This window comes from Pseudonaja textilis, chromosome 3, assembly GCF_049901715.1.
Source record: "Pseudonaja textilis isolate UNSWEBS1 chromosome 3, rPseTex1.2, whole genome shotgun sequence".
Lineage (NCBI taxonomy): Eukaryota > Metazoa > Chordata > Lepidosauria > Squamata > Elapidae > Pseudonaja > Pseudonaja textilis.
The window spans coordinates 110,119,743-110,368,116 of NC_141992.1; the positions used below are offsets into that span (position 1 = coordinate 110,119,743).

General features: G+C 40.7%; 2 protein-coding genes across 26 annotated transcripts; one reads left to right on the forward strand and one right to left on the reverse strand.

The window, feature by feature from the left end:
- Positions 1-58,248: 58,248 nt before the first annotated feature.
- On the forward strand, positions 58,249-74,909 carry LOC148126284 (general transcription factor II-I repeat domain-containing protein 2-like). The gene is made up of 2 exons (XM_087930391.1): positions 58,249-59,888; positions 74,723-74,909. The coding sequence occupies exons 1-2, from the start codon at positions 58,249-58,251 to the stop codon at positions 74,907-74,909; spliced, it is 1,827 nt and encodes a 608-aa protein (XP_087786517.1).
- A 45,142-nt stretch (positions 74,910-120,051) lies between these two features.
- On the reverse strand, positions 120,052-243,427 carry CXXC5 (CXXC finger protein 5). 25 transcript variants are annotated; one of them, XR_015743048.1, is made up of 7 exons: positions 243,190-243,423; positions 221,542-221,644; positions 148,978-149,099; positions 144,907-144,986; positions 143,382-144,345; positions 138,401-138,481; positions 123,688-124,631 (listed from the first exon to the last, which is right to left on the reverse strand). XR_015743048.1 is itself a non-coding variant. In XM_087930612.1 (6 exons), exons 5-6 carry the CDS (start codon positions 144,159-144,161, stop codon positions 120,067-120,069), a joined length of 930 nt encoding a protein of 309 aa, XP_087786738.1. In that variant the 5' UTR covers positions 144,162-144,345; positions 144,907-144,986; positions 148,978-149,099; positions 242,300-242,951; positions 243,190-243,427; the 3' UTR covers positions 120,052-120,066. The 25 variants fall into 25 exon arrangements, 18 of the variants coding, with proteins under 18 accessions (XP_087786738.1, XP_087786737.1, XP_087786733.1 ...); XR_015743047.1 differs by lacking the exon at positions 221,542-221,644 and adding an exon at positions 242,300-242,951; XR_015743044.1 differs by lacking the exon at positions 144,907-144,986 and adding an exon at positions 242,300-242,951.
- Between the last annotated feature and the right edge of the window lie 4,947 nt (positions 243,428-248,374).

Sequence of the window (248,374 nt, forward strand, 5' to 3'; positions counted from 1 at the left end):
GGAAAGAGAGGTAGGGGGATACCAATGGCAAGGTGAGTGGAACTTAATTTCAGCTGCAATGGATATGCCTTTCAAACACCTACAACACCAGGTTAAGGACAGATCTTCCCGTCATCTATGTAATAATTGCTAAGAATTGATTCTGATCTGATGGCACCAGAGGTGGTATTCAGCAGGTTCTGACCAGTTCTGGAGAACCGGTAGTGGAATTTTTGAGTAGTTCAGAGAACCGGCAAATACCACCTCTGACTGGCCCTGCCCCCATCTCTTCTCTGCCTCCCAAGTCCCAGCTGATTGGCTGGATCTTCTTTTGTTGCCCTGCACAGGAGAACGGAGCTGGAAAGCAGGTTAGTGGGGTGGGGAGAGGATGGGGATTTTGCAGTATCCTTCCCCTGCCACGCCCACCAAGCCACACCCACCAAGCCACACCCACAGAACTGGTAGTAAAAAAAATTGAATCCCACCACTGGATGGCGTATAATCAGTTGACTAATTCTTTTTCCAGTGGCTATGTGCTCCTGGCAGTTAAGCCCCCACGACGAATGAAATTTTGTCAGGGTTGCAATATGATGGATAGGATTCTTCTTCTTCCTTTGGTGCATTACTGAAATAAACCTGAGAGTGGGATTATTTCAGTAATAGGGGAAGGGAATTAATAGCCAGAAGTGGATATTTTTAAAGCTAAAGAAAACAAAGAGCAACTCTTGGTGAAGGTTTTTAAAAGTTCCATAAGGGTTAGATTTTTGAGCAGCTGGTGGTGTTTTGAGTGCCGCTGGTTATATTTTACTGCCAGCCCAAGACAAGTCACTTCAATCTCTCAAAAACTCCTATTTCTCCTCTATCCCCAAAGAAGTTTCAGGTATAAAGCTATAAAAAGTAAATGTTTACATCAATGTCTCCTTAGAAAAAAGACAATCAAATTGTCATCATGAAATAAATAGGACACAATCCACACAAATTAAACATTTTATTCCTTATTCAGCTGCGAAACAAATTAAGCATGTGTTTAAAATTCTCCAGCTGACAGCAGTGGGCCTTCAAAGTACATAACTTTAGCTGACTCCCACTCTTATTTTTTCCTTAGGAGTTCTGCATATTTAAAACCAGCTTCCTGAGAGCTGACTGTTTTAGAAGCTGTTTTCTAAACCTAGTGAAAACTTTGGAAGCCTCATCAGAACTCAGACGAACAGCTGGAACACAGCATGTCTCCAGTAGGCAGAAGTACCACAGGGATCCTGCCAAATCAGTCTCTCTAGTGACCGTTTCTTTCTTCTGAAATAATTTCATTTCATACAGAACCTATTTTCAACCCACTGAACAATGGCCTGAAATCTGATAACGTGCTCATTTTCACCCCAATATCCAATTTTCTAATCTGGGCTGCCCAGATCAAGTGAGGCTTTAGTCACCACTTTTTTATTATCATTTCCAGTATCTTCTCCGATATTGATGTTAGGCCAGAGGTGATATTCAGCAGGTTCTGACCAGTTCTGGAGAACCGGTAGTGGAAATTTTGAGTAGTTCAGAGAACCAGCAAATACCACCTCTGACTGGGGATTTTACAGTATCTTTCCCCTGCCAGGCCCACCAAGCCATGCTCACAGAACTGGTAGCAAAAATGTTTGAATCTTACCACTGTGTTATGCTGATTGGTCTGTAGTTTCCTGGGTCTGGTTTTCCCCCCTTTTTTGAAGATGGGAACCACATCAGCTGTTTTCCAGACCTCTGGTAGTTCCCTGGTGCTCCAGGATTTTTGAAAGATGTGGTACAAAGGTTCTGAGATGACATCTGCCAGCTCCTTCAGAACTCTGAGATGTAATCTGCCGGGTCCTGGTGATGTGTATTCATCAAGATCAGACAAGTGTTCTCTTACCATTTTTTTTTTGCTTATTTTAACCTTTATTTCTAGTCTCTCTTTTACAGTTATGCTTTTGGTAGGTTGAGCTATAGTTTCTTGTATGAAGAGCAATGGAAAGAGTGAGTTAAGCAGCTCTGCTTTCTTTCTGCTGCCTGTTACTTCTTTGCTGTCTTCTCTCTTTAGCGGACCGACTGTTTCCTTGATTTTTTTTTCTTGTTATTTATATGTTGGAAGAAACTTTTTTTTAGTATCTTTGACTTTTATTGCAAGTCTTTGTTCATTTTGAGTCTTTGCTTTACTGACTTCATTTTTGCAGATTCTGGCCAGTGAAGGGATTCAATTTTTTTTTACTATCGGTTCTGTGGGTATGGCTTGGTGGGCGTGGCTTGGTGGGCATGGCAGGGGAAGAATACTGTAAAATCTCATTCCCACCCCACCCCACTAACCTGCTTTCCAGCTCTGTCCTCCTGTGCAGGGCAACAAAAGAAAACCCAGACAATCAGCTGGGACTCTGAAGGCAGAGAATAGATGGGGGCGGGGCCATTCAGAGGTGGTATTTGCCGGTTCTCCGAACTACTCAAAATTTCTGCTACCGGTTCTCCAGAACTGGTCAGAACCTGCTGAATACCACCTCTGATTCTGGTTATCTGCTGATATCTGAATTTGTTAAAATCAGCTCTTTTCAAATCCAAGACTCTGGTGTCATTATGTTCTATTACATGTATTTGCATTATGTTGAATTCTAGTATGATGTGGTCAACTCTCACCCAAGGTTCCTGCATTTTCAACTCCCACCATCACTTCTTATCTGTAAGAATTAATTCCAGGATGGCTGTCCCTCTAGTTCCCTCCTCCAACTTTTGGACAACAAAGTTGTCAGCTAGGTTGGTTAGGAACCTATTTGATTTTTCACTTCCTAACCAACCTAGCTGATAACTTTGTTGTCCAAAAGTTGGAGGAGGGAACTAGAGGGACAGCCATCCTGGAATTAATTATTCCAATTGATGTCAGGGTAATTGAAGTCCCCCATTACTATTGGAGTGTGTTTCCTACATATATTTATTAGTTGGCTAATAAAAAGCACATCCATTTTTTCTGCTTGGTGTGGCCTGTAGTATACTCCTATGGCAATGTCATTCTTTTTTTCTTTTATATTGACCCATATGCATTCTAGGAGTTTTTTGTCTTTGGTTTCGTGTATTTCTGTAGCAATATAGTGGTCCTTTACATACAGTGCAACTCCGCCTCCTCTTTTATGGGGTCTGGTTTTTTTTTTTAACAGTTTGTATCTTTCTATCAGTATGTTCCAGTTATGGGTTAAATCTCACCAAGTTTCTATAATTCCAACTGCTTCATGTATTCAAGTTCACCTTGTTTGTTCCCCAAACTTTGTGCATTTGTATATAGGACTTGAGATCTTTATCTCTGACTCTGGATGTATTTCCTATGTCTCCTATTTGGTGTTTGAGTTTGTCTTTCTTCCCATCCCTCCTTTCCTCATTATTTTACTTATTTTCTGAGGTTTTATGCTTGGAATTAGGCCCTGGAGATCCTAAAGACTGGTCACCCTCCCCCCTCAATTTTAGTTTAAAGCCCTCCTGATAGGTTGAATGAGTCATTTTCTGAAAACATTCTTCCCAGTCTTTATGAAGTGCAGCTGATCCCTTGACAAAAGCCAATCACTGAGGTACTTTGAAGAACACTTATAATATTGTATACAGCTGGTCCAGAATGCAACAGTGTGAGTTGTTATGGCTCTTGCTTCAGCTAGGTAACCCTGGTACTGTGTGAGCTGCATTGCTTACAAGTAGGCTTAAAGATGAAATTTAAGTGTGTGGTGCCCTCTATAAAATTTGTCAGGGCCCAGAACTGAGTACTTGTGGAATCATCTATCTCAAATTTTCTCAGCCTGTTCTATAAGATCCAACTAGTTGTCATGCTCCGTATCTAGCAACTCTCTGGTGCATCACTTGCCCTAGAGAAAAGCCTATTCTCAAAAATTCAGGTACCAGCCTTAAGAAGGCCCTGATAACTTCCCAGTGTGAAGTAGTTGTAATTGTAGGAATTCTCAATCCAGTCTTCAATGCAGTATATGGTATAGTATTATGCTTTATTGTCATGTCATTTCGCTTTGTTATCCCAGAGTCAAGTAGGTGGCCACATAAATTGAGCAAACAAATAAATGTAAAAGTAACTTATTATTTTTGTTTGGAATTTTTTCTTCCGTTTTTATTCTTTTTAACATAATGCAATTTTAGAAGGAAATTATGTGAAATGAGCTATGACCCAATGTGACTCTATATCCACCAGAAAAATAACATCCCAAACCAGAATGTCTATGGAGGTTCTCAGTCATCCAAGTTATGGTTGTCCCAAAGGTGCTTTTTCAAGAGGCAACTGGAGTTTCTTGGCTTCTTTTGACACTGAGGCCACTTGGAGGTTTATTTGTGTCCTCAGGTTACCTGAGTCATGAGAAGTGGAGCTGTGCCTTTTGCCGGATGTTTACTGCCCTGTGTCCCTTCACTGTTGAACAGAGTCAGGTTGTTGGGGATTTCTCTGGAAATCCATTCATACTCCTGCACCATTCAAAGGCTGTTCATTCCAAAGTGCATAGCTTAGCAAAGTGCTCCACTTTGAATGGTGCAGGAGTATGAACGGATTTCCAGAAAAATTGCACACTACAGGAACCATTTGTACTTCAGTTTGAGATGCAGACCACACAGACTCATCTCCAACAGCCTGAGCCCGTGTTCAAACAGTGAAGGGGCACAGGGCAGAAAACATCCTGCAGAAAGCACAGTTCCAACTTCTCAATGATTCAGGTCCCTTGAGGACACAAGCGGCCTCAACGACTCTCTAAAAGAATGGAAATGGCCATTTGTCATTCCCAACCATCCATCAGAGCTGAAGAAGCCTCTTGGATGAGAAGTGAAACGTTTTCAAAGAAAAACAAGAAAGTCCAGTTGCCTCTTGAAAAAGGACTTTTGGGACGTCCAAAAACAAAATTAAGATATGCAGACCAGACTGCAGACTGGCACATCCTTCCATTGGACAATTCTGCTGCTATGCCATTCCATCTCTGTCTTCCAGGAAATCAATGGTAAGTATGGACAGATGCACAGGCAGTTAAATTTACAACAAAATACAACATTAAAGCATCAACATGTAGACACGAACAGGAGCAGTTTGGGGGTTGTTGTTTTTTTTAAAAAAAAACCTTCTTTCCACATCTGCTCTAAATACTTCTCTTTATTAGTACTAAGCCATCATGATAAGGTATGTCCATGATTATAATGCAAGGAATATCAGCATAGTTCTGAGAAAAATAAAAACACTCAAGAAGTATTCTACGTTCATTTAAATATACAGTACAAAAATGTGCAAAAATAAATGGTCTGAAAGTCTTGATGGTCTCAAGGACTTTCTCCAGCTTGTTTCCTGTTTTTTTTTTTTTTAATACGTTGTGTTGGCTGGCTTTTACATCAAGTGATAGAATGGGATAAATCTTTAATTGAGTTTTAAAATGAATTGACCTCTATCACTGGAATGGTCTTCTGGTTTCAGCCTGCTGAAAAATAAGTATCCCCATCCTGCTCTGTCTCGTGATACCCTCCCTATTGATAGGTTGGTCCATGAAAGCAAAACCCAGTTTAGCAGAATGAGATAATAGATTGGGCAATATCACCTTGGGTTGAAGGCAGATGACACCAGTTTTGGATATGTTCCCAATGTCAAAACAGAATCCAACAATTACTAAAATTGGGATGTATTTTCAGCCCTAGTTTGCTCCCTTTGTGCCACTTGATTAGGCTGTTGTAAAGGATACCATTAAACCATGCATCCCTATCTCCAGGCTGAAATAATTTAAACCACTCTACTTAATTTATAGGCCAGGTCAAAGTCTGTGGGTTGTAATCAGGCACAGTAAATTAATGCCACAGTCCAAACTCTAGACTCCCTCACCATCTCTTCCCTAATAGTTAACGACCTTGCCTGGAATCTATACATAATACAACATAATAAAGAGATTACTGTTTGTTTTTTTCTCTTTTTAAATTAAAAAAGTTACATAATCATTTTGTCAGAATTTATTTATTTAAGAAAAATTATCTATTCTCCTATCTCACTCTCAGTGACTCTGATAAAAACCCAATATAAAAAAACAAAAAAGCAATAATCCACAACAGTCAATCAATCAAATAAGTCATTTGATGGACCCCATCCCACTCTGGAGTCCCCACACACATTGGCAAAATCAGCTCTTCAGGGCTTTGTGAAAGAGGGTCAAAGTGGGGGCCAATCTTACCTCCACAGGATTGATGTTCCACAGGGAGGAAGCCATCATGAAGGAGGCCCTTCTTCTTGGTCCTGCTAGATGAACCTTCTTAGGAGAAGGGACCCGTAGCATTCTCTGCCTCTCTGCTCTTGTGCCACATTTTGAATCAGTTGAGCCTTCCATTTATTTTTCAAGGGCAGCCCCATGTAGCAATAGGCAAGACAGGATGCGACTAGGATGTGAATGACTGTAAGCAGGGATTATTGGTTCAGGAAAGGGTATAATTTGTACACAACCTGCAGTTGCACAATTGCAGGTTGCCTTTCTAGCCATGACTTCTAGCTGCTCCTCAGGCAAGAATCGTGAGTCCAGAAGAATCCCCAGATTATGCAGTGGGCCTGACTGGGGAAGTATTACCCCATCCAAGACCAGAGATAGCAATTATCTTTATTCATCAATTCTGTTGGATCTTCTATTTTTGATATTGACCACTTTGGAGAACCCTAGTTTTTTTCAGTGTAATCTGAGGACCCCTGGGAGTCCATGAGAACTTTAGCTAGCTGTAAGATTATATCAATAAACTTTAAAAAATTTACAATTTTAATTTCTAATATAATAAATATAAATAGACATAACTCATATAAACCTCTTTCGGCTCCTCAATCATTCTTAAGAATGTGAAGGGGTCCTGAGGCAAAATACCACTAGTTTAAATGATTTATGTGGCTCTGCATCTCAAAACAATAACTCTGGAAAGTTCTGTGTGCACAAGACAAATCACACAACCCAAAATCTACTGTCCTTAGAATATGAACAGAACACCCCACTTAAAAGTGAGGGCAAAGTTGAAAGTATAGGAATGTCTATATGTTTTTAGTAACCAATAACCCTTCAGTTGAGAAGTCCAGTTCTGCTCTGATTGTTTTGTTTATTTTAGTCCAATTAGACAAAGCTGAAGTAGTAATACTTCAGTTGGAAGCAATGATATCATTTCAGAATTTTGATTTAAAGGAATATAAAGCTAAGTATAAACAAATAGACACTAGACCTCAAGAAAATAAGTTTTAATAAACTTAGGGCAACTATAATTTGGATTCTGTGGCAGAAGCAAATGGGAAAAGATGCCCAAAATGAATAGCTTCTTTTAAAAGGTGATAACAAAGACACTGTTTCACATAATTCTAACTAGGAAAGAATGGAAGATAGCAGAAGAAGTCAATATATCTACACAAAAAGGCTTAGTGAAACTCTCAGAATTAATATCACTTCTATACTGGCAAAGATAGAATATAAATGATAATGTTTATAAGCCTGGGTATTGTTCTATGTTACTATAATTTTATAAGTCTACTTCTATATAATGATAATATGTTTAGATTTTGAGGTATCTATTTTTTTTACTTTATTTTTAGGTTGTGATAATTTGTGATGAAAACAAACTAAATTAAAGAAACTATACCTCAAAACAAAAAAAGAACACAGGAGGTGGAAAGAGGTCACCTAGAAAAGAGTACACTTTGCAGACTTCACATCAAAAAGGCTCAAAATAAGCTAGCTGACAAAGGATGCTTGTAAGAACTATAGAAAGAATTTCTCTTGAACATATCTCATGTTCAAAGTAAAAGGAAGAAAAAAAGAGGGGAAAAGTATACCAGTTGCTCAAGGAAGATAGAAAATAATAAATAACAAAGAAAGGACAGAACAACTCAGCTTTTATTTTGGCTAGTCTTCTCAGAGGGCAGGACATGCCTTCAGTCGGGCGATCAGGCAATTATGAAGAATTGATTAAAGAAACAGGATTCCGGTTCTAATCTGTCAGAAAAACGGTCAGAGAATGCTCTCTAACCTTAAATGAGCACCAGATACATCATCTTGGAATACCGAAAGAACTTGTTGAGGAGTTAGCCAAATCACTTTAAGAAATCTTGATGAATGGATGACTAAAAGAGAGCAAATATCCCTTCTCTTCAAAAAGAGGGAATAGCCAGACTTAGGTCACTCTGGACCAGTCAGTCTGACAGTAATAACTGGAAAAAATCTAGAAAAATTGTAATCTGTAACTGATTTGTAAGAATCTTTAAAACAAGGTGGTTACTAGATGTCAGCTGCCACCTCACACTTGCTTGTGTTTCGATACCATGCAGTTGTAGTTTGCCATGAACTACGGGGAGAGTGGAAGGGAGGGGGGATGCTTGGAGGGGAAGTGAAAGTAATGGCTGCTTGGGGAAAGCAAGAGTAATTGCTGTAGCCTCCCCCCCCCCCAACAATCCTTGCTGTATCTGGACTGATGGCTTGGATGATTCTCTGTGTTTCTTCTGCTGTGCTCCATGATGTGACCCTGTCTTTTTATTCACAGTCAGAACAAGGGAGAAGCAAAAAGTGCAGAAAATTTTGCCTTGACCGATTCTTTTTCTCTTGCTAGCTGCATTAGCCACCTTGTTATCTGCTGCAGGTGCCGCTCAAGGAGTAAAAAGCAGTGATGAGGACTGCCAAGAGGGTGCCAGCCCCCCCTAGCCTCTGTGATTTACCTCACTGTCAGTTGCATGCTGCCGTTGCTGCCCCCCAGCCCCATGATTGCTCCCCTGCCACCAATTGCACGCTGCCCACCATCACCATCACTACTACCTGCCACCTGATTGGCTGGCAGCTACTTGTCCTGTGGAGGGAAAGGCCCAGATGAAACTGTGTCTCGGGGAATGGGCTGGGATTAAGGGCTGGGGCTAATGAATGGGGGCCCATTGGTGGTGGACAATCACTGATAGTGAGCCAGTGGAAGAGGAAAGCTAACTGTTGGTCAGCGGCAGTGGTTGACTGGGAGCCAAGTGGGCACAGCCAAGGTTTGGTGCAGTGGTGGAATTCAAATTTTTTTACTACTGGTTCTGTGGGCGTGGCAGGGGAAGGATACTGTAAAAACTCCAGTCAGAGGTGGTATTTGCTAGTTCTCCAAATTACTCAAAATTTCCACTTGCGGTTCTCCAGAACTGGTCAGAACCTGCTGAATACCACCTCTGGTTTGGTGCCTAAATGTCCCATTCTGTCCCCAGAAGGCTGTTCCAAGGTCATTTGATTGGGAGAAGAATGGCCATTCTGAAAATATATTGAACCTGATTGGACATGGCGGGGAGGATTGTCAGCATGAAGTTTGTCAATAACAAGGGTTGTAAACTACATGAATTTCACTGTTGTTTAAAGTGGGTAAGTTGTTTTATAGATTGTGTCATGCTAAACATAAGCTACACCTTGATTTACACAAAATATCTGACAAAATATCCAATAAGATTTTGATCAGGAAGCTAATTAATTATGATCTATTTGATATACCTGTTAGAAGTATCTAAAGCTGACTCAAAAACGAGATTCAAGGAGTACTCATGAAAGGGTCTTCTTCAAAATGGAATTTAGTTTAGTTTATTGTCATTGCATCTCAAACAAAACAAAATCAAACACCATCTTCAGTGCACATCATGACCATGACCATGACCATGACCATGAAAATAAACACAAACACACATCCTTCCCCCTCCACACATTGAACTGGAAACCCCTGACACCACACCAACACTGCACTATACAGCAGAATTCAAAAGAGCTACTGCCCTGGGATAGAAGCTGTTTTTCAGCCTATTTGTCCTTGTTTTTATTATTCTGTACCATCTGCCAGATGGTAATAGTTAAAAAAAAAGGGTTCCCAGGATGAGATGGGTCTTTGAGTATGTTTTGAACTTTGAGTGATGTATAAAGTACTCTTGAATGCCTATTATTTCTGAGTTGATTGTCTCCAACACCAGACTGTTAGCATATTGTCTCTGTTACCTCCTTTGCCATCCTTTCTGTTATTCTCCATCACTTCTTTTCTCTCTGATATAAATCTAAGTAGAGCAATGAGTTGTAAAACTAACAAAAGTTGAGAATCATGTCTGGGATAAAAATTGCAGGAGGTCTACTAATCAGGCCTATATTCACAAAATAAAACTTTTTTAAAAAACCCATTCTTTGAACTTAAATGATTCATCACTGAAGGTGTTATTTTGAAGATCAGGATATTCCTTGATTTTAAACTACAGGAAGCTTGACAGTGGAGCCAAGGTGCCACCTTTTAAATGTAACTATGGCTATTGAAGCCTTGATTGTTTTAAATCCTGGATCCTGCTCTAACATGAATCGCTCTGAGTGGTATAATCTACACATTCAGCCCAGTACTTTCTAAAAGAACTGTTATGATGAAAAACTGAAATAAAATATTTTGATGTCACTGCGCACTCCTGATAAAAATAGCAGGATACAAATATAAAATAAATGCATCAACATTGTAAATTGTCAGGCAGAGATTATTTCAGTAAGCATAATCTAAGCGTATTTTAACACCAATGACAGAAAGCAGCAAGTCTCATCTCTTCTGGAGATTTGGGACACTGCTAGAATTCCAGCCATCTGTGATTGGCCCTCGGATCGTCATAGCCAATTTATTCTGCAGCCAGAGTTGTTCAGCCATCTGCTCAAGTGGAACAGTTTCCAGCATCTCTCCCCTGCAGTGTTCATCTGAAGACAAGTGGGTGCGTCTCTCTACATACATAGATGCAGTAATATTGCTTAGGAAAGGTCAATGCTCCCAGTGCTGCTCTTAGAAGCCTGAAGCTTCAATGTTTATAGGACCATAGTCTGCACGAGTAGATCCACAAAACACGATTATTGAGTGAGAATCAACCTTGAAAACACCTTCACTGCAAAGTTGCCAATAATTCTGAGTCTCAAGATAATGTCCAAATAATTCTATAGGTGGGAAATATGTTTAAGGGGAGAAAAATGGTGAGATAATATTTTGGCTGGAGAAATGGCTTGTCAGAAACAATACTGTATTGTTTGTGGATATGCAATCTGCTTATTTCACAGTGCATCAGAGTGATCATGGAGGACAAAATTTTCCCTATAAGAATTTCTATATATTGTTCATTTGCATCATTATTAGAGTCAATGTTTGAAAGTTTCTTTTTTTGAAGTTTTTAAAAAGTTTATTATAAAGCCCAATGAAAAAGGTTAAATAGAAATACAGTTAGAAGTCCTTTACATTCTTTATAGTTATTACAAGCCAGTTCTATAACTATGCAATTATAAAGTCTTCAACTAAATTATAATTTTCATTTGTGTTTTTTTTTCTGTTTCAAGCATAAAAACCAGAAGCAATATCCCAATGGAAACAAGACTAAATAAAATTTCTTTGTTTAAAACAGTTTACATTCCATCTTAAACAAATCAATTTTCCCCCCTTTTTTTCTCCAGTTACTATGGGAAATAATATACATTTCTATTTACACTTTCTTCCTGTTATATTCATTTTAAAATTCTAAACATTACTTTAAAATTGGCTAAAACTTTCTAAAGAGTTTCTTGAAAACTGGGAAGGAAGGGTGAAACTCAACTCCTGGACTAGACAACTAAACTCAATTAAATTTTTGCTTGCCTTGTGAGAGCTTTCATTTAGGCTAGCATTTTGTCAGGCTTGCTTTAGAGCTCTCCATGGTCCTGTTTGTTCACCAAATTTATGGAAAGGATTTAGCAGAGTAAATTACCAAACTACTTGGCTCCCTTGGAGAGAAAACACCTGAAACAAAGTCCAGGTGTACTGTGGAGAATTTGGAGGAGAATGTTCCTTTCAGTTTGAGTTAAATGTGCCCATAGACTCATGGAACTACATTCATATCTACGTGTATTTGTAAGGAGGTGTTCAGAGATAATCTGCCCCACATAGAATTTCCAATCTCATTAAAGACAACTCCTCACAAAATACATCACCAGTCAAATCACTTGGATAGATTATGGGGGCATGAATGACTAGATCTTTTTCTCAAAGAAAGTGAGCATCTAGCTTAAAAGCTACATGAGTGAAAGTTACACGGGCAACACTAGCTCCTGATAAATTACACTTAAGTCTACTACTATGGAACACTATTTGAAAGGTTAAAAGCAGGGATGTAGAACCTCTTGCCTGCAGGCCTGATGTAGTCTACCCATCCTCATATATATAGTATAACATTGTCCTTTGCACACTGAAATTTTGAATGCAGAAGTGTGTTGCCAAATTCTTAAGATGTTAGGTTACCATTATAGAGACTTGGAACCACACTTTACCATTGCACTTACTAGATGACTCTAGGCCTAGGACTAAAGGCCAATTCAGCCTGCCTCTTAAGTTGTTGTAAGGACAATAAAAACAGTTTTTACTTCCTATAATAGTTGGGGTACTTATAGGCCATCCTCAAAGAACTTTATTTGTAGTTTCCACCTCCCTCTTGGGACTGAAATGTGTAGACTTTCTGCATTTTACAAGAAGGCATTAAAATATAAATTAGTGCCTTAAATCTTCTAGAGGCTTGAGGTATTATGGAACCCCTTAATAAACTTGTAATTTAACAGATTAACAGACTTGGAAGGGACCTTGTAGGTCATCTAGTCCAACCCCTACCCAAGCAGGAGACCCTACACCATTTCTGATAAATGGTAGTCCAATCTCTTCTTGAAAGTCTCAAGTGATGAAGCTCCCACAACTTCCGAGGGTAAGTTGTTCCTTTGGTTGATTGTTTTCACTATCAGAAAGTTTCTCCTTATTTCCAGGTTAAATCTCTCCTTGTTCAGTTTCCATCCATTATTCCTTTTCTGGCCTACTGGTGCTTTAGAAAATAGCTTGATCCCTTCCTCTCCGTGGCAGCCCCTCAAATATTGGAAGACTGCTATCATGTCTCCTCCTTACTTGCTATTGTCTACTCACCTTTGATTTTTGCCTTCTGTCTTGTGTTGTCTTTTTAATCTTCCCTTCCTACTTGCTTTTTTCCTGCCACTATGGGTATTCAGCTCTCCTTGCTTTTCTCAGTTCATGGCATTCTCCACTCTTGCCTGTTAGTCTCCCACGCTGCTCTGTTGCTGTTCTCAGTCACCAGTTCACTGAAATGCTCCATCACCACCAACAGCCTCCAGTTGCACAGATACCCTCCTGTTGCTTTCCACACTCCTCTAAGGGTCTGCTCTGTGTGTTGCCCCTCACTGCTGGCTCTCATCTCTGCTGCTCTACCACTGCTCCTGGCTTTCCAGCTACGTGGCTCCCATTTGCGCTGCTTCTCCTGACAAACTGGACTGCCTGGATGGCCTATGGTGAGCTTGCTTCTTGTCTCTTCTCCACAGCCGGTTCTCCTCCTCCCCCTCCCTGTTCCTTTCTCTCACCAGCTTGCCTTTTTCTTCTCTGCTGGTTGTTGCTATGCCCTCAATCGGCTCTCCTCCCTGCCCCATGGATGATTTTCCTCCCTGCTCCACAGCTGGGCCCCATTCGCTCACCGGCTCCCCTCATTGTTCTCCACCAGTTCTTTTTGCCTCTCCACTTACCTCGTTTAATGGGCCTATGGGCTCTTGGATAGGCCTCTCAGGTGAGCTGGGCTTCTCTCAGTAGGCCAAGTTCACTATGGATCGTTTTCCTCCCATTTCTCTAATCTTTCCTCTCCTTTTCCTTTTCTCCACTTTTTTCTTTTCTATAATTTAATCTATGATTTATCTTTCCACCTCTCCTCCTATCTTTTATCTATTATACTAATAGCAACTTTCCTCTTCTTTTAACTCCCTGCAATGTAACTATGCTTCCTCCATTGCCGCCATCTTGGATTGGGTATTTTCTTCATTGCAGAATTTTACCAAGACCAATTTGAATGCCAGAAGACTCTGCTACCTTTAAAGATACCCATTTTGTCTCTTAATAACTCAAACCCCCAAAGAATACAAAAACAAAAAGTGGAGACAAAAATGTCAGCCCCACCTTCATAAGTGATGTCATGATGTCATCAGTCATACTTCTTATATCCCCTGGCTGCGGGGTAGGGGAGTACACAAGGATAATGTATATTCCACAATAGAAATGTGTAGATAATGTTGGATGCAAAGTTGGAATGCATCCTTAGATTCTCTTTCTTTCAAAGTACTGCTTATAAAAGCAAATTTCCTTTTTTCAGCTTTAAAATAGTTTGAATTTCATCTGAGATTTTGTTTTTGTGTCTCCTCCTAGAACTACTTGTGTGTTCATAAGAACAGCTGGCACAGTATTTCTCAAGCCCTCATTGTGGGATCAATGAACATGAGGCTGGGTATCCTACAATGAGGATGAGAAAGCCTTTCTTCCCATGTTAAAATGGATAGAGGCTAGTTACATTGTGAATGTACAAAGTCACCATCATCAAAAGCAGCAGTAGCAACAGCTGGAGTGCTTCCTTGGGTTATTTTCCTCCCAGGATTACAGGAAAAGCAATTGCAATCCCTCTATACCAGTGATCAGCAAAAGCAGCATTAACTACAGACTGACAAACTTTCATGAGAAGGAAACAGCTTTCTGCAGTATTAGGGGCTCTTCTGCTTCAGATAATCCCAGAGGCCAGAATCTGGAGGGATGGTGTCAGGTGAGAGCAGCAAGAGCCGAAGCATCAGAAAGCCGAATGTTAACATATGCAGATTCGGTTTCTTTCCAGGAAATGAGTGATAAATTCTTAACATTAATTCTGCCCCATGGTTAAAACTAGAGGAAGGCTTGTATTTTATTTCCAGGTATCATCTTCTAACATTAATGCCAAAGCATAACAGACCTTTGAACGTTGCCTTGCACTCAGAATTTTCCACCAGGTATCTTTCTGGAACAAGCTTGTCACTGAAGTCACAATCAATCCCTCCTCCCTTCCTGAGGAGCTGGTTAACAGTCTGTTTCCTTTTCTAAGAGGAGCTGTGTAAACATTATTTATTTGAGTACACACTGCAGCAACTGAGGACACCAGATTGCCTATACAATGTATTCCAAGGAAAATCTGAGGGACCGCCTTACCCTAATGGGGCTAACTGGTCCCACTCACTCCAGTGGAAAGGGCCTACTTTGGATCCTGTCAGCCAAATAATTCTAACATATGAGGTCTAGTAGAAGAGTCTTTCCAGCTGTGGCCCCCATCCTCTGAATATTGTCCCATCAGAGACGAGATCTGCTCTCATGCTCTTGGCCTTCCAGAAAAGTCTAAAAATGTGGCCTGGAGCCCTGAGAGGCGCCTGCAACATTGCAGGGTGGTTGATGATGTAGAGAGATACTTACTCCCAGGCTGCCCATTATCTTAATTCCTAATGTTTAATTTTTTTAATTCTAATTTTAATTGTTTTTAAGCACTTTTAAACTTTTTATTTTATTGTAAGCTGCCCAGAATCACTGTATTAGTGAGATGGACAGCATAGAAATTTAATAAAATAAAAAAAAATGGATACCTAGGTCTGACCATCCAACCCATCACAGCTAATCAACATAGTGAAAAAGGATAACATTACTATACATCAAAAAGTATCTCAGAAACAACCAACAGATTATCACAACCACATGATATCAGCATAGCACACAAACAAATGTAAGGCATCCAGAAAGTATCCATGATATCAGTCACTCAGAGACATATTCTCTCCAACTGATTTATTTAGGAACAGATCTGGTACGTCTAAGGCAATTTCCCAAAGTGAAATTATTTTCGCCTGTTACACAGAATCCACCTTCTCTCCTCCCACTTCCACACTTCATAAATCATGAGAACCAATTAACTGCAACTGGAATTTCTTAGTACAACATCCAGAATAACTTTGAACTTTTCAACTCCTCCACTCCCCTTGAATTATGTGCCAGCTGAATTTCAAAGCTGACAGGCGTCCCCCTTGAAAACTCCTCCTCCTAAAAGAAAAAAAAAAGATACAGGGGTTAATACATTGTCCTTAACCCCCTCTCCCCTCTCCAGGAGGACCTTTTGGTTTGTGGGGAAAATCCAGAAAACCCTCCAGAACAACCAAACCAAAAAATAAAGTAGCCCAAGAAAAAAAAACAGGGGTAAGTTACAACATAAAATGTAAGGATCGTAACAACCACTATCTAAGACAGGCAGGCAGAAGACTAGCAAAGTACATCTATGAACAATGAAGGCAAAATGGAATCTCCTTAATCCCACGATGCATGGATAGACTTAACCATACTTTCAAGTAGGAAACTGTGAACATCCTAGACCAGTGATGGCTAACGTTTTTGGCACTGACCAGCTGGCTGGCGGGAGGCATGTGCGCATGTGTGGCACAGGTGAGCTGGGGCGACGGCTTGTGTGCCCACAGAGATGGCTCTGCATGCCACCTCTGGCACGCGTGACATAGGTTTGCCATCATGATCCTAGACCAAGCTGAATCCAGAAAAGCTAGGGAATTCCTAAAAGCTTTGCATTCAGACAAATCAGCCATCAGTGCACACATAGACATAAATCACATTTAGATGCCATTTCTATGAAAAATAAAAAAAGTAAAGAAGGAAACAAAAATACCCAAAGACATCATCTCCAGCAGCCAGCACTCAAATGAGCAGGTAGGTGATAAGCAGGGACCAGGCAAACAATCAAGCAAAAAGCGATGCTCAAAACAAGGAACCACCAAGGGAGAAAACCACACTCCCCCTGCTAAACAGGCAGGGCAAGCTACTGTATATAAACAGTGGGCAAAACTCAGATTCACCCACATTGAGGATGTTACCTAATTGGATAATGAAATCTCTGCAAATAATGAAGCTCAGAGAGCATTAAAGACACCATATAAATCTAAACCGAACTTTAATGTGAGCTTTTTAAAAAGCAGTTGTCTAATTCCATAGGGATGTGTCTGTCAGAAATGAGATGGAGAAATAAAGCTTTAAAGGCCAATAAAACACTATACATCACATCAGATTAGATATTGCCCAAAACAATAATGAATTTGAAATCACTAATGAAGAAGATCTCTTTATACTTCTTATGTTATATTATGCTTGTAGCATTCCTTGTTTTCTGATACCCAGAAATTAATAAAGCTATCATGATTGGTCTATCTATTCCTAAGGGAACAGTTTATTCACATGTTTCTAAAGGTGAATTTCACATACTTAAATATTATTTATTTTACAAGAATAGCAGCAAGAAAAATCATCTTGGCTTGCAGTATTAACTTTTGGGGCAAATGAGGTCCCCATTTGATCTCCACTATTGATGACCACCAAGATTTCTGTTTTTATTAAAAAAATAGAATCACTTTATTTTGAGTGATTTATATAATCTGCTTTCATTTTTTTTAAAGGTGCGTTTGTAATTTAAACACAGGTGGAATTAACACTTTGGAACCTATTAACAGTTCCCATTTGAATGCCTTTTTCATGTCTTTCATTGTATCTAGTTCACGGTTTAAGGGTTCAGAACTGCAATAAATAGATAACTAAATAAATAAATAAATGCATAAATACATAAATAAAATGATAAAATTAAAAACAGTATAAGGTATAACTTCTTGCCAGCAGACGCAGCAGAAAAGTTATAAGACACCTAAGAGAAATCCAAGTATCAAGCCACAACCCACAAATCACATCTCTCCTGATTTAAACAGATTGTGCACCAAAGAAAACTCTGGAAAGCACCAGTCTTGTCTTTAAACCCTGTGTTAAGTTCGGATAATGAGAGGCTGAACCAGGGCATGGGTGCAACAAATACTTTATTAGAATAATAAAGGACTGAACGTGCTTGCCAAGCCTGGAACTGGCTCGCAGCGATCAGCGACTGGTTGGACCCCGCAGCCTGCTGTTATAGCTGGCTGCTGGGGAGAACCAGCCAATGAGAGAGGGCAACCGCCCCCGCAGCGCGAACGGACCTGGGTGGGGACTTCTTTAAGTTCCAGGGACATAACACCCTGTGTTGAAAAAACAGGTCTGGTGCCATTTCAAAAGAGCACTAAACACTTTTTTAACATACAAGTTCTGGGTGTTCTTTCCAACAGCTCTCAACTTTTGTTTTTAAGGAGTCAGGGGCTTCTGGTGGACTATTTTGTGGGAAGCCAGCTGTGAGTTCTCCTGCAGTCTAAGCCAAAGAGGCCTGTTCCCAGCAGTCTGAGGGGAGGGGGCCAAGACCAGCTGGGAAGACCTCAATCCCTCATCAAATCAGCCACGAAACATGCCACATGATAATCACAGCAAAACTGTTGGAAGAAGAGGGGGGAGAAATGGCTTTAACGCTGGAAAGGCAAAGGACAAATTTAAGCTGCCTCAGCTGGCTGCAGATGAAAGAAAGCAAGGTCAACAGGACATGGCAGAAAAAATCAGGGAGAAATGAGGAAGGCCCAACTCTGTTCTTCTTATTCTCTAAATAGATAATAAGACTTCCAGGAAGGTCAGATTCAGGCCACTTCAGAAAAATCCACACTTAAGTCCAGGTGTTTCCTAAATCTTTTTAATATAGATTTAAATGAAAACGAGATTAACAAAGACAGAAATGAGCTTGGGTTTTTTTTTGTAGTTACAACAACAGGCTAGAAAACCAAGAGACTGTGAATTCTGTGCTGCCTTAGACATGAAGCTAGCTGGATGGCCGTGGAGACATTCACTTTGTCTCAGACCTAGAAAGGAAGAATGGCAAACCACATCTGAAAAACCTTGCCAAGAAAACTTCAGAAACTAGTTGCTAGGTGTCTGCATTGATTTGAAGGCAGACAGACTTACAGAGGAGAATATTTATAGCCCAGGGTTGAAATGAAGTGTCCTTGGTGCTTTCTGAGCTCAATTGTTTTCTTGCAGACATTTCATTACCCAAGTTAGGTAACATTATCTATTTGAATAGGAAGTGGGGCTAATATTCTTGTGACTTGCTCTATCAGTGTTGGTGGGAGTGGTCTTGGTGCTTCTTTGGTTGGACTGTTTACTGTTACTGGTAGTTTGTTTGGCAGTTCTTTGGGATAGTCTTGATTGTTGGTCTGATGTAAATGTTCATCTGGGTGTTGATTGCTGGTAGAGGGGTGTTTGGGTCTCTTTTATCCCCTTTTCTGCTTATTGATTGTATCTTTGTTATGATATGTAGATGTTGTTTATCTCTATGTGTCTATTGATGACTGATTTACCAGAGTGCCAGGCTTTCAGAAATTCTCTAGCTTTTTAGGATTTGGCTTGGTCTAGGATGGTCACAGTTTCCCAATTGAAATGATGGTTAAGCATGTTTGTCTAACTGTCTGTCTGTCCATCTGTTATGAAATTAAAGAGATTTCATAATGTCTCGTACCTTCTAGTTGGTGTTCATGGATGTATTCTGCTAGTCTTCTGCCTGTTTGTTATACGTAGTGGCTGTCACAGTCTTTACACTAAGTTGTAGATGACTCTTGCTTTTTAATCTGGGGCTGCTTGGTTTTTTTGGTTTGCTTAGGAAGTTTTGGAATAATGCATATGCACCAGATCAGTGGAAGTAACTGTTCCATCTACCCTGCTTTGATCAGATCCCATTTGCAATATTATGTCCAGTTCACTGAAGTTGAAAAACCATGTCAACAAACTAGAATGACTCGTGGAACAAGAATGTAGAAGGGATACTAGAATTATCAGGGACTGAAGACAAGCCCTATAAGAAACAAATAAATTTGGCCTGGAGAAGAAATGACTAAGGCATACGCTAAGCACTCTTCAAAGATCTGAAAATGAATGGACTTTGTTCTCTTTTGCCCAAGGGGCAAAACCAGAAGGAGTGGGTGAAAAGTACTAGGAAGCAGGTTCTAGCCTGCCATCAGGAGGAACTTCCTGTCATCCTAGAAGTCAGAGCAAAGCTAGAATTAGGGAAGAGTCAAGTTAGTTCACATTCTAATCCCCTCCTCCAGACCAGAGATTTGTGTGTAATGTCAGCACAGAAATAGGCAAGGCATATTTCCAAGCATAATGAATCCAACTGGAGCTCCAAAAAATATCCTGGAGCTGCACCCAGCCTGAAATGACTAAGATTACAATGTGGTACAGTTTCAGCCAGTTTAGTATTGGCTCAGCTGGTCTTTGAGCTCTTGGCGCAGTTGGCCTGTGGGCTGCTTGTCATGCATGGACAGCAAAGTAAATAATAACTTATTTCAATGTGTCTATTCTACATTTCTGAAGTCTGTTCTGCCCTATATAGCAAAGCAGATCTTCCACTGTCTTATTACAAAGCAATTCATTTTACTGTATTGCTCCTTACATTAGGATGAGTCAGGTATTCTTCTGTGATCACAGTCTATAGTTTGCATTATATTGACATCTTGTCTTAACCATATGAGAATTACCTATCAAAAATTTTGAAGGAATCAGGTTGCTGATCTTGCTTGGCATGTTGACATATCTGAGATCCTGGAGAAGAGTAATACTTTGCAGCAAAGCTTAAGGAATGTGTGGAAGTAATTTGTTGACAACCCTAAATAGCTAATTTCTAGAAATCAGTGAACTTCACCCTGTGCAAATAGTAGACAAATCTCTTTTTTGTTATTTATCACAAAATACTAGAGACTATCATGTTAGTTACAAACCATTTCACCCAGTGCTTATTCACAGAGGTTTAAAACCATCTGAATCTTTTTCATCTTCTGTTATGTTTCAGCGTCAGTCAAACGTTATCAAATTCTTTTAAATCTAATCTTCAACTGCCATATGACTGTACTTGATTTCAACTTAAATGTTAAGTTTACCCAGCTTTTGTCATGCAAATTATTAATCAGTCTGTGTTCCTTTTAGGGGCCAACATCCTTTACTTAAGCCACAGAATAATGAAAACTTTCCAATGATAGTTCATAGCCCAGAATTTAGTTGCATTCTTAATTCTTTTTCACAATTATATACATGGATTGAATTTCCCAACCTAAATGAACATTATCATGTGTGAATTACTTCCTGTCTAAAGGTTAAACTGTTATATTAAATACATACTGGCTGTGTTTATAGAACATGAACAATCCAGACATCCTTTTCCATACTTTTGCAGACCAGATTACATTACAGCAGTGACTGGATTTGTCCTGCAGTGATCAATGTTTTTGTCTTGCCACAAAGAGTTCAATTTGGGCCAGAACCATCACGGATGAGTTTGAGGTCTGATTACCAACCCAAATTGTGTTGTGTGACTTTTTCATTTCTCTAAATTATGGGAGTGGTGAAAATTACCAAAGAAGGTAGAAGTTTCTAGAGATAGACACTGGCAGGCTGACAGACATGACTCAGCAAGATCAGTGTCTTTCTGGCTGACAAGAATGAGACAATATACACAGATAACTTATTCTACAACACAGAGAAATCAACACTCAAAATATTATAAATCTATGTTCCTAAATTTAATTCCTAGGCTTTCCCACCTACTTTTCCAAATCAGCAGAAAATTTGCCATCCACTGGATGGACTTGAAAAGCTCCTGATCAATGTTTATATAGCTATTCTCTCTAGCATGGGAATCACTGGTTATTACCTCACCATTTTCATTCCTTTCAGGAAAAAAAAATCAATTCAATCCCCAGTAAGTATTTTGCATTATACAAGGGAAGTTATTATGGAAGGAAAATTGCATTAGTTTACTGCAGCCCAAAACCAGGAGGATTTGGTAGATTTCTTTTTAATAACAAATTTGTGTAAGGTGTAAGCTTTTGTGACTGTAGCTCACTTCATCACATACATGAAATGGCTAAATTAACATAGGATTTGAGAAAGGGAGGGGAGTAAAGACTGGTGCAGATGCAGGTAACATGTCAAACAAATTAGAAGCCTAGTAATTACAATGTATTAAAATCTCATTGTGTTTAAAACCTTATAAGACGGACTGAATTTTTTTGATATATATGAATACTCTGGTTTCTCCCTCGGTAGTGCTGGTGCAGTTTCATTGTTCAATCAATCAGTCAATCAATCAATCAATCAATCAATCAATCAATATAGAGCTGGAAGGGACCTTGGAGGTCTTCTAGTCCAACCTCCTGCTCAAGTAGGAGATCTTATACCATTTCAGACCAGTGACCGTCCAGTCTCTTCTTAAAAACTTCCAATGATGAAGGACCTACAACTTCTGAAGGCAAGCTGTTTCACTGGTTAATTGACTTCACTGTTAGGAAGTGTCTCCTTAATTCCAGGTTGCTTTTCTCCTTGATTAGTTGACAATAAGTTGACACTCTTCTCTTTGTGGCAACCTATCAAATACTGGAACACTGGGTTTTTTTTTTGGTATTATTTATTTATATATAAGAATTTTGAAAACAGTGCATTGTCCAGGCATTTCAATTTGTCAAAGAAACAACATATATACTGATAGTTATAATAATAATAATAATATACACAGTAGTTATAGCAATATTTATAGTTATATTACCATTTATAATTGCCAGGAGAGACAGGACAGCAGCTTTCCAATATTTGAGAGGCTGCCACAGAGAGGAGGGGGTCGAGCTATTTTCCAAAGCACCCAAAGGCCAGACAAGGAAATGGATGGAAACTGATTAAGGAGAGATTCAACCTAGAAATAAGGAGAAATTTTTCTGACAGTGAGAACAATCAACCGATGGAACAGCTTGCCCTCGGAAGTTGTGGGAGCGCCATCACTTGAGACTTTCAAGAAGAGATTGGACTGCCATTTGTCAGAAATGGTGTACGGTCTCCTGCTTGGGCAGGGGGTTGAACTAGATGACCTATAAGGTCCTTTCCAACTCTGATTATCTGTTTATCAGCTTGTTTATGATCATGTTAATTATACTAGCAGTCTTATCATCAACATTTACCTTTTACATGTATATAACAATAATCTTTCATCTAACTTCTACCTCTTATATCTAACCATTGATAAAACCTATCCCATGTTGAATAAGTACTCTGTATCTCCTTTATCTTTTATTTTCAATGTCAACCTATCCATCTCTGCACAGTCCAATATTTTCCCAGTTATGTTTTCATCTGATGGGGTGTTCTCATTTTTCCAATATTGTGCAAATACAATTCTCACAGTTGCCAATACATGAAGCATTAAGTATATAGTCTCTTTACTATAGCCTTCTGATACCTAACAGGAATATTTCTGGCTTTAAATCTACATGCTGCTTAATCATCTGTTCAAACCATGTATGTATTTCTGTCCAGTATTTTCTTGCCTTCATACATGTCCACCAAATATAATAAGAAGTACCTGGAGTCTGGTTACATTTCCAACATTTGGCGGACATATTTTTAAATTTTTTTGCTAGTCTTGCCAGTGCCAAATGCCACCTATAAAACATTTTGCAAAGGTTTTCCCTTATAAACAGTAGCCATTGTCAGTTTGTAATTTCTATCCCAAAATTTTTGTCATTTATGCAGTGGTGGGATTCAACCAGTGTAACAACCGGTATTTTCGGCTCTAATACTTACCTTCTACTGCAGCCACGGTGAGTAAAACAGCTGAGGTGTAGCAATCTACTGTGCTGTGCAAATCAGCTGAGCTGCAAAACATGGAAATAAAGGACGGACTAGGGCAGGGGTTAGTGGGCGGGGCCAAATGATCACCAGAACTACAGGTTCGCCCAAACTGGTCTGAACCGGTAGAATCCCACCCCTGCATTTATCTAATTCTGTAGCATAGCCAAATTTTTTGCCCATAGTATCATTGTTTCTTTTACTGGTTCATCTTCCATTTTGAAGCTTAGTTAGTTATCAAATTTTCAACTGTCCCTAATAATATCTGATCAAGTGTTATTGGTTCTTTATAGAAACCCCATGTTTTCACATCTTTCTCATATCTCGATTGTATTTGCAAGCGTGGCCACCATGCTAAGTTCACCCCTTGATTTTGTAATTCCTGTGTGGTTTTTGTAAAGAAAGTGAAATACTGAGGAATTTACTTAACAGCAAAATGTGCAACAATTAAAGATGATAGCTATATAAAGTTTTCAATTGAAAACATTGAAAAAATTGAAAAATTGAAAATTGAAAAAAAAAAGAATTTAAAAATGTGACAAAAAAGAATTTATAAAAAAAACTTCAGAAATTTACAATAGTTCTTGACTCTTTATGAAATGTTATGCACCTCTATATTGGAAAATCTCATTCTAGGAGATGCTTAGCTCTTAACCCTCTACACCAGGGCCATCAAACTCGCAGCCTGCAGGCTGGATGCATCATGCGCTGGCCATGCCCATGCCCGGTTTAGCGAAGGGGGGGGGGAAGTCATGATATGTCACGTGACACTGCCGTGACGATGCAAGTTTGATCCCCTGCTCTACACCCTGTCTTGAATGTTTATCCCTTTCCTCTCTGTCCACAAGTGATATGTACTTATCCTTTCCCTCCCTGCCTTCTTGCCCTTTAGTTGCCTCGCCATTGTTGGGGTTTTCAGGTATGATGTTCTGATCTGGTGCTTAGTTACTGCTCAGCTGCTTTGCCGCACTGCTCTCAGTCACTACCAGTCCACCCTGCTGCTCTCAGCCACTGCTGTGGGCACTCCAGCCTGCTATCATACTTAGTTCTGCTCCACCATTGTTCAGTTGGTCTGTCACGCTGCTCTCAGCTGCTGCTGTTTCATTGCGCTGTTCTCAGCTGCTGCTCTAGGCACTCCGCTGGTATGCCGTGCTCTTCTCAGGCATGGCTCTGGCCTCTGGCTAACAAAGTGGCCTCTGTTTGCACCTCACTGCCTCTGCTTATCTGCCAGGCTGGGTTGCTGAGCCTTCTCTCCATCTCTCAGCTGGGCTGCCAGGCTGTCTCTCAGCTGGGACATTTGGGCTGCTTCACTCAGTCATCTCTCAGCTGTGCCTTCTCTCAGTTGAAACACTGAGCCACTTCATTAAAGGATTCCCTCCCCCACCATTTTAAAAATTCTAGAAGTCTATTTTCATACATCCCAAAATTTAGAAGATTTTTTAAAAAGAAAATTTAAACTGAAATAATAGAGTCTCCTAGAATAAAAAATAGAGTGACAGAGTTAAAGGGACCTATACTATTTTGGACAAATGGCCATCCAATCCCCTCTCAAAACCCTCCAGTGATAGGGCACCCACACCTCTGAAGTCAAACCGTTCCACTCCTTAATTGTTTACATTATCAGGAGTTCTGGGAGTTCTGAGTTCTCTTGTTGATCCCTTCTATGACAGTGCTGATGTTGCCCTTTTGAAATAGTTTGCAACGCACAGATATATTAAAAAAATGATGTATGAATAAAATTTGAAAAGGAAAACAAAATCCCAGCTGAAATTTTTTAAAAATAGTATCTCAGCTGAGAGTAGAAAACTAAATGTCAGCTTGTTGTTAGTGTAAAAAAAGTTATCTATTTATTTATCTATCTATCATCTATTTATCTATATCTTTGTGGATTTTTGTGCACTACCTTTATATAAAATCCACAAAAATATTTAAAATATTGTAAAAATATTGCCATCTCTGATCTTTTGTAATCCACTAAGGGTAGAGTGATAATTGCAGTCCAGGGTAATAAAATTTACTATAAGGACAATAAAGTTTATGGTCTAGGCAGAAAAGGTTTAAAATCTTCCAGTGATAGTTGTAACAACTTTTTAAAATGACCACTCAGTTTTCTCATGAACATTGAATATATACAAAAATTTGTATTCTATTTGTTCATGATTATTTAATTAATAAAGGCTGTAATCCTATAAATCCTTATAAATATGCAGAGAGAAAGAAGAGAAAATAAAAAACAGCCTTGCAAATAGATCTATACCTAATTCATTAGAGGGGGGGAAAACACGTGTGTTTCTAATTCATTGTGCAATTATGTCTGTGTAAGTCTGCACTATTAATGATAAAAAGTTGATATTGAAGCAAATCGGTAGTCTATATAGCAAAAACTATCTCCATGCTAAGTTCCCATGCTGACCTTTCAGCAAAAAGAAAGGAAGCTGTAGACAGAACTCAGCAGAACTCGCCAGATAAACTTTGCATCCAAATAAATGTTTGAATGCCAAGTTTTCTCTTCTCTCCAAATCCAGTCTTCTTCATCCAGGGGTACACCACCAGTTCCTTTCCTTTGAGGCTGGGCTGCTCTTGTCAGGCAGAGCGTGGAAGCTGGGACTTCCCCTTGAAGCTGTCCCAAAAGTGCTTCTCAGGAGTGCTGCTGGGGCTGACGCCTTGGCTGTGGCCGTGGATCAGGAATTGCGGGGAGCACCTGATACCTGTTGAGGGGGTTGGTGAGGCTCCTGGAGCTGGCTGTTCCTGCCCTCAAATGTGCTAAAATGGTAACTTTGAAACCTGTCCTAGGAAGCTAAAAAGTGATGATATTACTTGCTTTTGGTCTTGATGTCAATCTTGCCCATTAATTATTTTGCACAATCTGACCTGTTTATCCAATATAGAATCCAGAGGATGATTGCTGGTACATGACGGCATACATCCACTTTGGAAGAAAGTGGAATGAAAACATCTCTAATTCTATAAGTGAAGTTTTGGGGAGCCATGAGAATACTGCTGTTATAAGTGTGGGGACAAAGTAGACATTTGGTTTTGTTGTTTGGTTTCCATGTAAATGACATTATTCTGTTGTTTCTTTTTGCTACTGAGGATCTGTTTCAAGTTGGGCAATTGTCTGTGCACAGATCTACCTGTCTATCACCCAGTGCCAAGAAACTGCTAGTGTCATTATTCAATATAGGCTATAATTGTCAAGATTTGCTTTTTCAAACCTTATCACTATTCAATTTGCCAATGAACTGGGCGGAGGGAAGGGTAGAATAGAGTGCTGAAATTTTGTTCGCAAATCATGAGAGTCTGGAAACCATCAAGGACACCACTGCAGGTGCATGAAAAGGAGGCAGGGTGTTCCAATAACCAAAGAATGTCTCATAATTGGACAGTGTCATCATACAGGGGTGGGGAGAAAGGGAAGCTTTTGTTTAACTAGGCAAGCATTTGCGTGGGAAAACCATACCTAGTTTTGATTCTTCAGTACCAAAATGGTGTATCCAATAAAATTTTACTTTTGGGAATTTGAAGCTCCCGAGAGTATTTATTTATTTTGGGTTCACTAGTCAGATGTTGACATTAAACCAGATCTCCTTTAACTTAATGCAGCCTACTTGGATGCCTTTGAGAAAGCTGTGATATAACAATGTCCGATATGGAGTGAAAGGTTGATGGCATAACAAAGCTTGGATCTGCCCCTGGCAATGGCCCAGGCAGACTCCAGGATGCAGATGGTGGTGACCCAATCCAAGCTAAAGGCAGAGAAGATGAAGCAGCTGCCAGCGCAAGAAAAAAAAGCCATGGCAGGATCCCCCTGCCCTGACCCGAAGATGCAATGGCCAAGCAGGGTGGGGAAGGCAACCAAAGTAGTAGTCCCTTTGATCCCACCTGGGGTTGCTATGACTCAAGAAAGTAAATGGAAGGCCAGGAGGGCTGTGGACTGGGAAGAGTCAGTGGAGTGGAAATTCCTGACCGCATGCCACAGCCCTTTGATAGAGCAGCTGCATGAGAGATTTGTCAGAATGGAGATGCGGGGAGCAGCATCAATAAAATTGTCAGTCCTGGAAGCAGAGCCTGGGACTGGCCAAGCATTGGCAACCCCATCCCTATCTCCACGCTGACTGTGAGGCTGGGGAACATGGGGCAAGAAGCTGGGAGTCCCTGAGGGGTGGCTGCCTTGCCTACGGTGGCTGCGGGACAAGCCCAAGGGGTCCCTGCAATGGCAGGAGCTCTGGCTCATGCAGTCCCACAGGTGGTAGGAATTGCTCAGGCAAGCCCGCCCAGGGTTCCACTGTAGCTTCTTGAAACCCTCCCAAGGCTCCAAGTTAAGGGCAAGTTGAAGGGGAACCTCCACCTCCCGTTGTACTGAGGGGAAAGGAACACTATGAAATCAAGAAGATATTGGGCTCAAGGTATTTTAAGGGGAGATTACAATACAGTGGAAAGGATATCCCTCAGCTGATGCTGAGTGGGTGGGGGGGCCACAATGTTAGCACAGACAAATTAGTAACAAGGATCCATGCAAAATATCCTCAAAGGCTGAGGAGCTTGTTGAAGGCTAAGACTACCTAGGTGTTCATCTATGTTTTAATATTCTCCAAGTATCCTCTTTCTTCAGCAGGTCAGCAGGTCAAGATTGAACCGCTTTGCTTCTTTCAAATGTTAATGCTATTCAATTTACCAATGAACTGGGGGAAGGGTAGGGTGGAATGGAGTGCTAAGATTGTGAGAGTCTGGAAACCATCAGGGTCACCGTTCCAGGTGCATGAGAAGGAGGTGGGATGTTCCCATAACCAAAGTACACCTCATAATTGGACAATGTCATCACACAGGGGTGGGGAGAAAGGGAAACTAACTAGGCAAGCATTTGCGTGGAAAAGCCAGAGCTGGTTTTGATTCTTCAGTATCAAAATGTTGTTTAATAAAGTTTTACTTTTGGGAATTCAAAGCTCCTGAGAGTGTTTACTTATTTTGGGTTTATTAATAATGACTTTGAATGGTTTGAGTTGTGAGCTGAAGGTGACAATCAGTATGTTCTGTTCAGATTTTGTAATCTGTTTTTTTTAATAGGTTTCCCTGGGAATTGATCTGGCTCAATTGATTTGTTTATTGATCTCATTGGTTCAGTTTCCTGAATGACTAGTTGAATTGCTCAACAGTTGGGCATGTCTGTCAAGTGGTTCAGGACAAATTTAGCCATGGCATAGAGCCTGCCTATATATATATGGTCCAACAATATGTTCAGGGTAGAAACTGGAAACCAATGGATCTACATGGCAATCAGCAGATTTCCTAAATAATGTGATATTTATTTAGCCAATGTTTATTTAGCCAATGACCGCAAGGAAGTAGACTTCTATTCTAGAAAGGTTATGACAAAGATTAATGGTGCAATGGAAGTTGCTAAGGTCATGATAGAATTTGATTACTCTTTTCCATGGTTCCAAATGAGGAAAAAATTATCAATAAATTTCAATTAAAAAGAGGGCTTAAGGGAAATAAGGGGGTTGAGAGGTATTCTAGGCCAGTCTTTTCTCTTCTTTAAATTTACTTTATTAGAATTTTTAAATGTCATGAAAGATATAAAGAATCAAAGGAAAGTTAAGAAAAGTGAGTCCTATTGTCAATCTGTGTTTTCTCATTCCAAAAGAACATATACCCACTCATTGCCTCCTATAATGAACCTTCATCTGCCAACCTGATCCAATGAATGCAGCAATGTCAGTGTTATGAAGATGAGGTCTGGCTGCTATAAATGCTGTTTATCGTTTTGGCTTTGTCTCTATCCAGAACGGTATGGGAATTCCAGTTCCCAAAAATGATTCATTTTTTTGATTCATTTTTCTTGGTTCTCCAGCACCAAGCAGATGATCTATTGGGTGCAGTTAACTAATCAAATGGTGTGAGGCAAGCAATATTTAGGGTGCCTTTTCTCACCCTTTCTCCCATGTAGAAGGATGACCCAATCACCCAGGATGCTTCCTGATATCTCTGTGGCCCTGGGTACTGAGACAAATGACCACTGGCCCAAACATGAAGGTTTGTAACAACAACTGTCAGTAGTCATCTCCACCTGTTGTTTCATTATTCCCCTATCACTACAGGATGCAATAAATTAGGTTTGGACTGAGCTGATTTTCTGCTTAATTGTAGTTGAAGATTAACCACCCAACAGAAATCTATTCATGATGGAATTTTCAATGGAACAACTGTTACACAGGGACAGTTCCACTGTGTCAGCAGAGGAGACTCTCATCCAGTAACAATTGTTACAGCTGGAGACCTCTCCTGTTGCAGTGGATGACCAAGAGGTCCAAATGCCAGCTGAGTCCACCTTCTTGACAGTTGGACTGCTGATCATCTCTTCCACTCAGTTTGCCAGCATCAGACTTCATGCGGTGGGGTGGGTGGACAAATCCCACTCCCTCCAAGAGTTGAAGACCCCACTGGTTATCCTCACCTGGTTTGCCCCAACTGCCAAAATGATTTACTGGGGTGGGGTGTAGCTACTGTGTGTGTTACAGCTATTTGGAGCCATAGGTGATAGTTGAGCTCCAGATTCAGAGCAAACATTCCAAGACCAAATATTGTCTTGGTCAAACACTAAACTTTGTAACATTAAGAAGTTCCCCAATCTTCAATAAGAAAAGGAATACATAACCACAATGTGTGTGCATTTTTTAAATTTCACCAATTTACTATATATGGCATGTTATAAACACAAGTTATAGAAATGCTGGCTGTAAAACATATCAAGGTCCCAACAGCTATCACCTGCAGTGCATTTTTACATCTAAAGACTATAGAGTTCTGCATACAGAATAAGTTTTGGAAGTACTCTCCAGAGAAGAAAGGAAAAATGGTCTCAATAGCTACTCAAGTGATGCTGCTTTGGTAAAGTTATAACAGAATGGCATGGGGTATATTGGTTGAGATTTTGAAGCCACCCATTCTAAAGCTTCAGTCCCATTCTTTGATATGTCCCCAGACTCTTTATTGGGTAAACAGGACAGCTTGAGAGTTGGTGTGATTTGTGGGAGGAAGTTCAACTGCACTGTCATGGATGCCTCTTGACTATATCCTGCAGGGGACAGCCAAAGAGGCTGGAACCTTCAAAAAGCTTCAGATGAGGATACTAGCCCTACTCTATTCTCTTGTCAATCTGTAGCTATAGAGGGTGTGTGTTTGCAATGAAGAATCTCAGAGTCTCAGAGAGAGAAGAAGGGGCAACATATATTACAGAAGTTCTGTAACAAAGAGAGAGCCATTGAGGGCAAAGATATTCTCCATTTCAGAAAATGAAATTGGGTGATAGCAATAGCAATAGCACTTAGACTTATATATAGTTTTATAGTGCTTTACAACCCTCTCTAAGTAGTTTACAGAGTCAGCATATTGCCTCCAAAAATTTGGGCCCTCATTTTAGCCACTTCGGAAGGATGGAAGGCTGAGTCAACCTCGGGCCTGGTAAGATTAGATCTGCCAAATTGCAGGCAGCTGGCTGCAGCAGAAGTAGCTTGCAGTACTGCACTCTAACCACTGCGCCAACGAGGCTCTTTTACCTATTGAACGCAGTGAGATCTACAGAATTAGCATGCTTAGATTTTCTTGCGTTTGTCCCCAGGCACAAAAAGACATCTTCCCATTTGTTTGCTTGTGATAGGTCTCAGAGAACCTAAAAAATAGCCTTTTTTCCTCCTGCTTTTTCAAACACCATATACCCCAAAACCCAAGAGACAATTGGCATCGACCCTGTTGGTATTTTGTAAACCCTTAAAAATATGGACGTTTTCCCAAGCATGGGAGTTGGGACATTAATTGAGCCCATGGGATTCACACAATATTTGTTGATGATTTTTATTATCCTCCATTGCCATTGTGTATGTTTATTATTGCTTAGTGGTATTTGAGTTTTAATTTTGTGTTACCCTCCGAGAGTTGAGAGATAGGTGGCCATATAAACTAGTTTAATAACTAAGGAATAAAAGCTGCAGATCTTACAAAATTTGAGGGCCGCTAGGTGGCAGCCAAGATAGTTTTCTTTCTCTTCGTTGCCATGCAATGAAGGCAGGTAGCCCTTGACTTTGACCTCAATTGGGACCAGAATTTCCATCATTAACTTGCTACTGTTATAAAGCAAGTGACTGTAACCAATTTTATTACTATTTTTACCACAATTATTAAATGAACCACTGCAGTCATTAAGTGAATCACATGACTGTTAAGTGAATCAAGCTTCCTCAATTGATTTTGCTTGTGGGAAGCCAGAGGGGAAGGTCACACATTGCAATCAGCTGGCCCCCAAAACACTGCAACTGTCATAAATATGACCCAGTTGCTAAACTGCCAAATTGTGATCGTGTGACCATGGGGGTGGCACAATAGCCATAAATTAGAGAATGTATCATGTCAGTTTTTCTGATATCTTTGTAATTTTGAACCATAATTAAACTAATGGTTGTAAGTTGAGGAGTACTTGGGCCTGGATTTATGCCACCCAGATCTGGTAGCCTGAGCATAAACAGCTAAATTTCTCAAAGTTCTCTAAACAGTAATCTAGGCAAGAGACCAGTCCTAACACAACAGCAACCCACACACCTTGGCAGGTTTATAAATTCAGCATGTACAACAGTATTCTTGCTGAAATCCAGTTGTCATGGCCTTTTCTAAATGGATTAATGTGTGCAACTGCGTGTATGTCTAAGTGCAATGAAGGAAATTTGTGTATGATGGAATAATGTTCTTATTTATTTATGTATGCTAACAAAAATTGGTTAAATTTATAAATGGGATTAAAAAATATTTTTCAGGCAATTAATTTTAAGTATGCTACTAAACAGGGGTGGGATTCAGCTGGTTTGGGCCAGTTTGGGTGAACCAGATGTTAATTTTACATCCAGTTCAGTGAACTGGTAGTTCCGAAGACCAGCTGGCCCTGCCCCACCCTTCCCTGCCCCTCCCAGGAGTCCCCATGCGCCTGGTTCTGGCTCCCAGGTAAGTTCAGGGAGGATTGCTAAAAACAGGGTGCGGGGGGGTGGCGCCGCCCCCCGATGCCCCATTTTGGCTCTCCTGAGGCTCCAGGGAGATTTGCTAGGCCCAAAACGGGATAGTAGGGTAGTGCCGCACCCTCCCACACCCTGTTTGGGGCCTATGGAGCCTTCCTGAAGCTTCTTGGGAACAAAAACCGGGCATGGGGGCCCCGTATCCCATTTTTGCTCCCAGGAGGCTGTAGGAAATCTTACTAGGCCCAAAATGGGGTGCAGGGGGTGTGAAGAAAGAAAGAAAGCAAAAGAAAGAAGGAGGGAGGGAGGGAGAGGAGAAAGAAAGGGAGGGGAGAAAGAAAGAGAAAAAAAGAAAGAGGGAGGGAGGGAAGGGAGAAAGAAAGAAAGGGAGGGAAGGGAGAAAGAGGGAAGGGAAAGTGAATGAGATATGGACGGATAGAGGGAGGGAGGGAAAGAAAAAGGAGAGGAAGGAAGGTCAACAAACCCTGGAACTAGATGCAGCTTCAGAGGGTGCTTTGAAATAGCACAGCAGTCCAGGGCTGGAAGGGACCTCGGAGGTAAACTAGTCCAACCTTCTGCTCTAAGAGCATTGTTAAAGTGAGTTTCTCTTTTGACTCACCCAGTCACATGACCACCTAGCCACACCCACCCAGTCACATTATCACCAAGCCATGCCCACAAAACTGGTTGTTAAAAAATTTGAATCCCACCCCTGCTACTAACCAATGCATATAGAGACATATAATACATATATGAACACTTATATACACACATACACACATGCACTCATACATACAAATATGTTTACGTGTGTGTATACACACACAGTATGTATGTATGTATGCACACACACACAAATAACATGTGCCACAGTTTTTGCAGAAAAAGTCTCCAGTGAGTGATTTCATCAGATTTAATATCTCTATTTGATGGGGTGGAAGCCAACTAGCCATCTAAAAGGGACCCTTTTAATAGTAATATGCAAGCTAAGAGCAACAAAACACCTGCAGACACTTCCCTTGCTATCCACAGAATCCATTCTTCCTCAAAGGTTGTCCTAGATCTTTGTTTGGAGGTATACAGTCTATCCAGAGAAAAGAACAAGGGAAGGTGAGATTGTAAAGAATACCCTGAAAGACTAGAGATCTCAAAAACAATCTTACCAGGTTGAAATATATGGTGAGTGCACCCACAATATGTTCTTAAAATTAAAATATCCCAACAGTGCCATAACCATCATGCTGGTCCTTACTATAGTCAGTGACATAGAGATCAAACTCTTGTAGCTCCAACTGCACACTAGCAGTTTGTCTAGTAGCTGTTGGGTAGTCTGTAGATGTTAGCAGAAATGTGGGTAATGATTGAAAATGCCAGTAAACCTTGCAGAACATCTCAAATGTGCTGGTTTCCTTCTAGATTCTGCATAGGTGAGGATTTTCCATACATGCAGTTAATGAAGAGTTAAGTGTGGTAACCAATGACTCTCAGTATAAAGAATGAGACAAAAGAGGAAGGAATAAATGAGGTGCACTGCTTTATCTGGTATCCATGGTGCCCATTTTAGCCAATTGAAAAGGAGGCACCATAGTTCCAAAGTGACTAGCAAGATACTGTGGAAAATGCTCACAAGCAAGAACCCAATGTCTTCCTCCTGTTTGTATTCTCCTGGAAGGCTTACAACTATTTCTGGTAATGGAAGTAATGTCTGACTTTTGTCATTTATTGTCATTGATAGTTTTATCTAAATCTCTTTTGAAAGCTGGTAATCAACATTGCCTTTGCAATACTTAATATCCTGTGATAGTTTAATTATGAATATATATTGTCATTGATGAAATTCTGGATTAAACATGTGACAGCAGCTTGATGTTCTCTAGACTAGAAAATGTTTCTCAACCATGGCAATTTTAAGATATGTGGACTTCAACTCCCAGAATTCCCCAGCCTGTATGCTGACTGGGGAACTTTTGGAGTTGAAGTCTGCGCATCCCAGGACAGTGGTGGCTAACCTTTTTGGGCTCCTGTGCCAAAAATTGTGCGCATGCTTACTCGCTCATGCTCACATGCCAGCACCCAGAAAGCAATGCGCACCCCCCATGCCCCCTACATGTGCACATGCAACCCCCACCCACCCATCCCCCGCTGCCCCCTTACCTGCACTGTGCCTCACAGCTGATTTTTGGCCAGTTTGAGGCCTTTTTCGGCCTCCCAGAGGCTTCAGGAAGGCTTCTGCAGGCTTTTCAGGCCAAGAACTAGCCCCGTTTCATGACTTCCGGTATTTCCAGAAAAACAGGAAGTGATGAAACGGGCCTAGTTTTCATCCTGAAAAGCCTGCAGAAGCCTTCCTAAAGCCTCTGGGAGGCCGAAAAAGGCCTTAAACCAGGAGAAAATAAGCCATGAGGCACGCAGTGAAATAAGTTTGCCTGCAGCTCGCGTTCCCGCACAAATGGCTCTGTGTGCCACCTGTGCCATCATGGTCCTAGGATTACTAAAGTTGAGAAACCGTGTTAGAAATTTCACAATTCCCAGACAAGGTTTGGTATCAATAATCAGCTGTTCTATCTATGACCTGCCCCCCGAGCTGAAATCCTTGAGATGGCAGAAATTGGAATGAAATTCTCAGTCTCCAAAGCCAAATCCCATTCTGACAAAATAGATTTGATACATGTTCAGGCTACCATTAAGATAGAGGAAAACATTTTTTCAGTAGAAGTACAGCGAAAGACAGTTTTGTTCACTCATGGATTGGGGACAAGATGAAGGCAATGTCATCACAGGAGAAACAATTTCATCAGGCCATGCTTGTGATTTGGTGAGCCTCAAAGTGAGGAAAGGCCCTATTTTATTAGGTTGAAAATGTATAGTATACTGTTGTAATGTCAAGGCAGTCGAGTTGTTTGATCATGAACAACTGAATTATGATGATCTTTATTGGAGTATAGTCTTGCATTTATATACATTTTTAGTTATCCTCCATCATTAGTTAACTTTGGTTACTGCTTAACTTTCGTTACTGTTTAGTACAGTAATCCATACAATTAATTATCTCTAGTTAAAGTCTAACATATGTCTACTTCCCCTCTCTAATCCTCCTTTATCCATAGATTAGTGACTTTGTTTGCCTGAGTTGTATTTGCTTGGAAACATTCTTTGTTTGCCATCCGAGATTGGAACATTCCTTCAATTACAACTCTACGGTATACTATACCAACATAGTACCTTAGTCACTACCAGTTCAGTGGGTGATTGTGTGTACACACACATACGCACACACCTAATATGCCCGCACCTAACAAGCCAATCAGCTGAGAGGATGAAGAAACAAAAAACTAGGAGCGACCCTCCCACCCTTCCATGAACTTTTCAGTCTTTTATCCTCTCAGCTGATTCTTGGAGGCTTTTTTCCCCCTCCTCTCAGCTGACTGGAGGTTTTTTTAATTACCAGTTTGGCCTAAACAGTTTTACTACCGGTTCATGTGAACCGGGCCAAACTGGTAGCATACCACCACTGCAATTATAGATTCTATATATTGCACAAAGAGGATTGGTCTTACTTGGCTATTAGAATACCAACTTTGTTCTGAGCTCCAAGTGTCCAGAGACAGGCTAAAACACAAACAGTACTGATATGTCAAAGTTCTTAATTTTGAACTCCCCTATCAGCTAGTTTCTTTCTGGCTTTTATTCTGTAAGGTATATATATGCTATCTTCTTCTAGATTTTTAGAAAGCAAATTATTCAGAATCATTCTCAGTTCTTACATGCAAGTTGTTCTTAAATGATAGGTTCATGTTTTAGTCTCGGGTGAGAAATATTTAAAACATGTCTGAAGAAATTGTATGTGTAAAGGATGCACCATTGGAAGACGTAAACAAAATGGTCACCATTTTCCCTCCAAGACATTCCTTAATGGGCAACATCCACCCAATTTAATATCAGTATTGCAGAGAGCCAAGAGTAGTGGTTTTGACCTACTACCAAAGCCTTTTATTCTGGACACCTCCTGTGAATGAAATTGGCTAAAACCAGGTGGTCCTAGTAATTTCACTCACAGTAGGATCTGTAAAGGAAAAAAAACCTTCTATGTACCACAGAAAGGTGCACTTCTAAACTTTCCAGCTGAACTTTTGGAATGGAGAAAAGGGACATGCTGTGTTTGAAGGGAGAAACATTTTGAAAAGAAAAACCAAGAGGGTAAAGATGTAACAAATGGGGCTTGTCCAACTTTCACAAGCATTTTTTGTTCACACCTTGAAGGCGAATTCCCTCTTTACAATCCCTGCATACTTCTTTTTTGGAGTATTCTAATAATAGGCATTACCTGCCAGCTGTTTTATGTCTGCAGCTTTTTGAGTAGATTTTTTTTTTTTTACAAATTGCATATCAGGTCCTACCCAAACTGGAAATCATTACATTACTGTATTAGTAAACAGAGCACACACTAAAAATTCATACAGGAATCTTCCCCATCAGGCTTGTCATTCGGTTCACTCATCCTGGCATGGAAGCAACTGCTGAATAGGAAAGACAGTCCCATAGCCAATGGGATGAATCTGGTTTCTTGGCAACTCTGTATTGCCCTCAGAGCTAAGAAATACTAAGTTGCTTCCTTATAGCGGCCTTATCCTTGCTCTGTTTCTGTTTCCAGCCTTTTTATGCATGCAACATCATTCAAAGAAAACCTAGCAGTCACAGCATCCATTTCTGCAAGAAAGAGACTATTGTTAAGGTTTTTTAGGCCTGCAAATCCATTTCACTTTCTAAAAATTTGCTTACCTCGTTTTCTTGGGCTTAGAAACTCTGAAGAGGTCCAAATTTAGTTGGATTGTGACTAATCCTAGCCTTTGATTGCTTATTGTACCCTATGACTATAATTAAGTGTTGTACCTTATGATTCTTGACTCTTGACGAATGTATCTTTTCTTTTATGTACACTGAGAGCATCTGCACCAAGACAAATTCCTTGTGTGTCCAATCACACTTGGCCAATAAAAGAATTCTAAATTCTTTTTAAGTTAGAAAAACAGAAGTCCATGCTAGGATGCAAGAAGGAAAGAATAGAAGATGCCATTGAAGAGTTTCCAGCACAGGATATTAATAACTATCACAATTGGGCCACGAGACTAATCAAATTGAGCTTTCTGCACACTGCTGATTCTAATATTACCTGTTAAGTTTGGGTAATGAGAGGCTGAACCAGAGCATGAGTGCAACAAATACTTTATTATAACAATAAAGGACTGACCGTGCTTGCCAAGCCTGGAACTGGCTCGCAGCGATCAGCAACTGGTTGGACCCCGCAGCCTGCTTTTATAGCTGGCTGCTGGGGAGAACCAACCAATGAGCGAGGGGAAAACCGCCCCGCAATGTGAACGGACCTGAGTGGGAACTCCTAGAGTTCCAGGGACATAACACCCTTCCCCCAGATGCGAACACGCATAGTCTTTGAGGTAGGCAGGAGGTTTATGCTGGCGCCCAGAACGGCGCAGCTCTGGTGGGTTGCCTGTCAGTTCAGAGTCTGTAGGGGAAGGCAGAATCGGTAGGGAGTCACTAACGCGCCCCTCGGTTCGGGTTGGCTCGGGACTCGTAGGGCTGGTCACTGGGGACGTGCTCCCGTTGACTGGTTCGGACTGGTCAGCCATCTGGACGTCGCTGTCTGTGTTCGGATTCCCTGGAGTGGCTGCTGGTGTAAGCAGGTCACTGGGATTGGTGCTGATGTGGGGTTGATGCTGAGGCCTCGCCCCGGTTTGTAATTCTGAGTCACTGCTGACGAGGGTGCTGTGACGCCTTCGCAGCTGGTCCAGGTGCCTTCTCCATATTCGGCCGTCCTCCAGTCTGACTCGATATGACCTGGGTCCGGTGATGGCCACGATCTCGCCCGGAATCCACAGAGGGTCTCCAGCGAAGTTCCTCGCGAATACGGGTTCCTGTAAGATAAAATGTCTAACCCCCGATGTGGAAGCGAGGGGAGAGTCAGGGCAGTAATGTGGGTGAAGTCTGTCCAATACAGTCCTCAGGCGCCTGCCCATCAGGAGCTCAGCTGGGGACTTATTGGTGACTGAGCACGGAGTTGAGTGCTGGCTCATCAGGAAACGCGAGAGTTTGTGGTGCCAGTCATCCTTGCTGAACCTAGCTAGGGCTTCTTTAGTGGTCCTAACGGCTCTTTCAGCCAATCCGTTACTGGCAGGATGAAATGGGGCCGTGAAGATGTGGCGGATGCCCAGGTTGGCAGCGAAACGGCTGAACTCGGCTGATGCGAACTGTGGGCCATTGTCGGAAACAATGGAGTCAGGCAGCCCGTGTGTTACAAACAGGCGAGTTAATACCTTGGTAATCGCTAGTGTGGTGGTCGTGGATAGTTGTGCCACGTCAATCCATTTAGAGTAGGAGTCCACGACCACTAGGAACATTTTCCCTGCAATGGGCCGGCTAGGTCGATGTGAATTCTGGACCACGGAGCGCTGGCGCTTTCCCACTTAGTAGGGGTGGCAATAGGAGGAGCTGGACGGGATTCCTGGCAGGGATTGCAGGAGCTTACCCATCTGATGATGTCCTCGTCGAGGCCCGGCCACCATACGTAGCTGCGTGCTAATGCCTTCATTCTGACGATGCCAGGGTGCCCCTCGTGCAACGCCTCCAGGACTCGGGTACGCAGTGAGGTTGGGATGACCACTCGAGTGCCCCACAACAGACAGCCCTGCAAACTGGATAATTCCTGCAGGCGGGTCTTGAAAGGTGTAAATTTGTTTTCAACATCACCGCCCGGCCACCCCTCCTCACCCAGTCCAGTACCTGGGCGATTGTTTTGTCTGCCTTGGTTTTGGCAGCAATGTCAAGGGCAGTGATGGGGAGGTCCAATTGGGTGACCTCAAAGATAGCGTGGACCGGAGCAGGGTCTTCAGCTGGAGCTGGCAAGGGGCAGCGGCTGAGAGCGTCTGCGTGGGACAATGTTTTACCTGGGCGGTGTATGAGTCTATACGAGTATGCCGCTAGGAAAAGGGTCCATCTCGTCATTCTAGGAGAGAGGACTTGAGGGGTCTGTTTGTCCCCAGCTAGTAGACCCAGGAGAGGCTTATGATCCGTGACCAGCTCGAAAAAGTGGCCAAAGAGAAATTCGTGAAATTTCTTCACTGCTGCAACAGCTGCTAGAGCTTCCTTATCGATCTGGCTATAATTGCGCTCTGTTGCAGAGAGCGTCCTGGAAAAAAAGCGATGGGAGCCTCGGAGCCATTGGGGAGCCTGTGGCTTAATACTGCCCCAATTCCAAAAGGGGATGCGTCTGCTGCTAGCACTAATGGAAGGTTGGGGTCGAACTGAATAAGGACCGCCTCTGACGTGAGTAGTGATTTGACGGCGCGAAAAGCGGAGTCTTCTTTGTGACCCCAGTGCCAAGGCGATTTTTTATCCAACAGTCTGTGCAGGGGTTCTGCCACTGATGCTTTATGGGGCAGGAAGGACGCAGAAAGTTCAATAGCCCCAAGAAGGCCTGCAGTTCAGTTTTGGAGGTTGGAGTGGGTGCCTCGTGAATTGCCTTAACCTTGGACTCCAGGGGTGAATGCCTGAGGCGTCAATTTTATAACCCAGAAAGTCCACCTGTCTAGTGGCAATGGCACATTTTTTTTTTTTTAATTTGAGGCCATGCTGTCTGAACCTCTCTAACACTGCTCGAACTCTCTGGAAGAGTTGGGGTCTGTCCCTGGCCGAGACTAAGATGTCGTCGAAGTAGGGTACTACACCAGGGAGGCCCTGCAAAATCCGCCCATGAGGGATTGAAAATGCCTGGGGCAACACTTACGCCAAATTGGAGACGCTTGCACCGGAAAGCACCCCTGTGGGTGACAATGGTCTGGAGTTCCGCTGTTTGGCTGTCAACAGGGAACTGTTGATACGCTTGAGACATGTCCAATTTGGCAAAAATGCTGCCAGGTTCAAAAGTGTGTAATAAATGCTGAATGACGGGCACTGGGTAAGCGCTAACTTGTAAAAACTTATTAATTGTGGTCTTGTAGTCCGAGCAAATTCTCAGGCTACCGTCTTTTTGAGGGGTGTGACAATGGGCGTTTCCCATTTGGCGAAATCTGTTGGCTCAATGACCCCTTGTTTTAATAATTTATCCAATTCTGCATCTAGTTTTGGCCGAATAGCGAATGGGACTCTACGCGGTTTTAGCCTGATTGGGACTGCCTGGGGGTCGACTGAGAATGAGATAGGGGTACCGTTATAACACCCCAGCTCATCGCTGAATACATCTGAGTAATCAGCGAATAAGGAGTCAGTGTCAGAGGTTGAGACAGCATGGACTCCTGTTAGCCCTAGGCCGAGATGGGGAAACCAATCGAGCCCCAAGAGTGTGGGGAGATTGCCGTTAACTACCACTAGAGGTAGGTGACCTTGAAAGCTTTAAAATTGACAAGGAACTTGCCTCTGCCGATTACAGGAATGACCTTCCCTGGTAGTCCTTCAGGCTAAACTGGCACTTCTGGAGCCGGCTTGTTGATAGGCTGGGCTGTAGCCTCTTGAGGGTGCTCCATGAGATAATTGAGAGCGCTGACCCTGTGTCAACCTCCATGCGACACGGTTTACCTTCTAACAAAACGGAGAGAGAGATTTTACTAATGGTATGGCAAGTGTGCTTGGCATGGTGGTGAGTGCGACAGTTCAATACTTGCCTCTGAGGTCCAGAATGTGAGAAGGAAGGGTGCCTTTGTGCCGAGTTTTGAGAGGCTTGACAGACTCTCGCGATGTGCCCCCTTTTGTGGCAGATGTTGCAGGTGGCTCCTTTGAATTTGCAGGCGGCCCTCGGATGAGATCCACCACAGGATAGGCACAGGATGATGTGCTTGGGTGGACTGATGCTTTCTTGCTTGGCTCCTACCTGCGGATGCCTGGCGTTGGTGAGACGGTGGATGTCGGTTTCATCACTAGGGGCTTCCTCTGCTACCACCTCCTCGGAGTGGACTGGAACTGTTGTTAGCTTGGAAGTTGGACCATGGATTTCGGTGGCTGAGTGTGCTGCCAGTTCTGCTGCCAGGGCCTCCTCGACGGCTTGTGCGAGGTTGAGGTCCTTCTTAGCGAGTAGGCGCCTTTGGAGGTGGAGATCCTTGACCCCGCAGACTAGTTGATCGAGGAGCATGTCCTCCAGGTAGGTTCCAAACCCACAATGGAGTGCTGCGGTCCTGAGGGCGGCCATGTACTGGTTGATGGTCTCTTTGTCTGATTGCTTCCTCATACGGAAGGTGAATCGCCTGGCAATCTGTGAAGGTCTGGGAGAATAGTGGTTAGTAAGGATTTCTAACAGTTCAGACCATGGAACGTTTTTAACTCACGTGGAGCCACGAGTGCTGTGGCAGTGTCAAAGACGATGGCTCCACAGTAGATCAGGAAATATGATTTTTCCGGTGCTCCCTGCATCAGCCAGCCCAATTGCGTCGATGTAATGGTTAAAGCGGTTCTTGTATGACTCCCACTTCTCCTCATCCGGTTTGAACGCTGGGAAGACTGGATTGGAATTCATAGTGAGGAAATCGGTTGTACAATCTGTGGAAAAAAATCTCTCTGGGGCAGCAGCAGAAGGTTTCTAGTGCCTGTGGCAGGCAAGTGATTTCAGCTCTGGAGAGGCTTTTTCACAATCCTCTCTCTCTCTCTGGGCTAAACACGAGGTTAGGCTGCCGGCCGTTGGCAGCGTTTTGAAATTCGCGGCTGCGTGGGCGTCAGTGACTTGACTTACAGCACCGCGCTGTACTTTTTAGGTTTGAAATTCAAATGACAGCCATTTGAATTTCGCGCCTAAAGAAACGAGCGGCTGTGGCTCGCAGCGCTTCACTTTTCCTGTAGCTAGGCTAACAAGCGGCTACAGACGCTTCTCACTTTCGTTGCTGGCTGACCGCTTTCTCTGGCTGCGGATCAGCGTTCGCTTCTCGTTGCTTGCTGACCGCTTTCTCTGGCGGCGGATCAGCGTTCGCTCTCGTTGCTTGCTGACCGCTCTCTCTGGCTGCGGATCAGCGTTGCTCTTATTGCCGGCCGATCGTTCTCTCTGGCTGCGGATCAGCGGCTAGTGATTCAGCGGTTGCATTGTGCTTCTGGTAGCCATCCCATCCTCGTCGCCAGTGTTAAGTTTGGGTAATGAGAGGCTGAACCAGAGCATGAGTGCAACAAATACTTTATTATAACAATAAAGGACTGACCGTGCTTGCCAAGCCTGGAACTGGCTCGCAGCGATCAGCAACTGGTTGGACCCCGCAGCCTGCTTTTATAGCTGGCTGCTGGGGAGAACCAACCAATGAGCGAGGGGGAAAACCGCCCCCGCAATGTGAACGGACCTGAGTGGGAACTCCTAGAGTTCCAGGGACATAACATTACCGATGTGACCAGGCAGCCATTTTAATGTGATAGAAAACTCCTTGATCTAGCAATATATTGTATAACTTGAAAGGAAGACAATGCCTGAATTTAACAGGAAGGACAGAAAGGAAGACAATGCCTGAATTTAACTCTCTCTTTCTCTCTCTCCCTCTCTCTCTCTCTCTCTCCCTCACACACACACACACCAAGGAAGATTATACAGGGGAAAAAATCAGGGGTGGGATTCTACTGGTTCGGACTGGTTCAGACTAGTTCAGGCGAACCCCTTGCTCCGAATGAGCATATGGGCCCACCTGCCTACCCCTGCTCTTTCCTGTGCTTTATTTCCTTTGTTCAAGGCACAGCTGATTTGCGTGGCAGTGCTTTGCCGCACCTCAGCTGTTTTATTCACAGGGACTGTTGTAGAAGGTAAGTATTAGAGCTTTTCTAAACGTGGCACACACGCGCGATCACCAAACCAGTTGTTATACCAGTGGAATCCCACCCCTGGAAAAAACCATGTATCTCAATTACTATGTTTTCAGTAAATCTAAATTATTTGGAGAAATAATTTATTCCTCTCAGATAATTTTTGTCCAGGACCCAGTGCAATTCAATAGTTTATAAATGATTTAGATGAGAGGACAAAAGGGAAGCTCAGCAAATTTGCAGAAGGAACTTGATAAATTTGAACGCTGGGCATTTTTGCTCAAAAGTGCACTTCAATGGCAAGAAATGAAGGGTTCTGGAGTTAGGTAGGAACAATCAAATGTATAGATCTGTGATGGCAAACCTATGGCAGGCGTGCCACAGGTGGCATGCAAAGCCATTTGTGCTGGCATGCGAGCCACAGGCAAACTTACCTCACTGCGCATGTACGCACCTCACAGCTGATTTTTGGCCAGTTTGAGGCCTTTTTCGGCCACCCAGAGGCTTGAAAAAAGCCTCTACAGGTCAAATAGGCCCATTTCATCATTTCCGGGTGTCAGCTGGTGCTCCATTCAAAATCCAAGAAAAAAATACTTAGACTCTTTTAATTAGAGAAAAGATGTCTTTTACTGGAAATGAAGTGGTAGCAACAAGAAGATTCTGAATCTGAGGAAATAGGTGCGTAAAACACATATACAAAGTGATGGAAATGTTCCCACCCCCAATAGTTCAAATGGTTCTTCCAATTAAAAGTTGTGAATATCATCATGTGGACATCTTCAGGTGGTGATGAAGTTTCTGTCGGTTGACCTTGGCATACTTTAATAAAGGTTTGCAGCTGCGCAAAGAAAAGAAAGCTAAGCAAGAAATAGAAACCTAAGCAAGAATGCACTCTCCCCCCTCCTCAGTTTATACAATGCTAAGTTTTACCACCTCCAGCTTGCTTCCCATACTTGTCCCCCCTCCTCCCCCCATTACTTATGACAGCCGAAAGATGCAAAGCAGAAGTAGAAGATCTTGAAGGCTGGCACCAGGCCTATTTGGCCTGCAGAGGCTTTTTTCAGGCCTCTTGGAGGCTGAAAAAGGCCTCAAACCAGCCGAAAATCAGCTGTGAGGCACAGTGCAGGTAAGGGGGGGTGGGGGGGTTGCACCTGCATGTGCAGGGGGCATGGGGGGTGCATTGCCTTCTGGGTGCTGGCATGCAAGCACACGAGTGCCAGCACGTGCACAATTTTTGGCATAGGAGCCCCAAAAGGTTAGCTATCACTGGTATAGATGCCCCCACTGGTATAGAACGTAGGTAGTACATAGCTCAGCAATTTGTGAAGAACCTGAGTTTCCTCGTAGATTGCAGAACCAACAGCGTGAAGCAGGTGTCAGAAGAACAATGTTAGGCTACCTTAATAGTGGTATATAATATTGAGATCAGGTAAATTATAATTCCTCTCTGTGTTGTACTGGTCACACCACACCTGGATCTATTCAGTTTTTATTGCCACAATATAAAAAGAATGCTGAGGAACTGGAAATAGTGCAGAGAAGAGCAACATAGGTTGTATATGTGTGTGTGTGTGTGTGTGTGTGTATACGTGCGCATGTGTGTGTGTAATAGAAGGCCTCTATGGTCACTTCAAGCATTATTGTTTTATGAAATATGTGCATGCCCTGCAAACTGTCACCTAGATAAAAGCGCCTACCATGCCCAGGAAAACAATTGGATTTTAATTTCCAATGCAATGCATTTATTAAAGGAATTCCAGGCTACTATCTAGGGCAACATTCTCAGAACAACAGGAGTTGGCCTTGATTCTTTATCAGCTGCTTGAAAACAATTTCACTCAATAGAGGTGAGGATAACTTCCAAGGAGAGAATTAATTAATATCTTAAATGGCCTGAACAAATGTATTTTAAGTAATTTCCATAGTATAAGGCTGAGTGATACAAGATCAACCTGGGCCATGGATTCATGCCAATTTTGGTGAGGTTTGGTTCCTGATTTATTGGAATGATCTAGCACAGGGGTCCCCAACCCCTGGGCTGTGGTCCACTACTAGGCCATGGCCTGTTTCAAACCAGGCCATGCAAGCAATGGACAAGTGCACGCATGCATAAACCTCCACTCATTTGAGTGGCGGGTCCTTATGTTCGCACACGAAGCTGCACTTGCAGGAGTGGAAGGCACTAGAGTGGCAGGTGCTTGTGCTCGTACATGAAGCTCCACTTGTGTGAGCACTCTGCTCATGTGAGTGAAGCTTCGTGCATGAGTGCAAGTGCCCTCGGTTCACGTGATTGGAGGGCATGCACACCGCCAGTTGCACCAATGGAGCTGTGCCCAAGGCCATGCACCTTCCCCTCACACGGCCTGTTCCCCCTGCACCAGCCCAGGCTGCCAAGGGCAAAAGGTTGGGGACCGCTGGTCTAGCAAGTGAGAAGGGAAGTGCAAGTGCAACAAAAATTTATAAGGAAGATATTATCGTCCTAACAATATGCTGGTACACCCTAACTCTATCTTCATAGGACCATTGAATGCAGAAAACCCTATACACAGCAGACCTAGTTCATGGGAAGCAAGATTGTGTGATAAATTGGCAATCCAACCCCAACCATTAATCCAAATATGAGGTTGGATCCCACCTTAATCATTCTTAGAATAGATCCATTGAAACCATTGAAATTTAAGCAAGTCGTTCTACACTATTGATTGTTAGTGTATCAAGCTGATATTTTGAAACGATAAGATTTTTTTAAAGCCTGCAATTACAAATGCTGGAAATTTACTAAAACACAGGAATGTTTAAAAATCCTATTAAGTAGTTACCACAAACTCCCTGTTATCAGTTTACTGTGATGCCCACCAAATGTGTTTGGCTTGTCAGACTGTGGGCGTGGTTCACCCAAAGATGAGCAGCCTATTTTGGCATGAATGTTGCCCCTTGAATGAAGGGTTGTCCTGCTTTTCTTCTCTCCCAGAAAACAATGCTTGCTGGTAATTGAAGGGATGTACCAGAAAAAGAAATTGTGCTTTGTTGTGGATGAGAAAAAATACGCCCTTTTGCACACAAAAGATTCTATATAGTTTATTTCTAATGCTGTCCTCCTGACATTGGATATTGGATATTTTGTGCATGGACAGAAAGCTTTTCATGCTTGGCAGTTCTCTTGTGGCAGACTTTGGGTGAGGTTGGCAAGAGTAGTCCATTAAGTTCAGATGAAGAAGAACAAAAACGCAGGCTCTTCTCACAATTAAGCACAGCATCAAACTGAGAAAGGATCAATTGAGCCTAGAGGAGAAAGCTCCCCATGTGACAGATTCCAGAAAGTACGTGATACACCAGGCCCAGAGCTAGTACATGCCTGCTGTGTTTCCCAGTACATGATTAATTTGACTCAGGGCAGCAGACTGCAGGCAAGGAATCTGCAGTACAGCCTGGAAAGTTTTAACTCTTAGAAGGCTGGATGTACAGCTGAGCAGGAGATAAAAACAAAGAAAGGGATCTGGAGGGGGAGAGGGAGGTTTTTGAATTCTGAGTGGTTGTACCTGGGATAAAATAACAAACAACCTCAAAAAGACAAAAACTATTATCACAACAGCATCCTTGTTCTTCTCTTCCTTAAAGTGGACATCCTTTCTTTTTCAGGCACTCCAGGAACAAAGAGGCTGAATAATGTTCCCATTTTAGACAAACTGTCTGGCTTAATACTAGTTGTCATTGTGTGTCATCTTGCAACATTTTCTTGTTTGCTCAGTATCAGGGTTCAGAGAAGGATGTTGGGTTCTTCTATCTGCCACCAAGATTTAAAACAACTGACTAAAAATGTATTTATTCTCTTTCAGAGAAGACCAAATAACTGGACAAAATTACTCTTCATGGAACTGCAATATCACATAGATTAATAGGGTTGGAATGCACCTTGGAGGTCTTGGGCTTGAGCAGGAAACCGTATACCATTCAAGACAAATGATTGTCCAATCTCTTCTTGAAAATCTTCAATGATAGAGCACCCATAGTTTCTGGAGGCAAGCCATTCCATTGATTAATTGTTCACATATTCAGGAAAGTTCTAGACTGAACCTTTCTTTAATGATTTCCCCATCTGTTACATTACCAGATGTGTGGACTGCAATTCCCAGAATTTCTCCCCTGCATGGCTATTGCTGAAAATGCTGGGATAAGAAATCTACATACATAGGCTTTGTGAGGTTGGGATATGTTGGTTTATGCTATCATTTCTTGAACCAGAAGATTTTGGCCCTTTGAGATATTGTTGAGCTACAAAGTCAGCCCACTTTGTCATTGGCTATGTTGGTTGGAATTATCATTTAACATCCAGAAGTGAAATATTTATCCCTCCTATCATAAACAATGGGGCAATTTGAGGGTAAAATTCTGGATGAATGCATCTTAGTTTATGCTAATTCTCCATTAATTCTCCATATCAATCTTTGTTAACTTCTTGCTCTTCAGAAGTGTTGGACTGCAGCTTGAAAACCCATCACTGGGAATGATAAAAGTTATAATCAAACATACCTAGGAATCACTAAATTGGGGAAGGGTGCAATGTACCTTCAAAAGGGTCTCTCTGTAATAGAGAAATGAGTGTGCCCCTTAATTTTTCCCCTTTCTCAAAACCTTTCTCTTGAACAAACCATAGCCCCTCTCTCCAAAAGTATGGTCTTGGGTTCATGAGGTAAAAGTAGAACTAAAAGATACAAGAGAAGCACAGCAAGTTGTGGGAAGATAATGGCTGGAGAAAGATGACTGGAATGCAAAGCTGAGAGTGCTTTCAGCTGAAAAATAGTTGCAGGAACAGCAGTTTTTGTTATTTATTAATAAAGCATTATTTGTGGCTAGTATTGAGCCAGCCCATAAATCTAAGGTGAAATGGAAAGGAGACAAATCTTGAGAGCCAAATCTCTCAGGTTTGCTTGATGAAAATCAACTAAAAGCTGCACAAGTTCTAAAAGGCCAGCCTCTTGGGTGCAAGCCCAATCCATTTCCCTGAATAATAAAAGCAAAGAGCTACAAAAACCTACAGAGTTAGAACTCTACTTATTATTCCAATTCTAGATCAAGATGGTATTTAAGGGTCATGAAAAGAGTCTGTTGCAGATGTCTGACAGATACAAAATTTAGAGTCAGTTTGGTCTTCTGGTTAAGGCAGCAGGCTAGAAAGCAGGAAACTCTGACTTCTAGTTCCACCTTAGACATGAAAGCTGGCTGAGTGACTTTAAGCTAGTCCACGGGTGTCAAACTCACCATGACACATTGCCATCATGTGACATTTCTCGGTGTTTTTCTCCTTCACAGGGCTGGGGTGGGCATGGCCTGTGTGTGATGCATCTGGCCCGCAGACCGCCAGTTTAACATCCCTGAGTTAGTCTCTCTCTCTCTCAACCTAATTCGTTTCAAGAGGAGGCTGGGACATTAAGTATATTTGCTATTACAACAGAATTGGGATCTTGGAGGTCTTCTAGTCCAACCCACTGAGCTCAAGCAGTAAATTTATACCATTTCAGACAAATGGTTTTCCAATCTCTTTTTAAAAGCCTCCAGTGTCGGAGCATCTACCAAATGAAATTCAATGTACAGAAAAGTAAAGTCCTACACTTAGGCAAGAAAAACCAAAAGTACACATACAGGCTGGGTGAAACCAGGCTTAATAGCAGTAACTGGGAGAGGGACCTTGGAGTCTTAATAGACAACCAGATAAATATGAGCAAGCAGTGTGTGGCAGCAGCCAAAAAAAGCCAATGCAATCCTAAATTACATTAATAGAGGGATACAATCAAGATCAAGTGAGGTACTAATAACACTCTATAAAGCCTTAGTAAGACCACACCTGGAGTACTGCATCCAGTTTTGGTCACCACACTGTAAAAAAGATGTTGAGGCTCTAGAAAAAGTGCAGAGAAGAGCAACCAGGATGATTAAGGGACTGGAGACTAAAACATATGAAGAACGGTTACAGGAACTGGGCATGGCTAGTCTAGTAAAGAGAAGGAATAGGGGAGACATGATAGCAGTCTTCCAATATCTGAGGGGCTGCCACAGACAGGAAGGGGTTAAGCTATTTTCTAAAGCACCTGTAGGCCGGACAAGGAATAATTGTGTCCTGCTTTGGAGAATAATTCAAAAATAATAAAGTTTGTAAATATAACCATAATAATTATGCCTGGATGTGTGCATGTGCATGTGTGTGCGTTCACACACGCAGCGTAGGGCATTCAGAAAGTATTCAGGCCCCCTTCACTTTTGTCAATTTTGTTATGTTGTAGCCTGATTCTATAGGTGTTGAAATTCATTCCCTCCCATTAATCTACACTCAGTACTCCCTAATGACCAAGTAAAAATAGAATTTTAGAAATGTCTGTAAATTTATTAAAAAGAAAAAAACTGAAATATCACATTGACATAAGTATTCAGACCCTTCACTCAGTTCTTTATTGGAGCACTTTTGGCAGAAATTACAGTCTCGAGTCTTTTGGGGTATGATGCAATAAACTTTGCACACCTGTATTGCGGGATTTTCTGCCATTCTTAATATCAAAAAAGCAGCAAAAGCAGCTGTGCCCGTCCAGGGTAGTAGCAAGCATCCCCAACAGCCTCCATCATAGCTCACCATGGAAGGACAGCATCAGACCAGGAGAGAGAGGAGCATGAGGGGTGTCCCATGGCAAGCTGGGCAGCCAGGCCCTTCCTCTGTGTAGCAAGGGCCAGCTCATCTCTGTCTGCTCTCTGATTGCCCAAGCAAAGGGCAAGGGTGGGTAGCTTGGATGCGGGGGTCCTGAGGTGTGCGGGTGCAGGATGCATGGGGCAGCTCCACCCCCTGCCACCTGCCTCACCTGACCTTGTGACAACAGCACCAGCAGTGGGACGGCATGGGCAAGCAGCTGCGTGGGCTCCTGCTGGTGCTGCCATTGCGAGTTGAAGTGGGTGGCCTGGTTGCAGGGGCCCTGAGGTCCACGAGTGCAGGATGTGTGGTAGCTCTTCTCCCCCCACCTTCCTCGCCTCACCTCACCTCATAGCACCTGCCCCGTTGTGGCCACAAGCAGCTAGATGGTGGGAGGAAGTGGGCAGGCTCTTAACTGGGGCTTATTTTGGGGGGTAGGGTTTATACTAGGCGCACACTTAAAATTATGCTAGGGATTTTTTTCTGATTGGGTCTTACTTTTGGGGAAACATGGTTGATTAATAAAAAATGAATTTCAATAACTGTAGAATAAGACTGGAGCATAATTGACAAAAGTGAAGGGGTCTGAATACTTTCTGAATGATATATATATATATATATATATATATATATATATATATATATATATATATATTTTCTGAGGTTCTCATGGTATTTATATGTGGATCTTTGGTTGTTCGGGTTTTCTCCCGCGTAAGATTCAAAGTATCTAGGCAACGTTTCGATGAAGTCTCATTCATCATCTTCAGGCTTCTGTCTCCGGCTCTGTGCTTCTCAGAGTAATGTGAGATTGCAGCTGCTTCCTCCTTTTAACTGCCAGTGGGGTGGGACTTGATTGGGTGGGGGCTTGGCTGTGTTCTGATTGGGTGGGGGTGTGTTCTCATTGGTAGGGGGTTTGGTTGTGTTCTGATTGGTTGGGGGGTTAGCCGTGTTCTGATTGGTTGGAGGCGTGTTCTGTTCAGGTGGGGGCTTGGTTGTGCTCCGGTTAGTCTTAGTTGCTGGGGGATTTGAGCTGGTGAGTTGTGATCTTGCTGTTTGGCTTCTAGTTCGTGGTCCTGCTGCATCTTCATAGTGGGTGTCGGTTTGCTTCATGTATGGCTCGGAGGGGTTTGAAGTGGGTAGTGATGCAGCTGTAGTGCAGCTTCTGGTCCATGGTCGTGTCTCATCTTCTGAGTGGGTGAGAGTCTGTTTTCTACATACATTGGACAAACTAACAGAAGAATAAATGCACGCATTGAAGAACATAAGAACTCAATCAAAAAAGAAGAAACGACCTCTTCCCTGGTCCAACACCTCAAAGCCACAGGACATGAAATTGATTTTAAAAATACCAGAACTATCGCCAAAACCGAACACTTCAACAGCAGAATAATCAGAGAAGCCATAGAGATAGAAAAACGCCCACACAGCATGAACAAACGAGATGACACCTCCCGCCTTCCAGCCATTTGGAAACCCGCCCTCATGAACAGACGAGTACCTAACATGAAGAAGGACACCAGACCCACACCCATGAGAGCCACACAAGATACCACCACCACACTTCCATGTAGAAAACAGACTCTCACCCACTCAGAAGATGAGACACGACCATGGACCAGAAGCTGCACTACAGCTGCATCACTACCCACTTTAAACCCCTCCGAGCCATACATGAAGCAAACCGACACCCACTATGAAGATGCAGCAGGACCAAGAACTAGAAGCCAAACAGCAAGATCACAACTCACCAGCTCAAATCCCCCAGCAACTAAGACCAAGCCCCCACCTGAACAGAACACGCCTCCAACCAATCAGAACACGGCTAACCCCCAACCAATCAGAACACAACCAAACCCCCTACCAATGAGAACACACCCCCACCCAATCAGAACACAGCCAAGCCCCCACCCAATCAAGTCCCACCCCCACTGGCAGTTAAAAGGAGGAAGCAGCTGCAATCTCACATTACTCTGAGAAGCACAGAGCCGGAGACAGAAGCCTGAAGATGATGAATGAGACTTCATCGAAACGTTGCCTAGATACTTTGAATCTTATGCGGGAGAAAACCCGAACAACCAAAGATCCATATATATATATATATATATATATATACACACAGTGTATTCAGACTTTATTCAGACCCCTTCACTTTTGTCAATTATTCTGCAGCCTGATTCTACAATTGTTGAAGTTCACACATAGAGACACAGAGACACAGACACACACACACAAACACGTATATGTATATATAAAAGTGTTAGCTCCACTAGGTAAACTAGACCAGAAAATGAAATCCACAGCTGAAACTATTTTTACTGAGAATGACTATAACAGAAGTCTTTTTATATTAGCCTCCTTCTCTTCCTTTTTCTACTTCAGTGAATTAAGGAAGCATCTATCCGATCAGCTTCCAGATGTTATCTACATTTCTGGACTTTTTAAAAAAAAACAAAACTTCACCTGTTTTTCCCTAAGCAACAATTTCCTTCATATCTCTGTCAAGGTAATCTTCATGACTCTCCACACAAAGACCATGATATACAATGCAATGCACAGCCACATATGAGGACTTTAGCCACCCAGACATGATTTAATCTGTTACAACTTCCCTTTCCTTCAAAGGGCAAAGAAAAAACCGTGTAGAATAGTGGGGCTTGAGAACAGTTGAGAAAAGCAAGAATCTTGTTAGCAGCATCACTAGAATAAGTCCAATTTTACTCTATTTGTTGGTCTTCTTTTCTCTCCAGACCAAGATTTCATCATATTCTTTTCTGTGCCACAAAATCCCTGCAGGTAGCAAATCCACAGGACAGCACATAATCATGTTTACAAGCCTTCCTATTTTTATAGCAAGGCTGGGTCTGGTAAGTTTTAAGCAGAGGGCTTCTCAGACACAAGATTCAGAAGCTTTAGCTAGAAATATGCAATTAGAAATCTTGCCAAGCTTATTAAAACAATTTGTTTCTTCAAAACTCTGCAGGTTAGCTGCCTAAAAAGAAACCCTCAAATTCATACTTTGCTTTCAAGGACACTGAAAGCTCCACCAAGTAATGAGAAATAGAACAGGATACTGTTGGCAGAATTAAGCATATTGCTTCTAGAGCAGCGTTTCCCAACCTTGGTGATTTTAAGAAAATGTGGACTTCAAACTCCCAGAACTCCTGAGCCATCATGGTTGAAGACCATCTGCCAAGTTGAGAAATCCTACTCTAGACCAACTTCTCCTAAGGCAATTCTACCTATAACCTCTAATAGAAATAAACTCAGTCTTATTAGCTTATTTAATGCCTCTCTTGACAGACCCAGTTTTCTTTCAGGGCAACCAAATGCTTCATCTGATTGAAACAAAACATAGCATTTCACTATAACAGATCTAGCTAAAGCTTTTTCTTAACAATCTCAGTAGAAAAGCGCCTAGTAGGTTTCCCAATGCCCGTCTGTTCTCATGATCTGTTGTCCCATGAACAGTACAGTAGCCAGGTTTTCAGGCAATAATACCCTCTGTGACTTATAATATCTCTTTAGGGTAGTTATTAACAGTTTAGGTTATTTTTCTGGAAGTTATACTAATAATTTTGCCCTCAAACCATTATAATCTTAATTATACAGACAGATAACAGATAATCAGAGTTGGAAAGGACCTTGTAGGTCATCTAGTCCAACCCCCTGCCCAAGCAGGAGATCCTACACCATTTCTGACAAATGGCAGTCCAGTCTCTTCTTGAAAGTCTCGAGTGATGGTGCTCCCACAACTTCCCAGGGCAAGCTGTTCCATTGGTTGATTGTTCTCACTGTCAGAAAGTTTCTCCTTATTTCCAGGTTAAATCTCTCCTTGTTCAGTTTCCATCCATTATTCCTTGTCTGGCCTACAGGCGTTTTAGAAAATAGCTTGACCCCTTCCTCCCTGTGGCAGCCCCTCAAATATTGGAAGACCGCTATCATGTCTCCCCTGGTCCTTCTCTTTACTAGACTAGCCAAGCCCAGTTCCTGCAACCATTCGTTGTATGTTTTAGTCAGTTTCTCTTTAGTTGTTTTAGAAATCTACCATTATTAGAACCATTTGGAAAAAGAAGAAACCAAAAGGAAGTCACATTGGTTTCACTGATATGGAAAGCTGCAGACCAATAGAGCAAGCAACCATATGTGACCTACAAAGAATAGTGAGTTTTTTCATGGTTGCTATAGATTTCCCTACGTCAGCTTCTCAGTGTCAGAGGCCAGGCAATCTTTCTTGCAGCCAGGAGCTGTTTGTGTGTTTGCCACAGAATGTGTAATGTTTCTGGACAGATGACAATTTCAGTCCCTCCCACAACCCTAAAATAAACTTTTGTTGTTGTTTTGGTTAAAATAAAATAAGCATATTATTACACCTATAGAAAGCTTAGGATTATGAGGATTTCATATTCTCTTTTTAAAAAGCATGAAAAAATGCCTCATGTCGAATGTATACCTTGTTTTTAATATTTGATCATGCTTAAACGTTTATCAAATGGTTCAGCGATCATGTCTGATAGGCAGAAAGTGATGGAAACATCTGCCAGATGAACAAAGACCTGAGTTTTGTATGAGGCACAACTTCCTGGTGTAGAGGTCTATGGACATAAGCCTGTCTGTTCAGACAACAGTTTTGTTTCAACTAAGTATCTCCCCCCTCAATCAAGAATCTTAGTTACAATGGGTTGCAAAAGGTGGAACAAACAGAAGCATCAAGAAAGTATCTTTTTAAAAAGCATAGATGTTTCCAAGATTCAGGAAAAAAGCTGGTGGAAAGTGAACAGTTTATCAAGCTTGTTACAGACATATGAAAGAAGGAGGGATGGCTAAATAAAAGAAAGAGGATAAAGCATCCAGAATAGGATGAGGAGCTCCAGGGATCACTTTGGTTGCCAAATGTGTTAAAAGTGGACAAAAGAAAAATTCCACTATTATTTAACTAGAATTATTAAATTAAGGAATTCTAGAATCCTGCATTGGGATTGATGCTTCAGTTAGCTTAACCTCAATGCAAAACAATTACCAAATAGAAATAGGAGTAATTGAAGACTAGAGGGTGGTTGCTGAAAGAATGACTGAAGGAATAGTGGACTGGAGATTGTAGGTGCTTGGAATTTTTACCATTTTTTTTGTCTTCTGTTTCCTCCCCCTCTGTTTCCAATGTGAAAATGGCTGGGGTGTCACAGTATCTTGCCAGTACCAACCTGACACAAAGGCTTGTGAAATCCCTGATGCATCATGGAGTGTGATGGTTATGTATTGCCCAAAATGTCAATTGTTAACCATGTTAGCTTGATCATATGCTAGCAGAACCTTCAATTAAAAAAAATGACAGGGTCAGTCGGAGCAATATCAAATATATTGTGATTTTGTGCAGCATAACATAGAATTTATCTAGGATATATTTCAATGCACAATCAGAGGTTATTTGCTGATTTGTAGCATGAACATATGTTTATGCAACTATACACAATATTTCCCCGTGCTTTTTTTTCTTGCAGAAGATGGCATTCACTAGCAGAGATCAAGGGGCAGTTGGACTGAGGGGAGTATGATTATCTATATCTTACGATGTACCTGTGATGGTCCTTTGAGGAGTGTGTTCAACACACACCTGTCACAGGGTGAGATGAAAGAGAAGGGAACATTATAGAAGGGAAAATTCATGCAACGAAAGCGGTGTTGGCATCGTTATATCTAGGGACAAAGAATAATGATTCACTCTGCTCCAGTTTTGAAAACTAGAAAAGCCAGCCTCCTAGCATGAATAGAGCACATAGCCACCTGACCTGGCAGAAACCAGAAATAAACAAAAAATATTCTTCACATCCACAATTTCGTATTAAATATAACACTGACAAAATCAATCACCGATTAATGCACTAATGTACAGATCAGTATGAATGGACCAGTGGTCTATTTGGCAATATGCAGGATTAGAGATAAGTAAAATGTGGCATTCCAGGCTTTTGGGAATTGATAAATCAGTGTAGGACAGCAACATGGATGCAGAGTTTTTGGAACATTTTACCCCAAGATTGACTGCATTAAGTTTAATTGGCTGCTTTAAGACTAAGCTGTGGGCTTGGTGATATTTCAGCCAGGAAGGCTGGTAGTTGGTCTCTATTTGGGGATCTCCAGCGTTTATAAAACTGCCAGTTCCTATTCTCTTCCGTCTTGTCTGTGGTTCTTTAAAAATTCTATTTCATATAGATTTTCCAGAGTAGTGATGGACAGTCTAAGCATGCATACAGTCTCCAAAAATTCATATGAAGGAATAGCTGTTTTGCTCTCTTTTTCCTTCCAAGCCAGCCTGCCTAAATTTTATTTTTAAAAATGTGTAAACTAACAAAAGAAGAGCTTTAATAAGTAGCTGCCCATATCTACACCAAAAAGACCAAAATGCACCTTCCAGCTTTGTCTATATATGGAAAGAAAGCTTCACAGTGTTCCAGACTCTTCAAAGCAGAGTTAATTGAATCTCCAAAGTGTCCTTGAATCTCTGAGGTGATTTAACAGATCAGATTGATCAGAGATTTGTTTGGGAAATTCAGTTCACAAAGTGCAGTTGAATCATTCATTTTAAAATTCAAGCAGTCCTAATATATTTTGGAGTGTTCTTTATATAGTTTATAAGCTGTTTTAACCTAATATAAGGCTTAAACAACTGTTTTCATTTTATTGCATAGTTAAAAATCATAGAAAAACAATAGCACTGTTGCTGAATTCTGAGTGTGGAAAGGTGAAAGACTTTGGAGCCATAGAAGAGAATTCTAGTTCTCTGAAACAGGGAGCCTTTGTGAGTAGCAGTAGTAGTAATGTTTAGATAAGGTAAATTTATTGCTAAGCTCAGTATAGACAAAGCAACAGAACAGAACACAGTACAATATAGACCAACATTACTAAAAATGCTACAATAATCAGTATAAAAAATTCCTTTTTTTAGTGTACTACATCTTGCTGTCAAATGTATCCCCAAGTACTTGATCTTATTTGTGACCTGGATTTTCAATACATCCGCCAGTTCTTCCTTTTGTCTTGATAGCATATTCTTTGTCAAATCTTTGTTTTGTCTTTATTTATTTTCAAACCAGCCACCTTTCCATATACCTCTATCTTTTCTATCAATTTTGATGCTGTTTCTAGTGGGTCTTCTAAAATGAAAACCAGATCACCTGCGAATGCTTGCAACTTAAATTCTTCCTTTTTAATTTTCATCCCTTTTATATCCTTTTCTTCTCTAATATTTCTGTTTAACACTTCCAAGGTTAACACAAACAACAAAGGTGATAGTGGGTACCTTTGTCTTGTTCCTTTTCTTATATCAATAGAGTCTGTCCGTTCTCCCTCCATCATTACCTTTGCTGTTTGGTTATGATATATAGCTTCTATTGCTTGAGTAAATTTTTTACCAAAGCCCATCTGTTCCAGCTTTAATAACATGAATCGCCAATTCACATTATCAAATGCCTTCTGTGCATCTAAAAATATCAAAGCCATTTGTTTTTCAGGGTGTGACTCGTAGTATTCCAAAGTATTCAAGATTACTCTCATATTGTCTTTAATTTGTCTGTTTGGCAGAAATCCATTTTGATCAGGGTGGATAAAATTATTTAAGTATTTTTTAAGTCTTTCTGCCAATATTGAAGCAAAAATTTTACTTTTACCTGAACCCTTACATTGTGTTTCTGTTTTAATATGGGTTTTAAGTTAGTAGTATTGTGGCTATTCAGTTAAACATTTATGATGTTGTGATGTTATTGTTTTTAAATACTAAAATGGTGTTTCATATTAAAATTTATCTGCTTTAATGATGTAACAGTTGTTATTAAAAATCGCTATTATATCTCACAATTTAAAAAGTGTTGCTACATTATTCTCTGGATTTCCGTTAGAATTATTCCCATTTCACTGGGATTTAATGATTTTATCCATCTGCTTAAACCAGAGGTCTCATTCTCGCGGCCCGCAGGCCAATTGCGGCCCGCAGGACGATATCCTGTGGCCCCCACCATGATATGAAAGTATAATATTAGTGCGGCCCGCAGGGGGAATGGACCTCTGAAGAAAATCCCGCCCGCCATTCCTCGTCGTGGCTGACATTCGGTGCTAGGCTAAGCTACACCGACTTCATGCACACTACGCTTGTAACAACAGTGTGGCAGATGACGAACAGTCCGGTAGCAGTCACCTTTTTTTGCGGTCGCCATTCCGGTACTTTCTACCATCAACAAATGCAATGATCAAACGCAGAGAAAGGCGACTGCTACCGGGCTGTTCGTCATCCGCCGCGCTGTTGTGACAAGTAGAAGCGGAAATGACGTCACGCATCAAGACTTTCTTCATGCGTCACTAGCTGGCTAAACACTTCTATGAAATGTGGAACAAGAGCGACGCCAAGTGGAATAAACTAAATTTTGTCACACCCTCATCATGTCTTTGTCAAAGCATGCAGTGAAAAGAAAGATAGGTGATGAGCACAGACAATTTCAGCAAAGGTGGGAAACGCAGTATTTCTTTGTTGAGCACAGGGGCATCCCGACATGCCTTATTTGCGCTGAAAAAGTTGCAGTGCACAAGGAATACAACCTGAAATGTCATTATTCAACTATACATGCTGAGGAATGTGCAAAATATCAGGGGGATGAGAGAGCCAACTGGGTTGCCAGCCTTAAAGCATGTCTAGTGAGACAACAAGATTTCTTCAAGAAAGCAACCAAAGCGAATGCTGCAGCAGTCGAAGCTAGCTATATGGTTAGTGAGATGATTGCTAAGGCGGGAAAACCATTCACAGAGGGCGAGTTTGTAAAAAAATGCATATTACAGGCTGCAAGTATAGTTTGTCCGGAAAAGAAAAGTCAGTTTAGCAAGATCAGCCTTTCTGCCAACACAGTGGCAGAGCGCATTTCTGACCTGTCAAGTGACATTTATCATCAACTGTGTGAGAAAGCCAGATGTTTTGATGCATATTCAGTTGCTCTTGATGAGAGCACAAACATAACTGACACTGCTCAGCTCACAATTTATGTCCGTGGTGTTGATCGCAATTTTGAAGTGACAGAGGAGTTGCTCAGAGTAATTCCAATGTATGGCCAGACCACAGCTCATGAGATATTTCGCCAGCTGTGTGATACCATTGAGAATGCCGGTTTGCCATGGAATAGGTTTGTTGGAATAACAACCGACGGAGCGCCATCAATGACGGGGAGGAAAAATGGACTGGTGGCACTTGTTCAGAGAAAACTTGAGGAGGAGGGTGTAGAAGAGGCTATTGCTCTGCACTGCATTATCCATCAGCAGGCCCTTTGCAGCAAATGCCTGAAGTGTGACAACGTGATGTCTGTTGTTGTGAAATGCATCAACCACATCAGATCCAGAGGCTTAAAGCACAGGAGGTTCCGTGCTTTTTTAGAGGAAATGGAGTCAGAATATGAAGATGTGCTCTATTTCACTGAGGTACGTTGGCTCAGCAGGGGAAATGTCTTGAAAAGAGTTTTTGAACTGAGAGAAGAAGTGAAAGGCTTCATGGAGAAGGATGGGATGGCTGTTCCCGAGTTGAATGATCAGAAATGGCTCACGGACTTAGCTTTTCTTGTCGACATCACACATGAGCTGAATGTACTGAACAAGAAGTTACAAGGCCAGGGGCAGCTTGTCAGTGCTGCCTATGACAACGTGAGAGCATTCTCCACAAAACTTGTGTTATGGAAAGCCCAGCTCTCTCAGACAAACCTTTGCCATTTCCCAGCATGCAAGGCACTTGTGGATGCAGGCACACCATTCAGTGGTGAGAAGTATGTTGACGCTATTTTGAAGCTACAGAAGGAATTTGATCACAGATTTGCAGACTTCAAGACGCACAGAGCCACTTTTCAAATTTTTGCAGACCCCTTCACCTTTGATGTGCAAGATGCCCCTCCTGTGCTTCAAATGGAGCTTATTGACCTGCAATGCAACTCTGACCTCAAGGCCAAATTTAGGGAGGTGAATGGAAAAGCAGACAAGCATGGGCAATTTTTGAGAGAATTGCCCCCCAGCTTCCCTGAGCTTTCCCGACTGTTCAAGCGGACCATGTACCTTTTTGGGAGCACATATTTGTGCGAAAAGTTCTTCTCCACCCTGAAATTTAACAAGTCCAAGTACAGGTCCAGACTTACTGATGATCATCTTCAAGCCATACTGAGGGGCTCAAGTGCCTCCTCTCTCAAGCTAAATGTGGCTCAGATATGTGAGAAGAAGCGTTGTCAAGTCTCTGGCAGCAAGGAGTAAGCTGGAGAAGCCATGTTCTGAGGAACTGTTCATGATCTTCATTCAATGTTCCATTCATGTGTTCAGGACAGTTCATGTATTGGAGAAATCATTAACTGTTGATGACATTTGAAGATATTTTTTTAACAACGTTTTTTTGTGGAATCCCTTATGCGGCCCAGCCTCACCCAGACTCTGCCCGCAGAGGCCCCCAGGTAAATTGAGTTTGAGACCCCTGGCTTAAACAGTTAAATGATTTTTCTGACTCTTTTCTAAAACTTGAAATTTTGCTTATTAGATTGAGATTTACTACAGTATTTGAAATCCTGTGCTAGAGTTACAACAAATCAAATTATTTCAAACTCTTTGAGTTTCAGAGTGGTACTCAGTAGAGCTGTCCAAATTCTCCCTTGGTTCTTAATTTAATTCTGGAAATTTTGGTAATTATGGTCAGGCAATCTTCAGACATTATGGATATTATTTTGGTGGAATTTGAGTTCTAATTAATTTTATATGTTGTAGATCTTTTAGAAATTTTGGACAAGTCTCTATTTCTCTCCCTATATTTTATGTAGTTAAGTTCAGTATTTTAGAAAGTACTTTGGCTATAAGATTAACCTGGAGAAATTTTTCTTCCTTTCTTTAAACTCTAATGTATCAACATGTAAAGAGATGGGCCTTGTGACTTCACAGAGTATATTAAATACTAGCGATTTATATTTCCTAATATTTCTAAATACATAGAAATAAATATATTTAAACTTTTAGAAAATATAGATTTGTATGTAAGGGATTAAAATTCCATTAGATTTGTCAGGATAACACTTAATGTTATTTAAATGAACATTGTCCCTCATTTGATATATTATATGTTCCCTTTGCTAATACAAATAAATATTTTCTTCAGATTGATAGGATTAGGAAATTGATTTAGATTAAAAGTCCACCAAGGTTTTCCTTGGCTAAATTGAGACTACTATTTGAGGAAGGTAGATTAGTGAGTTTAAATTTGAGGGAACCTGCCCCCCAGAAGAATGAAATATTGTTAGGAAATATTAAAAAGGCAGAATATTATATTTCTCTAAAGGAGGAAATGGAGAAACATGTTTTTTTAGAGGGAGAAAGCAGCCCCCTCCCTTTAGTAGCCCTTAGCAGATGTCAGCACTTAAGAGATAAAGAGATAGATAGCTCTATTCATAAGTAAATATCCTCACCCAAGGTCCAACCCAGGAAAAAGCCATTAAGCTACAATAGGAATTACCCAATCCACTTTCAGAACGCAAGATCCTTCATTGCATCATCCTCAGAAATTTCAACCAAACTTAGCTCAGACAAACACCTAGAATTTGTACTTTGCCTATAGAGCCAGCTATGACCCCTACATGACCCCATGGAGTCTGACAGCAGCCAATAGAATACATGTTCTTGCACAGGAACAGAAAGCTCAAGCTTTCTGTATAAAAACCCCTCACTCTCAGTTCCATTTTGTCAGCTGCCCAGAACCCATGTGGTTCTGCTTCATCATTAAACTATCTTTCCAATCAGCCTCCATGTTTCCAGTGTCTTTCTCCCAGCCTGGAACTGAACCAGATACATATTTCTTCCCACAAATTAATTATTTTAATATTAATGATGATAATTTAAGGATTTTTGTGACTTCAAATCAAGTGTGATTGTCCTAGTTCACAACAATAGCAGTATTTTTTAATTTAAGCATGTTTTAATGATTGTTTTACAGGACAGATTCTTTGATTACTTCAAAGCCAGCTGAGATACTTTCTTATCTGATGGAATTCATGACAAAATTTAAACCCACAATATAATTTTATCTTAAGTACCAGAATAAAGTGGAAATTATATATCAAGCATGAACTAAATATTTGAAAATTCCTTTGATGTTTCATGCAGCTGTCAGAGTATTGCTGAATCATAATATTCTTAAAAATATTAATATAGATAAAGTTGAAATTATTTTTGTTTAAAATTGAATTTAGACTCTACTGGAGAGATGGATGGATATCAGATTTTCTCTGTTAGAAATGCTAATCATTGAGATATGACTAATCTGTAGATGAACATTTTATATTTTTCTGGAATAGTCATTTAGATACATTAAATAGATTTAGAGTGTCAACGTTAAGGATGTTAATGTGATGTTGAAGTACATACCTAGGTTTGAATCTGCCTGGGTTTGAAGAATTAGGGTACTGCTAGGCATGAAAAATGTCCAGAACTATTATATTGAGAAATTGAAGAAGTCATATTATGCTACACATTGATGATTGACTTTTGGAAATGCATGAAAGATAAATTTACTATTCTTCAAAAGCTAAAGCAATATGTTCTTTTTGACATAGATATTACAATAATAGGGTGATATATATTTCTTTTCTTTTTTATAGTATTATATTATGGTTATAAACCATAATAAACCAGTGACTATAAGTTTCACATATACATCAGAACTTCATTTTCAACCCTAATCTTTCAGAATTGTAATTTGCTGAATTTTGTTAGGGTCTGCAAGAATTTGGAAAGGGATCTTTTTATTTTTCTTCTTTTCTTTTTAATTTTTTTCTTGGACAGTTTCATTTTGTTATTATTGCATATTTTGATCCTCTGTTTCTGCTTTGTAATCTTCTAATGATAAAGGATAATGTTTGGGGGGTGGGGAATGCTATTTTCCTGCCTTAGCATTGTTGGAAGAAATATCCATCTGGTTCAGTTCCAAGTGGGGAGAAAGATACTGGAAACATCGGGGCTCTTTGGAAAAATGGTTTATTGATGAACAGGGCCACATGGGTTTGAGGTCCTGGGCAGCCAACCACATGGAGTTGAGAGTGGGTGGCTTTTATACCTTTTCTTGGGCTTTGAACTTGAGTTTCCTGTTCCTGTGCAAGAAAATGTATTCTATTGGCTGCTGTCAAACTCCCATGGGACTATGAAGGGGTCATGTTTGTCTGAATCAAGTTTGGTTGAACCTTGGGCTGATGAAATGTCTTTAGATGTTGCAACGCACTGAGCCCTGTTGCTAGATAATCCTATAATGTCCTGGAGGGTCATGTCTTAATCCCATCATCCTGGAGATGAAGGTCTTTTGTCTTGGAGATAGCAGGCCCAGTCCTGCTGGGGCTATTAACAAAGGTGGAGACTGCTTTCCAAGAGCATGTTTCTCCTTTAGGGAAATATAATATTCTGTCTTTTCTAATATTTCCCAAAATATTTCATTCTTCTAGGAAAGGGGTGGGTGCTAACTTTCTATAGCATGTTCCCTCTGACAAGGTCAAACTTTATCAAACATCCAATGTAAAGAAAGATTTTCCTTCAGCAGTGCAAGATTGTTCTGGCTCCCAATTCCAGGTCAATTTGTGATCTCCTATCCATAACAAATGTGGCTATTAATCTGACCAACATATTTTATGTTTAATGTATGTGCAAAGACTATAATTGTGCTGGAAGAGTGGAACACTACTGTTATTGCTCCCACATATACAAAGGGCAAGATAACAAGAACAAATGCAGAAACAATTGGGTGATTACTTTGCTAATTGTGCCTGGGACAGTGCAGTGTTTGGCAGTGTCTGAAGTAACCAGGAGCTAAGGAGCAGGAGGGTAGAGGCTTGCTCTTTAGCAGGGCATTCAGAAATGTTTGGATGCAAACATTTATTGGTTTGTTTATTCTGAATGAATTATAGAAAAAAAACTAATAAAGACTGACAGTTTAGTATCCATTCATTTCTTTATTGACATAGAAAAAAAGCCTGCAACAAGTGTTATATATGAATGATGAATGCTTAAAGCATGGAGACAAATATTGATAGTGTGTATGCTAAAGGGGGGGATGGATGTAGAAATAAGATGACAATGTTGGTGCAGCTTCTGTGCAGCTTCTGTCATGTGACAGAAGTGATGGGTGATGGGTGATGTAATCAGCTGGGAGGGCAAAACCTTCCTCACCTGCCTTCTACTCTTCAACACGGAAATGTAAAGGTACATAGGTAAGAAAATAGTGGGTGGTATATGATCTGCTGCAAGAAATGAACTTTGGTGAAAGAAAGTGAACAAGGGTATCTAAAACTGTAAGTTTCTGCTCATTTTATTACAGTACATGAAAGTGAACAAAGTATGGTCTCTTTTGAACAAGTGAGATGGAGACTGTAGGAAATTTCTTACTTGCTCTTTTAAAAAAAACAGCAAAAAGATGTTATTTTTCACTGACTTTTCTCAGATGCCAGATACACCACTTACCCCATTTGAGGTAGCGTACTTTTGCTGCTTCTTATCATAAGGGTTGTGGTGTGATAGGAGAAATGGCATTGCTGTTTAGCAAACTTGCTCTCTCCTGGGAAGCATTCCCCATCCATAGTTTCAAATGGGCAGAGTATGTTGGCAAGGGTTGGCCTTTTCTGGGTAGAATTGGCTGTGTCAAAGCCCTGGCTTGCTTGCAATAATTGTATTTAGTTAGCAGAGGCTGCAGAAGCAGGTGGCAGTGAGATAGAATACCATAGAGACAAGACAGGCTGTAGAGAAAATGACATTTGTAGCCTTGCCATCACTTGATTCCTAAAAGCAGTAAACATTTGGGTCAATGCCTGTGTTAGTTTCACTTGTATTTATTCATTCTAGAGAGGTTTAAACTTGTTCCAATTGTGCAGAATTTAAAAATAAGGCTTACTGTCAGTGCATGTACCAAATGGTCAGCTTTGAGCACATACTCAAGAGTGCTAAGAGATGAGTTAAACTAGTTAATTGGAAAGGATCAGCAACAAACTGTTGTGTTCTTTTTTTTTTGTTTCACAAAAACAAAACTAAGGCATGCTAAAGAAGTTGAGTTGAGAATGAGAACCAAGCCCAAAGCCATGCTAACTTTGCCATTCCCAAAAAGCTTCAATGATTGAAGACTTAATAAGATGATCAAATTTAGGAATATCCAAAACCAAATCTAGGAACACTGCATTCCTTCTCTGGACTACAACAAACTTTTCTTGGACCACCACACAGTTTTCCTGAACATTTTGAAGATTCATTGGCTGGCTACTCATCCCTGTATCACACCTTTCCTACTGGTCACCCTTCCCTCAATATTTTTCAGATATGGAAGTGGATATAAGTAGAAGTGGATCTACTGTAAGTGGAAAGGGGATGCAGTAGCTCAATGGCTAAGTTGCTGAGCTTGTCAATCTTTCAGATTGGTGGTTCGAATCCCTAGCGCTGCATAATGGAGTGAACTCCCATTACTTGCCCCAGCTTCTGCCAACCTAGCAGTTTGAACGCATGTAAAAATGCAAGTAGAAATATAGGGACCACTTTGGTGGGAAGGTAACAACGTTCTATGTGCCTTCAGCATTTAGTCATGCCGGCCACATGACCATGGAATCGTCATCAGACAGAGATGGCTCTTCGGCTTAGAAATGAAGATGAGCACCACCCCCTAGAATCAGGAACAACAGGCACATATATGCAAGGGGAACCTTTACCTTTACCTTATAAGTGGAAATGTTCAATTTTCCTTTATTTAAAATCTTGCCTCTCCCTCTCTTTTTGAATAGATTGTGGTACTGAGGCTGTCAGAATTTAATCTTTCCTCATCATTGCAAAGAACTCTTGTATGAAGATACCGAGTCTCTTTTCTAGAAAGCAGAGCCTAGGAATGGACTGGAAAGTAAACTGACTAGCATTGCATAGTTGCGGGACGATCAGTGAAGAGCTGCTTTGTTTGTTTTATATCCTACCTTCCCTTCTAAAATATGACTCAAGACAATTAGCCATTCTTGAATTTGCTTATGGCTAATCAAGAATATCTTGATTTAATCTGAATTATTTTGCTATTGTTTTAAACTTTAATACTTTAAATATTGATAATTATAATCCTTACAAACCAAAGTTGTTTTGTTGTCCTCCACATTTTTAAAAGCAAAGAGGCCTGAGAGAGAAAAAATTAAGAAACACTGTCCTAGATGATATAATGAGCCATCAGATCCTATGGAGAATACCTTGGTATGCCAGAGTCTTGTCAAAAAGCAAAACTTCCTAATCAAAGTACTTTTTGTTCTCTCTCAGCAAATTTTGCTGTGGTGGCTTAGAAAATTGATCAATAAAGAATAAATAAGCTTTATCCATAACTGATATCCAATGATGTTTTAAGTTTTGAATGGTAGTTGTGATCTCAGGATTATCCACCAGAATAAAAAACCAGCATAATCAATTTTCAGGTTAGGACTATTTATCCTGTCAAAAGACTTGTTCTCTGACATTAATCAGGTCTTTTTTCATTAAAATTCTGACAACAGAAAGATCTATTTCTGCTGGTGGTTTGGTATCCAAGGACCACCACACTAGAGATGGTAACAATCCTACTTGTTGCTACCAGTCAACATATTTGCAAAAAAAATTGCCAAAGGAATAATTTTAAACACATTTTTTAAAAATCCCTGTATCAAAGACTGAATTAGGAATAGAAAAATTAGAATGTTACCAGGAACACTAACAATGATACTGTTAGTTACTATTCTAAATTCTACATTGTAAAATCTATCACGAAAAACTCACTCTCTCGTCAAGGTGATAAAATATGAATCAGAAATTCAGCAACAAGTCAGCTTAGGCCAATAAAGAAATATTTGTCAAAAATAAATATAAATGAAACAAAGAATAATACAGAGCATAAGCCACCTCAACCTATAGGTTCAAACACATATTACCAATAAACTTCCAAACAAACGATTTAAAATGAGAGTAGGGTAAAATACAATAGTTATAGGATAAAATACAATAATTTAATAAATAAATATGTAAAATAGAATAAAATTACATAAAATTATATTTCTGTAATCCCTGAAATCTACCCCAATCAGGCCCACATATGCCAATCTCAGTTGGACAATTTTAATCAGAAATTGTACTGTATTAAATGTCGTTTTCAGATTTTGACCACATGTGAGGCATGTTGTTTGAATATGGGCCTCCCACTGGGCCATATGTTTGATCACAGTACTTATTTCTCGCCCCCTTATACAAACAGCAATCAAATAATATATGACTCAAATCTTCTACCTCTTCAGCTCCACATATACATGTACATTCATTGTATGAGATAGAATGGAATTTCTCAAATCTAACCATTGAGATGTTTTGGCAATTGTGATTTTAAATAGATGTCCATTTGGAAGGTGCGTTTATATTCGCCCAGCCATTTCAGGCTACCAACCTTACTGTGGCTATGTCATTTTGAGCTTCTTTATCCATGATTCTTTGGGCAACTCTTTTTTTTTTTTTGTTCTTCTGTTACACAGGGGGCAAGAAGACCGCAGTTCTTTATATAATTTGTCAATTTAGTAATCCAGAGGGTTTGTGAGTGCAATTTTATCTGCTCCACCAGACATAGCTATCTGCCTCTATTTCATTAATTTTGAGCCAGTAGTTGCAAGCTCTGGTTTTAGACAGTGCGTGAATTGTGTAGATCAATTGCATTAATAATATTTTCCCCTGCAGGAATTGTTAGGACATAGAACATAGAATTACAGGGTTGGAAGAGATTTTGGAGATCTTCTAATCCAACCACCTACTCGAGCAGCAAACCCTATACCATTCTGGAGAAATAGTTCCCCAATCTCTTCTTGAAAAAAAAAATCTATTCATGGAACATCTACAACTTCTGGAGGCAAACCATTTCACTGATTAATTGTTCCCAATGTCAGGAAATTTCTCTTTAATTCTAGGTTGTGGATCTCTCTTTGATAATCTTCCACCCCTTATTTTTAAATCTGCCCTCAGGTACTTTGGAGCAGCAGTTGCCAACTGGTGGGCCATGAGAAAATTTTGGTGGGCCGCAATCTCACCACCAGAGCACCCCCCCCAAAGCAATTAATCCAGGCTGCACAGAAACACAAGGCTGCTCAGCCCACATGGCCTGCGGGAACCCTCCCCGCCCACACACTCCTTACCCAGCAAACTTGTCTGCTAAGTTGCTATTTTTCCTTTTTCCGACCATCATCTGTTCTGCTGTGCCGGGAGATTTAGATTAGCTAGGAAGCAGGAAATGGTTGGATTTCTTGCTTTCTAGCTAAGCACATTTGAACCTCCCTTAGGACTGAAGGTTTGCTTGCAAGCAAATTCAGTGCAGACCCAAGGCAAGCAAATTTGAGAGACTGAGTTAGCCGATGGCAGATAGATAGATCACTGAATGACTCTGTGAGAAACTCAATCTGCCTGCTTTGCCTGATTTTGGTTAAAAGTTGCTTTTTTAAATAAAAAATTCAATATTTATATATATGGTGTGTTGTGAGTTAATTTTGTGGGTTTGCTTGCAAGCAAATTTTATGTGACAGACTGAGCTAGCCAATGGCAGATAGATAGATTTCTGAATGAATCTGTGATTCTCTGAGCAACTCAATCTGCCTGCCTGCTTTGCCTGATTTGGGTAAAAGTTGCTCTTTTTTTTATAAAAAATTCAATATTTGTATAAATACTTATAATATTTACATACAAGTCATGCCCAGCCAGTCACATGATGACCAAGCCACACCCACAAATTAGGCCATGCCCACAGAACCAGTTAGTGGTCCCTGGGATCTAAAATTATGAGTTTGGTGGTCCCTGAGGTCCAAAAGGTTGGTGACCCCTACTTTGGAGAACAGGTTGCTTCCTCTTCAGCCCTTCGTGTATTGGAAGACTGCTATTGCATCATCCCAAATTCTTCTATTCATGAGATTAGATATACCTAGATCCCGCAATTGTTCATCAACTGTTTAGCTTTCAAATTCATTATTACCTTTGTTGTCCTACTCTGCACTCTTTCTAGAGGAGACATGTCAACCACAAGGTCCGCAGGTCAGATCTGGCCCATGACGTGGTTAGATCTGGCCCATGGAGCCGCCCTGGAAATAGCAAAGAACCAGTTCACAGCGCCTCAGCCCATCCCAGGCTGGCCAGATGCTGATCTACAATCTGGTGACAGCCATCCAGGCCAGAACATGGTTAGCCTTAGATACCCTGGAGCCAGTGAGGGGGCTCCCACACCCCACAGAGTGTGGTGAGTGTGCAGAGCCTGGAGTCCCTGGGGACTGTCTTGCCCCGCAGATGACTGTGATCTAAGTGCTTCCTTTACACCCAGGATGCCAGTGGTCACCGCCTCCTGTGCGCACATCCAGAGAACAGGGCCAAGATGGCAGGGGCAGCCTCTTGCTGGTTCCAGGGTGGCTGTCTGGGTCAGATTTACGGCTGACCATGTTCTGACCACATCAAGTTGTAGATCAGTGCCGTGCCTGCATCAGCACTACATGCCCTGTTCACCAGCCTGACCTTGTAGCCCAAGAACCACACCTTCCCCCCTGCATGGGAACAGAATGCTACCAGTCTGGTGGCAGGTTCTTTGCCTGCAAGGGTGGGTGATAGACAATTGCAGGGGCTTTGGGCCTGGGTGGTGGTGGAATGCTGCTGGTGAGCAGCAGTGGCATGCAGCTTCTGGCATTGGGGGGGCGCATGGCGGTGTGCAGCTTCTGGCATTGGAGGGGTGCAAAAGCAGAACTGCACTTTCGGCATCAGACATAGAGTCAGTCCAGGAGTTGAGGCAATGGAGGGATTGGTGAACAAAAAAGGAAGCACTGCTTCCCATTTTGTCCCCTCCCTCTGTCATTGCCTCTATGCCTGGACTCTGGCCTGACAGACTTCTGCATGGCTCTCAGCTCACCTCTCCCAGACCTGCACATATATTTGTTTGTATGTGTGTGCGTGTGTGTGTGTGTGCATGGGGTCTCACTCCTCATAGCCCCATGCGATGACATTGGATCTGACCACACCCACACTGGCCACATCCATCCAATCGGCTGTGACCACCCAGCCATGCCCACCCCAGCCATGCCCATCAGGCTCCCTGAGGTCAACCACAACCCTGATGCAGCCCTCAATGAAATCGAGCTTGACACCGGTGTTCTAGAGTCTCAGCATCACCAGATGCATCCACAGCTGAGTGTCTTTTCGGCTTTGGCCCAGTCACTTCACTCTTTCTGGCGCTACTAGTACTAGCCCTCTGCTCTTCCCCAGTAGCATATTCCAACCTGAGTGGCTCATCTTCCAGTGTCATATCTTTTTGCCTTTTGGTACTGTCCATGGGGTTTTTGTGGCAAAGATACTGGAGTGGGTTGCCATTTCCTTCTCCAGTGGATCACATTTTGTTAGAATTCTCCAGTATGACCTGTCCATCTTGGGTGGCCCTGCAAGGCAGAGCTCATAATTTCATTGAGCTACACAAGCCCCTTCGCCACAACAAGGCAGTAACCCATGAAGGGGAACATTGTATTAGCCTTTCCCAACTGGTTGTGCTATAAATAGGTTGGATTACAAACTCTAAAGACTCCCTAGCCAGCATCCTCAAGGATGGTCTTCTACACCATATACAAATACCCGATTCTGTGTGACCTTGACCAGCTTTCTCCTTGATGCACCTTTCTAGATGCATATGGCTTTAGATTCTATGATCCCTACTGACAGGCCAAGCTTATGGGAGATTGTGAGAATTGACATCAAATATATTTGGTGACACAAGTTGTTCTAAACAATCTGTCTCTGTTAAACACACATACACATACCTCAGCCACCAGTATGATATCCTGCTTTTTTATTTATTTAGAAAATTTACATTGCCGCCTATTCGCACATGGCAACTCAAGGCAGCTTTAGGTGGATATTCTGCTTAGATTGCATTTTTTTCTCTTGTCTCATTCCAACTGTACAAGAATAATCTTCATTTGTATTACTTCAGCCCTAACATGTGGAAGGGAAAACCTTCTTTAAGGATTTTTGGATGAGCAGGAGCTTCTGAATTTAGCAATTAGAGGGTTAAGTTTCTTCCTGGTCTTGCTGCATTAACTGGAAAGGAATGAAGTGTCAGGCATGTTCTCGCCCCAGCAGGCTGTTGGAAAACGAGTCTTCTCTCACCACACACGCACACCTCCCACTGCTGCAGCCAAATTATTTTCAACCCTCCAGAGAGCTAGAATGGCAGACAAATCTGCAGTGTGAATCTGATTCATGGCACTCAGATCTACGTTACACCTTCAGCGTTTTGAGGAGGTCTGTGGTCTGTAGGCCGACCCGCTGGCACCCTGCCTGCCATTCTGTCTTCCAAGGCAGAGAGAACTTAACCTTACATTTCAGACAAGCCGCCACCCTCAACATGCTAATTAGTGCACAGCATCAGAGTAAATAGGTATAACTGGTGGTAATTTCCAGGCTGAAGAGGTAATTATTTGTCTTCAAAACCACCCCTGAAAGGTGAAATGGGGAACTAAATTCAAAGAGGTTTCCTTGTTGTCACTAAGCAGGACTGAAAAGTGGTTTGAAATCCCCCCTTTTTATTTATAGTGCATGGTATCCATGGAAACCTGCTGAGGAGGTCATGGTAGCTAGGCGTCAGTCTCACCCTGCATGGGGAATGATGGTTATACGGTGGCAGCCAGCCATGGAAGACAGGGGATGTTCAGTTCCTTTCAAATACTTCCCCATAACCACCGTATCTTTAATTTGCCCATAAATCTCCTTTGAGATCTTAAAATTAAGGAAATTCTTTTCTCAGGTTTCAAAGCATTAAAGCACTGTGATCTTGGGGAGTTTAGGTCTACGACTGTGTCTGCAGTTTGTATACTTTTCAATGGAGTTTTCATCACTGTTTGTCAGCAGTTACCTGTCTTTCTCTTAGTTAAGAATTGCTTAAATTATCATCTGCAAGCCTTCAGAGTCCCTTAGCTTTCTTCAAATCTTCACTGAAATAATTCAGACATTCAGTACAGCTCAACATGACATTCCCCCATCGACTAATGGCAATGGTTTTACAGAACTTTATTCATAGAATGGTATCTCCTGCATTAGAAATGTGAGACAAGTTATTAATATTTGATGCATATGGTTTGATTTTATGTATTTAAAAATACAATATAAATTGCAATGGATAACATAGAAACACAAAATGGCTCCAGGAAACACCATTCAGCAGCCTTGGGGACTCAGTTGTCCTCCTGACCCCCATGGCTGGGAAAACAGCCAGTTCTTTAAGACTTTTTGAAAGGTGATAAGGGTTGAGGCCAACCTAACCTCAGGCAATATAGTGTTCCAGAGGGCAGGCACAACTATAGAAAAGGCACACTTCCTGGGTTCTCTCAAATGACAGTTCCTGATTAATGGGATCTGAGCCATGCCCCTCCTGCCTGACCTAATGGGATCGGTAGAGTGTGTAAATCAAATACAGGTTTATTAAGGAATCTTAATTGTTCAATTTGTAAGTGTGCAGTAAAGAGAAAACAATACAAAATGATACAAAAAGGTTAGGTTATATGCCATAAGTTAATTCATAGTACAATAATAACACTGTACCTTCACCAACCCCATCAAATAATCCATCAATACTATTTCATTGTAGAAGACTTCTGGGGCAGCTTTAATATAATACCTTGAACTAAGTTAAATTGGAATATAATCTCACTCACTCATAGTTGTCATATATGCACTTCTTATTCAGCTTTCATTACAAATCGCAGTTCATCATCCATGTAATTTCTTTTCTTGAAAAAGAGGAAAATCAAAAACAATCCAAATGAAGATACATTACTTGAGTGAAACAAGGAAAACTTTGAAGAAATATGAAAGGTGGCATTTGTTGTTTTCTGTATTCATTCCAAAAGAACTGGGTAATTATACTGTTAGTAGCTGGCTCTGAGAAGTTATATTTTAGGTGGAGTTTGAAGTCTTATCATCTGTATGGTTTGGAAGCCATTAAGTGGGTTTCATTTCTGAATGACCAAGTAACACATGGCTATACTATTTATTATCAAGGATTTCTTGGCCTTGATAGTTCAACATTTGCTGTCTTTTGTTAGTCTTGACTATACAATGGATTTCATTGAAATCCATCTTTGAAAACTATTTAGGAATGAAAACCTACACCAGTATATTACTGAGGAAGTCTTCATCCATGAAGAAATATGTAGAGTTCCCATTGCACTTGCTCAACTACAGTTGATTGAAGATAAATCTAGTATTATTATGCTTTGCAAAGCTTGACTGTTTTTCAAAACATTCAGAAAATCCATCCTAAGGTAAACAAAAGAAAAATATTTCAAGTGAAAGAAAGGGAAAGAAGTCCAAAGTATTATTGAAAAAAGGCAAAAGCAAAAAAGTCTATTGCAGTCTTTCTCATGTTGATGCCATCTTATAGCTCCTGTAAATCTGTATGATTCTGGTGGGTTTAGGACAGAGTCAAGCAAATGGGGGAATAAATAAGGTCAAAGTCTACATAAGCACAAAAATGTTGGAGCTCATTTCCCACTTCTTTTAAAATGCCATCTTTTATATGGGCATGACACACACATATATATGTCCCTATGTAAATAGTTGAACTCAAAGAGTAATAGCAGTAAAATCAACAAGTTCCAGACTTCTTTCTGGAGCTGGAAAAGTAGCAATAATGAGATTTAAACAGGGATCAGGTAGGTTTTTTCTTTGCTGTTTTGCAGATTTAGACCACATTATCTTTAACTCCTACTGAACTCCAGCTGAATTGGGATTTTTTTTTAAATTACTGCAGAGCCTTTCCTCCAGAGCTGGTGGTTCATCAAAAGCTATCTCATGGTGCAAAGGTGCTGTTGACAAGTAGCAACTAAGGAAGGAATTCTTTTGTGTGTTATGCTTAGAAAGCTTTCTCTTCAGCTGCCTAGGGTTTCATGGCAATGAAAGTCTGGGTTAGAATCAGACTTTTTCCATGTCTTCAGGTCCTATATTCTCTCACTTGCCTCTAGATAAGAGATCTGCATCAAAATGCTGCATAGGAGGAAATAGCCTGTTTTCCAAAGATTACAATGAAATAGCCTGATCCCAGATAACATTCTTGATTTTTAGATATTTCTATTTATCTTTTATAGTAAATTTCTACCATTCTCTTTTGGCAAATTGTTATATACAATACCTACATATAGAACTTCCTATGACTAAAAGTATTAAGAAATCCACTCAGTGCCATGGATTATATTTGCTATCAATGGAGCAAATATTTTCCCACAAAGATGAAATAGATTAAAGAGCTTGCTTGGAAGGAATTTTTAAAATACCAGCTCTTAACAGAAGAAATTAAACAGGACTGAAAAGGAAACCATAATCCAAGGAAGGATTCAGATACTTCTGCTCAAAGGCTATCGAAGCAAGTGAGATCATTGCTCATTTGTGACAACAACAACAACAACAACAACAACAATGCAACAGAAGCTATGTGGAGGTTGATAGCCACAGGCAATAAGTTAGGCTGAAACAAGTCCAAGAGAAATACAAGCTGATTTGCAATAAAGGTGCAGAGCTGTGTTGGGTATCTCACATATTGGGGGTTTCAAATAGCTGAAGAACAAGATTTGGTAAAAGGTGTAGGAGGGGGAGGAAGACAAATGCAGGAACTGGGTGGATTTTTATTTTTGTAACCAAACACTTCTTGGGGAATTCTCAAAATTCACAAAGAAAGAAACAACTTCCACTTCAAAGGATTTTACCAGCTGAGGAGTAGAAATGCAGTTTTGTGAGAATGACAGTTCTCCAGATTGGACTTTGCAGTTCAGGCCTAGTGAAAGCCAGGAAATTCTCAGAGCAGCCACAGTCTTGATGCCTCATTTTGTTGTGCTTCCAGGATGACACATCAAAGAGAGCAGCAGACACAGAAAGCCCACATCCACCACCTTAATGCTTTCCCTCCAAGAGTATTTGGCAGAAGAAATTGTGGCAGCCAGCTGCTTGAGGCAGCAGCATGGCAAGGCCGCAGAGCAAAGCCTGAGCTTGATTCTCTCTCATCTCCGTCTTCCTCATTCTACAAATAGCAGGGGCAGTCCCACTATATGTCATACCCCTGGTGACTCTGAGGGAGAGGAGGAACAGCTGACAGGAGTGGAAGTGTGGCTCTGGAGGTTGTGGAGGAGGCTGGGGAAGGGCAGAGGCCACCTGGGAAGTCAGAGGACCGAGGCCCATCCCCTCTCCATCCTATGGCACGCAGGGAGGAGAGGATAAGGGAGAGACATGGTCTACTCGGGAGGAGAGCACCTTGATACTCTTCATGGGTTGCAGCTGTGACAACTGAATAAGAGGACGGACATGTGTATGGGCGAGCACTGGAAACAAAGTGTGGAAATATCTCTAGTTTATGGTTCCTCTCTGAGTTTGGTGTCCTTCCAATGTGTGTTCTGTTATCTGTGGACATCCTCCAGCCCTTATCTTGCCTGACTTATGTTGCCTTTTTCCTCCTTCTTGTAACTGTTTGTGTGGGAGTTTTTTGTCTTCCATCAAGGATATTTGGAGGTTGGAAGCAAAGTGAAGGAATAAAAGGGGCTTCACCTGTTTTCTGTGACTGTGTTTGTTTTGTATCCCACCCTAGGTCATCACACTACAGGAATGTGACTAGAAAAACTGAATGATATATTTGAAGCCTCTAATGCTGCTTTCTGTATTGCTGCCTCAGAGATGCTGTCACTAGTTATGAAAGAGATCATTGGGAGAGTCCACAATTGCTAAACTTAATGGATAGTACGCTGGTGGTTTTCAAGAAGCGATTGGACAACCATTTGTCCAAAACGGTATAGGCCAGGGTGTCCTGCTCGAGCTGGGATTGAACTAGAAGAGCTACAAGGTCCCTTCCAACCCTGTTGTTTTATTGTTCTCTGAATCCCCAAGTCCATAGCAAAATTCCTTACCCTGGAAAGGTCCAGAATGAACCTGGTTCTTGGGACTGAAAAAGCCTCGTAGCTGCTGCTTACTTTTACCAGAAATGAGAAAGTGAGTCATGGGGGCATGGGAGGAAAAAGATAAGCGACATTACATTCCTTACTTGCATAGTGTTATCACAAAATGTACATGTCATCAGCATAACTATTGCCAGACATCTAAGGAGAGAGTCTATAAAGCTATGGAGAACTTTTTGAAACTAAAGGGAAGTTCATTCACATGTAAAGTAAAAAGGGACATCTCATCTAGAACAAATACCGAAAGGGGAACTGTGTTTTCTGTGCTTGGAGAACTGAAAGTATAATCCAAAATCCATATCCAGATAGTACATTTATTAAGATTAACCAAAAGAGAACAAAAACTGTGCAAGATCTTGAGTATTTAAGAAGAGCTAACCAGGCAACCCGTTATCAAAAAGGGGACAGAGAAAAAGGAAGAAAGTGTAAATGTCAGGCCAGATATATAAGACACAAGGTCAAGGTCAGGGCAATTCCAGGTCTGTGGGGGTCTGATGAATCATATGGCTCTGCTTGATATCAGGGGACACTCAGTTTCAAGGGAAATGTTCGCCTTTCCCAGCTATAAAAAAAAACACAAAAACACTCCCTAATTTATATCCTGCAACGAGCAACACAAAATTATCTCTTTTAGGAAATTTCCTAGTATACCAACCAGCTTTTGATTATTTTTTTTCGGCTCCTGGCCAGGCATGCCACTTCTGAGTATCACACACCTCATTTTGATTTGTCTTAGTATGACATCCATCTATGGATTAATTTGAGGAGGGGCATGGATAAACATGCTTTTTTAATGAAAAGTGCCAATTTTCTTCAGTTCAAAAACCAATGCACTGTACATAGAACAGGATAGCACTGAACTGTATAACAATAATGTTGTATGTAAGCCACTAAGTTTCCATCTTATTTGCCTGAGTATGAAATTTAGATTGAACTGTAAACCCTTTCCCTAGCAATTAGGAATTTTTATACCATCAACCCTTTAATTCCTTTATTTTTAGATTCATCAGTTTGAAAAAAGAAAAGCAAGTGCAATTGTTGTATTCTCCTTGCAAATTCTTTTTAAAATCTGGTTTTGCACATAAAATATGCAATAACCCTAGAACTAGGGCAGAAGGACAAGCTTTTCTGAAAATAAGGAGGACTCTCTCTCTTGCAGGAAATACAAAATATGGCTATTTTCCCTAAATGCATTTCAGCATCAGCTCTATTCAAGCATCACTTGTTGGTGTGTTCTGGGCTTTTTCTGAGACTTCCTTCAGCTTCCACAGTATTTTCTAACTAAATGGGTCAATTGAAGAGGGGGGATGGGGAATAACAAAACATCCCAAGGACACTTTCCTGATGTCCTCAGTTCTTAGATTGTTGGGCAAGCACCAGAAATAATCCCTTCTAGGCTGAGATTCAGCTTGACTGAAATCATTGCCAACTTCAGAAGCCAATACAAAAATTTATGCCACCAGATAAAGACTGAATGCACCAATTATCACATTAAACAAGAAGAAAACCTATGCACCAATTCTACCCGCACTTTCTACAATTTTGTAAACAACAAACTAAAAGACTCAAGTTCCATCCCATCCCTGAAAGGACCTAATGGTAAAGACTGCAACGATGACACTATTAAAGCCAACCTCTTTAACACATTCTTTGGCTCAGTATTTGTAAACAGCAATGGATCTTGCCCAGTATTTCCTAGTCAAACCACAGACAACTACAATGATCTAATACATATCGATTTTACAAAAGACAATGTTGAAAAAGCACTACACAATTTAAAACCATCTCTATCTATTGCACCGGACAGAATATGTGACTACTTCCTAAAAAAGCTATCCACTGCCATAGCCGAACCTCCAAGCATAATCTTTCAGGACCAGCTCCTTGCCAAAACTATGGTCACAAGCCACGGTCATCCCCATCTTCAAAAAGAGAGACCCAAGACTAGTTGAAAATTACAGACCAATCTCTTTATGCTGCATCACCTGTAAAGTCATGGAATCAATTATTAACCAATCCATTATCCTCCACTTAGAAACAAACAACCTACTCTCTAATAAACAATTTGGTTTCAGAAAAAAACTATCCTGCAATCTGCAACTCTTATACTGCAAAAACATATGGACCACACAACTCACTTAGGGCAAAGCAATAGACGCAATCTACATAGACTTCTGTAAAGCCTTTGATTCAGTGGTACACAACAAACTACTCCTAAAACAAAAAACCTTACAGTATCTCTGGACGCCTGCATATTTGGATAGAAGCATTCCTGTCAAACAGACAACAAATGGTCAAAATTGGGAGTGTCCTATCAAATTCTGTACCTGTCAACAGTGGTGTCCCCCAAGGCAGTGTTTTAGGACCAACTCTCTTCATACTATACATAAATGATCTCTGTGATCATATTAAGAGCAACTGTGTCCTCTTTGCTGACTATGTAAAACTATTCAACCCCACAGGCAATACTGCTACCCTTCAAAAAGACCTCGACTATGTATCAGAATGGTCAAACAAATGGCAACTTCAAATCTCAACAAACAAATGCTCTGTCTTACATATTGGCAAAAAAAATATATCAGAAAATAAAATACAGGCTGAATAGTCAAGACCTTGTTGATGATCCAAACTCTGTCAAGGACCTTGGAGTACTCATCTCTGATGATCTAAGTGCTAGAGCCCACTGTAACTACATAGCCAAAAAGGCATTAAAAGTTGTTAACCTAATCTTACATAGCTTTTTTTCTGGTAATATCACACTACTAACTAGAGCATACAAAACATTTGCTAGACCAATACTCGAATACAGCTCATCAGTCTGGAACCCACATTATGTATCTGATATTAGCACAGTTGAGAAAGTCCAGAAATATTTCACAAGAAGAGTTCTCCACTCCTCTACTCATTGCAGAATACCTTATGCCACCAGACTTGAAATTATAGACCTAGAAAACCTAGAACTATGCCACCTTTGGTACGATCTAAGTATAGTATATAAAATCATATTTTGCCCACATGACCCAGGGACATTGCAACCATCATAAATATGAATCAGTTGCCAATCATCTGAATTTCGATCACATGACCATGAGGAAACTGCAATGATAGTATGTGTGAAAAATGGTGATAAGACACTTTTTTCAGTGTCATCATAAGTTCGAACAGTCACTAAATGAACTGTTGAAAGTCGAGGGCTACCTATACTTTTCTCAGGACTCACCTCCAATTACATTTTGTCAAGCCAGGGCCCAGAGTTCAACCATTCATTGTACAATTTAGTTTACAGACCCCTTATCATCTTTGTTGCTCTTCTCTGTACTCTTCCTAGGGTCTCAACATCTTTTTTTGTATCATTGGTGACCAGAATTAAATGCAGTATTTTATTTATACAGACACATTGCTGAAAAGGGTAGAAATTGCCTGCTTTAACAAAAAAAGAACCACACTTTTTCCCTTATGTATTCTATTGTAAACTATTATACCTATTACATGTTTTTCTCTTCTTGGCAACCATATATATAGTTGACCCCAGGAAAAATGCAAATGCAAGTAATCCCAGGAATGTCACTAGCAGGGTAGCTTTTAAGATCAAAGCTGCTTCGGTTCCTTCCTACCTTGTTAAAGCAGATAAAATTAATCTGGTGTGAAGTCAAGTTGTACATCTGTTTGGGAAGGGGAATGAGAAATCCTTTGGTTTCTAGGTGAGCAGAGAAAATATCTCGAGAAGGGTTAATCATTGGCTTGTGAGTTTGCTTTCCTGCAGCCTGGGCCGCTGCCTCAGACTCCTGCTTCTCTTGACAAGCCCAGAACTCTTGGGCTGGAAGAATTGCCTGACCAGATGACCCTAGAACATCTCTGGAATCACTGGCAAAAGAAAGGAGCTCCCTGTCAGTTTTCTTTTCTTATACTCAGCAGCCTTCCTCCTTTAAAAGAACCACCTTTCATCAACAGAGATGCGGACAGAGTTCAGTGGCATAATCCGCATCGTTGTTTCAGAGTGTCAATCATATACCATTGTGTGCCTGTTTAGTAGGTCTGGAGTAGAGTTACACAGCCAAGGAAATTCTGTTTTGTGTTTCATGGAATTGCATGGGCCCTGTCTCTGCTGCAAGGGGCCTGGTGAATCACAAAGAATTACTTAGCGACCAGAAACTGGAACTGAATACTGAATGCCAGATACAGGGCAAAAGCTTTCCATTATTTTACAAAGATTTCATCATGCATGCACTAGATTGTGATCAGAATTTTTCTGTTGCATTTTCTGTTACCCTGGTTTCTTGATTTGGGTCTTTGAACAAAAATCTTGTTTGGGGATTTTAGTGTCTCTCGGGAAGGGATGAATGCATATAGAGAAGGGAGATGAGACTCTGGCATCTTCATCTCTCATCTTTTGACCAAGAAGGAATGCAATCATTTATTTATTTAACAATAGTCCATCCCTCCTCCACTTACGATATTGCCTTAGTTATTGACAATGCCAAGGATTGTCCGTTATCCGTTGCCTAACAGCATGATAGTTCCATCCCGAACCCCTAGCCTTACGTTTCCCTCAAAGTTAAATTAAAAACATAAACAGGCGAAGCTTCTATGTAATCACCTATATTTTATATGCTGTAGCACTGTTGTATTCTTTGTATCAGTTCCTTGCCTATGACTCCAAACCCTAATAATTCCAGGATTACATAAAACAGCACCTAATCCCATTTCCCCAGATGTGTACATAATGCTATTTCTCCACACTGGTAAGACAGGTGTCCATATTTTTTTTTCAAATATACAGTATGCTTTTCCTACTCATATAGAAACATTTTCCCCCAATATCATACTAGGTAGCTGAATGACTTAACAAAAACATCATATTGAGTGGTCCCATACAGTATATATGCAGATATATACATCCATGGTTATCCCCCCCAAACCACTATATATCCATGATTGGCAGCAGGCATTTCTATCTTAGTGCCCTCCTGCTATTGGATTGAAACTCACATATTTTATTTGTTTGTTTATTAATTGATTTGCTACCTAACTTGCCACTCTAGGTGGCTTACAATAATAAAAAGGAAGAAAATGAAAGAGGGCAAACAGAGCAGAAGTAAAATAATAGAACAATACGATAAACAATAACAAAGGAATGAGAACAAGAATAATACATCAATATGATAACCAAAAAGATTGACAGGTAGAGAATAGGGAGCGGAGGGGAGGATAGGTTGAGTCTGCCTTCATTCCAGCAGCCATCCCCAGCATTGAACTCCTCTCCCATTTGGATCCCAGATCTTCAGGCTATTGTGGAAGGCTAGGAGGGTGGAGGCAGATTTTACCTCAGAGCAGAAGTGGTATTCAGCAGTTTTTGACCAGTTCTGGAGAACCGGTAGTGGAAATTTTGAGTAGTTCAGAGAACCGGCAAATACCACCTCTGACTGGCCCTGCCCCCATCTATTCGCTGCCTCCCAAGTCCCAGCTGATCAGCTGGGTCTTCTTTTGTTGCCCTGCACAGGAGAATGGAGCTGGAAAGCAGGTTAGTGGGGTGGGGAGAGAATGGGGATTTTGCAGTAACCTTCCCCCAGGAGTGGGGAGGGAATGGGATTTTACAGCATCCTTCCCCTGGAGTGGGGTGGGAATAGAGAGTTAAAGTATCCTTCCTCTACTACGCCCACCAAGCCATGCCCTCCAAGCCACCCCCACAGAACCAGTAGTAAAAAATTTTAAATCCCACCAGAGGGTAAGATGTTCCAATGGTTGGGCAATGCAGCAGTGAAGGCTCTTCTTCTGGATCCTAAGACAGAAAAGATCGAAAGTAGATTCTCTCTCTACCAGCATGCCCTACGAAGATGAGCCAGTTCATCAGGTGGCCTGGACCTATGCCATTAAGGGTTTTTAAAGTCATATTTTCATACCTGCATGTGTACTGTAGTTCCAGAACTCGAAACACCCAGACAGAGAAAGATACAGCTACAGAACACTAAAATCATTTGAGGGCCTGCATTTGAAAATGTGAATAATCCTATAAGTCTATAATCAGAAAGCTGGGTCTAAGAATTAGAGCCAGGCAGAAACACATACAAAAAAGAATAGAAACCTCTTGCTACTAATACATACCTCATCAAGGAGTTTAGGAAATGTCTTCTAAGAATCTGGAACTCAAATAAATGAAACAATAAACACTAATGGCCTTTCCTACTTGCACATAACCATGATATGGATACGGCCAGGAACCTCTTTTTTTGGGGGGGGGGCATTCTGTTTCCATCTAGTTCCTAGCCCTTTTACCTGCCCGCACATTACCTTAAATTTGAACAATTTAAGGTAATGTGTTAGAACATGAGGAAAAAGATAGTGACCAGATTTGAATATATTTATCCTTAATTGTAAAGATTTTTCTCCATTGCTTTTGTCTTGCATTATTTTTTCAGTCAAAGCTTTTTTCCTTACATTTAAATATAACTTATCAAATGAAATATGTATTTTAGTTTTTCAGCACTTTACAACAACAAACCAAGTAGAAATTTCATTAGATTCTGAAAAAAAAAATCTATCTATGGACAATAAGTCAATAATAGGATTTATTATGAAAGGCAACATTCAAAAAATGTTGACTCAAAGTAACAACAAATTGAGCATTGCCATTAAAGGTTATACCATGTATAATTTGCTTACAATTCTATTGACACTGAAAATTACAGTTTACGTAAAGTAATTTTAATAGTATTGTGTAACACTATATTTGCAATATCATGGATTTATAGGGTTGGAAGTCCCACTTCCTGCCCAAGGCAGGAATCCTTACTTAATAGTTGTCCATTTTTTTTCTTGAAGACCTCGAGTGACGGAGCACCCATACCTCCAGGAGGCAAACTGTTCCTCTGCTTAATAGTTCCAATTGTCAGGAAATTCCTCCTTCTTTCCAGGTTAGATCTCCCACTCATTACTTCTCCTACCCTCAATTGGAGAATAAATTAACACACTATTCCTTGTGGCATGTTATCATGTTATCATGTCTCTCCTCAGGAGTCTCTTTGTTAAGCTAAACATACCTAGTTCCTTTAGCAGTTCTTCATAGGATTTAGCCTCCAGATCCCTTATTATTTTTTCATATTATGAAAGGATGAGTTGGGCAATAGTGGAAAAAATATATACAGCTCTTGAACAAAACTGCAGTGGCTCAAAGTTGCAAGCCATCAGTCTATTGCAATTTGAAAGCTAGTTTGCTCTTTTCGTGCACTTGTGACTGAAAATGCAGTAAATGATCCCAGTTTAAGCTTGCTCTCATACACAGGCTAGATCTTCTTTCTGCCTTCTTCTCTCAAAGCCTGACAACTTTTCCAGACAAAAGTTCAAAAACTGATTAGCAGTAATACGAGAGGTGCTACTGGGGAAACAACAGTATTTCCAATCAGCCTATTGATCTTCACCACAGGTCATTAGTGGATCGCAGCTAGAGAAAATGCTCCGAAATGTTTGTGTTGTGCTGTGGCAGGAGTGGGTGGGGAGGAATCATTTCATGCTGCAATGCAGTACTAACCTAAGGCCAGAAGGCAGAATAAAGATGGAGATTAGAGGCGTACTGAGGAAGCAGCTCCTACTAAGAAATGGGTAAAGTGTCCAGGAAATCTACAGGGGAAAACTGAGATAAGGAGAAAATTTCTTATCAAGGAAGAAATGGTTGCTCCTTCCTGTAAGGCAGCTTTCTCCAGCTTAGTAACCCTCCAGAAGCCTTGGTCTACAACCTTCATTATTCCCACCCTCCCAATTAAAGGATTGAAAACAAATACCCTGCCTTTTCCCTAGCCACTCCACGTATACATGAATATACATGAATAGGCTAGAAAGGTGGACAAATGGCAACTTCTTGCATGAGTAACTTGGCCGCTTCTTAGATGCAGGGCATAAACAACATAGATGAATAGGCCCTCTATAAAGATCCTGTTTCTGGAGGTAATAATACTGAACGGGCCACTATTAACTCTGCATTATTTTACCTTTGAACTCAAAAGGAATAGCTTGTGACAGGCCATTTAGCACCAGATTCAGGACAATATTAAGAGTTTCCAAAGGATTTGGGTTGAAGTCAAGTTGCCTGATCATTCTGGTTTTTTTAGCCTTCTGCTGCAGTTCCATAGCTCAATCTCTGCTTGAGTCATCTGGGAAGTTTCTGATGTACTGTACATGATGGCCAAACCATACATCCTGGTTAACTGACGACATGGAGTGGAGAGTGAGATATATTTATTGTGCTGTCCAGACAGTTTAGAGTTAATGGGATTTGGGATAGTTAATTAGGAATTGAGAGCTGTCCCCTTAAGGGAATGCATCATGGTAAATGTAGTTAAGGTATCCTGGGAAATGTAGTCCATGCCATGTGGTCACATCTGTAATCCTGATTGGTCACTAAATTGACCCTTGTTGGGTTGGGGGAGGCTCCCTCACTCTTGCCTGAATCCATTACCATGCAGCTGCTTCAATCATAGCCTGAATCCATTACCATGGAGCTGCTTCAATCATCATGGGGATGAGAGTTTATTATCTTTCTACACCATAATGCTGATATGCAAAAGATTGGACATTAAGAAGAACCTCATCATAACTGTGAGTTGATAAGGATGCCTGATGAACCAATAAAAAAGACTTTGTATGGAGGCTTTGTGGAGTTGCTCTGTCTGCTTTATACCCATCCAAAGAATAAAAAGCAGAACATTTATACCCTCTCTTGAGTTTTGAACTTGCATCCTGTTCCTGTGAAAGAAATGTATCTGACTGGTTGTCAGACTCCCATGGGGCCATGCAGGAGTAACCATGTAGGTTGTCTTGAGTCCCAGGCTTGGTTGAATCTTTCTGGGTGATGTAATGAAGGGGCTTTGGACAATTCCTATTATGAATAATGGCTTTGTCCTGGTTTGGAACTTGAGTGAATGATAATCCTATCACCTTGGAGTGGAAGTTCTTTTGTCTTGTAGATAAGCTGGCATCAAAATATCTGCTGGGGCTGAGTTTCTGTGTCTCTTAAGATTTCTCTTTTAGGGGAAATATTCTGCCCTTTTAATATTTCCTAGAATATTTCATTCTTCTAAGAGAGGGGTGGGTGCTAACTATCTACAGTTACTAAAACGTAACAGCCCTTTGGTCCCTAATTGATAAGCCTGATAATTATCTACAGAAAACCTTCTAGCTAATTTATCCGGAACAAGAAGGGGGAGTTAGTGCATTCTAACTAATTTGTTTACAATAATAGGAATTGGGGCCAGTTTTGTTTTCACTGCTTCCCTCCTTTGAGACGTTGCATGTTCCCTCATAAGGCTATCACCTGGGCTTCCAAGAATTTTAGGGCCAGGATGTGAGGCCCGAGAATGAAAGGCCCCAAAGACAGAAACATGGTTTTTTTTCAGCAAAATGGTATTTCTCTGGCTAAAATAGATATATCAGTCTGGTATATAGGTAGTTGGGAATTTGATTATCAGTATTTTTCAGTACATACAGAGAGACCACATTTAGCTCCATATGTTAGTGTTCCCATATTAATTTATATTTATCCTGTCATTATTATTTTTATAAAAAACTCAAGATGGTGAACATATCTAATACTCCTCCTTCCTCCTCCTCCTATTTTCCTCACAACAAGAACCCTGTGAGGTGAGTCGGGCTGAGAGGGAGAATGACAGACCCAAAGTCACCCAACCAGCATTCATGACCTCAAAGGCTAAAAACCACTAACACTCAAAGGCTTAGTGGTTTCTAGCCTACTGCCTTAATCACTGGACCAGGGGTCTGCAACCTTAAACATTCAAAGAGCCATTTGGACCAGTGGTGGTATTCAGCTTGTTCGCACCGGTTCACGCGAACCGGTAGCAAGGATTTGGCGTAGGTCACCGAGTAGTAAGTTCTGACCCGGTTGCCTGGTCGCCACTGGCTGACTTGCCGCACCTGCCCGATGCTCGCTCACCCCACCCGCCTGACACTTGCCCCTTAAGATATTTTTTCCCCTCCTGACAATCAGCTGTTCATACGATCAGCTGTGCCAGGCTTCCCCTAGCTTGTCTTACTGCTTCACCCAGGAGGATTCCCCGAGGCTCAGGAAGGCAAAAAATGGAGAGAGATGCACAGTCCCCCATCTCCATTTTTTGCCTTCTTGAGCACTAGGGGAGCCTTCTAGGAGCAAAAACACCCCCCGGGGTCTCCCCTGAGGCCCAGAAGGCCCCAAAACAGAGCGGGCGGTGTTGTACACCCCCTCCAGCTTCTATTTTTTTCTTCCTGAGCCCCAGGGAGCTTCCTGGGAGCAAAAACACCCCACAGGAGGCTCCCCTGGGGCCCAGAAGGCCCCAAAACAGAGCGAGGGGTTGCTGCACGGCCCCTTCAGGCTCCATTTTCTTCTTCCTGAGCCCCAGGGGAGCTTGGCTGGGACCAAAAATGCCCCCCTGGGAGGTTTGCCTGAGGCCCAGAAGGCCCCCAAAATGGGTGGGGGTGGATGCAAAAAAAACACACCCACCCAGTCACATGGCCATGCCCACCAAGCCACACCCACCAAGCCACACCCACAGAACTGGTAGTAAAAAGTTTTGCATCCCACCACTGATTTGGACCCGTTTTCCACAGAAAAGAAAATACCATGAGCCACAAAACCTGGGTGGGCATGCCCAACTCAATTTTCTGTGGGAAATGGGTCTCTCTCTCTCTTTCTTGCCCTCCCTCTCATTTCTGTTTTTTGTGTTTTACTTTCTCAGGCCAGGCGAGGAGTGACTGGGATGAGAAGGTGAGGGGTGGGGCCAGCCAATGGTGGGATCACCCAACAAAGAGCCATAGCAGAGGGCCCAAAGAGCCGCATGCGGCTCCAGAGCCATGGGTTGCTGACACCCGCACTAGACCAAACTGCTTCCTTCTGCTCCTCTTCTCTTTTGTAAAAAAGAGGAATAACTACCATACCTTATATAGAGAGAAAAATAAAGCTCCACTATGACTAATCACAGAAGGGAAAATAAAAGTAATTGAGATTATTGAATTGCTCTCACTCAGTATGGGAAATACTTCAATCTTTTTCTCAATGCTGTCTCCTAAAAATCACATTCCTGTCTGAATTTTACAAGTTAAAGACTAGTTTGTATACATAAAGTTAGTAGAACAAACAATGTTTTAGTTCATCTTCATTTAGAATAAGAAAAGAATAATAATATAAATATAAGCTGTTATGTGATGTGGAAGCAACAGGAATAACACGTACTAAAGGCTAATTGCACCAAGTATGCTACATTTATCAACAAGCCAAAGTAATGAAATGGCTACTGAAAGGCCATAGGAGTGTATTGAAATGAGAATTCCACCATCACAGGCTGCAATGGGAGCTCCAGTACAGACCAGACAAGCTCCAAAGGACTTCTCTAAACAACTGGTAAGCTTCTAGCATCTTTTGTATGGTTTGACTACTTGGAGATGTTCCCTAGGATTTGGTTTGTTCATGGCAGTGGGATTTACTCCAAAATTTCATGGTGCAAGCAAATGACTTTGGTTTGTGATAATTCCTAAGAAGAATGAGTTTTCACTTATGACAAATGCTGTAATTTAGAGGTGATCCCTGAAATGCTTCAAGAATTAGTTATGGCCATTGCAAAATGAACCACATGTTCCAATGGTTATTTTAGTTTCTTTTTTAAAAACAAAATCTTTCTAGAGCTGTGCAAACATCAGATTTGAGAGGAACAAGAACACATGCAAAGACAGATCACATCTGCCAGCAGCTTATTAAAGAAGTTGCATCTTTACCTGCAATAGCCATGCAACTTCAGGAAAAGGAGATTTAAGGAATTTTAAGGAGGTGCTGACTGGGGCATATATTCTTTCCAAATTTCTGCACACCCCTATTATTTTCCCCTCATTACTTCATTCTGATCAATGAAAGGTGGAAAAATCATAGCTTCTGCTACCTGGAATTTTGAATAAATCAATATTTTAATATACTGATTTAGTAATTTATTTGGGCTACCATATCCAGGTTGCAAAAATCTAGACATTTCATATAATATGCTGTATATTTTTGTTGCCAACAAATAAATGATTTTCGCAGTGAAGAATTATTGTTCAATAGTTTCTTCCTCTTTTTTTTAAAGTTTTATTGTTTTTTAAGACAAACATAGACAAACACAACATAAAAACATCAAGCCATCTTCCATATACATACATACAGCGTGTCGGTTGGTTTACAAATTGTTTTGTGCTTCCACTTCGTAGTCTTCAATTACAATTACATTGTATATTGTCAATCAAATATTGTCAATAAAATATTGTCATATTGTCAATCAAATATTCCTAAATTCATTAATATCATTGTTAATCAATCATTTGACTATACTATTATTCATTCATGTTTTACAAGATAATCCATATTTTACTTAATTTGTTTTATGACAGTTCATATTATCATCTCAAATCTATCCTATAATAATTTTGTAGATATAATAAAAAATACATCTTTATATATTCATTATGTTCTAAAAATCTACATATTTCATTACCATGTTTTATTGTCTAACCATTGATAGAATAGAACCCAAATTTTATAAAATTGTTTATCTTCTTGTTCTCTGATTTCAAATGTCAATCTACTCATTTCAGCACATTTCAATATTTTCTTAATAACTTCCTCCCGTGCTGGTATTTTCTCATTTTTCCAGTTTTTGGCAAATACAATCCTAGCCGCTGTTAATACATTTACAATCAGGTATTTCAATTCTTTACTATATATTTCAGGTAAAATTCCCAATAAAAATGTCTCTGGTTTCAAGTCTATATGCTTTTTTTGTCATTTTTTCCAACCACATGTGGATTTTAGTCCAATATTTTTTGGCGTCCACACAAGTCCACCACATATGGTAAGATTAGCCTGGTGTCTGATGATATTTCCAACATTTTTCAGATTTGTTCTTGAACATTCTTGCTATTCTTGTTCAGAGGAAATGCCACCTGTAAAACATCTTATACAAATTTTCTTTATATGCAGTTGACATTGTCATTTTATAATTTTGAGACCACAATTTTTGCCATTTCTCTAGATCAATCCCATATCCAAAATTCTTCCCCCAAGCAATCATTGTTTCATTAACTTGTTCTTCTTCTAGTTTAATTTCTAGTAAATATCCATATAATTTTTTAATCACCTTTTCATCAGTACCTGTCAAAATCTTATCTAAATCAGTCAATTTATCATAGAAGCCTTCTGTTTTAGAATCTTTATCATACCTTGAATGCATTTGCGCATATGAAAACCAATTCATCTTTATACCTTGTTCCTTGTTCTATAATTTCTTCCTCTTGAAGAAGTCTGTGATTATGGGAGTTAATAAAAATGAACTCTGGACACTAGTACTGAGCACCTCTGAAAACTACTGTTCCCAAGAGGGTTTTTGTGGGGGGAGTGATAATTGATGTGGTTACTCCTTACAGAGGAACCACATCAATCCCCTTATGAGGGATTCTGCCAAGCATAAATCTACTTGTCAGAAGAAAGACTGCTGCATATTCCTCTTCCACATGAAGTGAAGTTAGGATAGGCATTCTCAGTAGTAGCCCCACATTGTGCTCTCCTGGGGTTGCAATTGGCTTCTACCTTCAGGAAGAACTTAAAGCCATTCTTACTTTAGTAGGCTTTTCATCCCTAGAATAATTGGGGATGTCCATGTATTGTTGTAGTTGCTGCTGCTGCTGCTGCTGTTGTTGTTGTTGTTATTATTTATGTATTGATTATTGCGTTGCTTTGTTTAAAGTATTCAGATTTTGGTTTACTCATGGATGTTATACATAGTTGTCATATTGGACCATTTCTAGAATGGTCTAGAAATGGGAACAGAAGAATTTCTCATATGCTTGTATATGTGGGCTAAACAGGTATTACAAGCATATTTATTCATGAGCATATTCAACATTTCTATCAAATTATGGGAAAGTGTTGAAAATGGATTTAAGAAGAGCTGGTTATATAATAAAATCCCACTGTGAAACACTAGATTAGTTTATCGGATCTGGATATATTTAGGAGAATTCCAGGACTAGCAGCAGATTGGTGTAATTCAATAAAAGCAGCCAGAAGAGCTAGTCATGAAGAATCCGATAGACACATACCTGGGAAAGAAATAGAGTTTTGATAATTGGTGAAAATAGATGCTGTTGATAGAGATGTTGAAAAGGCCCAAAATATCTGCAGTCCAACCAATATTATGCAACTCTTCTTATATGATATGTCACTGAACCAACCAAAATGCATATTGCTGTGCATATTCTTTATTAGGGTTAAGTGTAAAGCCTACTAAGCTACTAGTCTAAACTTATTCCCGCTTTAGTTTCCTATTCTCTCCAGTGATGGCTTTTTCATCTCTGATTTCAACGATATTTTATCTGGGGAGAGAGTAACTGACAGGGCAATGAGCAGCGGCAGTGGTGGGATTAATTCTTTTTACTGCCAGTTCTGTGGGCCTGGCTTGGTGGGCAGGCAGGGAAGGATACTGTAAAATCTCCAGTCAGAGGTGGCATTTGCTGATTCTCTGAACTACTCAAAATTTCCACTACTGGTTCTCCAGAACCGGTCAGAACCTGCTGAATACCACCTCTGAACAGTGGTTTTCTACGCTGCTCACTTGAGAAGCTGCTTTGGAACTATTCTTAAGTGAAAAGTAGACTACCTTATGAGTGTCTTGTCATTCACCATGGCAACAGGAAGCTATGGTTAAATTAACAGATTCCATCTAGACAAACCACTGTGATTCTCAATGGAAGCTTGACTTTGGACAGCTTCAGTTCACCTCTCCGAGTTGGGGATATTTTACCAAGCTGCAGTAACTGTATCATTAATTTTTCCATATTTCCCTTCTCAGGTGTTCCATTCTAGTTTGCCCAATTGACCATCCACTAGAATGTCAATATCAGATATGGATTTCAATATCAATATCAGGCATATCCTTTCTCCTCCGCCCCCGCCCGCCCCCATCACCTTAGAGCAGTGATGTATTCTGAGTCCTAATAATTTTGGAATAAACACCTTTTATTACAGAGAAGAGCAGTCAGAATGTAATCTTATATGTGGAACTGCTAGTCCTCTTTTTTTAAAAAGGAGTTGATCTTGTTTGGGGAGAAGGGAAAGGGGCGGGGGGGGGGCAGAAACAAAAAGGCGCAAGAGGAGGAGACGCCTGATATTGAAATCCACCTAAAACAACGTCCTAATAAGATCAAAGAAAACACACTGACAGGAGAATAATTGTATGACTGGTCAAGATTAGTGGTTTATACTTCTATTACAAGAAAACATCTTTCTTTTAAAGAGACTAATGGGTTCCCTTTTAGTAATTGCAACATTTGTTACGAACATGTTTCTGGACATTTTCATATGTATAATGTCATTTCATCCAATTCTACCTGTGCGGGGTGGGTTAAGATTCCCTCCCCTTCCTCTCTCTTTCGCTTTCTCTCTCTGAGCGAGTGGCTTTCTTTAATGTTTTCATTTTATTTTCACTGATTGCAGTTACAAAGCATGCGCTCGGTCACAGAAGCTTTTGGGGCACAATGTGACAGATCCTTTTCCGAGAGGGGTCCTTCCCATTTATCCTGCCTCGTCCTTGGGGGCTTTGTTATGCTAACTTTTTTGACATATTCTTCAGAACGCAGGAAGCCTGATCCTGAAACTCTGTTTTGAGTTTCCTGATTTCTGGATGTACTTGGAAGGACTTGGATTATTTCTCCCTTTCAGAAGCGCCACAAATCTCTGCACGTCCGCACAAATCTGCAGCATTCAGCCAAGGGGCTCCCTGAAACAGTGTAGAATGTCTGGAAGGAAGGAACTTCGCCATCCCAGCCTCCTGCGTGCACACAAAGTGCAGCGGGTCGTGTTATTCTGCTTCTTGCCAGGGGAAACAACCCCCCACCCACACCCCACTGCCAACCTTTCCAGTTTCCAGTTCAGGAAGCCGAGCTGAAAAGAGACTGCTGCGTCCAATGGGAAGGCAGAGTGGGCATGCGCGGTTATTGGCCGGGGACAAATATTCTTTAGCAAATTGCCCGGGAGGAGGGTGCCGGTGAACCATTGGCTGGGGAGGAGTACTGAGCTGATGATAAATACTCTCGATAGGTCGGCTGCGGAGCGGGGGAGGCCTGTGATGGAGTGGGAGCAGCCCATATGCCCATGGTTAATTCTCCCATTCTGAAGTCCAGCTGCCTTTTGAAAAAACACCTTTGGGACAACCATGACCTGAATGACTGAGAATCTCCATAGACACAGAACAGCCTGCTGATATGTAGGCAGTGAAGCAATGGTCAAGCAATGAACAAGAGGACAGAATAACAGCGTTGGAAGGACCTTGGAGGTTTTCTAGTCCAACTCCCTGCTCTAGCAGGAGACCCTATACCATTCCAGACAAATGGCTGTCCAGTCTCTTTTTAAAAACCATCAGTGATGAGCACCCACAACTTCTGGTGGCAAGCTGTTCCATTGGCTTATTGTTCTCATTGTCAGAAAAGTTCTCCTTAGTTTTAGGTTGCTTCTCTTCTTGATTAGTTTCCATCCATTGCTTCTTGTCTTGCCTTCTGGTGCTTTGGAAAATAAGTTGACCCCCTCTTCTTTGTGGCAGCCTCTTAAATATTGGAACACTGCTATCATGTTGCCCCTAGCCCTACTTTTCACTAGACTGGATATACCCAATTCCTGCAACCATATGTTTTAGCCTCCAGTCCCCTGATCATCTTCTCTGCACTCTTTCCAGAGTCTCAACACCTTGTTTATAATGTGATGACCAAAACTGGGTGCCTATTCCAAGTGTGGTCTGTCTTACATGGACCTAAGACAGAATCCTGGGGTACCCCACTGCTTACTTCCCTCCATATAGATGCAGTTCCATTAAGGAATATATGTTGAGTACAGTTTGTCAGTTTCAAACTCATCTGGTGGTGATGTTGTCTATTCCACATTTTTCTAGCTTACCAAGAAGTAGGTTGTGGTCTATTTCATCAAATTACCTAATTAAAAGCCAAGTATATTATGTCCATAGCATTTCAGTGGTCCACTAATTTAGTCAGTTTGTCAAAGAATGAAATAAGATTTGTTTGGCATGATCTGTTTTTGACAACCCTATGTTGGCTTCTGATTATAATTTTGCTTGCTCTGGTGTTTGCAGATCTGTTGCTTGATTATCTTTTCCAGGATCTCCCTAGGTATTGTTGTCAGGCTGATTGGTCTATAGTTTCCTGGCTCTGTTCCCCTCCCCCACCTGTTTTTTGAAGATGGGAACCATATCAGCTTTTTTCCAGTCCTCCAGTAGTTCCCAGTGGTCCAGTGGCTGTTATTTGGCCTGATTCATTCATAAGATTTAGAGTTGGGCATGTTTGGTTTCATTGTAACTTTGACCAAGCATAATCCAGCCTTCGAGAATTTTTACTTCTTCCAACATTGTGCAGATGCTACTCCTGTGTGGAGCCACTGACCCTGCTCCTGAATGACAGCTCTTTGATGAGCATCAAGCATTTCCAGAGAGTATTATTGATTTTTACAGCCTCTGAACTCTGCCTCTATTTCTAATTTTCACTGGGAAGGCAGAAAGACGCTTCTTTCTGTGTACTAACCCTTTGAATGTCTTGGTAGCAGTTTCTTCAAATAATTATTTGGTTCCCAGGATTGTTTGCACATTAGTGGATATATTTATATAGAAATTTCACACAGGGAAACAAGCAATATTTTACGCAAACACACACACACACACACACACAAACAGCGGTGGGAGGGAAGAAGGGAGGGAGAGAGAGAGAAGTCAGCACAAGAAACAAAGATAATTTAATGGACACTTTTCTGGAATATCTCCTCCTCCTCCTCCTCCTCCTCCCCCCCCCCCCACAAGCTGGGTCATTGAAGTACACTGCAGAGGTAAGCTGCACATGCTGTAACAACCGGTTTGCCTAGTGCAGAACCAAATATGTGAGTGTGCGTGTGCACACCCCCTTCTAGTTGTAAAGGTCTGTAACTGGACACTGTCAGGAAGCTACTGCTTATTATTAAGGTTCAGGGAGAAATAAGATCCTTAGCAATACTAGGCTAGTCAAATCAAGATTGAGGAAGAGACAAGAAGCTGTTAAAGTTAGAATTAAGAACCTCTAGATAAAAAGGAGGTGTTGCAAGAAGTGAAAAAGAAAAAAACAGGAGGAGTTAGAAGCTTTAAAAGTAGATGATGTAGGTCACCCAGACTGAAGTAGCAGAGAAATAAAGTAGAAATTCAGTCCGGTTAAGAGCAATAGTTAGGAAAAGAAGAGACGCAAGAAAAGGGCCATTAAAGAAAAATAAGGAACTAAACTGTTTTCTACCATCAAGAGGGGAAGGAAAGCAATTTTGGAATAACAAAAAAGAAGAAAACGGTCTGCTCAACAAGAGTCCCCTTTCTGCAGCATTCAGGCAGGAGGTCAATTTTGATTAACTTCAGTCGGCAATATTTCAGCTCACAGACTCACTATCAGCTAGGGAAAGGTCGTGGCTTGAAGAGCAAAGCAGAGTGGATAGGATAGTTTGCGACGGAAGAGATGCCACTCAGAGGACATGCAAAGGAGCGTGAAAAAATGATACATGAAATTTTGCAGACCCAATTGTTGATTTTGGACATTCTGCAGAGGATAAGGGAGTATCCAACTCATTTAGTCACTACCTTGCAAATTAAGGGTGCTTAATGTGCATTCATCGGAGAGATTCAAAGCAACTCTGAGATAGGAATAACACAGAGTATGCAAAAGCGTGAATGAGCTCTAGCTGGCTCTCACAACCAGGTGTAACTGTTTGTTTATTTGTATACATATATATGTATTGTTTATTTGTATACATATATTGATGGTAGTAAACTTGTTACATCCTTACATCCGGTCAAGAGATGGATGCTTTTTATTGGAGGGGAAAGGGGAAATGAATAGTTAGTGCCCCCCCCCCCACACACACACTGGTTGGAAACTCATCCCCTAAGCTTTATGTGAAGTAATTTGCAAAGGAGCCAGAGGGAAAAACCTGCTTAGGGATCTCAGTTTTAACACAGTGGTGATTTCTTAGCAATGGTGGTTCTTCTCCCAGGAATTCCATTTTCATCCCGATTTCCTTCACATACACAGAGCAGTTTCATTTGGAGAAGCATTCTGCAAGAAAACATGGATAATTGACAACCACAAAAAAAACAAAAACAAAAACTGGGCCATCAGGACTTTGTTTTCTCACGCTTTCCTCTTCGTACATATTCTGTTCCTTGAAAATTACCAAAATGTTCTTCCCAGCTTAGGTGTATTTAGGACATTAGCAGCGTTCTACTGTAAGTGTCTTCTGTAGATGCCTAGTGTGAATTGAAAAACCATAGCAACTGCTAGTGCTTTACTGCTGCTCATCTAGCAGACTATCCATGCTTGTATCTTACCTTCCCTCTCCCTTGCATTGGTGGGAAATCAATTCTGAGTGAGGAAACAGTGGTGTCAAGATAATTACAAATATTTCCTCTACTTTTTCTCTGAACTGGCAATTTTCCTTGACTGAATTTAAGTTTAATTTAAAATGGTCATGGGTGCATCCTTATACATGTTGCTAGTAGTTCTGTTTATATATTATGTTACATGAGATCAAATTTACCTCTAAAGATAATCATGAGTATGGAGATATGTCTGATTTCTGTTAACACATAATGTCATTCGGAATAATTGCATTGTCAGTTACTCAACTTATTTGGCACAAAATACTCTTGTGATTTGTGTCATATAAAGCTTGAAAATATTGATCACAGAACGAACACTTTCTACGGATTGAGCTTTAACTGATTAATGTGGGTAACTGAACTACAATCTAACATAAAAGGTAATTGTGGGAAATAAGCAGACCAACTGTGTGTAGGATGAAAACTAAATTTATTTTAGGTTTGATTTTTTTTCATTGTGTAATTTCTTTGTTATTCTGTTATTTGTTACAGCTAAATTGCAGCTTATGAAAAGTAAATAAAGGTATTCTTAGTGTAAGTAAACCTTCCTGATTAATTGAAATGAACGGTCACTTTCTTCCTCAGCTATAGAAATTAGTCTGTGGAGATGATAGCACTTGCAAATAAAGTTTGTGTCAGAGTTTTTCTTTAGTACTTTATAGAACAGTAACGAACTTCATTTTCAGCTGTCTTACAATAGTGGCATAAGCATGCCAGCCTTTATAAATTTTTGGTAAAAATTTTAGATTGAGCAGAGAGTATCAGTTCTCTACTCCTATATGCATGCAAACTCATACAAGTACATGCATGTAATAAGGAATCACTCAAAATAATATTTCAGTAGAAGAGTGATATGCACAGAACAGCTTTATGTCTGACATACAGTAATTTGGGGAAATTATTGGCTCAAATGCACACTTAAACATAAATATTGATAAAGCATTAGCTCAATAAATACTTGTATTTATAAGAAATGAGAAATTACTTCAGCTAAGTGTTACAGTTTAAAAGATGTCTGCATTTTTACAACATAAACAGAATACAACAAAGCAAACTTTCAACATAGAGAAGACAAAATGGCTTGGTTATATGTCTGTACATATGTGAAAATCACTGAAGAGAAAAAGGATGTAGAAAATTTGGAATAGCATTTATATAATAGTAATCAACATTTAACAAAAGAAAATAGTGCAAATTAAATAACTAGATCTGATAACTTAGTGGACTAGGAGAAATTTCCTTCCAGGAAGCAAAGATCTTTCACAATTATTTGTTCCAGAAAAGATGTAATGCAATAGATTATGTATTTAGAATGTTCATAAATAATTACATTGAAGCACTTGGCTTCTTGCATCTGTTTTAAAAAAATCATACCTCAAATGCTTCAGACATAATTCACTATAATCATGTCCAGAGCAATCAAGCAAGCTTCCTAAACAATATGATACTTCGTTAATAATGGGAAGATTGATTGGCACCTAAACTGTTGTTAGAATCCAGGATGAAGGCTGAAAACAATTTGTTTTAAAAGAAATTGAAAAATAGCCACCATTCATTGATAATTCTCTGGAGAGTTTAGGTAGCAGTATTCATTGACTATAAGTTTCTTACTTGACCGCTGCTCGCAAAGTCAAAAAATTCATATGTAGTATGTGTTTGAGTAGAGTAGTGTTAGACAGGATCAAAAGGTACTTGTGTATCAAATGAATATGCCAAAATTTTAAACAAGGCAACAAGGGTTTCAGTCAAAGAGTGCGAAAAACTGTTGCCTCGTGAAAATAAGCATAAGAGATGTAATGTGGTAACTGCCAAGTCGATTGGCTACTACTCCTACCTGCTCATCCATTTAAAACAAATGATACCACCAAGGTTGGCTACAATCAATCATATTGGAATTTAGATGTTTAGAGAAGAAGCTGAATCACCAGTGAACTCAGGTAGTATTCCATTCATCCTTAGAGTCTATGGAAGAGGACTGAAAAGATTATTTACCTAATTACAGAATAACAGAGTTGGAAAGGGATCTTGGAGATCTTCTACTCCAATCTGCTCCTGAAGCAGGAGACCCTTTACCATTCTGGATAAATGGCTATCTAATCTCTTCTTAAAAACCTCCAGCGATAGACCACCTACAACTTCTGGAGACAAGCTGTCCTATTGATTAATTGTTCCCACTGTCAGAAATTTCAAGATTGCGTCTCTCTTTGTTAAGCTTCCATTCACTACTTCTTTTCCTATCCTCGGGTGCTTTGGAGCAGTGGTGGGCCGTGAGAAAATTTTGGTGGGCCGCAGAGAAATCTCACCGCCAGAGCACCCCCACCAAAGCAATTAATCCAGGCTGCACAGAAACACAAGGCTGCTCAGCCCACATGGCCTGCGGGAACCCTTCCCGCCCACTCACTCCTTACCCAGCAAACTTGTCTGCTAAGTTGCTATTTTTCCTTTTTCCGACCATCATCTGTTCTGCTGTGCCGGGAGATTTAGATTAGCTAGGAAGCAGGAAATGGTTGGATTTCTTGCTTTCTAGCTAAGCACATCTGAACCTCCCTTAGGACTGAAGGTTTGCTTGCAAGCAAATTCAGTGCAGACTCATGGCAAGCCAATTTGAGAGACTGAGCTAGCCATGGCAGATAGATAGATCACTGAATGATTCTGTGAGCAACTCAATCTGCCTGCTTTGCCTGATTTTGAATAAAAGTTGCTTTTTTAAATAAAAAATTCAATATTTACATACATGGTGTGTTGTGAGTTAATTTTGTGAGTTTGCTTGCAAGCAAATTTTATGTGACAGACTGAGCTAGCCAATGGCAGATAGATTTCTGAATGAATCTGTGATTCTGTGAGCAACTCAATCTGCCTGCCTGCTTTGCCTGATTTTGGGTAAAAGTTGCTCTTTTTTATATTAAAAAAATCAATATTTATACAAATATTTGTAATATTTACACACAAGCCATGCCCAGCCAGTCACATGACCATCAAGCCACACCCACAAATTAGGCCACACCCACAAAACCAGTTAGTGGTCCCTGGGATCTAAAATTATGAGTTTGGTGGTCCCTGAGGTCCAAAAGGTTGGTGACCCCTGCTTTGGACAATAGATATTATCCCCCGTTCTCTGTGATTGCCCTTCAAACATTGGAAGACTGCTAACATGTCACCCGAAAGCTTCTCTTCATTAGACTAGACATTCCCAGTTTCCACAACCATTCATTATATGTTTTGGCTTTCAGTCCCCTAATCATCTTTATTGCTTTTCTCTGCACTTTTTCTAGAGTCTCAAAATCTTTTTTGTATCATAATGACTAAAGGTGGATGCAGTATTCCAAGTGTGGTCTTACCAGTGCAATATAAAGCAGCTACTTCATGTGACCTCCATCTGGTGGTCATGCTATCTATTCCACATTTTTCTTTTACCAAGAAGTAGTTTGTAGTCTTGTTAGATTGGACTATTTTTTGCTTTTGTGAAAAGACCAATGCAAAGAATGAATTAAACCAGGGGTCTTCAAACTTGACAGCTTTAAGACTTGTGGACTTCAACTCCCAGAATTCCTCCTCCAGTCATGTTAGTTCAGGAATTCTGAGAGTTGAAGTCCACAAGTCTTAAACTTGCCAAGTTTGAAGACCCTTGAATTAAACAATTCTGCTTTCTCCCTGCTGCCTGTTATTTCCTTGCCATCTTCTCCCATTAGTGGATTGTTGCTTTGACTTTTTTCTTGTTTTTTACATGTTGAAAGAAACTTAAAATTATTTTTGACATTTGTTCCAAGTCATAGCCTTAGCTTTTCTGACTTCATCTTTGCAAATTTAGGTTATTTGCTAATATTCTGCTTTAGTTATGTATTTCTTTCTATTTTTTATACTTGTCCTTTTTGTCTTCTAGTTTATCAGAGAGTTCCTTTTGCAACCATGCTGGTTTCATATGGAGTCTCTTATTTTAATTTCTCAATAACATTGTGCTGGGCTTTTTAAATCTCATTTTTCAGAGTTTCCCAAGCTTCTTGAGTCGTTTTCTTTCCCCTTCAAGATTTTCATTCATGGATCCTTTCTAAGCTTGTTAAAATCAGCTCTCTTAAAGTCTAAGACACTAGTTTGACTTTGTTCTACTGCTTGTGTCTACATTTTGTTGAATTCCAGTATGGTATGATCACTTTGCTCCAAAGTTCCTGCAACTTCAACACCCTCTATCATTTTATTTCTGTTAGTAAGGATTAAATCCAGTAAAGCTGACCCTCTAGTTCTTTCCTCTATCTTTTGGATGGCAAAGTTGTCTGCTAGATTTGTGAGGAACCTGTTTCATCTTCCATTACTATTCTACTGTACTTCCTGCACATCTTAGCTAACTGTTTAGCAAAAAAATTGTCTACTTTCTTTGTTTGCTTGGGTATTTTGTAAGCTACACCTATGGCAATGTCATTCATTTTTCCTTTTAGATTAACCCAAAGTGGAGTGCTGCATTGTTCAGGTCTGAACTTCAAAATCTTCACTAGTTTTGTTAATGATTTTGAAGAGGTAGAGGGAATACTTGTTAAAGTTGCAAGTGACACAGAACTTAATGTAATAGCGAACAGAAACTGAACTGCAGTGGAAATAACAGAATGAATCATCCAGGCAGAGATGTCTGAAAGCTGTTTAAAGTTGTCTGAAGGTTGAATCATTGCAACTGGCCTAATTTTTAGTTTCAGAGACATTTCACTCAGAGGTGGTATTCAGCAGGTTTTGACCAGTTCTGGAGAACTGGTAGCGGAAATTTTGAGTAGTTTGCAGAACCGGCAAATACCACCTCTGACTGGAGATTTTACAGTATCCTTCCCCTGCCACGCCCACCAAGCCACACCCAGAGAACCGGTAGTAAAATTTTTTGAATCCCACCACTGATTTCACTGCCCATTCAGGCAGTTTCCTCAGTCAGAGCAGGGAGGTTAGGCAGAGACTCATTGGAATGTACCAACTCTTGCCACACCAACCTCTATGAAGGTTGTCTGAGGATTATCTGAAGTTCCCTGGAGTAATTTTTTTTAATTTCAGAGATTTTCACTGCCCGTCCAGTTGCAATGATTCAACCTTCAGACAACTTCAGACAGCCTTCAGACATCACTATCTGTATGATTGAGAATCTTTATTGACATTTTGCAATGCATTTTGGGGAAGAATCCCCTGAGGTTGGTGTGGCAGGAGTTGGTACATTCCAATGACTCTGCGTAACCACCTTCCTCTGACTGAGGAAGCTGCTTGGATGGGCAGTGAAACGTATCTGAAACTAAAAATTAGGCCAGTTGCAATTATTCAACCTTCAGAAAACTTCAGACAACCTTCAAACAGAATGAAGTATTAAATAAACATGAACCAAAAGTCACAATATTTGAATGTATTTAAATGTTCTCTGAAGTCCAGTATATGACAAAAGTCAAACACCCAACCTTTGTTAGGAATATAAGTTACCTAACAGGTATTTGGGTTGAAAATATATAAACCAGGATAAACATTTTAAAACTGTATCTTTAAGAAAATGCAAAATTGTAATTAGGTGTGGTTTCTCAAACAGCCATAAGATGGAACCAGAAACCTGGGTTGTCTTAAGTCTTAGTCTCAGAAGAGAGTGTGTCTCAGTGAGTCTCTGTTTTCCTTCTGTTGGAGAGTTTTGCTGTTCCTCCATTTTTCCTAACTGATATTCTGACTGATATTCTTTCCTGACTGATATTCATGGATTTGATGTAAGTCTGATACTGAACTGTTTTTGACACTGGACTTTGTTATTGGATTATCGCTGGATTGAAAACTGACTGATTATACCTGTGAATGACTTTGGACTGCCTGTGTTTGAACTTTGCTTAAATGTTTATTGAAAGTAAAAAGCCTACATTTACTGTACAGTGTATCTGTGTGCTGTGTGTGTATTATTCAAACATTACTGTCTATACGTCTCCCTGTATGCGGTCATTCTCCTAACGGGGAATTACCTCAACAACCTTGATCTACAACTTGGTGTTTATGTGTGCATGGAGCAGGTGGATCTTTAAGGCAGATTGTATCATAACAAGCAAGAAAAAAAAATCTAAAACCAATTATTAAAATGGGGTTTTCTTCCCAAGGAATAAAATAAAATATTGGAGTGGTTTTCTTTTATGGAAATTTCACTCTGGAAGGGAAGGATGAATGTCTCTCCCCACCACCACCACTTCAGATTGCCTCTGCTTCATACTTTCTATTTTTCATTATGTGTACCAAGCAAAGATGCACTTAATATAACCAGCAGCTGGATCCTCAGTGCCTGCTCTTTTCAGCTACAACTGCTTTTGCCCAGGAACTAGAAGAGGGCAAATGAATAGAGCTGACAAAAAGCTCACTGTTGGTCTCTAAAGTGCTTTCCAAATCAGAAATGTTATTCCCTTATTCCAAAGGCATGATGCATTTGAGAGTGTGGTGAGTGATTGCTTGAAAATAACACAGGCCAATTTTCTTTCTTCAGTCTCTCATCTGGATAGCTACCACAAATCACTAGCTGGTCTTGCTTCTTTCATTCTTTGCCTTCTTTCCCAGTAAGTTGTCATAGTCGGTGTTGTTTATCCCCAAAGCAGGTGCCCTGCCTGGCTACACGTACACAGACCCCTGTGCATAGCACAGATGGCTGCAGAAATGTTACACTAGGCACTGTGTTCTGCAGAAGGCAGAATCTGCTGGTAAGTGATTATGCACCAACCATAGAAGCTCTCATAGGAAATGTTAGCAAGAGGACCAGAGAAAGGTAAAATCAGTGGAGCTGAGGGTGGCAGTGATAAACTTATCAGAATGCCTGGCAATTAATCTTGTGCTGTGGGGATCTGAGAGCCACAACCCAGTCCTTGGCAATGAAACACACTACCAGCTCCAGCTCCAGGGAGTTAATCTCATCTTTGGGAGCTTTCAAATGCCATCAGGCTTAGAGAGATATTAATTCTGAGAAAGAGCAAATGAAGGAGGCACATCTGAGGGGTACCCTTCTCAGTGAGGTGTGTGCACAGGCTGACAGTAGCTGCTTGAGTCCAGCAACCAAATATGAGAAAGATTTGTTCAGGATTTTTCTTGGGAATTTGAACAAGAGCTTTCAGAGGGAAATCAAAAGATTGAAAATAAGGAAAATAACACTCGGGGTCTTTTAGTGAGAGGAAATAGATGACACTTGTGAACAATATACATTAGTGGTTACTGTTTTTATATAATCATCACCCAAAGATTGACCTTAGCACTGGCAAGATTCCCTGAAGCACAAGTGCTTTGCCTCACTTATCTTTCACATACAGTAACTACAGGCGCAAATGCAGTTTTCACATTTAACAGCAGATGTCTCTCCTATTATGATTTATCCAAATGTTTCCAATAAAGTATGCAAACGTATTTACAATAAAAAGTCCCATTCCTGAATGGAGCCTCATAAATGGTGCTGAGTCAACAATGTTTGGAATTATTTCTCAAGAGTATAAACGTAACATTTCTAGCTTTAAGATTAGGTTATTCAAATACTGGATCAAAATCTGCTGCTTCCCTGAAAAAATAAAATGTAAAAAAGCATAACTATATTTATTTAATGGACTTGTATTGATCTACAAACAAGGATGGACTAGTTACTTGAAGGTGCCATGCTACAGTGCAATTTTTCTGGACAAGTTTCTGAAGCAAAATATGCCTGGAAAGAGACATTGGCAGTAAACAAATTCTCCCAGTTTTATACTTGTTCACTTTTACTTAAAAGGGTACTTGGAAAAAGATTAATATTTGAATTTGTTAAAAATGTAGGAACAGAATTCACACGGAATTAATGGACCTTAGTAGTAGAAAAGCAATAATGCAGGATTGCTCATCCTTAGATATGTAGATGTCTACATATCCTGAACTTGGAAACAACTTCTGCTATATTTGGAAGCAAGGTAGCATTAAGGGAATATGAAGTATTGAAGAACCTTATGACTCAAAAGAAGCCAAGGTGCTGGTGTAAAGATAAACAATTATCCATTTAGGAAGAGGAGACAGAAATAGAAGAAACAAATATTCTATTTATCTCCACGTTGAAGACCAAAAATCTTTGTATTTGGATTTGTCTACAATCTGCCTTCTTGAATGCACAACCTAGGACCACATAGAACTGTTAGCCACAGAAGCCCTACTCCTCTACTTACCAATTGATTGTCAGGTTTCTCTTTCTGACAGAAATGGCTGGTTGGTTTCTTGATGCTGTTAGTACTGAAAAATCAGACAATTTTAGTCAATCATTGAGAAATAGGGGGATTCCTATTTCTCTCTCCCATTAAAAGATGTGCCTTAATGAAATATACAAGCATAATTAGTTCAAGAGATTACATAGCAATATATAATCAACCAAGAAGTGTGTGTGTGTGTGTGGGGGGTGTTGTTCATAAAGCTGTAGAGCTATACATTGAACATGTTGAACAGTGAAGAAATGTTGGTGATAAGAATCCAGGAGAGCTTTCACTAGCTACCATCCAGGAACTCTACAGTAAAATGCTAACACAAACTCCCAAGAGGTTAGAAACAATTTTTAAAAAGTAAAGTACATTATGTTAATTATATGGTAATGTGCCCTATGTTTGTATTTTTTGTTTTGAACTGGTTTAACCCACCTCCTGTATTAGGGCTCACTCACCTGATTGCAGTTATTGTACATCACATAAGACAGAGTATAAGTCAGCAATTGCAGTCTCACCTCAAGGCTGACCAATCCAAAGATACATCATTGTAGATTTACCAACAGGACAATGGCTTCAAATTAGATATGTACTGTGTTATTTTCTTTCTGAGGAACACATCTTTTAATCATATAACTGTTTGCTTAAATTTTCCTATTAATAAAACTCATTTTTCTGGGCATTTTTTCTAATGGCATTTCTTCAAGTGAAGCATCGGAAATGCTAAGCAAGTCAAACTGCTCACATTCAAGAAGTCAGCACAACGAAGTAATTCTGCAGTAGAGAAAGTGAGGCTACACAATTCCTTTTTTTTAATGAAACCACATTCTCTCTCTCATGCTGATTTTTACTCATTTTTAATCAACTATTTCAAGTTCTTCAGTCTACAATCAAGGTAGCCTTCACCAAGGGCTCATCTCTGCCTTCTCTATTGTTGAACCAGAACAGTGGAACCAGACAGCCTTTGACATTTGGATGGGCCTGATCCAGATGATCTTTCATAAGTCATTAAAAACTTACTTTCCTTCTCCAAATCTTGGCCCAAGAAGTTAAATTATGTGGATATGAATATTCCCCAGGCTTGATATGCTTCATGGTTTTGAAGATGTTATTATTGTTTGTAACATTGTTTTCCATAAGCTGTATGTCAAGGGGCAGCCCTGCAAATCAAATAAACCAACCAACCAACCTGCAAGTTCTGTTTCCTACAACATGAAGACAACCCGCAAATAGTCCTTGAGGGCAGGAATGCATACCAACAACTTCAACCTAACCCATCTTGCTGCAAAGATAATTCCCACTGTCTTTTTCTTGCTCCACATCATAAATATTGTTTTTTTTACTCACCGTGGACTACTGGGATTGGACCTTCACACAGTGGATCAGAGAAACTATATCCGTTCAATCTGCTTTCCCTTCTAGCCAAAGCTACAGGAAAAAATATAAAGCTGTCTTTTAAATATATTTTTCACAAATCCATTGGTAGACATACAGAAAAGTAACATTGTCAAATATGAGGGGACCAAAAGAGAGGGTTCCATATAAAAGATCTATTGAAGGAGTCCACATTTCCTCAAAGAATTCTCAGATCTCCCAAGGAAAGCAGAAGATCCTTGCTTTCCCCAACTCACCAGTCAGTGGCTGTGGTAACGATCAGCAGTCCAGCATCATTGCTAAAGGTGAAGAAAGCACTGAAGTCAGATCACCCCCAATTTAATCACATCTTTCTTCCCTTCTTTGTTCTTGATTCAATAGTTCCCGCCTATCCATCTCTACCCATCTCTATCCGTCTCTTTCCAGTGGCTCCACTCCAGTCCCTGATCCAGTAGCTCACAGATTCTCGGAGTGCTTTCTGCAACAGCAGCTGTAGCTGCTGGCTTCTCAAGCCATGCCTCTAATCCCTGTAAATCCTACAGAATGAATAAATGAGTACCAAGCAAGTGGAAAAAATAAGGATGTCCCATTCCTAAAAGTGTCTTGAGTTTCCAGAGAATGGTTTCATTTATATGACAAGGCAGTGAGAGGGCCAACCTCTCAGAACTGAAGTAGCTTACTGCTGTACAGCAGTGGAAATGGAGGCACAACTCCTTTCCCCTCTTTATTCTAAGGAGATGGTGGGAGATTCTGTGAGAGCTGTGAAGATATCATGAAAGGGGAGGGAGGGTTAATCTTTCTCACCTATTTAGCTCAGTGTTTATATAAGACAAAACTCTAGCAGGTAGGTCTATATTTTCACCTCTCACAAGATAACTTGACCTATTTTTAATGGGTTTTAAGATTGAGAAGAAGATAAAATACTGGATATTAACAGGGTAAACCTTGTCAGGCTGAGGAAATCAAAAATCAAGATAAATTCCAAAGCATTACATATTTATTCCATGCAATAAGAATCCAAATCTACTAATGGTCAATGGTAAAGATTGAAAAAGTCAACAGACTTCATGTGGGGTTGGACTTAGATCTCTTACAGGGGTCTAGTGATTCCAAACTGATAAAGCATTTGATTGCACGACCAGCCTCAGTAGGTCATCTACATATCTATGGTGAATATGAATTTTATGCTATTTCAAAATAACAACATTAAGACATGAAATGAAGTTTAAAAGGGTAAGACAAATTACTATTGTCACTGTAGAATAGAATTTCTGTGATTAAGATGGTTTACCTAAAATGTTATTTTTGTTACAGACAATATCTATTTTGACTACTGATTAAATAATGGCAGAAGGATATATCTAAATTTTATGGCAGAAGAAAACAATGAATTAAATATAAGATACTACAAGATGCAAAAGAAAGAGGAGGATTACATCTATCAGATTTAGAAATATATTTTGCTGCCTGTTGTTTAGTTTGGATGAAGGAATGGGTATTGTTAAGAAATAGAAAGTTATAGAAAGAAGGACATGATAAAGGATTTGTCATGGATATTTATGGTATGATAGAGCCAAAGTTAATGTAGATTTCAAAATTCATTATGCCAGGAGGACCATTCTTAGAGTATGGAATGAATATACATTAAGGTTTTGCCCAAAAACAACTTTGTGGCTTTTATAGATGAGAAATGATATATAGATGAGAAATGATAAGTAAACATAAATGGCTAACTTACTGTGATATATTACAATTTTCTGAAGAAGATTGTAAAATGAGATTAAGAGATTTAACAAAAGCATATCCTTGCCAATGGATACGTACAATTATCAGAAAGCTATAAGGTAAATGAAACGTTTTATAATTTTGAGCAATGTAAAACTGAGTTTGAAACAAAATTGTATACTAATGATGAACATATAATTGCTAAAACATATACAATTTTGTTGCATGATAAAATGGGCTAAAAACTTTGGTTACAACATACAACTGGAACAATGGGAAAAATATGTGGCTGGAAGCATTGAAATTTATATTATGTTTAAAGTTTTAAAAATGATGTGTCATTGGTATTGTCACAGAGGAATCATGGCATTTTATCATTATAATGGATATCTCAAAAATCCAAAACATCTTGGAAGATTTTAAAAATTAAAGTATAACTGGAACCAGAAACTTTTCTTTTGGGACTAATGGAGAAAAAGTCAGAAAACCTCATTTTTATATATGACAACTGCAGCAAGTTGATTATATACTCAAAAGTGGAAAGGTTCAATACTATCTACAACGCAGAAATTGTAGGTGAAGGTGATGGAGTTTGCAGAGACCACTAAATTAACTTCCTTGATAAGAGATATCAAATAACTACATTTATTGTTGATTAGAAACTGGAAACTCCTTATGGACTTTTTGCTTGAAACAGAAAAGTGCATGTATGATTTGTGATTTTTATGATCAGGAAAAAAAGGATAATAGGAGTATTTTTGTAATCATAGAGTAAGAGGTAATTTTTTAATCATATTTATATTTGCTGCAGAGGAAATTAGAAGCTTGTTTCCTTTTATTCTTTCTTACTGCACTTTTGGGTATTTTTTCTTTTTTGTCTGTTGTTGTTTCTATTTTGCATTAATTTGGGTTAGTTTTTATGCTCTCTTTAAAACTTTTAATATTTTTTTAAAGATAGCTTGGGCTTCTTTCTTTGAGTGGCAGTGTCCTGTCACCTTAGCAACTAGGCTGTCACACTTCTCTTGGCCAGTGCCCTTATCATATTGCTGCCTGGGCTGGTTGCCTTGGTAACTGGTGCAGCAGCCAAGGCAACCAGCCCCAGTTCTGGTCCCCTGCTGAAGGCAGGTCTTCTTTACTTGCCAAGCTGAGGTGAACCATACAATCCTTGTTGGCTTTGAGTTCAGGGGTTTCACATGGGCAGACTGGTATTAAAATCTCTGCTTTCATCTCTGTAAAGGTTGAAACCTTCAGGATTGCTGAAATTAAGGCAATGCAATTGCTCTTAAAACTAAAAAAAACAGTAATAAACAATGAATCAGTATAAGACAGTTCTCCCTCCCGTGTTCTGTTTTCATATCTCACAGTCTTAAAGCTAAGTTCATCATCACAGAAGTTGAACTGAGATTGGATAACAAAGATTCCTGGTATACCAGCCTGCTGTAGGAGTCTTCTAATATAGTAAGAAAATATTTAAATCAGTATGCTAGAGATTGAATCCTAAGAATTAAATGTTACACTTGTTAACCTAACGATTATATGTAATAATTCCTTCTTAGGCATTTTCCCCATATTACAAAGACTTTTTGGTCCCATGATTTTCTGAGCAACAAAAGACAATGATACAAGAAGAGAAATATCTAAAATGCACATTTAAAAAGAAAAATGAAATAGGTCAGACCTCATTCTGGAACCTCCCTTCTGTTGTGGGCAGCTGTTCAGATTTGTCTGAGGCCTCTTCCAATGTGATCCATAGATTTTCAGAAGATTTACTGTATGAAGCACTTTGTGAATAAATTCAAGTGATCTCTAGAATGCTGTATAGTTTTATTTTGTAAGATTTCATTTTATTTTAATATTTGTTAATTTATTTTGTAAGGTTCCTTTTCCCACCTTCTTTATTTCAAAATGTATGATTGTGAATAAGGTACTTTGAGGAGCACAGGCAGTCAGCCATATGTCTGTACAACCCTTTTGGTTCATAGCATGCTGCATGAAGGGAGCATCACTTCTTAAAGAGACACTGTTTGTTCCTGAATAACGATTCCTTTGGTCCTGATTATTGTAGGTATGATTTTTCTGGTGAAACTATTTCTGACTTGGATAACCTACCTGAGAAAGTAGTTGCAATTCCTAGAGAGGTTATACAAGAAAAACGTGGCACAGAAAACAGACACTAAATTGTAAGAATTTATAAGGCTTGAGTCCAGAAGCCCTGCCTTGACTTGTTATTTCAGGATATATCTGGATGTATAATGAAACCTAGAGGCTCCCATTCTAATAGCACTGCAGAAGAGCTTTAAGATCTGCTCCTCTCCAAGGCTTTGTTCTAGGCTGGTTGAAGCCTTTCATTAAGTGTATGTTTGTTTATCTAATTTGCCATTTTGTTGAGAGTATGTATGTATGTATGTATGTATGTATGTATGTATGTATGTATGTATAGTGTGTGTGTGCATGTGTGTGTAAGAGGAGAGGAGAGGGGAGAGAGAGACAGAGAGAGAGAGAGAGATTATCTGGATGTTACTCTTTTAGTTGCTTACTGAAATTGTTGGTTGCTCCCTCTGTCTTTTTTAGCAGATAGGACAATAGTTTTTATAGAGAAATGTTTGCTCAGTGAAAACCTTTTTCCTCATTTACCATCATTTAATACTATTGTGTATTAAATACTGTTTCACAGTTTTTTCCCTCATGGAACAATTTTGACAGGTATAGTTCTGTTCAGAAAAGAGTCTAAAGATTCTTAATCATCCAAGTCATGGTTGTCCCAAAGATGCTTTTTCAAGAGGCAACTGGACTTTCTGGTTTTTCTTTGAAGACGTTTCGCTTCTCATCCAAGAAGGGTCTTCAGCTGTGGCTGGATGGTGAAGAATGGAATGATTCATACTCCTTGCAGCCAGGAGTATATGCATTCTTTCAGAGAGTTGTTGAGGCTACCTGGAGGTTTATCTGCATCATCAGGGTCACCTGAATAGTGCAAACGGGTCATCAAATATTTAAAAAGTCCTTACAGGAGCTCCTCCATATCAGACAACAAAGAGAACAATAAATGGAGCAATGTTGTCATGCAGGAATATTGGAAAAGCTCAGAAGGATCTTCAGCCAACACAACATACGTGCTCACTTCAAATCCAAGAATACACTAAGGCAGAAGCTTGTCTACCCCAAGGATAAAACACCCAGACACAAACTGAGCAATGTGTACATGCAGTACAATCAGTGAGCCAGGTGCAGATCTGTTCATTGGGGAAACAAAGCAACCACTTCATAAATGCATGGCACAACACAGGAGAACAAACCCATCAGGACAAGATTCAGCAGTTCATCTGCATTTAAAAGATATAGGCCACTCTTTTAAAGACAGCAAAGTCCACATTTTGGACAGAGAGGACTGCTGGCTTGAAAGAGGGGTCAAACAGGCCTTCTATGTCAAAACTGAGCAGCCCTCTCTCAAGAGGGGAAGGGATATGACATCATCTAACTCCAGTCTAAAACACCGTTCTTTCAACAGTTCCAAAAAGGCCCCATACTTATTTGCTCTACTTAGGTGACCCTGATGACAAAGATAAACCTCCATGTGGCCTCAATGACTCTCTTAAAAAAATGCAAATGCAAGGAGTATAAATCCTTCCATCCCGCTCCCCCCACCCCACCCCCGCCCCCGCCCCCGCAGCCAGAGCTGAAGAAGCTTCTTGGATGAGAAGCGAAAGTCTTCAAAGAAAAACCAGGAAGTCCAGTTGCTTGAAAAAGCACCTTCGGGACTCCAGAAAAGAAGTGTATGTGTGTCACTATTTCCTTCATTATACAACAAACGTACAGTTTAAATAGATAACCTCAAAAAGGCAGGGTTAAAAAAATGGCAGGTTGATGACAGCATTAACATCCTTGGAGGTGAAAACAGAGATGGGGGCGTGGGGAGATGAAATGAGAATGTTCTGCTGTTCAGTTTTTCTGGTGAACAGATTCTCCAGGTTTCATAGAATCATAGAACAACAGCGTTATAAGGGACTTGCGGGTCTTTTAGTCCAACCTCTTGCTTGAGCAGAAGACTCCATACCATTCTGAACAAATGGTTGTCCGATTTCTTCTTGAAAACCTCCAGCAATGGAGCTTCCAGCTGCAAGAGGCAAGCTGTTCTCACTGCCAGGAAATTTCTCCTTCTAGATTGGATGTATCTTTCATGATCTTCCATTCATGGCTTCTTGTCCTCCTCTCAAGTGCTTTGGAGAGGATGTCAACCTCCTCTTCATCCCTTCAGATCGACCCTTTCGTCTGTGACAGCCCCTCAAGTTTTGGAAGACCTCTGTCATGTCACCCCAGCCCTTCTCTTTGCTAGACTAGACATTCCGCATTCCTGCAACACAATATCTCCTGACTCAGGAAAATGGTTGTGATGGGTCTTTTATTTCAGTACAGCAAAATTTTGAGCACGTCTTCAATATTTGAAATACCTATCTTGGTGAATACTAATGTGAACTTAACTCACTATAACTGACCGAGACATTTATATGCTATTTTATTCATTTTTTTTATATTGGGGGTGGGGGGGAGTTTTTGTTTTTTGTTGTGTTGTAGAAATTAACCATCTCATAGTAATTTAAAAAACCAGGAGACAGGTTTCAAAGTATTCCTGACTAGAAGAGGTTGGACTGACATTTGAAATAAGTGTGATATGAAGGGAGACTTGTGACATCTTGAAAAATAGATCTATTGTGGCGCTTCCTGTCCTGGATGATTTGGGTTAAAATTCAAGACACATTATGAAGCAATGGTGAGCTTTACTCCACATAAACATACATTATAGCAACTGTTCCAGACTGTTCCTTCTTTCAGTTGAAATGGGTTTAATGGGAATATTATCATAAGTGCTGGATTCACAGCCTCCCTTCAGGACCAGTTCTTCAGACAGAAAGCACTTATGTCTGAATGTCTATGAATGTTCTCAGTCATCCAGGTCATAGTTGTATCAAAAGTGGTTTTAATTCTTGAAAAGGCGACTGGACTGAATTTTTTTTTCTTGAGGAAGACGACGACCTTTTGCTTCTTATCTTGGAAGCTTCATCAGCTGTATTGGATGCTGTGGGTGATGGAACAACAGTTATTGACAGCTGAGATTGGTTTCGGGGTGTGTGTGATAGGTTCTGACAGGATAGTGGTGAGGGTAGAAATGGAAAGATTGTATTTTCTTTGCAGTCAACTGGTCTTAATACTCTCCAAGAACTGTTGTGGTTACTTGGGGGTTTATCTGTGACCTCAGGGTCACCTGAGTCTGAGGTGTATAATCTTCTTGGAACAGCCAATAGGATTGTGTTATAAATTGGGGGTAGTTGGTGTCTTATCCCTCTTTCTCTGTTCAGAGAGGGCTGCTCAGTGTTAACACTTTTGTATGCCTTTTCATGTGAACAAACAATTATAGCAAGGAATCCCCACAAGTTTACTGACACATTAGTACACTCAAGGCTAAGCAGCAGTGGACGTGGCTTACCTATTTTCTTTGCCACCCCTTTTTTCTCTCTCTCCTATTCTTTCCTGAACAGCAAAAAAAAAAAAAAAGGAAAGTCACAACCAATCATTTTTTTCTCTGGAATATGGTAGAGGACCACATGAATTTAGTCCAAGGCTGCCCATGTGCTCCTAAGATTGCAGGTTGTTCACTCCCAGAGTTTCTCTTCGATGTAGTTTAGAAGTTTCAGCTCACACAAAATGTAGTCACTTTGTTCCAAATGCACCAGGCTTCTTAAAGCGCTTCCAAAAAGCATCCCATTTAATCATAGTCCTGGAGATCCATAAATGAAATGGAACTGTGTTTTTTTCTGTATCAGTCTTCAAGGTCTATGTTTTTATTTCTCTGTAATTATAAAAATCATAAACATAGGAGCAAATCATTTTGTCATTTTAAAAAATTGTTTTTGCATTGCGAGAGTTAAAAGGTGATCTCTTGCTCAAAAGAGACCCTGATCAAGTACAAGGAAGGATTTTTTTTTAAAAAAGGAAGGGGAAGGAAATGTCTAAAGCCAGGCATTAAGAGGTTCCTCTGATGCAATTCCCAAGATACATGAGTCTTCATTTTGCAAGTTTTGGGAATCTCACTGAGATTCCATCTGCTGCCACTGTATTTATCTGAGTAAAAGCTAACTTCTTCTGAACAGCCTCAGAAACCCACAGTAGGAGAAATGATCAAATCAACAAAACTGTAATAGCACTGTGAATTTTGGATTACCTCTGTGTTGTCAAATCTGTGTGATGGTTTTCCTCGGACATTTTAAAATACTATGTAAGTTGTTCCCATCTCTGCTCCAGCAGATCTTAGGAAAGAAAGAATACTGGAAAAGCAGAAAACGTGTTCCTAGAGAATGTGCAGAAGTAAAAATACAGGGCAGTGTGAGATATTGCCTTCTGGTTCGCCTTGGGATTCCTAAACTGCACACGGTCCTATAATCCAGTGGTGGGATTCAAAAAATTTTACTATCAGTTTTGTGGGCGTAGCTTGGTGGGCGTGGCAGGGGAAGGATACTGTAAAATCTCCAGTCAGAGGTGGTATTTGCTAGTTCTCCAAACTACTCAAAATTTCCGCTACCGGTTCTCCAGAACTGCTCAGAACCTGCTGAATACCACCTCTGCTATACTCCCTTTTATTTTTTTTGAGTACAGTCTCTGAAAATCTCAGTCAAGTTCCACAGTGTTAATATGGGAAATATAAACATTATAATCTAATCTCTGAACTATGATTACCTTTAAGACAAACAGCAGGGGAAACAACAATCCTACCATGTGAGATAGGGTCCAATTCCCTGGGGTCTATGCTCTTCCACCAAAAAATACTCCACCTGGTCCTTGACCACTGAGATTGCCCACTCCTCCTCCTGCTCACTTCTGTATTCACTCATTACTTCCGTAATAAAAAAAAATAATCCAAAATTGTTTGGGGGAGGGAAGAACAGAATCCATATATTCAAATAAAATAAATTCAGTGTATTAGCCTTTATGGGTCCTTGGGCAAGCCTCCTTTCCTCAGCTCTCTTCACATTTCCAGTATGAGGATAAAAATGTAAGATAGGGCTGTGCTGCACTTAAAAATATACTCAACTAATAATGGAGAAGAATAATTTGAAGTTTATTTACAATCTAAGACCAATCATTAAAAATACATCAAATACAGCAGATAAAACACATACTAAAAAAGGAGTAGGTTTTTACAGTGGAAATTCATAACAGCCTTTTTTTTTTAAAAATCAAGGAACGTTAGAAGGTTGTTTTATGCTTTGTGGGTGGAACTCAAGTGATATTATGTGGGGGGGAATCAAAAAATTAACTCACAATCATAAACCAATTCAGTGACCTATACCGTCCCTAATGATTTTGTCTATTCAGTTCGAATTTACACGTGCCATTTTGCCTAAATGTATAATCTAAAAGAGTGCTACACATTATGACTATTGCTTCTTTATATTTGACAAATCAATACAATAAATTATAAAAATATTTTTTAATAATTATAATGATTAAATACAGTATGGCATTAGGCATTTTGCTGTTTGGTCAGTGAGTATAGAGAATAACCTCAGTTTTTCTAAGGACTATGTACACTGGAATTTAGATGACCCTTTCATTATTCAAAATCTTTTTTTTTTTCAAAACCAGTTTTCTGGCAAAATTGTTTCCTTAATTAAGAGCATTTCTGCATTAGCCATTTACAGTGTCACCCTGCCATTGCTAGAGTGATATAAAGCTTATCTTCATTACTGATTTATTGCCAGAGCAATTGCTGGCCAATGCTATCAATTGCTAGTGTAGAAAAGCTCTAAGAATAGAGCGGAAATAGAATGACCAGCTCCACATTCCTGAGTATTACAAAGCATTTCTAAAAATCTGTATATTGATAAAGAACCTAGTTTTTATGAAGTTTTGTACAGAAATTAAATTCTATGTTGAATAAGTATTTCCTTGATTTCACTGTAATAATGGAACCTACTCAAAAGGAATCTGGTGATTTAAAAAGGAGGAGCTGAGCTTTCTTATGTGTTATTATTATGCAGTATCATTGTATGTTATTTGGTAGGCAAATATGTGAAAGAATAAACTGTGTCTCCTGATTTATTCATTTCATTCCTTCCCCAAGGGTCCAGATTTAGTAATTCAGGTCTTAGTAACCTTGCAGACTGACACACTTTCTTAAGGGTTGCAGAACCATGTTAGTCTGATGCAGCAAAAACCACAAAGACTTCAGATAGCTAAGAGATGTATACTAAAGTAAACTTTGGGGACATGGGAATTCTATATACTTTTGTGTGGCTAATCTAAGTGAGCCAATGTTTCTAGTCTAGGGGCCAATATATTTATGAGTAGGTAGGATATAATGGCCTTTTGATCCTATCATGAATTCAAAGTAATACTCAGCTGATCCTGCTGACAGTAGAAAAAGGGGCAAATAGATGAATTAAGCAGCCAGGACTAATGGCTGCTAGATCCAGCTTGTTTAAGAATGTTGTCAGTGAGGATAGGAATTGTGCCCAGTAGTAAGTATTCAACATAACTAAACTTATGTAAACATACCTGTACCCCTTTTGGCAGGACAGCAAAATTACAGTTAAGGAGTGATGAACTTCAGAAAGTGATTTTAATTGCTCAGCCAAAACTATCATTTTCAATACAGCAGTAAATCCTAACTAAAGTATGATCAGCATCAAGGGCAGGAGTGGAAAAGGCAGGAGGGTTCCCTTTGCTTCCATTCTGACCAAACTCCTTTTGTGTGCAATGGCCTGCATTGCAGAGATTTTCCTATCTTCTCTGCACTCCTCCCTTGGATCATTATGATGAAGTCATTATGAATTAAGACCTTGCTGTAGAACCCAGCGGGCTGTTTCTGTGGCAAAAATCCAGTGACATGGTTGCAGGCTTTTAAATAGCACACTAGCAGTGCTGGAGAAAAAGTACTTCCCACAGCATAATTGTCATATGAAAAGGGCACTACCATATGGGGTCCATTGGGCTGATTGCGTCTTTCTGTAATAAATCTTTTTGAGAGTTCCACACTTCCAATTGTGATATTCCTTAGGACCATATGGGCTGAACCTTGCAAATCCTGTTTTGTAATAATTCAGTAGAGTTGATACAGAATTATTGTTCAACACCTTGACTGTTGACTCCTGGTATTCCATCTTATATTTTACACATCTTCAACATCTGCATAAAAGTACTGGGAGTTTTGGAATAGGATGCCATCAGAATGCTGAAATTGGTTCTACTACTTGTAGCTATCCAGTTAAATAGTTAGCTCCAGTATCAATTAAGGAAGTAATTAGCACCACTGAATGCTGATACAGAAAAAATCCAGTCAAGGCACTGTTAACCAATTTAAATCTGAATTTGGAGTTGGACTCCCTCCAAAAATAACAAATCTGTCTGCTGGAAATCTGTTTTTCAGTTGAAATGGTAAGTGACAATTGTAGTACAAAATGCATTCACACCATTATACCTAAGTGTACCAGCATAACCATGCCTTGGTAGTTGCATAGGGGTCAACATGAAACGTATCCAGAAGTTATCATTGGGGCAAAATGCAGTAAAAATGCAAGAATTGGGCTGCTAAAGATGCAAAATACTGTACTGAACTTAGATTTGTACTTTTTGCCAAATACTTTCTGAATTCTATTTACATTATAGCCATAGCATAAGAAATCTAAACAGCATAAAATATTCTATGAGACAACTTGTTTCATTATGAATTTGATCTGCAGATGACCTTCTGAAGACATTGCTTTTAGAAGCTCATTTATATGGCTTGGCAAAGATGGCTTTGTCTGTATTTCTCCCAAGGCTGTGGAATGCCCTCCCTTGGGAACTGTATTTGGCTTCATTCTCTCTGTCTTTCGAAAGCAGTAATGATGCATCCATTGTGTCAGGGCTTTAATGGTTAAATAGCTTAATTTCTTAATTTTTCCAATATACTCTTCTAATTAAAAAATAAATAACCTAGCACATTACAAGCAAAGTACTGCCCTCTGACATTCTCTTTATTTCCAAGTCTTCAGGGTGCCCACAAAGTGGAGTGCTAATATCAGTCCTCAAAAGAAACATGGGGATACATACATACAGTATTCTGTATTCTGTTACGATTGAGAAGGGAGAGTACCTGTTGGTTGGATCCCTTGTGGCAAATCAGCTGTCTGTTTTTGAGAACTGAAGGAGGGAGCTTAAAGTAGACACTTGAAAGTGTATAGCCTACAACATGGTATGTTTACTTGTTAAAGATCCAAAATAGACCATAAGCTTCATCCCTCTTTGAGGATAATGAAATGTCTTGTGTCAGAACCTCTGAACTTCATAGCTTTTTTGATCAGCAGGGAATGAGTCTGCAATTTCAGCTGGAATAAAAAGATTGTTTTAACAAACAGATGAGGTGCTTATACATAATATATAAAAGACTGACCGGACTATTTTGATGAGGTCTAACAATGAGAGTACTCCATCTCCAAATAAGTCCCATCCACGAATGTTTGTTGGTGTATTGTTTTTTTGTTACTATTTTCAATTATCTGGAAGATTGTTCTAGTAGTTAATTCTGGTGAACTTCAAATATTCCATAGAACACTGAAATGTTCACCCCAAACCTACATATTGTAGATTTAAGCTTGTGGACCATATTGAGGGTGCCATCCATTTTCATACAAAAACCTCTCAATCCTCAAATGGGAGTCTCTAAATGAGTGCTCTGGACTCAAAGACCCCCAAAAAAAAAACCTGGAGTGCCTCTATAGCGGCCACAGCTTTTAAACTAATCACATACATGGTACAGCTGTTACTTTCATATTAAAGAACCACTTGAAAGCCTGCATATGTAATATCCGTGTATCATAAATGACTTTGCTCAGGAGCCTCTTGTACTCTTAAGCACTGCAGATAGAACTGGAGTGGCTATTAACTGAATAGCTACAGAGAGAACCACTCCAAAATAGGGTCATCTATAGCAGCGGTCTCCAACCTTTTGGACCTCAGGGACCACCAAACTCATAATTTTAGATCCCAGGGACCACTAACCAGTTCTGTGGGTGTGGCTTGGTGGTCATGTAACTGGCTGGGCATGGCTTGTATGTAAATATTATAAATATTTATATCAATATTGAATTTTTTATAAAAAAAGAGCAACTTTTACCCAAAATCAGGCAAAGCAGGCAGATTGAGTTGCTCACAGAATCACAGATTCATTCAGAAATCTATCTATCTGCCATTGACTAGCTCAGTCTGTCATAAAAAAATTGCTTACAAGCAAACTCATAAAATTTACTAGCAAGCAAACTCACAAAATTAACTCACAACACACCATGTATGTAAATATTGAATTTTTTACTTTAAAAAAGAGCAATTTTTACCCAAAATTAGGCAAAGCAAGCAGATTGAATCGCTCACAGAATCCATTCAGTGATCTATCTGCCATCGGCTAGCTCAGTCTCTTAAATTTGCTTGCCATGAGTCTGCACTGAATTTGGTTGCAAGCAAACCTTCAGTCCTAAGGGAAGCAGAGCCGAAGATCTAAAGACTCACTAGAAAGCAAGAAATCCAACTATTTCCTGCTTCCTAGCTAATCTAAATCTCCTGGCACAGCAGAACAGATGATGGTCGGAAAAAGGAAAAATACCAATTTTAGCAGGCAAGTTAAGGAGTGAGTGGGCGGAGAGCGTTCCTGTGGGCCATGTGGGCGGCGCAGCCTTGTGTTTCTCTGCAGCTTGGATTGCTTTGGGGAGGTGCTCTGGGGTAAGATTTCTCTGCGGCCCACCAAAATTTTCTCAAGGCCCACCAGTGGGTCGCAGCCCACCAGTTGGAAACCGCTGATTTATAGCATGAGTCCTCTAAACAAATGGAATGTTCTGCAGTACTTATACATTCCATATATTACTCAAAGTCTTCTGGAAAAGCACTGAACTAAGTCATCAAGACAAGTGTGATAGGGTGTAAAGATGACTTAAAGGGAAGCCTCTGGATCCTTAACTGCTTAGGTATTTCCACCTGTGCAATTATACAGATGGTATTGGCGGTGTTGAAGCAATTTTATGTGGGATTGACCTTTTAGTAAATTTGGGAGGAGGGATTCTTGGAATAAACCAAAGGTCCTACATTGCCAAGATTTTTGTAAAGTAGAAACTCAGTTCATGACTGGTAAGGGATGAAGTTCCAGGTATCTTCACGGTATCTAAACTGAACAAACAATGAATGTGTATCTTACATACAAATATTATGGTATTGGAAGATGAGAAACCACTTTTTCTACAAAACTTGTACCATTTAAACATTTTTGAGAGCAAGACAACTATGTAGAGACATAGGAGAAGGATGACTCACAGCTTCTCTTGTGACAATATTGCATCCTGAAATTGCTTACAGTTCTTGATAGTTGCATCCCAGCTGATTTATTAATTATATAAGTAATTGTTACTGCCCTTTCTGCATTTTGATTCCTTTTTATCTCTGTACATGAATTCTTGCATCACTGAACATTCTATGTTAATAAAAAAATTAAAGCAGGGTTCTCCTAAACCCGTATACTCTACAGATTAGAAAGTCTTCATTTGTTAAGATTAATGATGCATTTTCCATGCAAAATCTGGATCCTACTACACCATCAGTGCTCAACTTTTCATGCAAACTTATCACCAGGTATTCTTATTTCTGAAAGAGAAAAGGGCAAACGATGAAAGCAAACTTGTTTCTTATATCAAGCAATCACTGACTAAGCAAGCTATATACCTTTGTTAGATGCAACATACTGTAATATTCATTGAAGGCTTATTGTTTTAGATAAGGGCCCTGCTGGACAAAAAGGAAAGCTACAAAATCTCACTAAACCAATAAATCTAGGAAATCTTGTTACAAATGTCCTTTTATCCAATTACTGTCTGGTTCTCCCTGTAATTTTGAATACTAATGTTATCCTGAATTAATTGCAAAAAAGTGGAAATTAAAAGAAAATACAATCACCAGTTTCTTTAGTTATGCTGCTCCTTATTCCAAATATAAGGAAACTGAGGAACAGACCTTTAGCTTATTAGAACTCTCAAATGCCTCAGTTTCCAAAAAACTACAGTAAAAAGGTATTTACTTTAGCAGCAGAATGCCCAATTTTTATTTCGGTAGTCTAGATTTCAGGCCAGGCATCTTCAGTTAATAAGGTTTTGTTAGGCAGTGATGGACATTATACGATAGCCTAAAAAACTTCTGAGCAATTAATCCTAGATTAAATGATCCAACTGTATAATTTGGTAAAGGACAGCTTATTGTTTTCTAATAGGTTGATTTATTTCATTAAATAATAGACTTTTAATAAAAATTCAACAATACAAACTTTTCATAACACAAATATCTGGAAGTAGATTGTAAACTAGTTTATCCCAAGCATATATTGACACATATTGTGATTTCATCTCCCTGTCTCATTCAAGAAATGAAGAGTTCCTATATTTTGCTAAATCAATGGTTGATTACATTTAGAATATTTACCTGTCACAGGAACTCTTGCAAAATGGATGCTCATAAGGCACCATTTACCAGAAAACAAATTGGTGTGGTTAACCCCCTTACATCCATAGGACATGCTTTTCCATCCCAGCTTACCTTTTTTATTTCCTGAGAAACAGGCAATTCCAAAATATCACTCAACTGTTCCAGACTTGAGCATTCCTGGAAACAAAGCCTGCATGAGAGGCTGGTATTCTGCTTTGCTTCCCCTTTCCCCAGGCATGGGGATCCAAACATGAAACAACCAGTTGCTGCTTATGTGTCTGCCATTAGTGTGTTACTCTTATTCCCCTATTTTACTAGCATATTTACCACAATTTTAAAGTATTGTATATTGAATCTCAGGGGCAGGTCAGATGGTTTAAAGTCTTATTTAAAAATGTTTCCAGTGTTTGGGTACTCACCTGGAAAGATACATTAGGTTTAATTTGTTCAGATTTAAGAAAGTTTATATAGTAAGTACCAGCAACATAACCTCACATGAAAGCATTCAAAACTGAAAATGATTAAATGACTAAGGCTGCAGATCTCTACATGCAAGGTGCTGGACACATCAAGAATGTCTTTTTGACTTGGTTTTTGTGCAAAGTTATGGGGAAAATAACATGCATTTGCAAGTTGTTGACAGTACCCTTCATTTTATTTTAAGATATCTAGTAAAGCCACCCATGACCATGCAGAAAATAGGAAGTAGGCTTAAATGATCTCTTTCTCATTTCAATTTTCCACTTTTGGATATACTTCCCTAAACAGCCTGAGATCAACACGCAAGTACATGTGCATCATGCATAGTTCTCAGATTATTTATGTAGAGAAAAAAAAATCCTTTTAGCTGGTGAACAAACCTGAGCATTTTAAACAAATACATGATTCCATTTAATAAGATTTCAGAGCGGTGAACATATTTAAAGCTGTTCCAATGACTTTTCTCCAACACTGATCCTCACCAGAATAAAACTTTACGTCACCTAGGTCTGAAGAATGTATCTTTTTTTCTGTTCTGTATCAGATACATGCTAACCTATATCAATCTCCAATGTCATCTTGGCTCTGCTTATCAGAACGAAGAAGTGTTCTTGGAAATGGACTTGCACGAGCTCAAATTTAAGGAAGCATTATTAATTAAAGTGGTGATTGGAAGCATGACTGTTTGGCGCCAAACTGATTAGGAATAAACATTGCAATTCTGCAAGGTAATCCTAAAATGGGAGCCAACTGGATAGACTTCAGGTAAATTTGTTAAGTTGCAGAATCTATTTTCCTGTCGGCAAAAATCCATCCTGTATTCTGTATCGCAGATGAAATCTGGGTGTTCCATTACACCCCACTTTTAGAAAAGTTGTATAACTTTTTCTCGAAGACTTCTAACTATAGATGGATAGAAGGGGAAGGCTTGCATTAGAGAGGCAGAAGGACAGGTCTCACCAATGTTCCAAGGAATCCATGACTCTTTCAAAATGAAATTGGGAGTCTCTGCTGACATATGCTATGACATTTCATATATATATTTAGCAAAAAAGGGAGGATTGGTACATTGTGGATAGAAAGAGGAAGGGCACCCTATAAAATTATGATTTATGATTATTGTATTTATGGTGATGATTTATCATTTGTTGCTTGCATGCACACTGAGAGCTTATGCACCAGAGACAAATAAAGACTTCTCTTTCTATTCTGTTCTGACCTATTCTCTGGATTGTAGAATGAAGAAAAGTTAACAGTATCTGAGCTACTATTTTATTTCTCTAAAAACTATAAAATGAATACAATCTGATTAGAAGCAGTATAAAGGTAAACGATCTTTTTGAAAAGGGTACGAAGAAGCACAGAGCCACTTAAAAGTCAGAGCAGAAAAGTAGTAATCTAATTTGATGGTGCAGGACCATTTCATACCCTAGTTTGTCCATTGTCCATCCAAGTAACTAGGATACTGTAGCTTTTATTCATGTTCTTCTATAATCCACACAGAATTAAAAATGTGGAGGAACACTGAATTGTAGGCTCAACAAAAGCCTACCAGGTATCCCACAAAATTTTACTTTGCATTGTCTACACCTTTACACCTGTATGTATATTTGTGATTCGTGGTAGTTGTACAAGAGAGTGGCAACATTTGTTTATTCAGGGGCTGGACTTTTGGGGCAAAACCTGGTTAAACTTGCACAATAATGTGGATCTCTCTCCCCATCTGCCAGCTATAGAAATACTTGTTGCTCTTATACCTTGAAGAGAAAATTAGGCAGGATATTGAAGCCAAACCTACCAAACATGAAAAGCATTCTGGAATTCAGTATTAGCTGTCCTCTAGCTTCATTTTTTAATTCCACCAAAATGTTTGCCCAAATTGAGATAGTATATTCCTTTATTGGTAATCTCCTCTTGGCACTTTTTCAAAAGCAGTTTCATCTCTAAACTTCCACCTAATATTTTTTATTGACAAAACAAACTTAAATACAATTGTTTGTTGCATATTGACATTGTGTCATGAAATGTAAATTTTATTAATGATTGCTTCTACAGAATTTTAAAAAAAGTTAAAATACAACATTATGGGCTGATCCTTTGAATGACTAGTGACCTATGACTTCTAAATTAAAAATAGGGATTGCTTTATTAAAGCACCGGTCTCCAACCTTTCCACGTTGGCAGTCCGGAGAGTGGCAGGCACACATGCAAATGGAGTTTCATGCACAAGTGGAGGGCGCTTGTGCTCGCACACAAAGCTCCACCCACATAAACCATGGGCCTTTGCACTCATGCATGAAGCTCCACTCGCATGACCTGAGGGCACTTGAGCAGGGGAAACTTATACTTGTGCACTCATACGAATGAAGCTTCATGTGCAAGTGCCTGCCACTTGTAGGAGTGTATTTTCACGTGCATGCCGCTTGCCCATTGATCGTGCAGCCCACTGTCAAACAGGCCACAGCCTGGGGGTTGGGGACCCCTGTATTAAAGGAGTTGCAAGGAAAGACAAAAATGGAAGATTTTCCCAAACATCCAAGTCAGCTGGGGAACTCATTGACAGCGACTTATAGAGCAAGTTGGACCGCTCTATATATTGGTTGCCTCTGATTGATTGTGAACACTGCAGCTGGCAGCATAATTCAAGCAAATACCTAATTCTCTCAGAAGCCACATGCAGATGATGACATTTAAGGCCCAAGACATCATCTATTCCTATAAATTTGCCAACATAAATGCTACGTAGATTTCTAATTCTAAAATCGAGTAGCCTGATTAAAGCATAATTTTATTTATTAAATGTTTAATTGTTTGTCTAACCAAACTGTTAATAAGGTTATACCAAACCCAGATTCAGTACATCATATATTTGTGGAATATGATCAGATAATCAATTATATATGTAGACTGCAAGAAGGAAACATACAATTATGCCATTCATACTATTAAACATGTATAATACCTTATATTAAAAATAAGAATCAAAATGCCGAAGTATTATCAAACCCACTCAGTTTACATTTTTTGAGTCCAAGAAGGGTCAACATTGGAAAACATTATAGGAAAAAACAACATATAACAGGTCATTTTAGACTTGGTACCCCCACCCAAGCAACCAAACAACCTGACATGCACCCAAGATGGACAGAATAATGAAGGTGAAAACCATGACACAAAACATGCTTTCATTTTTATTCACAAAACAGCTTAGCTTGAATTGCTAGAACATTACAAACAGCCTTTCAATTAGAGATGGTAGGAAAGCAGGAGATGAGGATTTTTTAAACATAGAAAAGGACTTCTATATTTTTCCAGCACAGGTTCTGCAACAGCTTACATTGGAATTCCAGCAATATTTCCAAATGGTTTCTAAAAGTGAATCATTGCAATTAGTTCTGGGTTTACTATAGTACGCAATTTTATTTGTTCTAAATTTTATTATTTTTGCTTTTCTTTTTTTAAAAATGCCAGTTTTCAATATATTTCCATTTTATAAGACCAGATATCTTGCTGATTAAATCTCGTCTTATCTGTAGAATTAGGGAAAAGAAACTACCTTATTTTAAATATATGTTCATTTATAAACATGAATTGAGGCATTCTAGAAACTAGCCACACTATTTTTCTTTAATGATGGAAATCAATCAGATAAATGAAGAAACTGCTGTGCTAATTACAGTAGTGCGTATTAGTAACTAGATTTAAAAGGTTACTGTAAATTTACATTCTCTACACAAGAACTGCATCTTCCACACATAAACAACATCAACACCAAAACACAGGAAAACAAACTGATTGTCCATACTCTATTACATCTTGATACTTTATGGATTCTTTTAAAAAAAATATTTGAAAACATTAATGCTCGTTTTACTAGTACTTAAAAGATGTTAAACAAATGCCAAAAAATTATATTAAAAAAAGGAATGAAATCTGCAAGAAAATATTTTTGGTTCTAAAGGAGACATAGGCGCATCCATTTATTTCCGTCAAAAAATTCCTTGCCTGAGACAACACAAGCAAGCAGTGCCATTGCACTGGAAGATAGAGCTTTGGGATTCTTGTTCCTATTGAAACCATCGGAATGCAGCACCTGTAGGAAGCATCACTTTCTGTAGAGACAGAAGAGAACAGAAGAGGGACACATGATAAGCAAGGATGAGAAGAACCAGCCCAGGACAGAGTTTAATTTTGTGACATCCAATGCACTAAAACAGGAAGTGCCATTTTCCGACTGCAATGTTCCCTATAACTTGAAACTTGTGATAAGTGTTCATAGCAGCCTCCCATATTTAGTTGTTTTTGCTTTCTGCCCCTGGCCAAGTTTTCTTGATAATTTTTCTTAGTACTTTTTTCCTATCCATAGTTTCTGCACCTCATCAAAACCTATAATCTATTGCATCATCTGTTCTTCTTTAAAAGAACCACTAATCCACATGTAAATTGTCCTTAAACTCTATTTCAACACCTTCAAGAACTCCTAAGGGATGGAACAGAAACATTGGTATTTCTTGTATGACCTCAAATTAAGTTATCATTCACATAGCCTTGAGAAGAATTTACTATATTTAGTTAAGATTTCTGAGATTTGTATCACTTATATCTTGCTACCCACCGTACGTTTTAATCCTTGTTTATAGTGGAATGTATGTCTCACGAATAAAGTGTAATGTACTTCTGTTCAAATCAACTTAGTTTAGTTAAACTGTTGAAGCATCAGGTTTGGAAATCTGTCATTAGAAAACGAAGGCCATTCAATTCACAGGACAGCAGTGAGAAAGTAATGAGAAAAGGGTAAATTCTTAAAAATATTTACCAATAACTCCAGTTTCAGACCACGAGGTTTCCAAGCCTACAAGGGATGCCATTGGGAACATTCTAACAACATATATCGTCATATTATATGTGTGACTGATGTAGTTAATGACACGCATAAAAATAACAAGACAAATGTAAATTTGTGGTATTATATACTATCCTAATTTTTAGTGCTAATCTGGGCAACTACATAATTTGGGCAACTAATCTGGCAACTACAATAACTTTTATCAAAGTTTGTGACAAACAAAAGGTGTGATCCAATTTAATCAGTTTCCATGCTAACAAAGAAACTCCTCAGATATTCAGACCTTTAGGCCCACTACATAATCCTGTGATTTAAGGTATATGTAGTTTCCTTCAATGATTGAAGAAGGCTTATGGCTAGACAGCAGAGCTCAGAATTTAGTACAACTTTGAGTAGACTGGGAAAGGATAATTTGCTGTATGAAAGTGTTATCATATGTATGCTTTTTATTTCCTTCTCAAAACTTCTGTACAAAAATTAAGAGAGAAAAAACTCAATTTTAAGAACAAATTTTATCTATGGATATATTTGGCATGGCTTTAGTTAAGTAAACTTTCACACAAATAGATTTCTCTGCCTATGCAAAATGTTCTTTCTGTAGCTTTTAGGCATGGAAAAAAGTCCTTCTCCATGATACTATACATATGCAATGAGGTTTCTCCCACAATTCAACAATGCAAGTAAGACCTAGTCCATAAGAACAAAGAGCCAAGATTTTAGGTGGATGGAATATGGGTTTAAGCAACCTGTTGTTGTTAAAGAGTTTTCTGTGCTTTAAATTTGTACAACAAGTAGAATAGCAAACTTGTAAGCTATACTAGAGGTGAGGCAGGTTGTCAGGTTAAAACAGAAAACCACCTAGCTGAATGAGGCACCTGTTCTTTCTCAAACATCCATAGAAAAGTGGCTAGTTATGATGTCACTAATGTGCAGATATCTCAAAGAAAAGTGCCCATCAGAAAGGCTCTTGATGATACTCTGTCAAGGGTGGGATGTCAATGAACTCTCAGGAAACAGGGAATTTCACTTTTATAGGCAAGGAAGAGCATGGTGCTCACAACTCACAGTGCTCTACATTGGGCAGAGAGAAGAAATGTTTCTTTAAACAGCATGAGAGCCATTTTTTTTAAAGTGGCACGTGTTGAATTCAACAAATTAAGACTTGTTGGACATCAAGGCAAAGTAGAGATGTTTCCCGAGGCATAAAGGGGTGTGGGAAAAATATAAATGACAGTAAAGCATCCTGACTCACATAAAACTGAGACTGAGACAATTAAATGCTCCCAGAAGTAATGAACAACAAAATCAAACTCAGGTTGACTCAAGATAGAACACATAATCAAGTCAAGCTTATCCAACAAATCTAGCTCAGTGTCTAAGGCAGGGGTCCCCAAACATGGCAACTTTACAAGACTTATGGACTTCAACTCCCAGAATTCTCCAGACAGCTGCCTGGAGAATTCTGGGAGTTGAAGTCCACAAGTCTTAAAGTTGCCAAGTTTGGAGACCTCTGGTCTAAGGGAAGAGTCAGGTCTAACAGAATGACAGAGTTGCAAGAATCTTTCAATCCAACTCCCTGCTCAAGCAGGAAACCAAATGGTCAGACAAATGGCTGCCCAATCTCTTCTTAAAAACCTCCAGTGTTGAAGCACCCACAACTTCTGAACACAAGTTGTTCTACTGATTGTTATAATTGTCAGGAAATTTCTCCTTAGTTCTAGGTTGGTTCTCTCCTTGGTTAGTTTCCATCTATTACTTCTTGTTCTGCTTTCAGGTGCTTTGGAGAATAGGTTGACTCCCTTGTCTTTGTGGTAGCCCCTTAGATATTGGAACACCCCTATCATGTCACTACTCCCAATCCTTTTTTTTCATTAGATATACACAATTCCTGCAACTTTTCTTTGTATGTTTTAACCTCCAGCCCCATAATCAACTTTGTTGCTCTTTTTTGCACTTTCTAGAATCGCAATATCTTTTTTAGATTATGGTGGCCAAAACTGGGTGCAATATTCCAAGTGTGGCCTTACCAGTGCTACTAACACTTCATGTGATCTTGATTCTATTCCTCTGCATTGGCTTTTTTTGGCAGCTGCAGCACACTACTAGCTCATATTTAAGCGCCTGTCCACTAGGACTCCAAGATCCCTCTTGCACATAACTACTATTGAGCCAAGTACTACCTACTTTATACCTGTGCATTTCATTTTCTTCTCGTATGGTACCTGCCCTATAGAGCAGACACTTCCTTGAACTTATCTTCTGGAGTGTTGGTTATTCCTACCTGTTGGGTGTTGTCTGCAAATTTGATCAGTTCCATTCTATCCCGTCGTCTAAATCATTGATGATGATGATATTGAAGAGTACTGGACCTAAGGCAGAGCCTTGGGTTACCCCACTGCATTCTTCCCTCTATGTAGAAGCAGTTCAATTAAGGACATATTAAAGAGCATTAGGGTCTTTAGGGCATTGTGAAGGGCTGGCCAGGTAGGAACCAACTGAATCTTAGTGAGTATGGTAACTGCTCTGAGGCAGGTACGTAAGAGTAGCCATATTTTTGCTCATTACACAACTTTGTTTGATAGAGGACCTTACCAACACCCTCAGACTTTGTGGGGACATGCAGAAATAACTGGAAATAAATGGTTCTATAAATAAGCCCAGCCTGGGCCATGAAGTACTTTAAAGGTAATAATGGGGACCTTGAACAGCACACAGAAGTTTCTAGTACAGGTGTTAGTTACACCGGTGTACAGAGACAAACTAACAATTACCAGTGCCATACATTCTGGACCAGCTGTAGCTTTCAAATAGTCTTCAAAGGCAGCCCCATTTAAAATGCACTAATAACCAAATACGAGTTGACCAAAGATTAAGTGATAGCAAATAGTGCTTCTGGGCTAATGAATGGGTGCAAGTGTAAGTTGTCTTTTATAAAGCCCTTCCTAATTGCACTGTTATATGCTCAAGCAGGATCTGAGAGTCTAGGAAAAACTCCAAATTGTACACCAAATCTAAAGGTATACACTAGAACTGAAGGGTCCAAATAGGGAAACAGGCATTGTCCCTTGTTGCTGTCACTTCCATATTTCTACTGACATTTCAAATATCTGTAGATATCATACCAAGATCATTCACTATGCAATAAACTGAGTATTTTAAATTGGGATGTTCTGCTTATTAACAGATGTCTCAAATTTGGAAATGGAGAAATGTAGTAAGACTGTAACTGCTTACCATTCCGAGGTCAAAGAGTTTTTATAGATGCTTATGTAATAGATGCTTATGTAATAATGAGAATGTCTAATCATTAATACAGGGGGAAATAAAAACCCACTGGAAGTTTAGTTCAACAGCAATGAGAACTTTGCATTTCATGAAACTTCAATCACAGCAGAAGGCCCAAAAAATGTACCCAAACTTAAAAAAACGTGATTTCCTATTATGAACAAGTTGGCTCAGCAATAACAGAAGAGAACAGAAATGTGAGGATAAGTATAATACTTACAAACCCTTGGTTATCAATTAAGTTTGCCAATCTCTTCAAATGAAAAAAATGGAAGCTGAAATTATCACAGATGAAATCACTAATGATGGAATTCCAATCCATGCAAAAAATTGTAAGATTTTAATCTAAAAAGTGTTTTACATCTGATGGCAGCAGATGGCAGTGAATTAAAAGCACTGCCTTCCTTAGTCAGAAACCCTCTGGTGATGCTAAAGATAGGATCAAAACATGATCCATAAACATTAGAACCTGTAGGCTGATTTGATCTAGAAGATTGTGGTCTGATTTGCAGATAAAAGTTTCAGTGCTAAGGGTAGGGTATTAAGCAGAAGAGGAACAAGGAATTGGGAATAATTCCTAAATAAGCACTTTTTCATCCAGGCATTTCTTCATTTTTTCTCATTGGAAAGGCCTTACACATTTAAAATATGGTCCTAATATAACCTAATACATGCAACCCTCAACAAACCACAAGAAAAAGCACCATATGTATTGTCGAAATGATGATTCATGAAACCCTCTCCACAAAGCAATGTTAGATATTTAGTTATAGTAGTTGTCAACAGACTAGTCTGGATGATTTATCATAGAAAATGAACACTGACATATTGAGATTTGGGTAAGTAGGCAGAATTCATCTGTTTATTATTTTATGCCTTCAAGTCAACTTTTTGACTCCGGATAAGGTTTTTCAGGAGTGGTTTGCCCCTGCCTCCTTCCTGGGACTGAAAGAGAGTGCCTTGACTAAGGTCAGCCAGTAGGCTTTTTGCCCCATTTCTAGCTGCCTTAACCACTACCCCTAACCACTAGGTAGAAATATACAACATTTTCCCATAAGAAAATATGGCACTGTGCTATGCACATGTTGTAGTTAGTGATCTGAAAGGAAACTGCTCTCATAGAAAAATTCTTGCCCCATGTTATTCAACTTTTTATCAGTTACCGATCTACCAAAACAAAACAGGTGGAACAGGAAGAACTTTGTTATATAACTTGATATTATTTGCAGCACAAATAATGTACAAATAGTCGTCAATTTACAACCATAAAAGTTAAATTTGGGCCACCATCAGATCCATCTCAGAAGCCACAGTCATGTTAGGAAATAAACAGATTTGCCACAAGTTCAGCAAATACCCAATCAAAAGATGAGACAAGGTAACAAGATTTAGGATAAGTATAATGGTGAATACAGGCGAAACTCAAGAAATTAGAATATCGTGCAAAAGTTCATTTATTTCAGTAATGTAACTTAAAAGGTGAAACTAATATATGAGATAGACTCATTACATGCAAAGCAGGATATTTAAGTCGTGATTTTTCATAATTGGGATGATTATGGCTTACAGCTCATGAAAACCCCAAATCCACAATCTCAGAAAATTAGAATATTACATGCAATCAATAAAACAAGGATTGTACATAGAACAATATCGGACCTCTGAAAAGTATAAGCATGAATTTACTGCCTCAATGCGGCGTGGCATGGAAGCTATCAGCCTGTGGCACTGCTGAGGTGTTATGGAAGACCAGGATGCTTCCATAGCTGCCTTCAGCTCTTCTGCATTGTTCGGTCTCATGTCTCTCATCTTTCTCTTGGCAATGCTCCATAGATTCTCTATGGGGTTCAGGTCAGGTGAGTTTGCTGGCCAATCAAGCACAGTAATCCCACGGTTATAGAACCAGGTTTTGGTGCTTTTGGCAGTGTGGGCAGGTGCCAAGTCCTGCTGGAAAATGAAGTCAGCATCCCCATAAAGCTCGTCTGCGGAAGGAAGCATGAAGTGCTCCAAAATCTCCTGGTAGATGGCTGTGTTGACCCTGGACTTAATGAAGCACAATGGACCAACACCAGCAGATGACATGGCTCCCCAAATCAACACAAACCGTGGAAACTTCACACTGGACTTCTTGCAGTGTGTGCGTCTCCATTCTTCCTCGAGACTCTGGGTCTTTGGTTTCCAAATGAAATGCAAAAGTTGCTCTCATCAGAAAAGAGGACTTTGGACCACTGAGCAATAGACCAGTTCTGTTTTTCTTTAGCCCAGGTAAGACGCTTCTCATGTTGTTTGTTGCTCAGGAGCGGCTTGACAAGAGGAATACGACATTCGAAACCCATGTCCAGGATCCATCTGTGTGTCGTGGCTCTTGATGCACTGACTCCAGCCTCAGTCCACTCCTTGTGAAAGTCCCCAACACTTTTGAATGGACTTTTCCTGACAATCCTCTCCAGGCTGCAGTCATCTCTGCTGCTTGTGCTCCTTTTCCTTCCACACTTTCCCCTTCCACATAACATTCTATTAATGTGCTTTGATGCAGCACTTTGGGAACATCCAACTTCTTTTGCAATTACCTTCTGAGGCTTTCCCTCCTTATGGAGGGTGTCGGTGATGGTTTTCTGCACAACTGTCAGGTCAGCAGTCTTTCCCATGATTGTGATTACTACTGAACCAGACTGAGAGACCATTTAAAGGCTCAGGAACCCTTTGCAGGTGTTATGGCTTCATTAGCTGATTGGAGTGGGACACTTTGAGCTTAGAATATTGAACCTTTTCACAATATTCTAATTTTCTGAGATTGTGGATTTGGGGTTTTCATGAGCTGTAAGCCATAATCATCTCAATTATGACAAATCATGGCTTGAACTATCTTGCTTTGCATGTAATGAGTCTATCTCATATATTAGTTTCACCTTTTAAATTGCATTACTGAAATAAATGAACTTTTGCACAATATTCTAATTTTTCGAGATTCACCTGTATATCCCGAATCATTCTCATTCTAACAAGAATAGTTTGCAAGAGTAAGGAGAACTGGGTGAAAATATAAGGGGAGCAACTAGTTTCTTATTTTGATCCATGGATGCAAGAACAAGAAACCTCAGAGCTTAAGATGCATGTCATTATCGGTGTAAATGAGTGAAAAATTACAAAATAGCAACATGTCAAATCCACAAACTTCTTTATTGAATGAAGGAAAGGGGACAGACTAGCAGCATAGCAAACCTGCAAACCTTTCTTGGCCCTTATCTTCCAACATTACAACCACAAAAACCATGTTCTTTGTAAGCAGGTCCTTCATAATAGCAAAGAAATGGAAAGTAGTAAAGAACCAGGACCAACATTAGAGTTATCATAACACTACTGTAATAGGAATGACTGCACTCTAAAATTTACATTTCTTTTCTCTTGTTCTCATGAGGTTCCTCCTCATCAGAGCCAACACTTTTGCACTTCAAACAAGTGAGGAAATTCATACAAGAATTAATCTCAGAAAGAATAAAACCTGATGTCAATTGCATCAAAATTCTTGTCAATGTAATGGGACTGCCAGCTTCAGGCATTAATATGAGCCAATAATCAGTATAGAAAAGGTTTTTATATTGCAGAAACTTTAACTACTACAGATGCCACAGCAGAAATGTCATCCTGAAGGATACTTTGCCACTATGTAAAGGAGCCAGTGCCATGAACATCTGGCAATCAGAATTATACACTTGTCCTCTAAACACACAAGTCAAAGAGAACATCTGTCAGAAGAGGGTAATTGGATTCTACATTTAAGACTCTTATAAAATGAGGCCTTTAGAGCCATAGGAGACAGAGGGCACCAGAAATGTGATTGGATGTGATAAAATAACAATGATTACACAAACTGGAAAAAGACATAAATGATGGAAAAATACAAAACAAGGAATCGCTTCTCTAAATGATTGATCACAATATTGCTGTGCATGTCAAAAGGAAATGAGATAGTAGCACTTCCCTAGCATGTATACAGGAAGATGGAAGAAGCTCCTTTTCTTTACTCAGCTAAAAATATTCTGATAATAATAAGGCATAGAACCTGCTTTGTTTGAAATATGGGGGGCAAAAAGGAGATTATCCTAAATATATAATATTCTTAATAAGAATGATTTTTAACATGTGGAAAGCTATCTACTAACTTCAGCCTTGAACTAGGCGATCAAATATTCAGCTTCATCATATCTCAGAGAAATTAGGAAAGTGCGGAAAGCATGCGTAACACTCAGCTCTGTTCTTAGACTTATGGGAATTATCCATAAAAATAGCACAATTGGTCCAGCTGAAATCAACTGGATTCTCAACCAATAACTATTCATTATCCTCCAGGCCCTCACATGGATTGTGGAATTCCCATCTCAAGGAATTAGCTTGCTATTCCATTTGGCATAATGAGGAATGCTCTCAATAAATTCCCACATCTGATCTTATAGATTTATAGAATATGGTTACAGCATGATATATTATTTGTGTAAATAATTATGTAGCATCTAGAGATGATCACACCCTATTTCAAAAAGTTAAAAGCGGGCCAAAAATAAATTTTGATTTGTTTTCATAAATTAAAAGAACAAAAATTTTAGCCTCCCTCTTATTTTCATGAATGAACCTGCACTCCAATTTTTTTTTTTTAAAGTCAAATTGCCAAGTTATATTACATACCAAAATGGGTCATCTGTGAGTCACAGATAAGGGTAATTAAGTGTGCATTTTCATTTAACATACTAGCTAGCTAACCCCTAGTACAATGTTTCCCATACTTGGGTCCTGCTAAATGTTTGGATTCCTGGAATGGTCAACACTGAAGTATGATCCTAAGTGTGAGTTCAAACATCTGAGTCACCGGTATATACTTTAATGATAAAAGGGGCTGTTTATTCAGAAGATAGTGATTACTCTTTTAGAAGTCATGTGTATATATCTCAACAGCATATAAAGAAAATTTGTATAAGATGTCAACAGCATATAAAGAAAATTTGTATAAGATGTTTTACAGGTGGCATTTTCCCTGACAAGAATAGCAAGAATGTTCAAGAATAAATCCGAAAAATGTTGGAAATGTCATCAGACAGCTGGCTCATATTACCATATGCGGTGGACTTGTGCGGATGCTAAAAAATACTGGACTAAAATCCACACGTGGTTGGAAAAAATGACAAAAAAACATATAGATTTGAAACCAGAGATATTTTTATTGGGAATTTTACCTGAAATATATAGTAAAAGACTTGAAATACCTGATTGAAAATGTATTAACAGCGGCTAGGATTGTATTTGCTAAAAACTGGAAAAATGAGAAAACACCATCACAGAAGGAAATCATTAAGAAAATATTGGAATATGCTGAAATGAGTAGATTGACATTTGAAATTAGAGAACAAGATAATAAACAATTTTATAAAATTTGGGATCTATTCTATGAATGGTTAGACAATAAAATATAGTAATGAAATATGCAGACTTTTAGAAAATACTAAATATATAAAGATGTATTCTTTTCTTATTATATCTACAAAATGATTCTAAGATAGATTTGGGATGATAAAATGAACTGTCATAAAACAAATTAAGTAAAATATGATTATTTTGTAAAGCATGAATGAATAAAAGTATAGTCAAATGATTAATAATGATATTAATGTATTTAATATTTGATTGAAAATACGAGATTATATACAATGTAATTGTAATTGAAGACTACAAAATGGAAGCACAAAACAATTTGTAAACCAATCAGCACACTGTATGTATATATATGGAAGATGGCTTGATGTTTTTGTTTTGTTTGTTTATGTTTGTTTTAAAAACCAATAAAAAAAAGAAGTCATGTGTATATATCCATATGCAGAGGCAGTAGCCTCAGAAGAGCAGACGTTCTGAATATCTTGATGCCCTACTTTTGAGATTCCGAAGTGGTCCTGCTTTGGTTTGGTCTTACAAACCAGGTTTTTTGGTGGAAGGGGAGATTGGAAAAAGAGAGAGATTACATAATAAAGACAACCAGTAGTTAATTTATCTTGCATTTGTTACCTCTAAGGTTGAGATTAACATAGCTTTACTTTGTGGCAGAGAGGTGGGGAAGAGCATAGCCTCTATCTTTGAAAAGAATTTCTATGCTTCTTTTCATTCACTAAGTAGGTATCCATTAAGTTGTAAATAGCAAAAGCATCCTCAATTACAAAATGCTTTCCATTTAGTTTATTTGCATTTTCAAGGGCAAAATATTTACTATGGAACAGCTCAGGAGCAGGACAACTATGCCTTAAACTCAAGAAGAGGGGCTCAAGAATAAGGGATATATAGCATGTTGTTTGTTGCAATCAGTGAACATTGTGGAACATCATCTTATTCTGTCCTATTCAGGTATGATTAATGCTCTCAAAAGACCACTGATAAGCAATATCATATTACCAGGGTAGCTTAATATCCTCCTCCATTGAATATTCTTTACAACAAGAATATTATGCAGCATTGTAATTTGTTCATAGATGCATGAAACACAGAAGTGCAGAGTTTTTCATACTTTTGAACATCAATTGCCAATTAAAATTAGCCTTATTATCAGTGATCAAGTGGCAAAAGGCAGGTAAGTATGCACAGGAAAATATAGCATACACTTTACAGGATTCTTTTTAACCATGGTTAATTAAATTAAGCCATGGTGATAGGGGTTTATATGAAAGCTAAACCATAAGCTATGGGTTTTTTTAAACACTCCGTTACAAGCTTTATACAGCAAACTAAATCAAAAGCACACAAAGCAGATTAAGTCTTAAATGCAATATGTGGATCCAGCCAAAGGGTCCAAGCACTCCTAAGAATTCATTCATTTTATATTTTAACTCTCCTAACACTGGAGGTGTTGATTTTTGCAGTATTTAAATTTAACAATGTCTAATCTGTCCCATTTATTTCAACTCAAATTGTACAAAAGGGGGCAAGTTCTTGCCACACAGAGCTATTATACTGAACGAAGGAACAATTCAGGAAAAACAAAGCCCGAGTAAAGAGCTGGATGCAGAAATAAATCTGCCTTGAAAAACCAAAATTACTTTCAAAGAATTCTGGGCCTTCTGAATCTTTCTCAGATGAATATGATAACCACAACTGGATGTTGTCATACTTGCTGCATACATAATTTTTCATTGTCCATTACCACCTCCGTTCTATAGATGAATTATTACTTTAAATATCTCAAAGGGGCATGTACTCGTATATCCAGACAGACAGACGTTGGCTCCTCTTTGATCCTACAAACCACAGAAACTAGTATTTGGAGTTTCTAGAAAAGTAAGCATGTGTTTTCTTTTATATTATCTTTTTACCCATGGTTAAATTAATGCTTCACGGGGAACTAGATATATGTTGCATATTTGTAACTTATTGTAGAATTGCAAGGTTCAGCATTTTCTTTGCATGTTTTTATTTGTCTAACAGCAGAATCAGCATAGGATAATAGCACCTTGAGTTCTCCCTGAGTAGAAAATCAGGGCATAAAATAAACAATACTATTGCTGGGAAGGTTTTAGTGGTTTCTCACTCAAAGACCTGTGTTACATTTTATACATTTTGATCAAAAGTACACATTTTAGAAAAATGTTTTCTCTGATAGCCAAGACGGATTTCATCTAATGAGACTACGCTAATAGGTTTAGCATAGTTAATACACATTTTATATGTATATATACAACTATCTGTATGTGATTTGTTGTGCTCCCTATTTCAAAAATAGGAATTAGCTCCAAAGGTACAAATCTGAAAATGAAAGCAGTCTAGTTTGAGCAAACTAGGTAAACCATTTTGCTAACTCAATTTGGAGTGGACATGAAAAAGCTTGAAAGCAGAGAAACAAAACTATCTGAATTGAAATATTTATAATATTTATTCATACTACACTAATCTCCTGACATTGAGGTTCTATCTGGTCTTTATACAGTTCATATATGTATTGCAATATTAAAATTTTGCTAGTTTTTAACTACACATTCTTTTAATCTTTGCACAAAATTATTTATATTTTTCTTGAACATTCTACAGATTTATCATTGTGATACAATCTATTACTTCAAGAATTACAAAAGAGGCAATCCTCCCTCTTTCTAGATTAAAAGAAATGTAAGTATAGATTTAAAAAATTTTTGGAGACCCACAAACACTTTTGCACATATTTCTATGACATTAGCTTCCAGTTTCCTTAAAAGAGTTTTTATTTTGCCAGTTATAGAACACAATCAGATACCTCATTCAATAACAAGTAGAATTTTTTTTAGTAAAGAGCAAATTAATAATTATTTTTAAACATCTACATATGCATTTGATGAATTCTTTTTATGCATTCCTAATGATGCAGGACTCAGATCCTTGTATTTCTTTATTCTTCAAACATTAAATTCTGAAAATTTACATGGAATTTCAGTAGAATGCAACATCGGTGCAATTTAGTAACTTTATTTCTTAATGGAATGAGTGATCGTATTATAATAAAACTCTTCATAACTGAGCCACTTCAAATTCATAAAGTATCTTCAAACTATTCAAATTTGAAATCCCCTTTTTGAAGTCTGAAATAGCAATAGCACTTAGATTTATATACTGCTTTATCGTGCTTTACAGCCCTCTCAAAGCGATTTACGGAGTCAGCCTATTGCCCCCAACAATTTGGGTCCTCATTTTACCCACCTCGGAAGGATGGAAGGCTGAGTCAACCTTGAGCCTGGTGGGATTCGATCTGCCCAAGCTTGCAGTACTGCACTCTAACCACTGCGCCACCAAGGCTCTATAATTGATTACTTTGGAAATGTTTTACACCAGTTTTTATGTCAGTTTTTTGATGTTTAGGTGTAAAACATTTGATGTGTTTTGACATTAAAACAAAGTGATTTTGAACTCAAAGCAAAGCTTTGGTAGGCCTTTTGAGCTTTGGTAAGTATATTTCAAATGTAAAGCAGTTGTGAAATAGTTGACATTTGAAATGTTTTGTATATTACTGATCCATATTGGGATTTTCTTTACAGTGTTTTCCTTCATTTGATGCACTGTACCAGAGCGCACCCTCCGCTCTCTATATCTTTTTAAAAGTCCTTGGATCGTGTACATCATCTCTCCAAGTTGAAACTTAGAATTGCAGAAATACACTGCCTGAACACACTTAGAATAATTTCTTTTAAGCAGGCTCTTAATGATTAAGGTTAGTTAGGAGGTTCTAGATTTCGGCAGGACCTGTATGCAATGTTTGGCTTGTTTTAGGCAGAGAAATACCATTTTCTGCATTTCTCACTAACAAATTATGAATCAAAATACAGGTAGTCCTCAACTTACAACAGTTCATTTGGTGATCATTCAAAGTTACAACAGCACTGAAACAAAGGACTTATGACCATTTTTCATACTTATAACCATTACAGCATCCCCATGGTCATGTGATCAAAATTTAGACACTTGTCAACTGATTCATATTTATAACGATTATAATGTCCCAGGGTCATGTCATCCCCCTTTGCGATCTTCTGACAAGCAAAGTCGATGAGAAAGCCAGATTCAATTAACCATGTTACTAATTTAACAACTGCAATGATTCACATCTGTGGTGAGAAAGGTCGTAAAATGGGGCAAAACTCACTTAACAAACGTCTCACATAGCAGCATAAATTTTTGTTTCCAATTGTGGTTGTAAGTTGAGGACTACCTGTGAAAAGTCCTAGGATGGGAGTGAAGTGAAGAAATCCTTACTGTGAGATGATGACAGCTCTTGCAAATCAGAAGACAGGCGGCTCTGAACAATCAGTGACCACAATCCACTGACTCTGTGTCCTGTATTAATTAGACAGAGGAAGGACCTATTGGATTTTCTACTCAGGATGGAGGCTTTTAAATAGCAATTTTAAATTTGTGATTTAAATCACCACAAAAATCCAATTTAAATATTTCACAAAAAAAATTGTCTCTGTATGGTGGATACGAAGGCATACTGGGAAAATAATTAACAGAAACTGACCATTGCCTTAATGAATAAAGTATGTTTTTATGTATGAATACATACCTGCACCATGAAATATAACAAAAAGAAACAGGATCATGTAAGACATGCACAAATCTGGCAACTGAATGAAGCTGCCTGTCAAAACTGACTTGGCTTTATCATTGCCTGTCCCTGATTTCAGCTCACAGTTTGCCAAACAGAAATGGGAAAGGGGTTGGTAAATTCCTAGCAAGGGGGGAGAGGTCTGAGGAATGCATGAGAGCCTTCTGCTGCCTGAGAAGAGATACCCATCAAGGTCAGGTTCCAGTCTGTTCAAGCGGCACAGACTGTTTTTCCAAAACAAAAACACTGTGTGCAACTGGTTTTACCTATGCAGATTTCTCACGGGAAAACCTCACAACTGGCTTTGCTTCTGCTGTACCTAGATGGAACTTTCAATAAAGTTTCACTCTTGTTGAACTAATTGGACAAGGAATTCCTTTTTCAGAATGTGCCAACCAGTGGTGGGATTCAATTTTGTTTTGCTACTGGTTCTGTGGGCGTGGCTTGGTGGGCGTGGCAAGGGAAGGATACTGTGAAATCTCCAGTCTGAAGTGGTATTGGCCGGTTCTCCAAACTACTCAAAATTTCCGCTAGCGGTTCTCCAGAACTGGTCGGAACCTGCTGAATACCACCTCTGGTGCCAACTAAGATGGTTGTCTTGACACTGTTGATCCATATACCATTTTCATTGTCTACTGTACGGTATTTTAATATACTGTACTTCTTTTCAATCTTTATCTCTAGGAGACCACAGTCAAACTCAAGGCTATGTGGGCAATTTTTCTACTGAGTTATAACTGCATAGGAAGACTCATCTTCATGACAAAAGGTAAGATTGTGGGCCAAGTCCTTAAGAGACTATGTTATGAATCTCTCTTTTATCTGGTTTGATCACTAGAAATATGTATCTGGTTGTCCTCTACTGACTCTTTCATTTTTATCCAACTGTTATTCACACACGCAATTGTGTTAGAAGTTCCTTTTTTTGTCCAAAGCAGGAACTGCAATGCAACACATTGCTATAAAATTACACAATAGATTGCTGCTCAGACTTTGCTTAGGCATCTCCAACAAAATTGGGATCTCCCAAACAAAACAGCCCTCACCAGTTGGAAGGTTCTTGGTGCTTTTTTCTATTCCATCCATTCATTATATAGCCTTTTCTTTCTGGACCCAGAGAACTACTCTGATTCTTTGTCTGCATGACTGCCTTTCAAACACTATTATGTTTAATCCACCAATAATGATATTTCTCTTAATAAATTTTAACACTGCCTGAAGAAATGAAAATGATAAAATAGGAAAACTAAATTGCTTGGATAGTAAATAAAGGTCACAATGCTAATGGAAAAAAGACACATGCATTCTGGATTTTACCAAATTCTAAAATGCCTAGAAGAGAAACATCTTAGCCGAGTGCAAAGAGAGCACTGCGATTTTTCCTAAATCAGGGGTCCACAACCCTTAGGCCACGGACTGTCACCAGCCCACGGCCCACCAGGATTTGTGCCGCACAAGTGAACAAAGCCCCATCTGTGCACATGCAATATCCAGGCAGTATGCAAAAATATGCCCACTGGTCCATGGAAAAACCGCTCTCCATGGAACCAGTCCCTTGCTGTCCTATATAGAAGACAGATGGCTGACTTCAGATGGAGAAAGGTTTAAAGGTTTAAAAGGACAGTATTAGTATCCTGAGTTTGGTCTAGAAATGGCCTAGAAACCAATATAGCTGATACCTCAATATTCTGTTGACCTATCCTAATTAGTACAGTAGTAGTACAATTCTGGATTACTTTCAAAAATAACTCTAATTAGAACAATAGGAATCATCTGAGTGAATTTATACATTTAGCACTATTAGTTGGTAACACACCAATTAACCACTGAGACAACCTCCTATGACAAGAGTAGTCCCAAACAGCATAACTGAAATTTCAGAGAAAGTGTATCCCAGAGTATCATGCAATTGGGTTGACAACCCATCTCCATCTCATCTAGGGTGCATTTTAACATACAGGCTATCAAATGGCTTCCAGTCATCTAAGCAAAAAACTGAAGGACCAAACTTCCAAGGACATCAAATTCCAGTAAGTAGGTTTATTATTAGTTAATGACCTCCACAGCAAAAGAATTCCAGAAGACTGATATCCATCCTGTACAGTCAAATAAAATCAGGGTTTAAATTTTGGCACCTCTCCACAAATATAATGTACAGGCTCTGGATGCAATCTGATAATCCTGTAATTCAGGAATCAGCAACGTACCCAAATAATAAATCAAACCTGCATCATTTATATGCAACAGATTTAACAAAACTGCATGTCACATGAGAATACCGATGCTCACTTCCATTATGAAAAAGTAGCCTCAAAATGGTGAAATTTAGTTCAGAGAAATAATCACCTTTTGCTTTTGCTTTCTCTTCTCTATTCAAAACTGGCATTGTCCAAGCTCCAAACTACATCGGATTTTTTTTCTTGCAGAAGGTGCACCATCATGGCTTTGGTGCATACATTCTAATTAGCTTTCTTGAAATTTGAATCAAGTTCAAATCCTGCTGAATTGCTGATCATATCCATGCAATTTTCTTCATTACAGCATGGAAGTGATTTGCCACTGTCTTACCTTTTTGCAACTATGCAGAAGAAGCCCCAATGTTATTGCCTATCAAAATTTATTTATGTACATTTCCAAGTAAAATGGAAGTAAATTGTTTAATTAAGGTCACTCCCCAAATTCAAATAAATTTATCTTTTAAGTCATTAATGCGACTTGTGAAATGAACTGCTATATACACATTTTTCTTTGCTTGCAGATTAGAAAAGTTAAACCTAATTACTGATTTTTGTTCACATGCTGGAATTATTTATGTCTCTATTTTGCTGTGCTTATATCTCAATTATAATCCTAATCCTTATTGCCTAATCTTTATTCATTCATTTGAAAGTTCACATTCACCACATTTAAGCACCCATTCTTTCAAATTACAAAGATTTGGAGCTCTTTGCTTAGTCAAACATCAATGAGCTTTACTAAATCAAATTGTATAAACAAGAAAAAATTAATAAAGGTTCTGGGCACAGACTTTCAAGATTGTCAGCTACTGAGCAAAGTTCAGACAGATAAACATCTGCAAGAAAATTCATACTATCCCAAGGGCTTGATGAAATAAAATGAAAGAATGAATGTAATCTTTATAACAAGTTAACTTCCTAGGAACTGGATATTTCCTAAAGAGTTTAGGAAGTATCTTGAATCTTAAGAACTATAATGGAGTGTTCTAGAATATAGACATAGACATGTCCTAATCCTTGTGTACATGTGTCCTTGTGCTCCTTGTGTTTCCAAATTATAAGAATCTTGTATAGCTGGGTAAATCAAGACCTTTGGGACCTTGAAGACATGTAGCCAAAAGCAGGTACTGGGGTAAGTCAAGAGTGCCACAATATGAGGGAGGGAGGAAAGCTGTTAAGTGGCCTACATCTAAATCTTCTGAGAACTCTGGCCTACATCGGAATCTTCTGAGAACTTATGCTACATCAACTTTCATTTGTTTGAAACTAATCTGGATTAATGGATGATCACATCTTGAGAAGAGACATGCATATTAACAACTTCCTCATAAATAATACAAGGTGGTAAATCTTTCCATCACTTAATAACTTCTGTGAAAAGGGCAAAACCCCCACATCTTTACATATTCACTTCTAGCTCAAAGAAGCATGAATACATAGTTACACCACCTAAGCTACTAACTTTAAATGCAAATAGAGATAGTCTTCAACTTACAACAATTTGTTTAGTGAAAGAAGTGACTTATGTGTTTTTCACACAACCGTTAACAGCATCACAATGACAACATGACCAAAATTTGGATGCTTGGCACCTGACCCATATTTATGAAAGTATCCCAGTGTCATGTAGTCACATTTTGCGACCTTCTGACAAACAAAATCAGTGGTGAAGCCAGATTCACTTAACCATGTTGTTAACTTAGCAACTGTAATGGTTCATTTAATTCTTGCCAAATTGTGGCAAGAAAGGTAAAGTGAGCAAGACTCACTTAACTGTCTTGCTTAGCAACATAAATTTTGGGCTCGATTGTTGTCATAAGTCAAGGGCTACCTGTATCCCTCCAGCTGTAAAAATAATAAGCTATACCTATACCTTCTTCTACCCTTAGCCCTTCTTCTAATATAAGTTTATCTTACTTATCTTACATTGCTGAAATATTTAAATCAAAGCAACACATATAAAAATATTGTGAACACTTCAAAGCACTATAGCATTAAACAAGAAATGTATCCTGGGAAGACAGAATGGAGCCTCTTTCTTTAATGTACAGGAAATTCTTACATTTATTATCTTTGCTTGGAAAAATACTAAGCAATCTGAATCCATGCATGCAGTCTGGGATGGAGGAGTCCGTGACCGCCATATCAGCTGCTTAACTTGCTATAAGGTTCTAGCTCATTATATCTCATGAAGGAAACTAATACTCTCTCTTTTAAATATTATTAACTGTGTGGATTTATATCTGTGAAAAGACTGGGCTATATAAAATATAAAGGTATAAACCATAAATGGATTCAAACTTCTGACATTTCCACATCCAGTCCTCATAATCTGATTCCACAAAGGACAGTTGAGAGGGAATTATTAAGCTGTGTCAGCAAAAGCAATTACCTCCAGTGCAGCAGAAGGCTTCTTTTTAAGTTCTTCACATTTTCGGAATTTGCAAATCTGATGTCCAGTTTTACGGTTCCTACAACTGCTGCACTGCTCACAGTTTATCCGTCTTCTGCAAGGAGGACACATGCCGCACCGTTTTCGTTTCTTTTTCCCTGAATTGATGGCAGATGCCAATTCATTCTGCATTGGGTACTCTGCTAAGCCAGCCATATGGAGTGCACTTTCTGCCAAAAATACACCAGCAGGGGTCATAATGAAAAGGCCAGGGTTGATAGGAAAAGCCCCCAGGTAAGGAAAATCAGACGGGTTGTTCATTGTTTCAGCAGTTGAGACAGCTTCCATGTCTGAGATGCCCGTCCCGTGGTCATTAGGCAGGGGGATGTGCTCCTGGACTACTCTTTTGAGCAACTCTGTGGACTGAGCAAACTGTTGCAAGATGTTCTGTCCTTCCAAAGAAATATCTGATTTGCTCAACATGTCAGAGATGGTTTTGTGCTTTGAGGTAGAATTGCTTTTTTCCATGATTGCCTCACTGCTGTTGGCCATAGGGACACATTTCTCTGAATGTTCACTTAACGAGCTGCTGCTACCAAAAGCAGAGTAATGGGACAGTGGCCGAGACTTCTTAAGACTTTTGTTCAAAGGTTCACTAATTATCCCACTTTTGTTCCTTCTTTCCAAATTGATTGAGGGCTGAGAATCACCAGAATTGTTGCTTTTTTCCAACAAGCCTGGCTTGATGCCAGCATCTTGATGGACATCAGGATCAGACATCTTTCTTTCTCTTTTTTTAAACAAAAGGACCAGACAAAGCAACCAGCTCACTTACTGTAGAAAATAATCAATCACAATACTAAGAGCAGTAATCACAAAAAAATGGAAGGAGCAAGATCTGTCCTCAGTGTAATTTCACAGTCATTACAACATCTCCTGCAGGTTTCATATATCACACGTAGCTCTGAAAGTAAAGAAGAAGAAAAAAACAGGGAACAGAGAGGAGAGACGTTAGCAAACCGCTAAAAGTTAGTAACTGCTAAAACAAATAGCTTCTGTATTAGTGTTCACTTTAAATTTCTCTTGTAATAAAGTCAGGACGCACCAGAGTCAGAACAGATATTTCCATGTGATTTGTATCATTAATCTAGATCTTACAGACTTTCGTTGGATGGCTTACCCTGTGATCTGACACTGCTTGTAAATATAGGTCGCAGACTGCAACAGTACAATACACAAGAAACAAGAAGCTAATTCAATTCTTTATTTGCAAACATCTTGGCTCTATATCTTTCCTTCCTTTAAGGGGACTCAGAAGATAATTTCTCCTACAGGGATTGTCCTTGATGTGACCGAGGAGGATAGTTATGAATCAGCAATTTTGTATTAATTTAGGAAGAAGCCAGCTTCTATGTTTAAAAACATAAATTCTACATTGGGAAACAAGTGCTGAATTAAACTGCAATTGTTAATTTGCTATTTATTATTGCCCATTTGTTTTTTAAATGACAAATAATTTTTATACCTGAGAAGAAAAGAATCTGTGTGCAAGTCCAATTCCAGCATTTCTACATAGGTCTGGGGAAAACTCCTGCCTGAGAGTTGCTACGGGTAGACAAGACTGAATTAGTTGAACAAGTACTCTTTACTGCATTAGACATATTGTTCTATGGTAAGAGAGGCATCTTATTTATTCAAGAAAAACAATGCTGAAATGAAAATGTACAGTTGGCAAGAATGTAATCTTAAGGTACTGAAGGAATATGCCAGCATGAATGAACTCAATGTATGCAAAAGTTCCTAATAGCATAGGTATTCTCTACTTCTAAATATAAATGTCACAAAAAGCTTGAGTTTTCACTCTCAAACAAAAGCAATGTACTGTGAAACCCCAAATAGGTAGCAGGTTTTCAGGCTGCAGCATTGAATCTATGGAGAAAATATGCAGCAATGTTTCAGATTCTCATAATGTCCAGTTTTATGTCTTTGAATAGGAAATCAGACTTGCAGTTAAGACATTTATTCACATGAAAGGCAGCAATAAGTTTGCAAGGGGGATGCAAGACCAGAGATATTTTCTGATACAGTCCAGCTTTATTTTTCTATTATACGCAGATAATCCATACTATGAAGTCACAAACAGAAGCTATGCAAAAAGTCTCTTGAAACTTATCTTTCTAGCTACTTGACAAATTAGTATTCCAGACTGAAGAGGTAACTGAGATAAGGCAATTTCAAAGGTAAAATTCAATCATATGACTCATTGATAAGGCCTGTTTTCTTTAATTTCTCCTCAGAGGGCTCTAAAGCATTTGTAAGCAATAAAAGATTTGCTGAATGGGATTGAAAGAAAAGCATAAGTGCTCTGTAACAGGAGATCGTATAGCCAAGGCACAATGTCAGATTCTCACTGTCCACCACAGTAACACAGAGAACTTTTCACTTTCTTTAACTGTGACACTGTCACTGTCACATTGTAAATCCAAAAGTGAAAAAGTGAAACACGGAGATGTGAGTCTAACTAACCAGAACAGCAGCTCCCTGACGCATGCATGCAGGAGCACCGGAAACTGGAAGCTTAGCTTCCCAGCGCACACATGCTCACCAGCCACCTGATCTTCCGGTTTCTAACACACATGCACATGTGAAGCCCAGTTGGCACATGCATTCCAGGAAGCTGCTCTTCTGGTTTCCGGCGCTCCCGTGCACACGAAGAGCAGTTGGCCTGCATGCATGTGCATGCCGCAACCTGGAAGAGCAACGGACAACAGCTGGCGTGCCTGGAAAGATGGAGCTGTGTGCCATTTCCGGGAGCATGCGTGGCATAGGTTCGGCACCACAGCCTTAAACAGCCTCGGTAATTCTGACTCCAAGAATAATTCCTGATGAATTCAGTAAGAAAAAAATAAAGGTGGCCTTGATTCTTGGTGACTCCATTCATGTAGCTTTCTTAAAGGAAATATCATTTTTTGTTATTATTTTCTTCTAGAAGATTTCCAACTTCTCAGTCTAGCCAGCAGCCCTGGAATTCCTTCAACAAACTGTCATCTAAGGGTCTTTACTATTTAGGTCCTGAAATAAATCAAGATTTGAGCTACAGTGGCACAATGGTTAGAATGCAGTATTGCAGGCTGACTCTACCCACTGCCAGCATTTCGATCCTGAACAGCTCAAAGGTTGAGTCGGCCTTCCATCCTTCCTAGTTGGTAAAATAAAGATTCAAGATTGTTGGGGGCAATAGGCTAATTCTGTAAATCACTTAAGAGTGCATTATAAAGCACTATGAAGTGGTACATAAGTCTAAGTGCTATTGATATTGATAGGTGCTGCCACCAAATAAAGGACTTCAATTCAACAGAATTGAGTCACAAAGCTGACACACATTAGATAGACCCAATCTAACATCTAGCCTAGAATTTGCAATTGAAAAATAAGGCCCATCATAGTCAGTGAGTTTGGTCCAGCCATAAGATCCCATCTTTGTTAGCCCCCCGTCCCATTTGCCTAGTATCCTCTCACTACGGTAAGATGATTAAAGGAAGCTCATGCATAATTCATGAACATAAAGTAATCTTCAGAATGTACATCTGGAAAGCTACAAGAAACACTTCTTTTTTAAACCCACATGCCTGCATTCACCTTGGCCAACTCCAATGAAGATATAAAAAAAAAAATCTGGGGGGAGGGAGCAGTGTACTTACTAATGAACTTTCACGTTGCAAGCTTTTGCTAATATGAACAAACCAATCTGTAACCAAAACTAGACAGTCGTGGAATTGAGAAGAAGGCAGGAAAAGGTTTGTAGCATAGTGTTTATGAAAGTGTCATGCAAGAAACAAAGCCTTCCTGCCTTCTCCCAACTTTCTTTCCTACCTTCTCCCAACTTCCATCAGTATAGTATTAATACAGTGGTTCCCAAAGTGGACAGTACCGCCCCCTGGGATGACTTAGGGGAGCGTTAAGAGGCAAGGGGGACAGCAGGGGGGAGCGCTAAGAGGCAAGGGGGTAGCAGAAAAGTGCTGCAAGTGGGCCCCTCGCAGGATGCAATTCAGCTCCCCCCCCCACTTGCCTGGCTTGCTGGTGGCCAAGAGGAAGGCGAGCCAAGGCTGACCTATTGCCGCTTGGATTCTCCACAGCTGCTGGGCCTTGCCTGCGAGGGATGGGGATGGGAGTGGGGCGACCAGGGAGCATGATGCTATGCCTCCTGCATCGCCCCTTACCTGCCGCACCTTCCCTCTGCCGCCCGCCAGTCTGCGCGATTTGGCTGAATGCGGGCCACCGCTGTGAGAATGATGCGAGTCAAGCCTCGTGAGAGTAGATCTTCCAGCCCATGGAGCTTGCATAGCAGCGGCCCATACTCGGCTAAAATGCTTGGAGGGGTGGTTCAGAGTGCTTCCTGGTTGCCCCCCTCAGCAGCGGTGACCTGCGAGCCCCAGCAGCTGGTGACATGCGGGCTGGCGGGGAGCCGAATAGCAACAGGTCCGCCCTGACAGGCTCACCTTTCCCACTGCCACCAACCACAGGAGGAAGGTAAGTTTGTAGGCAGTCGGGAAAGCCCAAACTGCTGCAGTTTGGGCTTTCCTGACTGCCTACAAACTTACCTTCCTCCTGCGGCTGGTGGCAGAGGGAAAGGTGAGCCAGTCAGGGTGGGCTGGTTCACCTTTCCTGCAGCTCATTTTTCCCACAGCTCCTGCGGTGGGTGAGGCTGCAGCCTCGCTTGAAGTTCCAGTCATATGACCATCAAGCCACGCCCACAGAATCGGTTGTTAAGAAATTTGAATCCCACCCTTGGGTGGGGGGCACTGAGGATGAGTTTGTAGCACCAAGGGGGCGGTGGACTGAAAATGTTTGGGAACCACTGTATTAACAGATCCATTACGTACTGTAAGGTAACAACTGTACTGCACATGATTTTTATTGCTAGTTCAACTTGCAATCGGAATGAACTTATGAACAGCCCCAAGAACATAATTCATTCCTAAGTAGAATAAGGTCTGTATATTTTTCAGCTACTCATCAATTCTGTGCTATGTATTTTACTGCTCTTTCATGACTGCTACTGAACAATGAGATGCTCAGAATTATGAAGCTAGAAATATTTCCAGATTTCTTCTTTATGATCAATTTAGTAACAATCATCATACTTTTTCTGAGGACAGAAATTAAATACTAAAATCCTTAGGAAAAAACAAAATTTAGGACTAAAAAACTTGAAAACTTCCAGAATACTGCAACCACACCTCTCAGATAATTGCCTTACACAATCACAGGTAAGTTTCTATCCTTTGGGGCTCAGCAGTATAACGGTTATCATATACCAGGGGACCATATTTTTTTCTGCTACTTATACAATATGTCGTTGGTTTCCCACAAGATGAAGTAAGGAAATGGTATTTTTAGGTTGTTGATGGTTTCAGTATTTTTCAACCTCCAACTCTTCTCCTAGATGTACCAAATACATCTAAATCAAATATTTGTATTTTACCAGCTGTAAAAACATTGTAATTAGTTCAGAAGAGGCAACCAAACACAACATCAGTTCTCTGATTTATTTTAAAGTGATTTAATTGTGTAACTAATTGGAGCAATGATCTACCTTAGTACTTGAACCTGAAATTTAAACAGCAGCGGAAAGGTGCGTGGCTTGTTCTTCTATTTATCTCAGCACATTAAATGATATTCCATATGAAATCCATCAACAAATCTTGAGAGGCCTCCCTGGATAATGAAACATAGAAGAAAATTATTGTTATGCATCAATCATTTTATGGAAACATATGTTTCTTATCTACAGTACACAATTAGTTCAGTTCCCACTGCTTATTAGCTACAGGTTCTCCCTCTTTAAAATTGTTAATTTTGGGCCCAACATTTATGGCTATTTTTTATTAATAATTTATTAAACATTATGATGATAATGTCTGGTGGTGATAATTTCTCGTTAGCCAGTTATAAGATGACAAATTGTATATAAGATGCTGTCCTATCAGTATTATAATCCAAATATTGCCACATTACAGTCCATTCCAGCAGCAATTTAGATAAGGTACAAAACCAAACAAGTAATTTGTTTTTGGGTCAATAGCGTTGTATGAGGAGGAGAAAAAGAATAGGAAGCAATAGTAGTAATTCAAAAAGCAAACAAAATAAATTAACAAGTTAACTGTTCATCCCATCCAAAAGCATTTTACCCACGAAAAATGGCTATAATTTAGAGTTTTTTGACATATATGCATCTGAGCAATCAGGTGGTGGTGGAAATTACAGAATGGCTGCCATACAGAAATCAGAAATACAATGCATCATTCTACAGACAAAAATGATACGTAACCCCATCATAGCCTAAGATGAAGACTGAACTATGTCTTTAGAATTAATATGATAAATTATGAAACATTATTTTATATTTTTATATTTCACTATCTTGGATTTTTGAAGTTTTCAATATATGAAACCTGAAATGTGTTACATCACAGAAACATTTTCTTTAAATATTTGACACATTTTTCTCTGGTCAACTTAAATAATAAACTATAATTCAAATTCTTGAAGACACCCTAGATTTCAACCACGTTCACTCTGAAGTAAATCTGTCTAATGATAATTCCTCCAAGTAAGTGTCCTATGATTTCTGCTATGAAGTAGATAATTCGCATACAACCTGAGCCACAAGTGGCATGTAGTTCTTCAATATAATCTAGTACAATGTGCAGGTAACAAGGAAATTGTCAAATACCAATCAATACTTTGGATGGAATTGAATACTGAGGAACTGTCATATTCCTCCAACTTACACTCAATGTCACACTAAAATTCATTCTACTGGATCACAGAACAAAGAACAAATAAATAAAATAATTTCTTCCAGACCAACTACTTTTATTATTTTACAAGTCAATTCAGAAACTGTTGTATAAATCAGATGTGGTTGTATTCTCAGATTTTTTTCTCCATTACAATCAGTGTTCAGTTATTAAATGTAATTTCCCAAGTAAGTCTTTAGACCAGACCATGCTGGCTGGAGAATTCTGGGAGTTGAAGTCCACAAGTCTTAAAATTGCCAAGTTTGGGGACCCCTGCTTTAGACACTGCAGCGAGGTTTAGGAGAATGTCTAAATTACTCAGGAAAGAGACTATTTTAAAAGAGTATTGCTGCATTACACCATTTTAAAAGACTTGTAAATCTAGCAGGTCACCGCTAAACCAATTAGATTCTACCCACTCAAATTTCACCAATGGAGGTGATAACTAGAACTGCTTAAACACTAGAGTGAGGCACCTCTATATCCTAATTCCAAACAAGAAGTAATATACAAGTTTAATTAATACATTAGTTGAAGTTTGAAGGGCGTATTTGCTGCAGGCTTTGTTCATGTTTCTCAATAAGAAGTTTTTAGAAGTAAGCCTACTAATTTTGTCTGTTTATCAATGACAGCTTTTTATATATCTTAACTTTAATAAGATAATGAAAGAGCCACATTCTATTTACACATATTGAACTCCATTATCTCCCCAGAATGCTAATTAGAATAAATGTCGGAATAAATCCTGATGAGTTTTACATATTTTTGATTTCGCTAAATTTTTCAGCAGGCTTCAACAAGCATCCATTTTTTTCCAGTTTGTTGCCTATACTTTTTCTAGGAAAAAAGTTAGTATCTCTAGCTTATGAACTGTAGCATAAAAGCTTATGCTTTTTAGTAAAATTTGTTACTTAGAAAATGTAGTATTGAATTCCTTCTGGTTAATGAAAAATAGTAACTTCGAAAATCAATTAAATGTGCATACAGTAAAAATATATCTTGTTAATGTCTACCAGAAGGTGGCAGCAATTTGAAAATCTTGCCTGGGCCTAAAAGTTAACCAAGATTAAGCCTGGTTAGTACTGGGATGGGAGACTGTGGGAAATATCACACTTGCAAAATAGATTGATACAGTGGAAAAACATCCTAGAAGGTGGCAATGGCATACCACTTCCATACTGTGGCTAAGAAAAATATGACAGGTTGAATGTAGAGCTCCCACTTTTTGTATGTATTGTTAATATTCATGTTTTTCTAAGGAAAGTTTCTAAATCAGCTTAAGCACAAAATAAATACACTGCTCAAAAATATAAAGGGAACACAAAAATAAGACATCCTAGATCTGAATGAATGAAATATTCTTATTAAATACTTTGTTCATTGCATAGTTGAATGTGCTGACAACAAAATCACACAAAAATTATCAATGGAAATCAAATTTAGCAACCCATGGAGGTCTGGATTTGGAGTTACACTCAAAACTAAAGTGGAAAAAAACACTACAGGCTCATCCAACTTTGATGTAATGTCCTTAAAACAAGTCAAAATGAGGCTCAGTAGTGTGTGTGGCCTCCACATGCTTGTACGACCTCCCTACAACGCCTGGGCATGCACCTGATGAGGTGGCGGATGGTCTCCTGAGGGATCTCCTCCCACACCTGGACTAAAGCATCCCCCAACTCCTAGACAGTCTGTGGTGCAATGTGGCGTTGGTGGATGGAGCGAGACATGATGTCCCAGATGTGCTCAATTGGATTCAGGTCTGGGGAACAGGCGGGCCAGTCCATAGCATCAATGCCTTCGTCTTGCAGGAACTGCTGACACACTCCAGCCAGATGAGATCTAGCATTGTCTTGCATTAGGAGGAACCCAGGGCCAACCGCACCAGCATATGGTCTCACAAGGGGTCTGAGGATCTCCTCTCGGTACCTAATGGCAGTCAGGCTACCTCTGGCGAGCACATGGAGGGCTGTGTGGCCCCCTAAAGAAATGCCACCCCACACCATTACTGACCCACTGCCAAACCGGTCATGCTGGAGGATGTTGCAGGCAGCAGAATGTTCTCCACGGCATCTCCAGACCCTGTCACGTCTGTCACATGTGCTCAGTGTGAACCTGCTTTCATCTGTGAAGAGCACAGGGAGACAGTGGCGAATTTACCAATCTTGGTGTTCTCTGGCAAATGCCAAATGTCCTGCACGGTATTGGGCTGTAAGCACAACCCCCACCTGTGGACGTCGGGCCCTCATACCACCCTCATGGAGTCTGTTTCTGACCATTTGAGCAGCCACATGTACATTTGTGGCCTGCTGGAGGTCATTTTGCAGGGCTCTGGCAGTGCTTCTCCTGTCCCTCCTTGCACAAAGGCGGAGGTAGCGGTCCTGATGCTGGGTTGTTGCCCTCCTACGGTCTCCTCCATGTCTCCTGATGGACTGGCCTGTCTCCTGGTAGCACCTACATGCTCTGGACACTACACTGACAGACACAGCAAACCTTCTTGCCACAGCTCACATTGATGTGCCATCCTGGATGAGCTGCACTACCTGAGCCACTTGTGTAGGTTGTAGACTCCGTCTCATGCTACCACTAGAGTGAAAGCACCACCAGCATTCAAAAGTGACTAAACCATGAGCCAGAAAGCATAGGAACTGAGAAGTGGTCTGTGGTCACGACCTGCAGAACCACTCCTTTATTGGGGATGTCTTCCTAACTACCTATGCTTTCCACCTGTTGTCTATTCCATTTGCACAACAGCATGCAAAATTGATTGTCAATCAGTGTTGCTACCCAAGTGGACAGTTTGATTTCACAGAAGTGTGATTGACTTGGGGTTACATTGTGTTGTTTAAGTGTTCCCTTTATTTTTTTGAGCAGTAATTAATTTATTGTATCCCATCTTTGTTACTTTTACACATAGCTCAAGGCACGAACATGTCCAACCTACCTTCTTCCTATTAGGATTCCCAGAGACTATTACTACTAGGTACTACGATCATTGCATTTGTACGGTGTGGGTTTTTTGGGGGGTGGGTGGGTTTGGCAATGGTGATTTTGTAACTGCAAAAAGCTTTTATCTTTCTGAAAAAAACCTTTGGTGGTGCATTAACCATTAAGCAGACTAAGCACCTGCTTAGGGAACCAGGCCCACGGGGGCACCACAAAGTTGAGAATATGGCTTTGTTTGTACAGTATGTACTAAGGAGGGGGCACCAAGATTTGTCAGTGCTTAGGGCACCAGTGAGCCTTAATCCGCCACTGTCTGTCACCACTTATAAATGAGCTAGCTGCACCTTTACTTCTCTTACAATTTTATTTCATCCCAATTTTTTCATATTTTATCCAAACCAATAATAGAAATATTGAAGAATTCAAGACTGAAGTTTCAATCTTATGTTAACATGTTTTGTTGTTTGTTATTCAGTTCCCCTTCTGCTTCTTTTCCCTTTCTTTTATTCTGAACATATTCACAAGCCATTTTATTTTTCTCAACTTCTCTCTCTCCTCTCTCAACTGAGCTGGACTTTTAATTTTCCTGACACTCCACAAATCCAGAATCCCTGTATGCATATTTATTGATAAGCTAATCCTCATTCGACTTCTATACGATTTTTGTTCAATAGTCAGTAGGCTTTTTATGTCACCACATTGGCACCTTCCACTGTCTCCCAGCTGTGATACCAGCTGCTACTGTTACAGATACTTCTTGAAGTTTGGCAACAAATTCTTGAAGACAGCATGGTAGAAGAATTTGTTACATACTACCTCAAGAAAACATCGAATTCATTCAAGGGGGACATATCAAATGGCTAGTTTTGGAGAAATAGTCAATTTCTTAATTGTGACTTTTTCTATTCTGCTAAATGTTGAGTGACATCAGAATAGGGGTAGGCACTCAAGAGTCGTAACAATTCTGAATGGAGCCAAATGGGGCTGGCATGCTGGTGATGGGCTGCCAACAGCATTATATTTCCTCCAGCTGGGTATAGGTGCTGAAGGACAGTAAATATACTTCATAAATATGCAAGGAGAAATTCTTCCCATTGCTCCAGAATCTATTTATTGGCTGTTACTCTCAAACATAATCCCTTTCCCAGGAATACTAATTCACAGCCTTTAGACACTGGAATCCTATCCTGCTGAAAGGCCCAACAGACAAATTTGATTCCAGATAAATGGTTATGAAAACATGTCCTACTAAAGAGGAGATAAACCTTCAATGATCATTTATAACAGGGGTGGGCAAACTACGGCCCGCGGGCCACATCCGGCCCATTGGTCATTTTAATACGGCCCGCCTCTGAAAAAAAAATTGGGGCCGGCCAAAAGAGACCCCATGCTGTGTGCCATAAAATCGCATGCACAACACGGAGCTGGGCAGCCACTTCCCTGGTGGCGGGGCTGAGGTCGCCACCCAGGGAACGCCCACTGCTTTCCCTCCACCCGGGCTCTGCTCAGGTGTCCGGTTGGGGCTGTCAGGAGTTGCTACCGCGGGCGCAGCTCCGTGCGGCTCCAGTCCTGTGTTGCCTTGGGAAGGGAAAGGCAAAACCAGGAGCCGCTGAGCCTGAGCCTCCGGTGCTGCTCCTGACGTTGCAAAGCGCCACCGCGCCTCTTCCTTTTTGCCTTTCCCTTCCCGAGGCAACGCGGGACTGGAGCCGCGCGGAGCTGTGCCGGCAATAGCAACTCCTGACTCAGGGGGCCTCCGAGGGGAGGGGAAGGAGAAGAAGGGGGGGAAGGGGGGGGCAATTCCCAAAAAATCTTGTGCTGACCTGGCCCATCTGTCAAATTTTAAAAGTCAATGTGGCCCCCGAGCCAAAAAGTTTGCCCACCCCTGATTTATAACATGGAAAAAACACAATGAGACATTTCAGGCCATCATGATGAATTGAGTAAGCTACCTCTGACTTAGTCTTCAAGTTGTTATATTATAACAGGGCTGTCAAACTCCCGGCCCTGACCACGCCCATGCCTGGTTTAACGAACAGGGGAAAGTCCCGATATGTCATGTGATAACTCCATGATGTGAGTTTGACACCCCTGTGCTAAATTGTTATTTAAGGTGGCCTGATTTGTGAAACCCCAGGCAGTTTACACCCAGGCAAGAGATGACAAAGCACATCAATGGACAATACCTTTCAACACATTTACACATTACAAATTAATAGCATCACATCCCATGATGCTTTTCCTGCAAAGGAACAAAAACATAATAGATTTTCTAAAAAAAAATCTTGTTTGAAGCGGGCTGAAATATGAGTTTTTCCTAATTATTATTCTAGGTTTATTCCCACCACCAGATTTTTAGTGTAAACAGCTGCTGAGAGCAAACAGTGAGAACAAAAATAATGCTATTTTATTTATTTTATTTTGGCACTGTCCAACTCCAGAGCAACTGTGGGCAGTTCACAATTTAGAACAGAATACAATTATGGTTGACAGTCAGCCACATGTTTAGACTGGATTTGGCTTTTTTTTAACCTACAGAGTTCTTCCAAAGAACCTGGGAGAATCAAATGTTAGTGCTTGATGGTGTTAAAAGGTATCCTTGCAGGAAGTAAAGCTGCTTTTTGCAATTGATTGGTGGTGATTTTCTCAATACGGATGGTGTTCAAGTGGTGCTCCAGATGTTCTGGAATTGCACCCAAGTCATCTATTACTATTAGAATTATCTTTGTTTTCTTTTGCCACAATCATTCTACTTCTATCCGCAAGTCTATTTTGTGATTTTCTCCAGTTCTTTCTCTTCTGTTATGCTGTCTCCAGGTATTGCCACATCCACCACCCAGAATTTGGGATTTTGTCTGGCAGGTATGTGTATGTTTGAATTCTTAAGTCCCAAGGCATTTTAGTTTCATTTTTTATTACTTTGTCTATTTTGTGGTCTCATTAGTTCCTGCTTGCAGGCAAATGGTATTCCTTGCAAATATTCCAATGCATAAATTGTTGCTACTTTATCAAGCTGTTGTTTGTAGTCTGTCTGTGTTATCCTTTTGCAGCAGCTAACCAGGTAGTCCATTGTGTCTTCAACTTCTTTGCAGAGGCTATCTTCTCAATTAAGGCTTTGTCATGGCCCAGTTGGATCTCAGTTCAGAGGAAGATGAGTCGGAACCAGGACCATCCGACGGAGATGGCACATCTCCTCTGTAACATCCAGAGAGTCAAGGGGCTGAAAATTATGCTGTCCCAGACCCCTCTGACATTGGGGGAAGTGGTCAACTGGACTGGGAGCTGCCTGCTTTCATGAACACAGGGGAAGACTGGCTGCACATGGGCAGCAGTCGTCAATGTTCCCACTGACGAACCCAATCAAAGCAAGCATGCCTGAGACAATTCCATCTCTTAATGCAAAGCTTTATTGAGTACATCACATCAGCAAAGATGAGGGCAAAACCAAATCTAACCATTTCCCACGCAAAACCACATCATTGAAGTTCAAGTTCTCCCTCCCCCTATTAAGCCAGGTCACATTGTCCAATGGAGTCTCCTGGTATTGTTGTGAGAAAGTATTTTGGCTCTGGTAAACACCTGCCAAAATGTCCTTGGTTCTCCCAGCCGGCATCCTGATATTTAGAACCTAAGTTCTAGCTATCCCTTCCCTCCCCCATAGTTCATTGGCAAGCTGAGAAGTGATAATAGTTACACCAACAAAAGCACCTTCTGAAGCTTGACAGCAGCAACTAAAGACAATAGATCCCCTCTGACAAGGAACAGCTGCCTCCCCCACTCAATCCACAGACCCAGGAGTGGAAGAAAAGCTCAGAGGTCTGCAAGGCTGCTCACAAGAAGGCTGCCCCGCCCTCCTCACAAGGAACATGTGGCTCAGGGTAGTTTAACCAGAGGTCAGGGTACATTTGTCTCGACATGCACTCCCCTGACTTTTTGAAACCTCGTCTCATGGACTTGTATTTCAGCCTTTGGGCTTCCATACCTTGCTTTGCAGATTCTGACTCTGGATTGTGGCATATGGACCTGGCTTTGCAAACACTGCACCTGGTTTGTGGACTTAAGACTTCCTTCCTGTTTGGGGGCTTGGTTCTGGTGACCAGTGGATCCAGCTGGTAGGACTAGGTTACATTGACTATGGGTGATTGTTTTGCGGGGGAAGAGTGGAGTTTTACCAACACCCATGAAGGGCCATCTGTCATGGTTTAGCAGTGCAATAAAAGCAGTGGTGGTATTCAGCCGGTTTGCACCCGTTTGGTAGAACTGGTATCTAACTGTGGAGTTTGCCAAACCAGCTGATCCCACCACTGGCTGGCCTCCCTTGCCAAGTGCCCCTCCCCTCCCAGCCAATCCTTTTCTTGCCTGCCTGAGCCTCGCCTGCACATTTGGCTCACCTGCCTTGGCTGCTTGCCTCGACCCATGTGACATCCAGCCTCGCCTCAACATCAGGAGGCCAGGCAAGCGGACTTCTCATTGGGCTCATCCTCCAACTCCACAGAAGAGGAAAGGAATGCCCCTATCTAACGGGGAAGACTATGCTTCTGAACATGTACAGAGAGCCTTCCCAGGGAGCCAGACCAGTTGGATAGGTGGCTGCAGTAAAGTCTTCCGCACCTGAACGATGCTAGAGCCGCTCACTTCTGGTTTCCCTTCTAACCCCTCCCCCAGAAGCTGCACCTTGTCTGCTCGACTTGTACTGAGAGTTTGGATGCTGGCCAGCCACTGCTGGCTGTGCTCTGCCTGGGAAGTTCTCCGCCTTTCTTGCCCACCATCCTAGGATGGTGGGCCCTCCTCTGCCCCTTTTCCCCTCCCTTTCCAAGCCCCCCCCCGGCCGCCCCTTGTTTCCCTCACCTGCCTCCTCTTGCACCTCTATGGCAGCCCAGCAGCTGGAGCAAATCCTGGCACTCCGGCTTCAGCCTGACAATGCTATCATCCAACAGGTAGAGCAGCAGGCAGATGGGGAAGAGGAGGGGAGAAAGAGGGTAGGGAGATTGGGAGCTAGGGGAGGCTTGCCAGTGAAGGGAGAGCATGGCTTTGGGGACAGAGAGAGGAAACACAGGTAGTCCTCGACTTACAACAGTTCATTTAGTGACCATTCAAAGTTATGTCAGTGGAAAAAGGGACTTATGACTGTCTTTCATGTTTAATGACCGTTGCAACATCCCTCCCCATGGTCACGTGATCAAAATTCAGACCCTTGGTCACTGACTTGTATTTATGATGGTTGCATCCCAGGGTCACCTTTTGCAACCTTCTGACAAGCAAAGTCAACAGGGAAGCCAGATTCCCTTAACAATTAGGATACTAACTTTTATCAGCTGCGGTGATTCAATAACCTTGGCAAGAAAGGCAACCGACTCATATTTATGATGCTTGCAGTGTCCCAGACTCACAGGATCCCCTTTTATGACCTTCTGATGATGACAGGGAAGCTGGATTCACTTAAGAACCATGTTACTCACTTAACGAAACAACTGAGCGGGTGGCCGGGACGTCAGGGGAGCGGGCAGGTGGTGAGCCTCCCAGCGAGGAGAGGCCAGGTGAGACAAGGCGTGGCTGGGAGGCGTGAGGAGAGACGGGGTGAAAAAAGGTGCCCCTCGATGGGAGTGACATCAAGTTGGCCATGCTTACCCAGTCACATGGCCATGCCTACCCAGCTGGTCATTAGGGCAGAGAACTGGTTGTTAAATTATTTGAATCCCACTACTGAATAAAAGACTTTATTGGTGCCTGTATCTGCCTACTATGTTTCTTATTGTGACTGTTAAATCTGGGGTGCCATTTTTATTACTATTTCTATGCTGCCCAACTCTCAACAACTCTGGGCAACTCAACGCAATCAAAACAAAAAAATTAAATGAAATCAACGAGAGATGACAGAAAAAAAATAAAAAGATAGCATATATGATGGAATGAAGGGTGTCACTCTCCCCTGAGAAAGGCCCGGGTAAAGAGTCAGGTCTTTATAATTCTGTTAAATTTCAGCATAAATAAGAATGAGATAATGCAATGAGCAGTCCTGACAACAAAATCAACATAACAGAAAGCATCACTAAAAAAGAAGGTTCCACCCTCACATTTGCTTCCATTTCCCTTGTCCTGTTGATGCCCAATGTCTTGCCAGCTCTAATATAGTGTGAAAGTTCTCACTATTTCTAAATAAACCCCCAATTTATGTGGGAATAGATGAATACAGTGATCAAAGAACACATAAACATTAAGAGAAAGTGAACAACAACTCAGTCCTGGGAAAATGGAAGACATGAGAAGGAATTCATCGTAAACAAGTCTTCATTCTGTGTTTGGTGTAAGGGGGTAGAGAGATACTCTGAGTGGTTTTTAAGATGTCATTACACTCTACAACAGTAAAGTAGCATTCTTGAAATCTTTGCTTTGTTGTTTACTGACCTGTATTATCTCAGAGGGATGACAATATATGCTATAGTATAGTACTTTACAAATAAAGTAAAATAAACTTGAAACAAATCTCTTGCTTCCTCAGTTTTTGACTACGGTAACAAGCAGATAGGATACTAAGTCATACCAAATTCTACTACTGAAAATATTACCAAAGTCTTTAAAACATTACTTGAAACAGCAGTGCAACAGTTAAGTATGCTTTTTAAAGAATGCCTGCCCAATCAAATCAGAAGCCCAGCAAAACAGTAACAGCAATAGATTCACTTCAATTCATCCATAATCAATATAGCAACTGTAAAAAAATATACTTTACCGATGAGTGATTTGACACTTCCTATTTCAAGAATATTGTGTGCTTAAACTGTTTGCTATAGAAATTCTACATTCCACCCCATTCTGATATTGTTGTATGCCATAAAGTTATTTACTTCCTCCATTTCACTTTTTCTTATTTATTCTTGTGCACATAAACAAAGATGTAAATAAATTTTATAAATATATTTTATACGTTTAGTTAGCATAAAATATAAAACCTGTTGAACTGTGTAATCTTAAACCCTATCTCTATCTGTATGGATATTTTGCTATGTGTTCTTTTTTTTCCACACCAGTTACACCAGTTTTAAATTCCTATTACTCCTTATAGGAGAAAGACTCAAGATACTTTAAAAGTTGTTCTACTTAACACCAAGTAATGAAAACTTTTTTCCTAAAACTGGAGCTTTTTCCCTGCCATGTTTGCACACGTTCATAGTTTAGAACTCAAATTTTTCCAGTCTTCTTTTAAATAATCTTCTCTATGAAAAGAAATGAAGAGAAGCAGTAAAAAAAGGTGAAGCCATTAAGAAGAGCACCAACTTCTCGGGCTCCTTGTGAAATTTGTAAATTGGGAAGTTTGATTTATACTTCGGAGTGAATAAAATGCAGCAGAAACTGAATTCTCCCTACTTCAACCCCATACCCTGTGCTTACTGTTCTTTATTACATTGTTGCAAAATGTATTCAATGAAAAATATCATTAATCTTAATAATAATAACCTTAGGGTTGTGAGGATAAATCTTGATCTTTTGTGATTTTTAAATCGAACAATCAGAGAAAGAAAAATATTACTGATAGCTAGACATGTGAGAAACTGATTTCTGACAGTCTCATATTTGGGTCAAAGAAAATTTAGGACCTCACTAACAGATTTATAACAATAAAAGTTAAGATGTAAGAGTCATAAAATAGAGGGATGTCTGGAAAAGTCATTCAGCAACATGTGGAGCAACATCATTTTTCTAGCTCATAAATTCTGTTTCTCTTATGTGTAACCCATTTGGCTTTTTGATTATTGTATTTCAAAGATTAAGATGGTATCTTAATACCACACTTCTGAATGAATGTTCTTCTTTAACTGAATGTTCTCTTCTTCAGGAAACCTTTTCTATCTTTTCCTTATTTGTGCAAAAAGCTGAAATAAACAGAATACCAAGGTATAAAATTGAGTAAATTTTTAAAAACTTTATTTTAAAATCTGAAAATGTAATTCTTTAATATTAAATAAATAATGTTTGGATGCATTTCATTTTTAATAAATTGTAAAGACTTACAGTATCTACATGTGCAAATTATACACTGCTGACATTAGAACATGACTGGATTAAATTAGAGTAAACAGAGGCCTGAAGATTCACAGAGGCTTGAAAATTCACAGCCATAGCCACATGCACACATTAATTCACTGCCACCATCTTGTTAAAAAATGGAAGTTGCTTATTACAGAAAATGAAAGGAGGGAAAATATAACCTATAAAGAAGGATGGATTCGGAATGAGATGATAGCTGTCTTCCAGTACTTGAGGGATTCTCTCAGAGATGGGGTTGACATTCTCCAAAGCACTTGAAGGTGGAAGCTCGTTAAAGAGAGATCCTACAAATCACTCAATAATGTCCATCTTTTCATTCTTTCCAATCTACAGAAATGTGAAAAAAATACATAAACAGGCTTGGAAGCACTGTCTACCTGCCTCACAGCAGGATAACTCTCTAAATACAGAACAGAAATGAGACCAGATTTGAAGTGATGGTAGAAACCAGCAAAAGAAAAACATAATTTCAAGGATGAATAAGGTGCTTTCTGGAAAAAAAATATGGTGGACTGAAGACGGCTTCACAGGAAATGGAATAGTGAAGAATCAAGAGCCTGAAAGTACACCAGTTTTTTAAACCTCTCTCCAGATAAGGAGAGGACTTGAGATTGCCCACAAGTTTTTCACACAGCTGGTTCTCATGAGGAGACCAGATAATGGTTTCTTACAGATTTAAAGTTCTGAGAGATGAGGATTAGCCATCTTGCGCAAATCATAGGGCAGCACCTTTGAAAGGAAACTGCATTCACATACTTGCTTTTCTAATCACTTTCTGCGAAATTGCTTGTTAACTGTATTTTAGCCATATTATAAAACTTTACATTAAAAAGTCTGAAAACATCAGGTGACTTTCCTTTTATCCTTAGGAAAATGTAAAATAATTTTAAATACAAGTTTATGGGCATATACGCACATGCATACATACATAGGTACATACACACACACAAGCACGTACACTCAGGTGTGTGTGCACATGTACACACACACACACAAGGGTGATTAGAACTTTGACTTTGGAAAGTTACAAACAGACTAAAGCCCAGATGGATTTGAAATAAACTTTCAGAATTAATTACAAAAGAATCTTTCTCACAGGAAAATGCTTTTGTTTTGAATTATTTTTAAAAACAGTGATAAAATGGGACTGTGAAGATTGGACATTAGAAGGAATGAAGAAGGAATGAAGAAGGAAGATTGGGCATTAGAAGGAACTAAAGATTACAATTAAAAGAGAACACATAAACTCAATTTACAATTTATACAATGGAGAGGGTGCTGGTACTTACCTGATACGCCCGTTCTCTGTGAGCTGTGAAGAGCACCCAGAAGTGGGAGGTGCTTCAGTCTCTTCTGGAAAGGCTGGGCTTAAAACTCCGGGACGCTCCTCCTCCTCCACGGGACACCTCCTCAGCGTCCACCAGTTTTTCAAAGACTGAGTGCCAAAGTCCAGGACTCATCACCTAATCTAGATCCCTGACTGGAATGAAGCCCCACCAGACGGAAAGAAATGGGTGGGGCTGGATGCTTTTTCACAGCTCACAGAGAACGGGCGTATCAGGTAAGTACCAACGCCCTTTCTCCCATGAGCTGTTCAGAGCATCCAGAAGTGGGACATACCAAAGCTTGGCCTGTCCTTAGGGAGGGACTCCATCTGGATCGAAATCCACTCCTAAACTCTATGGACCCTCTGCAGGACTCTTCTGCCAAATGAAGCATCCTCTGAGGCGTAGACATCAATTTTATAATTTCTGACAAAGGGCGATGGTGAAGCCCAAGTCGCCGCTCTGCAGATTTCGTCTATGGAAGCCCGAATAGCCCATGCTGCTGATGTTGCCGCACTCCTTGTCACATGGGCTGTAATGCCCTTAGGAACTGAGATGGACTGGCATTCGTAACTTTTAGCTATGGTGGCTCTCAACCATCTACCAATGGTCGTCGACGACACCCTGTGTCCTAAAGTGGATGGGTTGAAGGATAGGAATAGAGCTTCAAATTTTTGAAATGCCGCCGTGCGGTCTAGATAGATGCTTAACGCCCTTCGAATGTCAAGTCGATGCCATTGATGCTCCAGTCTATGAGATGGTTTCGAACAAAAATTTGGAAGGACCAACTCCTGCACTCTGTGGAAGGCTGAATTTACTTTAGGGATGAACGATGGACCCAATCTGAGAACCACTCTGTCCGCATGAAACACGCACAGGCCCTTTCTCATTGACAATGCTACCAACTCGGAAATCCTCCTTGCTGATATGATCGCAATTAAGAAGACCACCTTATATGTCAGGAATTTGAGACTAGCGGTTCTAAAAGGCTCAAACGGGCCAGTTGTAAGTGCGGTTAACACCTTGTTGAGCTCCCAAGTGGGATAGCAGTGAATTACAGGAGGTCGTAAGTTAGCAGCACCCTTAAGAAAGCTATGGACATGTGGATGGTGTGCTATGGAACAAAGGTCACCCCAGGATATCAACGAGGGTAAGGCCGCCACCTGTCTGCATAAAGTATTTGGAGATAGGCCCTTGGTCAACCCCTCCTGTAAAAAGTCCAATAATTGTCCTATTGATGGGGCAGTTGGGTCGATCTTAGGCCCCCGGCACCAGCGACAAAAAGCGGACCACGTGGCCTCGTATATACGATTTGTAGAGGACCGTCTGGATACTTGTATGGTGGCAATGGCATCCTCTGAAACCTGTTGGGTCCTTAAACTGTTCCGCTCAACCTCCATACGGCTAGGCTGAACCATTGTGAGTCTGGGTGAAGTACCAGCCCTTGCGAGAGGGAAACCCTCAACGGTGGAATTTTCCAAGGTTGTTCTCTTGACAGGTCCTTTAAGTCCGCGAACCACGTTTGCCTGGGCCAGTAAGAGGTGACCAATATCAGTTCCGCTCGTTCCTCCAATAACTTCTGGATCAACCTGGGTATTACAGGGAGTGGAGGAAACGCATATAGAAGTCTGGGAGGCCACTGACATCACAGAGCGTTGATGGCCTCCGCCCCCTGAGTCAGGTACCTTGAAATATACCAGGGCAATTGGGCGTTGAGAGGAGAGGCAAATAGATCGATCACCGGTTGCCGAAACCTCTGCACTGCTTCCTAGAAGAGAGACAGGTGTAGGCGCCACTCCGCCTGATCTATCGAGGCCCTGCTGAGCCAGTCCGCTTGTGTGTTTAAGGCCCCTGCTATGTGCTCTGCCTTGAGCAACAACAGATTGGCCTTGGCCCACTTGAACAACTTGGCCGTCTCCAGCATCAGAAGTTTGGAGCGGGTACCCACGTCTGTTTACGTGGGCCTTGGTTGTGATATTGTCTGTCAAGACCAGAACATGGCGTGGTTGGAAAGGGGGTAGAAAACTGCGTAATGCCAGATGAACTGCTCACACTCCAACAGGTTGAGGCTTTGTGATTGTTCAGAAATAGTCCAAATTCCCTGTGCAGTGTGGGATTGGAAGTGAGCTCCCCATCCTACCAGGCTGGCATCGGTTGTGATCGTTGCCCTGCAAGGTTCCTTGAAAGAACACCCCTTGTTTATCATGTTTTCCGACCACCAGTGGAGCGATAGGAGAACATTGTGCGGTACCTTTATATGGACATTGGAAGTGGCTCTTCCGGAACGCTGGAAAGGTAGCAGGAACCACTGCAGATCTCTAGAATGGAATCAAGCCCAAGGCACAATGGAAATACAAGAAATCAGTTTCCCTAACAGTTGAGACAGAACTGCCAGGGAAACCCTCTTTAAGGCTCTGATCTCCCTGGCCAAAGACTGGATACTGTTTAACCTGTCCTGAGAGAGAAAGACCTTGCGGTATCTATCACTGCCCCTAAATGAACTAACCTAGTTGAAGGGATCAAATGGCTTTTAACCCAATTTATGGAAAAGCCGTGACCTTAAAGGGTCTCCAGAGTAATCTTGGTATACAAATTTGCTTGATGTCTGGAAGATGACAAAATTAAAATATCATCCAGATAACATTGTAAACAAATAGATTTGATCCTGAGGGAGGGAGCCAAAGCTGCTAGGACCTTGGTAAAAGTCCTGGGGGCCAAAGCCAAACCGAATGGTAGGGCGATATATCCGTAGTGCCGATCACAATAGCAAAATCTAAGGTATTTGTAGTGAGCAGGTCTAATTGGTATATGTAGATAAGCCTCTGTCAGATCTATAGAGGTCAGGACATCGTTCTCTCTGATGCTGAGCAGAATGGACTGGAGAGTAGTCATTTTGAGGTCAGACATTTGAGGTCCAGAATTGCCCTCCAGCCCCCCAAACTCTTTGGGACCACAAACAATAGAGAGTAACAGCCTTGACCCTATTGTTCAGATGGGACCTCTCTAATAGCCCGAATATGCAGAAGATGATTGATAGCCTCCTGCATCAACGCTCTCTTAATGGGGTCCATAGACCTAGGGCTCCTAATGAAAAAGTTCGGAGGGGAGGATTGAAACTCTAGCGCCAAACCAAACCTAACAGAGTCCCTGATACACTCATCAGAGGTGGAGCTGTCCCATTGATCAGCAAACATTTTTAGCCACCCTCCAATGGGAGCTGCTGTCAAAGACTCACTTGGGGCGACGAAAAAATAGGCCTCCGGTACCTCTGGGGTTTCTTCTATTTTGGCCTCCCCACTGACCTCTGTTGGAGGATTCCGACCTATCCTGTCTAAAATTGGGTCTGTAGCCTGATGTTCTTTGCGATCTGGGAACGTATGGGCCTTGATAGTAGGTCCGAAAGGAACCCCTTCGAAAAGACTGGGGCGTTCTGTTTTCAGACTTCCGAAAAAGAGGGGGAAGCACTTGTTTCTATTTTCAATAAGCAGGGGCTCCAAGACACTGCCAAATAATTTATCCCCCGATATTGGGGCTGATGCCAGCTTGCATTTATGCTTGGTATCCGCCTGCCAATGTCTGAGCCATAGCAGTCTCCGTGCTGATACACGAGATGCTATGGCTCTAGAAGAGAATTTGACTGCATAAAATGTGGCATCAGCAGAGAATTCTGCCACTGCAATAATCTTAGCAATGTCCTGGTGGGCTCTGACATTTGACACTAGCAATATATCCCTCAAGTGGAAGAGCCATCATAGGGAGGTCCGTGTGAAAAAGGACGCAGCTGTAGCTGCCCTAATGGACCAGGCGTCAGAAACATGCGCCCTATGGAGTGCCAACTCTGCTCTCTTTTCCTCTGGTCTCAGGGCTTCCTCGGCCTCATTGGGAAAGGTTGAAGAAGAGGCCAGTGCCACAATGGGCTCATCCACCTCCAGCATTTTGAGAAAATTTGAAAACTCTAGTGCCAAATTATAATATCGTTTATCGTACCCTGTTGGGGCTGGGTAGGATGCTGCTGATGCCCATTGATTTTGTACTAATTCAGCAAACATACGAGGGACAAGAATAGTTTCTGCCTCATTAGCCATTGTGAGAATATTAGTTCCTCGGTTTCATCCCGAGACCCTGTTGACAATGGATGAGAGCTTGATGTGCCTAGTTTAGTAGTGTTCTTTGCTTTGAACAGTAAAGATTTAAAGAGGTGCGGACGAAAAAGGCCAAAAAAGGTAGGTTGGTCCGGAATGAGGCTTTTGTCATCCGACATTCCTTGTTCTAGTGGGTCAGCTTCTGACAACCCCAAGTCCATCTGATGGATCGACCCCACCTCCATGGGGACATCCTGGTCATCTAATTCCACCTCCTCCTGAAGACCCTGGGCTGGTATGTCAGGGATATTGGGGAATACCTGAGTTTGATGATGTCCCATATGTGCAAAGGATCGAGCAGACAGGGATCTTGCTTCCGAAGTAGCCGAAAAGTGTCTGGTCCGGATGGATTGCTGAACTCCAGCCGCAATGCCCTTTTGTATGGCTATCTCCATCCATTCCCTCATTTCGGTGGGAATAGACTCAGGTAATCCCTCCTCCTGTCTTAAACCGGTGGCCGTAGGGGTGAAAGTTGCCCCTGGGATTCGCCGGGCAGTGCTCATTGGAGGAGATATGTCTATGGGAGGCTGTCCAGAAATAGCCTGTCTGGGCTGGGTGGATAAGTCCAAGGGCCCCAACAATGTACTTGGGCCCTGATCCGATTGTTGTGTCATAGCATCTTGTCCATCTCCCTGGCCCGTTTCTGCCACTGCCTTTCCAAGGCTTGGTGTCATCTATGGGCATCCTTATCCGCCGCCTTAGAGGCCCTTTGGGGGCCCGCTGACTTATCTTGGGACTTATTTGTCTTGGAGCGGAAGACATTGTCACCTTCCATTTTGGAGGACTGAATCTCAGGTCTCTAACTTTATTTTTTTAAATAATAATAATAATAATAATAGTAATAATAATAATAATAATAATAATAATAATAATAATAATAATAATAGCAGGGCGCTTGAAAGCAGGGCGCTTCTCCAGGAGTGTAAGTGTGTGTGTGTGTGTGTGTGTGTATATATATATATTTGTTTTCTTAAGTTTTCGCGGGTTCTTAAGTTTTCAGCATTCTGCTGAAATGTCGCTACAACTTTAAAAGCACAGCTACTATGACGTGGGAAAATACCCGAGCAAAGCCGAATGCCATACACACACACACACACACACACACACACACATTATATACATGTACCTATATCTATATGTAAGCCCATATATATGGGAAACAGTATCTAAGGGTCCCCAGCAAGGGAAACCCCCCAAGCACTCCAAGCAAGAAATATTCAGGATCCCTGGTCCCCAACAAGGGAAACCAGCTCTACAGGTCCTGGATGGATCCTTTCCTGTCAAAAACGTCCCGCTGTTTGAAATGGCACTTGAGGCTTCACTCCAATGTAACAATCCAAAAGCAATTCCTGTTTAAGGACTAGCCTGCTTATCCAACGCCAGCAGGCTAAGAGAGAAATAATCCCAGGAAAGTGGAATGGGAAAGTACTTGCCCCGGTCCCCAAGAAGGGAAACCAGCGGGGAATGGCACCTGTAATATTTCCTCACTTTGTGGGGCAAGATGTTTCATAAAGCAAGGGCAGCAGCAGAAAAGGCCCTCTTCCTTGACCCCACCAGTCAGAATTCTCCCACTAATGGGGTCTGTAGCTGCCTTCCCTGCCTAAGCAAGTGGAATGGGCTGATGTGATGGGGAGAAGATGGCTCTGTAGGTAAACTGGTCCTATGCCATGTAAGGCTTTATAGATAACACCATCAATTGGATCTGGAAGCAAACTTGCAGTACACGGAGCAGAAGTATCATATGTTCTACTATATCACATGACCTAAAATGGATACATAACACAAAAAAAGTCATCAAAAGCGCATAGTAAAGTCAGCTCAGAAAGCTCAAACTGCCCAAGAAGCTGCTTATACAGTTCTATAGAGGAATTATTGAGTCTGTCATCTGCACCTCTGTAACTGTCTGGTTTGGCTCTGCAACCCAACAAGACAAACACAAACTTCAGAGGATAATTAGGACTGCAGAAAAAACAATTGCTACCAACCTCTGTTCCATCGAGGACCTGTATACTGCATGAATCAAAAAGAGGGCTGTGAAAATATTTACAGACCCCTCACATCCTGGACATAAGCTTTCAACTCATTCCCTCAAAATGACGCTATAGAGCACTGCACAACAGAACAACTAGACACAAGAACAGTTTTTTCCCAAAAGCCATTATTCTGCTAAACAAATAATTCCCTCAACACTGTTCAACAAAGTCTGCACTACTAATACTGTTAATCTTCTCATCACTCCTTATCACCCATCCCCTCCCACTTGTGACTGTATGACTGTAACTTTGCCACTTGTATCCTTACGATTTATATTGACTGTTTCCTAGTATGATTTGATTCCCTCTTACCACGAAGGCTGAGCTAAAACTGGGGGATGTGTCGTATCTTATGATTCTTGACGAATGTATCTTTCCTTTTATGTATACTAAGACAAGACAAATCCTTGTGTGTCCAATCACACTTGGCCAATAAAGTATTCTATTCTATTCTATTCTCCCTTCTCTGGGCACTCAATATAACTTCTGCGGCTGCATTATATACCAGTTAATACCATACAGAACACTCTGTTCAGGAAAAAAGATACCACATCTCTAGTGCAGATAGTCCTTGACTTACAATCACAATTGGGACCAGAATTACTAAAGGTGGTGAGATTTTTATGACCATTTCTGTCATGGTTCTTAAACCAATCACTGAAGTTGTTAAGTGAAACATGTTAAGAGAATCCAGTCTATCCCATTGAGTTTGCTTGTCAGAAACTGACTGGGAAGGTCACGATTGGCAACCACATGCCCCCAGGCTGCTTGCAACTGTAATAATATATGCTGGTTGCCAACTGCCCAAATTTTGATTACATGACCATGTGGACATTAAGTGCACAGGCTGGTCATAAGTCATATATTCAAACAGTCACTCAATGAATGACTTCATAAGTTGAGAACTACCTTTATAAAGTTTCTGGAGGCATGACTTGATTTGATGCCCACAATTATGTGTAGAACTTTTTCCTCATTGAAAACTTAGGATTTTGCTTTTTAAATTTCTGATGGAAAATAAGAAGACTGGCAAGGAGTAAAATGGATTCTCGGCAATGGTGTTTGCAGTGGATAGTTTTCTGACAAATGTAGACCAGCATGCTGCTGAAGATAATAGAGACATTTTCAGGAACAACTTTGAAAGCCTAAAGCCTAACAAAATTCTAATAAATTAAATTGTAGAAAATAATGAAAAATTAAAAGTTAATACGGCATGAAGTGTCTATCTATAGTATGCTCCTGAGAATTCAGAAGTAGCTTACTAATCTCCCTAATACTGGCTTTCATTTCAGAGGCCTACACATTAGTCAAAGCAATACCAATATTTTTTTTAAAAATAAGAAAATTACAAGATTATGCATCTATAGCATCTTAGGCAGTATTAGTATAAATCACTGTGAAGGCTATGAAAATCAATTGCTTGCTAAGAAAGGAAGCTCTTAGTAAACACTATATAGGTATATGCTCATCAATCTTAGAATTATTCGAGAGTACTAACAGCTGGTTTGGTGACTAAGGGCCAGTCACTCTCTTTCAGCCCAACTCACCCCCACAGAGTTGGTTGTCGCAGAGAAAATATGTGAAAAGAGTATTAGGTGTGTTCACCATCTTGAATTATTTATAAAAATAACTGGACAATGTATTGAGTCATTTCAAAGCTATTTCAGAGAAAGAATGAACAAGAGCAAAAAACAAAAAAGAAAGAAGAAGCGGGGGCAGGAACAACTTCCTGCCAGCTTGATTGGGCTGACCGCCCTCTAGTAGCTCATGATGGGATCAGTCTACCCAGTCACCAGATGGCTGGGCAGAGACTGGTCTACTGAACCTCTGGGTAACTATGCAACAGCACTAAAGTGATCACAAATTTGCCAAATTTCAATCCCATGAGTTCTGAGTGCTGGATTCTGGGCTCATTCTGCAAATTACCCATCTGAGGTATCTTGGTTCAAAATTTTTGCCCTATGATGTTCAACCAGTTAAACATTATAATCACAACCGTTTTAGTAGTCACTAAACCTTGGAACATCCTTTCAGAGATATTTCCTAAACCATTTCCTCAATGTCTTCAACAATGGTATTGCCCCTAATGTATTTCAAAAGTTTTTAAAAAAATTTTAAGACATAATTTTAAAGAGATAATTCAGAGATTTATCTGCCTTGAAAGTAGCCCATGTTGAACTGTGTAACACAAACATCAGCAGTTGACCACAGGAAATGCTTTATGACATTTTGTATTAGGTCACAAAATGTTTTATTATAATTTTATATCATAAAATACTTTATAAAATTTGCCAAACTGCAATTACCTAGGAGGTATGGGTCTGGATTTTGGCCATATTCTCTAAGCTAGCCCCTTGGCTCAAAGTATTTTGCTATATGATGCATCATTTCGGCCATTTAAAGGTTATAAACAAAGCATTTTAATAGTATGCATAGGTAAAGGTGGGATTAAAAATCTAAATACAAAGACAGAGAGTTGCATAATTTGGCTTTGTAACTCCAAGGTTACAAAACATTATGCACGCATGCTTCCTTACACATATTTTATACAAATACAGGGTTTTTTGAGGTTTTTCTTGAATGTGGTAGAAAGGTGGCTCTTTCTAGGGATGGAAAAGAATAGTTTCATTTTCGTTCCAGTGAAGTTAACTGTTTAGTTGTTGATTGAACTGCAATGAATATGTGGAACATAAACACACAAGGAAGCACCTCACAACAATCCTTGCTAAGTTAATAATCTTCCCAATGCAAAGAGCAGCAGGAAAACCAGGTCCTTGATTGGAATCACTGGTCAGGCAACAGTTAAAACCAAGTCAATTGAAAGTTTTAGAGGCACCCATCATTTTATAATGCTTATAATGCATTTATGTGTTTGTTTTTGATAATACATACTTGGCATTTTTCTAAGTCTTCTAAAGTGTAAGATATCACAAGGATTCTGTTTCATTGGAAAGATCAGATATAAATTATGTAAGTAAATAAAATGTGATAAAGACTGAAGCAACCTTGAAAATGTGTGTCAAATTTCTATCTTGCTTCAAGGTATTTATACATTTGAACTTCTGGTTTTTTTAAATTAAGTTTCTTTTCAAAGGATGTTGATTAAATTTAGCACGCATAGAATAGCAAACTAATTGCCTTACAAATGAAGATCTTAAAAAAACAGAGAACAGGAAAAAACACTTGATTAGGCGACTTTGGTGATTGATGTCTTACCTGATTTAAGCCTTTTTAAAACAGAAAAAACTAACAAGCAAGTATGCATATACATCAAATAAGGAATGATGAGATCAAAACAAACATTTGACAAATTATGTCAGAAAGTTGTGAAGGTCTGGTGTTCTGACAGAACAAAACTTTAAATATTGTGAGCGTCCTGCTATCTAGAACACTGAATATTCCCCCACCCACCCAAAAGTCACAAGGATAAATTCTAATAACAAAAGGCATGCTTTGTGCTTTTGCACCAGGGTTCCACAAAAACAGCTAAAGAAATGAAGCCAGCAAGTGATTTCAATGGATTCTTTTCAATATAGCCCGTGAATAGCTAGACCAGGGATGTCAAACTCAAGGCCCACGCGGCAGATGCGGCCCGTGAGGTGCTTTGATTTGGCCCATTGGGCCTCCCTGCAAGCGAAGGACTGGCCTGCGGTGCCTCTGCCAACAAAAATGGAGTTCGGGAGGGCCGGATGCTCCATTTTTGGCTGTGACAGTCTCCTGCAGCCCTCTTCCAGGGAAAACAGAGGTAGGTGGGACAACACAGCCCACCCATCTCTGGCAGACAGCTGCAGGAGTGATGTTGAGCTGGCTGCGCCCATCCTGGCCACACCCATCTGGCCCTCCGAGGTCAAACACAACCCTGATGTGGTCTTCAATGAAATAAAATTTTGACACCCCTGAGCTAGACAATAGCACTGGTACATTTCTATTTGGTTGAAACCTGTTCCTAATTTATATATTCAGATCCTGTGTTTCACATTTAAAAATGTGCCTGCGAAGCTCACTGTACAGAACTTTATTTCTGTATTTAACAGCCAAAAGCTCAACATCTAGTAATCCTACCAGCATTGTACAGTATTATGAGCAATACATCTTTTTGCACTTGAGAGTCTGACTGGACAAGAACGTGTATATAGGGTTGGCAGTGCTACATCAAATGTCCACTGGAAAAAAAAAATAAACAAGCAATTTTTCCTTTTTTCAGTTTCAATATTTTTCTTATATTCAAAATTATTCTAAACCTTTGAATATGTTAATTTTGCCTCTCAATGCAAAATTGTAAATGATTAGGTTCTTACTATTGTCTATAAAGTAGGTACTTACTATCATCTATAAAGTTATGGTCTTTAAAATCTATAACTTAAATAAAACAGTTTTAATAATGATACATATACCATTCATAAAACCAGGAAATTGGAAATTTTTATAAAGGTTTATAACACTGCATGGACTTCTGAATGATTATTTCTAAATAGGAACCCAACTACAAAGAAAGTGTATTTTCTACATCGGGCAGAGAGATAAAAAGAGCAAACATGAAGCTGGGCCCTGCTAGCCTTCCTTCCTCATAACTTTTGTTTGCTAATGGTTTTATGTCTGGAGAAGATTGCAGGATATGCTTTTACCACACATGCATCAAGAGAGCTCAGCTCTGATGTTTCCTTTTTTAGCCTCACTCCCAACTGAAAATAATCTCCAAATGCCCATCTAATTCTTTGGGATAACTGGAATGATACTCTACTTCTGTTGAAAACAGCACCCATGAAAGAAAAACTGAGGTGGGTTAATCTAACAGTGATATTGTGCCTGATTAATCCCAAGGAATTTTTAAATCAAATCCTAGCCCACACAGAAGCTTTTTAACACATAGGGTATTATTACAGCAGCTTTTCTCTATTTTCAATACTTTTCTTCAGCAAGCTCTCACCCTTATTGTTAACCTCTTCAGTACAGATGAGAAATTACTAACTATGCACTTTTAATTAGTTTCTCCTATTCACCTGAAGTCTTTTTTGAATTGTTCACAATTGCTATTTTGTTTTTGTATCTTGGAAATTTGGCATTATAAATTCTATTTTATTTGGGTTCATTATAGATTAGCACTAAGTATTAGGAAGAAGTAGAATATGCAATCTTAACATAAAAAGCATCATGAAATAGATCTGCTTGAAAAATGATATGTTTTTTCTTTAAAATCATAATATATTTTCAAATGAATGCAGTAGAGCTAGTTTTGGGTTATTTTTGGTTGTCTGTTGTGTTCAGTAACACAGATCACAAAGAGGACTTCTAGAAAGAACTGAACTTCTCATTCAAGACCAATTTAGTTATTTTCAAGTAATTATTACAAAGAATTGTACCATTAAGTAGTTTAATATATTTTCACAAAATTTTCACACTAGCATCTTTCATTGTAAACAGCTAGTAAAAAAGTCATACCTTATTTGTCCTGAAATCTATTTTTATTTTAAACATTCCAAGTGCACAAGACAATTTTCTCACACTTAAAAACTTAAGACAACATAATTAAAAGCACATTGGAGGTTAAGACATACCAAATTTGAAACATTAATCCGTTTAAAGTAAGACAATATAGTTAGAGGTTCAAAGGTAATAAGATGTCAGGTGTCGCTCTCTGATTTTAATTATTTTGAATTGTAATTCAAGTATAAAAGCAGTTTTAATTTTTTAAATCCATAATTCCAGTATTTTAAAATGCCTTTGCAATACCATGTCTTCCTACTTTGAGAGTCCAATTTCCTGTATTTTTGAAGAAAAAAAATCCTCTCTAATTCTTTTCCTTCCGGTTGGCAATTTTCTCAAAGTGCTTACTCACCACTTTGACAAATAATTTTGAGTAAATAGTTCTCCTGAACTTTCTCTTGGAGTTGCGTTTTAATAAAAAAGAATCCTCTCACCCAGTTCCACATTGTTCACCAAAATCCACTGCAGCACAAATCTTAGGGTCTTCAGCTGTCCCAGCTTCATGGTAGCCATCTTTGGGCTGCCTCTTCTCCTCGTTGTGGCTGAGGGAAAGAAAGCCCCGGGTCAAATGAGAGATGCAGCTCTCCATGACCTTGCAGAGGACCCCTCGGAGCCCACCAATGGGGAGAACTGGGCACAGGAGCAGAAGTCTCAAAGTAGTAGATTGCTAGTTTGAAACTGAGAATTCTATCTGTTTTCACTAGGAAGTTGATAACTGCAGAAATGTTCTCCAATCATGTATTTTAGGTGCCAAAATCAACATTATATTGATGCAGGAAAGCAATAATTAATTGATACTCTCTTAAATTGTTTACTGAATCAAAATAGAATTTTACTGTATACAAGAACACACAATATACCCCCTGATAAAACAAAACAAAGCAAGTAATTAAAATTAAAGTAGGTAAGCGACTAATAATATAAGAGAAAAAAGTTGTGGCCAGAGAAAGACTAGAAACAAGCAAAACATTATTTCAAATAAACTTTCATAATTGGTTTTGGTCACCAAGTTATCAATTTCAATTTTCTTTGTGCAAAGACAAATAACTTTATTTTTTTCTGCTCCATCTTGTTCATTGCTATTTAAAAAAATAAATCACTGATTTACTACAAAAAGCCATATCTCTGTTAAAATTACAAAAAGTATCATATTTCAAGTTCAGAGCTAATAAATTATTTTTATCAGTCCATTTTAAAGAGGATGTTATAAGCTGTCTTCAAGGGTACTGGCTATATTGTGAATAAACTGTTCATTTAGGTTGATCTTTAGATCCATATTTTAATTTGAAATGAAAAAAATACATCACTCCATTTTAGCATTGAAAAAGGAGGATATATATTTTCACAGATAAGAATAGCTTTTTTAAAAAACAGAATAAGAAAAACAAAACAATAATCACTAATGCTGTAGGAATTTGTTCAAATGTGCTAGGTATAGGATAGGAACATGTGAAACTTGTAAAACAATGAACAAAATGATAGTCCTCAATATTGCAAAACTATTACAGCAGAAAACTCCACATACTCCCCCTTTACTCTCAAAGTCTGCTTGTGTAATCCCGTCTCCATAACAGCCACTAAATATACTGTCCCTGTTATCTGCATCAATAAAAACTTGCACAGAAGCTATTACATTAGTTAATTTAGAACATGCACATGTTTCTTTAAAAGTCAGAAAATTTTGTAAATTACAACAGAGTCATCAATGGGACTGATAGGCATGAAACAAACACATTTTGATTAAACAAGGGAAGAACAATTTACAAGGCAAGATAGCTGGTGTTCACTTACCTGTATCCAAAATAATCTACTTCCCAATAAATACAGTTGGCTGTGTTTGAATGCTAGTCTGAAAATCTGGATCTTGATCCAACTAATTGTGTTGTCCTTGATATACAACTGTAACAAAGCCTGTCCATTACAGTCATATGTCATAATAGTTATAAACCAGGATGAACACCTGACTGACCCAATTTTATGCTCTTTTTTGTGTAGTAGTTGTTAAGAAATTGCCAGTCACTGAATGAATCAAAGGTTTGCTATGGGTACAGTTTTGTCAAAAACCGAAAGTGCTGGTTTTCAATGAAACTGTCATAAAATGTGATCATTTGACTGTGGGATGCTACTAATAACTATATATATGAGGCCATAAATGCAGTTGTCTTGCTGAGCGCCTGAAGTTCTTTCACATAATCATAGAGGTGGGGGGATGACTATTGGAACTTAGAATGCGGGATGTAAGCCCCTATTTTGTGGTCAGTTGTAACTTTGGTCACTAAGCCATCAGTCACAAGTCTAAGACTACTTGTATTTCTGACTGTAAGCCTTGTGAGTCTTTTTACATTTAGAATGGAAATATTTGAAACGAAGGCTTCAAAACTGAGATTGCATTTTTGTGCAAGAGAAAAAGAAAAAGGGGGACACACAAACAAGCAGGTAAGAAAATTCACACTAAGCATAAATAGGACAAGTAGTCCTCAATTTACAGCTGGTATCTTAAATGTTATAAAGAAGCCCACAAAAGGTACTTATGATCCAGTTCCGAAGGGGTCCAACAACTAGGGCCCTTTCCTACAGTCATAGGACTGCATTTTGGTCAACTGGCCTGCATTAACAGCTGTTTGCAGTGTCTCATGGTCACATGACTACGACTTACAATGTTTATGCTGGGCATTTATTTCCAGTTTTGCCACAAATGCCCCACAATGAACAATGAATTCACTTAACAATCGCAATATCTGCTTAAAGACCACCATAACAAGGATTGTAAAATCAGGTTGGTCATATAGGTGATTCGTTTTACAACCATCATAATATACAACTGTAATGAGCAGGCTCCATTATAACTGTAAGTCGAGAACTACCTGCATTTGGCATGATCATTTCTGAGGAGCCAAACAAGCTTAATTCAGTGCACAGTGGAACATTCAAAGCAGAGCACTTACTATAGACGGCAATTGGAAAACTACAGGCTTTTAAATTATTCAGTCTATCTAGATAACATATATATGAGGAAGGATATATGAAGAAAAGTCTCTAGGATTGTCCCATAATGGCAGGTATAAATGGATCCCTGATGGGTTTCATTCCCAAAGTCAATCATAGTGCCACACTTTTCTTAGTGCTGACAAACACAGGATTCATAACAAGCTCAATATTTGTTATCCCATTGCATATCATCTACTCAATTCATATTAACCAGAATGCAGAAGGTGTCATATTCTGCCATGTGAAAACTTTAGTAAGAAATTATTAGCATATGGAAACTAATCACATGAAACACATTTAATTAATTTAGTGTAATTTTACTGCTAGCTCTGTCCATTTCTTTCTCCGGCCTATCTATTTTTCAGAGGGCAATCTCAGGCACATTACCAAAGGCAAGCAAGATTGGGGCCTGAAGGGACTTGTGTATCCATGATGTACACTGTCATTAGCCTAACTTTTGGAGACAAAAACAGCCATTTCTGTCTTACTGCTTGCAAAAGACTGAAAGTAGCCTTCCAAACAACATTACTAGCCCATAGCACTGAAATTAATGCCTCCTCACAAATCTCCACACCATCATTTTGTACACTTTGAGAAAGGGCTCCTGCTTAAACACCTAATATAAACTGATACTTAGTGTGCATGACTAGGAGAATGACCATATTTTATTTTGATTTAGAGATTTCTCAAGGGAAAAAAGTGAGTCCATGTTGCATAGACACTTTAAAGCAAATACCATATTTTTCAGAGTATAAGACGTTCCAGAGTATAAGATGCACCTTAGTTTTGGGGGAGGAAAATAAGGGGGGGAGAATCTGCCTCTGCCTACCAGCATCCATTGGTATTCATCTGGCTAGCATCCTGCCAGTGTGTGAGAGTTGAGGACTGTTTGGAAACTGAAACAGTATTGGCTATGAGCAAGAAGGAGACAGCAAGGAGCTTGGGTGTGGCTTAGCTCAACTGTTCTGTACTAAAGCTGCATGCTGCTCTGAAACTAAAATGGAAACTCCTCTCCTCTGCTTGTGTTTCGGAAAACCTGCTTTTGTATATTTTGTATATTTACTTCCTGTGTTATATATAAAGAGAAGTCATTGAATCCTGCTGAATCAACTTGTGTGTGCTTTCTTGATGTGATTGCTGCTGCAAACTCTGACACGTCCTTGCAGCAAATAGTGAACAGCCAGGTCAGCTTCAGCACATTATTGCAGCCTGATTCAGCTGGAGCAGCTGATTGATGGGTGGATCGGCCTCCCAGAATACCCCCAATCAGCTGTTCCAGGCTGCAGGGATTGCCACAGACCATCACCGTCTCCGTGCCTGGCGTTTTTGGCCTCGTGGGCAGAGCTACATGCGGTGTATAAGAAGCACCCAAATTTTCACCCTCTTTTTTTTGGGGGGGGGGTGTCTTATGCTACGAAAAATACAGGTATTTAGTTTTGCCTGCATATCAAGTGTCACAACCTATGCATTTTAAAAAGAAACAACACAAAACAATTCAATTTATAAAAGGTTTAGACCTACACTTGTGTACCCAATTATTAGGCAAGTTGTATTTTTGAGGATTAATTTATTATTGAATAACTACAGTGCTCTCGGTCAATCCCAAATATTAATAAACCTCAAACCTGAATATTTAAAGAAAGTAGAAATAAGGTTTTGGCTTTCTTAGGAGGATATCTATGTGTGCACAATTATTGGGCAACTATTAGCGTCCACAATTATTATGCAACTAAATAAAAAAAAAGAAAATTTTCCTATCTCGTTTATTTGCATCTGTTAAAGTGAGAATAATAAACAACTGAAAATATATAAATATTTTAACATTTCAAAACAAAAAAATCAATGACCAATATAGCTACCCTTCTTTTCAATAACAGTCATAAACCTTCGATTCATGGAGTCATTTTCATGATCTGTTGATGATCAACTTTTTGTGCAGCAGCAACCACAGCCTCCCGGATACTGTTCAGAAAGGTGTACTGTTTTCCTCCACTGTAAATCTCCCATTTAAGAAGGGCCCACTAGTTCTCAATATGGTTTAGGACAGGTGAGGAATGGGGTCATGTCATCATTCTTCCATCTTTAAGGCCTTTACTGGCTAGCCACGCAGTTAAGTACTTCGATGCATGCAATGAAGCATTGTCGTGCATAAAAATCATGAACTTCTTGAAAGACCCAGGCTTTTTCCCATACCACTGCTTGAAAAAAGTGTCTTCTAAAAACTAGCAATAGGTTTGCAGTTGATTTTGAGTCCCTCTTCCACCCAAAAAGCTCCAACTAGCTCATTTTTAATAATATCAGTCCATAACAGTCCCCTCATCTCCACCTTGCTAGTGTCTGGGTCGAAAAGAGCTCTATGCCCGTTACTGATCCAGCCACGGGCTCATCCATCCGGTCCATCAAGAGTCACTCTCATCTCATCGGTCCATAAAACCTTTAAAAAATCTGCCTTCAGATATTGCTTGCCCCAGTCTTGCAGTTTCATCTTATGTATCTTGTTCAGTGGTGGTTGGGTTTCAGACTTCCTTACCTTGGCCATATCTCTGAGCACTGAACATCCTGTACTTCTGGGCACTCCAGGTAGGTTGCAGATCTGGAATATGACAGCACTGGAGGATAATGGATTCCTGGTAGCTTCATGTTTGATTCTTCTCAAATCTTTGGCAGTTAATCTGTGTCTTTTTTTTTCTCAACACATTTCTTGCAACCCTGTTGACTATATGCAACAAAACGTTTGGTGGTTCTGTGATCACACTCCAATATCTTAGCAACTTCAAGAATGTTGCATCTCTCTGAAAGGCTTTTTACAATTTTTGACTTTTCAGAGCCAGTTAAATCTCTTTTTTTGGTCCATTTTGCCTGAGGACAAGAAGCTACCTAATAATTATGTACACCTTGATATAGGGTGTTGATCCCCTCAGCCCACACCCTCCCTCATTACACAATACACATTCACCAGATATGCTTATATCCACTAAGCATTCAGGTTCAGAGGTGGAAAGTATGCATAAAAATAGTATGGTCAAAATACCCACTTGCCTAATAATTGTGCACAGTGTATATATTTAAAATTATGTCTTCAATATAATTAGAACATGCACTTAGAATACTTTAATTTTAATTATCTGATCAGACTCCAAGGTGCCACATGAAAATTAATTCATTTACCAGTGAACCAAAACAGTAGAGCCCTTTCATACATGAACACGAAAGAGTTTAGTGAGCTGCAGATAAAGAAAATGGAGAGTATTACATCATGTTATTAAACACGTACTTATTTAATTTTTAAAAATGCTGCAAAACAGCTACTTTCTTTGCTGCTTGCTTGGACCATGGTGAAGGCTGTGAAGTGAGGGCAAGACTGCAACTGACACGAGAGCTGAGCGTGCAAGGGAGGCAGCCGCACAGCCACCAACAAACATGTGAAGCATTTTGATCATAAACACTTCAAAAAGCCACAAGAAACATTGTGACCCATTTGGCATGACTCTAGCTGGCACACAGACTAACAGAAATATCTAAGCCCTTAGTGGCACAGGAGAATATGGAGAGCATCTTATTACCCAAAGAATATTTATTTAGTGGTTTTTCTTGCTCTGTTTAACTGGGGGAAAATGTATTTCTGAAGGTCACAAATAAATTTTAAAAATTGAATGGTATTGACATTACAACATTTGACTAAAGATGTACCATCAGATAAATTCTGCCGGAAGTCAGAAATCTGTTAAAAACTATCCAAATTTTATTTCTATCTGATTTAACAAATTTGGAGATATAATTTACTTATTTTGTATTAAGTTACACAAATTGGCCATTCAGAATTAGCACTTCATTTGTAGCATTTCCAACAGGTGTTTATTTTTATGGAGAAAAAAAGGACCTGATCAGACAGCCACATGCATGTTTACAAACACTTATTCTATATTCATTCCAGTGGTGGGATTCAAATTTTTTTACTATTTGTTCTGTGGGCGTGGCTTGGTGGGCGTGGCAGGGGAAGGATACTGTAAAATCTCCATTCCCACCTCACTCCAGGGGAAGGTTACTGCAAAATCCCCATTCCCTCCCCACTCCTGGGAGAAGATTACTGCAAAATCCCATTCCCTCCCCACTCCTGGGAGAAGATTACTGCAAAATCCCATTCCCTCCCCACCCCACTAACCTGATTTCCAGCTCCATTCTCCTGTGCAGGGCAACAAAAGAAGCCACAGCCGATCAGCTGGGACTTGGGTAGCAGAGAATAGATGAGGGTGGGGCCAGTCAGAAGTGATATTTGTTTGCCAGTTCTCTAAACTTCTGAAAATTTCCGCTACTGGTTCTCCAGAACTGTCGGAACCTGCTGAATACCACCTCTGGTTCATTCACTCACAAAGTTATTTAGTCAACCCTGTCAACTATTTCATATCCCACATTTTGGATTCTACGGCATCTGTTAAAAACTGAAGTAGCATTTAGCCATTTGAAAGACATTATTACACCATTATCATGGACCTCCCCTTGGCTCTTCCAAATATTCCTTAACAGATCTGTGTTTTAACCATTATTACATGCCTAGTTCAGCAAAATAACAGCTGATGGCCACAGGAATAACTTATTATGCTATACAAAATCTTCAATAGCTAAGATTTCTGAGACTCAAAATCTGATCAATTTTCAGGGATAGAAAAATTGAATTGATTCTGGACTAACTCACCAACACATTCTACACATGAGCAGTGTTATATGAATTTGCAATTCTACCTAAGACCAAAATGTGCTTTTGCTATAGAAACTGGCTTTCTAGATCATATTGATCAATAAACATTATGATAATTACATGTCTAAATCATCTATCTATCTCAACTGGGGGGGGGGAAATGGGGCCTTGATACTTACCTGATACGCTCATTCTCGGTGAGCTGCAACGAGCATCCAGAGAGTGGGAGGTACTTAGCCTCTGCTCGGATAGACTGGGCTTAATTGATGGGAGGCTCTTACTCCCCCCTGGCGTCCCCCAATTTTGGCGAAGACGAGGTGATGCAAGCTCCATCCTCTCCCTAGTTATGTTTGTTTGTTTGTTTGTTTGTTTTGCTTTTTTTTTTTTACATATATCCAGATTAGTCGTTGGCCAGAACAGGATCCCACCAGACGGATATAGGGTGGGGCTGGATGCTCAACGCAGCTCACCGAGAATGAGCATGTCAGGGAAGTACCAACACCCCTTCTCCATAGAGCTGTTCCGAGCATCCAGAATGAAAGACATACCAAAGCTTGGCTTGTCGTACAGGAGAGTCTCCATCTGGATTGGAGCCCCCGCACTGTCCGAGTGGACTCGTTGTAACACCTTCCTACCAAAGGAAGCATCAGCAGAAGCAAATACATCAATTTTGTAATGTCAAATGAAAGGCGATGGGGAGACCCATGTTCCAGCTCTACATATTTCTGCTATAGGAGCTTGCATGGCCCAGGCCACTGAAGTTGCCATGCTCCTTCTTAAATGCGCCATGATGCCCCTAGGCATGGGTAATGATTGAGTCTCATATGTCTTGGCTATTGTGGCCTTTAGTCACCTGCCTATAGTTGAAGGTGAGACCTTGTGCCCTTGAGTAGTTGGCTGAAAAGATATGAAGAGGACTTCAGTCTTCCTGAAAGGAGCCATTCTATGTAAGTACGTACGTACAGCTCTGCGGACATCCAGTTGGTGCCATTGATGCTCGAGGCCCTGAGAAGGCCCGGGGCAAAAGCTTGGGAGAACTAGCTCTTGTGCCCTGTGGAAGGCAGAATTGACTTTTGGTGTGAATGTGGGGTCTGCTCAAAGAACCACTCTGTCAGTATGGAATATACAGAGGTCCTTTTGGGTCGATAGAACCGCTATTTCTGAGATACGTCATGCTGATGTTATAGCTATGAGGAACACTACCTTGTATGTAAGAAAATGGAGACTAGTAGTTTTCAGTGGTTCAATTGGGCTCTTCGTGAGTGCAGTGAGTACCTTATTAAGGTCCCAGGTCAGGTAACGATGTACCACTGGTGGACATAAATTTGTGGTACCCCAAAGAAAACTCTTTATCCGTGGGTGATGGGAAATGGATGTTAGACCTTCCCAGGCCACCACTGAGGCAATAGCCACCACCTGTCATCTTAAAGTGTTTGGAGAGAGACCCCTGTCGAGATCATCTTGAAGAAACTCTAAAACTTGTACCACTGACGGCGGAAATGGGTCTACTTTGGATTTGGTGCACCATTTGCAAAAGATGTGGCACTATATATACGGCTCATAGAAGGGCGCTGAGCTGCTTGAATGGTGTTGATCACCCTGGTCGAGATTCTCCTTTCTTAGATGTCTCCGCTCAACGTCCAAATGGCTAGGTGTAATTTGGAATTTGGTGGAATTTTCCACAGTTCTTCTGTGGACAGGCCCCTCAGATCCGCGAACCATGGCCTCCTGGGCCAGTATGGTGCCACCAAGATCAGTTCCACTTTCTCGTCCAGCAGCTTTTGGATCACCTTGGGTATCAGTGGGAGAGGGGGGGAAGGCATAGAGGAGCCCCTGGGGCCACTGGCACCAGAGGGCGTTGATGTTCTCCGCCACCTGGGATAGGTATCTTGAAATGAATCTCAGGAGCTGCGAGTTCAGGGGAGAAGCGAACAGATCTATAACTGGCAAACTGAATCTCTGAACCGCCTCCTGAAACAGATCCGGGTGTAGGCGCCACTGATTGGTCGACTGTGGCCCTGCTTAACCAGTCTGTGATAAGCTGCCTATCACACCAAAGGCTGAGCTAAAACTGGGGGAACGCTAGGGAGGAGTAAGAGCATCCTATCAATTAAGCCCAGCCTGTCCAAGCAAATACTAAGCACCTCCCACTCTCACTCTCTGGATGCTCGGAGCATCTCAATGGAGAACTAGCCCCCTTACGCAAATGATAGCCTTTGTGCATAGATCAGTTTGAAAATATACAGATAATGGGATCCAAAAGTGGACAAATATTTAAATTTCCATTTTCCATGAGATAAACCCAATTAATTTACTGTACTTCATGATTCTTTTTCCTACCTGGCTAAACTGAATTGCAATAAATTGTGCTCAATAACATACACAGATGATTGATTTCCTCTGCAAAGAATCTAAAGTTGTTGTTTGTTTCTAAATATTTCAGGATGTTAAATCTAACTTTGAACTAGATATCTATACGAAAAACCAACCCTTGCACTTTAAAAAGTCTGTAATCAATATATATGGTTGACACCACACATACTATTAAATCAAGATTTCTAAACCATGATTAGCTGAACTAACCAAAGTGTCTGGATCTGACATTATGTCTGGCAAAAAACAAGGAACAGTGTCTTAATGTAGTTATGTGCTCTCCAGGGCTGCAACATCCATAGGTCAACATAGTAGCTGCAACCATATGACTTAAATCTTTTTTAAATGTGTCAGAATGCACATAAATGGGGTGAAGGGATTTCAATCACGCAGTTGCAGCTGCCATTACTGCTTTTCACCCACATACCCCATGGATTCTACAAGATACACAAAAAACAAGAATCTAAAAAAATAGTAATTATGAAAACCAACAGGTAATGAGATAGTCACAATCCAAAAGAGAAATAGACATGTTTAAATTCAATTAAAATTAATAGATTTAAGCATGCCCAACATTGTGTTAGATTACTCAACTCTGCTAGCATGATGAGATTGGCTGATGGCCCAAATTCCAGAAAAACATGGGGAAAGTAATTTCTCAATTTCATCAACAAATCCATCCACACAATTCCCTTACAATTAACAGAAAAATCAGGTCTCAGATAATAATCATCTATAATGAAGAAAGAAAAAAAAGAACAGAACTTAAATTAGTGCTTGCTGATCAAAACCATCCAAGTTAATTATATTTTGATCAACATGGGTCCTCCAGCATAACAAATTCAGTTTGTGAGCAGTGAAAGAGGCATGCCTGTTGATGTAAAAATGGCTGGCACAGGAAACCATAGCTATTTACAAAACACCAATATACCAGAACGTTGCCTACTAGATATAAACCCTCTTACCCTTCAGGAGCAGATAGACATATTAATGAAATATTTGTAGACTTCTGGTTACCCATCAACCTAATGGGCCCTCAACTGAGTCTAAACAAATCTTTGGATATAGTACAGATACTAGAGGTTATGTCTTCACTTTGCATCATGCCAATTAACTATTGTTTTAATTAAAAAGCTGGTCAGACAACCTTCACTCCTTGGATACATCATGTTAACCTGTTTTTGGACATGAAGACAGGGAAAAAAAATATGCTTTCAGGGAAGTGAACCATTGTGAAACTATGGCTTCTATTCAGACAACATGTTACAACAATGTACTTCCTTGTTTGAGATTTCCTGACTTTTTATCTGTTTTGTGCCCTATAGAAATCTCTAAAGCAATGGTACAGTGTATAAGAAGAACAGATTGAAAAAAGGAGGAAAACCAAACCAAATTTGTATAAACAACTTGTGATTACTTAGCTGCAAAGGAGCTAAAACTCACATTATTTACAAGTAACATCTAGTTTTTACACATCAGAGTAAATCACAATCAGTGAGCAAAAAATACAGAGGAAAATATGGCTCAAAAAATCCACATCTCCACTAGACTTCACCAAATAGATAAAATGGGCGTTGGTCTTACCTGACATGCCATTTCTAGTCGAGCTGCGAGGATCATCCAGACAGTGGGAGGTGCTCCAGTCTGCGTCTGTGTAGGCTGAGCTTAATTACTGAGGAACGCTCCGCCCTCTATCACATGGTCCCTTGCAGCGTTCCCCAGTTTATGCGAAGTCGAGAGAGGAGGAAAGTCGTCTAACTCTCATCTAACTAGACTTAAGGTATCATTGGCCGAAACAAGGCTCCCCCAGACGGAAAAAAAGGAAAAAGGGTGGGGCTGGATGATCCTCGCAGCTCGACTAGAAATGGCATGTCAGGTAAGACCAACGCCCATTCTCCCTCGAGCTGCTCGGATCATCCAGAGAGTGGGACATACCAAAGCTTGGCTGTCCTACGGGAGGGAATCCGTCTGGGGTGGAAGCTCCCCTGGGTCCTCGATGACCCGCTGGAGGACTCGTCTGCCAAACGAGGCCTCCGCTGAGGCAAAGATGTCAATCTTATAATGCCTAATGAAAGGGGAGGGGGAAGCCCAGGTGGCGGCCCGACAAATGTCTGAAATTGGAGCTTGGGTAACCCAGGCTGCCGAGGTGGCCGCACTTCTGGTGGAATGTGCGGTGACCCCACTGGGAACTGGTAAGGACTAAGACGAATAAGCCTTGGCAATGGTGGCTCTGATCCATCGTCCGATGGTGGAAGGGGACACCTTGTGGCCTAACGACTTGGGTTGGAAAGAAAGGAATAAGGACTCGGACCTTCTAAAGAGTTGTGTGCGTTTAATGTAAATGCGGAGGGCCCGCCTCACATCCAGGGTGTGCCATCGCTTCTCCCTCTCCCGCGAGGGATTGGGACAGAAGTTGGGGAGTGTGAGCTCCTGTGCCCTGTGAAAGGCTGAACTGACCTTGGGCAAGAAGGTCGGGTCGGGGCGTAGGACCACCCGATCAGAGTGGAAGATGCAAAGGTCCTTTCTCACCGAAAGGGCAGCTATCTCCGATATTCGGCGAGCCGAGGTAATTGCCACCAGAAACACTACCTTAAAGGTCAAAGTTTGGAGGGAGGATTCTCTGATAGGCTCGAAGGGAGGCTTAGTTAGGGCCACCAGGACCTTGTTAAGATCCCAAGTAGGATATCGATGCACGACAGGGGGACGGAGGTTAGTGGCTCCCCTGAGGAAGGCCCTGATACGGGGATGGTGAGAAAGGGAACCCAGATTGTCGCCGGAAACGACAGTCAAGAGGGCCGCTACCTGGCGTCTCAAAGTGTTAGGTGAAAGACCTTTTTTGAGCCCGTCCTGGAGGAAGTTCAAAACTTGGGCAACCAAAGGTGAGAGCGGGTTGACCAGGGAGGAATGGCACCACCTGCAGAAGCTGACCCAAGTAGCGTTGTATATTCGGTTGGTTGAAGGCCGGCTGGCGGCCAGGATGGTATTAATAACCTGGTCAGATAAGTTCTCCTTCCTTAACTTTTCCCGCTCAACCTCCAAACGGTTAACTGGAGCCATTGGGGCTCCGGATGCTGAATGGACCCCTGGGAGAGGGAGATCCTGTCCGGAGGGATTCTCCACGGAGGAGACACCGATAGACTGCAGAGGTCCGCAAACCACAGCCGTCTGGGCCAATAGGGGGCCACTAGGATTAATTCTGCCTCCTCCTGGATCAGTTTCTGAATGACTCTGGGAAGCAGAGCTAACGGGGGGAAGGCGTACAGGAGTCCTGGGGGCCACGGACAGCGAAGGGCGTCTTGATTCTCGGCCCCGGGGGAAGGGAATCTGGAGAAGAACCGAGGGAGTTGGGAGTTGAGGGGGGATACAAAGAGATCCACTGATGGGAGACCAAAGATAATGGTTGCCTCCCTGAACAGGGACGGGTGGATGCGCCACTCGGACTGGTCCACGGTGGCCCTGCTCAACCAGTCTGCTCGGGTGTTTGAGGCCCCTGAAATGTGTTCTGCTTTGATCGAGAGGAGGTGACGCTCTGCCCAACGGCAGAGTCTTTCGGCCTCCCTCATCAACCGGATAGACTGGGTACCGCCTTGCCTGTTGACATGGGCCTTGGCGGTGACATTGTCCGTGAGAATAAGGACATGCCGCCCACGTACCTGAGGCAGGAAGTGGCGCAGGGCCAGGTGGATGGCATGGAGCTCCAGCCAGTTTATGCTGCATACCCGCTCTGCTTGGGACCATTTGCCCTGCGTTGTAAGGGACTGGATGTGAGCGCCCCAGCCGTTCAGGCTGGCGTCTGTGGTGACAATGAGACGCTGAGGTTCTTTGAAGTGATGACCCCTGTTGATGGCAGGGTTGGTCCACCAGAGGAGAGAAGAGAGGACCTTTGGAGGTACCTTGATGGTGGATTTTGAGTTGCTTCTGCCGGACCTTTGAAACGGGAGCAGGAGCCACTGCAGGGACTTGGTGTGTAAACGGGTCCAAGGAATAATAGAGATGCATGAAACCATTTTTCCCAGTAATTTAGACAATTCTAATAGAAGCCCTCTTTGATCGTCGAATAACTTGAATAGAGTTTTGGATACTCAGGAGCCTTTCCGAAGAAAGGAACACCTTTCCCTGAACCATATCAATAATGGCCCCCAAGTGAGCAATTCCGGTAGAAGGGACCAGTTGGCTCTTTTTTTGGTTGACTAGGAAACCATGGGTCTGGAATGCAGAGAGGGCGATCTCGGTGTCCTTCTCTGCCTGGGATTTGGAATGGGACAGAATGAGGATGTCATCCAGGTAACAATGGAGCTGGACCGGGTGGTCCCTTAAGTGAGCCGCCAAGGCCGCGAGGATCTTAGTAAAAACTCTAGGAGCGGAAGCTAACCCAAAGGGAAGGGCCACATACTGGAAATGATGATGATTGTAACAGAACCTGAGGAATTTAGAGTGGGAGGGCTGAATTGGGATGTGGAGGTATGCCTCAGAGAGGTCTATAGAAGAGAGCCAATCCCCTTGCCTGGTGTTCAAGCAAGATGGATTGAAGGGTGTGCATTTTGAATTTACGGAGGATTAGGTAACGATTAAGCCGTTTGAGATCCAGGATTGCTCTCCACCCCCCCGAGGATTTGGTAACCACAGAGAGATGGGAGTAGAAACCCTGACCTCGTTGAGAGGGAGGGACTGGCTGAATGGCCTGGATGGAGAGTAAATGATGTATGGCAGAGTCCATCAAGCTGCGTTTGGAGGGGTCCCTAGAGGGAGGAGATGCCATGAAAAACTCGGGAGGTTGAGAATTGAACTCCAGAGCAAGTCCAAACCTAATGGAGTCCCTGACCCAGTTATCGGAAGTGGTGGAGTCCCACTGGTCGGCGAAATGTCTAAGCCGACCGCCAATGGGAGGGGAAAGACAAGATTTATTTGGGGCGCTGGAAGGGTCTCCCCCCGGAACCTCTGAAGGGACGCTTGAACCCTCCGCCCCTCCTATTCCGATCACCCGGATCGGAGCGATCCTGGGGATATGATGGTCTATAAGAGGGAGGCCTCGGGTATCTGGGAGGGAAGGGAGACTGGTAGAAGGACCGGGAGGACCCTCTTCGAAAGGGTTGAGGGGTTCTAGAGTCTGGCCTCTGAAAAAGAGAGGGGAGGAATTTTTTCTTGCCCCTAGTTTCGGTCAACAGGGGGTCCAGGGCCGGACCAAAGAGCTTCTCCCCCTTAATGGGAGCGGAGGCCAGCTTGACTTTATTTTTAACGTCCGCCTGCCATGGTTTGAGCCAAAGCAGACGGCGAGCAGTGACCTGAGAAGCTAGCGCCCAGGAGAATTTGACAGCATGGTACGTGGCGTCAGCCGAGAATTCCGCCGCTGCCATGATTTTCGCAATGTCCTGAAGCGCCCTTGTGTTGGAGGGAGGAATATGCGACTTTAGTTGGCAGAGCCACCGGATAGAGGACCTGGTGAAAAAAGAGGCGGCCGTGGCCGATCTAATGGCCCAGGCGTCGGCTAGATGAGCCCGACGCAAAGCTAACTTGGACCTCCTGTCCTCGGGCTTGAGGGCCTCCAGAGGGTCACTTGGGGAGGAGGAGGAAGCGAGACCAACAATGGGCTCATCTACCTCCAGGGTGTTGAGGAGGGAGCAAAAACTCGGCTCGAGGTTAAATAACCTCTTGTCCTGGGTGGATGGGGCAGGGGGGACCCCCGTAAAGCACAGCTGGTTAGAGACCAGATCATGGAAAATAGGTGGGGCTGGGATCACGTCCTCAGCTACCACGGGCTGCCTAAACATGGCGTCCTCTGGGTCTTCCACAGAGGAGGGGGGGGCAGAGGGGAGTTGAGTGGCCAGGCCAGAGGTGTTCTTTGCCTTGAAAAGGATGGATTTGAACATGTGGGGTTTGAACAGACCCACAAAGGAAGGCTGGTCAGGGGTAAGGCCATCGTCCTCCGACAGCTCTGCTTCCATTGGGTCTAATTCCGAAAAGGGTTCCCCATGGAAGGTAGATATCCCCATTCAAGGTCCTCCTCCTCCTCCCTGTATTGGTCTATGACCTCCATGCCCTCGTCCAGTTCCCTTTCTGGAAGAGGGCTGACCCCCCGGGAGGGTACCTGACCAGGAGCGGGGTCCAGGGTGGGCGTGGGCCTGGCTGGTACAGACTCTTGTGCAGGAGCCGTCTGAGGAAGGCCTGGCCCGGCCATCTGCTGCATGCCTTGAGCTATTCCTTGGCGAATTGCCTGCTCCATCCAAACTCTCATGTACTCAGGCATCTCAAACGTGGGCGGGTCCTCCTGTCTTAGGCCAGCGGCCGTGGGGGTGAAGGTGGCTTCGGGCATCCGCCTGGTTGCTGGTCCAGGGGCCTGAGACTCCTGGGATGAGCTGTGTCTGGAGAGAGGGGAACAAACTGGAGGGGGGGGGTGCCTGGATGTAGAAGGGGCAGCTGGGGGTGTTGGTTGAGTCACCCTAGAACGCCTGTCAAACTCTCTTTCTAGTGCCTTATGGTGCCTTTGAGAGGCCTTGGAAGCCTCCTGGGAGGTTTCCTTAGCCTGTCTGCGCAAATGATGGGACTTAGATTTTGCCTTCAAAGAATGGCGGTTGGTGGAGTTGTCATCTGCCATTGTGAAACAAATAGGTGGAGCAATATATAGGCGGTTGGCACGCCTCGGATACGACCTGTGGGTCAGGCCGGGTATCCAGAAACTGGCCCGCGCCCCCTTTTAGAATTTGTAAGGAATAATCTGAAAAATATAATCAAAAATTCTGTATTGCAACCGTTATAGATTTCTATTATAAAGAATATATACTGTCAGGATATGGATCCAGGAAAAAGCACACTGAGCAGTAATGAGAAGCTATATAACTCTAAGCAAATCTGAGAGTGATTGAACACCAATTGAATAAAATTGGATCACCAATGCAAAAAAATATGAAGATATTCTGTATTAATGTGTGACTCAGAGACAACCTAGCAGTTGTGATAGAAAAGGAAGAGCCAATTAGTCAAATTAACGCCAGGAATTAAATGGTCTCAGGCAGCTTGCCCCCCCTCCCCCAGGGAGGGAGTGGCTGCACTTGCTTCCACGCCCTGAGCTCTGCTGCGGGAGCCAACACTTTCACCACCAATGAATATAAATTTAATTATTTATTCCCTTTTAGAGAGAGAGAGGCCCTACTAGGCTTGGAGGCCTGAGGCAAGGGCTAGAAAGATCGTCGCAGCAAGATGGAGGCCTCAAAATGGCGCCTGACCACGAGGCGATGCCCAAAATGGCGGCCGCCTGGGAAACAATGTAAAAAAGAGAAACGGGCTGCTCAGGGCGGATAAGTCCTGCAAGCCACGAGGGCGAGGACGCTGAAATCGCCTCTACCATTGAATGGGGGGAAAACCAGCAGCGCAATAGATCCGGACCGCTGTAGGCGGCACGAGGAAAACAAGGCAGGAACGGATGGAAAGAAACGGCGGGGGGGGGGGTTAGCGCTAAAGCGCTGCTAAGCCGCCCACTCAGCCCCCTGGGGGTGAAAAACACGCACCCCTGGATCCCAAGGCACCCTCAAATGCGCAGAGGCTAAGGAAAGGCAAGAACTGGGAGTCAAACCTGAGAATTATTATCCTGCTTGAATCGGCCAAAGAGTGAGAAGCACAACAAAAACACACAGCCTAACTCTGCGAAGGCTGAGCATAAACTGGGGAACGCTGCAAGGGACCACGTGATAGAGGGCGGAGCGTTCCTCAGTAATTAAGCTCAGCCTACACAGACGCAGACTGGAGCACCTCCCACTCTCTGGATGATCCGAGCAGCTCGAGGGAGAATGGGTTTTTTTTTTTGTAGTCATTCAGAGTTTTCCAGATAAATGGGGGGAGAATTAATTGTACAAATGTTTTAATTGTAATTTTTAGTACTCCAAGCAACATAAAAGACATTAAGTAGTTAACATACAAATGTTTGTATGCATAACAAAGGCAAGTGACCTTAAGCTCCTGATGGAAAGCCAGAATGTAGGTTCAAAAAAACCTCCCAAAGTTACACTTTAAAACAATTTCAGGACTTAATTGCCAGCTGAAATACATCCATCTGAGCCACTTTAATGTTTTTGCACTTTAGCGGCTCCACACACGACCAAGACTGTTAAGATATATATGTTTCTTTTTCTTTAGGCTTTCTATAGTGCTAGACCATGAGATGGTAATTTTTAGTAATTTCTATTAATCAAATTAAATTTTAAATGAAAGCTAGAGTCCACACAAACAATGTTTCATCTCTAAGCTATACCTTATGGTTCACAGACTGACAACTAACTTATCCATAATATATTCATTTAATCTATTTTTTTGGCTTGCATGACACAATTGTCATATGCCAAATTATAGTTTAACTCCTAGTCTTACAAGAACAACCCCAAAATAAATTCTCCTTAAAGTTCAATCCTGATAATTGTATGATCATTATAATATTTATTGTCTTGCTTTTTGTTAGTTTATATCCATTTTTATTTATTAAACTTATATGTCGCACATCTTGCCTAGGGGCAACTCTAGGCGATTTTCTGTGAGAATAATGTGTTGTACACTTCCTCCCTACTTTTCCCCAAAAACCTCCACTTTGCTGCTTTCAAATACCAGATGGTACCATCAAATTCAAATCAGATATCAATGAAAAACATAGGAAACAGCTAGGTTTAGTATTTTAAACTGAGATTATAGTACATGAGAAAGATAAATTAAGACTAAATATGAATGTACATTTACTAAGACAGCAAAGGTGCATACTGCCAAGGTCTGTTTTCTGCCTGTAAATATATGGCTATGAAAGCTGGATCATTAGAAAGGCTGAACAAATTTGTTAACTTTAATTTGGATGCTGGAATAAATTGTTGAGAATATCTTAAGTGATTGAAGAATAAATCACTTGGTGTTGGATGAAACAGAAGAAGATTGCTCATTGGAAGCACTGATAATGAATATAAAAGGCTATTAAAAATAAAAAGTAAAAAATGATTGGAGAACATTCTGACTCCATGGGAAACTCAGATGCAATAAAAAAAATCGATGACAGAAGACAAGGTGGCCAGATACTGTTGTTGTTAACACCAGCATCGACTTAAGCATTTAAACAAACTCAGAAGAAACAGTTACTGACAGAAAATCCTGGCCAAATAAAAAGGATGCCTATTATGCCATAGATTCATAAATTAAAAAAAAACAAGAGCAAATGTTTCCCAGGTTTGTATGAAAAAGTTATTTTGTCTGAAAAATGGAGGGATAGGGGGAGGACAAAGAGAGAAAAGTGCAAGTCTAAGGATACCACAGAAAGTGCACAATTTAGAGAAGAAAATTTCTGCCAGTGCTGCAAGTTCCTGCATCAAATGAGGACCTAAAACAAAATGTTGCAGTGAAATTGACAAATGGTGATTTGTCAAAAACTAATAGATGTATTACAAATTGCCAGCAAAAAACTGAAACTACAAAATACCAAAAAGGAACATGTCCCAAATAAAATTCCATTACAGGATTTACAAACACAAAGAGCTATTGTAGTAACTAGTATGAAATTCAATTATTCCAACATATGGAGGTAAGACCAATTGGAATCTAGTTACAGCTGTAGTTATAATTAACCTTAAGGTTAAGCAAAAGAGGGCAATTACCAGATGATGTGGGGAAAACAGCACAGGGATGCTGCAACCTTCAACTGGAGAAGATCCTGGACTAGACAGACCTTCAGCCTGATCCGATTCTTGCAAATCTTTTAGTAAATCATCTAGCTGTTATTAAAATTTGAGTCAGGTTATACCGCAGAATAGCACAACATCTGACATCTTAAGTTATAACTCCTGGAGCATCCCCTTGAAGCAAACAATGCCTGTCCTGGTTTAAGAATATTACAAGTTGTAATCCAACACAATTGGAGCATGCAGGCTGAAGCTGTTGATCAGCATAGAGGTTTCTGTATTTTCATCTTACAAGGCTAAGAAATAGGACCACACGGATGTGCAAGCAGTGTTTAAAAGTAAAAGGCAGCCAGAGAGGCCCCTACAGAAGCCCCCAGCAAACGTATGGACAAGTGGATATCACTATTTTTAAAAGTACAACTGCACTAAAATTTTAGAATCTCTGAGCACTGCTCATGCTCACTCGGGCTGTGGAGATGGATAATGAACATAAAATACAAAATGAATGTATATTTGTAGTCAATAATAATAATTTATAGACTTCAGTAAATATTTTTTTAAAACTGGAAAATATTGGACATGGGTTGAGCAAAAAAAAAAAATTAAGATACAGGTCAGACTAGCAGTTAACTAGTTCTACTCACACCTAAGACAACTCAAGATTATGATGTAAATTAGATGTAAAGTGCTAATAAATTTAAATGTGTATACCCCAAGTGCTAACCAATTTACATGTACTATTAGCATACATATATCTCAAGTACATCCAAGTGTTGCAGGACATGCCTAGATGCATAATCACTTTATATGTGGCTCACATCAAATTTATTTTAGCCCTAAGTGTCTAAATGAGAGGAAAAGGACTGAGAATTAAATAGCTAAAATTTAGCTCTGGATACTCTGTGGTATATTCCAGTAAAAGTGCTGCTGTTAGGAGTTTTGCACTGTGGATAACCAGCCATGGTCTAGTTTTGCTCAGATATTCTTCATGGGATTGGGCATGCCAGGTCAACTGACTGGTGACATAACAGCAGCTAACTATTTCTGACTGCAACTACATATTGCCAAATATTCTATTAAGCTAAAAATGACTATGCAAAGAGCAACTTTTAAAAATTATTTTAAGCTCATCATGGCTATGTTTATTTGCCAAAACAGCAATAAAGGCATTTGCCCCCCTTACTCTTGACTTCTGCAGCAAAACCCAGCAGCTTTTTTTATTGCTTGTTTGTTTGTTTCTATTTATACAGCCATCCCTCTTGCCAAGGTAACACCTGTATCTCCTTGCTTTGATGGCAGGGATCTCTAATAAACAATACATGCAAGGCAAAGTCACTTTGCAGCTTGACTGTTAATGATTTCATAGACACAACCATACAGTTTCCTTTTTGAGATTAGCCAAGGTCAATTAGGTGCTGCTACTGCTAGCAGCAACACAAGCATTCATTAATGCTAAAGACACTTCTTTGGATTGCCCGTCTTACTTAAAAGCACAAACCACAGAACATACCCAACCAAATGAAAACCAAAGCTGAATTTGTCTACATAAAAGTTTAAAACCGGCTCTGTTTTATTAATAAAATTGATATTTTTCTTAATTTTATAACTAGGCTGACCTTGATATGCCACCACATAAAACTTAGGCAGTAATTTCAATGAATTGTACATATTCTTTTCAGCTTACCTATCCTATTTAAAGTTATAATTAATCATTACCATATTTAACTTAATTTCTTCACAAATTAATTTGTTCATATAATTAACATAAGTAGGTTTTATCACTTTAATAAAATAAAATATTGAATATGCTGGTGAAATAATCCTTACATAGCACTATTTAACTATTATATAACTAATATATAACTATTCCCAACTAGCTTCCGTTTTATTTAAGAAGACTGACCTTAACTAAGTAAATGGGAGCTCAGGCTTAAAAAAAAATTGATCATCTGCTAAAACATTTTACACCTGTGAAATGATTAAGATAAGCTATTTCCTAAAATTTTAAAGAGAAACCAATCATTTCTTCAATAGGACACCTGAATACAGCTTACCTATTTTATATTTTTAAAAGACAGTTTCCCAAGACAACTTATTGCTGGATCTTGTCCTATATTTCCTACATTTGTTTTGTTTTAAATTAAAATAGATCCTTGCCTTTACTTATTTTCTAGACTAGAGCACCATGTTGAAAACAAGGAATATATGAAAGGCTATGAATATAAAATATAGAGATGATATGGTGAAGGAGTAAGAAGTTATTCTTGTTTGTTTCGATTGTGAAGTACTACATGTGTTCTGCTTTGGGTTCTCTGATAAATTCCCTAAAGTAGTTTGAAATGGTCTTACAGAAATTAGAATTTTAGTTACCGCCTATCAGATACATCTCCTTTCCCTATAGGTACATACATTAGCAATATAAAAAGCAGAAGTGTAACTAGTTTGTCTCTCCCAGTATTGTTCTATATGAAATGGCTTGAGACTTTGATCTGTTCAATCACTTATTTACAGTACATTACAATAACTAAGATATATAAACTGATTACAATCCTTAATCTGCTTTTCTAGCAGAAAGCTTCCCTCTCCAGCTCAGACCTTTGTCGATTCTTTGGTATCTTCCTCACCTCAAGCTATTGGCTCCCCCTACTCACTGATTAGGACTTTCTATTCCATTAAATAAAGGTACCACAAAGAGAGTTAGAAAGGGAAGCTACCAAAATTTTGCCCAACAGCTTATCGTAGTACTATATTTCAATAAAAATGACAATAAAAGTAAGTTTACTGAAAAAGTATGTTCTGCCTAAGAAACAACAGCAATAATTAGATATCACCTGCAGTCATATTTAGAAATGTTTTCAATTGTACAATTTTTAAACAGAACTATTTAGTATTTGCCCAGTAGCTCTCAGGTATAATACAAGTTGATTTACGTATGAAGACTTAACTTTATACAGTAAATATTCTTTTAAAAATTGCAGTGTATTGATAAAGCAACAAAAGAAGTATAGCACTGTTTGTGTGCAAATCAGATATTTTGTCACAGCACAAAGGTTTGGCTTAAAAATCCCTGCATCTGTATAACAAGCATCTAGTTGCATTTGACAAGCTAAACACGTTTCTGGAAGGAAATAAACGATCATTTCAGGGATTGGGTGGGCGACAGTATTCACAATATAATTCTGCTCAACCGAAAAAGACAATTGCTCATGAATAAAGTTCCATCTTCCAACTGAAGAGTATTTATAAGTTAACTGCCACACCAAAGGGAGGAGGGTTAGTAGATGAATTCACTCTTCATGTGTAAATGACATGGACGGAAGCAGAGAATGAAAGTTTTCAAAAGGTTTCTTAGCCCTTTTTATTCAGGGAGAAAGCCTCAATTTGAAAAGATGAGCAGCTACTGAGATAATAAATTGATCTGCTTTCTCACCTGTACCAAATCCTTTATTCCCCAACATTACACATTACCAGAGTAATAAACCAACTATTTTCCTTTAAATGTACTCTCAAAATTTATCTCCATAGCAAACCTTTGGCTTAATACTCTTTCTTGATCATAGCCAGCATACAAAAATGTGATGCCTTTTCTCTGCTAATATTTATTTAGTGTATGGCTCAGCTATTAAATAGGAAGTGAAAAAAGTGGGAGGGGTTTAGATCATAAAAAGATGGCATGACATTCCAACTCATTCTGCCTATTTTGCATTGTTTCCACCTGTTGCTGTTTATTTTTCTTTCATCCTAATTTACATTGTACACACATTCCTTGAAGGCAGATCTATTTTCCCTTTTACAATTCCATAAACAATCATGGCCTTATACAGATAAGCACTGACATATATAATATTTTTGAAGATCACAAGAAAATCACAGTAGAAATGTGAATTTAATTTATGGAGTTTTTTTTAATGATTACTAGGCATTCAATAACTGTTGTTCTCTGGGTAACGTACAGAATATAATTAAAGCAAATGCAAAATTGTGAAATGCAAATATTCAAGTCTACAAATAGTAAAACAAAGCTACAGTAGTTAAAACCAATCCATATAAAAATATAGGGGCTCATGTTAATTTTAACAGCCTATGCCAACATGGATTTGTTCCAAATCCATGGAGCTAGGCAGATGAAAACAGATTAGGGGGAACTCTGAAAAAGCCACTACTTATGTGCCTACCCTATCTCATCTTGCAGAGAAAGTACAGCCTCTACGTATGATCTCAAACCCTGGTCAGTCAAGTATATATATACACACAGGAAAAAAAATACCAAAGAACTTCAGCATGTAGTAGGTGAAGTCAGATGAGAAATCTTAGGTATTTCAGACATACTTAACTGGAGGAAACTCTTCTGCCTCATGACAATTCCTCAAATGAAGTAAGAAACAAAGCGCTCAAGTTTTGACAATATTCTTTAGTCATAATATATTTTCCATATGTCAGGAAAACAGTGAGTTCTCATCAGATTTTGGATTTTGTTCCTAATTTTTTAAATTGATTTTGGCATAAACATGGAATATTCCAGATGCAAATTACCATTTCTTGATGATGCCTTTAAGAAATCTGAATTCAGTGTGAGAAACAAACATGGCCCTGAAAAATGGGGGGGAAGGGAGATAAATTACAGTATTGGAAACTGCCAAAATCTGAGACTAGATTTCCTACTCATTTACCGAGAAGGGGCATTGGTACTTACCTGACACACCCTTTGTGAGCTGTGAAGATCATCCATTGATTGGGAGATGCTTCTGTTCCTCGTCTGATAGGCTGGGCTTTAATTGTGAGGACGCTCCTCCTCCTCCACGGGACTCCTCTCTGGCGTCCCCAGTTTTGGCGAAGTCAAAGTGATGAAAACCTTTCTTCTCCTTCACCCTTTCTAATACTTGGCTGGAATAGCATCCCACCAGACAAATAAGGGTGGGGATGGAGGCTCTTCACAGCTCACAGAGAAAGGGCGTGTCAGGAAAGTACCAATGCCCCTTCTCCAGATGAGCTGTTCTGAGCATCCATCTCCACCATAGAGATAACTTGGCCCTATTTATCTTATTTATTAACTTTTGTACGTTATGATTCTTGATTCTTAATGAACGTATCTTTTCTATTATGTACACTGAGAGTATTTATATCAAGACAAATTCCTTGTGTATCCAATCACACTTGGCCAATAAAGTATTCTATTCTATTCTGTCTTGAGAGACTCCTCTGCTTCAGTTGGAATTGCAGAGGAAGATGACAATGCCACCACTAGTTCATCTACTACTGTGGTATTGAGAAATTTAGAGAAATCAGAAGCCACATTAAATTTTTTCTATCATATCCTGTAAGAGGGGAATACGCCACTGAAGAGGCCCCTTGTTTCTGGACAAGGTCCGAAAACATCTGACTTCCTCTTCCACTATTGGTTGGGAGAAAATCAAATCATCCCCTTGCAGTAAAGATTGTTGGGCCGAGGGGGATGGGATATCAAGGTGGGGAGTAATTTTTGCCTTAAACAACAGAGATCTGAAAGGCTGAGGGTGAAACAGACCCGTAAAGGTCGGTTGGTCTGGCGTAATGCCTTCAACGTCTGACATGCCCCCTTTTTTAGGGGATCCACCTCTGTCAGGTTTTGGTCACTGTCGTGAGTAGCCCTTCATCTGGTCCTCTAGTTCTCCCTCATCCTGTACATTGTGTGAATGTGTATTTTGGTTATATAACACTCTTCTGATGGAGGTACCTGCTGTAATGAAGGTCCGTTCTTGCATAGCGAATGAATCGAGTGAGAATCGAAGTCAGAGAGTGGAGGCTGCCTAGCCATCAACTGTACCTCGGCTGCGATGCCCCGTCAAATTGCCATCTCCATCCAGGCTTTCATTTGTCAGGGATATCCTCTGGGAGGAGGTATCCTGGCATAGTCCCGCAACTGTCTGTCTGGCAGGTAGCGATGCTGAAGGCCTAGGTTGAACCAGTCCCTCTGAGGCCCTCCTGGATGGCAGTGAGAGAGCCAGGGATGGCGGCAAGGTGTCTGGGACTGGCCTGGCTGGGGAAGAGGACTGAGACTACGGTTCAACCTCCCCATGCATTTTTTAATATGCTTATCTGGCTTCTCTTGGAATCCTTTTCTGCAGTCTTAGAGGTCTCTCTAGGATGTTTTGACATACTTTGTGATGGCTTGGATTGTCCTCTGGGATTATTTTTGCTTGCCCATGTAATTTCTGATCTAAAGTCCACAAGGCAAGATATATACATATATACATACATACACAGGTGAAACTCAAAAAATTAGAATATCGTGCAAAAGTTCATTTATTTCAGTAATGCAACTTAAAAGATGAAACTAATATATGAGAGACTCAATCCATGCAAAGCAAGATAGTTCAAGCCGTGATGTGTCATAATTGAGATGATTATGCCTTACAGCTCATGAAAACCCCAAATCCACAATCTCAGAAAATTAGAATATTCTGAAAAGGTTCAATAATCTAGGCTCAAAGTGTCCCACTCTAATCAGCTAATTAAGCCATAACACCTGCAAACGGTTCCTGAGCCTTTAAATGATCTCTCAGTCTGGTTCAGTAGGAATCACAATCATGGGAAAGACTGCTGACCTGATAGTTGTGCAGAAAACCCACTGACACCCTCCATAAGGAGGGAAAGCCTCAAAAGGTAACTGCAAAAGAAGTTGGATGTTCCCAAAGTGCTGTATCAAAGCACATTAATAGAACGTTATGTGGAAGGGAAAAGTATGGAAGAAAAAGGTGCACAAGCAGCAGGGATGACTGCAGCCTGGAGAGGATTGTCAGGAAAAGTCCATTCAAAAGCGTTGGGGACTTTCACAAGGAGTGGACTGAGGCTGGAGTCAGTGCATCAAGAGCCACCACACAGGATGCCCAGTTTGGGCTTCTTCGGTGATGGACCAAAATCTGTGATCATGCACAGTTTCGATCCATGCTGGCCACTGGAGCGCCCCAAGCTGCTTGGATTCGGGCTGAAGCCACCCTGTAGAGGTGGCAAAGAAGGCAGAGACTGCCAGCAGGGTTGAGGAGAGCCAATCTCTCCTCCTCAGCTGGCCATTATTCCCTTTCCCAAAGGCAGTTGTAGCGGTGGTCAGAAATGGCCACTTCAAAGAAGAACCCAACCAAACAAGATTGTGCAGGAGGAAGTTTAAAGGAGAAAGTTTGACTGACCGGGTTGAACGGAGAAAACATCTATATTTAAGGTACCTGGAATTTGAATTACAAACAGGATCTTTTGGCTTTGTATTTCAATTTTTAGAAATGGGTATTTTGAACTATGAAAAACAACAAGAAATGCTTGCAAAACAAGAAGGGTGGAACAAAGAAGAAGCCATCTTTAATGACCAAGCAATAAAAAAGGGAAAAGGGGCGTTGGTTCTTACCTGATACGCTTCTTCTCGTAGAGCTGCGTAGAGCATCCAGAATGGGAGGTGCTCCAGTCTCGGCTCTCATAGGCTGAGCTTGAATTGAGGAACGCTCCTCCCCATCACGTGGTCCCTCGTAGCGTTCCCCAGTTTTGCGAAGACGAGAAGGAAAAAGGCCTTATTCTCATCCTAACTAATAGCTAATCTATTGGCCGAAACAAGATTCCCCACCAGACGGACAAATGGGTGGGGCTGGATGCTCTACGCAGCTCTACGAGAAGAAGCATATCAGGTAAGAACCAACACCCCTTCTCCATAGAGCTGCTACGAGCATCCAGAATGGGACATACCAAAGCTTGGCGAGTCCTACAGGCGGGATCCCATCTGGTTCGGAATCTCCTCTGGAACCTCAAGGACCCGTTGAAGGACCCGCCTGCCAAAAGAGGCCTCAGCCGAGGCGAACACATCGATTTTGTAATGCCTGATAAAAGGGGATGGGGATGCCCAGGTGGCAGCCCGGCAGATGTCAGTTATTGAAGCTTGAGTGGCCCATGCGGCAGAGGTGGCTGCGCTTCTGGTGGAGTGCGCGGTTACCCCGGGGGGAACAGGTAGGGCCTGTGCCTGGTATGCCTTAGAGATGGCGGCCCTAATCCAACGGCCCACAGTGGTAGGTGTCACTTTGTGGCCGAGCGACTTGGGCTGGAAGGACAGAAACAATGCCTCTGACTTCCGGAATGGCTGGTTGCGCCTGATGTAGATCCTTAGGGCGCGCCGCACATCAAGGGTGTGCCATTGTCTCTCCCTCTCCTGAGAGGGTCTGGGACAGAAGTTCGGGAGGATAAGCTCCTGAGCTCTGTGAAAAGCTGAGTTGATTTTCGGTAGGAAAGTGGGGTCAGGTCGGAGAACGACCCTATCCGAATGGAACACACATAAGTCCTTTCTGATGGAGAGGGCTGCTATCTCCGAGATCCGGCGAGCGGATGTGATAGCCACAAGAAAAACAGTTTTGAGTGTCAGGAACTGGAGGGAGGCCTCCCTGATGGGTTCGAAGGGAGGCTTGGTAAGGGAGACAAGGACCCTATTGAGATCCCAGGTGAGATAACGGTATATAGTTGGGGGGTGCAGGTTGGAAGCTCCCTTGAGGAAGGCCCGGATAAGTGGGTGATGAGAGAGAGACCCTCCACTACCGGAGGGAACAACGGTTGCCAGGGCCGCGACCTGCCATCTTAGAGTGTTAGTGGATAGACCCTTATTGAAGCCCTCTTGAAGAAATTCCAGGACCTGAGCGATGGAGGGAGAGAGGGGATTGATCTGGAGTTTGTGAGAACAACTACGAAAGGCGACCCACGTGGCGTTGTATATTCGCGTGGTCGAGGGCCGTCTGGCTGCCAGGATAGTGTCTATGACTTGTTTGAAGAACTTTTCTCTCCTTAAGCGGTCCCGCTCAACCTCCAGACGGCTAATTGGAGCCATTGGGGTTTTGGATGTGTAAGAGGGCCCTGGGACAGGGAGATCTTGTCGGGTGGGATCCTCCGGGGGGGGGGCACCGAGAGGTTGCGAAGGTCCGCAAACCAGGGACGTCTGGGCCAATAAGGGGCCACCAGAAGAATTTCCGCTTGCTCCAGGATCAGTTTGTGGATGACCCTGGGGATAAGGGCCACGGGGGGAAGGCGTAAAGAAGCCCTGAGGGCCAAGGGCAACGGAGGGCGTTGTGGTTCTCTGCCCCGTGAGAGGGGTACCTGGAGAAGAACCTTGGTAGCTGGGCATTGAGGGGGGATGCAAAGAGGTCCACCTTGGGAAGGCCGAAGATTGAGGCTGCCTCCCTGAATAGGGATGGGTGGAGATGCCATTCTGCTTGGTCTAGGGTGGCTCTGCTTGGATGTTTAAAGCCCCCAAGATATGGTCTGCCTTGATGGATGGCAGGTTTGCTTCCGCCCATCGGCACAGGCGTTCGGCCTCTCTCATGAGCCGTATCGATTGGGTGCCCCCTTGCCTGTTGATATGGGCTTTTGCCGTGACATTGTCTGTAAGGACCAGGACGTGGCGCCCGCGTACCTGAGGTAAGAAACTGCGAAGCACCAGGTAAACGGCATGGAGCTCCAGCCAATTTATGCTGCAGAGTCGTTCTGTTGGCGACCATCTGCCCTGGGACGAGAGAGATTGGACGTGAGCTCCCCATCCGAAGAGGCTCGCATCTGTGGTGATGGTCAGCCAGTTGGGCTCCTTGAAGTAGTGGCCCTTGTTGATGGCCGGTCTGGTCCACCAAAGGAGGGACGTGAGGACTCTTGGAGGGACTCTGACCAGGAGTCTTGAGTTGCTCCTTCCTGATCGCTGATGCGGAAGCAGGAACCATTGAAGGGACCTGGTGTGAAAACGGGCCCAAGGGATAACAGAGATACATGAAACCAGCTTCCCCAACAATTTTGACAAGTCTAACAGAGACACTTTTTTTGCCTGCCTGATGAGTTCGATGGATTGTTGAATGCTGAAGAGCCTTTCCGGGGACAGGAAAACTAGCTCCTGGACAGTGTCAATTACCGCCCCCAAATGGGTTAGCCGGGTAGAAGGGGAAAGGTGACTTTTCTTCCAATTTATCAGGAACCCATGATCCTGAAGGGCAGTAAGGGTGAGTCTGGTGTCTCTTTGAGCCTGATCTTTTGAAGAGGACAGGATGAGGATGTCATCCAGGTAACAGTGGAGACGGACCGGGAGGGATCTAAGGTGGGCGGCCAGGGCCGCCAAGACCTTGGTGAAAACCCTGGGAGCGGAGGACAGACCAAAGGGAAGTGCGACATACTGGAAGTGTTGTTTATTATAGGAGAAGCGGAGAAACTTGTAGTGGGAGGGCCGAATTGCAATGTGCAAGTATGCCTCTGAGAGGTCAATTGAGGTGAGCCAGTCCCCTCGTCGGGTTCCCAGGAGTATTGATTGTAAGGTGTGCATTTTGAATTTACGGGGGGGCTAGGAAGCGATTCAGCCTTTTCAAGTCTAAGATAGCCCTCCAACCCCCCAAGTGTTTGGGCACTACAAACAGATGGGAATAAAAACCTTGTCCCCGTTGAGCGGCGGGGACGGGTTGGATAGCCTTTATATCGAGATGACTGATGGCGGCGTCCATGACGGCCCGCTTAGCAGGGTTCTTGGAAGGGGGGGGAGGACATGAAAAAATCAGGAGGGGGGGACTGGAATTCAAGGGCAAGGCCGAAACGGACCGTGTCCCTGACCCATGCATCAGTAGTAGAGGCCTCCCATCGGTTGGCGAAGTACTTGAGGCGGCCACCGATGGGGGGGGAGGGTTAAGTTATCTGAAGCGGCGGAAGGGCCTGCTCCCGGATCCCCGGAAGGGCCTTTTATAGGAACCACCCCTTCTGGACCTCTCGGTAGATTCCACCTGATCTTGCGATGGAGGGGGTCAGTAGGAGGGAGATCGGAGGTACCTGGGAGGGAAAGAGGCCTGGAAGAAAGGACGAAAGGAACCTCGTCGAAAGGAGGCGGGGGCTCTGGAGTCAGACCTCTGAAAAGAGAGGGGAGGTATTTGCGCTTGTTGCGGCTCTCAACCAGTAAGGGGTCAAGGACCGGGCCGAACAATTTACCTCCCAAAATGGGAGCAGATGCCAATTTCACCTTATTTTTAATGTCCGCTTGCCAGTGGCGGAGCCAAAGCAAGCGGCGAGCAGTGACCTGAGAGGATATGGCTCTGGTGGAGAATTTCACGGCCTGATAAGTAGCATCGGCCGAGAACTCGGCCGCGGCCGTGAGCTTTGCGATGTCCTGATGCGCCCTGAGATTGGACGCGGGGACATGTTGCTTAAGCTGGCGAAGCCACCTGATTGAGGATCTGGTGAAGAAAGATGCGGCCGTGGCCGATCTAATGGCCCAGGCGTCGGATTGGTGGGCACGGCGCAGGGCTAGCTCGGCTCGCTTGTCCTCTGGTTTCAGGGCCTCTAAGGCAGCACTAGGGGTCGAGGAAGAAGCCAGACCCACAATGGGTTCGTCAACAGAGGGGGGTTCTAGCAGGAGAGAGAAGTCAGGGTCAAGGTTGAAGAAACGTTTGTCCTGACTGGAAGGGGCAGGAGGCGCCCCCGTAGAGGCCAGTTGTCTGGAAACCAGATCAGAAAAAATAGGAGGGACCGGAATGACATCGGTCTCTACCACTGGCTGACTAACGATGGAGTCGTGGGGACCCCCCGAGACTACAGGCTCAGGGGGCGGGTGGGAGATCAGGCCTGAGATGTTTTTGGCCTTGAAAAGGATAGACCTAAATAGGTGCGGTTTAAACAACCCCACAAAGGTGGGCTGGTCCGGGGTGAGGCCTTCATCCTCTGACATCTCCCCCTCCGTTGGGTCTGGAAGGAGGTTGAGGGAGTGGCGGGAGGAGGGGCCAGAGGCACGGAGCTTGACTCTCTAGACTGCCTATTTCCCTCTCTAATGCCTTGTGGTGTCTGAGGGCATCCCTCTGTGAGGCTTTGGAGGTCTCCTGTGCCTGTTTGCGCAGGTAGTGTGTTTTGGATTTGGCCTTCAAAGAAGGGCCACGTGAAGAATTGTCATCTGCCATCTAGAAGAAGCTGGAAAAAAAAATTATTTAAATTAGTATAAGACGGTTGGCTCGTCTGAGTGCGACCTACACCAAAGGCCGGGTATCACAACGGTTGTTTCACGCCCTCCTTTTAGTGAAAATTTTTTTATTTAATTCTTGTATTTGCTCTGGGTTTTTTTTTTTTTATGAGTCCATCTTTAAAGCTTATTTGTTGAAGCTGGGATTATAGCCCGATCAGTTACATGCTTCTGTTATTAGAGCGGTTTGATTGCTCCGAGGGAGCGCAGTTGTACGTGCAGATCCAATTAGCCGAAAGAACGCAGGCCTATGAATAATGGAAAGGCCTACAGCAGCTATCCCCCAGATGAAAACCGGGGGGGGGGTGAGAAGTGAAGTGCTGCTACGTCACTAGCTGAGAACGGCTGCGGAGCCAACAGACCTTATGGGTGCTCGGGAACCCTCGAAAAAAAGCCCTGAGGGAACAAGCTACGGCTTTAAGCAGTCCCTGGGGAGCTGCTTAGTGAGAGATTGAATCAACGCAGTCCGTAAAAACTGTTAGACAAGGCCCCAAAATGGTGGACGCCATGCGGCGCCCAAAATGGCGGCGGTGAATTGCACGAGGGGCTATCAGCGGCGGTTACTCTCCCAGAGATGAAGAGGCCTATGAGGGCCCAAAAGAAACGGGAGGAACAGGGGGGGATTATCTCCCCTGATTACAGGCGTTCAATGGGGGGGAAACACCGAAAGGAGGCAGGAACGAAAGCGGCGCTCAGTGGTAGAGCGAACGAAGCGGTAGGCAAGGAGTGGGGGTGGCGCCAGCAACTTGATGCGCTGGGAACTTGCCCAAGGTAAAACAATTAAACTTCCCCCTTTCCCAGGATGGGGAAAAAACTCCCATAGGGAGCTATAGACCCCAGGGCAACTGCGCATAGAAAGAGAATCAAGGTCCAACCTGAATAGAAGTCCTTTTGGAGAAAACCTGAATCGGCCAAGAGCTAAGAGAAAACACAGCCTGACTGTCTCGAGGCTGAGCTAAAATTGGGGAACGCTACGAGGGACCACATGATGGGGAGGAGCGTTCCTCAATTCAAGCTCAGCCTGTGAGAGCCGAGACTGGAGCACGTCCCATTCTGGATGCTCGTAGCAGCTCTATGGAGAAAGGGGAAAGGGAGTTAAAAACTTAAGACTTGAAGCAACAACCAAAAAAAAAGAGTAATTTGAAAAGTAACTGAAACATTAGGAAGAAGCAGAAGGGGAGGATCACAGAAGGGAGAATTAGATAGAAAAGGGAACAAAAGGGGAGGGAGAAGAATAGGGGGAAAATGGAAAGGAAAAAAAGTTATAAAGGACAGAAACAAGATATAGAGAAACAGGAAAAACGTACAAGAATTAAATGTATAAGCCTATTTAAAAGACACAGAGACAATGGTTAAAAATTTAACTTAAAGAGACGATCCTGCAAGGGTACAAGAGATAGCACTGCTATACTAGAAATATAAAAGTTAGAAAATGTGATAGATGATTAAAGTGACAGATAAAATTGGCATTGATATATAATGGAATATTTGTTAGTAATTAAAGGAAACAAAGAAGATAAGAGAATAAGGCTCTCAATGATCTTTAAAAAAAAGTATATAATTGAAAAGAAACATGGAAGATTTTTAATATCAGTTGACAGGATGAATTTGAATAAGAATAATAATTTTATTGACTACTGTTTTATAACTATTGTTTTGTTTTTTGTTTAAAGACAGTAATGAGTAAAATATGAAATATAGGTGATTAAAGTGAATGACAACTGATGTAATGCTTGTTAAAAGATGGAAATATTTTAAATAGAAATGTAAAAGATTGCTATCAATACTAATGGCTGAGCTGAAGTTGAATAGATTATTTCATTTATTGTTATACATACGTACATAAATACACACATACATACACACACACACATACGTATATTTCAAGAACTTAGTATATATCTTTAAGGGAATGTACCAAGCGGGATTTGGTTGATAATAGTTATGTGTTATAAAATAGAGGTTAGAAAATGAATGAACTGTAAAGGCATAATTTAAACTTTAAATAAGATTTGAATGGATAATAATTAAAAGATACAAAGGTATTACACTCCAGTCTAGTAATTACAGAGGAAAATTTGTTTTATGAGAAAAGAAAATATGAAATTGTAAATAGGACAGACAAAAGTATAAAACTATTGATTAGAAAGATACTGAAAATTAGAAAAAGATATGTAATTGAACTTAGAAAGGAATGAGATAATTAAAAATAAGGCTACAGAAAGCAAGGAAAGGGAAAAACTATTGAGAAAACTGCGAAAATAGTTATAAGATATGGATTAGAATACATAAGATGAATATGTAATTGAGTTTATGCCTGTATGGAGAAGGGATAGCCTGGGAGCATGCTGTTGTCCAAAAAGGATATTTTATTTGTATGTTTTGTGAAAATCCAAATAAAACTCTATAAAAAAAAAAGAGCCACTACACACAGACAGATCCTGGACATGGGCTTCAAATGTCATATTTCTCTTGTCAAGCCACTCCTGAACAACAAACAACATCCGAAGCGTCTTACCTGGGCTAAAGAAAAACAGACCTGGTCTGTTGCTCAGTGATCCAAAGTCCTCTTTTCTGATGAGAGCAACTTTTGCATCTCATTTGGAAACCAAGGTCCCAGAGTCTGGAAGAAGAATGGAGAGGCACACACTGCAAGATCCTTGAAGTCCAGCGTGAAGTTTCCACAGTCTGTGTTGATTTGGGGAGCCATGTCATCTGCTGGTGTTGGTCCACTGTGCTTCATTAAGTCCAGGGTCAATGCAGCCGTCTACCAGGAAATTTTGGAGCACTTCATGCTTCCTTCCGCAGACAGGCTTTATGGGGATGCTGATTTCATTTTCCAGCAGGACTTGGCACCTGCCCACACTGCCAAAAGCACCAAAACCTCAACCAACGACCGTGGGATTAATGTGCTTGATTGGCCAGCAAACTCACCTGACCTGAACCCCATAGAGAATCTATGGGGCATTGCCAAGAGAACGATGAGACACTTGAGACTGAACAATGCAGAAGAGCTGAAGGCGGCTATTGAAGCATCCTGGTCTTCCATAACACCTCAGCAGTGCCACAGGCTGATAGCTTCCATGACACGCGCATTGAGGCAGTAATTGCTGCAAAAGGGGCTCAAACCAAGTACTGAGTACTTATGCATGCTTATACTTTTCCGAGATCCGATATTGTTCTATGTACAATCCTTGTTTTATTGATTGCATGTAATATTCTAATTTTCTGAGATTGTGGATTTGGGGTTTCCATGAGCTGTAAGCCGTCATCATCACAATTATCACAAATCATGGCGGCTCCGATCACACTTTGTTTGCACAAGCACGAAGCTGAAAGCACCAGCCTGAAGATGGCGAGTGGGACCTCGTCGAAACATTACCAAGGTACTCTCAAACCTTACATGGGAAAAGACCCGAACACGCCAAGACCTGCATATATACATGTATGTATGTATGTATGTTTGTATGTATATGAATGTTATTCAGCTTTGTTCCGGTATTTTCCCACATCATTATAGTTGTGCTTTTAAAGTTGTAGCAACATTTCGGCAGAATCTCATCTGCCATCATCATCAACTGTAATCATCATCATTATCAACTGTAAAAGTCTGACTCACAGACAAACACAATACAGAAGCCTGATGATGGCAGATGAGATTCTGCCGAAACGTTGCTACAACTTTAAAAGCACAACTATAATGACGTGGGAAAATACCCAAACGAAGCTGAATGCCATACATACACACACACACACACACACACACACACACACACACGTATCTATGTATGTATGTATGTATGTACGTACATTTTGTATGGACCGTTGGCTAGTCCAGGGACCTCCTCTAAACAGAGGCAGGGAATCCTCTTTATATTTGTTCCCCCTTTTGGTAAATTCAAATTATTGTTATTGTTATTGTTGAAAATATTTTCATTATATCTTTGCACGGTTACTAAACATAAAATTATTGTGCTTTTACCAAACTTATAATTAGACGGCTGGATATTGGAATCAAATTTTGAAGCTAAATAGAGAACACCTTTCAGGGCCTGTATTACAATTGACTGATCCTGCAGTCACTGGCCCTCAACAGCTTCCTGCACAGGCGGACCCAGGCCTTGGAACTCACTGTTATTGTGCTGCTATTTTCTATGAGGGCTGCCAACTTAAAAAGAAAACCTGATATTCAACCTCAGAAAGAAGTCAGCAATTGGCGTAAATGTCTGCTGGACCCTCACAGAGAGAGCCTTATGAGGGGAAATGGCCTCTCAACAGATAATGCAATGGAATTCTTATAAACAAAATGATGCCAGCATTGTTATAGGCACCAAGATGTAGCAGCAAGTGTCACCTCTGTATTGTGATCCTATGCGAAATTAACTAGAAAAAACAGGCGATCTAATGAGAATTTAAGCAGAACTGTGAGTCGTCTAGCTCCACCTGATCAATATGCTCCTTCTGTAAGCCCTGCGGTGGTATATCTGCAACTACAGGAATCTCCTGTTGGAGAGGTACCTGAAGGTAAAGATGTTCTGTCCTGCTTAGTGACCGGACTGATAGGGAATTCCCAATCGGAAGGAGCGATCTGTGGCTGGCCCAAACAGTCTGCTGCACCCCCACAGCGATACCTTGGCATATCGTTAATTCCATCCACACTCTCATCTTTGCGGGGATCTCTTCTGGTAAGTCATCATCTTGACAGAGTCTGGCCGCTGTTGGAGTAAATGTGGCCTCAGGGGCCCTTCGTGCCACTGGTACTGATCTGGATGGGCTACCTTGAGCTTGTGCACTGGATGACCTAGACAGAGGTGGTTGCCCAGGGGGGCTTGGGGTCAAAGTGGGCCTAGTGGGAGATGAAGTTTAAGAATTTTCTTCATCCCCTCACATGTACTTCTTCATGTGCTTTTCTATTACTTTCTGGCACCTATTGGCATCGTTTTCTGCTGCTCTGGAGGTACTCTTAGAAAGCTTCGATTTGTTTTGACAATTTGACATGGCTCTTGAAGTTGTGGCTCTGGAGCTACTGCCGTTTGCCATTGTGACCGCTTATTAGACTTTACTGTTAATGAGGCTGAGACGTTGGGCAGTTGGCACGCCCAGGGGCCTGATCCAGGAATGGACAGGGAACCCTAAAAATAATGCTCTCCCAGTTTTGTATAATCTTATGCAAGAATATTCTTATTATTCTTATTATTTTATTATTAACATTATTATTTCCAAATTAGCCAAATTTTTGGAACATCTCATAGCTAGAAGGAGGAATTGTTGAAATAAGATGTAGGCCTGCAACAGCTTCCTGCACAGGTAGACACAGGCCTTGGTGCTCGCTGTTGTGCTGCTGCTTAATTCTGTGAGGACAAGCCAACAGTTTCCTCCTTAATGAATAAGGGTCCAAAATAGAATAATTATATCTGAATATATATGTATATGTATCAGGGTGATTTCCCCTGGGTTCCAAGGAGACCCCTGCCTGGGGGAAGAAAAGACTCTCACAGTTCCAGAAATAAGATGCAGATCACCACCACGTGGTTAGTGACTCTTTAATGGTGCCAGCCGCTATCTCTTTTGGTGCATAATGAGTAAAATCGGCTCAGAAGCAATTCTGTGCCTTGTGGGCAGTCGATACTGCAGAATTTCCTCTGAATAAAAAGGCGAAGTGGGGCAGACCAGTGCTGATGCCCCCACCCCAGATGGTGTTCCCAGGGGAGAGAAGCCTCAGACTCTTTTAAAATGCAGCCGGACCTGCCGAACACAGGTGGCGGCGATTACAGCTGCTCGGCTTGAAAAGGTCGCAATGGCACGGGCTAAGAAATGTGGGTTGTTAGCCATGTGGCTGAGGTGTTATCGCCTCCGATCGCCCTGGGGGCGAGGAGATCACTCCCCGATGCTACGGTGAGCTCCCTTGGCTCAATGTTATATGTCATAGGGAGCTGCTTGTCTTGTTGATATGAAGAGTCTTAAAGAATTTTTTAGAGCTTAAAGGCAAACCTTTTTTGTTTTTTCCTTTTGAAGTCTTTGCTATTCCGGGAAAGGAAAGAAAACTGCCTATATCCATGAAGGCAGAGCAAAAACTGGGGATGCAAGGGAGGAGTCCCGTGGTGGAGGAGGAGCGCCCTCACAATTAAAGCCCAGCCTATCAGACGAGCGACAGAAGCATCTCCCAATCAATGGATGCTCTGAATAGCTCATCTGGAGAACACAGAATAGGAAAAGATCACGGCGATCTTCTAGTCCAGAAGAAGATGCTTAAGCAGGAGACTGTGTTTGAACTACAGAAAAAACAGGCACACACAGCACTTCAACGTTTCTCCATATTTTATAGGTCAAACCCACGTCATTGTAGTTGCGCTTTTAAAGTTGTAGCAACGTTTCGGCAGAATCTCATCTGCCATCATCAGGCTTCTGTATTGTGTTCGTCTGTGAGGCAGACTTTTACAGTGGTTTTACAGTGGTTTTACCACTGTAAAAGTCTGACTCACAGACGAACACAATACAGAAGCCTGATGATGGCAGATGAGATTCTGCCGAAACGTTGCTACAACTTACAACATGTATGCTACGTTGCTACAACCATACAACATGTATGGTATTCGGCTTTGTTCGGGTATTTTCCCATGTCATTATAGTTGTGCTTTTAAAGTTGTAGCAATGTTTCGGCAGAATCTCATCTGCCATCATCAGGCTTCTGTATAGTGTTCGTCTTGTGAGGCCATTACACACCCCATTATACCAACATCAACTCCATCAACCAATCAAGAGGCAGCAGCGCAGCCAACCAGCCCAGCACACCAGCCCCCACCACCAATATTTATAGACAGACCGCAGCTCCGATCACACACTGCTTGCACTGGCACGAAGCCAAAAGCACCAGCCTGAGGATGGTGAGTGGGACCTCACCGAAATGTCGCCAAGATACTCTTAATCTTATACGGGAAAAGACCCAAACACACCTAGACCTACATATATATATTTGTGTAAATAAATTGAATTTTTTGATGCACTCTGAGCTTAGTTGTTTCCTTGCAAATGTTTCATCATTCCAACTAAGCAACATCATTAGTATTAGTGATAATAATGTTACCTAGTTTGGGTAATGAAATGTCTGCAATGAAACAGTCAAACTCAGAGAGCACCAAGGATGCCTCATTTCAACCATAAGCTACAATATTCTCCTTTAATCGGTAAATTGAATTAATTTGCTGTTTTTTCCCTCTGAAAGATATTAATTCAAGAAAGTATATTATGTTTCCATATATGTGATACATGGTTTATCTCTCCATGTATACTGATCATTCTCCAGCCTTCTTCGTTTCACATTCAAGCAGAAATTTTAAAAGATAAATTATTTCAAATGTAAATCTATATCATTTTAAAGTTATACTTCTATATTCACCGACTCCCATTTCATACTGCTTGTCCTATGTATAACTTTTTATTTTTGTTACATCAAACAGCTTAAAAAGTGTATCTTTGTCTTAGTATTTATATATTCCACTCAGAAGAAGAGAATGAAACTGAAACTGCACTGTGAGAATCTTTCAAACTTATGCCTATCAATCATGATAAGCAAGCATTTGCAACTCAAGATAGGAGCTATATATCTAACTTTTCCTCCGCAAAATCAGTGATGTCACATTGTTCCATAGATATTTCCCAAACATATATTACTGGTTGCCAATGGCAGGAATATACAGAATATTATGATTCCTGATGTGGGGCTACATTCAGCTCTATTACATGGACTACTCCCAACCTGTTTGGATAACTCCCTGCAGTTTTTATGGCAAGGATTTTCAAAAGTAATCTGCCATTGCCTCTTTCCTTGAGCTGTGAGAATGTGAGTAGCTGGCCTTGGGCCTAAGGCAGGATTGGAACTCATGGCCTCCCAGTTTCTAGCCTGATACCCAGGGGTGGGATTCTACCAGTTTGGACCGGTTCTATAGAACTGGTTATGATTCTGCGCAGTTTGGAAAACCGGCAAATTGTGCCCCTGGCTGGCTCTGCCCCTCTCCACCTCTCCCTCCCCTCCCAGTCAGTCCTTATCACGCATGTGCAACATTGCATGAATGCCCGACATCACTGACTGCTTTCTTTCCTGCCCAGTCACTCCTTAAGGTATTTCTTTTTTTCCCCTCCCGACGATCAGCTGTTCCTATGATCAGCTGTGCCAGTATTCCCCTCACTTACTTACTGCTTCACCCAGGAGGCTTCCCTGAGGCCCAGGAAGGCAAAAAAATGGAGGGGGGCACAGCACCCTCCCGGCTCCATTTTTTTGCCTTCCTGAGCCTCAGGAAGCTTGAAAGCAAAAATGCCCCTCCCAGGAAGCTTCCCTGAGGCCCAGAAGGTCCAAAAGGGGGGGTTTGCTGTAAAAAAAAACCCACGCCCGCCAGTCACATGGCCACACTCACTTAGCCACACCCACAGAACCGGTTGTTAAAAAATTTGAATCCCACCCCTGCTGATACCTTAGCCTCTATACCAAATCGAGTGCTTTCAATTATAATTACCATAATCCTAATATTTATGTTGGATGGGTTAAGAAAAGAACATGATATCTGGAGGACACTGGGCTAAGGAAATCAAGGATAAAGGGATGTTTTTGTGAAGCTGCTCATTTGCACATCTATTATAAGCATACACCAATAATTACAATGCTATTGTGCTAGCAGAGCATTTTGTAGAGGAAATAACTATAAAAATGTTCCATTGAACCAAAAAACGTATTTCCTGTTCCGGAACAAGGCTGCTTTTTTCAGGAAGGAAAAATAAGAACTTCGGATCTACGTCCTAAAACACATCACTGAAGTTGAAGCCAGAGAAAAAAATAAAACATTCCAGCGTGATATTCTACTTGAGCAATGGAGCATGAGTAACTAATGGAGGCTTTTCGTGGTCTGATGAGTTTAAGCTATGAGCTGAAAGTTTAACTGTTAATGCACTTGGGATGTGCACAAATGTACATTAAAAAAGCATTCAACAATTTTTTTTCTTCTCACGGGGTAAGGACAGTTTATTCCCACATTTGCTGTTTATGGTGAATACAATAGTAGGTCTCACATTGTCTCCATCTCATTATTGTCCTTCCCTTGTGTTTTAAAGGTTGTTTTGCTGCTTCTATTTTTAAAGCACTTATAAGTTTTTTTTTAAATGTTTGAAACTAAACCTAAAACTGTTGCAGAATTAAGGATAATGATGGAATCATGGTGCTCATCCAAGTTTTATGATCAATACACAAAACCACTTTCATCTTGACAGAACGTATATCAGGAAATGGGCAGGTAATTGTTATACACGTGTGTATGCACATGCACTCCTGAGCTGCTTTTGACTCCCAAGCTGGGCATTAGCAAAGGGAGAGGGGATGCAGGCAAATAAAGCTAGCTGAGGTCAGAACAACTGCCAGGGAATAAAGCAGATCAACTGACTGTAGCAACCTCAGAGGTAGCTAGTACATATCCCAAGAGGTCAGATTGGGGGTGGGGGCAGCTGTTTCCAGCTTACTCGTTGTAAGCTTGGATGTGGTGATTAAAGCATGTGATAAAATGGCAGTCTAAGAAAAAACCTGCTGCTGTCAGGAAATTCAGATTCTTCTCAGCACAGAAAGCAACTGAAAAGCAACCATAGAAGAATGTTGGAGGAAAATCCAGGGGCGATGCAAGCCCATGCTAAAGGGCCACCTATGGCTGTCAAGAAAGAACTAGATCCTCTTGGACAAACATCTTTTAAGATGCAAAAGAATCTTATTTTTTAAGCACCTGAATTTATAGTGATGAAAAGTTGTATTCTGGGCCAATTACAAAAGAGAAACAGAGAAGGTCAGCCACCAAACCAACCAACCTTGAATGAATTATGCTTTACTAAGTTATCCAAATTGCTCATTTGTGAGAAACTTGCTTTTTAGGCATCCTGGGCTAGAATCCTGCAAATCTGTTTCCTCTCCCATACATTCCTAGAGGTGGACAGGACATTAGACACCTCCCAAAATTTCAAGTAAGAATGGAGAGCCAACAATACAACAGCAAGAATTCACAAAACAATCCACCTTGGATTTAGCATTTTCCTTGCAGACCTCCTTTTAAAATTCTCCCATTTTAAAAAAACAACAACCAGCATAACCTAGACAGAAACTAGAGGACATTTTAATAGAAGGAACAACTGTAAGTAGCCCTCACAACCACAATTGAGCCCAATATTTTTGTTGCTACGTGAAAAAAATGTTAAGTGAATTTTGCCTCATCTTACAAACTTTTGTGCCACAGTTGTTAAGTGAATCATTGCAATTGTTAAATTAGTAACATGGTTCTTAAGTGAATTTGGCTCCCCCATTGACTTTGCTTGTCAAGAGATCATAAAAAGTGAACACATGACGCTGGGACCCTGCAACCATCATACATGTGAGTCAGTTGCTAAACATCCAATTTTTGATCACGACTGTGGATACTGCAACGATCGTAAGTGCGAAAAATGGTCATAAGTCACTCTTTCCAGTGCCATTTAACTTTGAATGGTTACTAAGTGAACTGTTGTAAGTCCAGGACTACCTGTACTGACATTTTTTTTCACATTTCTGTAACAAGAGGTAAAAATTGGTGTATTAAAAATGAGAGTTGAAATTAAATGGATGCAGCAGAATTCCTAATCCTATTTGTCTATATTGCACACACTAATGGAGCATTAAAAAAACAACAACAACAGGAAATTGTATTCACTTAACCCATCTTTTGGTCCATTTGATCCTCTCCTTCTCCCTCCTCCTGAACATCTTGTGAATGTATATGGGAAATCAAGGAAAGCTCCCCTTGGGGAGGTACTTGAGGATAATTTAGGTCAGTTCTGCACAGAGATCCTACTGACTGTGAGTCACATTCTGACCCTGGGATCTGTCTGTCCATGAGGGATTGTTGCACCCCCGCTGTGATTCCTCTGCGGATCGCCAACTCCATCCATGCCTTGTTTCTGGGACCTCATCTGGAAGGAACTCCTCCTGACGTAAACCAGCCACCATTGGCAGGAAGGTTGCTTCAGGGGCTCGTCTTGAAGTCTGTGCACTTGATGTTACGGTACCAGGTGGTCGAGATGGCAAGGACCAAGTCTAAGGGTATAGGAGTGCATTGAATCTGAGGTTGTGGAGTTGGAGTGGGAGACTGGGAAATCTCTCAGCCTCCCTTGTGTGCCTTTCAATTTGCTTTTCCAACACTTTTTGGCATCGGGTGGCATCCTTCTCTGCGGCCTTTGAAGGACCCTTAGCTCTTTTAGACTTGTCTTGGGTCCATGCTTTGGCTCCACCTCTGCTTGCCATTGCAATCATCTAAAGTACCTCAGAGATATGAGGTGACTTTATAAATATAGATATAAATATGACTCTGTATAGTTCTATCTATATAACTATATAGATATATATATATGGACGGTCGGCACATCCGGGTTCCTGTACCACAGTAGGGACAGGGAACCCAATCGATACTCACTCCCCCATTTTTTTGATATGCAATATCTAGAATTGAGGCGTTTATATTATTATTATTGTTGGTGGTGGTGTTTGTATATATTATCTATATAATAGATTGAATAAAAGTACTTAATGCCTCAATATACTGAGAAGACCAAATAAGCCAAATTTTGAGAACGCTAAAAGATAGGGCAATTCACTACAAATAATAGGCCCTCAACAGCCATCCCCACAGGCCTCAGGCACTGGCTGATGGTGCTGTGTTTGTTTATACATATATATTACTTGGTCTCTTTGTTTAGAATTTTGAGGGGAACAAAGCCTCTCAACAGTAGGCTGGGAAAAACACCAGCAAAGACCCCACGATGCAACATGGTATAGGCCGTGTGGCCTGGGAAGTATGCGCTTAAAATGGCGGACAGTCCCTGGATTAAAGTGGCGCAGACATATTTTTGGCGCCTAACACAACAATACCTCGCCACCCAACTAATTACTAAACGGCTATCCTGTGATAAGTGGCGGATAGGGGAGAATCAGGACTCAAACGCCCCCCCCCGCGTTCTCTTTGGGGAGGAATCACTGCTGGCGAGGTTTGAGAGAAAGCGCACTCTTTGTTAAACAGCGCGAAAGCTTGGAAAGGCAATGGCAAGGGGGGAGGCACAGGGAAAGTGGATCAAAGGAAAGGGAAACTTCATACGTTGAAAAAGGCATGATTTCCAATTAGAGTGGCAGGGATCTAAACCTCTGCCCTTATGGGCGCAAATGCAGCTGGAATGCTGGTGGCAATCTGCGATTGTCCCGACTGCTTCTCTCTAATTGGAGTCGGATCTGCTGAGGAAATTTGGAGAAAAAGTTTTGAAAAGCCAATCTGTATATGAAGAATCTATTCACCTCAATTTGTTCCTGCTGTGACCAAGGAAAGCTGCCTATCGAATCAAAGACTGAGCTAAAACTGGGGGACACTAGGGAGGAGCTAGGGAGGAGCAACAGCATCCTACTAATTAAGCCCAGCCTATCCGAGCAGAGACTAAGCACCTCCCATTCTCTGGATGCTCGGAGCAGCTCAATGGAGAAAGAAGAGTTGAATTCTTCTCACACTTGCTACATTGAATATAAAACGTGAAAGTTGCCATATCAGAAATGCAAATTCTTTATTAGATAGCAATAGATTTTAATGCACAGAATGGCAATGAAAAAGAACAGATCAATAAATAATAAGTCCTATATCTTAGCAGCTTGTCATGCATGTGCAAACTAGAAACTTCAGGAGCTAAAGATGTTCCCCTGCACGTGTGTTAATTTTAAGCACATTTGTGCAACTTAATTGCCAAATTATGAAAATGTTCTCAAAATATCAGAGAGCACTTTCAGTTTATATTGAATGCTAAATATGTCAGAGGCAATACAACATTGCAACAGCAGGAGGCAAAAGGTCCTGGCTTTGCAATGCAAGCTCTGCTCTTTCTTTGTGTATTGTGATATTGTACACGTGCTCAAAAAGGACATAGTCGGCAGAAGAAATATTACTTTTATCAATACTAAATACAGTGGTACCTTGGTATTCATCTTTAATTGGTTCCAGGAGGCACGATAAGTACCAAAAGCAGTGAGTATCAAACATATTTTTCCATATGGAATATCACAAGGCATCCAATATTGACAAGTTTTAGGTTGTGCATTGAATACCAAACAAATTATGGGTACAAGGACAAAAGTTTAATATCAAAATGCACTGAGTACCAAATTTGATAAGTTTCAAAGCAGTTGAGTACCAACGTACATCCCCCTGTATGTTTGATAAGATTACAACAGCTATGCTGAATTTATAAACATTTTGCATACAACTCATAAAACTTCCTTTTTACAAACCTGCAATCCCTTAATTTGGAGTAGAGTAGGGTGACTGAAATAATGGGGATTAAACCTGATCAACTATGTAAGCTAGACAGGAAAGAAAATCCAAAAGGCAATAGCAACTATTTCACTATTCATGACAAGGAGTTACATGGAGCACTGAACACAAAAGTTTGACCTGAAGGAGACTTCACTTACTAGAAATCTGTATTAGCCAATAGAGCCTTTATTTCAAATCTATTTCACAAGATGCCAAATTCATTACCTAAAGGCCTGACCTTTCATAAACTGTAAAAGAGAATTGCATCTTATTTTCAAACCTTCATGACCATTGGAGGGAGAAACCATATGGCAATATTTTCTTCCCTCGTATCCTTCAACCCAGAAAATTCAGTACAAATATTCTTCCATTTCTAACCTTTTAGAGTTTGTCTACTGTTACACGTAGACAAAGCCAACAGCCCATTTTTTCAACTCTGAAATATGGAGATGGAACAACAACCCTCCTAGATATAACAGTATTATTTCCAATTAATTTCAATATAGGATTCAATCTACATTAGGGCTGTTAAACTCATGGCCCACAGGCCGGATGCATCATGAGCTGGCCACGGCCAGTTTAGTGAAGGGTGGGGGGGAAGTTACGATACGTCACATGACAATCCTGTGACAATGCAAGTTTGACACCTCTGATCTACACGAGGGATGCAGAAAATTAATCATACATAAAATAGCATTCAACCAAATGAAAAATCTAAATATTGTAAACAGCAACAAATTTTAACCAGGATGAAGAACTAGTCCAACAGAATCCTAAACCAAGAATAGAGAATAGAATGCTTTTAAGCACGCACATTGTACTGGGTCCTTTTCTACACATATAATTAATTTTTAAATGTTTCTGGTTTGGCTGATGGGGAGGATGCAAAAACATGCAGCACAGCTTGGGAAGGCTACATGAAAGGTGTTGTGCAGGTCAGGGAGGGACTATAGAGGTTGTGCAGATGGGGGAGATTTATTCAAGCAACTTACAACTTTCCTTGCATCTCACCAGCAAAGACTCGTGATATTGGGTATATTCTAATTATATTTGACTTTGTATTCTATTTAATTTCCCACACGGTATTGCTAAAAGTAATGCATTATAAATGGAACCAAGTAACTCGTTTCTTTCTTTAAAGTGTTTGAATTCATAAAGGTACATTTTAAAATGTTATTTATACTCTATTTTCCTGCACTTGCTCAGAATGATGAACAGCAAGGTTCTTTTTGCTAAAGGCAGTCTTTATCTTTTAGAGCAGGGGTTACAGGAGATAGACTGGAATCAACCAGGTCTCTGATTTGCAACAGATCAACAAGAATGAATTAACAGCAGCAACAGTAAAATGATTCGTCTTCACTTTAAAACAGCTAAAATGAAAGAAACCTGTTTTGGTGCAGATGAGATTAAAAGCAGGTTTCTGTGTTTAGGTTTTATTACTTCTGTTCAACTCTCAAGCACAAAACCCACCTCCAAGATTTAGAGTGCTTTATTTTTAATCCTATGCACTTTGGAAGAGAGAGTGAGTACAGCTTGAGTTTTCTTGTCTAAATCAAAGCATAACATACAAGCTTGAAGTCTGCTTTCCCCTACCCTGGAGACTTGCAGACTAAGGAAATCAAACAAAGCAATGTAAAATGAAAATGAAAACATAATTGTAAATATAAAATCAGTTCTTTAACAGCAAAATGCAATGTCTACATTACACAGTGAATAATCAGTTCCAAAATGACATTCAAAGAGCAATGTGTTTCAGAGGAAGCTATCAGTTAAATGGGCACTACAAAGTGGGCTGAGTAGAATACAGATAACTAGAATAAGTGCCAATTTTTGCTAACTGGTGCCCACCTGCACTGCATGTACAAAATCCATCAATACTTTTCATGAGTGGTCAAATTTTAACACTAGCATAACACGGGAGTACAGGAATGTCCATCATGGAAGTCAGTATGTTCATTTAGGAAGCAGAAATCAGATTATGTGATACATACCAATTAGTTGTCCCAAACAAGGAATAGCCAAGGAACTCAGAAGCAATTGTTAGGAAAGATCACAACTGCTTCCCAGTGTCTATGTTTCACTTGACTGGTTTACTCCACTAACAACAAAATTTATCCAACTACAGTTCTTCCAAGTGGTATTAAATCTTTATAGGTTCTAAAATGTTCTTCCTCTATACTTAACAGCACCAGTAGCCAGTGAATACATAGCTGAAAACAAGTTGCATTAATGAAACTATCCCTTTTCAGGGAAAAAAGGGGGGAAAACATATTCTGGGACAGATTTTGTCCTTAGTTTCATCAAGGAGTCAGAAATAAGGAATACATCTATATCCTTATACGCATATAATCCCATGCTCTTTTGCTTACCTCAAATAAGTTATACAATTTGGTGATTGCATGCCTCACCACATCTGTAGAAATCAATTGAATTAATTACAAATTACTATCCGTTGATCAATTTAGTGAAAATCTGGAAGAAAAAAATAAGAAATTATCTTTAAATTAAGAATTTGTTTATGGCTAAACTAAGTGCCCAAAAAGTGAAGAGGATAAAAGTCATTTTATTGCTGGTGCCCAAAGAAGCCAAAGTGAAGATGAATGATGGAAGTCTGCAATTGTAGCCCACAATATTTGTGGCAGGTTTGTTTCCCTCAATCAAGCATATTTGCAGCAAGTATAAAACTGTAGCAATCTTTGAAAAAAGTCAAAGCGTTAGAGCAGCAAATGGCCATACTTTAGCTGATAACAATAAAGGAGGAATTATCAAAAGGAAAATTATCAGAGACAGCTCTACAATAACAGCTACCCATATGGAAGACCGTTGAATAGAACAGCAAGCAGAATGGATGAATAAGAGGCAGAAACAAGAAATGCAAAAAATATCCTATCTTTTGGAAGTCCAGCCCTTGTAATTATCAAGCCCTGTTCAGGAGAAAAGACTCAAGAGAATGAGAGATGAATATAAATTTCTAAAGAGGATTCAACTGTACCTATAATAGTTCACCACTACTGTTCAACATCGTATTAATTCCACTGACAACAATCCTATGAAACACAAAACTTGGGTACCAAATCTCAAGCCAACATGGCAAGATAAACTATCTACTAGACATGGATCGTGGTATTCTACCGGTTCCACCCAGTTCAGCCGAACCGGTAGTAAAAATCAGCTGAGAGGAGGTGAAAAAAGCCTCTGACAACCAGCTGTGCTTATAGTGAAAGCATTAGTGAAAGCATTAGCAAAGGATGATGGTTACAAACACCTAGGCATATTGGAAGCAGGTAACATGTTGAATGGAAAAGTCAAAGAGTCAATGCAAAAGGGATACATCAGGAGGATCTGCAAAATATTAAAATCAAAACTGAGTGCTAGAAACATAATTAAAGTCATTAATACAGGGGACTGTGGCTGAACTGTAAAACTCAGACCAGAAAACATGTAAACTTTTAACTATGTTCCACGCTTTACATCCACAAAGTGACATCAACAGGCTGTACCTGCCAAAATAAGAGGGGGCAGAGGGCTATTGCAAATCCATCGAACTGTAGAAGAAGAAAAATGCAGTTTGAATGATTATGTGAACCAAAGTACAGGAAAAAAATGCTGCAGGCTGTGAAAACTGAGAACATATAAAAACAACAGAAACAAAGGCAGAATATAAGGTAAAACAGCTCGAAGACAGATTAAATAGATGGAAAACCATAGCTTTGCATGGACAGCACTTGAAAAACATCGAAGGAAAATGTGATAGCAACTTGACATGGGCATAGCTTAAGATGGGAACTATCAAGAAAGAAACGGAAGGTTTGGTTTAATAGTGGCTGCTCAAGAACAAGCACTACAAACTAATGCCATGAAAGTGGAGATACAAAAATCCACTGCCAACTTTACAATGAAAAAGCTGAAACTGTTTCACATTTAATATGTGAGCGCAGCAAAATCGCACAAACTGATTACAAAGCTAGACATGACCAAGTTGCTAAATTAATCCACTGGTCATTATATAAAAAATGCAACTTACCTGTATCTGAAAAGTCATGGGAACATAAAGTGGAAAAAGTTGTCAAAAATGAGAAAATGAAGATCTTGTAGGACTTTCAAATATAGATGGATTGTCATTTGGAACACAACATGCCAGATATCACAATTGTCAAAAACCGAAGCATATAATTTATTTATATCGCTGTACCAGGAGACGCCAGAATTGAAGAAAAGGAACTGGAAAAAATCATGAAATATTGCAACCTGGCCATCGAAACTACACAATTATGAATGAAATATGGAACAGTGATACCCACTGTCATTGGGGCACTTGGTACCATGTTCAAGAATTGTATAAAATACATCAAGAAATTGTAGCTTCCTGCAATAACACCAGCAGAACTGCAAAAACTGCATTACTCTGGAACATCGTACATCTCAAGAAGGTACTTGGTTGATACCTTAGGATGCTGGCAGCAACCCGTATCAACCATCAGAGCCAGTCAATGATATTTGTGATACATTTTTAAATGTTCAGTTGACTGAGTTTCAAGTTTAATGAATAAAAGTTTATGATGATGATGATGATGATGTCTGAAAGTAATACTTGAGCGTTATTTTAAAGCAGAACCTTAAGACATTGATCTCAAAGCATTTTGAAAATAATACAGAGTCATTACCAAAAGTCATCTCAATTTGTCAGGAAACCAGAATAGTGTGGAATCTTGGCACACTAACTTCATCTAATTTTTCAATTCGTAACTTCCTTAATAGACTGTGTAAACATTGTATATACATGTCTTAATTCCAACAAAATACACTGCTCAAAAAAATAAAGGGAACACAAAAATAAGACATCCTAGATCTGAATGAATGAAATATTAAATACTTAGTTCATTACATAGTTGAATGTGCTGACAACAAAATCACACAAAAAATTTCAATGGAAATCAAATTTAGCAACCCATGGAGGTCTCAATTTGGAGTTACACTCAGAATTAAAGTGGAAAAAAGCACTACAGGCTGATCCAACTTTGATGTAATGTCCTTAAAACAAGTCAAAATGAGGTTCAGTAGTGTGTGTGGCCTCCACATGCCTGTATGACCTCCCTACAACGCCTGGGCATGCTCCTGATGAGGTGGCAGATGGTCTCCTGAGGAATCTCCTCCCAAACCTGGACTAAAGCATCCCCCAACTCCTGGACAGTCTGTGGTGCAACGTGGCGTTGGTGGATGGAGCGAGACATGATGTCCCAGATGTGCTCAATTGGATTCAGGTCTGGGGAACAGGCGGGCCAGTCCATAGCATCAATGCCTTCGTCTTGCAGGAACTGCTGACACACTCCAGCCAGATGAGATCTAGCATTGTCTTGCATTAGGAGGAACCCAGGGCCAACCGCACCAGCATATGGTCTCACAAGGGGTCTGAGGATCTCCTCTCGGTACCTAATGGCAGTCAGGCTACCTCTGGCGAGCACATGGAGGGCTGTGTGGCCCCCTAAAGAAATGCCACCCCACACCATTACTGACCCACTGCCAAACCGGTCATGCTGGAGGATGTTGCAGGCAGCAGAATGTTCTCCACGGCATCTCCAGACCCTGTCACGTCTGTCACATGTGCTCAGTGTGAACCTGCTTTCATCTGTGAAGAGCACAGGGAGACAGTGGCGAATTTACCAATCTTGGTATTCTCTGGCAAATGCCAAACGTCCTGCACAGTGTTGGGCTGTAAGCACAACCCCCACCTATGGACGTTGGGCCCTCATACCACCCTCATGGAGTCTGTTTCTGACCATTTGAGCAGCCACATGCACATTTGTGGCCTGCTGGAGGTCATTTTGCAGGGCTCTGGCAGTGTTTCTCCTGTCCCTCCTTGCACAAAGGCGGAGGTAGCGGTCCTGATGCTGGGTTGTTGCCCTCCTACAGCCTCCTCCACATCTCCTGATGGACTGGCCTGTCTCCTGGTAGCGCTCCATGCTCTGGACACTACGCTGACAGACACAGGAAGCCTTCTTGCCACAGCTCGCACTGATGTGCCATCCTGGATGAGCTGCACTACCTGAGCCACTTGTGTGGGTTGTAGACTCAGTCTCGTGCTACCACTAGAGTGAAAGCACCACCAGCATTCAAAAGTGACCACACCATTAGCCAGAAAGCATAGGAACTGAGAAGTGGTCTGTGGTCACCACCTGCAGAACCACTCCTTTAGTGGGGATGTCTTGGTAACTGCCTATGCTTTCCACCTGTTGTCTATTCCATTTGCACAACAGCATGTGAAATTGATTGTCAATCAGTGTTGCCACTTAAGTGGACAGTTTGATTTCACAGAAGTATGATTGACTTGGAGTTACATTGTGTTGTTTAAGTGTTCCCTTTATTTTTTTGAGCAGTGTATCTATCAAAATACCTCATGACATACTGATTAACAAATTGGTTAAGTGCTACATTGAGTGAGATTTAAGCAGCTGGTTTAAAAATTGTAATCAATGAATTCTCAGCAGTGATCAATATCAGATCATAAATTATTAGCCCTAGGCCTTCTATATTTTTTAGCAATGACAGGCTAAGACATAGAAGTAACGCTTCTCCAGTTTGCAGATGATACAAGTTGGATACAAATCCATAATTATGCAGAGTAAACAAAAAAAGCAAGAAACAATGTACAGTACCAAGAAATTAAAGGCATGAAATAAGGAAAAGAAAGTAAAACTGCTTACATCAGTACCATCCATAGTGCCACTCCATATCTACTTTTGCAACCATCTTTACTTCCTTTGGGTTGGTCATTGCTTTACATTTACAATATTTTTATTCTTCGTTTCTCATCTCTTTCTTTTTGAGAATGGACGTTGACAGACTTACCAGAGGACACCCTTTCTATTCACATGCTAGAGAGTCCAGCAATGGGTTAGACTCCTCCCTATGATGCCATCAAGCTGAGTCTGCCTCACTATAAAAAAGCCAGCCTTTAGTACTATCCCCAGCTTTCTGGAGAAGTGACTTTACAGATGTAGTGTGTCTCTGGAAAACAAACATCAAGAAGAACCCTCCCCCACCAAGACCAGATGTACACAGGGTGGGTCTGGACTCTCTAGCAGAGTGACTAGAAAGGGCATTCTCTGGTAAGTCTACCAATGCCCATTCTTCTCCACACTGCGGCGAGAGTCCAGCAATGGGACATACCAAAGCCTGCATGTCCAAGGGAGGGCCCTTGTCTGGTCCAATCATTTGACCCTGGAAAGGACCTACTGGAATGCCCTTCTCCCACAAAAGATGCCTCTGCAGAGGCGAGGGGATCCAGCCGATAGCGCCAGACAAATGGAGATAGCCAATATAGAGGTAGTCGCCCTATAATCTCCTAGATGGAAGCCTTGAAGACCCAGGCCGCCAAAGTCACTGCACTTCTAGAAGAGTGCATCGTGATCTACCTGGGGCCTGGAAGAGATAAATTCTCATAAGCCATAGAGATCCATCCACCCAGATCCATCTACTCATCCTGGATGAGGAAGCCTTATTCCCCAAGGAACCGGGTGGAAGGACAGGAACACTGCTTCAATTTGCCAAAAGTAACAATACATTTAACCTAAGTATGGAGAGCTCTATGCACCTTCCATGTACACTCCCCCCCTATGCTCCAACTCATATTAGACTAGGGGCAAATTCCTGTAGAACTATAACTAGTACCCTATGGAACCCAGAATTAACCCTTTGGTACAAAGGAAGGGTCCCAATGTAAACTACTCAGTTGTCAGGAAAAATGCTCAATCTAGCCTCACGGAAAGAACCCCCAACTCAGATACCCTCCTGGCATGCGTGAAAGCCTCCAGGAAGGCCACCTTGGGGGATATGGGATGAAAGCCACCTTCCGTAAGGTTCAAGGGTGGCCGCATCAGGGCCTGTAGCACTTTGGGGAGGTCCCAAAGGAATACCTGTGGACTACAAAGAATGCAGATCTGAGGCTCCCTTCAAGATCTGCGATCTGAAGGGAGATGGGAGAGGAAAATATCTTATCCCATAACAATGCCAAACTCAAGGACAATACCTAACAGCAGAGAAATCTTGTGAAAGCCCCTTATCTGGACTATCCTGAAGAAACAGTAACACATTTGGGACCGATGCAGATGTGGGGCTCCGGGCCCTCTTGGAACACCACTAACCAAGTGTCCTCCAGGAGGAATCGAAGATGCATCTCCTCCTGGCCAAGGAGGAACCCGAAGTACTTGCCCCGCCCTTTCCTTGAACAACTTCCAGATTACTGATGGAATGAATAGAATAAGGTGTAGAGGAGACCCGGGGCCACCTGCTCAGAAGCGCATTGGGCCCCTTCACTCCCTGGACAGGAACCCTGGAGTAGAAACCACCTACCTGTACGTTCCGGGAATAGTCGAATAGGTCCACCATTGGACCGCCGAAATTGCTAGCCAACTCCCTGATTGAACGAGGGCCTGGCCTCACAACTGCTCTAGAATTTCCAAAGCAGTGTGTCTTTTCCTTGTTTTTAATTCTGACCATGAGGTTTTCCTAGGAGCCCAGCCTTGGCAGTGACTCTTGTTGCTGCCTCTCTGTAGATGGAATGCATCCTTCCAGAAAATTGCAAGTCTTGGGCTACTTCCAGGCTCAATGTTCCATCTTGGGCCCCACTTACCTTCCAAGGTGCTAGAAACCGACACTGGAGGTGCTGGCAGCTCCTCATGAGTCACGTCATCCTAGGTGTGGGCCTGAGGTTTGGAACAACATTGACAGGGCCAAAAAGTTGGCGCTGGATAATGGGCCAGACCCCAAAATGTCCAATTGCCACATACACGGGGCCAATATAAAATCCCTGTCAAGGATGGTCTACATGGCCAAGTAATGCTCTCAGGGCCTGGCCTGTGTCTTCTGTGGACCCGCTGCCAGACGCTGAATTTAAAGCCCGAATCACCAGCTGATAGAAATTTTCAGCCTGGCCCTGGCCTGTGTCTTCTGAGCCTTGCTGCCAGGTGCTGCCTGCCCAACAGCTGTGTTGGGACCTTTGCGTGTTAGAGTCATGTGGGAGGCTCATTCAAGCTCTCCTACTCTTCACTTCAAGATTTAGAGCTTCGCGTTTTGCAAAAAAACTGTGTGGGAGGTTTCTCTTAGCTCTCCCAGCCTGGACTCATAATTATAATGCTGAATCCTCATCATGACGAAAACCCAGAAGGCGCAGCTCTACCGGCTCCCCAGGAGTTGTGCTGTTGACTCTGCTGATTTTTCTGCCGTACATAAGATCTCTGATGCTAACTTAGCTTTGAGACTCCAGAGACACTAGCTCTGACAGCAATGGAAGCTGAGTCAGAAAGCTGAGGATAGCACCAGAGGCTGGTTTTTTTTTTATAGTGAGGCAGACTCAGCTTGATGACATCATAGGGAGGAGTCTAACCCATTGCTGGACTCTTGTCACAGCGTGGAGGAGAACTCCACCAACTCTATCAAACCATTATTTGTTATCTTCTTTTTTTAACTCTTTATTATTGCAATTTGATCCTCATTTATTCTGTCTACATGATCCAATACTTTACACCTTTATCACATTTCTTTCATACCAGTCACTCAGTTTACTCAGTTTTGTATTCTAAGTTTTGTATTCCAGTCATCTTCATTCAACACCCATTCATTTAGGATGCTACTGCTTTTTGGTTTAACACACACACACACACACACACACACTGCTTATTCTTCTCATTCTCACTGCATTCATCCCAAAGTGTGGGATATAGAAATAAAGGCTAATTTGTACAGAAATCAAGCCCACATTATGAAATGAGAAAATCTGGCTTGGCACAGTTGTACTTTTAGAATGAATCTTGGACTTGGTCATAAATGCATGAGTTACTTATGTAATGTGTCTGTTAAAAATATAAACAAAATTAATTGAAATGGTTTCAAAAACCCAGAAACAAATTATCCAACTTTATTTTCCATTTATTAAGTCCACCATAAGTATTACATAAAGTTCTGGGCACCAAATCTTAATAGGTTCAGTGAAAGGCACCAAAGATGCACAAGTGACTGAAAATAAGTCCTATGAAAGAAAACATGTTTAGCCCTGAGAAAAACAAGCAAGAAAGCATATTAAGAGCATTCTTCAAATACCTTAAACAGAAAACGGCCAAGACCTTTTTTCCTACATCTTAAAGTGCAGGGTAGGGAATGGCAGCTTTAAGTTAAAGGATAGCAGAATCCATTTTGAATGCTAAGATAAGCTGCCTAATGATAAAAGAAACCTAACAGTGGAACTAATTTGAGAGATGGTGGGTTATGTACAAGATGTGTTCAAAGAGAGTTTGGAGAGTCATGTAGCAGGATGCTTCAATCTGGACTCCTCCAGGTTGGAGAAGGCTGACATACAAACCTATTCTATTAATCTCTAAAGGGTAACTGCTAGCTGCTAAAACTTTGTTTTTTAAAGAAACAAATAAAATAATGTTTTCTATATTTTTGGTCTGCAAAGTTGCCAAAGAATTTTACAATTCTAATCTTCTTTGGCTAAAGAACTAATTGCATGTTTTATAATATATTAGGTCCTTTGTCAATCTATCCTATGATGTCATTTCAAATTGGGAAGCCTCTGTAAAATATAAAGTACAAAAGAAATTTTGATGGCAAAATCCATGATCAAACAGGCCCTCCAATGACATAAATTTTTCTATTCCCATGCAATTCCTTTCTGAGATGGCTTCTCCACTGCTTCAAGAACATGTTAGGGAAACATGAAGAAATTTACTAGTGGTGCAGAGGAAAGGAATCTTCCAGTAGTCTGTCTTAGTTTTTTCCACTGCTGGAAGGATATTACTGAACTCACTACATCAGTTCTCTCATTGCACTGCAACTGCACAATAGGTTATCATACACACAGGGCATTTGGAAAAGTTGACTGAAAAGCAGCATTATAGAATATTATGTGCATTTTCACTATTCAAAAACACTTGAGAAAAGGATGTCCCACTAGCCTGTAAGTGAATTCTGTTTTGTTTTTCTCTAAATTTCTTAAATATGGTCATTTCATTTGCAGAATTTTGGAGAAGATTCCATACTGGTTACAGTAATAGGCCTGGATCAACTTCCACTATACTACGTTGAAAGTCACTTCACTTTATATTTCTAGGGAAATACTAAACCAGATTACCTATTAAGTATTTCAGAAATATTTCCTTAACTAAACAGAGAAACAGAGTGACTGCGAATGGGCTAAAAAGCAGTGGGAGCTGGAAGAACTTTCAACTTCCTGCTGGCTTCTCTTTTGAGTTTCCTTGTAGGAATATGGCAGGAAACATCAGAAATCTTCCTTTCTTCCTTCCTCTTCCCTTCCTCCCTCCCACCCTAGAATTCCTGCTAGCTTCATCGTTTACCTTTCTTGTGATAAACTTGCAAAGACAAAGTCAGTTGGGGAAGCCAGCAGGAAATTGCAAGTCCAGGCCAGCATTTAGGTAAGTGACTGCTGCCCGGTGGAAGAGGGAGCAAAGGGCGGGGGTGCTTGAATGTCCTGCATATATTAGGAAGGTGAGTGGGTGTTCAAAAAAATTCCACAATGGATGGGGAGAGCTTGAGGGGATGGTGTGGGTCAAGTAGGTTGCATGGGGTGTCTAAGAGATTGGGCAAGGCACACAGGTGATGTGGCTTAAAAAGGGTGCATGCAGTGCGCAGGAAGTGTTGCACAGATTGGGGCAGCATGAACTGAGGGAGTGGGGGTGTGTGCATGAGCCAGGAAAGGTTTCTTCTTCCTCCCTTTCTTCCTATTCCTCCCTTTCTGCTCCCTTCCCTTCTCTTCCCAGCAGGGAAGTAAGTGGCTACTTTTGGGTGGGGGAGGAAATGAAGGATTGCGAGAAAATTGTCATAGAATGTTGAAAATGAAGAACATGTGACCAGCAGTCCAGAAGCAGCCAGTAGTACTGAAGCAGCCATAACCTTCCCAAATTTCATTCCCTCAAAAGTCATGGATCCTGAATTTAGACATATTCTGAAAGTTAGCCCATTAGAGGAAACTTGGTTCAAAAATGTTGTCCCATAATACACACTACAGCCAGTTAAAGATTATGACAAGGAGTAGTAAGTACTGTATTTCCTAGTCTGTTTGTCAGGGCTGCGTGCATAACCTAGGTTATTGCCAAACTATAGGATCTGCATAAAACTGATCATTCTTGAAAAAAATAGAAGTTTCTCAAACCTCCAAAGAATCAGTTCTGATTCTGATCCTAAGATTTAAGTAATGCCATGTCTTCAGTATTTCCTGCTTTTGATTCAACCATCACCTATTTATGATCTCTGCTTGCCAAAAATACACACATTTAACATCTTGAGGCTTCTTCAGATTTTTTAATTCTTTACAAGTTGGGTTCCGAGACCTCTTATCTTCATCAAATTGTTGCAGTTTCTTGGTAGCCCAAATCTGACTGACCATCTCTAGACTCAACTACATCTGCACCAACAAACCCTTTCCTGCGTAATACAAAGGTAGCATTGTGATTATTTTATCTCTATGGCCTTAAAACTAAACCCATGTTCTGTAGTGATGTAACCTATCCTCTCTGTCACCATTTTCTGTGTTTTGTTTTATCTGGATTTGTTCCCAGTTTTCATCTATTTTGCAGACAGATGCAGATGTGCACACAAATCAAAATGCCAGAATATGGCAAAGAAAAAGCGTAAGATTGTAAGCACATATAGTGCTAAAACTAATGCAGAAGGCAGGTGCTGAGCAAAAAATTACATTTAAGGCACTGAAAATTAATATGCTCTTCAATGTATTTTAAAATAACTGTCAAAATACAGACATCGCAATACAATTGTCAGGTTATTGATTATCTAGGTTCAACAGGTGAAACTCGAAAAATTGGAATATTGTGCAAAAGTTCATTTATTTCAGTACTTAAAAGGGGAACCAAATATATGAGATAGACTCATTACATGCAAAGCAAGGTAGTTCAAGCCGTGATGTGTCATAATTCAGATGATTATGGCTTACAGCTCATGAAAACCCCAAATCCACAATCTCAGAAAATTAGAATATTGTGAAAAGGTTCAATATTCTAAGCTCAAAGTGTCCCACTCTAATCAGCTAATTAAGCCATAACACCTGCAAACGGTTCCTGAGCCTTTAAATGATCTCTCAGTCTGGTTCAGTAGGAATCACAATCATGGGAAAGACTGCTGACCTGACAGTTGTGCAGAAAACCATCATTGACACCCTCCATAAGGAGGGAAAGCCTCAAAAGGTAATTGCAAAAGAAGTTGGATGTTCCCAAAGTGCTGTATCAAAGCAAATTAATAGAAAGTTATGTGGAAGGGAAAAGTGTGGAAGAAAAAAGGTGCACAAGCAGCAGGGATGACCGCAGCCTGGAGAGGATTGTCAGGAAAAGGCCATTCAAAAGTGTTGGGGACTTTCACAAGGAGTGGACTGAGGCTGGAGTCAGTGCATCAAGAGCCACCACACACAGACGGATCCTGGACATGGGCTTCAAATGTCATATTCCTCTTGTCAAGCTGCTCCTGAACAACAATGTCTGAAGCGTCTTATCTGGGCTAAAGAAAAACAGAACTGGTCTGTTGCTCAGTGGTCCAAAGTCCTGTTTTCTGATGAGAGCAACTTTTGCATCTCATTTGGAAACCAAGGTCCCAGAGTCTGGAGGAAGAATGGAGAGGCACACACTGCAAGATGCTTGAAGTCCAGTGTGAAATTTCCATAGTCTGTGTTGATTTGGGGAGCCATGTCATCTGCTGGTGTTGGTCCACTGTGCTTCATTAAGTCCAGGGTCAACACAGCCGTCTACCAGGAGATTTTGGAGCACTTCATGCTTCCTTCTGCAGACGAGCTGACTTCATTTTCCAGCAGGACTTGGCACCTGCCCACACTGCCAAAAGCACCAAAACCTGGTTCAGTGACCGTGGGATTACTGTGCTTGATTGGCCAGCAAACTCGTCTGACCTGAACCCCATAGAGAATCTATGGGGCACTGCCAAGAGAAAGATGAGAGATGTGAGACCAAACAATGCAGAAGAGCTGAAGGCCGCTATTGAAGCATCCTGGTCTTCCATAACACCTCAGCAGTGCCACAGGCTTATAAGCTTCCATGCCACGCCGCATTGAGGCAGTAATTGCTGCAAAAGGGGCCCAAACCAAGTACTGAGTACATATGCACGCTTATACTTTTCAGAGGTCCAATATTGTTCTATGTACAATCCTTGTTTTATTGATTGCATGCAATATTCTAATTTTCTGAGATTGTGGATTTGGGGTTTTCATGAGCTGTAAGCCATAATCATCACAATTATGACAAATCACGGCTTGAACTATTTTGCTTTGCATGTAATGGGTCTATCTCATATATTAGTTTCACCTTTTAAGTTGCATTACTGAAATAAATGAACTTTTGCATGATATTCTAATTTTTCAAGTTTCACCTGTATTACTTCCAATAGTAAAGCACAAGGGATTCACAAGAGTATTTTTATGGAAATTTCTATGGAAAACAACAATGGGCCAGTGTGGCTGCCAGTCAGTTCCTGAGTCAAAAGAACACCACTTGGGCCAGTAAAAGTCAGCTTTCAAAGTACAGAACTTTTAACATGTTGGGGACAATCAACAGCAAGATTTGGATTCACATCTTTTTCCTGCAGCAACCATATCATGAATAGATTTTTTCTGCTTTTATTAACCAAAGAGTGTAATTTCCCAAAAATCCAACGAACTGTCAAACCCTAACTAGAGTTGTTTGAAACAAACCACTGTCAAACTGTCTAGTTCAACTAATGATATGTAAAACTTAATTTATCATATTGATGGGCTCACTTAGATTAATTTGAAATTAATCGAGACAGAAGCAAAAAGTATTTACAGCTCCACTAAAAGGGAATATAAGAAGGGTGTGTATCCCTAGGCTTCTTGGAGATTATAATAATCTATCCATTACCTAAAATAAAATACTGGTTCATCGCTAAATATGCTGTACAATGAAGACATTCTCATCTCAACACTGATTTTCCACCATCTAAGATATACAACAGAACCTTACCACCACAACAGTTCACATTTAAAACAAATCACTTGTTCCAAAAGTTATTTATTTAATATTTAAATAATTATTTTTATTTGCTGTATTCGTTTTATTTAACAGTATTCTGAGCAGTCAGTTTCTTGTAATATGCTTTGCCAGCTTAAATTTATGCATAATCATTGGCTAGAACTTGCAGAAAGCAGGCTTTTACTCTAAATCAGGGGTGTCAAACACAAGGCCCATGGGCCACATCCGGCCCATGGGGCCATCCTGGAAAATGTAAGGGGCTGGCCTGTGTTGCTTTGGCCCAGACTACCCAGTGCAAAGAGGAAATATGCCAGCAGTTTGGGGGACTGGCATCAAGCTGGCCATGCCCACCCAGTTGGCCATGCCCCCCCGGCCCCCGAGGTCAACCACAGCCCTGATACAGCCCTCAATGAAATTGAGTTTGACACCTCTGCTCTAGATTGTCCTGAAAAAAACAACCAATAGGATGTTTCTTAAATAACCTATATTCTTTAACAAAGATATAGGGTCCTGGCTGCCTCCAATTACTTTAGGTATATGTCATATTCTTCTAAAATAAGGAAGAGAAGAAATCATTGTTTCTTTCACAACTCCAGAACTACCAAAAAATATCCAACTTAAGAATTTTGAGTCAAATAGCATGATAAATAAGCCATCTATCCAGCCTTGAAATTTTGTTTGTTCTAGAGCAGAGGTGCCAAACCCAAGGCCCATGGGCTAGATCCAGCCTGCAGGGGACTGCAATTTGGCCGACAAGGCCAGCTTGGAAATAGTAAATAACTGCCCCCCAGGGGCAGCCAAAATGGGGCACAGGAGGACATCCCCACTGCAGCCCACTTTCGGCCTGGAAGGCCTCCTACAGCACTCTGCCAACCAAAACAGGGCATGGGGAAGCTGGCCCCCCCACGCCCCCTTTTTGGCCGGAAAGATGCTGGAGGTGCCCATCCCATCTCCCCCCTGCCAGCTCGTGGAAGAGTACAATGCTGATCTGGCCTTCAAAGAAATACAGTTTGACACCCCTGTTCTAGAGCAATCTAATGCTTCATGACATTAGATTTTCTTAATTATAATTTTGAAAGAGAATTTTTACAAAATCTGTCATTGGTACATGATATCAGATAAATTGACAGAAATGTGTAAGAGAATTCCCAGTATTCATTGGAAATTTAATCATATGAAGGGAACATTTTATCATCTTTGATGGACATGTAGAAAATACTAGGATCAAGTATGTATTTTACAGAAGATACATACAGAAGATTTTACAAGTGAATGTACAACTGAAACCAGAGAGCTTTCTTTTGAGCTTTTAATAGACAAACAAACGGAGCCTTCTTATGGGACTTTGTTTTTATAAAAGATAATGGCAGAGGAACTTTTTACAGGTTTAAGAGTGCAAGGAATTACAAATACCTTTACAATGAAAGAATGGGTGGTGAAGTTGGTGAAATTGGTGGAGATGGCAAGATTAAAAGTGTTGATGAAAGAAAACACTTTGACAGATTTTATTTTTACTCGGAAACTATTTTTGGATTTTGCACGAAACTGAAAGAAATGAAAGGCTAATTTCGGGATTTGAAGATTAGAATGTTATGGAAAATATCTACACAAATGTTGATCTTAGAGAAAGGATTTGATATATTTTTACTTATATCTGTACCAAAGAAAGTTGAAAGGCACTGCTTTTTTATTTCCCTCTTTTTATTCTCTTTCTTGCACTTCTTCACTGGGGTTCTTCTTTTTTAAAGTATTTTTCTGTTTCTCTTTTAAACTTTTTTTTAATCAATAAAGGGATAGATAGATAGATTCAGCCATCAAAAATTATTTTAGTGTTTCCTTGAAATAGTGGGTGGTAAAAGGTGGCAGATGTACCACACCATGAAAGAGCAGTTTCTAGCATTATGAACTAATGCTCTGAATTTTGCTCCACATTTGAGATAATTGTTTCAAGTGTTCAGGCATGTCTGAAGCTAAGAATAGGATTCAGAGCATCAATAAAATAACCTGTATAGGCTTATGACCACAATTGTGACCTGAATTTCCATAGCCAAGATGAATGTTAAGTGAGTCATGCCTGCCTTTATGACCTTTTTTTGTCACAGTATTAAAGTAAATCATTGCAGCTGTCAAGCGACTCACACAATTTTTAAGTGAATCTCACTTTCCACATTGCTTGTTGGAAGCCAGTTGGGAAGGTTGCAAATGGTGATCACATGACCCCTGCAATATCATAAATACAAGCATGCAAATTTTGACCATACAGCTGGGGATGCTGCAACCGTTTTAATTGTTGAGGACTGGTCATATTACTTTTTTCAGTGCTGTTATAACTTCAAACAGTTGCTAAACAAATAATTGTAAGTCGAGGCCAACCAGCAATTTGACAGTTCAAATCTCAATAGGCTCAAGGTTGACTCAGCCTTCCATCCTTCCAAGGACCTAGACTGTTGGGGGAAAGAGGCTGTAGAGAGGGCTGTAAAGCACTATGAAGGGGTATATAAGTCTAAGTGCTATTGCTATCTTGATTATTTCCAATCCTTGAAATCTGATTTAACTGCAGCTGCTATACTGCCCATTCTCCTCTAAAACAAGTTCAACTCACTGGCCTTGAATTATGTTATAGTCAAAACAACAATATTAGTTGGAAGTTGTCTACTACAATGTCTAGGTTTGAATGGTAGGGGAACTGTAATTTGCAGCTTGAGATGTCTCCCTACTCTATGAAGAGAAATGCAGTGATGCAGAAGACTCATCTACACTTTACTTAAAGTGACATTTGATCCTACAAATGACATAGAAATGAAAAACAACTTTTTGTGTCTTGGACATAATGATTTCCATCAATAAAAAGTAGATCTTGATTTTTTTTTCAAAGCACAAATTCATCAATCTATTTAGTATTTGGTGACTCCCTAGAACACTAATGCAAACAACAGCAGAAACTGCACTTTAAGCTCTTGGTTTCAGAATGAAAAAATATATATATATATATATGTATGCATACTTATTTGAATTGTAGTTGATCCCCCATCTAATTAAATCCAACTGCACAACAGCTTTGACAACAATCCAAATCAATTAATCTAAAAAAAATAGAATGTGTTATAATATTAGAATGGATCTATCTACTAAAACAGAATTATATTGTTCTAACTCTTCTGAGACTGAGATTTAAATACTTTCGAAGTGCTCAGAAGCAAAGTATTTAAGCAGAAACAAACTGATGACTCTGGTGGGTTGAAAAATATGCACTATGAAACTATCTCTCTCATCTTTGTGTACACATTTAAGCACAAACACCCTATCATAAATATCATTAAATGAACAGGTCAATAACATAATTGTTCAATAACATAATTGCATTTTGCACTCTGGCATGCAACTGGTATAAAATAAAGTGAGCACAACTCACAAAAATGTGAAATTTTGCAAATGCACCTAAGATTGCCCAATGGAGCTGGAAGGAGACAGAGCAATCCAGCCAATGGTAGCTGCAATTAAGAATTACAATTGAGTGAGCCACAACCGGATATGCAAATTAAATACAAAAGAATTCAAAGAGCACTGATGAAGGTTTGCATATGACTCACAGAACATAAAAGAAGTCTTGAAAACACCTGGTTGCCTCATGCAAGCTACAGGATCATATCTATCTGAATCTCTAAAAATGAAAACATGACATTTTTGAATCTCTATTAGAACATGATCGTATTTAGGAACGAATAAAAAAAATTCAATTGAGAAGACCACATGCAATAACACATTACCAAGAATGCTGCATTCATTTTTTCCCTAGTTTTAGTAGGCAGGCTTAGATATCATCCCATGTCAGGCTAATGAGCAATGTGGGAATCGAGAAAAAATAAAAAAGTTGAATGCATGGGAATAGATCACTAAAATTTTTCTGAATGAACAAGAAGTGATAAGGTACACATGACTAGGTGACGAATGAATGTGAGCTGAATGAAAAAGTGAACTCATCGTACACCTTATATACCAGTGTGTATGTGTGTATGTGAGAGAGAAAGAGATGACTTGGTTATAGAGGTAGTCCTTGACTTATGACCACAATTGAACCCAAATTTTCTGTTAAGTGAGACATTTAAGTGAGTTTTGCCCCATTTTACAACCTTTCTTGTCTCAATTAAGTGCATCACTGCAGTTGATAAAGTTGGTAAATCCGTTGTAAAGTGAATCTGGCTTCCCCACTGACTTTGCTTGTCAGAAGGTCATAAAAGGTGATCACATGACCATGGGAGACAACAATGGTCATAAATATGAACCGTTACCAACCATCTTAATTTTGATCACATGATCATAAGGTTGCCACAAAGGTCATAACTGTGAAAAATGGTCATCAGTTACTTTTTTCAGTGCCGTTGTAACCTTGAACAGTCAACTAAATGAACTGTTGTAAGTCGAGGACTCCCTGTATAGCAACAAACTGAAAATTGTAATTGCAAAACAATTACATGCACGAAGACTAAGCAGGTTGTGAGGAAGGAGGGGACTGAAAAAACTACGGTTGAGTAAGAAAAAAATGAAATATATGGTGTGGAGGGTGTAACAGAAGCTGACATGGAGTGTAAAAAAAGATATGTAAATGGATTGGCAAAAGTTAGATAAGATTTTCTTTCTGTTTTATTTATCTCCTGCCTCCAATTTATTTTCATTCACTAGTTTTTACTTTTTTGCATGCCACAAAAGATGGTTTACCCTAAATGGGAAGCGAGTGATTAGTACTGTATGTATGGTTGGTATGGATGTTCTCTTTAAAAAAATAAACTCACTAAATTGCAGCAGTATCACCTGATAAAGACGGAGGGTGCTCAAGTGCTCATCTCAAAGACTAAGCTCTGTATAGCACAACATTTCAAGCCTCCTAATATCAGAGTTTTCAGAAGTAAACCACCGAGTTTTCAGGATGACAGGCACGTTTATTTACATATAGTTTTAAAGTCTGGCGATTCTCCTGTCTTTAGATTGTTCCCACAAACCACTATGACTGATTTGATCCTAATGGATGGGGCACAATCATTTCTCAAGTTTAGGCACTTAATCTATTTTAGAATTATAATACAGGAAAAAATAAGTAAGGTTGGTATTGATAATTCCCAGAATTGCCACACGCTTAAACATTAGAATCACCCCATATTGAATGCAGGCACATATCCACATCCACAGAATTAGGAATCTGACATTCAAAAAAAAAAAAAACCTTTTGGAGTCAGACTGCAAAATCACTTTTAATCACCAGCCATCTTTTTTTCCCTCCCAGAATAGATTCTGACACCACAAGACGCCAGAAAGACTTTAACAAAATGGAAAGCCGAACAGAGAATAAGCCTTTTGCTTTTCAATACTCTCTCAACCAAGCTGAAAGGGCCGTTGCTGCTCAATAAAGTTTACAAGAGTTAGTGCACAGAAAGGAGGTCAGCATGTTATTAATCAGCTTGGAGAGGAAGGGAGGCTTTTCACATGAATAAATGTAATGCTATTCTTGGAGTGAGGGCGAACCTGCCATCTATCTGACACTAAATGGTTCAGGTCTTGCTGATAGGAAATCCTTGAGGTGGTTCGATTCTTTCTGGGCACAGCAAACCAAAACATTCTGCTCTTTCTCCTTCTTACCCTACAGACTTTACTGTAGTCAAGTCCTAGCCCCGGCCACAGCCCCCCACCCCCAAACTCACACACATTACACACGCTCTCTCTGATAAGGCCCACTCCCCAGACTTTTCCACTTATTACCAATGTATTATCAGGCAGCCTCCCTGCTTAAGACTCTCCATACCTTTAAGGCAAACAGATGCGGCAGGAAATGTGGTGGAGCGCTTTGATAAGGGCTCTTTCACGGACTGATGGAAATTTCCAAACGGTCAGTTATGAAAAGGCAGGAAAAAGCAGTGAAGCCCAGCAAGGATCAGAGCCCATAGCCTGTAACCAACAGCAATATAGGAAGGACTAAGCATCTTGAATATGAGCTGATGGATGGTAGGGCCTGCTGCCTGAAATGAATGGGCCCAGTTAAAAAGCAAATTTGGATTACGTATCAGTCTGCTTTTTAGTCACCTTAATTTCCCATAATACCAACAAGCCCTTGATTTTGCAACTGGCTGTGGTTTCTTAGAACCGTATCCTTTTGGCCACCAATAAACCCAGTTGCCTTTTGGAAACTCCTTCCTGCTGCTGGGGGGCCAAAGAGCAGTTTAGTGAGGGTGGGGGAAGGGTGTCAGAGCGTGGAAGAGAGCAGCAACTTTGGTTCTCCCCTCAGGGTTAGGGTTAGTGAGGTTATTATAGCAGGCAGCTGCATAGAGGTGCAGCTCTACAATCTCCCAAGTCTGCAGGTTTAAAGCTAAGCAACGAACTGCAAAGGAGAAAGGGGGGGAAAGTGTGGCTGCCACCACAAGATAAAATGGGTAGCGCATAAACCAACCAGGAATCAGAAGCAAATGCTGTTTACAAAATAATCTTCAAGTACAAGTGAATCCATGACTTCTAACTTTTTTGCTGCTTATTCTGTGAAACCACCGCAAGTAAGAGAAGAAGGTGAAATGAAGCGTTCCTTGGCGACGAAATTAAGCTTCGAAGGACGTCTCTTCTTTCCTGCCGACCGCATATTTTGGGTAAGGTCATCCAGTAGCAGAGCCAGCCAGCCAGCTTCCCTCCCTCCCTCCCTCTTCCCCCGCCCCCAGCTTCAGGCGCTGCAGGAGGCAGGCATGGAAGCGCCAGCCAGGCTCGCCCACTGTCCGGCAAGACCTCGCGGGGAGAAGCGGAGGCGAAAACAGCTGACAGCCCCTGCAGAGGCGCTCCTCAAGGCTCGGGCGCCTCTCTAATCCGCCCGCGCCTGCTCGCACAAGCAGAGCAGGGACGACGTGGTGGGTCAGCCAGACCCAGCAGCCTTCAACGCCTGGCTGGCTAGCTGCAGACACTACGGCTGTAACCTGGGAAACGAACCACCGATTAGGCGGCCCAGGGGGCGGATGGGGGGGGGAGGAGCTCTCGATCTTCAATGCAGTGGCCGACCAGAAAGTGGGGGGAGAACGGAAAGAGACCCTGCAATAAATCCCGTGCGCTGAAAGCTGGCAGCTGTCGCCTTAAAGGAAGGGAAAAGGGGAGGGGGGGGGAAGGCGCTAAATCTTCCAAACAAAACTTTGCTCAGCAGCTACGAACCAAGTGCTCACTCCCCCCCAAATAACCCCAAGGACCAGGAAAAAACGAGAATCGCCCGAACCTTCGAGTGGCGGCTCCACTCACAGCCTGCCCGCTTCTCTTCCTGCCGAAGCAGAAAAAGGAGCCGAGGTCTCTGCCCTGCCGGGTGGGCTTTCGGGATCGAGGGAAGAGGCCGCCCTCTTCAGGGGACCTCCCGAAGCTGCTCTTTCGCCGCTGGCGCTGCTCAGAATCGCACGCGGCACACACCCCAAATTCCCCCCTCGCTTTTTGTCTGGAGCCACTGATCTGAGACCAGCGTGGATGTGCTGCTGCGGCAGCAACACCTCCCCAGAAGGAAAGCAGGGAGGGACGGAAGGAGGCGGCGCGGAAGGTGGAAGGAAGCCAGAGGGACTTACGCCATCCACTCGGCAGCCCCCGAAGGGAAGGGAATTACTTCACCGCCGCAAACTTTTCCGCAAGACTTTCCTCCTTCCCGCCCTGCATCTCCAAACCGAACACAGAGGAAAGGCCTCTTCGGAGCGTTGCACCTACCAGAAGCTTAAGCGGTCCAGAGCTACAAGAATAGCAGCCGTGAAGCCGAGGAAGGAGAGCTGCACACCCGCCGCCCCGCGGAGTCCGTGTGTGCGTGTTGCGGGCGCGCTGGCGCTAGCCGGATAAGAGGCAAATCCAGATGGTGCCCAGCGGCGATGCTGACGACCTTAACAACCTGCCCCCAAGGTATCCTCGCTCAAAAAGGGACCTCAGCGAAGCGGACTGCCCGCCGGACACATCCAGGAGCGGCAGCGAAGCCAAAGCCGGGCATATTAAGAAAGAGGTCGGAGCGGGCAAAGTCAGAATTGCAAATAAGTTGATCGCGCGAAAGATAGCTGAGGAGAACAGTTCTTGCCCGCCCTCCCTCCCTCGACCCCCGCCAGCAACTCCACGACAAACCCACCTCTACATCCTCGCTCTGCAAGTGCCGAGACAGGCGGACCACATTGCAAAGGGCTGCCTCTTGCTGCCGCCGCTATTGCTAATGCCCGGGGCTGTAAGCAAAACCCGGACCGGACTCTCAGAGCAGGCTCCTATTCGGCTGCCTGGTTTCTCCTCCCCTTCTCCTGCAGCTCGCGGTTTCTCTGCCCTTTTCTTTAGCGCTCCGACAGTGAGTATCCCGCTAGCCTTTCTAAAAAGCCACAAGTCGACAACTTCGTAGCCATCGGTTCATTGGCCTTCCGAGGCTGGGGTACGACCGCTTAATCCAAACAACGCCGCTATCCCTCCACCCGATTCCTTGCACCTTCTTCCCAATGTTATTTCTGCGGCGCAATCTCCTTCCCCATCCTGAGAGAATTCCGATAGCAATACTGTGGCAAGTTCTTTCCCTTTAAACACAACGCATTCGCACGCGACCCAAAGTAGAGATGCAAAAGTTTGAAGTGTTAGTTGCGGGAGGTAGCTGGGCTGTATTGCACCGCATTCGGCGTAGCTTGACGTTTTCAAGTCCACCAAAAAGCAAAGCGAGTCTATTTTTGGAGAAAGGGGATGAAGTTTCCAGATCCTCGCCGGGGAGGTTGGTTTCTGCCACAAGTAGGGGCACGTCTAACACTCTGTTAGGTGAAAAAGGGACAGGCTTGGAGTAAACAACGAGTATAAACAAATAAATTAGCGACAGGTCTAAACAAAAAAGCTTGATTAAAGTGAGCTTTGTGGTCATCCACCTCGGCCTTTAGGAAGAAATCAAATTTTGTTTACAGTGAATTTGAATGTGAGCTCAACAATTCAGAATAATTTTTGTAGTGGCAGAAAAATAAAGAGGCCGGCGGGGCCAAACCCTCCCCTACGTACCAGAATCAGGCAGGACCCAACCGCTTGGGTCAGCTTTTGGCTGGACTCTCCTCAGCTGTCATATTTCCATAGCGGCTACGTGGGCGGACCCTTGATCCCTTTAGATTCCAGTAACCGCGTGACCCCCACAGACGCGGACTTGAGCCATTTTCTCTTCCTTCCACCGCCAAGAGGTGCCCCCTCTCCTTTCTCGCGTAAGGCTACAGGGCAAGCTGCAAATAGCATGGCTCCTCCCTCAAGGCTGGGACGTGATGAGCGCAGTATGGGTGGGCTCGGAAGAACCAGACACCCTTTCCCACATAACTTTGAGCACTGGAGGTGGAGCGGGAGCCTTCGCAGCGCCTCGGCCCCGCGCAGCGGATTGAGTGCGCGATTCGCCCGAGGATCTGTGTGTGGCATGAGGAGAGAGAGAGGCAGAAGCAATTTATTTTCCGCAATGGGCAGCGCCGTATGACAAACGCCTAAGAGAGAACCGCTGAGCTCAGGCTAAAGAACAGCGTGCGGCAATTAAGGAGCCAGTCCACCCAAATTTGCTTTCAATTCCCGTTGCTTGCAGGACCGAAAAGTAATTTTAATTCGGAGTGATATCGATGAGCCAGTGTCGTTAAGTTTAAGCGCTAGAAACCCTTTAGGGATTCCAGTTTCTGCTACTGAATAAATAATAGAACATACGTTAAATGCATTAATAAAGCTGACCTAAGTGCTACAAAAAAGATCCTCATTTAATACAGGACTTCTGGTTGGCATGATGCGTGGCTATGTAACAAGGGTGCTATTCAGATGATGATTCTTTGATTTTCCAGATTGATGTCACATTCAAGTAGAGATTTAAGTATATTATGTAATACTTCTTAAATATTTCACTTGTTAAACTGTCTTATTTAATGCCAAATTTTAAATTGTCTTTTAACTTGCTATTTGAGCCTTTTCCTCAAATAAATTGACTGATATTACTGCTATCAATTTGATTTTTTAAATGAAAACATTTATATTTTGTCTTTTTTTTTTCCTCCAAGCTATCCAAACAACATAATAAATGTATTTAACATACAGTGAAAACAGCCAATTAATGAAAATACCACATGAAACAGAAGAAAAACAAGGTTAAAAACAGCCAGTAGAGGAAATGGGGCTCAGTCATTATTTGAAAGGTAGTGACTTGACCTGGCCACAAAAAGGGGTGGAGGGAGAACACCAGGTTTTTTCCCCTGGGAGCAAATTCCAAGGCTGAAGGCAGCTATCAAAAGACCCCCTGCACCTATTCACAAGTAAACACTCAACATTCTTCAAATAGTGGTGAGCAATAAAAAGGGCTTTGGTTAAGAACCCAAAGTTCTCAGCGTTCATATACAGGAATGGAGATAGATCACCTAGCTATTTCCCAGAATGACCAGCCAGAGACTTGTAAGGAAGGGGTTGTCCAAGGAAGGCACAAACAGCAATTTCCTGTGGTTTGCCTTAGCGTCTGATAATTGGAACCACATTGCTGCTGAACTGGAAGTTAGCTGTTGTGACTAACATCGAATATTGTTTGTCTTGCATAAACGTACTCCATTCTTTTGAAGAATATTTAATGCAGTATTCATGTCCTTGCCTTATGACAATGACATCGACATGAATTAGGTCAGTTAAATTCACTTGATGACCCTGAATTTTACTTTTTTTCCCCATTGTTCTTAAAATAAGTTAATATTATTTGCAGCGCTACATTTTAAATTCCCACCTCATTTTGTAGGGTCAGAAGGTCATAGGGAATCCTCTAAGCAAACCTGGAATCAGTCAATAAAGGCTGGTGCCAGAAGTTATTGACTTGACTGAAAAAGAAAATGTACCAAATTCTCTTTAGGTTATGTGAGCCTTTCCCTATTATATTCAGAGAAACAATGTCTTAGGTGCTAGACAAAGACAGAATCGCATGTATGCTTTTCCACAGGATAATGTAGAACAGCAGTGAGAAGCTTAGAAAGTAGATATCACAAAACTACAATCCCCATTAGCTGGTCAGCAGTGAGGAATTGTGGTTCAATAACACAACAAAAGCCACATTCCTTCATTTATACTATAGAACGTGCATTTAACAAATGGCAAACAAGGAAAGTAATATACATTCACTGGTAGTCCACAGTGCCTTTAAAACATAAATCTGAAGTAATGCTGGGGATAGAATACCTGTCCAAATGAGAAGGGGCAAAAAGCAGGGAGACGGGACAAATTGGCAAAGCATAAGCCAGGGAGAGGTTGGAAGAATTAAAATATACCCATCAAAATAAGAATGTACTGAAGGAAAACATGGAAGTCACTAAAGCTAAATTAATTTGCATCAGATCACATGGAGGCAATAGCTGTGTATGAACTAGATTTTATTAATGGGATTTATCTGCAGATTTATGATATGGAGAGATGATAATGACTATAATTAACTGAGAAAGGGAAAGAATAGATGGAACGACATAATTAAAGTTGTTATTATAGACATAGGTATAAATAATAAATGACAGCATAACCACCCAAACCATCCATTCTGTTAAGGTAGCAAAACAAGAAATTTGACCCCTATCTAGATTACTAAGCTAAACTAAAGAATTCATGTTGGACCAAAGTTAAAAAAAAATGGTGTTGAAAATAAATTATTAAGAAATAACAATAATGAAAGAAGGAATGTGATAGAAAGCATATGGCTTGTTTGGGATAATACTAACTATTGGGGATTTTTTAAGGATGTACATCAAACAGCAAAGATTTTCTTTTGAACTTGGAACAAAACAACATACAACACAGAAAAATGTTTCACAATAAAACGGGAAACACCTTCAGAATAGAACACAAAGCATTTTAAATTTTCCAGTTATAGGTAATAGCAACATAGAAAAAGCTCCTTTTTTAATGCTTCAGAGTAATAAGTCTAGCTTATTAGTACTGACTGCTAACAGCCAGACAACTTGCAGAAAAAAATTGAGAAACATTATTTTAAAACATTTTTAAGAACTCCCAATTATAAATTTGATAAGTAATTTACCCTGATGTGGGCACTCAGGCCAGATTGAATGCAAAGGGAAATAAGATTCTTGTTAATTTGTTAATTATATTTGTTGTATTCTTTCCATTTTCGCCAGAGCACAGCATCTCAGGATAGGAAGAAAAGCTAGACGGAAAATGAATCCTAGTTAGTCCATGCCAAGAGGAGTACTTTCTGAGATGTTTATTAAATCACACTCTTTCCCCTATTTTACTATAAGATAGTTTGTAAATAGTCATCAATTTTAGACTAGTTGTTTCAGTACTTAATTTATAGTTGAACCAGCAGATACAGGAGGTTCAGGAGACCATGTTTGAGAAATTTTGCATCTTTCCAATGAATGGTTTTGAAATAGTTGGAGCAACAGCTTCTGCTTCACAGAATGAACTCGACAGACAGTAAACAGACAGACAGACAAAATAAATGTTTCTATCCAGGAAAGAGGCCCTACGTGGGAAATACAAAACTCCCTATCCCAATGCTTGCGCTTATATTCTAAAAACTCAGCAATGACCAACATAAAAGATGAAGCATAAATCATGGACAATTCACTTCTGAGGAAAAAAAAAAACCTACTTCACCCTTTGTGCACCTGAAATGCACTTTTAGGAGACAGGCCAGTCAACAAGTTAAAACATGTCTTTGTGGAAGAGTGTACTATGGACTGCATCAATTATGCACAAAAATATACTACTGTAAACATATCCCCCAAAGCTCAACAAACCAACCCTAACCATCTAGTAAAGTCTTTGCATTCTACCAATAATAGGGCAAAAGATAATGTAATAAGACCAAACCAGCACAAAGCGAAAAAAGAGATTACGGTTTTGCTTTACTTAGTGTATACGTGGAAATTTTTGAATGATTCTGCTGAATGTAGCTTTCAGAGTGCCTTTGAAAATGAAGCTTCATCTTTAAAAACATCTGGAATCTTGTCATGTTTACAGTTTTTATTAGTTTATAATATAAAATGCAAAAGCAAATTGTAGGAAAAATAAGAAAGGGGAAAGGGAAGGGAGAAGTTAGAAAAGAAGGGAAAAAAGAAAAAAAAGGCATTGACTTTTTTTTTCCTTCTAGTGCAGTAGAATAAGACAGTAACATCAAACCTCAACTTTTTATTTTTCCGTAATAGTATAAACTAGCCATTTCTGTAACAACAAATCTATCTAATCAATAAAACCCAAAATCAAAGTTTCAGTTTTTTTCCACCTCAAGCACGAAGTTCAGAAGCAGTTTCCAAGTAGAAACAAAAGTACCTATTTTTTTTCTTTGATCAAAGCAGCAATTTAGCCCTCTCTACTAACTCCATCGACTTTTGCATCCATTGCATCCATTGTGGGGATTGAAAAGTCCTTCCATTTTTGTGCATAAGGTAGTCTTGCTGCAGTCAGCATATATAACATCAAAGCTCCCATTTTTTTCCAAGGAATCTCAACACCAGATTATAAAAGCATGCACAGAATACATATGCATATTCAATAACCTATACTAGTATTTGTATTTATATTAAAAATAAAATGACCAAAATATTTGTGTGTATGATTTGTGTGTGTGTGTGTGTGTGTGTATGCCATATTTCCTCTCTCACTACCAATGATAGTGCAGAGAACAGACTCACATGAAATCTTACATTATGTGAACATCACTCAAATGCTGTTCACGGATTGGAAGAGTCTTCCAAGTAAGCCACATGGTATCTGTAGCCAGCTGCATCACTCAGTTGATGTAAACCAAAGACTCGTCCACAAAGGCTTTTCAGGTAAGTGTGATCAGATGAGTTGTATCTTGGAGACAGCACTTAGTCCTGTCCAAAGACAAACTGGACAAAGGGCAAATCTCCAGAAATCAGATGGATGAAGTCAGAGAGTAGTCCCTGTCCTCAGCCAAGGGACAAGATGTGAAAGTTTAGCAAGAATAATTGTATATTTAAAACACCTTGCTGTAACAAATCAGCATCTCAGCATGAATCATTTGTGTCTCCACAAATACCTGCTCTAGAGAACATCCTTCCACCCTGGGTAATAATTATATTACCTTGACATGGTTGTGGAGTTGTACGCTCTGAGGAAGATGAGAACTATGCCAGAGGTTTAACCATGCTGGTATGGTCTCATCAGAGGAGCCAGACAAAGAGTGTTTCTTCTATAAATAATATACCTAATTTACAGA

Excerpts from the sequence above, each read along its gene's own strand:
- LOC148126284 (XM_087930391.1), top strand. The coding sequence starts at position 58,249 with ATGTCTTTGTCAAAGCATGCAGTGAAAAGAAAGATAGGTGATGAGCAC. Across the intron at positions 59,889-74,722 it reads CGACTGTTCAAGCGGACCAT|GATGACACATCAAAGAGAGC; the intron begins GTACCTTTTTGG and ends TTGTGCTTCCAG.
- CXXC5 (XM_087930606.1), bottom strand. The coding sequence starts at position 144,161 with ATGTCTGATCCTGATGTCCATCAAGATGCTGGCATCAAGCCAGGCTTG. Across the intron at positions 120,217-143,381 it reads AGCCTTCTGCTGCACTGGAG|GAATGCTCAAGTCTGGAACA; the intron begins GTAATTGCTTTT and ends CTTTGTTTCCAG.